This window comes from Mirounga leonina, unplaced genomic scaffold, assembly GCF_011800145.1.
Source record: "Mirounga leonina isolate KUSES-001 unplaced genomic scaffold, KU_Mleo_1.0 Mir_127, whole genome shotgun sequence".
NCBI classification, from domain to species: Eukaryota; Metazoa; Chordata; class Mammalia; order Carnivora; family Phocidae; genus Mirounga; species Mirounga leonina.
The window spans coordinates 58,370,387-58,658,744 of record NW_023270316.1 but is presented as its reverse complement, the minus strand read 5'-3'; the positions used below and the strand labels follow the sequence as shown (position 1 = coordinate 58,658,744).

At 37.9% G+C, this 288,358-nt stretch overlaps 3 protein-coding genes across 6 annotated transcripts; all 3 read right to left on the bottom strand.

The window, feature by feature from the left end:
- Positions 1-5,782: 5,782 nt before the first annotated feature.
- CDADC1 (cytidine and dCMP deaminase domain containing 1) lies at positions 5,783-47,822 on the bottom strand. Its single transcript, XM_035003415.1, has 10 exons — positions 47,631-47,822; positions 46,795-46,892; positions 39,981-40,055; positions 29,224-29,401; positions 22,314-22,883; positions 16,932-16,981; positions 13,515-13,684; positions 12,741-12,930; positions 8,735-8,795; positions 5,783-6,800 (listed from the first exon to the last, which is right to left on the bottom strand). The coding sequence occupies exons 1-10, from the start codon at positions 47,710-47,712 to the stop codon at positions 6,727-6,729; spliced, it is 1,548 nt and encodes a 515-aa protein (XP_034859306.1). The 5' UTR covers positions 47,713-47,822; the 3' UTR covers positions 5,783-6,726.
- Positions 47,823-69,882: 22,060 nt separating this feature from the next.
- Positions 69,883-71,862, bottom strand: MLNR (motilin receptor). The gene is made up of 2 exons (XM_035002962.1): positions 70,995-71,862; positions 69,883-70,271 (listed from the first exon to the last, which is right to left on the bottom strand). The coding sequence occupies exons 1-2, from the start codon at positions 71,860-71,862 to the stop codon at positions 69,883-69,885; spliced, it is 1,257 nt and encodes a 418-aa protein (XP_034858853.1).
- Positions 71,863-85,059: 13,197 nt separating this feature from the next.
- On the bottom strand, positions 85,060-243,392 carry FNDC3A (fibronectin type III domain containing 3A). 4 transcript variants are annotated; one of them, XM_035003411.1, is made up of 26 exons: positions 243,131-243,391; positions 219,807-219,943; positions 199,349-199,424; positions 160,358-160,434; positions 149,447-149,687; positions 145,097-145,366; positions 143,474-143,532; positions 134,542-134,699; positions 125,052-125,111; positions 123,598-123,736; positions 119,956-120,009; positions 116,684-116,808; positions 116,147-116,321; positions 114,508-114,594; positions 106,987-107,125; positions 106,270-106,338; positions 105,103-105,221; positions 103,229-103,334; positions 102,966-103,141; positions 100,501-100,614; positions 99,638-99,787; positions 99,253-99,536; positions 98,941-99,153; positions 96,307-96,473; positions 94,986-95,113; positions 85,060-87,572 (listed from the first exon to the last, which is right to left on the bottom strand). In XM_035003411.1, exons 2-26 carry the CDS (start codon positions 219,903-219,905, stop codon positions 87,258-87,260), a joined length of 3,600 nt encoding a protein of 1,199 aa, XP_034859302.1. In that variant the 5' UTR covers positions 219,906-219,943; positions 243,131-243,391; the 3' UTR covers positions 85,060-87,257. The 4 variants fall into 4 exon arrangements, with proteins under 4 accessions (XP_034859302.1, XP_034859303.1, XP_034859304.1 ...); XM_035003412.1 differs by lacking the exon at positions 243,131-243,391 and adding an exon at positions 242,431-242,740; XM_035003413.1 differs by lacking the exon at positions 119,956-120,009 and having other exon boundaries at positions 243,131-243,392.
- Between the last annotated feature and the right edge of the window lie 44,966 nt (positions 243,393-288,358).

Here is a 288,358-nt window from a genome sequence, read left to right as displayed (position 1 = left end):
GGGTGGAGACCAGGGCTACAGCTAAATGTTCTACAATTCAGGGGACAAGCCCTCACAGCAAAGAATCACCTGGCTCAAAATGCTAATAGCACCAAGGTTTGGGAAACCCTTGTCCACGCTAATTTTCTGGTGTTCAAAAAATGAAAGACAAAAATCTAGCAAATCTAGTGCCACCATTCTAAAATATTAGTAAAGGGTTTTCTGGTGCATCATTCAGGTAGAATTTTGAATATAACGCCCAGCTTTAAACTTGTGCTTAGAGGTAAAGTACAAGGTCAACTCTGGAAAATAAAGATTATGCATTCAGTCTGCTGCTGAATAGATTCCTTAAACTTCTCAAAATTTAATGTTATGATTTTTGACAGTGAAAACTTAATTTCTTCTATTTTAAAAAGTGTCCAAAGCAAATTACACTGCTCCCATTGGGGGTGGAGAAACTCGCACAGCGTTTGGCATGTAGGTGCTCAGGAGATGAATAAATGGTATACATCTATATGTTGGCCTGAGATAACAGAGGCCTAAGTTCCAGAGTCAGTAAGTTGTAAGGTGGCCTGAGCTGCAACTAGGAGTCCCTTCTTAGGGTGGAGGAGGAGGCAGCCGTCCATAATCCAAGTTAGGACACTCCCTTCACTGTGTTAGCACAACGGCCACAGTATAACTGGTAGACCAGTCTGCTCAACTACAAAGAAGTTAGAAAACCCACAAAGATTCGGGCCCAATAAGCCTTCTCTGTGAGCCAGAACTAGGTTACCCAGGTTAGTGCCCCTAGTTACCTTTTCCCAATAGGAAAAGTATCACAGGCTAAGGAGAATGAAGAAATTTGACAAAGGATAATAAAGTAAATGAAACAGGCTGGCTCTAAGTCTTTCTTAGAAGCAGGCATAATCATAGCTCTCTGGGTAATGGTCCTGGGAGGCTCTCTGGTTGGCCTTTAAAACAGTGCTGCTCTGGCAGGAAGCATGAATATTCTTTCAGGAACCCACGATGTGCCCTTGAAAGCAAATGTAGAAAAGATGTGTAAGGAAAGAAAAATTCTCCCTTCTTCCCTTCTAGGTTCTTTGGCTGGCCTAAGAATTAAACTGACTTAAGACAAATTAAGAGGAGAAAAACAAATTTAATTCTGTGCAAACAGGAGTGCATAGAAATATGAGACTCAAAGAAGTGACCAAGCAGGCAGCTTTTATACCTTTTGAAAAACAAAGAAACAATCACTTGTGAAGTACTGACAAAGGGGCTTGGGGTTGGGGTAGCAAATTAATGAAGAAGTGACAAAGCGGTGTATAGCCTTCTCAGGCCTGAGTTCCCTTTTTGGGTGATGAGGGTCCTTTTACCCTCTGGGTGCAGGGAGGGTCCCCTTCACATAGGGAATTTATTTCAGGGGGACCAAGGAGTGTCCTTCTTGTAATGGCTATTTCTTAAATAATTTTAATTTAACATAATCTGTATGCCAAAGTGGCATATTTTGCTCCCTTTCAGACCCACCTTTGAAACTGCAAGAAGATCATAATCCAGAAGCTAAGTTGGTAGATTCTTTTATGATTTCATTGAATTGATCTCTAAGTCTTGAAAATAGCTCAGTTCAGTTAAACAGTTGTGTCTCGTTTTAGGAGGTGTTGATGTAACTAGCCTCCCCACATTAGGCCTACACTGTGCGAGAAATTAGGTGTTGAATAAGGCATTTCTATGGAAACAAACAAACAAACAAACAAAAAACCCCAAAGGTTAATGATTAGAACAAATTATAAACCAGCTTCTGAGCCCAGGGGCAGCCAGTCAAGAAAATTTCTAGAAGTTAGGGTCAAAGCATCTTTTGCAATTGGAATGTCTCTGATAACATCACCAGGTATTCAGGTGAACTTTCTGAGTGGCACACACTGCAGCAGGCATGAAGACTGCCTAAACATGAGTTATTGTGGCCATTTCTCTGAAGTTTATATCAAGTTGGTCACCTTCAGTTTGCCAGGCTTTGGGGAAAGGGCAGTTTTTGTTTTTCACGATTCTAAGTCAAAAGTGGGAGAAAATTGGAAAGGTTCGTTTTGACAGCTATAGCCAAATATTGGAGGAAAGTAGAACTCAGGATCCAGTGGATCTTTCCATCTTACAGGTGGAAAACAAAACCTCAAACTAATTAACAGCACTAGAATCTGATATTTCTACAGTGTATTACTGAAACATAATTTTTTTGTCTATCAAAGGTAATCATGGTAAGACTAATTTGTTTGCAAATTAAATCTAATTTCAATACATTTGGCCCATTTACGTAAGTATAGCAAGAATAACAATTTTAATGAGATAGGCTCTTCTAAATCTGCTTTGCTGAAATTTTTCATAAGGAATCTCAGATGGAACTCTTAAAAGCTTCTCAAAGCTAGGAAGCCAAGCCAAGGACTTGCCATCAGACTTCACCTGCAATACCTATAAATCTGGGTGAATTCCTCTCTTCTCAAGGTCCCCAAAATATCCTGAGGTTCCTGAGTCTGCCAGGAAGTAACCTTCCTCACTCACCTAGTAAGGTTGCTAGGAACCCTGGAAGCAAGGTACTAGAACTCCTTTTCCAAAGGGCTTTGTTGTTTATTGGCTCCATAAAGTCAACCTTAGTTTCTTAGACTTGTGTGGTCATATCTGAGTCTATGTATAGCTCTCATATATGACATTCCAGTCAAAGCCTCAGTAATGTAACCAATGTTTCCACTCATGCTCATTATAAGAAGAGATTCTTATTGAACTTATGCAAATAACTGTATTTCCATAAAAATAAGAATACTCACTAACAGTTTTTAAATTATGGAGGCATGAGGTAGGGAGAAAAAGTAATTGTTTCAATTTTGCTTATAAAGGAATAATTAAACAAATTGCTGTAAATTATAGATAACTTAAGAGAAAAGAGAAGTTTTCCTGAAATCTGGAAAAACCAAACATTAAAAAAAAAAAAAAAACCAGCAATGTCCAAACAAAAAAGTCATAAATTATGATCATCTTCCTCAGTTGATTCAGTCCCACGTCATTAATATTTGTTCTGTTTGAATCCAGTTTTTTTGTTAGTTCTGGAAATTCTTACCCAGATCAGCGGGATGCTGTTAAAGTTATTAGAAACCTGTATCCTACAGTACTTGTTAGAGTCCATTCATGAATTCCCTTGAAGATGAAGCACTTTTGCAGGAAAACTTTTACAAAAGCATCCAAGTGAAACAATAACCGTCTGTAAATGATAAAAGACTTAAAAATGGCCATAAAGATCTGATAGAGTTCATTACAATGCAATTGACAAGAAAATCGGATTATACCTGGGACATACAACATTTTAAGATAATAACTAGGATTACAGTGATAACATTATCCTGGACATCTGATTTCTAGGAATTTCATATAATTTCTGGAACACTTGGATACCTGTACAAATACAACATAAAGAAAGCTTGATATTTCTTATTTGACAACACTTCCCATGTAATTTAGCATATCACATAAACCAATTCATTTAGGATCTCTTTTTTATAAAGAAAGAAAACAAATCTTTTGAGATGTTTCAGGGACCCTCTGGAAAATTCCAACTTACTTTCTTGGTCAAAAAGTTTATTTAGAAATTGATTTTGAAAAGTTTGTCAAAAATATCAAAAGGTTGGGACATTTGACTAAATAGGATCACAGATAATTTGAAATAATAATTATCTATTTAACCAAGTGACAAAAGATTTTAAAGGCAAATATAAAAGATTACATCGTTTTAAGGAAAATTCAGCTCTTAATGTTAAGACTCAGTTAAGTAATCAAAGATCTGATAAAGACAACATGAAGCACAGGAAATTACTTTAGTAAAACATAACATCTTTGCTTTCCAGGCAGATTACTTAAAAGGTAAAGAAAACCATTCATAATATCTTATCAAGAGCAGACTAATAGTCCAAGAAAACTTTGTCCTTTCAGCAAATGAAAGAAAATTACATTAGCAGGCTATTAAAACAAAAAAGCAAGTTTATTATTTTTAAAAACCCTTATAACAATTCAATTTTTAGCCAACGTGACTACAAAAGGTAAAATTTTCTTTCTTTCTTCTTTCTCTCTTTTCTTTCTTTCTCAAAAATTTTTTCCTTCCTTCCTTCCTTCCTTTCCTCCCTCCCTTCTTTCCTTCCTTCCCTCCCTCCCTTCTTTCTTTTCTTCCCTTCCTTCCTTCCTTCCCTTCCTCTCTGTCTCTTTTTCTTTTCCCAAACTTCTATGTCCTTAGTTTGTCCTTTATTTTTCTCTGTTCCATTCTGTAATGACTACTCTGAAATAACCAGCTTTACTTTAGGACAAAATTTATTCTTTTCCCTTAGCTAAAATACATCTCCATACCTCATACCTTTTCTTAGCTAAAAACACATCCTAGTTTCCTTGCAATACAGAGTTGTTCTTATTATTTCTAGTAGCTTTAATTTACATATATTAGAAGCTTCCTATAGCTGTATTCACAGGATGGTTCTCAACCTCCAAGGTTATCAGAAGCACCTGGAGAGCTGTGAAAACAGATTGCTGGGCCCCACGCCCAGTTTCTGATTCAACAGGTCTCAATGGACCTTAAGAATTTGCATCTCTAACAAGTCACCAGGTGATGCTAATGTTGCTGGTCCAGGGGCCCCACTCTGAGAGTCAGTCTCTATTACTTGGTTACATGCTTCTCTCTTCCACTGACTGTGAGCTTCTTCTTACACATCTCATCTCCAGGGTCTAGAATGTGTCCAGCAGTCATTTAATCAATCAACAAATACTTATTGAATGCCTATTATGTGCCAGGCACTATCATAGGCACTGGATTCATCAGCTTAAAAATTTTATATATTTATATATATATATAAAATTTATATACATATAATTTATATGTATATATGTATATACATATGAATGTGCATGTATATATATATGTATATGTGTGTGTGTGTGTGTGTGTGTGTGTATTCCTGCCTTCATAGAGCTTTCTTCTGGTACTACACAGGAATTTCTCAATAAATGTTGAAAACTGATCAGTTGTAAAGAAGGAAATATGGCATTATCATGAAAATTTTCATAGTGCTTGAAAATATCAATTTTCCCATTTCCCAATCCTAGTTTTCCTCATTTTATGTTTCCCCCTTCTGATATCCCCCTCAACATCCAACACATAAATCCATAAACCTGACCTTATACCAGGCTGTGGGGTCTTAAGAAATATTTGCTGATTGATTTATAAAATATTTGATGTGGATGACATATCAGTTAAAAAAACAATTCTAACATGAATTTAAGCTTGTATAAATTATATATGGAAGCAACTGGGAGGATGTAAGCAAATCTCAGTATTTTCATATTGATAAATATTTTAGAATACTTTACTAGTTTTCGAATTAGCCTTAGTTATCTCTAAGGATATCTTTCCTCCCCTCTCAATATTTATGGCAGTTCTCGACTGCCTGGTATGAGGACTTTGAACTCCCAGTGGACCTAAGTGGACTGCTGTATAAACAGGGACATCAGCCAACATTTGGATTGTCCTGTGAACAATTCTGAGAAACTGGTAGGAGGCCTTGTGAGGCCATGTGGTGCTGTGGAAGGGTTGGGAATAACAGCAGAGGCAAATCTGATTATCTCTACATCGTCAAGGCAGGTGCTCCGCAGGATTTCCCACCCAGGCCTGCGGGCCATGGGCTATGCACTCCCTCCCTAACTCCAGGAAAGTGCAAAGCACATGCCTTCATCTTTGGACTAATTCTCTGAAAGTTTCTCAGGAAATAAAAATGAGAGGTCTCACAAACAGCAATTTGGAATGTAAAGGAATTGATCATAATGTTTACTTGAGATTTTCAGTATTCTTAAGGTTTACGAATATTTTTAAAGATCTTCCAAGCCATGAGACACTCTGTTAACCGTATGAAGGGAAAAATGGGCAGCATTTATAAATGGAATTTGACAAAGGGTAGTTTCAATATTCTAGACTAAAATATTTCCTCACCGTTAACATCATAAGCAAATTTGGTGTTGTTAGTGATTTCAAGAGTCAGTGATATCAAATAGCAATACTGCCTCAGAATAATATTCTCTTTCTACTCCTACCCCAAATCAGTGATTTAACACCCTAGTCCAACAAATCACTGTTATTTCTATATATCGAAAGATTTTTTAACAAATTAATAACGCTGTTAGGAATATACTTTTATAATGGGGATCAGGTATGCCACCTTCATTTTTTATGATTCAATCCTAATTAAATTCTGATTATTAAAAAGCTTTAGATGTAAATGTGAGCTATTGGTGAGCCATACACTGACTGAAAAATGGCCAGGTTATCATTTATTTCCCTGGAGCAGTTTCCTAATTATCACTTTCATAATCTGAAGGAATTAATATTTTTTAAAAGGTGTATAAGTTTCTGCTGAGATGTGACCTCCAGTGAACCAGCCCCTTTCAAAAAACTGGCTAATATAAAGATAAGACAGGGAGAAATTAACCTCTCCAGGTGATTAAATTTGTCTCATTAAATCATTGCTACCTCATTTAAGGTAATAAAAGAACACACCACCCTATTCTGGAAAACACACGAATCTAAACTAAATATATTCTCATTAACGTCATCCATATGGTAGTAATAACTTATCTTTCTTACAATTTTTCTCAGTTATTCACAAAATCCACCCTTATTTTCTGAGTTAACAAGGATGAATTTTAAAATGTGCAATGCAAATTCTCGAGGCCTCACTCCAGTTTCGACAGGACTTCTTAGTGGTTTCCGAGACACAGCTTTTTGTTTTGGTGCTGTTCTTCACCCGAAGGTAAGGGTCTCAACACACCATCTAGTGTTCAAGAATAACTTAATATTAGGAAAACTTCACTTCAAACACACAGGTATTAAAGTCATAGCGGTTGTAAGATCAAAATAATGCTTAAGTTAAAAAGGGACATTCATTTTATTTTATCTTCAAATTCTCAACTGTTGAAGAACAGATTCTAGATAACCCACCCAGGCAGTGCAGTGTCTGCCCTATTAAAAAGTGTATTCACTCAACTCTGTAATCTATACTTTAAAAGGGCAAATTAATGATATATGAATTCTATTGCAACAAAGCTGTTACAAAATTGAAAGAGATAGGAAGATTTTTTGTTGATATAAAACATTTGTTCAAAAATATATACAAAACATGACCTTGCAGTTCAGTGAACAGTCACAAAGCAAACCTACATTTGACCATCACCCAGGTCAATAATGAAAACATAGCCAGCAAAGCAGAAGCCTTCCTCTTGCCCTCTCCCTATCACAACTTCTCCTCCCAATCTCAGGACTGCTAAGGGCAGCATGTCTTCCTTTCCTTAGTGATCTAGGAACAATAAGCCCTGGATACGCATCCTTTATTGATTGTAAGTGGCAAATATCTCCTATTCTATGGCTCGCCTTTGTACTCTTTCAATGATATCTTTTGATGACCAGATGTTCTTAATTTTAACATAGATAAATTAATTCATCCCTGTATGGTTAGTGCTCATTGTGTCCTTTCCCTAGGAGCAGGGAATTATTAACTGACCCCCTAAAACACTGTTACTGAAAGCACATTCTCTAATCAGATCCATATATATTTTTCTTTCTATTTTTTCACTTTTTTTCCTGATTAATTTTTTCAAAAGATGGAGTAGGTAGGTATTTATTTTTTTCCAGATGGCATATAAAAAAACATACTACTTGAATAAATAAAGCTAAATTCAGAACACAAAAAATCAAGGTAACTGTATGGAAACTATAGAACAGAAATTATTTTCATAAAGACCTCTTCATTTCCTGATTTTTCAGGGTAATCAAATCATTGTTATTATCAAAAACTTTTTACTTATTATACTAAACTTCACAGCTCATATTTAAATATAATACTGTGGGGGTGCCTGGGGGGCACAGTCGGTTGAGCCACAGGTTTCTGCTCAAGTCGTGATCACAGGGTCATGAGACTGAGCCCCGTGCAGGGCTCTGCACTCAGCACAGAGTCTGCTTAAGACTTTCTCCCCCAGCCCCTCTGCCCCTCCCTCCCCGCCTCCTCTCTCCCCGCCGCCCCCCCTCCCCCCCGCCCTCTCCCTCCGGCCCGCCTGGGTGCTCTCTATCAAATAAATAAATAAATCTTTAAAGATGATACTTTATAGCAATAACTAATGTTCAAAATTATATACCTAAGCAATTGCAAGATCTCCCCAAGATGACATTACATTAAAAATATCTGTTAATATGCAAATAATAAAGCTCTGAAGACTAGTAATTCATTTATGGTGGCTGTGATGACTTTAGTTAGATTATTCAAATAACCCGAGGATTTCCATTCTCTGACCCTACAAATCTCTACAAATGTGCCTTTACACAAATTAAACATCCTCTAATTTGGCCCTATGGCCATCTGTATTAATTATACACATTTTTCCTTTCTAACTGTCCAACAAGTTTTAGTTTGGTATAGAGCATTGTTGTTTACTGTTTCATATACATTTAATTTATATATTCAATGTGTACATGATCATTTGTATTAAACTGCAGATTCTATAGGACTGATTATAAACCAGCACTTTCCATCGAACCTAGCATATAGTAGATACACAAATGTTTGTGAACAAATTGAATGGCAAAAATCTAACCTGCAAAAAGAACATGCTTATCTACGACCACAACAATTTCCAACACCTGATCACTAAAACTCGCTATGTATCCTTTCTTCTCAACAAAGTTAAGCTTAATAAAAGACTTTTAAATACTCACTCTCTTTGCTTTCAGGCTCATTTTGTTCGCGAACACAAGTTCCTGATGGATTCAGCTGCCACTGTAAAAGGGCACAAACGTTTTATATGTATGTTTAAGAAGGATTTAATAAATAGCATCTTAGCATCCTGCTGTCAAATATTAAAACTTTTTTTTTTAAATGTAAGAATAAAGAGTTAGCATGTTCATACCAACCAAGCCCTAATAATGACCCTGAATGATATGACTTCTGGGATCAGAATCAATATTCTTAGAGAAGGAAGGAACTTTAAAATCCTTTACCTTCATTTTAGAAGTATGGACGTGGAAGACCAGCGAAGTGTAGTGACTTGCCCAGGGTTACACTCTGAGGGCAGCAATAGAATTAAAACCTGAGTCAGCCTGTGCTCAACACTATAGAATTTCCACCATTCCACATTCCATCTCCAGGTCCTACAGCATCTTATGATAGCTACAGAAGGCCTAGATATTAAAGAATGAAAATATGACCCAGATTATCTTGCCTTTTAATATAGTCATATCACACCATAGATCATATCATATCTCCTCTGATTTCAGTTTTCCGCCTCGACCATTCAGAAGGAAATGGGAAGCTTGAGGGTTCTCAGAGAGTACTGAGAAGCCTGGAGCAGCTGAGAAGAAAAACTATGTGTAATCAGTACCTAATGGCACAGCCCTTCCTTTCTCACTTGGCTAGAAGTCCCCATCATCAGAATCACTAATGACTTGACCAAAAAGGCCTCATTAGGCACTCTCTCTAGAGAGGCACAATTCAGTGTGCAGTCCCCGGAGTCTCTTCCATAAGCACCAGTGAGTTCAACAGATCAACCAGCTAATATCATGATCCTTGGGGGTGGAATGAGATACCAGACAAACATTTTGCCAGGTGTAAAAAAGTCTTTGGAAAGGAAGGACATCTAGAACTGGTTGGTCGCCTATAGAAATGGGAGCCCCAGGAAAAAGAGGATTTATAAGGGGTGGGAAATTATATATAAACTTAAAAAAAAAAAAAAGACATCTTTCAAAACATGTCAAACCACTAAAATCTATTAATTTGGGCAAAGTAAGAACTAATAACCCTGAATGTATATTTAAGGATAATCATAAAAAGACTATTTCTAACTGTAAGAAACTTAGAAGCCATTTAGGTAACTCACAACAGGGGAATGGGTAAATAAGTTATATTTATATGTTAGAATATTGTTGAATCATTAAACATTATTTTTGAAGAATTATCAATGACACAGAAAATATAGCAACATGTTAACATTAGTATCTATGAGTTATCAGAGAATATTTGTTCTTTTTTATGTTCCTAGTCCTCTATATTGAGCATATATTACTTTCATAATAAGAAAAAAGTAATACAGGGGCGCCTGGGTGGCTCAGCCGGTTAAGTGTCTGCCTTCGGCTCAGATCATGATCCCAGGGTCCTGGGATCGAGCCCCGCATCGGGCTCCCTGCTCCACAGGAAGCCTGCTTCTCCCTCTCCCACTCCCCCTGCTCGTGTTCCCTCTCTCACTGTGTCTCTCTCTCTCTCAAATAAATAAATAAAATCTTAAAAAAAAAAAAAAAGTAATACAACCTAATAGAGAAAAATCCACATGTATCAAATAGAAAAAAAAGTTTCTGAATAAATGGACATGGGCCTACACTGGTAAAATCTATTCCTGAAAATACGGTTGCTCAGCCCTAACCTAGTCTGCAACAATCCCACAGAACAGAGCCAATTATCACAAGGTATGCGGCAACTCCTCAAAGAGAAAAGCAAAACTTTTCAAACAAAATTAATTTCAATTTGCTTTAATCTTAAAAATATCATTTTTGGGGGTTGTCTGTGTGGATCAGCCAGTTAAGCGTCTGCCTTCGGCTCAGGTCATGATCCCAGGGGCCTGGGATCGAGTCCTGCATCGGGCTCCCTGCTCAGCGGGGAGCCTGCTTCTATCCTCTGCCTGTCGCTTCCCCGGCTTGTGTTCTCTCTCTCTGACAAATAAATAAATAAAATATTCAAAAAAATACCATTTTTTGGACACTCCTATACCACTCTTGACAATCTAAAAATAAGTATAATCATTACTGACATTCAAATTTAGAATGAATATTAGTTCATGTTAGTCACTGGTATTTACAAAACTAGGCATTTAGCGAAGCAGGTAGTTGAAATCATTTACATAATACTGCAAACCAGGCCAGAGGAGGGACAGGATGGGAAGGTGGAGAGAGCTGTCACTGGAAGGAGCACAGAGAAGAACCATGTGCACCTGAGTGGGGTACTCCTGGCGGGTCTTGGCTCATCTCTGCCCAGGGGACTCATTCCCTCTGTTTCTGTCACTGTATCTTCCTTTCTTCTGGTCTCTTCATGCTCTTTACAGTGGCAAAGCTACTCAAATCCACCAGTAAGCAACATATTTCAGAATTCACTTAATCTGTCAGTCACAGTCCTGAAGAGCTAGATCATTTCATCTTTATGGAGAAGTTGTGAAAAACCTATTTCTTCCCACTCCTCAGGAGGAATGAAGACACAGAAAACAAAAACAAAGAACTGGAGATTTCCCTTTGACTAGCTGGATGTAAGCTTCTGTTTACTTTTACAAAAGAGGCACCTCTCCCATCTCTCCTTTCTTTCAGGGCCCTCTTTTTCTTTTAAAAATCACGATAAACTTTAAATAAAACTGGAAATAAAAAACCAAAAATAAATGACAAAAATAAAAAGGGTAAACATTTATGATACTTCATACACACACAGAAACTAGACAATATGTTTTATAGTTTTAAACTTTTAAATATAAATTAAAAATATAAATATATAAGTACGTATACATATATATAGACAGTTTAAAAAATATCTTTTTGGTGCCTTATATGTTCCAGGCACTGTGGACTCAAAACAGGAATGTAGACTGGAAATTTTTTTTAAGATTTATTTATTTATTTTAGAGAGAGAGAGTGAGTGGGGGGGGGGAGGGACAGAGGGAGAGAATCTCAAGCAGACTCCCTGCTGACGGCAAAGTCCAACATGGGGCTCAATCTCATGACCCTGAGATCATGACCTGAGCCGAAATCAAGAGTCGGTTGCTTGACCAACTGAGCCACCCAGGTGCCCCAGGTGTTTATAAACTTGAAATTTATAAACAGTTATATGCCTTTTATACCTACTCCAAGTTCTTTTATGTAAGTGTTACATTAAATGCCAGAATTATTATTAAAAAGCAGCGTATGATTCTGAGCAGGATCCTTTTGCTCTATAGAACACTGGGACAACTGGTGAACTTTGGAACCTGAGGATGAAACAGCAGTAATGTATCAATGATAATTTCCTGAGTTTTGTTGTTGTATTATGGTTTTGTAGGAAAATCTACTGTTTGAGGAAATATATAACAAACTATTTGAGAGTGATCTGGTTATCAGGTCAACAAGCTACTCTCAAAGGTTTCTGGGGAAAAAAAAGTTCTTTGTAGCATTTTTGTAACTTTTCTGTATGTTTGTGATTGTTTCTAAAAAGAAGTTTTTAAAAACCTACATAGTGAAATAGTTGAAGTTCTAAGTTTCCCATGAACTATCTCAGTACTTTTTTTGAAATATCAAATATTAAATCCCTTCTTTTTCTGATTTTTTCCATGAGAAATGTGTCATGAGTGCACGTGTGCGTGCGTACGTGTGTGTGTGTGTCCCTGTCTTTTGGGTAATCCTAAACTATTTTCACCTCTACCACCCGAACACCAGAAGAGCGAGGGAAGAGGTGGGTCAAGGATTTTCTTTTGTTAGCCACCAGAGGGCACCAAAGGGACGATTAATTCAAGATCTGTAAGGTCAACTCTCTAGAGACATATAAATTCATTAAGACAGAGATTTTAAGCTGAACATTTGTAATTAGGTGAGTGCTTGCACATAAAAACAAACTCAGTGATAACAGTTTAAAGTGTGGGAATCACTAATTTAAAATATTCAGCAGGGTACCTAACAATATAATAGAAAGCATACTTGAATAAAATGTATATCTACTTACTGTAAATTTGCTAACACCCTCAAGTTCCCCAAATCTCATGTAAGAGATGTCTGCCTTCTTTTTTCCAACATCTACATCCCCGGCATAGATCTGTTTTATGCCTGCACCTTTAATTAAAGGTACACACTCATCACATGGGCACTTTGTGACAAAAATCATAGTTCTTTCTTCTGGTTTTATTTCTTGACACCTACAAAAAATTTATAAATATTAGAAAGGTATCTTCCAAAAGGGGAGTTATATTTTAGAGAAATCCTTAAACACTAAAATTGAGCTGATTTTAGAACAGATTTACATTATAAACAATAATAAACTTTATTCTTGCCGAATTAGTGAATATACAAAATATATAAACTCATAAAATGTTAATATACAATCTGAACATGACAGTTATTATAATTAAAACTCATTTATTTATTCTAAGCAATCAGTAAGATGCTCGGTATTAGATTATAAATAAAAACGGGAAAAGACAGACACTGAAAGAGAGGGAGGGAAGGAGAGCAAGAACAATGCTCTCTACATGAAGAACTTTATAATGCCACAGTTAGGGGCTAGAACTAACATCTTCCTTATGCGTTTACCGTGAGAGATTAGACATTAGCTCATCACAGGAGCCAAAAGATCTGACCCTTATCTAGTACCTACTGGATATTTAATAAATGCTTGGAATAAATTAAGGTAAAAGAAAACGAATTTCAACTAACCCTTGCTACATTTTTTTTTTAAAGCCTTGCTACGTTTTCAAGAAAGACATGCAAATGAATTTCATACCTAAATGTCAAGGCATTCTGCTCCGCATGTACAATGTATCTGAATTTCCTTATTTCTCTGTCTTTCTGTTTGTCATCCATGTGTGGGAAGTCAGCATACTCAGATCCAACAGGAAAAGCATTATAACCGCATCCTATTAAGTACATTGCACCTGTTCCATCACAACTTCTCTGTGATAGTGAGCAAACCAACAAAGGTGAGTTGTCAACATTCTAAAAAAAGGCACTTGGCAGTGTATTTTAAAGCCTCGTATCATACTGTATATAACTAATTCCATTTTCTATGACCAAAAAAAATACAATCTTACATCCTCCTACTGCAGTATGGTCTTGTCAAAGCTAAATTCCAAGAAGACCGATCATTTCTAATATACAATCTCAAGGCAGTCCTTGGTTTTGGCTGTTAATTAAACATTAGCTTGTTTAATTCACAAATAACTTCACTTGATTCAGACATCTCTCCCCAAATGGGTTATAAGATCCTAGAGAACAGAAACATGTTTTATGCCTCTTTTCTATGCCTTAAAGTACACCTGTTAGAGTGTCCCATACATAATAGGTCCTCAATAAATAATTGTTAATTTGGTATATGCTGTTTTCTACTGGTTAACAAGTCAGAAATTGTAAAAATATTTTGAACATCAAAAACTAATGATGTATAGTGATTGACAACATAATAATAAAAAAAATTTTGAACAATTTCTACTATTGAACTAAAACTTTGCTATTGTGATAGTTGAAAAATAAAAAATGTGCTTTCCTTTTTAAAATTTTTTAAAAGAATTTTACTTATTTATTTGAGAGAGACAGAGCAAGAATGAGAGAGAGAGAGAGAGAGAGAGAACACAAGCAGGGGGAGGGGCAGTGGGAGAGGGAGGAAACAGATTCCCTGCTGAGCAAGGAGACAGACTCTGGCCTAGATCCCAGGACCCTGGGATCATGACCTGAGCTGACACCCAACTGACTGAGCCACCCAGGTGCCCCCACACAAAATGTACTTTCCTTTAATCTTCATATTTATTGAGGCTCTCTTGTACATTTATATATATATATTATATGCATATAATATATATATTTATAATGGAACTTTTTACTTAAGTGGCTCTTTTTTAAGTCTCATAGTCAATGGCATATTACATATAATATGAATGCTTTATCAGTTACTAGAGTGAACTATTTTATAAATCATAAGTGTTTATAGTAATTTAGAATATGCCATAAACCTCAGTAAATTTCAATATATTATATCTATTCGTGTGATAGTTTCAAAAGACTCATCAGTATGGCAACTCGATAAAAATCATTGTTATGATGAGCCAACAAAAGCTTACAAATAAAATGTTATCTCACTGGTAATAATAATAAATTATTATTAAGCATTTACTACATGTCAAACATCATGCTGAGTTTTATATGTATTATTTCATTTAATCACTCCTCACAACAACCTTGACAGTAGTACTATTAGTTTTTCCATTTTACAGATAAGGAAACTGAGGCCCAGAAAGATTAAACTTATCTAGGGTCACAATGCTAGCAACATAGCCAGAATTCAAGCCCAGGTTGCTGGACTCCAAACCCATGTCTTTCTACTTTACCATGCTGCCCACTATAGTTAGCTTGACTGGAAACTTAAATTCTTACAAGCACCTGAGAACCAGAGGTTAAGTCAAAGGCTGCTGGGCATTCATATAAACACAAATGAGAGTTCCAACCATAGGCCAGGCACTGTGCCAGGTGCCAGGAATATAGCTATAAATAAAACAGAGAATCCTGGCCCTCATGAACCTTATAATCTGGAGCTAAGAAATTGTGCATATAATTTCAACTGTGATGAGTGTCACAAAAAAGTTGCACAGAATGCTATGGGAGTTTTTCGTGGAGGAACCTATTCTGGTAGGTAGTAATAGTTGGGGTAGAGATAAGTAGAGTCAGGAGATCTTTTGAAGGTGGAATCCATAGCACTTGGTGGTTGATTATATGTGTGTAGTAACAGGGAACGGGATGGTGACCACCGATGAAGGAATAGGTTAGCAGGGAAGATACTAGATTGTTGGCCAGGTTAACTTGAGGGGCTATGATACACCCAGGAAAACAGTCAAATTACTTGCTATAAAGTCTAGTGAGGCAAAACCTAGACTCCCTACTCATCTTTGAGTCAGCCTTACAGTTACTAAGTGTCTCTTGATTCCATGCCCTTCCAACCCACCCCTGCAACTCCCATCCTCATCACCTCCTTTTTATTAACTCCCTATTTGCTGTGTAGCCCCACTTCATTCCCCTTATAATGTAAATCTGATCAAATCATTTTCCCACTTAAAATATCCTTGGATTGCACTCTCCAATACAGTAGCCACTAGCCACATGTGGTTATTCTGAATTGAGAGGTGCTGTAAGTGTAAACTACACACAGGATTATGGAGAGTTAATACTCCCCCAAAATGCAGAGTATTTTATTAATAGTGTTCATATTGATTACATGTTGAAATAATATTTCTGGGCATTTGATTAAATAAAATATATTCTTAAAATTAATTCACCTGTTTCTTTTTATTTTTTCAATGTGGCTCCTAGAAAATTTACAATTATGTATGTGACTTACATTTTACTTCTACTGGTTAGCACTAGAGTATCCCACTGTTGGAAAGATAAAGTTCAAACTCTTTACATGGTATACAAATTTCTTCATGGCCCCGTCTAATTTTTTGCTACTCTACTATATAGTATGGTACGTAGAGTACATACGATACACCAAATCACTTGAATTTTCCCACATTCTCTCTCATACCCCCACCTCTGCATATTATCATCCCAGTCATACTAGTTTACTGTGCCTGATGCCTTCCTATGCATTCTTCAAGACTAATAAATAGCACCTTAGCTTCTCCAAGAATATTTTATTCATTTCTCCAAGCAGCATAGAGATTCTTCCTCCATGCTCTCCCAGTGTCATGTTACAATTATCATTATATGCTAGTCTCTTTTTTGTTCCACTGTCTCCATTAATAGACTAAGGCCAGCAAGGGCAGAAAATGTGGACCTTAACTCCCCACTGTCCACTGTGGCACAGTGCCTATGCTGTGGAAGATGTTTAATATAAATGTTTGCTAAATGAATGAATCTATCTAGACAATTGTTGAGGGAATGATCAAATGTTTATAAAATTTCGTAAATGCACCAATACAAAATATTAACCCCAATGGGTCAAAAAAATGTAATGCACTTAAGATCAAACGATGTTTAAACAAAATCAAGATTAAACGTTTAGAGAATTGTTTTCAGGGGTGCCTGCCTGCCTCAGTCAGGAGAGCACACAACTGTCAGTCTTTGGGTCATGAGTTCGAGCCCCACGTTGGGTGTAGAGATTTCTTAAGCAAATGAAAACTTTACAAAAAAAAGGAATTCTTTTCATACTTACAGATTTTCCTTCTGCCCAAATGACTGCTCCAACTCCAGTTTTATGATCCTCTGAAAGATAAATGTCATTTAACTCAGTAAAGATCAAAAATTTGTTAGTTTCAGAAATACTTTTCCAAAAATAATACATATTATTGAAACATAATTCATAATGTGGCAACAATCCTTGACATCTTAACTAATTTATAGAATTTTTTGGGCGCCTGGGTGGCTCAGATGGTTAAGCGTCTGCCTTCGGCTCAGGTCATGATCCCAGGGTCCTGGGATCGAATCCCACATCGGGCTCCCTGCTCAGCGGGGAGCCTGCTTCTCCCTCTCCCTCTGCCTCTCTCTCTCTCTCTCTCTGTCTCTCATGAAAAAATTTTTAAAAATCTTAAAAAAAAAGAAATAAAGAAATAAATACATTTTTATTACTAAATAAATTATTTAGTAAAAATTTACCACTAAAATAAATATTTTAAGCATGGAACATGCAACTAGGTGCTAAATAACTAGGCAATGTCACTATCAACCCAGACACATGATCTATATGCAGAGCTCATTAAAATGGCAGTACCCACAATCAGCTCACTTCGAAGCTGTAACTAGAACAGAGTGTAATTTTATAGATTCTCCACTAAGTCAGCTTCTAAAAGGTTATTTCTAACAGATGATGAAAATGATTTAAAAGGAAATTTCCAAACTAATGGATTTAATGTAACAATAATTCACAACACTCAAGTCTGTCTTCTACCATTTTTTTAACAGTATAATCATGGAAAATACATTTCGTGGAAATGTTCTTGCTAAGAAAGAAGTTCAAACTTATAATACAAAAAACAAGTTTTTATGGGCTTTCATATATATACATACATATATATATATATATATGAAAGTCCTTTCCCTGACCTTCAGAGTTTACCTGAAGGGGAAAAGCATGCCAACTTAGTGAATGATGCTCATTTCTGAATCAAGTGGCAGAAGTTATAAACATGAGATTATAATTTCCCTGCAGAACCAAAACCTCTGCAACAAATAAAGCTGTATTTCTTAAAACCATTATGAAACAGAAAGCTTTAAAAAACCAAAATAGAAATTCTGCATATCAAGGATTGACTTTTTCTTTCTACTAATACAAGGGTAAGTTTCAAATTTCTAAGATAATTATACACTAATGATGAAAACTATGAAAACAGTATTTATCAAAATCTTAGTAAGGGACTGATGTAGTTAATTAAGTAGGTACACTTACACAGAGACAGTACCAATCATCTGTGAACTTACTCTAGGGCACTTTCATATTGGTAAGGATTAAATGAAACTGTAGTTTCACCCTACAATTTCCTAAAAGTTAATCCCCCCCCCCAAGGATAACTTTACCCTACCTAGGCATTAAAAACGAGTTTGCCTTATAAATAAGTTTTAGAAGTTATGATAACATAATGAAATCCCCCATCTTCAGTTCAAGTAAGCTCGAGTTTTCAAAATTATATCACAAAGCATCTGTGTAATTTATTTGAAGCATTTTTTACCCCGTCATCTAATTTTTACCCTAAAGGTAAAGCAGCTATTTCCTTTTCTAGATGAGAAAACAGGCAAAGAAATCAAGTGACTAAAATTTAGCCCTCCAGACGAAACCTACCCCTCCCTTTGATGTTAAGAATTTCATAACAAAGATTTCCCTCTACTGAATGTGCAAGTAGACAGCGTGAGGGAAGTCCCTGTATTCATGAAATGTATAGTCCGATGTGGGAGGGAGACAGGAAGAAGCAAACACAGAAGCACCTGTGTGCTGTGCTGTGCTAGGAAGGAAATGAGGAATGGAGGGTATGGGAAGCCTTCTTCTAGAGTGGAGATTCATGAAAGAGATTTTGGTGTAAACAAAATTTTCTTCCTTCCAAGACACTTCCTTCCCCTCAGAACACAACATGAGGGGAAAAGAATACAATTATGGCTTTACGCTCATTTCTAAGGCAAGTGGCAGAAGTTATAAACATAAGATTATATTTGCCTGAAAAACCAAAACCTTTAAGTAAAATTATCCTTAATACATATATAAACCTGAAACAAAAAAATGAGAGACTGAAATAGAAATTCTTCATATTAAGTTAAGGGCCTATTTTTCCTACCATCGACACAAGTGTTTTTCACGTTATGTTTTTTTAGTCTCAGGAGCCACTTTTCCTGTTTCAGTCTGGGGACAGACTAAAACCTTGTCAGGAGGGGGAAAATGTAATTTTCCATCAGTATGTAGCTCTCCTGCCTAGCTAAGTTTAGTTACACCAACAGAATATTCTTTACTCGGTCTTTTAAAATCAGAATAAAATTTCATCCATGTTAGATGGAGCAGATTTCACACAGCTCCAAGGCTGGATGACAGATGAGGTAATTTCTCAAGAATCTTTTCATGTCTGTAATTTTTACAGAAATTGCTCCCCATGATCTGTTCATTCACAAGGTTTTCTCTGTATACCTTTGAAGGAAAGGTCAACTTATAATCACTGAGCTAAACTCCTGAGACTGATCACTGAAAGTCAGAGAACTCTTTATCCCATGGTTCTGGAACACAGGTGTGGTTATTTAGCTCCTGATTCTGTGGTCATTTGTCCGAGTGTGGTCCACAGCCCACTTCATCAGAATCACTGGGTGCTTGCTAAAAGGGAGGCCTCCGGGCTCCCATGGAAATCTCCTGAAGCAATCTCTCCAAAGCAGTCAGGCAGGGCCCAGGAACCCGCATTTTTCATGAGCATCCCCTCTGATTCATAGGCACACTACAAGCTGAGAATCACCAAGTTATGATTTGAAACAGTTAACTTTTGTGGCTACTCCAACCTACATTCATCATCAATGTCGTGGTTTAGGAGGAAGGCATAATCCTCAGCTTTGGAAAACACATAGTCTAAGGGAAAAGAGGACCCCAAAAAATCACACTTGAATCAGATAGATAAGATGCAGTGCCCTCCTCTTTCTTCCCCTCTAGAGTCTAAATGAACATTGTTACTTTTTTGCTACTTCAAAATGTCCTTTATTGACATCTCTGTGGCTCCTATTTACTCATCATTCAAAAAGCAATTAATAAGCACCTACTTCTTAGTTACTTTTAGAATTCTGTTGTTAGAGGTTTTGGAATTCATTTTACTCATACGTATATTTTTAAATAAAATGGATTAATGAAATGGTGTCTTTACCTCTAGAGTGAAATAAAGTCTTCAAAGAAACTGAGCAGCGTGAAATTAAAAGTCTGAGTTATTAGGAGCACCCTCAATCATGAGGATATCTACCTTGCCGGATTATCCTCAGTGTTAAATGAGATACATATATAAATTGCCTGGCTCTGTGCCTGACACATTCTAGGTGCTCAATAAATTGTCATTGTTATAATTTATCATCAGTGAAGAATACAGGTCCAGAATTCCTTACCAATCCCTTATATCAAGTGTTTTTTGGGACAGCCTGATGTACTTATTTTGTGGCCACACCTGACCAAATATTTAGTGCAAATACTCATACATTTTACTCCATATGTACGTGCTTGATGACAATGTACTCTGCCTCAGGCCCCCCCTGGAGTGCTGTGTAATATACAATATATGTAACCATATTACCTTTCTAAAATCTGACAAATTCTGGACTCCTTTCCATCTGGCTCCAAGAATTTTGGATAAGGATTGTGGACCATCTACCTTTGGATGTAAAAAGATTTCCTTTATCCATTCAACACACTGTGCTTAGTGCTAAGGAAAAAACGATGATGAACACATGGTTCTCTTCCCTGGAAGAGTGGACAGTGGAGCGGAGTGCATGCCAGAGAGTTGCATCCCATTCAAGATTTGGGTTCCAGGCAAAAAGTCATACACAATAAAAAAATTAACCTTGAAAAATCTTTTAAGTTATCCATCAAGAGCAGAAGCACACCTTTATGTACAAAACTCTGCACAGAAATAGTGGATAACTTTATAATTAGAGTATATTATAAAGAACATAGATGCATATTTGTATCTATACATTACCACATCTTTAAACACTGGAATCATACATGGTATGATTCTCCTATGAGAAGCAGGAGGTACTGAGATCAAGTAAAAGAACAGCACATTCCTATCTCACTCTGGAATCAGCTGAATTCTTATTAGCAAAGGGGAATTAGTGAATTATAGCCGTAACAGCTATACCCATTTATGTTTCTGTCCTTCCAGAATGGTTTTAGAGAAAAATTCTTTATAAAGCTCGTTTTGGCCAAGACACTAATGCATAGCCCACGATACAACATAATGACATTAAATCAGACTCTTACACAAGAGTTGTTTGGAGTCATATAGTTTGTGCCTGTAGTAGAACCAAATTCTTTAATAAGAACTGAGTGATTATTAACCCTGCTGAACATCAGAGTCCCTTGCAGAACTTTAAAAATTCATTAGCTAGGCCACATCCTTACGGACTCAGTTCAGTAGGTCTGGGTTGGAATTTAAGCCTTTGTACTTTTAAGAAAAGTTTTAATGGTGATTCTGATATGCTGTCAGTTGAGAATCTCCATTCTACTGAAAGTACTTTGATTGTGGTCTTTGTTTAGAATGCAGACTAGTGGCATTTGTATGGACCTCTTCTTAAGATTTTCTTTCTTCTCCTTCTTTCTTGGAAAAAGCTAAAAAAAAAAATCCTCCATTCACCAAATTTTACTCTACTGCTCCTCCTGCCTATATTTCCCCCCCCCGTACTTCAAAGCTGCATTTAAAAAAGTGATCAAGATTCTACTTTGAAAAATCTTACCTCTGGTAATATGTGAAAACATTGTTCTATAATTGGAAATACAGATGTCATCTTTCAACACAAAAAAGAAAATTCCCAAGTAACATTTTCCTTTTTCACATATACCCTCATGCTCAACTTAATAAAGTAAAAACGTCTGATTTCTCAACTTGCTGATTAAAGATATACCAGCAATTGGAAGAATTTGTCAATATTCCTTTACTTTAATGCTGTTATTTTGAATTCGTATTTTTATTGTAAAGATTTTTAAAGTTTTTATGAAATACTGAATACATACAAAATATTGAAGAGTTAACTAAAAATTAATGATTTTGCTTCTCTCTCCTTTCTCTTTTTGTCCCATCTCTAGTGGAGGGCTCAGTGATCAACGAGATGACAAAAGCAGGAAGCAGAAGGGCCTAGATAATCAGGCCCTGATTTATAAATGTAGCACTGAATATAAGGCCACAGAAACCCAAATACTGCTCTAAGAAGTGTCTACTCAAGGATCTCACTAACTTCTACACATATAATGACCAGCAAAACTCTACTATCTAAGAGTAAATGAACTCTACGATAGATGAGATGAATACCATTTTACTTCTGAGACAAATACAACCCAGTCAGCCCCAATTTATGCACTAAGCATATAACTCACCAGTTCGATATGCCAATAACCTGGCCTGAACCATGCAGTGCCTTGCAATTTCTTGTGGCAAACTTTGATTGTGAATTTCATTAATCTGTTCGGTATTACCACAATAAAATCCGTAGTGCTTAAAGTTGGGCACACTGGAAGCTACTGTGGCCAAGAGTAGGATAAGGTCTTTCATGTTTTGCCTTAGATTGCTAAAGTATGGATTTTCACATAGGTTCTCCAAGCCTATAGTCATCAGTATTTGCTTATGCATTTCTTCATTTGAAACCAAAAATAACATTTCATATTCCTTTATTCTTTCTTGTTTACATTCAGAATAAAAGTCAACGTTAGCATCCGGCAATGTTTTTGCAATTTTTTGAATAAAGTCACATTTGTAAGAGGTCTCCTCTACAAACTGCACCATATAACACACCAAAGGCTGAAGTAAGACACACACATGGGCCCGACTGTTTGACTTCAATCTTTCCACTGCTTTGGCATCTAACTTGGCATCTTCAGAACTAGAAGCCTCAGTAAGCAAACTTATTTCTGGATCAGCAGGCCAGTATGAAATTCGGTTAACTCCAGCTGAAATATAAAATATGAAAGGCAGTTATCAGACACATGTTGAAATTAAGGGTTTTCTTGATAAGTCCACCATATCATTGTGGTAGATCCAGAGGTCCCAATCTGATAAATGTCTATTATGAAGTCAACTATAATACAGCCCAAGGGTTGGCAAACTATGGCCCACAGGCCAAATCTGTCCCATCGCCTGTTTTTTTTTTTTCTTCCCAGCTTGCAGGTTAAGAATGGATTTTATAGTTTTGAATAGTTGGAAAAATCAAAAGAATAGTATTTTGTGACACATGAAAATTTTATGAAATTCAAATTTCAGTGTCTATAAATAAAGTTTTACTGGGACACAGACTCACCCATTCATTGACATAGTCTCTGGATGCTTTTGCCCTACAATGGAGTAGCAGAGTTGAGTACCTATACAGACACTATATGGCCTGCAAAGCCTAAAAGATTTGCTATCTAGCCCTTTATGGGAAAAGATGGCTGACCCCTAACAAAGCTCATGGAAGGTATTTGTGGAATCAAATCACGGGCATTGCTCAGTGTGGTCCCAAAGCCCAGTGCCACGACTGGAATTCCCAGTACCGGAATCTTAAAAGTAATCAAATGGCTGTTTTTAGAAATATCATAGCAGTCAACTGATATTGTTGAGAGAGTTTCGTATTTGAAATAAACAATTCATCCATGCATTAAAAATGAACCTATGCTCTGAATTCTTCCTCTGGGAAGCTATTCTAAAAAAAAAACAAAAAAAATCCTAAATAGAAACAAACAAAAAAATCATGCATGCATATATCTAGTGCAGCACTGTCTAAAACAGTAAAAACATAGGGGTGTCTGGGTGGCTCAGTCAGTTATGTGTCTACCTTTGTCTCAGGTCATAATCCTGGGGTCCAGGGATCGAGCCCTCATGTTGGGCTCCCTGCTCAGCAGGGAGTCTCCTTCTCCCTCTGCTCCTCCTCCTTGCTCGTCCCTCTCTTGCAAATAAATAAATAAATAAACAGTAAACATAGGAAAAAAACCTAAATGGCCAAAATAATGTGAGGGCAGCAGTTTATGTGTGTGTGTTCGGGGGTGGAGAGCAATATCAATTTTTTAAGCCCACAAAATTAAAGACAAAATGATAAACTAGAATTTTCAATTAATGTGACAGGTTAGTAATCTTTAATATACAGAAAAGATTTTAATTTATTAACAACACATATGAATTGACAAGAACAATACGGCCTCAAGACAGACAAAACAATATGATCAGACAATTTGCAAAAGAGAAAACAAAACTAAATAACAAACATGAAAAAAATCTTTTGTATTCGAGACGGAACAATGAGATGACTTATACAGGCTTAAGCACCCAAATGTTCATCAGTTAATTAGTGTTTTACAAAGAGACCCATTTGCTAGTATCTCCTGCAGTTTCAGCTAGGAGACATTTTTATGATTGTGTCCAGAAGGGAAAAGACAGAGGGCCCACAGGGTGTCCTGCATTCAAAGTAACAGATGAATTGAAAAGTCTTAGTTGAATAAACCCACATTTCTATCTACTCCCTGCTCCTCCTGACTCTTACTGTAGCTTGGGTTATAAATCAGTTTTGAAGGCCTGAAAGCTAGTATCAGAATGTTTCTTCTGGCTACATGTCACCTTCCCTCTGTTGGAGTTCTCACAATCCATTTCCTACTCAGTGGTGATAGTCCATCTTTCATCTAAGCATCTGGCTTGCTTCTAGCAATCCTGATGCAAGGAGAAGAGGGGATGACTAGTCTTTGAACAAATGTTCATGTAGCAGTGGCAAAGGCTAGAGCAGGCGTTTTCAAATTTTTTGGTCTCAGGCTCTGTTACACTCTTAAAAATTCATAAGAACCCCAAAGATCTCTGTTTATGTAGATTATACCTACGGATATTTACTGTATTAGAAACTTAAAACAAATTTCAAAAAATATTTATTAATTAAAAATAACAATAGAGAATCTACTACACATTAATACAAATAACATGGTTTAATAAAAAATAACTGTTATTTTCCAAAACAGCAATGAAAACTAGTTGAAAAGAATGGCATTGTTTTAAATGTTTACAAATCGCTTTATTATCTGGCTTAACAGAAGACAGTTGGATTCTCAATTCTGCTCCTGCTTTCAGTCTGTTGCGATACATTGTTTTTACTGAAGTATATGAAAAGTATCAGGCCTCACACCCATGTATGGTTAAAAAAGGAGTATTTTAACAGACATTTCAGAAACTGAATATTCTTCTTTGACACTACGTAAAAATTTGACAAGGGATAATTTCTTAAAAGTTAGTTACAATGTGGAATCTGAAGTAGATCAACAAACTTTTTGTATAATTATGTTTTAAGTCCACTGGTTTATTGCGCAACAGTCTCTACCAGGCCTGAAAATAGCCTAATCACATCAGTCACAAAAAATCAGTTGGTAAAAACTCCTAGTGCTGTTTCAAAAGTATACAAGACCCTGCATTCCTTGGCAGAGATAAGGAGTCCAAGAACCCATCCTGTTTATATCAGCTCTAGGTGCATGCCCGTAGGCCCTTCGCCTTGTCTGAGGGTTACCTCTGCCTCATGATGTTAAAATCTCTGCCCGAGGAGGAGTACAACCCTCATTAACATAATGTATAACGTAAGGCTTGTTTCCTTAAAACCAGTGCACAACCTTATGCTCGCCTTTGTATATGATGACAAAACCCCCCTTTCTGAATATTCATCCTAACCCTAAATAAAAGGAACCCATTCACCCAGCTCAGGGAGTCATGGATTTGGAAGTTATTCCCCATGATCTCCTTATTTGCTGCAAATAAAGTTTCCTTCCTTTTGGAGTGACAACTCCACCTGGTGCAGCTTCTATCTGTAACTCACCAAGGAGCCAACATGAACCCATGTTAGTTTGGTTACAATAACTCAAACAACTGCACACGTAAATGGTTTTCCTTAAGGCAACCTTCATACTTAGATTTGTAGCAAAAGTGCTTTAGGTCCACCTCCTACTATTTTTTCACACAGAATATTAAAAAGATGTGTACTCAAGGGTTGGGATTTATTAAAATTAATTTTTACTGTTTCATCAAGGGCATTCTTACATGAAACCCTCTTTTTAACTCCCAAGTTTATGGCCATAAAGAGTACAAGGACTACTACTGTCTTGATTCATAATACAGTAGTTTTACTCACCATTGTTTGGTACTATTGGTATAAATGTAGTGTTATTATGAAAATAGTATGACCTTGTGGACCATCAGGAATTCACAGACCACACTTTTTGAGAACGACTGTGCTTTAGAAATGCTTCCCTTGTAACTGACCTAATAGTAATTGCTGCATGAGGTTAAACCATGACCTTTAACAAGATCAAATTTATAAGCCTAATATAACAGCAGTTGTATTTATATATGGGCCTAATATTAACATAAAAGCATTTCTATTGTAGGTCCTCCCTGATTTTCCACACTTAATTATTTGCTTTGCGAAGTTCAAATGTCTTTTTTTTTTTTAAGATTTTATTTATTTATTTGAGAGAGAATGAGAGAGAGAGAGCACATGAGAGGGGGGAGGGTCAGAGGGAGAAGCAGACCCCCTGCTGAGCAAGGAGCCCGATATGGGACTCGATCCCGGGACTCCAGGATCATGACCTGAGCCGAAGGCAGTCAGTCGCCCAACCAACTGAGCCACCCAGGCGCCCAAGTTCAAATGTCTTAAAGACATCAAGCAGTGCTGAGTTATTTGCACTCCCCTATTTTTCTAATTCTTTCTAATTCTGATTCTCTAATAGGTCTGAGGCTATAGCATAGCCTCATAGTCAGCTCAGCAGAAACACAACTATGTTTTATTCATTTGTCTCCCTTGCTCTAGAAGAGATCAATCAACAGTGTTTTGGTCCTTTCACATTCTTTTTCTATTATCAATGCCACCATCTCAACCCTATTTTACACCCTGCCTAATGCAAGTCTGCTCACCAAGCTCTAACCTCTTATCTTTCCATGTTCCAATTCAATAACAAAAACTTAAAAAGTAATAATAATAAATTTAATCATGTTACAATCTGCTCAAAAAGCTTCAGTGGCTCCATATTATTTATAATGGGATTTATAGGTCAATTAACACAAGTGATAAATTAATATCCAATCCGCACAATTAATTGGTAAAAAAAAAAAAAAAAGAAAGAAAAAAATGTCCCCACCACTCTCATACCTATCTTCTCTATTCATAATGACAGGGGAAAGACTATAGAATCCAGCAGTATCTGGGCTCTACCTGCTTGAAATACCTGTTGCAGGCAGGGGGCTCTAGCCACATGACCATTTCTCATGGAAGTGCTTCACTTGTAGCTCAAGGGCACTGTCTTTACTATGGATCTGATCACTGCTCTTAAAACTTTCATGTAAATAGGGGGCGCCTGGGTGGCTCAGATGGTTAAGGGTCTGCCTTCAGCTCAGGATCGGGCTCCTGGCTCAGCGGGGAGCCTGCTTCTCCCTCTCCCTCTGCCTCTCTCCCTGCTCATGCTCTCTCTCTCTCTCTCTGTATCTGTGTCTCAAATGAATAAAAACAAACAAACGAACAAACAAACTTTCATGTAAATAAAAATCGCCCTTCCTCAAAATAAGTTTAGGAACTCTGGTCTTTAAGATAAAGCTCGAAGGCCATACAGTTTTTCGAAGTTCTCCACTTCAGTCCCAACAATCATTATCATCCATCTGCCACTATTCTTTCCAAGAGTAATTCTCCATTTTGAACACTGACCCTCAGAACCTTGCTTCTCACAAACAGATGACCACACATGTGCTGTCCCCATGACCTAGGAATGTGTTCTTCCTCCTCTCCATCTGACCCGTCAAGATCCAGCTTAAGCCCCAGCCTTTCATTACATGCCAACCTGCATAGATCACTAGTTCGCCTCTGAATTCATATATCACTTAAGAGCCTTTATCACTCATTTTGGTACTAGATGATGTGTTACATTAAGTTGTAACACAAGTAACCCAAGTAGCAAATTGAGGGAACAGATTAAAACTGCATAAGCCTTTTCTGGGATGCTTGGGTGGCTCAGTCGGTTAAGCGTCTGCCTTCGACTCAGGTCATAGTCCCAGGGTTCTGGGATTGAGCCCCACATCAGGCTCCTTGCTCAGTGGGAAGCCTGCTTCTCCCTCTCCCTTTGCCTGCTGTTCCCCCTGCTTGTGCTCTCTCTCTCTCTGTCAAATAAATAAATAAAATCTTAAAACAACAACAACAACCATATAAGCCCTTTTTTTCCCCAGAAGCTCTCCAAACCTCGTCTTGGGTTTTTAAGGAGGTCTCATTACATAGGCATGATCGATTAAATTACTGGCCACTGGTAACTGAACTCAAACCCCAGTCTCTCTCTCTTCCCCAGATGTCTCAGGAGTGAGACTTAAACTCCAACCCTCTAATCACCTGGGTGGTTCTGCTGGCAAGCAGGCCCCCATCTACGGGGTTTCCCAGAAGTCACTTCACTAACACACTCAGGTGTGACTGAAGGGGGCTTGTTAAGAATAACAAAAGACACCTCTATCACTCTCATCACTCAGGAAATTCCAAGGGTTTTAGTTGCTTTGTACCAGGAATGGGATGAAGACCAAATATATAACTCATACTCTAAGTCACAATACCACAGTGCCTATATAAAAAATGCAATATTTTTAAAATGGAAGAATGGAAAAAAAAAGGGTATTACCTGGGTACAAAACAGAATCATAAGCATAAAGAGCTTTAGTGAGTAGCCTGGTGTAGCAGAGATGGATAGTTAAACATTAATCTGTGCTTCTTCTTCCCAAGTACAGAGCCGTCCCTGGGAGACAGCCGTTCAGCCAGGAGCTACAAGCCCACAGTGGATGTGAACAGAAATGATGCATGTGACTTCCAGGCCAGCATTTTTAGGAACAGTGTGCCTTCTCTATTCTCTGTCTCAGTCTGCCTCTGGATGCAGAGGACTCAAGGCTCTAGAAGAGGACAGTAGCAACATGACAGAAGATGCCTACACCCATGAAACAGCCAATGGAGAAAAACCACCTGCTGTTCAGCAACACCTATGTTGGACTATTACATGGGTGATAAAGGTCTAGTATATTAAGCCACTGAAATTTTAATGTTTGTTATAGCAGCTAGCATTAGTCTATTAATACACGAAGGGTCATCTAATTAGTTAGTGAAAGGGCTGAGACCAGAATCCATGTTTTCTGACTCTTCTTACAGTGTATCAAACTATATTCTGATATGTATTTATATTTCTAAATGATTGCAGTGGTGTTTAGGCAATTTATCTTGGTTATTCTTAGATAAATACTATTAATCCCCAACCAAGCCTTATCTACACTTACCATTTACAATCATTTTCAAACAAGCAGAACATGGTTTTCTGGAAAAATAGAGATCACAGTTTTTCAGCCTTGACCCATGTTTTATAAGAGCAATTTTTCCAGCATGTAAATCTTCACTAGAACAGTGGAGACCAACAATTTTCATGTTTTTCACCACCACAAGACCAGTTCTCTTCACCTACATTAAAATACAAAATAATAATGTATTAGTTATAACATCTGTTAAAAAAGAAACAGGCCCCAAATGGAGTCACTTGTGCTAAGTCCACATTATCAGACTGAGACTTAATACCTAATTGCAGTTTTGGCCTCTCCCAGGAATATAACCTTAACCAGTCAGACTGTAATTTCCTGCTGAGCTAGTGAGGAAATCCACCTGATAAACTCCTGTAGTCCCCCAAAAGAAGGTGACCTTGCCTGAATCAATCCACTTTTTGCTAGCAACTTCCTTTTCCTGCCCCTTCTGCCTATAGAATCCTCCCCTTTTTGCAGCTCTTCAGAGCCCCTCTCTATCTACTAGATGGGAAACTATATGACTCATGAATCATTGAATAAAGCAATTAGATCTTTAAGTTTACTCAGCTGAATTTTGTTTAGTTTTGTTTTTTAACTGATTTGGTGGCAGCATTTGGATCCAAAGGAAAACTGATGGCTTCGGGGACAACAAGAAACACAAGCATGGTACCTGTGAACCCTTTGAGCTCTCTGTCCTTCTTGCCATATCTAAGGGCCATAGGTAAGTTCCTTTTGGTTCTGAGCTCTGCTGTCTTTGCACTGAGCTCCTTATCTGATTGGCTTTCCAGTCCAAAATTCCCCATTTGATTGGAACTCCCATTCCTTGATTTAGCCCCCAGATTCCACATTGCGGAATCCCAGGCTATGGTCCCCATTTCTTGAGGTCTGCTGGTTCAGTCCTCTCCCCAGGCCCAGATTCCATGTTGAGAACTGGTAGTGGTGTGCACAGGGCCTTCTCTTGGCCAGGCTAAGGTACCATCTCTTGATTACTGCTGGTGTGTTAAGGTGAACATGTCTCTACTTTGTGTAGGTAAAGGCTATTGCTAATTGCAGTCGTGGGAGACCAAAAGCCACAAAATTGGTGGACACAGGTTGAGCACTTAAAAGCTATTACAGCGATCACCACCTAACTCCTGTGTTAGGATAAGTTGGTCATAGAATGGGTTAGATTGACACTAGGACACCCACCAACCTCAAGAAAATTTTGATGCAACTAGGTACAGGGTAAAACACCACACAACTCCCAACCCCAACCCAGCAGCATGTCCCTCTTGGGTATTAGTTTGGCTCTGAGACACCTACTTGGCTTAAAAAAAAAAAAAAAAAAAAAAAAGAGGGGCGTGACTCAGTTGGTTAAGCATCCAAGTCTTGGTTTCAGCTCAGGTCATGATCTCAGGGTCGTGAGATCGAGCCCTGCATCGGGCTCCACGCTGAGTGTGTAGTCTGCTTGTCCCTCTCCCTCTGCTCTCTCTCTCATAAATAAATAAAATCTTTAAAAAAAAGAGAGAGAGAGAGAGATATCTTTAAATTCCAAAACATACCACCTTCTGGCATACTTACGTAAGTCTAAAAATTATAATCCTGGGAGCTATAAATATCTACAAAATGACAAAATCTTACTAATAAGCCTTTTTGTGTCCTCAGAAGTTGCCTTGGTAACAATCATCAGGCTGGGGGCCCCAAAATATGGCCAGACAGAAATGTGGGTTGCACCTCCTTTACCACTAGCTACGGCTGGATAGAAAATATGGGTTAAACTCCCTTTCTGGCTAGGGCCCTACCAAACTGCTATAAGCCCTCAAGTAAATAACAGCCTAGAATGCAATGGACATTAGGAGGAATGGTCCAGTTAGATAAGATCATTCAAAAAGCAAGGGTCCCCAGGGTGCCTGGGTGGCTCAGTTGGTTAAGCGACTGCCTTCAGCTCAGGTCATGATCTTGGAGTCCCAGGGAGCGGGGAGCCTGCTTCTCCCTCTCCCCTCTGCCTGCCACTCCTCCTGCTTGTGCTCTCTCACTCTGTCAGATAAATAAATAAAATCTTAAAAAAAAAAAAAAAAAAAAGCAAGGGTTCCCAAGTCAAACAAACAGAATGGTATATACCTGTTTTAACTGGCATATAGAAGCCTCCAAAAGGCTTCAAAATTCCAAAATACCTTCATTGAAAGATTTGTTGCAAATCACTCATGAAAAATTAAAGACACAAGAGGCACATAAAACAGGACTATAAAACTGAGGTAACTCCTACCATTACCCTCTATCCTCCTTTAATTAAGTATTCATTCTAGTAATCCTCTGTCTGAATTTTCTTTCCACTCTGAGGAGACTACAAGACCACAAACAAAAGTCCACCAAGTTAGGGGCCTTATAGACACCCCATATCTAGCCTTGAAGGAGGGCTGACAGGGCTCCGAGGGAGTGTCAGGTAAATTGCTACCTTAGTCCCTTAAACGGCCAAGGGAAACTAAAATTAAAATGAATGGAAATCCTTGCCAACTTTTGGTAGATACCAAAGCTATACCCTATTTTACACCTCACTAGGAGTCTGCAGATGGGATCCTAGGAAAAACTGGCTGAAGCTGGCTAAGGGAGAGAACTCTTATCAGAGTCAGCTCTCTGGATCTCTGTCTACAGTAACTGGTAGAGACAGAGAGAGAGAAAAAATCTTTTGAACCCTCTTTGGGGATGCCTTTAAGTCCAAGGAGTTATTTAATATTGCCAGGAATATTTACTGTTTGTCTCAGCTGAGAATTGACACGATATTTAAAACGATTTTTTTTAAGTAGCTTGTCTGTGGTCAGAAGGCCAGATTAAAAGCTGATATTAAAGCCTGATCGGAGTTTTTCCTAGGCATTCTCCCCTAAGCTAAAATAAAAACTATGAACCTAGACGGAAAGAAAAAAACCTTCTCACACTTTTGTGGAAGGATTTACTAAAACATTATAACGATAAGTAGCTCTAAATCCAGAACACAGAAGTCTTTTGATTTCCATCTTAGTTGGAAATATTTTCCTTAATATAAAAAAGCAAATTGAAGATAATGTGGTTAGATGGGGGGACCAACCTATGGTGTCATTTAAGTTACAATCCAATTCCTTGAGAAATTAAAAGCAACTGTTCTTCTCTTACAGATCTTTGCAAAACCAGAAATGCAGCTCTAGAAACAATTCAAGGTCCACCTATTCTTTTTACCAATCCCCAAACCTCCCATATTTATCTCAAAAGGCTTATAAGTAGTTTTGCAGGAACTTAATGTTCTTTCCCTGTGCCTTTGAGATGTACATGTTTTACCAGGTCTTCCCCTGGAACTCTAATCTAAACCATACCCAATTCCTAAGACTGAAGAAAAAAAACTGTGTGTGGCAGGGTTGGGGTGGGGGGTGCTTTTCATGAATACAAACTGCTACAGAAGCTCCCTTGCCCAAAATTTAGTTCACAGCTTTCATAAAATGCTTGTCAAGGACAAATACAAATCTTTTTTTTTTTTTAAAGATTTTATTTATTTATTTGAGAGAGAATGAGAGAGAGCACATGAGAGGGGGGAGGGTCAGAGGGAGAAGCAGACTCCCTGCCGAGCAGGGAGCCCGATGTGGGACTCGATCCAGGGACTCCAGGATCATGACCTGAGCCGAAGGCAGTCGCGTAACCAACTGAGCCACCCAGGCGCCCGACAAATACAAATCTTAAATGTCTTCTCCACAAATATTATAGAAAAAGCCTTAACCGCCTGAACAGGTAAATTTAACTTATTCCAACTGTTCTTTTATAAACCAGTGAGTTTTGCATTATCATACCTGTCTCATGGCTAAAATTTTATTTTTATTTTTATTAATTGATTTCTTTTCATGGCTAAAATCTTCAAATGAAAGCTCTAAGGTCTCCGTTTGCATCTCCCTATATGTTTATGTGCATCTATGTAAATGTGTTGTAGATGTGTGGTATTTTCTACCTCTGGATAGTACTGCCAAAATTAATTTGTAAAAAAGTTCCATTTAATTGGCTTAAAGAAAATTAAGCACTTAAATGGATTATTCATAAAATTCTCCAAAATATAATAGAAACTAACCCAAATGCGTTTCAGGTTCACATAATCTGGAAAAATATTCAGTATTAAGCCTAATTTAAGCTTGTTGGTTTAATTAAAATAGACATGCCTTTAGAGTTATCAACACTGAATGTAATGCAGTCATACAATTTTATTCTACCTGGCTTTACTAGTCAAAAAAGTTCATGTTATCTCTGTCACAAAATCTGACAGGTAGAAAAATAACTTGGAATGATGAAATTTCATAAGCAATCTAAATATAATTGTTCAAAATAAGTGAACTAAATAAATGTGAGATAAAAGTTTTTAGGCAAACTTTTTAAACAATTTCCCCAAATCTTATTGGGAACCTGAAACCTTAAAGTTTTGCTAAGTTAAATTAAATGATGGATAGTCACTGAATATCTAGATTATTTCCAATAACATAAAAGACTGAAACAGTAATTACTGAACATAGGTTTATCTACTTTTTGGCTTCCTTTTACAGAGGAGCTAAAAATTTTAGGGTTTGTTATTAAACATGTTTTGTGCTACCCTGAAAAATTTACTATGAGAAGGCATATATTTCTAGAAATTATGAGAAGTATTTATAAATTTGCCAAGTCACAGAAAGCTAATGTAAAAGATAATTCACAATGCTTACTTCTTTATTTTTATTAGAAATTAAGGTTTTTAAGGGTTACACATTGTAATATATTTAATTAAAGCTACTAAAAAAAAAAAACCTCCATATGCAAGGAGAGTAGGATGTGTATTTCAGTAAAAGAAGGCATTAGGAATTAGGAATGCATTTTTTTGTTGAGGAAAAAGAAAGTAATTTTGTCCTAAAGTGAGACTGGTTATTTCAGAATGGGAAAGAGGAAAGACATAGGACAAAATCTGAAGGGTTACTAAAAGGGTTGTAGAAGATTTGTGGAAAAGGAGTCTTTGGAAAGGAATACTGTGTGTGATCAAGCTGGCTAAGATTAAAATAAATTAAATTAAGGGTTTTTTTAAATGAATGTATTTTAATATCAAAAGTAAGCTGGCACAAAATTAAAATTTAGTTTTCTCTCTGTTAAAAGGATAAAGTTTTCTTGGACTACTGGTCTGTTCTTGATAAGAGATGGTAAAAGGTTTTTCTTTACCTTTTAAATAATCTGCTCATAAAACAAAGATTTTGTGTCTTCTCAAAATAATCTTATGTGTTTCATGTTGCCTTCATCAGGTCTTTGATTACTTAAAAAACCGGATTCTTCACTATTAAAAGAGCTAATTTTTTTTTACAACGATTTAACTTTCTGTATTTGCCTTTGAAGTCTTTGTCACTACGGTTAAAGTAGATAACTAAGTATTGTTTCACAGTGACCCATGATCCTATTTGACCAAGTGTTTTACACTTGATCTTAGCCAAAAGGCCGAGAAGCGATGACCAAGTGTTTTAAAAACTTTCAATATTTTTGACAAAGCTGGAGGCCTCAAAATCAAATTCACTAGGAAGAGGAGCCAACATTGAGGTATACTGCTTTCTCTCCCAAGATGTGGGATCAAGAACATTTCTTTCCATTCCTTCTTCCCTCTCTGACCATCCTTTTTCCTAATTCTTACAGCATGAAGGTCTTTATGATTTGGTCCACATTTTGCCTTGCTCTGGCCTTGAAAGATAGTGGTATCTGAGGCCATTACAAAGGGGTTAAATCCAACTTCCAAATGACTGTTGGACTTGTCTTGATGCCGGTGATTCTGCAGTCTGCCTATCACAAACTTCTCCCTGATTTCCAATGCCTCAGTTTCTCTGGAACAAACCCTGTCTCATTAACCCCAAACCCAGGGAAACTTGCATCCAAGCTCTGCACAAAGAGAGGGACATGAAGCAAGAGTAACCAGAATAAAAACTGCATGTACAGTCTACAGACTCTGAAACTGTACTAGCTTCCATGGCTGTCACCTTTCCAGTTCTGGGCCACAGACTCAGAAAATTAGCTCCCTTCCCCTGGAGTGAGTATGAATGAGGCTATGATCAGGAAACTCTCCTTAACTCTTTAAAATACTACAGAATCTGCTGCTTAAAATAAAACAGCTGCCCAACAAAATCCTTAGACCCTCTAACCAAAGTTGTTCTTGGTAACAGGATGGCCCTTGATTATTTTTTGGCTGAACAAGGAGGTGTCTGTGCCGTGACCAGCACCACTTGCTGCACATGGATTAACGCTTGTGGGAAAGTTGAAACTCAGCTATAAAACCACTGAACGAGCAACTTGGCTCAAGAAAGTGACTCCTTCAGGGCGCCTGGGTGGCTCAGACATTAAGCGTCTGCCTTCGGCTCAGGTCATGATCCCAGGGTCCTGAGATCGAGCCCCATATCGGGCTCCCTGCTCCGTGGGAAGCCTGCTCTCCCTCTCCCACTCCCTCTCTCGCTGTGTCTCTCTCTGTCAAATAAATAAATAAAATCTTTAAAAAAAAAAAAAAAAGAAAGAAAGTGACTCCTTCAGCGGGGTCTTCCTTTAACTTATTTAATTTTGATTGGTTTGGGTGTTGGGACCACAGCTCCAAACGCAGTCTAGATATTGGGGATTACCCTGCTTGTAATAATCCAGTGGTCTCTCCGGCATGCTGTATTCTCTCAAATACAGCTTGAAAAGTGTGTTCGCAGCCACTAACCACCGAACAAATCATCTCCCTAAGACTGGAACATCAGAAAAGGAATGAAGAGAATGACTGGCTTTAAAAATGTGAACCTGAAGTCACGGTCTGTGAATACCACAAAGATTCAAGAAAAAAACACCAAAAACAAAAACAAAACTCATGACCTGTGAATACCACCACAGAGGATCAGCAAAACTGTAAGAATTTTCAGAGCAACAGCCAGGGGTGGGGCTAATGCCTTAAGTTTTGATCACATCTCTCAGGCGTAGGGGGTCCGAGCAACTGACAACGGGCCCCATATGGAGTCACTCATGTTAAGCCCACATCATAGGACTGAGACTTAATGCCTAACCTAACTGAGGTTTTGGCCTCTCCCAGGAATATAATCTTAACCAGTCAGACTAGAATTTCCTAGTCAGCTAGTGAGGCAACCCACCTGATAAACTCCTGCAGTCCCACAGAGGAAGGTAACCTTGTCTGAAACAATCCACTTTTTGCTAGACACTTCCTTTTCCCACCCCTTCTGCCTGTAGAAGTCTCCCTTTTTTGCAGTGATTCAGAGGGATGCTGCCTGATTCATGAATCGTTGAATAATGCAATCAGATCTTTAAATTTACTCAGTTAATTTTTTTTACATATCTAATGATTAATCATAGATTATATTTGATTTATTAATAAAATGAGAATTTTTATTTAGTTCTTTATCTGAACATAGTTTGAACAAAAGCACATTTCTCATTAAGTCCAAAAACTTTTCTGAAAATTTAATGTTGGCTTTATACCAGAAATTTTCTAAATCTAGGCATTCTTAACTGAACAGTGAAGCATTTAATTATCCATTAATATGTCTGACTGAAAAATAAATACACTTTAACCTAGGAAAGGGCGAGAACCAAGTTGATTTGACTTGTTTCTTACAGCATCCAGTCTGTAACTATTTAGTATTAAGCTTCTACGTGGTATAATGAAAAAGGTAGAAAACCCTGTGGTTTTACACATGGATAAGTGAAGCCCAAAGAGATCATGTGACCTTCTGAAAGACCCCCACAAATGGTTAAAGGCAGAACTAAAGCAGAGGTCATCTTAAATCTTAAAATATTTTAAATACTGACTAAAAGATAATTCTCAACTTCTTTCTAAAAACTGGCTCTCCCAATTTTTCGCACTATGGCAGTCTAGACTAATGTGGGTAGGTCCCACCTCCCACAAATACATAGATTTACAAAAAAAAAAAAAAAAGTTTTAAATGCATAGTGAAGCTCAAAAGAAGATACCTGCTCAGGTATTAAAAATGAAGAGAACTCAAAGCCAGAGCAGTAAGCCTGAGCTACCTCAGCAGTATCCCACCCACAGGTAGGGGACTGGGCTGACTGTGCTTCTAAGCCCTGGAGACCGGGGGCGGGCTGGGATTCTAAAGAGGTGTTACTTTAAACCTAAAGTGTCCTAACTTACACAGATACTAATCGAAAAAGTTGGTGTGACAATATTAATATCAGATAAAATAGACTAAGTTAAAAATCAGTTCTATGTAAGGCACAACGTAGTCTATGCCGTTTTCACAGGAAAGGGCTCTGAGGTAAGGAATGTAAACCCAATCTTTGGGTTTTGGACTCATTGTTACAGCATGTGGGGAACTTGGGCTGAGCACAGGGTACCTGTTATTCCCTACTCCCTTTCAAAGGGATTTTATTCTATAGTTATCCCCAATAGGACACATCTTGAAATTATTTTAAAGATCAGACCAGAACTTTATTAACTAATTCAGTTTCAGTTACGAGTATAAATGTCTGCAAATATGGAGAATGGTATTTTGTAAAATGCCTAAAAAGAAAGAATAGAGAAAATTTTATAGAATTCCTTTTCTGAGTTAACCAACCATTTCCTAAACTAGAAGGACATTTAAAAGGAATACAAAAAATCTTTCCTTTACAAACTATACTTCCAAAAATATATCTAAAACATGAAAGATCTATATTGGCTTTTAAAACAAGCTTTAAATTTACCGTGAATTTATAAGCCCTTTCCCCTTCCCATCCCAAAATTTCTTAAGAGTTTTATGTTCCCCAAATACAAAGTATATGTTAGTATCTACTTCTGAATAGTTCCAGTGAGTTTTTCTTTTTAAATTATAACTTTGGAAAAGAACTGATCATGCCTTATCAAGAGATCCCAGCATGCTAGAGCTCACTTTATTAAAATGAACCAGTTGTGGGGCACCTGGCTGGCTCATTTGGTGGAGCATGCAACTCTTGATCTTGGGGTTGTGGATTCAAGCCCCACGTTGGGTACAGACATTACTTTAAAAAAATAAAATGTTCCATGCAAAAAAAACTATTCCTAGGGCACCTGGTGGCTCAGTGGGTTAAGCATCTGTCTTTGGCTGAGGTCATGATCCCGGGGGTCCTGGGATCGAGTCCCACCTTGGACTCCCCACTTGGGGGAGTCTGCTTCTCTCTCTCCCTCTGCAGCTTCCCCTGCTGTGCCCTCTCTCTGTCAAATAAATAAATAAAATCTTAAAAAAACAAAAACTATTCCTAAAAAAACCTCTCAAGACCCAAAACTATTCCTAATAAGCGGGAAAAGTACTCGATTTATTATTAGAACAATCTTTTATCCCTCCCTTGCCCCTCAGCATAGGTGCAGAGACAAAACAAACAACAACAAAAAACGAACAACCTTTTAGGCTAAGTTTAATTTATCACTTTTTTGTCTAGAGTCCTCTTCACCTCAGAAAATATCTTTTATCTTTCATTTGTTTTTAGCTAAGGCCAAAATGTCAAGTTTGAGACAAAGATTTTTCCATCCCAAACTTAAAACAAAACAAAGCAAATAAAAGCCTAAGTTGCATTCCATTTTGCACTTCCACTGACTGCAACTCCCAGGAGACTAAAACTTTTTAGTGAATCACTGTTCTGGATCCTGACTGCTTCACTTCACTAACATCTTGGAAAGCCCTCTGTATTATCTTAGTCACAGGGATTTACAGTAAAATGTAAGCAAAAGAGGACAGTCTGCGTTTTGGTAAACAAATTAGTATATTAAGTGGTGAGTCACTATTTTTTTGCCTTCGCCTTTCTTAAAATGAAAAACATCTAAATATTTGGAGACAAATTATTTCTATATTCTTGTTGGGCATTTTAGAGACTCACTCTCAGAACTTATCAAGAGATCTCCAGGAATGCACATCAGAATCACGAAGGTAACTTTTTTCAAAATATACGTGTTTTGTCTCCATTAGACACCCAATAAATCAGAATCTCTCTGGAAAACTCAAAAGATTGAAATAACAAGGAAATACTGTGCAATAGTAAAAAGAACAAAGTTCATCTTATCGGGCCTGGGTTTGATTTTACCCTTCTTACAAGCTAGTAAATTAGCCTGCTATGGTTCCATTGATGCTGACAGAACACATGAACCTCTGGGCTCAGAGACTACTTGATCATTCACAGCCCAGCAAGCAGTATGAGCACCATGTTTGTGATGTTTCCCTTGCCCACAAGTCCCACGGGTGTCGTGCAGATGGCCCAGATGGATTCGTGGACAGGAAGTGGGTTGTGTTATAGGAAAGGAACACCAAGCCTGGGGATTGCTGTTTTATCATAGACAGTAAGCAAACCTCCTTTCTGTCCCAGAGGAAGACATTAGCTCAACCCTCAAGGTTGTTTGCTGCAAACACAACTCTGAGAAATGGCCTAGGTAAAGAACAGTTAGGGCCTTGCATTCTTTAAACCAGCAAGATGTGCTGGAGTATGAGAGAACTGTGCAAGAGTGTTTCTCAACACATTTATGCAAACTAATATGGAAATGTATCAAGAGTTAACTTTGAAAATTAAAAAAAAAAGATGTGGGAGCATATTATAAAATAATCTGGGTTTGTTTTGTTTTTTAGAGGAGAGACATGTATAGTCGTGTAAATGCACTGAAAACTTTTAGAAGGATATGAAGGGTATATAAGAACCTGCCTTGTAAGTGGAAATGGGAAACTTGAGTATAAGAAGGACTTTTAGTCTACTTTATACCATTGTTTTTGCTTTGTTATTACAAACACGTCTTCTTAAAAGTCATAAAAATTCACCTGTTTTTTGTCAGTAGATATCCTGGCCATCTCTTCATTATCTCCTAAGGGTCCATGTTTTCCCTCTTCCTTTTCCTAATTAAAAGCGGATTAAGGGGAAAAAAAGATTAGTGCACAAAACATAGAATTAACTCAATATTTCCTATTTGAAGGCTGGTTTTCTTGGTTTTGGATCATTCATTTTTTTTTTTTCCTGATGAAAATCTGCATTGACTTCACGCTTTGTTCAGGTTCAAGTTCAGACTACTTAACCTAGTACATAAGGCCTTTACAATCAGGCCCCTACATACTTTTGCAAAATACAGAAGGACTGAAAGTTTTGGTCAGAAAATAAAATTCTGTAGTTTAAGATTTTGGAGTTGGGCAGTTTTAAGGAGCAGTCCAGAGTGTGGCCATAGCTAAAAAGGGCTAAAGGGGGGTAGGGGTAAATTAACTGGAATTGGGAAGATAAGGAACTATCTGTAGATGTGGATTGTGGTAGGCAGAATAGTGGTCCCCCAAAGACTTGCCTGTCCCACCCCCTGGCGACTGTTACGTTACTATGTTACTGTGGCAAGATCGTAGATGGAATTAAGGCTGCTAATCATCTGACCTTGAGATGGACCCAATGTAATTACAAAGGTCCTTATAAGTGAGAGAGGCAAATCAGTGCCAGCGTGATGCAGCATGAGACTCAGTCTGCCACTGCTGGCTCCAAAGATGGAGGAAGAGCCTTGTCCAAGGCAAGTGGGCAGCCTCGAGAAACTGCAAAAGGCGAGGAAATGGAATCTGCCCTGAGCCTCTGAGTTTAGTCCAGTGAGACCCATTTCAGGGTTCTGACCTCCAGAACTGTAGGACAATAACTACATATAATATGTGCTTTAAGCCACCGACTTCATGGTAATTTGTTACAGAAGAGGACACTAACGCATGGAAGTCCACGAGTCTCTTCTAAAAGTAAAACTTGAAGTAGAAAGTTTTGAGCCAGGGCAAGATTCCTTCATTTATTAATTCCACAAATATTTACTGAATGCTTGCCATGTGCCAGCCAGAGACCTAGTTGCTCAGGATGCAGCCCTTATCGAGCTTATGACACAGGAAAATGACTATGAAGTGAGCAGATAATTAAGACAGAATGATACAGCAGGCTTCTGGGAGCCCCAAGGTAGGTGGGATACGTAATAAATTGGAGAAAGTTTCTAAGTGGGAATGGTAAACTTGGTGAATGTTGAACTCTCAGTCTTATGAAACAAATGCTGGATGCTAGAAAAGGAATAACCTCCAAAAAGTTTACAAGAAAAGCCATGTCCTGGGAATCACATTTCTATTCCAGCAGAACAGGAAGTGGAAGAAGTGATGATGCTGGTAGTGGAATGGCGGGAATGAGATGGTAGTAGTGGTGGTGAGGATGGTATGAGTGATAATAATAAAGTACCTAACAGTGTTTCCCAAGCACCAGGCTCGAAACTATCTCATTTAATCCTCAGAACTTTACAAAGTAGCCCCTATCGTTTCCATTTTAGACATGAAGACACTGTGGTTGAGAGAGATCAAATAACTGCATAGCTAGTCAATGGGAAAGCCAGGACCTGAGCCCCAAGTCCATCGTCTTAACCATTATGCTACCCTGTTACTGTTCTGGAAAAGTACAGTGAGTACACAGTGGGAAGAATTGGGAGAGAGGGACAGTACATGATGTGTAAAAAACGAGGCAACAATACACTTACTCTAATTCTTATACTACAGTACCATTCAGGCAATTTTGATATGTTTAACCTAACTAAAAACTATGAACCAATAGGAGAGATTATTTTAAAATGATGGCTATTTTTAGTAGTGCCAACTTCTGAAACTTTTAGTTAACTGTGCTTTTCCCAAGTCTCATAAACAGTTTCTCTCCCACTCATTTATCTAGTTTTGGGCTGGATTCTTAAAAATGCTTGGATTTTATACTTAATGTAAACTTTGCTGAACAATCTTCAAAGAGCATCCATACAGTGTAAATATTTGACAACACAGAAAATCTCAGATATCAGTCATATTTAGAAGTGGTTGTAAGTTAAAATACACTGAGGGGGCGCCTGGGTGGCTCAGGTGGTTAAGCATCTGCCTTCGGCTCAGGTCATGATCCCAGGGTCCTGGGATCGAGCCCCACATCAGGCTCCTGGCTCAGCGGGGAGCCTGCTTCTCCCTCTCCCTCTGCCTCTCTCCCTGCTCATGCTCTCTCTCTCTCTCTCTGTATCTCGGTGTCTCAAGTGAATAAATAAAATCTTAAAAAATAAAATAAAATAAAATACACTGAGGCTGGTAAAATGAATGACAATCTAAATGTCCAGTGCTAAGGGAATACACATGGTACATCAATACAATGGACTGTTACGCCAACATTAAAATGATAATAACAAACACATATAGTACATAGTTTGTGCCAGGCACTATCTGAGAGCTTTACAAATACTAACTCATCCACTTTTCATAAAAGCCTCCTGTAGTATGTACCAGTAACATTCCATTCTATGGATGAGGAAGTTGAGAGAGGGAAAGTCACTTACTCAAGATTACACAACAGTAAGAGGTGGAGTCCAGATTTGAACCCAGGCAGGCTAACTCCAAAACCACTGACTAATCTTAAACCATTAGACTAAGTTGCTGTCCAATGTGTATAATAATATTACAGCATAAGCATTTTCCTATGTTAAGTGAAAAAGGCTAGATCCAGAAGTAAATGATCTCAAATAACTCAAAGAGAGACAGAGAGAGAGAGGAAAGATTGAGAAACAGTACAACAATGTCAGTAGTCACTAGATAGTGAAATTGTGAAAAAAAATTTTTTCTTCAGTCCATTTTATAAATAATAGACATACATTAGTTTGGTAACAAATAAAAATGTTTTAAGAAGACAAAAGGTTGGTAAAGTGTCAAAGGCAGTATTTCCAATATAATTACATGTCAAAATGCATCTTTAAAGTTTCTATGACTTACTTTGTATAGCAAAAGCAGAATAAATAATTTAAGTGAAACAAACTTAGTATTTTAGCTTAAAGAACATTTTTCTTCTCTTAAAAGGAGAAAGATCTTACTCAACCCTGTGAACATAATGTGTAATTAATACTGAATTTATTTAATTTAATACACATCCCTGTTGAAAAAGAAGTTAATTTCAGCAGAGGATTTATTCTTGATATATATATACACACACACACACATATATACACACACACATATATAAATATCTAAATATATAAGTGTGTGTATATATATGTGAATTAAAATGAGATCAAATCTTCATATTAAAAAAAAAAAGTGTCTTCAAAATTAGTACTCAATCTCTAAGAAGCCCAGCTTTTTAAATGTGCTTTTAAAAAGTCTTAAATCTCGGGGTACCTGGGTGGCTCAGTCAGTTAAGCAACTGACTCTTGATTTCAGCTCAGGTCATGATCTCAGGATCATGATATCAGGTGAGATCGAGCCTCACATACACCCTGTGTAGAGCCATGTGACCGCTCCATGCTCAGTGGGGAGTCTGCTTGAGATTCTCTCTCTCCCTCTCCCTATGCACCGCCCCCCACTGTCACATGCAAGTATACTCTCTCTCTAATAAATAAATAAAATCTTCTAAAAAAATAAAAGTCTTAAATTTCTAAGCATTTGCTTCTAATCTGTCTCTTCAAGACAATTTTATCTGCAAAAAAAACAAAAACAAACCAAAAAACCCAAACAGTTTGAAAGTCTTCCACTTTCATAAAATAATATTAAGTTACTAAGAGGCAGAAAGAATAAAAGACTTCAAAATCATGAAGGAAATGAAGACTTTCTCAAAGCCATTAATAATATATGGAGCCAGGGCGAGGGTTGAGGGAGTGATTAATAGGGCGTAAAAATGCAAACCATTTTAAATAATGTTTTACTATTTATTAAATATTTCACATAGTAGTTGGAGAAGAAAACTACTCCAAGAGATATCATTTTATCAGGAAAAGTGAATTCTCTATATACAAAGACTTTACACCCTTCACAAAAATCAACTCAAAATGGATCATAGACCCAAATGTAAAACGTGAAACTAAAAAACTCCACAAAAAATTGCATAGGAGAAAACCTAGATAACACTGGGTATGGCGATGGCATTTTAGATACACAAAGGAACGATCCATGAAAGAAATCAGTGATAAACTGGACTTTATTAAAATTGAAAATTTCTCCTCTGTGTAAGACACTGTCAAGAGAATGAGAAGACAAGCAACAGACTGGGAGAAAATGTTTGCAAAGACACATCTGATATAAGACTGTTATCCAAAATATACAAAGAACTCTTAAAACCTAACAATAAGAAAATAACCTGACTAAAATATGGGCCAAAGAGCTTAACAGAAACCTCACCAAAGAAGATATATGGTTGACAAATTAGCATATGAAAAAACGCTGCACATCACATGTCATGAGAGAAATGCAAATTAAAACGAGCTACCACTACATGCCTATAAGAAAGCTCCAAATCCAGAACACTGACAACACCAAATACTGGAGACGGTGTGAAGCAACAGGAACTCCATTCATTGCTGGTGGGAATGCAAAATGGTACAGACAGTTTGGTAGTTTCTGGCAAAACGAAATATACTCTTCATCATACAATCCAGCAATCATGCTCCTTGGTATTTACCCAAAGGAGTTGAAAACTCACGTCCACACAAAAATCTGCATACAGATATTTATAGCAGCTTCATTCATAATTGCAATAATTTGGAAGCAACCAAGATATCCTTCAGCAGGTGAATGGATAAATTATGTGTGGTATATCCAGGCAAGGGATCTTACTCAGCACTGAAAAGAAGTGAGTGATCAAGCCATGAAAGGACATGGAAGAACCTTAAATGTATATTGCTAAGTGAGAGAAACCAACCCTAAAAGGCTACATACTACTGTATGATTCCAACTATATGATGTTCTGGGGAAAGGCAAAATTATGGAGACAGTTAAAAAAAAAATCAGTGGTTGCCATGGTTGGGGGTGGTGGGGGAAAAATAAATAGGTGAATCACAGAGAATTTTTAGGGCAATGAAAATATTCTGTATGATACCATAATGATGGATACATGTCATTATACCTTTGAGGTACACAGGATGTACAGTACCAAGACTGAACTATAATGTAAACTATAGTCTTTGGGCGATCATGATGTGTCAATGTAGGTTCATCAACGGTAGCAAATGTACCACTCTGGAGAGGATGTGGTTAATGGTGGAGGCTATTCATGTAGGGGGGAGCAGGGAGTATATAGGAAATCTGTGTACTTTCCCGGAAATTTTGCTGTGAACCTATAAGTGCTTTAAAAAGATAAAGTTCTAATTATTAAAAAGTTAATTCCTTAATTCCCTGTTAAAATTCGTCAGTGTAGTCCCTACTTATAAAATCTAGACTCTCTTGCAAGGCATACAATATTTTTTATTTTCTGATTCCTGTATACCTTTCCAAGCTCATCTTCAGTCTCTTCCCTTCACCCAACTTCACCCTCCCCCATGAGGACCACAAGTTCTCTCACTCCTTCAATCTTTTCCATATGGAGTCCCTTCGCTTGGTAAATATCTACTCATTCTTCATGTCTCAGTGCAAACGGAGCCTGCCCTGTGCATCCTTCCCTCACTTCCCCATGCAGAGCCTGGTTTGCAGTCTTCAGTCTTGGTAGCATCTCTGCTTATTGCATCTTGTTTAAATACCTAACTTTTGTCTCCATTTAGAAAATAAAAACCAAATCTTTCTTTTCGTATCTCCAATGCCAAGCACACAACCTTATCCACCGTAACAAAGACGCCAAGAAGAAAAAAAAGAAAGAATGGTTATGAATGACCTCATAAGAGTACAATTGTGTTTAAGGATTTACAAAAAGTCATTTTGTGGAAAATGTGAAGCAATCTTTCAGCACAATTATCGGCAAGTTGGAAACTTCCATAAGCATATGCAGAATACAAGTGCAATTTTGTAAGAGAAAAACAAGCATGTGCTTAAAAAAAGACTGAAGGGAAGTACCAAAATGTTAAAAGTGATGTTGTTAGAATGGTGAAAAGCCATGGGTAATTCTTCCCCCTTTCCCTTTTTCAAAAAATGTCTTAAATGCTTAAACAACTGAATACTATTCTCCCTATATGGCCTTGGCCCCCTAAAACATTCTAAACTTACTAATCTACCAAACCAACTGGTTGAGAACCTAACACCATGCCACTCCAAGCATGGAGGAAAAAGATGAGAAGGTAAGCACCTTGCTGCCCAAGGGTTGGAGAAAGTAAAGATGTAGGTTTTCATGATTATTCTTTCTATATATTCCTAACCTGTTTTGATCACCTCTTTTAGATCCAAAAAAGAGACTATTTACATGGAACAAGAAACCAATTAGCATTCACAGATTACCTATTCCAAGAGTAGATGCTAAAGGGGTATAAATAAGACATGGTAAAATAAGACACAGTAATAAAAATAAGGTAAAATAAGACATGATCTCCATCTTCCCGTAATTTACAGTTCAGTGGGAGAAGGGAAAAACTACTCACATGAAACATCAATAGTATGCAACTGGGTGATGAATTATGCAATCTAATTGTCCAAACCAACATATAAATACCATTAATACCTGATAAACATGGCAAAGTCTGAGAAAGTAACAACTCTATTTTTAGATTAGAAAGATGAGCTATTACAGCTAGGAGTTATAAATATCACACTAAACCACGTAAGTATTTTGCAAATTTTAAGGTTTTTGAGTTTGCTTTTAAGTGTGACAGAAACTGGAAAAACCAAATTTAAACCACGACTAAGTGGGAAAAACTAAGGAAACAAAATATACCTGAGATTTTTGTCTTTGGGCTTTTACTGCTGGGAAGAGCTCCATCCAGAGACTGAGCAGAGTGAAAAGGTTGACTTTAGAAAGCCTTGGTATTTGACCTACAAAAGAGAGGGTAGACACTTTAAAATTTTTACTAATGATGAAAATAAGAACTCATCCTCAATGCCATTTGGGTGCTGCAGTCTGAACTCAGCTGCTTTAGTAGGAGGCAGAGAAAAAGGATAAGAGGACAAAAGAATCAAAGGGCAGGAGCCTGGCTACAACCTCACTTTCGGTGACCTCCTCTGGCACTTTTCAAAGTTGGGCCCTTTCTCCAGCCATCACGTGACAAGGAAAAAAACATGGTACAACTGATAAATTTAACTATGGGAATAATCCAAAGGAAGTTATGAAAAGTCCTTGCGTCTGATGTTATCGTGAAGCAAGCTTTTCTTTAAATTGTGGTGTTGCAAGAAGGGCAGTGCGGTGACCTTCGCGGGGAAGGCAGTTGAAATACAGGAAAGCGTCGTGTGTGGTTAATTCGGAAATCGAGTCAAAAGCACGGAATTTTCAGGCTCAATACCTGAGATCCCAGCTCTAGGTCCTGGGAGGAAAAGTAGAGGGCGGGGGCGTGGGGGTGGGGGTAAGAGGGAATGAGCGCGACTTCAAAAGCAGGTGTTGCCAGGCCAAGGGTTCCTGGTGACCGAGGCGAGAACGCGCCTAGGGCGGGAATGACACATCCCGGGGCAGAAGCGCGGGCGAAGAGGGATAGGCAGGGAAAGCGGAGTTACATGGAGGCAGAGGCTCAAGGCAGAGCGAAAGGCTGGGATGGCAGCGGCAGGGTCCGAGGCACTCACCAGTCATGCTGCCAGTCTGGGTGCTGACTGACCGCCCGGCCCCCGCGCTCTCCAGATTTTGCATCTGCCCTGCTTCTTTCATCCCAAGCCTAGCGGCCTCTGCTGCCCAGAATACCTCTCGCTGTCTGGCATGATCTTAGCCCCAGCGGCTCCACCTCCCGCCTCCTCCCAGCAACTATACGGCAACCGCCAACTGGGCGCAGCCAGTGACGTAGGAGCCCGACCGCCACTTCCGGGCGCCTCGTGTGTCGTATTAGCGAGGCGTGGACGCGGCGGCGCAGGGCAGCCCCTTCAGGGGCGGCCGCATAGGTTAAGAAACTGCAGTAAATCATATGAGGCCTGACTTTAACTGTCGATGTTTTTGGCCTGGAAGTCCCAGGTTGTGCGGACTCTGATAGAGTGATGAGGCCTGCGCAGACTTGAGAGTTTTGGCGAGAGAGTGAAGGGGAATTGGAATGGAATGCTGCCCCGTCTGTCACGGTGGAGGTCTTGGAGAAGGGGGAGGTGGGGTTGGGAAGGTAGGACCCGGGCGGTCCAGGTGGTTGTTACCATCAGAGACTGGCCAGCCCTTAGGAACTCAGTGCCAGGGACTACCAAAGGGACATTCTGCTTCTCATCAAACGTATCACCTCAAGAAGTCCTACTGTAGGGGCACCTGGGTGGCTCAGTCGGACTCTTGGTTTCAGCTCAGGTCATGATCTCATGGTCGGGGGATCGAGCCCCCTGTCGGACTCTGCACTCAGCGTGGAGTCTGTTTCAGATTCTCTCTCTCTCTCAAATAAATAAATAAATAAATAAAGTCTTAAAAAAAAAAAAAGGCCAACTGTGATTATGAGAAAGGTGGGGGTAGGAGGAAATAGCAAGTGGCCCCTGGAAAATATGGGGAGTGCCATATTGACATTGTAGGTTTGTGCCCAGTGCATTTTATTTGATTATTTGTAAGTGTCCCAGTCATGACTCAAAATGAAGCTCCTCCCCAGTGACTCAGAGCCCAGTTTCCCTCACCAACCCATTCTGTTCTCACAACTTGAAATACTGACAAATATCAAGACATGAAAACAGCTTTTTGAAAGCAAAAGTTGAACGTTATTAAAAAGGCATCATTTTGTAAAGGACCGAAGTGGTAATCTTCGGTGTTAATGGTATGGCTTATAGTTCCTTATTTTCACTTCTGTATAGTATTTAACTGTAGCCATATACCACAATTTATTTATCCATGTTTGAGCCAAGAAACATTTGGACCATCTCCAGTTCTTTGCTATTGCAAATAACACTGCTATAAACATTTTTGTATGTCTCCTTATGTTTAGGGACTATACTTAGGAGTAGAATTGTTGGGTTGTTATTGTCAAGTTTACCAGATAATGCTGAACATTTTTATAAAGGAATTGGACCAGTTTATATAGCTCTACGTCACCACTAACTCTTGGTATTGTCAAACTTACAATGTTTGACAATTGGGTTGGCATAAAGTGATATCCTGTGGTTTTGATTTTCCCTGATTTCTACTTTGGTTGGACATCTTGTATGTTGGTTGGCCATATGTGTGTCCTCTATGAAATACCTATTAACCATTTTTCTCTTTGGTTGTTTCTTATTTCTTATTCATTTGTAAGCGTTCTTTATATATTCTGGATATTCATTCTCAGTTGGGAGTGTGTATGATAAATATCTTCTCCCATTTGCCACTTGCTTTTTCACTTACTTTATTATGTCTTTCAGTGCAGTGTTTTAAAGTGCCAAACATGCCAATAATTCTATTTAATGGGTTTTATATTTTAGTATCTTTATAAAATGTCTTTCCTACCCAAGGTTATAGAAATATTCTTTTGTATTTCCTCTAAATAAGTTTTTCCTTTGACATTTACATATGCATGCATGTAGAATTCATTTTTGTGCATGGTCTGAGGAAGGGATCCAATTTTATTTTCCATTTGATAGTCAGTTAACACCAACACTATTTCCCCATTGATATGCAATGTCACCTGTGTCATATATCAAATTTCCATACACACATGAGACTGTTTTTGGGCTTTGTATTGCATATCATTTGTTTATTTACCTCCCTCCCCCCAAAAAGGATCTTATTTTCTTCAGGAATATCTTGGCTATTCTTGGCCTTTTAGAATCTGTGTAAATTTAGAATCATATTGTCACATTCCTCAAATATCCCACTGGAATATTGATTGGAAGTGCATTGAATTTATAGATCAATTTGAGATATATAGGCTTCCTGTCCCTGAACATAGTACATGTGTGTGAACATGGTATACTGGGTTTTCAGAAAGTTTCAAAAGGATTTATGATTTTTTCCCACAAAGATTTTACATATATTTTATGATTTAATTATAGGTTTTTTGTTGGTATTGTAAATAAAAAAATTTTTTTTAAGATTATTTATTTATTTAATTGAGAGAGAGAGAGACAGTGAGAGAGGGAACACAAGTGGGGGAGTGGGAGAGGGAGAAGCAGGCTTCCCGCTGAGCAGGGACCCCGATGCGGGGCTCGATCCCAGGACCCTGGGATCATGACCTGAGCCAAAGGCAGTCATCTAACCAACTGAGCCACCCAGGTGCCCCAAATGAAAAAAGTTTTTTACATAAACTCTACCTGCAACATGGGGCTTGAGCTCACAACCCCAAGATCAAGAGTCGTATGCTCTACCAACTGAGACAACCAAGCCCCCTGTAAATGAAATCTTTTAAAAAAATTATATTTGTAAGTATTTGTGGCTAATATATAGAAATGCAAGTAATTTTTATGTATTTTATATTGAGCCATTTTGCTAAAATTTCTTATTAATTTTAATACTATTTATTTTTAGTTTCTTTTGTTGTCTAGGTGGAAAGGATATCATCTACAAATAATGACAATTTTACTTATAGTTTTCTAATATTCAAACCTTTAATATTTTATTATCTTACTGCAGTCTAGGATGTCAGAGAAATATTGAATAGAAGTTATGGTAACAGGCATCCTTTCTTGTTCCTGATTTAAAAGGAAATGATTTTTAAAAAAATTTTTTTAAAGAATTTTATTTATTTCTCAGAGAGAGAGAGCGCACAAGCAGGGGAGTGTCAGGCAGAGGGAGAAGCAGGCTCCCTTCTTAGCAAGGAGCCTAATGCGGGACTCAATCCCAGGACCCTGGGATCATGTGTGACCTGAGCCGAAGGCAGTCACTTAACTGACTGAGCCACCCAGGCGCCCCAGGAAATGATTTTAATGTTAAACTTTAAAGTATGGTTTTGCTGTAGGATTTTGGTAGCTGTCCTTTATCAGATTATGCAAATTCCCTTCTATTTCTGTTGTTTTTTTAAATCAGATGTTGAACTTTATTAAATGCTCATGTTAGGTGCCTTTTATCAGCTTAAGAAAGTTCTTTCTCTACTGGCTTGCTGAGAATTATTATCATGAATGGATGTTGAGTTTTATCAAACATATCTTATGTCTGTTAAGATGATCCTATAGTTTTCCTCCCTTAGTCAGTTAATGTGGTGAATTATACTAACAGATTGCTTGATATTAAATCAACCTTGTCTTCCTTTGGTAGACCCATCGTGGTCATTGTGTGCTACTTTCTTATTCACTGCAGGATTAAATTTGCTAATTTTTTTTTAAGGTTTTATTTATTTATTTGACAGAGAGAGACACAGCGAGAGAGGGAACACAAGCAGGGGGAGTGGGAGAGGGAGAAGCAGGCTTCCTGCGGAGCAGGGAGCCCGATGTGGGGCTCGATCCCAGGACCCTAAGATCATGACCTGAGCCGAAGGCAGACGCTTAACGACTGAGCCACGCAGGCGCCCCTAAATTTGCTAATATTTTAATTTAACATTTTTTAATCTATGTTCATGAGTGAGTTTGGTATATAATTTATCATGGTCTTTTTGTTTGGTTTTGATGTCTTGATTAGGCTACCCTCATAAATGAGTTAGGTAGGGTTTCCTATTTTTCTTTTGTCAGGAAGAGTTTGTATAAGATTGAAATTACTTGTTCCTTGAATGTTTATTAAAACTTACCTGGAAACGCCATTTGAGCCTAGTGCTTTGTAAGGTGGAAAGACATTTCACTACTAATTCAATTCCTTTATGGGTTAAGAGACTATTCAAACTATTTTTTCTCAGTCAGTTTTTGGTAAGCTATATTTTTCTTGAATTTTGTTCATTTTATATGTTTTAAAATTAATTGGCATAAATTTATAAACTTTATAATAAAATTTTCTAAATATACAAATTTATGAAATGTTCTCTCACTATCTTAATTTCAAGAACTTCTAGGGACGCCTGGGTGGCTCAGTCAGTTAAGCGGCTGTCTTTGGCTTGGGTCATGATCCCAGGATGGGATCAAGCCCCACGTTGGGCTCCCTGCTCAGTGGGGAGTCTGCTTCTCCCTCTCCCTCTGCCTGCTGCTCTGCCTACTTGTGCTCTCTCTCTATCTCTTTGTCAGGTAAATAAAATCTTAAAAAAAAAAAAAAAAAAAAGAACTTTCTAAACCGAAGAATAAGTAAACAATCCAGTTAGAAAATGGGCAAGAGACTTGAATAGTCACTTCATCAAAGAAGGTATAAAATGGCAAATAAGCACATGAAAAGATGTTCACCATCATTAGCCATTATAGAAGTACAAATTAAAACCATAATAAAAAAAAAAACCATAATGAGATACGGCTGCATACATATTAAAATGGCTCAAATAAAAGGTTCCGACAGAACCAGATGTTGGCAAGCATGCAGACTGCCAGATTATCTCTTACATTGCTGGGGGGAATATAAAATGGCACAGCCACTCTGGAGCAGCTTGATGGTTTCTTACAAACATATGCTTATCGTATCACCCAGCAATCACACTCCTGAGTATTTATACTAGAAAAATGAAAACTTAGGTTTACACAAAATTCTGTACATGAGTGTTCATGGGAGTTTTATTTGTAATAGTCAAAAACTGGAAATAAACCAGACAACCTTCAGTGAGTGAATAGATGACAAACTAGGAACATCCTTGCAATGGAATACTACTCAATAAACAGGAAAGATACATGTGTCAACTTGGATGAATCTCCAAGACATTGTGTAGAGTGGGAAAACAATCTTAAAGGGTTATGCACTGTATGATTGTATTTATATACCATTCTCAAAGTGAAAATATTAGTGATGGAGAACAGATCAGTGGTTTTCAAGTGTTATGGTTGGGAAAAGGGTACCACTATTAAGAGGTAACACAAGGAGGGGCTCTGGCTGGCTCAGTGGGCAGAGCCTGCGACTCTTGATCTCGGGTGGTGAGTTCAAGCCCCACCTTGGGCAGTAGAGATTACTTACAAAAAAAAAAGAAGAAAAAAAAAGGAGGTAACACAAGAGAGTTTCTTTGTGTTGATAGTTACTCATCTACACATGTGATAAAATTTCATAGAACATACACCTAAAATAAAAAATAGTGCATTAAGGATTACTGAACTCCAAATAAGGTCTATATCTGAATTAATTCTGTACCATGTGTTTCCTGGTTTTCCCAATATACTATGATAATGTAAGATATTATCATTGCAGAAACTTGGAGAAAGGTACATAGGAGCTCTCTATTATTTTTGCAACTTGTTTGAGTTTTAAATTCTTTAAAAATAAAAAGATATCAGTATCTATCTTATATATATGCATATGTATGTGATTATATATTTAATATATACAATATATTATCTTTCATCTCTGTGAGTAAAATCTATCCTTAGAACAACCAATAGCTTTTTTGCTCACTTCCTTCTTTTTAGATTGCTGTTTTCATTCCATTTTCAGTCCTGTAGTATTTCAGAGTTGTGTAAATGCTCTATTTCCTTTACTTTCTTGCTGGTTCAGCCATATTTGATCTAGCATTTTGGGATGCTTTGTAACAAATTTGTTTGGGCTATCTTATCTACAATATTACTGGAAATAACAGTTCTGCTACAAAGAATAAGGACTAAAAAGGAGTATAAGACAAATGCTACCTAAGTGCTAAGAAATGGACAAACCTCAGTTCAGGTGAGCACAAAAAAGCCTAGCTTAGTCAATAAAATGGTTTTAAAATCAATAAATAATTGATGGAAAGAACATGGACTTTGATGTCAGATAGATAAACTGACATCTCTAACCACCCAAGCTATTTACTAGTTAACTATGAGTTCGCTGAGACAATGTTAGCTGTGGGTAACAAATACCCACCAAATCTCAGTGGCTTGCCAAAACAAATCTTTCCTTCTGGCTCAACATTACATGCTATGGCACTGTTCCTGTGGATTGGCTCTGGGATCCAGGCTAAAGGAGCAGCCTTTGGATATTCTTTTCTCCTGGCAGAAGGAAAAGAGATGGCAGAATTACATGATGACTCTTAGGGCAAGTCTCATGTCAAGCCAGACACCCATGAGATGGGATGCATAATCCTGTTTCAGGGATGCCGAAAAGGGGGGTACAGCAAATATCCCGATAATAATGCAGTATTAGTAAATTGGCTTTACTAATCATGGATCCTTTGCCTGTTACTTCATGTCTTGTCAGAACAAAGAACTCCATATCCCCTTTTCCAGAATCTGTAGTTTTCAACATTTTACCACATTTGTAACATTTTTATTATTCTTTCTGTTACATTTGCGTACCTCCCCATCCTATTCTTTTTCTGAGTCATTTAAGAGCAGGTGACAGACACTGTGCCCAATCCCCCCTAAAAACTCCAGTATTTATTTCTCCAAAACAAGGACATTCTAACACATGCTAATCCAACAGTCCAAAACAGGAAATCAATGTTGATCAGTCACTACAAGGCAATCCACAGACACCATTCATATTTTGAAAAGTGTTTCAACATGTGTCATTTCCGTTCTGATTTCAGCATCCCATCCAGATTCACTGAGTTTTGACCCTCGCTATTTTCCTTCAACCTGGAACATTTCCTTGGCTCTTCCCTCTGTCTCACAACATTAAAAGTTTTAAAGGATCTAGGCTTTTCATTCTGTAAGATTCTTTTCCACGAGGATGATTCTGATGTTTCCTCACAACCAGACTCAGGCCATCCATTCTTGGTAGGAATGCTACAGAAGTGATACTATGCTCTTTTCCACGGATCCCATCAGGGGGCAGCTCAGTGTTCACACATCCCAGCCATGGTGACACCAGCCTTGTTCACCTGGCAAGTTAGCGCCTGTCAGGTTTCTAAAGTCATTAGTAAAGTCAATATTTTTCCCTCTGTAATTGGTCAGTATTTTGTGGCAAGAAATTCCCCCAATTATGCCAATGTCCTATACCCATTAAACCTCCACGTACCAACTTTAGCATCTTTTGGTGATTCCCATATGAATTAACCACCATTGTGACGGCTGTCCAGTGGTGATTTGTTATTTCCATCATTCCTCCTACATACAGTTGTCATTCTAAAGTAAGAGTTTTTCCCTCTTCCTCATTCATTCATATGTGTATGGACTTGTCTTTCCTGTTTTATTCAATGAGCTGTAATCTGTTATCATTTATTTTAGTGCTCAAATTGTCCCATATTTGATGAAATCCTCAAGTTGTCTCTTTTAGCCTTTTGACACACCCCCATAAGTCTTTGAGCACTTCCTTACATTCTAGTGCAACAAGATGCTCCAGACTCGTTTTCTACATTCCCTGCACCATATGTAGAGCCGACCGTTTCTCCAAGGAACCCTGGTTCCTCTTAGTGTTTAAAAACTAAGATCTAGGCAGTAAGTGTGCTATATCATTTCTACTAAACCTTCTGAGAAGCTAGATCTAGAAAATATATGAATATCTATATCCATATACACACATACTCATGTATCTCTTTCAGTAGCTATCTGTCTAAGAGTTCCCATTGATACCTTCAACTCCAGAGTCCAGCACATCAGGGTTATTCCTAGCCTCTACCTTTGTTGTATTTGTAAATCTCTTCTCAAACAGCAAGAAACCTGGTTCCCATTTTTTTTCTTTTTTTTTTCTCTTTTCCTTTCCTTCTCCCATGCACCCAATTCCCCTAATCTAATTTCTCTAGCACATTGGTTGCCTCCTTGGCTGCCCCACCCCTGTTGCTGCTGCCTCCACAGCCCCTTTGGCCTCCAAGGGAAGGGAAGGGAGGAAAGGGGAGCTGTAAAATGGCTTTTTGACTGAATTATTCAGAGAGGGAGGAAAGAAGACAGGAAGGGAAAGAGGGAGGAAGGGAAGTACAGTGGTAATAGGTTTATCACAGATTTTCCTGAAGACTAGGGATGCCTGGGTGGCTCAGTCAGTTAAGTGTCTGCCTTCGGCTCAGGTCATGATCCCAGGGTCCTGGGATCGAGTCCTGCATTGGGCTCTGCAGGGAGCCTGCTTCTCCCTCTGCCACTCCCCCTGCTTATTTGCTTTCTCTCTGACAAATAAATAAAATTTAAAAAAATTTTTTCTTAAAGACTAAATGATCCCAAGTAGCACAGTGCTTGGCAAAGAATAGGTGCTCAATATCATTAATTATTGTCCTTCCCTTCTTTGTCTTTCATTTGCTTATTCTTTATAGAAAACCTGAAACTTATTTTATCCTAGGTCCTATGTTGGGAATATTAGTCCTAGCAGTGTGTTTATTCGGACAGAATCTTCTCAGCAAAACAAGCTGGGGTTCCATGGAGCTGATCATAAAGACATGGTATCTATACTGGATTTGTTGATACTGTTGGTGTTGGCAGAGACCACATACCCGACTTGCAGAAGAAAATGTACCTCACGCTCAGTCCTGCTCTCCGACCTGGAAGGCACATCGTGACCAGTGACTGTGTCCTGCAGGCCTGGAGAGAAGGTGGCTGCAGGACTGCTAGGGACTGCTGGTGGTTGGTACACCCTTGTGGCAGGATTGGCCCTAATTTGGTCATTTCAAGTGAAGATGTGACCATAAACACCACCCTGAATCCAGAAATTAAGGTTTCCCAAACAATTCTCAGAGAGCAGTTCCTGGCAGCACTTAAGCCCCAAGGAAGCAAAGAGAAGCCTGAAACAAAATCCAGACACCCTTCACAGAACATTCGCTTTGTTACGGAGGGCAGTGCTGCTGAAGAGAAGTGACTTCTCAGGCTTACCGTATATTGTCCCAAATGGTGTCCTCGGAAAAGAAAAGTTGGTGCCACATAGATGGTGTGCTACAAAGTCAGAATGCCCAGGAACCTTGGGAATGTCTGTGCTCCCACGAGGTGGGAAGGACTGGCAAGCCTGCTGCCCGCTCTGTCCTGAGGCGCTCTGCCACAAGGCCACCCAACAGAGGCTGGGCAGGTGGGCCCGGCCACCACAGGCCATATCCTTGCCACTCTTGGGTCCCCATTTGTGTGGTGCCCTCTGGACTGGTTTGAATATTTCTCAATCAGCACCCCTGAAGAGGTTCTGCAATTAGACGTGTTAGAAATCAACAGAAGACACTAGAGGGACCAAACGGGAGAGAGTAGAGAGGGAGTTGATGGAGTATCAGTAATGGTAACAGTAACAATAGTATCCTACTATTTACTATGTTCTAGGTACTTTACACATATTATTAACACCTTCCAGCAGCCTTAAGTGGGTATCATTATTATTATCACTACTTAGAGGAACCAAGACATGGAGTAACTTGCCCAAACGGTATCACTTGAAAGATGTGGGAGGAGGATATAAGTGTACACTACTTCATTTAATACTCCCCAAAAGGCTATGATTCAGACTTTTGTCCTCTCTGCTTTACAGGTGAGGGAATGAAGACCCTCGGACCATCAACATCAGTGTCCCTCAGGAGCTTATTAGAAATGCAGAATCGGGGGCGCCTGGGTGGCTCAGTTGGTTAAGCAACTGCCTTCGGCTCAGGTCATGATCCTGGAGTCCCGGGATCGAGTCCCACATCGGGCTCCCTGCTCGTCAGGGAGTCTGCTTCTTCCTCTGACCCTCCTCCCTCTCATGCTCTCTGTCTCCCATTCTCTCTCTCGCAAATAAATAAATGAAATCTTAAAAAAAAAAAAAAAAGAAATGCAGAATCGTGGGCCCCACTTCAGACCTATGGAACCAGAAGCCGGACAGAACCGCTGGCCAGAACCAGAGGGCTCCAGCAGGTCTCAAACTTGCACATGAGTAAATGTCACCCAGAGACTATGTTAAAACCCCGATTCCACAGGCCGGCTGCTAGAGATTCTGAGTCTCTGGTGTTTAGCAGTAGTATTTTGGCCCTCTGTAGAATAGCTTCTGCCAAGTAGTTTTGGGTATCACATTATCTACCAACATTAGCTGATGTTAAAAAGCAAAATTTCCATACTGGTTAAGGCATAAGTATCAAAGTTTTATTTGACTTGGGGTTAACATACTTTTTTAAAGGCCCAGAGAGTAAATATTTTAGGCTTTGGGGACCATTCAGTCTCTGCCGTATGCCATGAAAGCAGCCACAGGCAATATGAATGATTGACTGATACAGCTCAGTTAACTCTCCCCTTCATTTGGCCAATAGCAGAGAACCTCTCGTGATCTCATTGAGACCTAGTTTGGCATGTATTTGAAGAGTGGAGATTTAAATACTTGGAGAGGAAGGGACTCTTAAGTAAAATAGCTAATACTGTAGGGGAAGAAAAACAATTTTCCTCTACTCTTCTAGGTTCTTGGCTGAGAACCCTCCCACCCCTGTGATAAAAGACAGATTAACGTTAACGAGAGAAAAACAATTTTAATTATATGTGTAAGGGAGCCCCACAAAGATATGAGACTCAAAGCCAGCCAGGCAGTTGAGACTTATGTACCATCCTGAGCTAAGGAAAAGGATAGAGGTCTGGGGCTTTAAAGGGGAGGAAGACAATTCACAGGAAGATGAGAGGAGCAAATGTTTGGGAAGCAAATGTTTGCCCTGCCATGCAGGTAAGTCGCTCAAATGAAAAAGCGTTCTCTGGTAATAGCTCTCTTCCTGGTATAGGCCCCCTTTCTAATTTTTTTAGGTAGTTAAGAAGTAGTAAAAAGCTTTTCCTGAGACTGCTGGGCCTTGATTATCTTCAGCTCAAAATAATCCACATGCCAAATTAGCACATTCTGGGGTGGCTTATTCTGAACCCCCTCAACACAGTATTCCCGGTTAACTTTCTTCAGGCTGAATTGTAACACCTTTTCCACTGGGTTATAAAATCCTGATCCTTTATCAGTTTCTGCAAGGTAACTTCTCACCTGCAGGGCTACAAATTGACACTGTTTCTATCAAGTATGTGCTATTAATTAAAAAAAAAAATGGTGACAAGTAACCCCCATTTTATCATTTTCCAGGTGTGGAGTAATTTTTGTCATTATAAGAAAAAGCCCCGTGAAGTTGAGTACTGTTTGCTGTAAAGATTTTTGTTGAAGACATAGTTTTCTAACTTACAGGATGTCATCTTGGAGTACCCACGGGATAAATTCTCCTTTCTGCTGTGAATCATGTAACCTTCCTAACCAGACACCGGAATGAGTTTTGTGTCCTCACTTTATCCCTGGTATAATCTTATTTTATCTACCCTCATTTGTATTTATTTCCTACTTTCTCCATTAACTTAATTTTTATCTTATTTTGGGCATTTTTGTAAATTGCCTTATGTTCTTTTTGGAATACAAATTTATTTAAATAAAGAGTATGTTCGGATTGGAGGATTCTTTAGTTTAATGTGCCTTGAGAAGGAAGAGGAAATGAAGATGATATTTGCATACTCCAAAAACAATACATATGAGGTCCTTGACAACAGGCTAAATGTAATATACTCACATTTACATCATCCACCTTATGACAAAAGTTGTCTGTTCTTAGTTGGCATGTGTACCACACATACCTCACCTAAAGTGATCTAAATGATCTAGACAGTTAATCTGCAGTATTTCTCTTTTGTTTTGTTTTTCAAACAAAATTCACATTTTATTAGATTGAAATAAACTGTGAAAAATGTCCTCACCTAAAAGCAATATTTTCTGTATTATTCCTAGGTAAACCACAAAACTTATTTTTGCAATAAGACCCATTTTCCTGGCTGTGTATATAAATCAAGATGACACGATAGATGTTGGTTATCAAAAAAAAAGAAAATAGGGAAAACCAGACAAATCAGTTATCAGTGTCTGTGGACTCGGGTTCTGTCATGCCTGGAAATTAGTGCTTACCGTACATCTGCTAAAAAGCTGATGGCGCAGTTAGGGTGTGAGCGCAACAAAGGGACACGTGCAGCAGCTACGTGCGGGAGGCAACAATGGCCCATTCTTCCATTTAACAGTAAAAGTAATTTATGTATTTACATCTCATTGATGAAGACAAAATCTACACCGAAATCCTCTTTAGGTGAGGACACGGTTTCTTACACTATATAAACAACCATTACAGATTTTTAACAATATATTTAAAACACACTGTACTTGCATTGAAGTCAGACACTTCATTACATTTTATAAATTATTTTCCTCCCCTCTTACCCCCTCCGTCCTCAACATTTTTTTCTTCCAAGAAGTGATGACTCAAATCCTTGTCATTAGATCAATGATCATAAATGTCATGCCCCAGATGACTTCAACCCCTCCATTGTGCCTCCTGAAGGAATCACATAGAAATGAAACTCTGCATTTTTAATACTCTCTTCTTGGAGAACACAGGACATGTGTGAGTTCAGACCATGGCCATTTACAGGTGAGTGGTCAGTGACTTAACAGGTTAGTGGGAGGCCTGTAGGCAAATTTGCCTTCAATGACTAAGTGGCCTGGATGTATCCCACAGCTTTACCTGCTAATAACTGACAAAAGGCATCCTAAAACATTCTCTTAGACATTTTCAGTGATTTCTGAATTAGTTTTGGAATGCTCTGACACATTTATATATGTGTCTATCATGAAATCCAGGTCATGTTCTGTATTGAGTTATAGCCACAAGGCCGCAAGACTTGACCTCTGTTCAGTCCATGTTTGGGCTATGTTTTGTGATGCTTACATCCATGCTCCTCAGTCTTCATCCTAGGAAGAAACCACAGGACCTTAAGCAGAACAGAAACATTAGGAAAAATTACATAAGTAACAGGTAGATAATAGAGCATCATAAATTGTGGACAGAAGCTCTTTTTCTTTCCCTCTGTTTGCACTTGAACCTCTGACAATGAAGCTCCACAGAGAGTAAGTCATTTTCTACATGTTGGCATGGTGTTTCTCTGAGATCCCATGTCTTCATGTGAAGGCTTTGAGATGCTGACCTGGGAACTCTCTTGGAGTTACAGAATAATGTCTTCCACCATGAGAACACCAACCTCTTCCACCTTAGAACAGTAACCTCAAAGGTTAACTTAGCAAGTCCTGTAGAACTTCCCAGAAAGTTTCACTTGAACTCCATGTTTCGTGGCCAAATTTGTGGCATCCTCAAACCAAAAATCATAATAAAATTCACTATTTTCCATCAGTTCACTCGTAAATGTGACGCCATAGTCAAGCTGCTGTGAAGATGCCAGACATTTGCTGCTGGGTCCCCCCCCCCCCCCCCCCCGGGCTCTTGTTAAGATAGGACATTTTTAAGAATGACAAATGAAACCAATGCAATAGAAATCTGTTAACGTACCAGAGAGCCAAATGCTTGACCTTCCATAAAGCTACTCCATCCAGCATATGTGTCATTCTTCATACTGTCTCTATATAAAACAAATGCTTGCAAGAGCTCCACTTAAATTTTGAAAGCATCATATCTGCCTGCCTATTGAGGAAGGCCCATTTCCTTCTGTTACTCTACCTTTCTTTGCTTCTCTGAAAAAAGGCAGACACTACATTGTCAAATCCGAAAAGCAGTGGCAGTGACTGTTGGAGAAAAAAGAACAGTCTTCCCCAGTTGTTCTCAATGCCACAGACAATAAGCCCTGACTTTCCAAGAAGAGTCGAGTGTGTTGATACCTTGGGAATATTCTCTAAAAGCCTCGTGCACAGGGCTTTGATTTTGAGAGGAAACTCACTGTACCTGACCGCATCACTGCTCCATAAGCAGCCCTGCCATGTGTGCATATGGCGGCCACCACACATTTTGGACAGAGAGAAAGACTGATCCTAACAAGTGAAAGGTAGTAGGATATGAACTGAGGACAATATGCTAGTTTACATTGACAGGATTACTGCATGCCCGACGGTGCGAACCAAGTACATTGTATTATTATATATTATATATACGTTGCAATGAGTATATAATTGAACATTCTATTGTAATAATGGCAATGCACTAAGTTTTTAAGAAATCAGTCTCTCGGGGCACCTGGGTGGCTCAGTCGGTTAAGCGTCTGCCTTCGGCTCAGGTCATGATCCTAGGGTCCTGGGATCGAGCCCCACGTCGGGCTCCCTGCTCCATGGGGAGCCCGCTTCTCCCTCTCCCTTTGCCTCTGCTTGTGCTCTCTCTCGCTATCTCTGTCACTATCTGTCTCTCTCTATCAAATAAATAAATGAAATCTTAAAAAAAAAAAAATCAGTCTCTCTCCTTGCCCAAAATGTATAGTATCCTCCATAAGCACATAGGAACTTTGATCAAGTCCCAGGACATGCCAGGCAGTGTGCTAGGTGATTTGCATACATTAAAATATGAGTTCATTATCCTCCATGGTGTCAGTTGTCATACAGAGTTACAGTTTTTCAGGAGAATCCCCTTCATTGTGAATTAATCAGTCATTTGACTATTTTATTTCATTCAGTCCTTTTTGCAGAAAAAAACCCCAAACCAATAAAGCCTTACAAAATTGTCTATGTATAAACACCCAGGAGCAGGTTATATATAAATTAACTTACTCGGTCCAACACATTTTTATTACACACCACGTTCCAGGAGGTTTGGAATCAGATGCTTCTTTCTTCAGTTTTGTGATTTAAAAAACATCAGTGTGGGTTACAATTACCCAGCAGCCGCCGCAGGGAGGTTGTGCACAAGACACAGCAAGACGGGCTGGCTTCTGGACACCCTGCACACGGCGGCCCCGAGGCTGGACCAGCCTAAACCCTGTTGCTCAGCAACCGTTTCCTGTGTAACTTACCATTGTCTGGATCCTGCCCCAACGCTCTGTTGAAAGGCTCTCCGGCTTCTTTCCTTTTGCCATATCCTGTGGCCTTTCCATTGCCCTCATTCTAGGATTACCAGATTTTTTTTTTTTTTAAATGGTGACTTGGTTTTTTTTTTTTTTTTTTTTTAAGATTTTATTTATTTATTTGAGACAGAGAATGAGAGACAGAAAGCATGAGAGGGAGGAGGGTCAGAAGGAGAAGCAGACTCCTCGCTGAGCAGGGAGCCCGATGCGGGACTCGATCCCGGGACTCCAGGATCATGACCTGAGCCGAAGGCAGTCGCCCAACCAACTGAGCCACCCAGGCGCCCTAGGATTACCAGATTTAACAAATCAAAACACAGTGTCCAGTTAAATTTGAATTTCAGATAAATAATGAATGATACTTTTAATATATTAAAGTTATACTGAAAAAAAAATCATCGTTGTTCATCCAAAATTCCAGTTGAACTGGGAGTCCTGCATCTCATCTGACAACCTTACTTTATTTTCTTTGTGTCCTCTGTGGTGTGTGACCCTATGGCCTCCAATCCTCCTCAAATTTGGGTTGTCTCATGTTTGTCGCTTTTCCTTTTTCTGCTTCTTCTGCCTGCTTCAGTGACTTCTGGAGCCTGTGCTGGGACCATCAGGTAGTAACCTGGACTCCCAAATCTTTATTATTGGCCTTGATTTCACACCCAAACTTCCCTCTAGCATTTCAAATTGGAGTGTTCTGTGGAATGTTAATATATGAAAGAAAAGGCAAAAAGAAGCTGGTCAAATGGGGTTTACGTGGTATTGCAGCATATCTTAAAGGTATTTGACTATCGGGACTTCCTCCCAGGAGGTTGTGGAAAAACAACAGATGGATGGCTTCAGTGCAAACAGAGCAATCAAAATGGACTTCATTATCGTCCCCTGCTAAATCACTTCTACTTCTGACAACCTGTTTCTTTCACAGAGCCCCAATGTTCTCCTAGTTAAGTAGGCTTAAAATATTGGAGGTAAGACCCTTCTTGTATCCAATCAGCCCCTGAGTTTTAGGGACTCAGTCATGATAGTGTTGGAAGGTAGGAGACCAAGAGTGACTCTCAAGGGTCAAACAAGCTGTTGTGGCTTATCAGAGTCAAGGCTCAGGAGGCACCTCTTCACTGGGACCTGGAGAACAGCCCATCCACCCCAAAGGCAATTCTGGCTGATCTCAACACCAAGCACCCAGCAGAAATCCGAGGCGACAGGTAGACAGCTCCAGGGCTACCCACAGAGTAACAGTGACATGAGGTCAAGGAATTAGGGATAGAACCCAAGACCCCAGGGACACCTGGGTGGCTCAGTCAGTTAAGTGTCTGCCTTTGGTTCAGGTCATGATCCCAGCATCCTGGGATCGAGCCCTGCATTGGGTCCTCTGCTCAGCGGGGAGTCTGCTTGTCCCTCTCCCTCTGCCACTCCCCCCCACTTGTGCATGCTCTCTCTCTCTTTCTCTCTTTCAAATAAATAAATAAATAAATAAATAAATAAAATCTTTAAAAAAAAAAAAAAAAGAACTCAAGACCCCAAGAGGGCCATGAAGAGCTGAGCAGGCCTGTCCTGGAGGAACTGAGGAAGAGGGCAAGGAACCAAACCAGGTATTGAGGTCAAAGAAAAACAGAACATGTTTGAAGAGCTGAAGACCTGGTGGAGGCGGGGTTACTGAGATGAGTAGCCATGGAGAGGCTGGGGCCAGCCTGGCCTGCAGCGAGGACGATGTCAGCATTGATGGTGGCTGGGCCACACCCACAGGGAGAGGCTCAGGGGACTGAAGGGCTCAGGTACCAGGGAGTCGCTACTGGACCACAGTCGTGAGTTTCTGCCAGAACATAAAAGACTTCCATATGAGTCCATCACCAAACCCAACTTTAGTATCTTTATTCACTATCTTTGTATCTCTTCCTTTATCCTGGGGTAAATACAGGAAAAGGATGGAAAAGGGCGGGAAGGGGTAGTGGGATAGGGTGAGAATGGAAAAGACTGATGTAAGGGAGATCTTATTGATGATTCACAGTCTTGTCTGCACATTAGAACCACCTGGAGAGCTTTCAGAGCTACATCTGCGTCCAATCCTCAGAGATCCTGATGCTACAGTTCCAATCTCCGGATCAATGCCCCTCGAATTTTAATGTGCATTGGAATCACCTGAGCATCTTGTTAAAATGGAGAGTCTGATTTAGAAGGTTTGGTGTGGGGCCTGAAAATCAGCATTTCAACAAGATCCCAAGTGATGCTGATACCACCGGTCTGTGGATCACATTTTCTGTAGCACAATCTAGAGCAGAGCTGCTCTGAGGGTGGTCCCTAGACCACCAGAATCAGTATCGCCTGGGAACTTGAGAGAAATGCAAGTTCTCGGGCCCCACCCCAGACCCACTGAATCGGAAACTGGGGGTGGAGCCCAGTCCCCTGTGCCCGAACACACCTCTGGTGATTCTGACACAGGCTGAAGTTTGAGAACCACGCTTGTAGAGAATCTGACCGGCCAATGGGAAGGGAACTGATATTCGCTCTAAGGACAAAGTAATGAATTATCATTCAAGTAAGACAGAAACAAAGATCAGGTTTTCTTCTATTTACGTTACAGTTACGAACAAGCATAACCATTATAATAAAATAGTCTCTCTCTCTCTCTCTTTTTTTTTAAATCCCCATATCCTCACAAGTAGTAGAAATTCTTAGGGACATTTTCGAGACGAGCACACTCCCTGCAAAGACGGGGGGAAAGGAAACGTCAAACCGTGGCCTTCCGGGCTGCCCGCGGGGAGGAGTTGCTACGGGCGCCGGAAGGTCAGGCGGCAGCGCCCGGCTCTGGGGCTTGCTGGCCGCTCTGAGGCCACGATGCTGCTGGGGCTCCTGGCCACCAGAGGTGCTGCCCCTGGTAATGTCACTGCTCTGGTGTCACGCTCTGCCTCACAAGTGCGCTACGCCTGGGTGACAGTCAGTAACTGCTCCCAACTGGCCTCCCAGGCTCAGCCTCCTCCAGCAGTGCCCGGTCTGTTCTGCGGGCTCCAGCCCCTGGGGACATCAGTGCCCTCCGTCCCCCACCCCCAGTCCCTCGGAGGCCCCTCCTCGACTCCCTTCAGCCCTGGCGCTGATGTTTTGCATCTTCCCTTGTGTTGTCTGGTAGCTCAGATCACACATCGCAGCCATCTGTCCATCTCTGTCCCCTCCCTTGCGGCCGGTGTTCAACACATGTTGTCTCCCTGGGCAGGAGATGCCAAGGGGAATAAGACACGGTTTGTCTTCAAACCCTGGGAACCAGCCACCTGCCAGGGAACATGCTGGGTGCTGTGAGAGAGATTCACACAAAGCCTCGCGCCGCGGCCCGTGCACACTCGGCTCTCCTGGTCCGCCTGGCACTTTTTAGCCCTTATTTACACAGGCGTCCGTTATTCTTTAAAAAGTGTGGGTTGTTTCCCTAAGAAGGGGACAGGTAGAGTCTGTCTCTGTCACTTCCTTATAGCTTACGCAGAGCACGGGACACGCTGAGCGCCAGGCCACCAAGCATGGACAGACGCTCCCGCGCTCCCAGGACAGGATGCTGACTTCGGAAGGCGGCTCAGAGCCAATCCCATCTACGTAATATTTAAGAATTCAGAATCTTCAGCAAGTTGGCTCACAGGGCGCCTGGGTGGTTCAGTCGGTTGGGCATCTGCCTTCAGCTCAGGTCATGATCTCAGGGTCCTGGGATCGAGCCCCGCATCGGGCTCCCTGCTCCGAGGGAAGCCTGCTTCTCCCTCTCCCTCTGCTGCTCCCCCTGCTCCTGCTCTCTCTCTGTGTCAAATAAATACATTTAAAAAAAAAAGTTGGCTCACAATGAAAAACTGCCTTGCATCTATGTTTAAGGAAAGTCTTTTCAAAGCTCCCCTTAAAACACTCGACCTGCACAACCATGAACACTTATGTCCCCAACGCTTTCACATGCTGGTGAGTGTTACTGTTACAGGAGTAGAAATGGTCAGGAGGGGATGTGTTCAAACATTAAACATGTTGCCCTCTCATGTCCCATTGAGGGCTTGTGCAGGGGACTCTAGGTTCCCAGGAGGTGTTGTGCAATAGCTTCTTTGAATATTTCCTCAGAAGTGGAAATGTCACATATGGAAAAGGGAGGAATGTATGTCTCTGTGAGTAACACCACCGTGATATTCTGCATGCCCATCTGATGTAGGTGATTTTATTACCCTGTGAGCGAAATCTGGGGGTTAGTCTGGACGACACGATTACACATTTCAAACAAGATAGTGCCATTAGAAAGGAGATTGACTTGGATGCCATGACATGGACTTATCTTTCTAGCATGTTCGGTCATACACTTAGCCTTCGCTTGGTAAATATTTGCCATGTGAATGAATGAAACACAAACCCTTCCCCAAGGCTGATGCCTCACCTAACAAAAGCATTTTGGTCTGCAGACAGCAGAGAGGGTTTAAGAGAACCTTGCAGGGACGCCAGCACGTGGAGGGTGTGGGGAGTGGCCCTGGGGAACAGCCTTGATGACACCACCCCTGGGGAGAGGGAGGGGGGCCCAGGACCGAAAACCACACTCTCCAATGATCCCTGACCAGCCATCCTGGGTCTTCTGAGGAATCCCCCTCTTGTTACAGAAGGACGCTTTCTGCTGGGGTAGAGAACAATTTTAGATCTGAGAACAATTTTTCAAATATTCTTGACCACGACCCACAGTAAGAACACATTTTATTTTGTGAACCAGGAAAGACACGGGCTAATAGTTGAAACAAGTTTTACAACATAACAGTTCCCCTTACCACACGTGAAGGCCTGGTTTCTCTATTCTGTTCTTGCCCCACTCCTTCCTGTTACAAAAAAAAAAAAAAAAAAAAAAGTGACAGAGTCCACTGATTTCACAGTCCATTAATGAGTGAGGCCAGCACTTCAGAAACAACTGCACAGTGACCTGCAGGAGGGATGGGCTTCAGACCCTCCACCTCAGGCACCCAGTGGTGAAGGAAGGGGGACCCTCCCCACTCCCACACACCTGGGAACACACTTAGGTCACAGGGAAGTGGGATATAAATCCCTCTCTTCTGGAATCTCACCGAAAAAGCTCAAAGGAGAGGTCTTTGCTTCTATAGCTCTATTACACTTAAGATATCAGTAAGGTTCCTAACCATGACCTTCCATAGGGAACAGGCCTCATCTGACTGCCCCACAGACAAACCCCCACGAGCAGAGACACTGTGCGGCATCAGCTCCAGCACACCCCTACGAAGGGCCACCAAGCCGAGGAGTGGCCGGGGCACAAGGCTGGCACGTCCCCCCTGTGCGAACCCTGCTGGCTCCAACAGGGTTCCTCAGTCCACCAGGTTTCAGAGTTCTTGAGGAGGGAGGATGGGGAGATTGTTCTGGGACAAAAGAAGTCAAGGAAAGCTGGGTGCGACAACTTGGGACCTCTGATGTGGTACGTGCTGTGGTGACTCCACAGAGTCCTTTTTGCAAGTAATCACCAAATACCTGCCATGTACAGTCTGGGGACGGCCGCCCCAAGCAGCCACTATCTGCTTGTCCCTCCACTTGGCAGAGACACAATGCAGACGAAAGACTGCTGTCCCAGTTGAGGGCAGGACCAGGGTGTCAGGACCCTTCACGGGGACCTGAAGGCATCACTGTATTTGGTTGGTCAGTGTAAAAGTGACAGACCTTTGTCAGCACGCTGAGTGGACTCTGGATTCACCGTCTGTAGTTTACAACAGAGACTCTGTGCCCTGCCCGCCTGCAGGGGGCGCCATTCTTACAGACGGTGGAGTCAATGCAGCCCTTTGGGGTGCGGGCAGCAGCCCTCTGAAAACAGGTCTGTGTTTTAAACCGTAAAACACAAAACAGGGACAGAGTTGTTGGTCAGAAAGGCGGACACATTCTCTTTCAGCCCTGATTACATCCATTGACTCCTGTGTTTTGCAGTAAGAGCAGCGTCCCATGGCGGGAATGGGTAAGAATCTAAAGACTGGCGCTCAGACTCACACCCACCCTGGGACATCGAAGACTCGATTTCGTCACCAGTAAAACAGGAATGATGGTAATACGTATCCCACCAAGCTGAGGCAAATAAGGCACAATAACGATCTTTATAAATGTCATTACCAGTCACTTTGCAGGGAAGCCAAGCCCTGCAGTTGCTCCCTGCCCTCAGGCTTCCGTGTGCGGGGCGCTGCCTTGAAGCCATGGCACTGGGCAAGCCCGGGGGGCAGTCTCGGGGACAAGTGGGTGGCAACACGCTTGCTGATGCACAGCAGTTCCAAAAGACGGTATTGTCGGGCGCCTGGGTGGCTCAGTTGGTTAAGCGACTGCCTTCGGCTCAGGTCACGATCCTGGAGTCCCGGGATCGAGTTCCGCATCGGGCTCCCTGCTCGGCAGGGAGTCTGCTTCTCCCTCTGACCCTCCCCCTCTCATGCTCTCTCTCTCTCTCTCTCTCTCATTCTCTCTCTCTCAAATAAATAAATAAAATCTTTAAAAAAAAAAAAAAGAAATTCTGCAGATTCGGGCGCCTGGGTGGCTCAGTTGGTTAAGCGACAGCCTTCGGCTCAGGTCATGATCCTGGAGTCCCGGGATCGAGTCCCACATCGGGCTCCCTGCTGGGCGGGGAGTCTGCTTCTCCCTCTGACCCTCCTCCCTCTCATGCTCTCTGTCTCTCATTGTCTCTCTCGCAAATAAAGTCTTAAAAAAAAAAAAATTAAAAAAAAAAAAAGACGGTATTGTCCCTCAACTCTATGATTTGTTCTCAGCCAGGAGTGAGGTGGGACCCCTGAACGTTGGCCTTTACCCACAATTCCCTTCATTTGCTTCTAAAAAATTCTGCTACCTTATGTAGGCATTAAATAATTTCTTGAATAAAAGCTCTAATTATCCTGGGCTCCTTGTATATGCACCATTACATGTATATCCAGAACATGAAAATACAAATACACCCCTGATCTCAGAGGAGACAAGTCTCATGACAGCATCTCTGTATGACTTATTAACCAGAAAATGAGCAATCATATTTCCAAAGTCTAGCAGAACGAAAACTTAGAAAACCTCCCCAGAGCACATTTTGTGTTGTGGGATTTCCCGAGGCTGAAATCAACGTCCTTGAGGGGTATGCCGGGAGGTGGTTAAATTGCGTAGCTTGGTTTAAAAAGGAAAAAAAAAAAATCATGCTGACAAAGTTGCCGATCAATTTGCAAAATGCTGACCACTCTTCCCAATTCTTCCTAACGGCATCAGTTGCCCACTTGCGGTCCTTCTTTCCCTATAGACCTGTTTTCCCTGAAGTCCCCGCGTTGTGGGAGGAAGCCACTTGCTTGGCCATGCTGGTCGACGACGTCTGTACTTTGGTGCTCTGCTCTGTGTAGCCAGCAGTATCTCCTCCTGTGTCCCCCCCCATGTCCCTGCTTCTGCAGAAACTTCTCTGTCTGGACTGCCTGGCCAGCAGCAGGTTCCAGGCCGCTGTTCTGTACTTCTTTGAAATGAGGTTGTAGAGGATCGGGTTGATGGACGCACTCAGATAGAAAAGTTGCAAAGCTACAATGTTAAAGTACTGAGAGAAGTTCATCATCCGAGAATCTTCTGTATTTATGTAAATGATCCTGCCCACGTGAAAAGGCAACCAGCAAACTACAAATGCCAGAACCACCACCACTGTAAAACAAGACACAGGCACCAGAGTTAGCTAAAGCATCCGAAAACAAATAAGCCCCCCTCCCCCCCGCCGAGAAACCATCCGAAATAATAAGTAACAGCAAACAAATTAAATAAACTTTTACCTAGCCGATTCCCACCCCAGGACAACTACCAGGCTGCAAACAGCATCGACATTTGCTTTAAAACTGCATATATGCGTTATCACGGCTGGACATAAACCAGAAGGAGAAATTTCTACTAACAAGCTGTTCTGGCAGTCTTCCTTCCAGCACAATTTTTTGTTTTGATATGGGCATGGTTCACTTTAGCCTGCAGGATAACTTAACATTAAGTTTTTGTTTGTTTGTTTGTTTGTTAATTTAGCTTAATGCGCTCTACCCCATGTTCTCAAAGGTACTATGAGTAATTCACATCTATGGCATCTAACAGAGACAGGCGGTTGGTTTCCCCATCCTGGATCAGCCCGGCTCACGGATCCAGCGGCTTAGCGGACCCAGGCATCCCACCAAATACCACACTCCTCGGGGGCGCCCTGGGGTTACCCAGAACTATCAGAGGACTGGAGATGGTTTTCTCTGGAGACGGGCAGGACCGGCAGGTGGAGGCTGGAGCAAAATGACACAAGGAACTGTAGCTAGAAGAGGCGTTGGGAGACGAGGGGAAGGGGACGCTGCCTGGACCGCGGGCTGGCGTGTTTGGAACAGAGGGGGCGCCACTTACGCAGGACGCGGACCGTCTGCCGGTGGCCCTTCTCGCGCCCGGAGGCGGCCGGGCCTCGCAGCGGGCCCCGGCTCCTCCACAGCTCCCGCCCGATGAGCCCGTAGAGGACGCTGAGGCACAGAAAGGGCAGGAAGAAGTAGGCGGTGGTGACCCACAGCATGACGCGCAGCGCGCCCATCTGAGACGGGCTCGGCCGGCACTCGCGACTGAACAGCGCCGCGGCGGCCGCGGCCTCCGCGGCCTCGGGCCCCGACGGCGGGGACGGCGGCGGCGGCGGCCAGGTGCGGGGCGAGGGGGTGAACGGCGCGCTGCCGTTAAGGTCTGGGACCGCGTCGATGCCGGGGTCTTGCTCGACGCCCACCAGAAAGAAGAAGGGCCCTGCGGAGAGCAGCGCCACGGCCCAGAGCGCCGCGATGAGTGCGCGGACGCGGCGCCGGGTGACCAGGACGCGGGCGCGGAGCGGGCGGCAGATGGCGAGGTAGCGCTCGACGCTCAGCGCCGTCATGTGCAGCAGCGTGGCGTAGGTGCAGCCCTCGCCCACGTAGAGCGAGAGGCGGCAGAGCAGCTGCCCGAACACCCAGGGCCGCGAGCGCCAGAGGCGGTACAGGTCGAAGGGGAGCCCGAGCAGGATGAGCAGGTCGGACACGGCCATGCTGCCCAGGTACAGGTTGGTGGTGGTCCGCATGTCCCGGTAGCGCCCGATCAGCAGCACCGTCACCACGTTGCCGCTCACCCCGACGGCGAACAGACCGAGGCACACGGCGGTCACCGGCACCAGCGCCCCCAGGGGGAAGGGCGAGCAGAGACGCTCGTCACAGGGCAGCGGGGCGCCCTCCGCGCCGTCGCTGCGGTTCCAGGGGCTGCCCATGGACGCACCGCGCCGGGCGGCCGCGAGGACACACGCTCGGCGCCCGGCCGCGCCGCCGCGCCCCCGGCTGGCCCCGGGGGCCGAGCGCAGGGCCCGGCTGGCGACGCGCTTCCTCGGGCAGCCCGCGCGCAGCGGCTCACCGGCCCCCGTCCGCACCGCCCGAGCTCTGCGGCGCCGCGCGCGAGGACGCGAGTCTGCAGGGTCCGCTTTGAGGCCCTCCCACGCGGGCGGCGCGCAGTCTCCGCCCCCGGCCTCCGCCCGCCACAGGCCCGCCCCACGCCCGCGCCACTCCCGCGCCACTCCCGCGCCCTCTCCTCGGCCCGTCGCGTGCCAGGGAGCTTCCCTCCCCGCAAACTGGAACGCGGGAGGCGGCCGCGGCGCACGAGTCCTGCCCCGTCCCGGGCAGCGGTTGCCGAACCCCGGTGAGGTGGGTTGCTGACCCCAGCGGAGCGCGGGCGCTCCGGCCGCTCGAGTACAGAGGGGGACCTTCTCAGGGACCTCGGCTGGTGGCTGTGTCCAGGCGCTTAGGAAAGCCTGCCTCCGTACAAACAGGAGAGGAGTTTAGACCCCGGGTTCTAGTTATGACTCTACAACCAAGTGATCTTAGACCAGTCCCAGCCTCGCCCAGCCCAGGTCTCCTCTTCTGTAAGTTTTCAAGCAGGAGTGGAGGGACTTGAGCAGATAATTTCAGCCATCCCTTAAAACCCTGAAATCGGTGGGCATGACCATGTCTACTGGTTTTAAAGAACAAGGGTGAAGTATGCACGTGTGTATTTGCGGGCTTACGTGTGCTGCATTGTTCCTATGTACAAAATATTTTATGAACAAAAAAGCAGAGTATTTGCCAACGCTAGGAAGAACTAAAATTCTGGGGAAAAGACTAAAACTGATTTATGAGCCAGTTCATTGCGGTCTTAATGACAATAGATGACGCTTACTGAGTGCTTAGGCTGTTTGGCCCTTTGCTTTCCACTTAATACTCATGTCCTTGGGAGCTCATTTTACCCCTGAGCAAAGTGGGACTCGCTTGTGATTTTGTCTCCTGATAAAATGCACACCACACACACAGGAGTCTTGCAATGCCTCGGTCTCCCTGTGGATGAGCTGGTCCTCCAGGGCATCTCAGGCATCGACTCCTGCCGGCGTCCGTCACGCAGTATCATTGCCAGGACCTGCCAGCCCTCCTGCATCTCAGCCTCAGTCATCCCCTTTCTGACCTCGACCCCTGGCTTTCTAGCTCACTTTCTCTAATTCCTCAACTCCTGCAATCCTCCACCCACCCTGGGACCTCCACTTTTTCTCTCTCCCTCCCTCTACCCCCAAACAAAGAAAATGCAATTTCGTCATCTATTGTTGATCTGATTTTCCCTTGAGCGTTCACTGGCTGGGGAGCAAGAGGAAATTAGCCTGAATAAAGCCTAGTCCAGTTGGAAGAATGGAACCGTGCCCCTGTGTGGTGTTCCGTTCTGGATAGCATGCTTATCCCACAACCTCCTCTTCCTTCCCCGCTTTTCCCTAGGGGAGCCCAGGTGTTTGGGAGGAGAGGTCAGGGAGCTTGAAGGTCCTTATGAAATAAAACGGAGGGGGTCACCTAGCTTCGTGTGGGATCTTGGGGGCCCAGGGTTGGCATTTGCCACATTCCAGTTCGGTGCCCCCTTCTTGCCTGGCCAGCAGGTGCTCTGCTAACCCCAGAGGAGAGGTCTGTGGTTAGTGAATTTGTGGTCCCTTTTTTTGGCTCAAGGGATGCTCGCTGGAGTACCTGACACCTTCCCCTTGGCTCTCACGGCTGCAGTCCCTGAGGTTCTTCCCTTTTCTCCATTCTGCCCCAGAGCTTGGTCTACCCAACGTCTGCTGAAGGCTCCTTGCTCTTTCCCCACCCACCATGGCGGCCCGCGCCATGCAGGCTCACAAGGGTTACTACACCGTCTCCTACTATTCTGTATACTCGTCCTCCATTCACACACTCCTCTTCTTTGTTGTATTCTCTCTACACTGCTTGTTACCAACTGCTCTACTATTTAATCTACTTAACTCTTTGTTTGTTATCTGCCCTGCCCCTTCCCCTACCGACATCCTGTGGTCCAGAAGGCTGGGCTGTGATCTGTTGTGTGCTGTGCTCTTTCCCTAGTGTCTGGATCAGTACCTGGCACAAAGTGAGAATTTAATAAATATTTGTTAACTCAGGGAACGGATAAGCTTCTGCAGAACCAGGTACCATTATTTTCTTTACAATTCCCAGTGACTGAGAACAGTACTTTGATTATAGTGGGTGTTCAGCAAGTGTTTGTTGATATTCAGGTTCCAGATAGGATACTGATATGGAGAGATGGGTTCGCCCCAGGCTTTTTCTACATCATGATGCTGCAACTCAAGCAGGACTTGGTCTGTCAGGCAGATCTGAATCCTTATTATAATGGCTTGGCGGTCCGTGTTTTAGGAAGAAATGGGATGAGCTATCTGGAGAATGACTAAATCTGCTTTCTACTTTGTATTTCTAAGGTTATCCACCAGCTTACTGACTTCATACTTCATCTGATGGGAGGAAGAGGACGTCGTCAGGGGTGTGGACACCTCTCCCCTCTCCCTTATGGGTGTGTCTGCGCCTGGTACTTGTGTGGGGTGAGAGCGAGGCCAGGTCTGGCCCTGCTATGGCTCTATGTCCCTGGAAGCAAGAGACTGGTATCATCGATAGGCCCTTGGCCCTTGGCTGGAGGCCTCATAGGTTGGCTTTTTGGCGGGCTGGGATGTCCTGACTAAAAATAAAGCTAACGCTGGTAGTGTGCAAGGTGCTGTTCCAAGTATTTGCATATTTTAACTCATTTACTCTTCAATAACTGCATTATGAGGTGGGTCTTTTCAGTACACCCGTTTGGGTGTATTTTATTTTATTTTTATTTTATTTTAAAGATTTTATTTATTTATTTGAGAGAGAGAGAATGAGACACAGAGAGCATGAGAGGGAAGAGGGTCAGAGGGAGAAGCAGACTCCCCGCTGAGCAGGGAGCCCGATGTGGGACTCGATCCCGCGACTCCAGGATCATGACCTGAGCCGAAGGCAGTCGCTTAACCGACTGAGGCCACCCAGGCGCCCCAATTTATTTTATTTTTAAAAGATTTTATCTTTAGGTAATCTCTACACCCAACGTGGTGTACTTACAGCCCCGCGATCAAGAGTCTCATGCTCCACCAACTGAGCCCGCCATGCGCCCCTCAGTATGTCCCTTTTCCAGGGGAGGAAAACAAAGCACAGAGAAGCTATCTCTGTAAGCGGAGTTACTGTTTCTCACGTCCGGGGGCCACGACCACTGTGCCCTATACACACCACAGCACTACCAGCCTTGGGAGTGGTTGGCATGTTCTGGATTCTGCTAGGAAAGTGTCTTTTAGCTCATATTCCAGATATGAGCTGGACAAATGGAAGGATACTGAAAGTTTTAAGGAGCATTAGGATACATCCATAACTTGCAATTTACCTGTTGACATTTGTAGAAACTCCACAGGTTTAATACTCGCTTCTCCACAGAAGAGCAGGATGGGAGGCAGAGGTTGAAAGCTGAATGCACACAGCAATTGACCCACGTTTCGTAACGTTTTGCGTCAACATTATATAGTTGGGAAATTTCCCATGACGTTCCAGCTTTTCAGTTTGTCTTGCAAAATGGTAAGATCTGGCAGCTCTGGGCCCACATTCCCCAAAGGTGGTGGCAATCCAGGCTGAGCAGGGGCTGCTGTATTTAGACAGACACCCACTCAGTGGGCACTCCACAGCCTTCATCCCTCACACGGTGGCTCTGTGGGCCCCACACCCAGCGCCTTCTTCACTTAAAGACCTGCTGGCTCCTATAGACCCCAGGTGCCAGGAAATGGCACCTTATTTAATAAAATACAGAGATGGCAGAGCTCCGCCCTGGAAGGGGTACGAACCCCTGGCAGAAAAGGCTGAGGGCTGGCTCTGGCTGGCCCTCATCTCCAGAACCTGACCACTACCTTGACCCCGGGCCTCAGGCTTTCCCAGATTTCTCTCTGCACAGCAGGGACATGGCAGGGCACATTCAGGCAAGACTCTGTGGGCTGCAGAGATTCCGGATATGCTGTGATTGTTGCCGAAGCAATTTTCTCTTGGTCCTAGTTTCTCCTAAGAGAGACAGGCTCCCCCTGGCAATGATTATCAAGGATGTTGGTGGAGAGAGAGCAAGTTCCTGGGAAGGGTGGCCGGGAAAAGGGTGTAGGACCTGGGGAAATCCCTCCTGGAGATTCCGGTACCCCTTTCCCAGCCCCAGTGGATAGTCCCTGGTCAAGAATGACCGTCCCGGCTCCCATGGTCACCCTGGGCCCAGTTGGGCTCCCCCGGCCATGCTCTCTCTGCTATGCTGTGGTTGCTGGCGTCTTCTGCACCATCAGCCACAGGAGCGCACTTAGAGAGCTAAGCCCCCCTGCTTGAAGTGTTGTACCACCCTCGAAGCTAAGGAGATGCTGAGACATAAGCCACACTTCTCCGGGCTCCTGTAATAGCAAAAATCTCAGCATGTTCATGACGATGAAAATAAAAAGGGAAAACTATGAATGTTGTTTATGATGCAGCTGGTCTGAATTGCAACATCTGGGAAGACCTGCAAATGCTACCTTAGAGTACTCTGCTCCTGCCTTCCCTTCTTCCAAGTTTTTCAGCACACTGTCTGTCCAGTCAGAATGCCCCACAATGGCCATGTCCATACAGTGAGGAAGACGTGTCTAAAGTAATAAGGAAAAATTTCTGGGCACCCTCACCCCTATATTCATCTTCTAAGGGGACAGAGTTGTTGTTGGCTGTTTCTACCTCTTAAGGGGGCTGGCTAGGTATAACTTTCTGTCTTAGGTATTAGGCATGAATGTTCTTAACTCTTTCTGTGGAGTGGAATGGAGGGAGGTAGAAGGACTCTGTCTTTGGGGAATCCTTCCATCTTTTGTGTGGGGGTCAGTGTGGAGGCTTTCTTCAGGGAACCCTGCACAGAGTGATGAAGAGTGTGGGGCAGAGCCCACCACTTAGTATGTGGACTTGGGCAAGTGACTTGATGTCTCTGAGCCTGCGACTCTCATCTGTGTATAGGGACCACCTCACTGGGTTGTTCCCGTGAGTCAACATCAATCAAGTCCTTAGCTGGGTGCCTGGCATGCAGTGAGCCCTCTCTGTTAGTTCTTCTTAATCATGATAATAACATAAAAAAGAGGCTATCTTTGGGTCCAAACGAGCCCCCTATCTACTTCTTTCTTTGGTCAACTCTTATGCCTTCTGGCACCCATACCTATGCCCCTGCTCTTAGCTCTCTTTCCATTGCTTTCTGTCGAAAGCCCAATCCACTTGCCTTTCAAGAGCACTCAGAATGTTAGTTTCTAGGTCAAGTTTCCCAAGGCCCTCAGTGTGATGCGAGTGTTGTCTCTGATGCCCTCAGGGCTCTCGTTAGCTCCCTGGTACCCCTGACAGATCGGGTTGAGGCATGGGTGAGCTGACTCTTGCCTCTCGTCTTCACCTCCCTGGAGAACTGTCCCCCCCCCCGCCCCGCCCCCGTTCCAGCCTCTTGCGTCTGTGCAGGTGGCTGGGGCTGGGCCCGTTGCAAACAAGCCAGGTGTGCAGGTGCAGCGCGTGGGCAGCACAGGGCAGGGGCTGCTGCCTGAGCCAACAGCCTCCAAAGACCAGTGCCCCCTAACACCTCACACATTTGTTTCTTGTTCCCCTAGAGCCTGCCTCGAGTGTGGGGGACACTCTAGGGGGCTTATCTCCATTTGGTGGCTCGCTGTTCTAGGCATATGACATCTCCATAAGAGCAGGTGCCCCCTTCATCCCTAAGGCAGGGGAAGAGAGCAAATTAAATGCTCCTGCCTGGAAGTGACTGTACCAGCTTCAAGCTGCAAGTCTCTGGGCTCCAAAGCCCCCCTCCTGGGATTCTGCACATACTCATCTCCTTGGCCCACCCACTCCCTGTTGGGCTTGTCAGCAGGAGTGCTGGAGGGCAGGGCAGCGAAGAAGACACTTGCGCCTTCCTGTTCGTGCCCCTTTCACCGCCATCCCGCGAGGGCCCCGTGCCCTCCCAGCAGCACTGGCTTCAGCCTCCAGCTCCTCTGGGCACAAACAGAAGGCCCACCAGCAGCAGGCAGGCAGCCTCCCCTCCTCAGAGGTCTGGTTCCCAGTTCCCGGGGCTCCTCCTCGAACCTCCTAGGTTCTGATACCTGCAGCATCTTCCTTTGGCTTCCAGCCCAAAGAGTGGCAGCTTTTCCCAGGTATTTATTATGTCTGTGTCACCTGTTTGCTTTCACGGCCTTCTAACACTTGTTATGCCAAGGTCCAATGTTAAATGAGCCTTATTAAGTATCTAGTGTGGCATCTGTTTTCCTGGCTGAACCCTAATGAATAGAGGGATGAATGTCTTTTCTGCTTACCTTTCGTTAGCCAGAAGTCATCTGGCCTCTTCCAACCTCAGGTAGGTGGGGAGTGCCCTGAAGAAGAACCAGTATTTGGCCAGGAACCTTGTATTTTGGAATTCAAACCATGTGTTCCAGTAACTAGTGCCGGATAGCAAAATTTCTGACCACTCGGCGGCTTAAGACAACCCTTTGATTGTGCTAATTCTGTGGGTTAGGAATACAGGAATGGCTTGTCTTTGCTTCCTGTTATCTGGGACCTCAGCTGCAAAGATCCAAAAGCTGGGAGTGGCTCGACAGCTAGGGGCCAGCCCCTGAAGTCTCATTCACTCACCTGTCTGGTGCCTGGACCCAGGAGACTCGAAGAGTGGGATGCCTGACTGGAGTGCTTGCATTATTCTGCACTTTGCTTTTTAACTTCATAACATGCCTTGGTGTTCTTTCCAGATCAGTAAACAGAAGGCTGCTGTATTCTTTTTGCTATAGCTGCATAGCATTCCATTACGTTGAGTGTACAATTTATTTAATCATTTTCCCATCGTTGCTCATTTAGGTATTTCCCCAGTCTTTTGCTGTTACAAACAGGTCTGCAATGAATAGTGTCCAGTGTGTCACAAGTGGGTGATTAAATGGGTAGGTTAAATATTTGTCGGTGGACCTGCCTGATCAAAGAGTATGTGCAATGTGTAATATCCCGTCATAGGAATTGTACAGCTTAAACTCCGCCAGCAATGTCTTGTTTTTTTACCGTGTTACTGACATAGTGTGTAACCAAAATTTTGCAGTTTTGCCAATGATAGTGACAAATGGTTTTTTGTATTTTACTTTGCATTTCTCTTGTTATGAGTAAGATTGAGCATCTTGTCATATGTTTGAGTTCTTTGTATTTCCTTTTCTGTGAACTGCTTGAATCCTTTGCCTGCTTTTATATTGGGTTATTGGTTATTTCATCTTCACATATTTAAGAATTTATTACGTTTTTCTATATTAGAGAGATTAGATAGATTAGCCCTTTCTGGAATATGAATGGCAACTATTTTTTCCCCAGGTTTGCTATTTCCTTGAACTTTTTTTTTTTTAATTGCTATGCAGAAGTTTTTATTTATATGACATTGAAATGATCAATCTTTCCTTTTGTGGATTCTGTATCTTGAGGCATGATTTGAAAGGCCACTTCCATGCCAGGATTATATAGGAATTCTTTCACATCTTTTATTTCGTTTGTTTCCATTTAAATGTTTGATTCATTTGGAATTCATTCTGGTGTAAAGTGTGGGTGATATGGATCCAACTTTTTTTTTTTTTTTAAGATTTTATTTATTTATTTGACAGAGAGAGACACAGTGACAGAGGGAACACAAGCAGGGGGAGTGGGGGAGGGAGAAGCAGGCTCTCCGCTGAGCGGGGAGCCCGATGCGGGGCCTCGATCCCAGGACCCTGGGATCATGACCTGAGCCGAAGGCAGATGCTTAATGACTGAGCCACCCAGGCTCCCCAATATGGATCCAACTTTTAATTTCTAGGTGGCTATCCAGTTGTCCCAACATCATCTATTGAATTGCTCATTTTTACTTCACTGACTTGAGGTGCCAGCTTTGTAAAATACTGAATTCCTACGTGTTCTTGAGACTATGGACTTCCTGTTCTGTTCCTTTAGGTTTTTTTTTTCAGTACTCATAAGTTATTGAGGCATTATAATTTAGTGGGGCTAGTCTCTCATTGCTCTTTTTCAGAGTTTTTCTATTTTTTTTCAAGATTTTCTTTTTTTTATTTATTCATGAGAGACAAAGAGAGAGACAGGCAGAAGGAGAAGCAGGCTCCCCGCGGAGCAGGGAGCCCGATGCGGGACCAGAGTTTTTCTATTTTTATTTTTCCAAATGAATGGCGGTGCCATACTCTTTTATTTACAGTGGGTTTATAGTATCTTTTAAAACTTGGTGTCCCTTTGGGGCACCTGGGTGGCTCAGTCTTTAAGTGTCTGCCTTCTGCTCAGGTCATGATCCCAGGGTCCTGGGATCGAGCCCTGCATCGGGCTCCCTGCTCGGCAGGAAGCCTGCTTCTCCCTCTCCCACTCCCCTTGCTTGTGTTCCCTCTCTCGCTGTGTCTGTCAAATAAATAAAATCTTAAAAAATAAAAATAAAACTTGGTGTCCCTTTAAAAAAATTCTTAACTATATTGTCATAAACTGTGTACACTCTTTCTGGAAATGTGTGTACTCCTGGGGCTTTTTGCAGTTTTACCCTCTTCACCCTCTGGAGGTCATTCTGAGCCAGATTCGCAGGGACTGGACACCAAATTTTCCACAGCATGATTAGACACTAGATTTCATGCTGGTATAAAAGTTAGAGACATTAATTATTAGTATTACTGGAGCACCCAATACATGAATTTTCCTCAAACGTGGTTTTCTAGGTTACTTTTCAGAACATAGGCTGTGAGAAACAAGGCCTATACTACTATATATGGACATTCCTACTGCACAGCAGTTGTCATTGGTGAAGTGTGTAACTGCAAAACGTATTTTCTCTAAGACCACTGAATCATCCTAGAAATAATGAAGAGTGTCAGATAGAGCTGATAACTTTGGCCTGGGCAGGCCAAATCATTTAATAATTATCATGGACATCCATAAAAAATTCAGCCCACCCACTGAAAGTAGTAGGGACATCCAAGGGGGTCTGGGAAGTTTGAAAATCAGGAAGTGAGAAGTTGGTCTGTGTCCTTAGCAAAATGGATTTAATGATTAGGTCAGTTTATTGATTTGATGATGTCCAGGATTCTCTAGTCCTGTGCTGTCTGTATATTAGTCTTTAGGTTTATCTTATATTCCCTTTTCAAAAAATTGAGGTGAAATTTACATAAAATTAACCATTTTAAAGAGAACAATTCAATGGTATTTAGTATGTTCACACTGTTGTGCAACCATGACCTCTGTAGAGTTCCAAAACATTTCCAAAATAAAACCCCATACCCATTAAGCAATTACTCTCCATTTCCTCCTCCCTCCAGCCCCTGGCAACCACTAATCTTTAGTCTTTGCGGATTTACCTATTCTAGGTAATTCATATGAATAGAATCATACAACATGTGATCTTTTGTGTCTGGTTTCTTTCATTTAGCATGTTTTCCAGGTTCATCCACATTGTAGCTATATTCCCTTTTTGAACATGTTAGCTTGTCTCATTCGTGCAAGGGACAATAAAGGTACTTTCATCCTTGGAGGGATGAGTATTTAAGACAGAGGGTTATTTCTGGGGCTGAGTGTAAGCTCAAAATGGAAGTCAAAGTATCAAAAGATGAAACTGTAGAGCAAAGAAATTAGAGCTGCTCATTTAGTTTGTTACTTGTATCAGATTGTCCTTGTCTGATTTCTGTTCAATCCTTAGAGGGCTGTGGATTGTTTTGGATAGGGGGAAGTGTTTAGTACAATGCCTGGCTTGCAGAAAGTACTCAATAAATACTATTATAAATGCAATATTATTAATTTGATTTCCTTATTGAATTCAGGATTTGTGAGAGAGACAGCAGAGGATAGTGTGGGGAGGCACTAGACCAGTCACCTGGGTTCAAATCTCAGCTCCATCATTTGTTAGCCATGTGACTTTTGGCAGGTGCTTAACTCCTCTATGCTTCAGTTGATATTTAATACGGCAATTAAGAGGATTATATAACTAAGGTAAAGCATTGAACATAACGCCTAGTGTGCATTGAGTGGTGAACAGATGCAAACCATTATGATTTGAATAAATCACGTGGCTTCAATATCTATTGCTTCAAAGATCTTTTCCTTGGCAAATTTCCCATAGCAAGTATCCTTTTTATTATATAAGATGAAAAACAGTCATTATAGCATCTAAACGTTTGAAGGCTCCACTCTGTACATGGAAGATTTGATGACTGTAACTATTAAAATCTTAGTTCTGTCAACTTTCTTTTTTGTATTTTCTCCCTTTTAAGAGTGTCAGGGAGAGAATAATGAATGAGTAATTTAAGGGATACTATTGAGGCTATATACACTATCTTAAAAAGTATATATGAAAATAGAATTTAAAAAAAATTTTTTAAAGATTTTATTTATCTATTTGAGAGAGAGAATGAGAGAGAGCACACAAGAAGGGGGAGGGTCAGAGGGAGAAGCAGACACCCTGCCGAGCAGGGAGCCCGACGTGGGACTCGATCCAGGGACTCCAGGATCATGACCTGAGCCGAAGGCAGTCGCTCAACCAACTGAGCCACCCAGGCGCCCTGAAAATAGAATTTTTAAAAAGTTCTTTAAAAATATAAGGCATTAATTATCATCACCAATACTGATGGTAGGTGGCTAGGTTACAGCATGCCTGGTTTTAGGTTTTGGAGAATCATTTTCTTTTGTAATGTCTGCCTGATTAAGCCACCACCCACAAGGGATCCTTCTATAGAGAATGTTCATGATGGTAAGGACCATCATGCAATCCATGGAGTTCAAACAGGACATACATATTTCTTTTCCAAACTACAGAAAAAAGAAGTGACATGCAACACTGTGAGTCAGTATCATATTCTTCTCAAGGCTGGATTCATACTTTGTTGCTTCTGTGAAGTGATGCCCCTATATTCAAAATATCTCCTCTTCCCCAACCTAACATTTTAAGCTTTATTATGGTACCTACAGTTGTGACACTTAGGGATGTACCTGGATTTTTAAAATTTTTTTTTTAAAGATTCTGTTTGACAGAGAGAGACACAGCGAGAGAGGGAACACAAGCAGGGGGAGTGGGAGAGGGAGAAGCAGGCTTCCCGCTGAGCAGGGAGCCCGATGCGGGGCTCGATCCCAGGACCCTGGGATCATGACCTGAGCCGAAGGCAGACACTTAACAACTGAGCCAACCAGGTGTCCCTGTACCTGGATTTTAAAAAGCAATGTATCCATAGTGTTGGGAAAACTGGAGAGTAACATGCAAAAGAATGAAACTGGAGCACTTTCTTACACCATACAAAAAAATAAATTCAAAATGGATTAAAGACCTAAATGTGAGACCTGAAACCATAAAAATCCTAGAACACAGGCAGTAACTTCATAGCAACTGCTTTCTAGATAAGTCTCCTGAGGCAAGGGAAACAAAAGCAAAAATAAACTATTGGGATTACATCAAAATAAAAAGCTTCTGCATAGAGAAGGAAACAATCAACAAAACTTAAAGGCAATTTACCGAATGGGATAAGGTATTTGCAAATGACATATCTGATAAAGAGCCCCTAAAATACACAAAGAACTTATAAAACTCAACACCCCAAAAGTTAATAATCCAATTAAAAAACAGGCAGAAGACATGAACAGACATTTTTCCAAAGAAGGCATATAGATGGCCAATAGAAACATGAAAAGTTGCTCAACATCACTGATCATCAGGGAAATGCATATCAAAGCTACATTGAGATACCACTCCACACCAGTGAGAATGGCTAAAATCAACAACACAAGCAACAAAAGGTGTTGGCAAGGATGTGGAGAAAAAGGAACCCTTCTGCACTGTTGAGGGGAATGCAAACTGGTGCGGCTACTCTGGAAAACAGTATGGAGGTTCCTCACAAAGTTAAAAATAGAACTACCCTACACTTCAGCAATCACACTACTAGGTATTTATCTAAAAAATACGAAAGAAAAACAAATATAAATATATATATATGATGGAATATTAGCCATAAAAAGAATGAAATCTTGCCATTTGCAACACGGATAGACCTAGAGATTATGCTGAGCAGAATCAGTAAGAAAAAGACAAATAGTGTACAATTTCACTCAATATGGGGAATTTAAGAAACAAACGAGCAAAGGGGAAAAAAAAGAAGAGAAGCAAACCAAGAAACAGACTCTCAACTATAGAGAACAAACTGATGGTTACCAGAGGGGAGGTGGTGGGAGGATGGGTTAAATAGGTGATGGGGATTAAGAAGTGCACTTGTTATGATTAGCACCAGGTGATGTATGGAAGTGTTGAATCACTATGTTGTACACCTAAAACTAGTATTACACTGTACATTAACTGGAATTTAAATACAAACTTAAAAAAAGGGCGCCTGGGTGGCTCAGTTGGTTAAGCGACTGCCTTTGGCTCAGGTCATGATCCTGGAGTCCCAGGATCGAGTCCCGCATCAGTCTCCTTGCTCAGTGGGGAGTCTGCTTCTCCCTCTGACCCTCCCCCCTCTCATGCTCTCTTTCTCTCTCAAATAAAATCTTAAAAAAAAAAACTTAAAAAAAAAAGGGCAATGTACCCCCTTTGAGATCTGTGGATGGAAATGTTAACAGGGGTAAGTGAGAGGGAACACTGAATCTTCTGGTACGTGAGAATTTTCAGGCATGGGATGAACTTTCTGGCATGGTATTGTAGGTGGACATGCTGAACTTCCTGGTGGAGGGCAGACATGGGGGCAGATAGCAGTGCCAGTAATAGGAAGGTTCTAGGTCTCTGAAAGCTGAGAAAAAGAAGGTACTAACTAGGAAATAGAAGAATGCAGGAACGGTATGAAGGTCAGATTTCCTTTCCAATGAGAACTTTACCTCAGAGCCATCCTTATTCTTTATACAAGTAAAAGAAGCAAGATGTCTAGAGAACTGCATAAAATCAGGTCACTAGGATAAAACTTATTTCATTCTTTAATCTACTGGATGTTACCTTCTTGAATATGGGTCCTCTCACACTGAAGATTTGAATACTGATAAAAAAAACTATTGTAAACCCACTGCACGAAGGGAGACCTTAACATTTCATTCTCTAAAAGAGGCAGCAAATAATGAGTGTATAGGAATACAATAAACATATCTCAAAAAAGAATGATACAACTTTTATTTTCCATGGATTTTAAAGATACTTTTGCTACATAGTTATGTATTTTTATGAGATTATATTTTTTCATTTGTATGAAGTTCAACCTTATACAATTTTAAGGTGATATGTTTGGTAGTGTATAATCTTTAAAAAGTTTAGAGTTTTTGGAATGTACAGTATATGAGGTAAAATCAAGATTACATTAAAAATTGTTTTCTCCTCTGCACTGATTTTGCAGTGAGGCTCAAATGGCAAGCACACTATTAAATGACATTTACTATCAAAAATAGGAGTTCATTTGAGTTACTATGAAAAACATAAGCCACTGTAACCGCCACAGTGGCATATTTTACCATTTTAGACATTCAACTATATAGAAATCTCTGGGCTATTACACTCAAACTCATTTGTATTGCCAAATGTGGCACTTTTAAGAAGTTTCTAGAAAATAATCGCAATCACTGTTGTTTTGGGGGGAAAGTTAGCCTATACATGAGATTAAATTTAAATAAAATGTAAACATACAGTATATTATAGTGACAGATCATTCTTACCACTTGGAAAGGCCAAGTTTATCCGTTTCTTTTTTGAACAAAGTTAATGTTTTTTCTACAGCACAGATCATTTGACATAAAACAGTTACAATACATGCCCATTCTAATAGAAGAGAAATTCTTCAGAGATCTTCAAAGCACAAAACATATGTCCTTTTTTCAAAGACTGACAGAAGTGCTTAGTAATCACTAAAATGCTAACCTCAGCAACTAAAAATTAGTGATTCACTATCCTAAAATTCAAATAATAAATTAAAAAGGCTAGTTACAAGTGTTTTACAGGTAACAACAGATGTGATAAAACAAGAATTTTAGATAGTTTATCATTACAAACTGTATTATTACTGGCAGTCATCGACATCTATGCAAGATGTACAATGTGATACTTGACAAAATTCAATCTGATCATCCAATAACTCACAAATGCAAGCTCACAAAACATTAATGAATTATGCAATTGCAAAGTGCTCTAATGCAACATTAACCACATGCAATCAACAATTTGGAACAGTATCCAGACAGACATTACATTAAACATTAGTTTTTCAAGAAAGAAAGCAGCTTGAAGTTTACTGGTGCAAATTAATTTTGTCTTCAGATTTGGTGCCCCAAACAAAAAGGTTAGGTTTGATTATGAATTCTGATGGTGATGGCAGTAGTTATGGGAGAAGCAGCAAAACTTATGGGAGTTCTTCAAAATTAGGCTATTCCAGATAGATGGAGTGAGTGTGTGTGTGTGTGTGTGTGTATATTTCTACACTTGGTATGTATAGTTTATATATATGCCATATATGTATATGCATGTCCTCATACACATACATATAGTTCAGAGGCTCATAAAAACCAAATTAAATAGGTTTGAAATTCAGAGCTGAGTATGATTACTTTTAAAAAGTATAAAGCCCTCTATTCTTTTCCATGTTCTCAAGACCTGAAGAGGTGCTTTTTGAGTAAACATTAAAATATTTTTAGGCCAAGTAAACTGTCTGTGCTTTCTTTAAGTGATTTATCTGTAAATTCATGAATATATACTTGTAATGAAGAACTCCACATTTATCAAATAAGAAGTTTCTTTTTTCATGCATATTCTTTCATCCAGTTTTTGTCTGCTAAGCCCCTCCAGTTATTCATCATAATCCCATTTACCAAATAATTAAGACAAATGAGGAGGTAGAAATATAGCACTAGATTGCTTTCACAGCATCAGACTTTAACATTTTTTTTTTTATAGCATGTTAGTGTAAATTTTAATCATTCTGAATTTTTCACTAGGTAATATCTTTAGAACAAACAGATCAGGTTGTCACTGTTACACTCATGCTGACTGGTCAAAATATCAATTATATATTGTTGCCTCTTAGAAAGTTTGTTTTACAAGAAGGCATATAAAAAAAAAAAAAGAAAAGGAAAGAAAAAAGTCCCAACCAAACAAAAAACCAAAAATTGCTATTTCTGTGGCTTGCATTCTAATAAGGTGCAGCCTCTACCTAACGATATAAGCATTGAAAATGGCAAAAATGATGTATTATAGTCTCAATGCCAGTGCTAAATGCGACTGTTTTTGTAAAAGCAATACAGAAATAATTTTAGTACATGACAAAATAAAATGTAATACAGTATTAAAAATAAAGTTATATTTTCACTTGATTACAAAGTACTGAATGATAAAGGCAATCAGAATGGAAAAGAAAGCAAACAGCACGAGGATGACGGCGGCACACTGCTCGTCACTCAGTGCCCGCCGGGTCCTTGTGCTTTCCACAGTGTCTCTGTTAGTGCTGGCTGGTGGGTCAGTCCTCTGAGAGATGAAGAGCACTGTTGTGCTGTAGGGACCTACCAGGTCCTGATGCCCGACAGGGTCTTGGCACTGGCGAATGGCACACACACGGAAACGATATTCACAGTTCAGCTGAAGGCTTGAATACCGGAATGAAGAGTCAGGACCCTTGTAAATCTGTTAATAAGATAGTGGAAAAAGAATTATGTATGAAGGATAGGCAGAAAATCTGTTTTACAACTGGCTAGTTTTAGAATTATTTTTGACATGGAAGCTCGTGAGTGCCACTGCTTTTGTCTTTTAAATGGCATTTTAAAAATACCTACCTTTACATTAAAGAGCTTACCTGCTGTATAAGGGCAGGAGAAAGTGGAAAAGTGAGGATGTGAGATCTGTCCTCACAGAACAAGCAAAATCAGCCCACAGGCATTTCCTTGGTTTTCTCAAATGTAAAGTCAAACTTTTGTGAAACCATTCCATGAAAAGAGAAACTACGTCTAATCATGCTTCTTCATTATATATAAATCTTTGTAAAACTGGTTTCTGTACAATTTCAAACATCTGCTCAATGAATGAATAAGGGGAGCTTTCTACAGTTGTCTATGGCAAATTATTTTATACACTTTAAAGAAACCACTTAGAATCACAGAGTTGGATCTTAAAACCCAACTCCTCTGCCCATCCCTTAGAAAGGAAATAACAAGAATGGAATTCCATGGATTTTCAAGAGTGCTAGTGATTAAGAGGAAATGTATTGGGACTGGTCACTCCTGGTCCAAGCACCGCTCTGCCATTCACACTTCATGTTATCTTAGACCAATTACCTTAGTACAATGAGAATAGTTGTGCTGTATGGTAATTATGAGAGTGAAATAAACTAATACTTGTTAAAGGACTTAACACAGTGTCCAGCACATGGCGAGTGTTCAATATATGGAAGCTATGATTTCTGTTAATGAGTCCCTCCCCTCATTCTATAAATGAGAAAACTAAGGCTCATAGTGACTGCTCAATTGAGTTCTTCCAGCTAGTCGGTGGCCTCTAAGTGAGATCAACCCAAACCAGGGCTAGCCTTCTTTTTCAAGCAATTTTAGCTGCTTCAACTGTATCTGTGTTGTAAATCTAAATTTTTACATACTGGTTTGCTCCTGAAGGAGCAAGGTCAAGAGCTTTGTCTCACTTTGTCTCTTCAGAACCCAGTATATAACTGATACTTAAGCCAACTAAATTAGTGAATTATTTTTTTTAGCATTTAAAAAATTTTTTTTAGATTTTATTTGACAGAGACAGAGAGAGAGAGAGAACACAAGCAGGGAGAGTGGGAGAGGGAGAAAGAGGCCTCCCGCCGAGCAGGGAGCCCAATGTGAGGCTTGATCTCAGGACTCTGGGATCATGACCTGAGCCAAAGGCAGACGTTTAATGACTGAGCCACCCAGGCACCCCTAAATTAGTGAATTACACTATAGGTCAAAATGTGTGTCAGTGGATGCTGAAAATCTATAAAGGAGCTTTTACTGAAGGAAGTAAGACTTATGATGAAACAAAGAAAATGGTAAATATGCATTAGTTCTGAGGATGCACACAAGCAATACAGGGAGTGGGAATGTAGTAATGTTCACATCTGGACCATGGTAAAAGCAGTGATATCAGTAAATTAGAAGACTGTATTAGAAAGCAGTGTGAAAGAGTACACAATGGGGGCGCCTGGGTGGCTCAGTTAGTTAAGCGACTGCCTTCGGCTCAGGTCATGATCCTGGAGTCCCGGGATCGAGTCCCGCATCGGGCTCCCTGCTCGGCGGGGAGCCTGCTTCTCCCTCTGACCCTCCCCCCTCTCATGCTCTCTCTATCTCATTCTCTCTCTCAAATAAATAAATAAAATCTTTAAAAAAAAAAATTAAAAAAAAAAAGAAAGAGTACACAATGAACCCAAAATAGTAAAAATAAAAAAAATATGTATTTGTCATATAGATGTAATAGGTGGTATTTGTTTTTAAAATTTTCTTTACTTTCCATTTGTCTTCAAATGGGCATGGTAACCTCAACAAATGGTATGAGGGTGATAGGTGACGAGATCTGACAGAGAGTAGGAATATGTTCATAACACCAGTTGGAAATTTAGGTCTAATTCCACTGGGGCCACTTTAGGTGTGTGATATTTACAACAGTGTTTAAGGAATCCTGATCATAAAGCTGAATGAGGGATTGAGGGAGTTGGGCACGATAGGGGCTCCTGCTGTATAAAAGCACAAGGCTATGAAGCTTTGGTATAGTTTTTATGTATCATTTCTAGAAATGATTTTTAGTTGAGTAGGCAGGCAAAAAAAAATTCTTTCAAGAGTTCAAAGCTTGGGGACCAAAAAGATGTTAGTATTTATGACACTGATGAAGTGAAGAGTTTGGAGAGGAGAGATTGGGAGGGAAGATAATGAGGTCAAGTTTTCAGTTTTATGTTTCAGATGTTAGAAGGATATCTAAACAGGGAGACATCTTAGATAATTGTAGATATAGGACTGAAGAAAACAGATAAACTTGCTAAAGCATATTTATAGAAATGTTCATATAGCTAAGTGAAGCTATTCAAAATAAGCCTCAAGCTTGAGATAAGGTGGTTAAGTCTGAGACTGAGAAATAACACCATTTCCACTCCTCCATTTCATACTGACAAGATAAAATTGTTGCGATCTTAGTAAACAGAAAAAGGCAAGTAAAACTCTAATAAATTCATAATTTTTTGGCTTGTAGCTATCACTCACAGATTACTTAGATAAATTACATATAATTAAAACAAAATGAAAAAACAGCTCTTTATATTTGCTATCAATCAACTATCCATTTATAGGCAGAGTATGGCAAATATCAATTAATGCAGATTTACAATTAAGAAAATGGCAGATAAGAGAGAGTACGGTTTTCATTTTGCATTTTATTTTTTTCATCTTAATGGAGAAATGCAGACTAAACTTAAGCTTGTGAAGTTTGTGCATGTATAGCTGGCTAAAGAACTCTGAAATAGTACACCAGCTGCAACAGAATTTTATAGGAAAACTTTTAAAGAAAGTTTAGATTTTTATAAGTTGGTATTTGTCTTTTAGTTTTTTTTTAAAGATTGTATTTATGAGAGAGAGAGAGAAAGAGAGCACGAGCAGGGGGAGGGGCAGAGGGAGAGGGAGAAGCAGGCTTCCTGCTGAGCAGGGAGCCCCATGTGGAACTCAATCCCAGTACCCTGGGATCATGACCTGAGCAGAAGGCAGACACTTAACCGACTGAGCCACCCAGGCGCCTTGTCCTTATTTTAGCTTTGTGAATATGTCATAGCATGAAGAAAATAACAACTATAGAACAGGGGCCAGTAAAAATGAAACCAGTATCTTACCTGTTTATCTCTCTCCATATCCACACATTCTAGAAACCTATTTGGTTGGCTAGATTAATTTACCAAGTACTCATACAAAAATGCAAAATAGTCCTTTTTTATCTTTCAAGGATAAGTGAACATGTTTACTATCAAAGATAACCACTTTTGAAGTTGTCATTACAAAGGAGCAAATTCTGTTTAACTATTTCTACTTTCTGCATGTTTCACATCCACAATCTGATTTTACACTGAGTAATATACACTATATATATTATTTACAGCAGTTAGTATCAGAATGATTTTAACAGTATGTTACGTGCAGACTTGTTTGTAGCTTTTTTAAGGTTTATTTTGCATTTGATTACATTTAAAAGTAATTATTCATTATGACATATGATAAAAGGCATTATCTTGTCATATAATATATATAATATGGCACATATGGTCATATATATGTATATAATATGGCACATATGGTCATAAATCATCCTTCTGTAATTTATGGATATATTATTGCAAATACTTACTTCGTAGTGATCAATACATGAAGAGAACAGTAAAAAACCCTGAAAACAACAGAATGTAGACAACTAGCCACATGGCTCTTGTCTATACCATTCCTCTCCTCTATTATTGTTGAGGGAGTTATAAGTGAACTTGGAATTTTAGAGCAGTTCTTAGGTTTACTGTGCATAAGCACCACTTAGAACTTAAAAAAAAAAAAAAGAAAACAATCATGGGTCCTGTTCTTAGACATTCAGGTTTACTAGGTCTGCAGGCCACTCAGAGGGGCACTGCTTTTGGGAATCTAAGTTCAGAAGTTTTAAGAAAAAAAAAAAGTTGTATAGAATCCACCAAGCCACTGTCCTAGTACCCATTCTCTGACACTGCCAACAGTACTGATTTTTGATGGGGTATCAAACTCTCCCTTACCCAATCCTTGTACTTGGAGAAGCTTACCTCATTATTAACTGCAGAGGAGGCCTCTAAATCCTGAAATAGTCATTGGTTCAGGGATGGCTTTGCAATCTAAGTGCTTTGTCTTCCCTGAATGTGAATGAGTGAAAGTAAGTTCCTCACAGCTAAGGGCAGTCACTGAAGACTGTTGAGAAAAACCATGCCCCTGATGACTTCACTGAGCTTCTGAATCAAGCCTCCTGAAGCCTGCCTACCTTCAGGCTTCTCCCTAAGAGGATTTACACTTAATTGTGCTAGTCTGAGTTGGTTTTTATGGTACTTACAACATAAGGAGCTGTGACACAGAAGTGCCTTAGGTACAGACTCCCAGATGGGATCAGCTTTGAAAATGACTTTACTGTCCCCCAATATTTTTATTTTACCTTGTTATACTACTTGAAATGCCATTTTGGTAAAAAAGCACTTGCTTTTAAAAATGTATACACTTCCCCGAGGGGATTACAGAACCAGAAGACACTTACCTTGGTATGAATTTTCCCATGCAAATTAGTCTTTCTCTTAATGCCAATAAGGTCAGCTATACTTTGTATATGGGAGCTACGATGTGTCAGACAGGGAGGCAAGAGTCAGAGGAAGAGTGTGATTTTAGAGAATGCAGGCAATTTTAGGTGATGTGCTACAGAACGGGGCACGGGGCAGTGAGAAGGCAGCTAAGAGTTTTCTCAAAGCTGATCAAAAAGGGACGAAGAAAGGGAAGAATACAAAGAAATCCATTTGTTTCTACTTTTCCCTTCTATGTCCCTCTAAGTTTGGCCCAGGGTCATGAGTACTTGTTGCTGCCAGGGGAATTTGTTTCCAGATCCCTAATCCCAGCAACATTATAGGTTAGACAGGTTTTTATAGGAAACGAAACTCAACCACCAACTTATAAGTAATAATCCCTTCTTAAAAACATCAGCCATTCCTACTGCTATGGAATACAGACCTACAGGACCCGGCTTCCTTAACTACACACTTCATTCTTGAGTCTTACTCCAGTCACACTTCAGAGCTCCTGGCTCCTTCTCAGCTCACCAGTGCCACCATGTCCCCCTCCTCCAGCCCTCACTTAAATGGCACTCCTTTTAGAAAACATTCCAAAGTCCAGCTGGAATAAATCATTCTTTTTTATAAAGTATGGTTTTATCTTTTTATGATCTTTTGTTTGGCTATATAAAATGTCACGATTATAAAATTTCTGCTTGTTAAATTCTGAACAACTTTTTGAAATCAGAACAGTAACCTATTAATATTTTAGCCCCCCCATAATTCTTTATACATGGTATTTAATACATGTGTGCTGAGTATTAAATAAATCTTAAGTAAAATATTAAATTCCATGAATGAAACTGAACACTTAAAAAAACAACCTTCAAACTTTTGGAGTATAACTTGCCAATAAATTGTAAAATTATAAACATTTAAGAGATTTAGATGAGCAAATATACTACGAGGTTCTAAGGAAATTAGTATTTTAAGTTTTACGGCATGCTTACAATCTTAAGTAAGTGAAAGTGACGACAGGGTTAATTTAGCGTTTAGGTTTTATAAATTAGAATTAGCATTGCTGTTTCATGTAGTGATATGTTTATTAAAATTCATACACTACTCAAATGTGGGGCCCCTATTTCCTTTAAACATGTAATGCAATTACATTTTTTTTTAATATTAATTTTGCTTCCTCCTTGGAAGGAAACCTGCTTATCTGTAAATTATATTCAAATCTGATTATCATGTCAATTTGCAAATGGCTTAATAAAGAAAAACAATCACATGCCAAATTTAATCTGACTCTTTGGAGCCTTTTGTAATTTCACTTAAGAAATAACACTTCCAGGGACGCCTGGGTGGCTCAGTTGGTTAAGTGTTTGCCTTTGGCTCAGGTCATGATCCCAGAGTCCTGGGATCAAGTTCCACATTGGGCTCCTTGCTCGGCAGGGAGCCTGCTTCTCCCTCTGCCTGCCGCTCCCCCTGCTTGTGCTCTCTGACAAATAAATAAAATCTTAAAAAAAAAAAGAAAAAAAAGAAGAAGAAATAACACTTCCATACTTAACAAAACTTGAAAGAAAAAATTATATCTGTATTGAAAAATCTATTATTAATAGCTATAATAGCATGAGACTGAAATAAAACAGGTGAATGACTGAGCTCCTAGTGGGAAAAGAAAATACAAGATGCACAAATGAAAACCCAGCTTAAAAGCATTCAAAATCAAGAAGGGTGACAGAAGAAAGGGAGAATCAGATGAAATGCTTATAGAAATTAGGCTTCTGAGTTGCATAAAAACAACTTTATAAAAGATTCAGTGAACACTGGTAGCTCCCCACTTGATCTCACTGCTATTCACCCTCCACCAGAAAGCCATCTCTGAAATTCTTCAGCCAGGTAGGTGACACTTCTGCTAGGCTTCCATAAGGACTATTACCATATTTACAACACTACATTATAATTATGATCATTACTGTTATTGTGAAAGCCTCCTTAATGTTCTCTGCTTCTACCTGTGTCCCATTCTAGCCAAAATGACCTTGTGTCTGATCTTGTGACTACTCTGGTCAAAATCCGCTACTGGTTTCTCATTTTACGTGGAGTAAAAAAGTCACAGTGTAGCCTATAATGCCCTACATGACCTTCATACCACTCATAGATCCTCTTTACCATTAACTACTTGACTTTATCTACTATTTTTCCCATTGCTCACATAACCCCATATTGGCCTCCTTGTTGTTCATTAAATTTAACACTCATGCTCCTACCTCAGGGCCTCTGTACCTACTACTTCCTCTTCCTGGCACACTGTTCTCCCCATATTCACCTCCTTTGGGTCTCTATTGTTACCTGACTGCCCTGTATGAAATAGCACTAGCTGTCTCTCCTCCCAAGACTGCCTATTCTTTTTACACAGTTTTACTTATTCTCCACTTATACTTATCACTATCATATGATATACAAATGTATTTGCTTTTAGTGTCTTTTTCTACTGAATATAAGTGCCATAGAGGCAAGAACTTTTTGTTCAGTGTTATATATCCTGAGTGCCTAGCACATAGTTTAATAAATTCTTGTCAAATGAATGAATAATCTGTTAAATATATAGTTCGGACTTAAAAGATTTTGAATCCTGAGATACTGTGTAGTTACTAATCTTTGGAACACGGTAAGTACTAAATAAATGTTTTTGAATTAGGAATATAAAGATAGTCAAATCTTGCATTGCAAGTACATAAAAATGAGAAAGATAAAAATAAGTATCCACAGAATTACATCTTTGTACATACCTGTTTAAATTCTGAATCTTTTCCCAACATAACTTGAAGACTGTAAATAACTGGATCACCTTTCATTGGCTGTAAACATTCCCATGTAATTTCACAAATGTGATCATTTATTTTCTCTATTTTGGGGGCTGTAGAGAACAAATACAAATAAAATCTGCTCTACTTGATTTTTAACTTGGCACATCACACAGACACTTGTTTTAATCAAAATCAACAAACCTTTAAAACTCAGTTATATACCTGAATTTTTGAAATTTGGAGAGACATGGTTAATGGTTCACTCTTATTATCTCCAGGCCATATAATCTATAGGTGCTACAATGGCCAGATAGACTAAAAGATCTGTCAAGGTAAGCACTGTTTTCATTGAGTTAAAAAGCCAGTAGGGGGGTTATGTCAATTCTAAAACATTAATGGTGCTTCTAAGAGCATACCTAGAATATGAAAATTTGTAATTTAAGAAATCTCCTAAATGGAAAAATAAGTTGAAAAATACCCCTCGTTGCTTGATATAAAACTGCTTCACTCAATGGTAGGGAACGAAGGGTTAAAATCAGCAATATTCATAAGGCTAAGAAACATTAAACTGGATGACAGAACAGAAAAAGGACTCAGTAAAACTCCATCAACATTATTAGAAAGATATTCAAGAACAGTCCTGCTAACTGTGGATCTGCTTAACAAATGACACATTCAAGTACACGATCCAGGACATTGTACTAGAAGTCTCTGTGATTTGTCCTCAGTGTGAGGAATGTTAGTGATTTTGGCTAAATATACAAAGTGCAATCCCTGCCAGGGTCATTTTAAAATAAGAACCCCCCTAAAATTAATTTTAAAGATATCTGTATATAGAAATGTGTGAATGTGTATACAAATTTGATTAAAAAATTCAAGTTAACTAAGAATGTATTTATGTTTTCCTTAACAGGCAACCCGGCGTTCTCCCTGAAATCCAAATGAATGAAATATTAACAACTCAAAACAATTCAAGTTTGTGATTTTTTTTCTTTAAGTAACAATAGCAGAAACAGCAAATGACCCTATAAGAAAACCAGCATTATCTATTCAATTTAGTATTTTTATGTTAGATTATTGACAAAATCCAGTACTTGTCTGAGTATCAATGTGCTAGATAAAACAGCTTTTATTATTGAGTGAAACTCTCAATAGGTGGGCTTGTCTATATAATTTCTTTTTTATAACTTAAATGTTGGACACATACTGGATGATAAATTGTAATAACAGCACATAAAGCTATTTGTGAAGATGCATTTAAAATTTATTATTAAAGAAAATAACTTAAGGATGTATAACTTACCTTTCAAGGCAGCTGGGACAGATTTTGGAGTAGTAAAAATATATTCTTGGGAAAGAGGACCTTCTCCTGATTCATTACAAGCTTGAATACAGAATTTATAGGATGTTGACTCATTAAGTCTTTGTACTTTGTATGTATGACATGGACCTCTGTATAAGGATACAAACCTAAAATGGAAATGATCCTTATTAAAAATAAACCTTGAATACTTTATGAAAAATATTTAAAAACTATTAAAAAAGTACAGTTGGGACATTATTTAGAAATATAAGTTACTCTTAGAATTTAATGCCAGGAATGCTTTGTCACTCCAAATAAGTCTTTATTTTTTTCATCAGATGATGAAAATCACAGGATTGGTAAATTTCCTAATTTGACATGGCTTCCTAAAAAATTATTGCTAAATTTTATGTCCAATCATAGTAACTTTTCAGGTTTCTGGTACAGCTTTGTTTCTGATTGCTATCATTTAATGTCCATACATTTTTTTTTTATTAACATGTAATGTATTTGTTTCAGGGGTAGAGGTCTGTGATTCATCAGACTTAAACAATTCACGGTGCTCACCATAGTACATACCCTGCCCCAATGTCCATCACCCGGCCACCCCATCTCTCCCATCCCCCTCCACTCCATACATTTTTAAAGATACTCAGAATACCATAATTTTCATCAGCGTCTTAGGCATACAATTTATTATATAAAAAAAAGAGAACCCTCAATTTCCAGGCATAGTTTTAGCTGATTTGGTGATGTCTTCCTAGAGATTTACATAGCAGTATGAAAGAATGTGTAATTTGCCATAAATTATCCACCTGAACTGTTCGATGAAAGTTTGATATCATATATGTCATCCATAAGTTAGTTCAATGTTCCCCAATACTTTTGATTGGCTATTTTAAATTTTTTGGAAATTGGGGAATGAGTAATGGAATGAATGCTCACATAGTTCTAATAGTCTGAAAACTGTACTAAGGTTAAAAATGAAAAAATAGTTAATGACCTGAAGTAACAATATTTCCAAGAAGCAGTAATTAGATAAGCCTTGCCTTTTTAATCTCCCCATTTTTTTTTTTAAAGGATAGGGAACAAAAGAGTTTCAACCACTATTGAAAAAGCTGAACAATGACAAAATCTGCAGTCAGCAAAGACCTGAAATAGCATTCAGACACTATCCCACAGCAAATGAAAACAGTTGTGAAAAATCAAAGGGAAAGAGTATAACTAAAGGTATTATTACACTGATTTATTAAATTTAGACAGTAAACTTACAATATCATAGAAAGTTTTAATTTCTTTATTTTCCACAGCCAGTACCTTACAATTCTCTAGATGATAGCTAAATATTAATTAAACTTAATGTTCTAGCCTACTAATATAATCTATATTAAATGGAATCTTTATTCTATTACATTTCAATCAAACATGAATTAGACCCATTTCCAGTAAACCTTCTTGCATTACCCCAAATGTAAATGCTACAAAGGGGATGAAAATAACTTACAGAATTAATTCACTCAATGATAACATGTATTAAAGATAAATGGCTATACCAAAAACCTGTAGCAAGGCAAAGAACCTCCTTCTAGAGATAAGGCTTTACAAAGTGAACATAAAATTCTGCCAAAAATAAAGCCTAATACTCATAAAGGCACAGATTTCAGAAAATGATCAATATTGTTTGTTCTGCATAATGCTTTTACCGGTGATACAGTATGTTTAATTCCATATGTTTTTATAAATGTGTATTTCTGAGAGTACTTATGTACAAGTACCATGAATATTCCATTATTGAATAATTGGCTAAGATGCAAACACAACACAAAAAACAAAGTCGGAAAACCTTGGGAAAAACTGCTACTAGCATTCTGAATCCATGAGATATACAAATTGTTTCGTACAAGCTGAATGAAAAGTAGAAAAGTAAAATTCGGATTCTTAAAATATTAGAAGAGTAACACCTGTGGAGGGTATATGGCATTGTTTACATGGGATATAATGTCAATAAACAGCCTCAGATTTGCATTTGAATAATTTATATTACACATATTTTGATTTATAATTAAAAATGATTTAGTGGGATAATATATGGCATGGATGTAATGAAAATGTAAAAGATAGCAGCAAAGACAAGAACCTGAATAGCAAGGGGACTGGCTAATAATCAGAGACTAACCAAGATCTGACAGTGAGGAACTGAACTGTATTTTACTTAGCGCGCAAGCCCTGTGATAGGGGTGTGGAGGAAAGTGAGACATAATCCCTACCCTCAAGGATCTCAGAGGCCTTAAGCCAATTAATCATTTACTGACAAAACTGCCTCTGCTGGAAGTAAGGGTTGAAGAACTTTGTTGTAGCAAAGATTGTGTTTTTACTATAAGCATGAAGAAAGTAAATGGGTTAAGAGAAGAGAGCCAAAGAATAGCCCATTTAATTTTTCTCTTGACATCCCACTCACAAGTTATAAACAGGAAATCGTCACTATATCTTCTGGTGTTTTGAAAATAGCACATTTAAAATTATTTCTTATCAGAATTCTAACCTTGTTTTTGAAAGCTTATTTACTTCTGTTTATTAAAATTTATATACTTAAGATCTAAGAAACTATATAAAGAAGCAATTAAGAACACCTACCTTCCGTTCTTATCCTCCATCTGAAGGTGGTACTGAATAGAATCTGTTGACAGTGTTTTTGGGGTTCCTTCTCCCCATTTCAGCTTAAGGTTCTGGTGGCTGAAGGCAACACATTCCAGACGAGGTGGATCAGGAGGGAGGGGCTTAGTTTTTAATTTTATCATGTGGCTGAAAGGACCAGCTCCAAGGCTATTCAAGGCTTGAATTCGTATTCTAAGTGCCACATTAAGAAAAAAAAAATCCAGTTATGATTATTCTACTTAAAGTTTCTCTCTGGTTTAGGCAAAAATTAACATAGTTTGTAGAGTGTACCTGTATGTTGTATCTGGTTGCAAATTGTCTATAATATAGCTTGTAACCTTTCCCACTGCCAAGGGCTGTTTATCTCCCAAGTCTATGCTGTAGGCAAGGATTTCCGAACCATGGTCACAAGGCTTTTCCCAGGTTATTGCAAGGCATGTAGAAGGTGAATAAAGGGGATTTTCTATCTCATCATCATTTAGTTCTTGAAGACAAGTCACAATAGCAGGAACTGATGGTGGGGTCATACAGGCTACTACTTCACTGAAAGGACCTGCGCCCACAATACTCAGAGCCTACAATTAACAGAGCCCATAAGTTAACAAAAACATGACCAACAAAATGCTCATAGAACACAAAACTCTGGCTAGAGTAGCAAGGCCCTGACCACCTTTACCTGGACTCTGCAATAATAGGTAGTTGCTGGTGAAAGTCCTTTTAATTCATAACTGAGACCAGGCCCACAGTAACACATCTGCATACTTCCTTCCACGCCTCCCCACTCCAATCGATATTCAGTGACATCAGTTCCATTACTCAATGGGACCTTTAAATTAAGAAAGGGAAAAGGTCTTCAGTCTTGACATTGATAAATGGTTTTTGGGCAAAATCTTTCTTTACCTGAGCATATCAAAAACTGAACTGCTTTTGAATTTCTTTAAAATGTTTAAGTAGAATTAAAACTGTTCAATATTATATTTTTATTCATTAAGGTCACCTGAATGTAAGATTGGTCAAAAAATACTTTGTTTTCAATAAAAATATGACTGAATCACTTCAGAAAGAGAATTTTGAGGTAAATATACTTCAAAATAATTCTGTTAAGTAATATAAATGTTAAATCATGTAAGGACATTTTCTTTGTTAAATTTCAAAGGAAACTGAAAATGTAATTATCATTACTGATTATTACTATACACAATAAACACAGAGGAGATAATAAGTATAAGAGAAATAGTATTATACTGATTTCTACGAATGTTTATTCTGAACATTAAACTCACCAGGGGCTAAATATCTCAGTAATGAGACAAAGCCTTTGAAAAAAATACAAAGCACATCATGAACAAGAAACTAAACACTTGTGATGCAAATATACCTTACTTAAATGCTTTGAAGAGAAAAAAATTCACTTTTTACCACATGAATTTCACTAGGATTTACTGTTTGCATAATTTAGGAAGTGAAATGAAGAGTATCTTTATTATTTTATATGAACTATTCTAATCATTTAAAGTAAGTCAATGGGAATTACAATACCTCCCAATTTACTTGTGCGCAAGTTGCAGATCTGCATGTAACTTGAGGAGGCTTGCATTGATCTGGTGGTCCAGGGGCTGTAGTAATATCACATCTTTCTGAAAATGGTCCAAACTAGAAAAACAAATATAGCCAGTATTTTCATTTTTCACCCACTGATTGCACAGCTCTCCATAAATATTCATAAATTCACATAATAAATAAGTGTATTATCACTCTTCTTCAAGACTAACTGGTCATGATATAATTCTAAAATCATTCACAGAAAGTAAAAAGATTTAATGGTCATGGAAGTCACTGTGGGTTATTTTTAAGTTTTAATTATTTACTGTGTTTTCTTCTCCTGCACCTTTTTCCTTCATGAACTGTTCCTGTAAGAAGGGCAGGGTATTAGGGAATTAGGTATGTGGAGTAAGTCAGAAGAAATTATATAAGGAGTGAAGACAACTAAAGGTATGCGAGGTATGGGAGATGGTAGCATAAACTATATCTTAAAATTTAGAGTAACTTTTTTTTTTTAAGATTTTATTTATTTATTTGAGAGAGAGCATTCGCGTGTGCATGACTGAGCACAGGAGGGGGAACAGCAGAGGGAGAGGAGGAAGCAGGCTCTCTGCTGAGCAGGGAGCCTGATGCGGGACTCAATCCCAGGATCAAGACCTGAGCTGAAGGCAGATGCTTAACCAACTGAACTACCCAGGGTGCCCCAAAATTTAGAATGGTTTTAAAAAGAGTCTAAAATGTATATTCTCTGGAAATGCAGAAACCAAATATTTACTTAAGACGATTTTGACAAACGATCAGAATCCTGAAAATACAAATTAAGAACACTAGTATTAAAGATGCTATACCAGGGTGCCTGGGTGGCTGAGTTGGTTGGGAAACTGCCTTTGGCTCAGGTCATGATCCTGTCATCCCGGGATCGAGTCCCACATCGGGCTCCCTGCTCGGCGGGGAGTCTGTTTCTCCCTCTGACCCTATCCCCTCTTGTGCTCTCTCACTCTCTCTCTCAAATAAATAAATAAAATAAAAAATCTTAAAAAAAAAAATAAAGATGCTATCCCAGTGTACTGAAGCCTTGTGGGGCTGACAAGATAATGACTTCAGACAGGAAACAATGACTTATGTTAGAAATGCCAACAAAGTATTGACATAAGAAATTTCAAAATAAGTTTACAGATACAGATACTGAACTCAGTTGGAGAATGGGACTAAAATATAGTACGGTTCACTAAAATATGAAATAATGGGAGAGGAGAGACTTGTCAGTTTAATTTTGTGAAACTGTAATTATAGAATAAGGAAACAGAATGTTACTCAATTGAGGCAAGAAACTACTCCTTTGTCCTTAGAGAACCTGCTTTAATGCAGAGATGAGATATGTCCTGGTTGAGTGGAAAGGGCTTTGGCTCTGGAGTCTGACAGCCCTGAGTCTGTAGCTTATCTCTGTCACTTCTTACTTGTGTGACTGTGGGCAAGATATTTAGCTTTTCTGAGCCCTAGCCTCCTCAGCTGTAAAATGGAGATATCACCTATTTTGTCTATTTTATGGACTTGTACAGATACATAGATAATATTGTTTTTTTTGTTTATTTATTTATTTTTTAAAAGATTTTATCTATTTATTTGACAAAGAGAGACACAGTGAGAGAGGGAACACAAGCAGAGGGAGTGGGAGAGGGAGAAGCAGGCTTCCCGCTGAGCGGGGAGCCTGATGCGGGGCTTGATCCCAGGACCCTGGGATCATGACCTGAGCGCCAAAGGCAGATGCTTAACGACTGAGCCACCCAGGCGCCCCCACAGATGATACTTTTTAAAAAGTCTCATAAAGCCAGAAATGCTTAAAATAATAACTTTTTTTCCTTAGGAAATAACGAATTACAATTAGTAGCCAACTGAAAGTAAATGCTGCATATAACCAGTCTTAAAAAAACTCGATTAGTCTAAGTATTTCATCTTATAGTCTTATTTCTACTCAAACTTACTAAGTAAAACCTACCAGCACCACCTGAAAGGCAAACTTCAGCCCAGCTGAAGCCCAGAGTGTCACAAATTATAAGTGGGGCTTGAAAATATTGAGATTCTAGAACAATTAAGTTATCGTATACACTGACCTCTCTCTTATTGATACAGGCTTCCTGAAAACTGTAAAATTTGGGGGCACCTAGGTGGCTCAGTTGATTTCAGCTCAGGTCATGATCTCAGGGTCCTGGGATCGAGCTCCGTGCTCAGCATGCTCTGCTTGTCCTTCTCCCTCTGCCCTCCCCCCCCCCTCTCTCTCTCCCTCTGTCCCTTCCCCCGCGCATGCTCTCTCTCTCTAAAATAAATAAATAAATAAATCTTAAAAAACTCAAAAAAACCAAAACAAAAAACAACTGTAAACTTTGGAATCACATGTTGAAAGTAAAATGGCTAACTTATGAAATACCACTGTGATTATAACTCAGTCAGCAGAGTCTTCCTACCCCCATTTTGTTAGCTGCGTGCAGTCTGAAGCTGTAAGTCTTTCCAGGAAGAAGGCTGCTCACTGTACATTCTACTTCAGAACCTTGGTAAACTTCTCTCGGTTCATCTTTTTCTACAGGAGACATTTCCACACCATAACAGAAAATGGGTGATCCACCATCGACCAGAGGGGGTCCTAAAGGTGGAAAGATTTATGTAGTTTAACAAAAGGGATGTATTTAGTACTAACTTAATTAAAATTTATTACCAAAATGGAAATTACCCCATCGTAACTGTATTTCTTTTGCTTTGGGTCTACCCTGTAATCTGGGAGGGAGGCATGGGCCAGGAGGCACAGCTGGAGTCTGCACAAGTAAAGATTCAGATACCTGCCAAAACAAAAGCAGTAACAAAACAAAATGCCCCAACCAAATAATCAGACTGTTTTTGTTAAAGGAAAATAAAATGAACACAAAGACTGCACCAATAATTTGAAATTCTACTTGACTTTCAACTGAAAAGAAATTAAGTTCTAAATAAAATAAAAAGCCCAATTAAATTAAAACTCTAATTTTATAGAAACAAAGACACATACTATGTGACTATTATACACGAAGAAAGTTACCAGAAAAAAAAACCCCAAAACTCTTCCTTTTTTCTTTCTACAGTTAACAACAACAACAACAAAACAACCTTCAAGACATCCTAATGGACATTATTTTTGATCCTTTCCAAATGGGTCCACAAATCTCTTCTAAGGATGTTTTAACATTCTGTAAACACTGTTTGCCATGTTTTCAGTAGGTTTAGATTATTTTAGTTACTTTACTGTATACTGTATTTTCAACCTAAATACTAATATGTATATATAATCTTTCCTTTCCTCCTAAAAATAATTCAAAAATCAGGTAAGCTTTTCCAAGTATTTGGTACTATTTTAGTTTTTATGCTATTTAAAAAATATATATTAAGTTTTATTTTAAAAGACTTCTCTTAAAAATACTGACACACAGTGCCATATTCCTTATCTGCACTGTATTAATTTTCTTTCCAAGCATAAATAAAATATTTGATCACCTTATTCAGAAAGGTATCCTATACAGAATGCTATAATGCTGAATTAGAAAATTAGAGGCTTTTCTGGGGGGCAGTGGATGCTTTTTTGATTATGTTATGTTAATCACCATACATTATATCATTAGTTTTTGATGTAGTGTTCCATGATTCATTGTTTGCATATAACACCCAGTGCTCCATTCAGTACATGCCCTCTTTAATACCCATCACCAGGCTAACCCATCCCCCCACACCCCTCCCCTCTAGAACCCTGTTTGGTTCTCAGAGTCCGTAGTCTCTCATGGTTCGTCTCCCACTCTGATTGCCCCCCCTTCATTTTTCAGTGGGATGCTTTTTTTAATCCGGGAAGATTTTATTAAATAAAATGAAGCAACTGGATCCCAAGCCTGTGGGCAGGACATGCACTCTGTTTCATAATACTCAAATTTTCAACACAATACTTATAAATTCATTTTTAAAAAGGTACCTTCAAAAAAATGAAGGTACCTTTATTGCATTAAATTCCATTTGAAAAATAGTAACAGTTCTTAATGCTCCATGAACCCATTCTTGGTTAAATTCATTAAAAAAAAAAAATCACTCCTATTAAAAAATATACCTCTCCAGAACATTACATATATTTCATATATAATCAATGGCACACTAAGTCCATTTTGGTTAGTGGATATCTAAGAGTAACTACCAACTTTTCTGCAATAAGTAAATATTAGAATCTGTGTTTAAACAGTAAATGATATTTTATGGATTGTCCTGATACACATAATTTATGAAGCAGTCAGTCTACAATTATTTCTATTTCTGTTAAGTATGGTTATTGAACATCATCGTAAAATTTATCTTTATAAATTTTCCCACAACATTTTTGCGTATTTGTTTTTCCAAAGCTAAACACCAACCAGACGATACATATTCTCTGAATACGGACTTTCAACCAAGTACTATTTGAAAAATTCTGGTCACTATAAAATTAATCACCTGGGTTACAGAAATTACTTTGGATACATTTCAAATTTTGAGGTGGCATCTGGTGATCCCATCTTAATAGACCCAAACTTGAAAAAATCTACATGTAAGTATTACCGCACTCTGTCCTCCATCACTGATGCAGTAAACTCGTAAACGGTAGAAACAACCTGGATTCAGTCGATCACAAAGATGTTCTCTAGCAGCTCCACTGTATATCATATCCCATTTGTTTCCTGTTAAGGTGAAGAATTATGTTCATGTTCAATCAGTTACAAGGTAATGTTTAACGTTCTGGTATCATGGACACGGCAGGTATCCTAGCTTCACTAAGTGGTTATGTAATTTGTCAGAAACAATTTAAGCTTGCTTCGAGTTTCCTGGAGATGATCTAATTTTCTTTATGTTACAGCTTCCTAGACAAATCTGCATGGCTTTGTTGAAATGAAATATCTCTGTAACTCTGTACAAACTTTGGCTTACGTTCATAATTTGCTTTTAATTAAGCATTTTAAATGTGTTTACTGGTCCAGTAATAACATTATAACACACAAAGAGTAGAAAGAACCAATACCACAGGAAGTTTAGCCTTAATTAAAAGACATTCTTATTATTTTGCAGGAAACAGGTCATTGCATAGAAATAAAGACTGTTAAATGTGTGATTCAAAAATAAAGTTCACGAGGCGCAGAGGAGATTAATAAAACTAGTATAATGTAAGTTAAATTTTACAGGATATTTTTTCTCTGATACGTCTGGTTATAAATCTAACTGAATAAACCTTCAGAAGACTTTAGATATACTGGAACTGAGCAATGCAAACAAATGAGAAAGGAAATAAAATGTAAATGTAAATTTAACAATATAGGTGTACAGCAGTCTTACATTTGATTCACTATATTTCTAGAGATTATAACTTAAAGTGGATCATAACAGGCAAAATACTAACTGCTATGAACAAAGGAAAAAATGAAAAGTGAAAGAAAAGAGATCATATAAAATGTAAAGTCATGAAGAAGAGAGGCAGACTGGTATAAATCTATTTCTTTCTTTTTTTTTTTTTTAAAGATTTTATTTATTTGTCAGAGAGAGAGAGAGAGAGCACAAGCAGGGGGAGCGGCAGGCAGAGGGAGAGGGAGAAGCAGGTTCCCTGCTGAGCAAGGAGCCCGATGTGGGGCTTGATCCCAGGACCCTGGGATCATGACCTGAGCTGAAGGCAGATGCTTAACCAACTGAGCCACCCAGGCATCCCTAAATCTATTAATTTTTAATAGTTATTCTTACCATTAGAACCTTCTGCCATCTCCACTACATACTTATTGATGGCTGCACCTCCACTGTCTTTTGGTGGGTCTATCCAAAGAAGTAAAAGTTGGTATTAGGCAACATACATACAATTAAACAGTGACAGAAATCCTAATAAACAGACTACCAAACCTAAGATTGTTTAAAAAATAAAAAGAATCATCTGCAATGCTTTTTTAATTAATACTAGCATTTCAAGTGGTGTATAAACAGGTGTTCAATAAGTGTGTTTTATTTTTTTCAAGTTTTATTTATTTAAGCAATCTCCACACTCAATTGTGGGGCTCAAATTCACAACCCGAGAGATCAAGAGTTGCATGCTCTTCTGACTAAGCTGGCCAGGCACCTCAACAAATGTTTGTTTTAAGTGAATAAGTGATTTTCATTTCTCATGAGAGCTAGGATAACCCAGGTGACTTTAGCTATAATTTCAGTAATCATTCATTTCATGCAGTGCTACCTCTGCTCATAGTCTTAATGCAGATCCCAAGTTCTTCCTGTATCAAATTATGAACTCTGTATTTGTGTGAGTGTAGTTTTCCACAAAAAAGATCCTCAAACAATGAATGATTCTCACATTTCCTATTGAACTTGCTTAAGCTAACAAATGTACCCAACTATCCTAAGAATTATCTTAATATTCAAATCATTTTAATCAAATACAAAAGTAATGATGTACAAATATGCATATCTTACCCCAAGTTATTTTAAAACTGTGTGAATGTATCTTTCCTTTAACTGAAGGCTTCACAGGTACTCCTGGTTTATCGGGGCATGTAGTAAATTCTACTACTTCACTTGGATTACTTTTACCTTCTGAGTTGTAAGCAATAACCTATGGCATAAAATAACCAAAGACATAAAACAATTAGTATCTGACACCTAATGATAATGACTTAATGAACAAAGTGATGAGAGATAAATAAGCTCAATCAAATGATAAAGTAAGTTTTCTGATTGTGATGGCTTGTTTATGTGAGAATTGCTTGTCTTCAACAAGGACTGTGCATATATGAAGAATATTTAGGTATAATCCCCTGTTAGAGTCAGTTCTGGGAATACAAGTTTAAGTCTAACATTTTGATACTAACCAAGAGTCATCACAGGAGTAAGCTATAACCCGATGATACTTGATAGGCTTTGGGCTTGATTTATTTATTCTTTTACCATTCTTTGGGTTTTAAAAAGACGTCCACAAATTCTTTGAACTTCCTTTATTCAGATAAAGGCAAATTCCTCTTCCCTTTGAATTGTTCTTAATAACTTGCTTCCAATACAATGTAACAGAAATGAGAGTGTGTAGCTTCCCTAAAGAGAAACCCATTTGGTGAGGAACTGAAGCTTCTGACCAATAGAGAGAACTGAGGGCTGACAACCACTGGAGTGAATCTGGAAGCAAATCCTCCAGCCCCAGTCAAGCCTTCAGATGACTGTAGCCCTAGGTGGCATCTTGACTGCAACCTCACATAAACCCTGCATGAGAATCACCCAGCTAAGCCAGTCCTGAATTCCTGACCCACAGACCCTGTGAGAAACTTAATGCTTGTTTTTTCAAACTATTAAGTTGCACAGCAATAAACATAATTCATATCTAAGTATTTTTATATTTGACTTTAGAAATTCAATATATATATTTTACTTTATCTCTTCTACTGAACTTAAAGCTCCTAAAGTCAAATATCCAACTTGATATGATTTTCTCTTTTCTAAACCTGCTCCATCTTTGCCCTTCCTCATCAGCAAAAAGTACCATCATCTACCTAGTTGCTCAAGTCAAAAATCTAAGAAACATCCTTAATTCTTCCTTCTCTAAACCTACAACTTAAATCTATTAGCAAATCCTGTCAACTCTACCTCCACTTTTCTGTTTTCTGCTACTACTACCACGTTAGTCAAGGCTTCTTTTATTCTATCTTTTCTGAATGACTATAATATACTACTAACTAGTTTCCTAGCTTCCACTCCTTCTCTCAACCCTATCCATTTTCTACACAACTGCCAAAGGGACTTTGTTACTTATCTTAGAACCTTCCAACAGCTTCTTATTTTACTCAAAATAACATCTAAATTATGGCCTACGATACCCTATGTGATTTCACCCCTGACTACCTCCACTTTACAGTCTTTTGCATTAGCAGTTATTTCCCCTGCCTAAAATGTTCTTTCTGCTCTTGACATGCTAACTCCTTCTTGTTATTCAGATATAAGTGTCATTTCCAAAAATACTTCTTTTTTTTTTATTCATGAAAGTCAGAGAGAGAGAGAGAGGCAGAGGCAGAGGGAGAGAAGCAGGCTCCCCGCCTAGCAGGGAGCCCGATGCAGGACTCGATCCCAGGACCCTGGGATCATGACCTGAGCCGAAGGCAGACGTTTAACCGTCTGAGCCATCCAAAAATACTTCTTGACTACCCAGACATTCTGTCACCTCACCCTAATTTGATTAATCCACATAGCACTTATCACCATCTGCTATTTGCTTGTTTACTATCTATTCCCTCAACTAGAATATTATTATTATTTTTTTTAAGATTTATTTATTCATTTGAGAGAGCAAGAATGAGAGAGAGTACATGAGAGGGGGGAGGGTCAGAGGGAGAAGCAGGCTCCTCGCTGAGCAGGGAGCCCGATGCGGGACTCGATCCCGGGACTCCAGGATCATGACCTGAGCTGAAGGCAGTTGCTTAACCAACTGAGCCACCCAGGCGCCCAGAATATTAGTTATTTTGATTACTCTTGTATTCTTAGTGTTTAGAACAGCGCTTTATTATAGAATAGATGCTCAATAATTATAGGATGAATGGATGATTCATAGACAAGGCCCATTATGATATGACATGATAATATACACAAGGATCTAAGTATATCTACCCCCAAATAACTCATGCTGCCCATGAGAAACTCAGTAAAATTCGGTTCAATTGTTCAGTTTTGCTCAGGCTTCCTCAGTCCTCCCATGCACTAAAATGGATTTTATTTGCTGCTTTACAAATTGACTACAAAGAGGGTCAAAACACTTCTCAATGTGGTACACAGTGTTTACTTAAACCTAAAACTAGAAGAAACTTATTAAAGTAAGAACAGACTCCCTAAAAGCCAGAAAGATCCACTAACTATATTTTTAAGACTATATATTTTGGCACTGCCTCCTTTTACTTCAGTTAGCCATAAAGGTTATAAAGCCATATGGTTATCTCCCCACCCCCACAATTTTATAAATAATAAAAAACATTCATTCAGTTCCCCACCACAGAGGGAGCACTGTGCTAGGAACTCCAGATGTGGTACACTCTTTATCTTCAACAAGTTTAGAATCTTTATGCAGAAAACAGGCAAGATACTAATCAAAAGATTTAGGCAATAGAAGAAAGATTACTAAGGCATAAAATGGCCCTTTTTTGAAAAGGCGATTGGAAGTGTTAGGGGGTCTTCATGGGCAAGAGCAGTAAAAGGGCAAGCTTGGGTAAGAGAGAGAACAGAAAGCCCTGGGTATAGAGCAGAAATGAATAGTAAACAGTGAGCTCTGCTCAGGGAAAAATAATCAACCTGGTGAGATAGCCAGTTCAAGTAAGGAGTGAAAGGCAGTGCATTTTAAAAACTAAATGTGTCAGAATATAAAAAATCTTACATGAAACTAAGGAAATTTTTTAGAGGGAAAGCTGTATTTCAGAAAGATTAATCTAGGTATAAAATAGAACTTAGAAGCTAATTAGAAGGTAAGAGAACAGACTGATAACAGCACAGAACAGATTTGGAGATTTAGTATTCTTCAAAACAAAAATGATACCTGATAGAAGGCAAAGAGATGATGTATCCAAAGGAGAATGGGACATAATAAGAACTTAGGACTAACTTGGGCACACTTAGATTAGGGCAAAGGAAAAAGGAAGACATCACAAAATGACACTGGACAAGATGAGGAGGAGGAAGGGAATATGTTTATGTACTTTTTCACTGATGCTGACATATAAGTGTGTAAGTGAATTTCAAAGATGGAAGATAAGAGAAGTTGATGGATCCAGATACTAAATGACTGATTTCTCTCCACCTGTAAAAAGACCTCAAAAATAGCAACAAGCCGCAGTGGAAGTATTTAAGGGTTCTCAGCTCAAGGTACTCAGAACTTGATCTTTAGAAGCCTTGCTGCTTGAAAAAACACTTTTTAGGAGCTTTAGGAAATAAGACATCAGCCTCCTAGTGGCCCAGAGTCATAGGGACTGGCCACTAGCCTCTGAAGCCTTTAATTATAATAAATATTATAATTAACAATAATTATAATTTTAAATTTGGACAACAGGTCTTAGCCCAGCTTCCAATGAACCATTTGACGGAATCAGCATTGTACGCTTGTTAACACCACTCTGAATTTTAAATGATTTTAAGAATTTTGGCTGATTTCTTATGCTTTTCTTTTTCTTTTATCCTTTAAATTTTTTCATTGTTCCAACTTTTTAGTATTTTGAGTGTCCTAGGATTGTCTGTAGTGTAGAAACTAGAACTTTGGCATTTGGTAAACTTGGTCATATTAGAATTTTATGTTAATCATACCCTTATTGTTTCTTTACAAACTGTAATACACTATCTAGTCATTGCTTTCTGGGTTATAATATTTTGCTGCTTTTTCTTAGTATTCTAAGATTTCTTTAGTGTTAAGACTTTATTCTGATATGGTTTGCTTGAAAGAGGAGTCTACAATGTCAAACTAGAAAAGAAAGACTGAGACAGCAATAGGATTTAATTCAAAAGCCTCTCACCTGGCACCCCGCATAAGGCAGATTCAAAATGTCTGAGCCTCTAGAAGACTTCACACAGTCATCATTTTCTATTTCCTAATATTTTTTTCCTCCTCTAGATCAGTGGTTCTCAAATTTCAGCGAGCCTCAGACTCACTTGGAGAGTCTGCTGAAACATAGATTGCTAGGTCTTATCCTGGAATTTTTGATTCAGTAGAACTGAGGGGCCCAGAAAATTTACATTTCTTTTTTTTTTTTTTAAAGATTTTATTTACGTATTTGACAGAAAGACACAGCGAGAGAGGGAACACAAGCAGGGGGAATGCAAGAGGGAGAAGCAGGCCCCCCGCGGAGCAGGGAGCTCGATGTGGGGCTCGATTCCAGGACCCTGGAATCATGACCTGAGCCGAAGGCAGAAGCTCAACGACTGAGCCACCCAGGCGCCCTGCGAAAATTTACATTTCTAACAAGTTCCCAGGTAATGCTGATAGAATGGTCTGGTGATCACACTTGGGGAACTACTGGTGATAAGAACTTGGGGGTTCTTATGACTATTTAAATTTATTATTTAGGGGCGCCTGGGTGGCTCAGTCGTTAAGCATCTGCCTTCAGCTCAGGTCATGATCCCAGGGTCTTGCAATCGAGTCCCGCATCGGGCTCCCTGCTCAGCGGGAAGCCTGCTTCTCCCTCTCCCATTCCCCCTGCTTGTGTTCCCTCTTTCGCTGTGTCTCTGTCAAATAAATAAATAAAATCTTAAAAAAAAAATTATTTAATAAGCCTTTATATAATCCCTTCTTATAAGCCAGTGATTTGTTACAAGGTTGTTTAGAGACACTATTTTCCTATCCCCTCTCTAGTTACTTGGGGGTACTTTTTGTAAAAACCTATTGTCTCCTTGGAGATTCTGATTATATACCCTGCAATTTGAATGTGACTGCCACAGTGAAACAATGTTAAATAAAAATTTGTAATTTTTTAAAATAGTGGATCATGAGAAATTTAACTCCCATATGTGTAAATAAGATTTTTGTCTTTATGTGGCAATAACACCATGGTGTTAAATGATAGAAGAATTCTAAGAATTTTAATAAACTTACCAAATTATAAAGATCTTAACATTTTCCCCTTAGAAAATGTTAATCATTTTCTAATCATTACTGAATGATCATAACAATATTACTGAAGCAAAATATAATCCAACATCATCATAAGAGGAAAACCGAATGAACGTACTTACTCTTAGGTATTTTATAAATCTTGTAAATATGAAAACTCTATTTGGAAATTAAAATCACTCAGTGTTACCGTGAGTTTTAAAAATGAAGCTAATATATAAGACAAAGCATAATAAATATAATTATTATGCTCTCCATAATCAAATTTCTCATTATTAAAAATTTTCTAAGGTTCTCAAGGAATAAAATTTATCTTTGCTTTTTAATAGTGAAAACAATTTACAGTGGCTTCTATCATTTATTTGAAATGATTTGATTAAACAAACACTAACAGGAAAATTCAAATGTTGAATTTATCAACTAATAAGCATTTTGTTGTATTTTTAGAAAAACTTCTGCACAAAAATGTAGGCTGGCTTATATTAACTGGTATATTAACTAATTCAAACACTGTCTCCAAGAACTAGCAATGTATATCCCTGATCAAGTCAGAGTTAAAATACTCTGAGAATGGAGGCTATACTATGAAAGATACAGAATTTCAGGAATCTCCATAGTAGATGAATTTTCAAAGCTTGCTACTTACTGCTTCAAGTGAGCAAGAATGATATGTATAGTCTCCATGCCTCAAGCAAGCAATAAATGACATGTAGTCTCTCTCTGCTTTACACCTGAAATAATTCAGTGTAAAGGCCAAGAGGTGGGTAAAACAAGGCAAGTATCTGTGCTAGGGGATAGGTGGGTTGGCTGGAGGCAGGCAGCATTTGCCTAGTAGGAACTCAAACTCCCTGAATAGAACTTTACGGGAGGGGAGGAATTTGTTCCACAAACTAAATATAATGAACATAACTGGGGCAAAGTTTCTTGCTGATGACAAAGGGAGCTAGAAATGAGAAAAAGGAGAAAACTAGAATTAACCTGTGGTATTGGATTAAAATTGGAGGTATGTGGTGTAAACTCATGGTTTAAAAAAATTGATATATACATAGAAATACAGATGTAAATGTATTTGTGCATATAAATTCTGTGTGTGTGTACGCACACATAAATAATATACATACATACATATAGTTCATAGCTCTGTCCACTGAAAGGGTGTCCAGGAGTAGCAAAACTGTTACAGCAATTAAAGTATATTTAATTCCCAGATTTTGGCTTCTAAATACCATTGTCCACTAAAAGGACCCAAGTGCTTTGAGAAATAAACCAATCCCAAGGCTGAAGAAGGGAAAGTACAAGATGAGACTTGAATATCATGTGCCAGAAAGGAAAGGCTCAAAGAATGATGGGGGGGCACATTTCAAAAGGATCTGAAAGCCAGCCTGAAGGGGCTCCTAAATCTGTAACAATCTGAGTCTCACAATTGATAATCATAGTAACAAAAATAACCCACTCAGTAAATACGAATCCATGAGTTCATACTAACATAAATGAGAAAAGAAAGCTTTTCTTTATAGTATAATGCCAACTAATAAATGTAGAAGGAATGATAATATTAAAAAAATCACCACTTGGCAACTATTAATCAATAATAATTGACTCAGGCAAGAATTATCAACGGGTGTTAAAACTAACAGGTGAAAGTTTGACAAAAACCAAGATGTTTACATAGTATTTACAAAATACTTATTACAAAGGGAAAAAGAAAACCTTACGGTGAAGAAACATGGTAGAAATAATCTTCATCAAGTGACTACCAGTAATGAGACAAACTGAAATTGTGCACCATTTGATATAATGTACTTAGAAAATAAAAGCATTACTTTTTCAGGTATCACGGACGAAAAAGCATATTCTGAATGTGTTTAACAACATCCACATTTTAGAAGATGTTTGTTCACATTATACAAATAAAAGTCCCATAAAACATTAAAATTGATTTGAATTTAAATATATATACAGTTTGACAATGTTACATAGTAAGAAAGTAAAGCAGTAATCCTCACTGAAAGGCCAAAACTATTTTAATTTAATTTTTAAAATTTTTATGTATTTTTTTTTTTTATTTAATTTTTATGTACTTTTGAGAGCGAGTGAGAGAGTGAGTGTAGAGAGGCAGAGGGAAAGAGAGAATCCCAAGCAGGCTCCACACCCAGTGCGAGGAGTGTGATGCAGGGCTCAGTCTCACAATCCTGTTATCATAATCTGAGCTGAAATCAAGATTTGGATGCCCAACTGACTGAGCCACCCAGGCGCCCCAAGGCCAAAACTATTTTAGATTTAAAACCAAGGAGTAAGGTTTGTACTTAGCTTTAAAACAACCGGAACAACAAGAATAACAAATAAATCTTTTAAGGGCTTTCAAAGCTTACCTTAAATTTATACTTTGTACTACGTCTGAGATTCTTTACTGTGTAAGCAAGGTCTTCTCCATCATATTTAGGCTTAAAACCGTATCCCTGGAAAGGGAAAATAAGCTTTCTTAGATGTCTAACAGCAGAAATATGGGGAATAACAAACATGTAAAAAGACCAAGGTCTTTTTCATCTTCTACTGTATACAAGGTGATTAATGCTCCGTTTAAGTGTAATCCTCACCTTGATACTTCTATCTTGAATGGGCAGATCCAGAAATGCTAATGTTTGTAGGGGGATGGAGAACTCATTCTCCATAAATGCAGTAACGAAGAGAAGATATTTGTGTTGACAGTAAAGTCAGTTAATGGTAACTTCACCATCAGTAAGCATATCTCTAACAGAATTTCCTAGACAGATGTTGCAAGAGCTAAACAGAACTATAACCATTTAACATATTTAACTTGCCCTGTGCTTAAGTAAATAAATAAATGGTTGGCTGTGCTGGCAGGTAGGCATGTCACTTAGATATTGGATTGCTATTTATAGCTCCAGGGACAATGCCTCACTACTTTCCCAATGTTTTTTTTTTTTTAAGTTGATATATAATTCACATACTGTAAAATTCCCATTTTAAAGTATGAAATTCAGTCATTTATAGTGTATTCACAAGGTTGTGCAACCATCATTGAATTCCTAATTCGACAATGAAGCCTGTACTTTATTTTTTGGTTAGCAGTCACTTCCCCTCTTTTCTCATCCACTAATATACTTTGTCTCTATGGATTTGCCTATATCCATAAGAAATGGAATTACATAATATGTGGTCTTTTGTGACTGGGTTCTTTTACTGAGCATAATGTTTTCAAGGTTCATTCATGTCGTTACATGTGTCAATACTCCATTCCTTTATATGGCTCAATGATATTCCACTGTATGGATATATCACACTTTGTTTATCCATTCATCAATTAATGGACATTTGGGTTGTTTCCACTTTTTGGCTATTATGAATAATGCTATGAACATTCATGTACAAATTTCTGTATGAACATGTGTTTTCAATTCTCCTGGATATATAGCTGGGAGTAGACCAATACTATTTTTAACTCAAATGGCTTTAAAGTAGCTCTGAAAAGCTATGAAACTATATAGAACTAACAGAAGACACCCTAATTCATGTTAGCTCTGTTCTAGCTCACAGGAGACAAGCTACTGAAAACCTGATTCTGGCAGCACTACATAGTGTCATGTGAAGCTCTTCATACTTTCTGTGGTGCTTGGAAAAGCAGTGTATGAACAAAGCTGGAAAAGATGGACATATTATTTCCTTATTTTTTAGAGCTGCTTAGGCTAAAAGGCTATGGTGATCTTCTCCTCTATTTTCTCTAAAACATATATATTTAAAATGCAGTCTATGCTATTTCTAGGCACAAATGTATGTAAACACACATAAAAAACAAAACCCCCTCCTACACATCAAGAAAATAAAAGACTGAATTCTTCCTCACTCCCAATTCCTCCTAAATGATAACCAACCAAGGACTCAAAGGATCTGGGCAAGGATCTAACTACTGCGGCACTATTTACTTATAAGGATTGACGTTACCTGAAATAGATTTTAAACACTCTACTTAAAATACATATTCATACTTACTGAAGTTTCTTCCTCCATCTCTAAAATGTAAGAAATTCCTTCATCTGATGGTGTTCCTGAGGGCTTACTCCATTGTAAGGATAACCAAGTAACACCGGCCTTAGATAATACAGGACTTGCTGGCATAGAAGGGGCACAGCCTGAAGTGTAATATAAGACTTCTTCACTAAAACCACTGTTGAAACAAATGGTTTTTAAGAACGAATGAAAAAGAGTTGGTTTTATAGCTAAAGAACTCAATTTGATAAATGACATTTTTTGAAAGTGACAATTTTTGATAACTAATTATAATCCAAATAATATATCCTGGAGTTAATATTTTTATGATAACCAGATCAGAAACCTGAAAGTGAATTAGTATTCTTTTAAAACTGCAATTTATGTAACTAACATCTTTTAAAGCTTTTGCTGGGCTAGTAACACATCTTTACTATATCAACATAAACTAAAGAAGACTTTTCAGTGGATAATTTGGACCCTGAATAATTTATGTAAGTGAATCTGACTAAATATTATTTACATTAAAATGTATCTTACCTTGTGCCATACTCATTTTTGGCTGACAGTCTAAATTTACAACCCATTGCTGGTGACAGTTTAGTAATTTTAAATTGCTTCTGTAAGCCCATATAACACTGACAAAATTCTCCATTTCCTTTTCCCTAAAAAAAAATGGCTGATTATTATATATCACGTACATTATTGTAAAAAGATAAATCCACATTAATTCCTGCTTGATGAAAATACCATATTAGCTAGTATACATTAAAAGTCATCTTTGTTACATGAATCATGGATCTCAAGAGAAAGTAGAGACAACACACATCTTTTAAATGATACTCTACTGTTCATTAAATGCAGAATTTACAAAGTAGGTGTTTTTGTATACCTTCTTAAACTAAGTACCCTGTTTTAACTGATGGTAAATCTCTGGCTTTAGTAAAATAAACTCTTTCCAGGTATGGACCCCACAATCTCTATGGGCGGGGAGTGGTAGTAGTGGAAATAGGGTGATCTTTGATATATACAACTGGCAGTGTTTCTCAATCTATGAAAAGTTCTACACAAACAGTTTTAAGAAGAGGTCCCTAACTGATCCCAAAACCTCCACCTTAACAGCTGCTTACCTATAAAATAAAGATTTTGGAACCACAACTGCCTAGGTTTAACACTGAAGGAAAATAAGCAGAGAGAAAAACCCAATTGCAGGCAAAAGAAAGGGAGAGAGAAAAGTCTGCAGCTCAGGACACCTAAAGAGTTTTAGAAATTTAGGATGCTACATAAAATGGACAAGTTTCTTATTCTCCATCCAAACTTTTCTTTATTATGTTCGTAGAGGTAAATTATGGTTTTAGGGTGACTTCTGCTTCAAAGAAAACCTTCAGTCTGTATCTGGCTGCTTTACTACACTTTCCTGCTCTAATGGTGTTCACAGTTGATTCTACTGAGTTGTCTAAATAGAAAGTTGTATCATCGCTAAATAATGATAATTTTGCCCCCCAGCTCAGCCACTATTTGGCTGTACCTCTTGTCTTAGTTCCAAGTCATACTGCATTAATGTTAAATACAGGTGGGAATAACTGACAACATTGACTTGTTTCTGCTTTGACTAGAAATGCTTTTATTGTTTAGTGATGGTACTTCACTTAATACAAAAATAACTATCAGATAAGGAATTATCTTCCTATCCCTAATTTGAGCTTTAACTAAGTGCTAAATTTTATCAAATATCTTTTCATAATTTATCAACATGTTTTTTCGTCTAAATTACTATGACAGATTTCCTCGTTCTAAATCCTCTTAAAACCTCCGGCATAAAACCTACTTGTTTGTGCCTCATTACTCTCTTAATACAGGCATACCTTGTTTCATTGCACTTCAATTTACTGTGCTCCAAAGATAGTGTTTTTTACAAAGTCTGGTTTGTGGCAACCCTGCATCAAGCAGGTCTACTGGTGCCATTTCTGCAATAGCATATGCTCACTTTGTGACTCTGTGTCACGTTTTGGTAGTTCTTGTAATATTTCAAACTTTTTCATCATTATTATATTGTTACGGTGATTCATGGAAGAGGCCAAAATATCGACATTAATAGGAGTTTGGCAGAAGTTGATTCCAACCCTCGTGGATGACTTCCAGGGTTCCAAGACTTCAGTAGAGGGAATAACAGCAGATGCGGTGGAAACAGCAAGGGAACTAGAATTAGAAGTAGAGCCTGGAGATGTGACTGAATTGCTGCAATCTCATGATAAAACTTAAGTGGATGAAGGAAGAGTTGCTTCTTATGGATGAGCAAAGAAAGTGGTTTCTTGATACAGAATCTACTCCTGGTGAAGATGATGTGAAGATTGTTGAAATGACAACAAAGGATTTAGAATTTTATATAAACTTAATTGATAAAGCAGCAGCAGGGTTTGAGGGGACCGACTCCAGTTGTGATAGAAGTTTTAGTGTTGGTAAAATGCTATCAAACAGCATCTCATGTTACAGAGAAATGGTTCATGAAAGGAAGAGTCAACTGATGCAGCAAACTTCATCACTGTCTTTTTTTTTTAAGAAACTGACAAAGTCACCCCAACCTTCAGCAAGCACTACCCTGATCAGCCTGCAGCCATCATCATCAAGGTAAGACCCTCCATCAGCAAAAAGATTATGACTCACTGAAAACTCAGATGATGGTTAGCATTTTTTAGCAATAAAGTATTTTTAAATTACGGTATGTACATTGTTTTTTTTTTTTAAAAAAACAATGCCATTGTACTTTTAAGAGACTACAAATACAGTGTGATATATAACTTTTATGTGCACTGGGAAACCAAAAAATTCCTATGACTTGCTTTGAGATATCTGCTTTATTGTGGTTGCCTGGAACTGAACTTGCAGTATCTCCAAGGTATGCGTATATACTGCTGAATTCCCAAATTATCAATGGAATTTCTTCTACTCCCTCTGGCCACTCCTCTTAGCTGTGGTATAAGCAGTATGGCAAGAGAGAACATAATAAATGACAGAAAACAAAATACTAAATAATAAAGCTCAGTATGCTTGCTGTGGTAGGCTGAATAATGGCCCCCAAAGATATCCAAGTCCTAAACCCTGGAACCTATGAATGTTACTCTACTCAGGGACTGTACAGATGTTATTAAGTTAAAGCTCTTTAGATGGAGAGATTATCCTGGATTATCTAAGTGGACCTTAAATGGAATTACAAATGTCCTTTTTAGAGGGAAAAAGACATGAAGACAAGGGGAAAAAGGCCACGTGATAATGGCAGCAGGGGTAGAAAAGGCCATCTGATGCAGCCATGGATTCATGGTAATGACCTGGTAATGACGAGAGCCTCCAGAAGCTGGAAAAGTCAGGAGAATGGATTCTCCTTTAGAGTCCCTGGAAGCAGCATGGCTATAATGACACCCTGATTTTGGCCCAGTGAGAGCCATATTGGATTTCTGGCTTCCGGAATTATAGGAGAGTGTGTGTTGTTTTAAACCATTAGGTTGTGGAAATTTGTTAGAGTAGCCATAGTAAAAAGTTACACCTGCTTTTAAGACTGATGTGAAAAAAAAATTCCTTCATCAAGGTAATTACCCAAGTGAAAGCTTTGAGGGGTTTAAGTCAAAAACAAAAAACAAACAAAACATAGGGAGGTCCAGTCTGTAATGTTTTCTAAGAACACCATTAATTCACTCATGCACCACCAAATCATTCATAATGTTTTTAAAGAGGAAAATACTATTAAAACAAATTATTTCTGCTTGAGGATATATACACGTGATTTTCTCCTAATTTAAAAGATTCAATTTACTTACCTCATCCCATTCTAAAATAAAGCTTTGGATTTTAGAACCATTGTCACTAGGTGCCTAAAAGAAATACCCAAAAAAAAAAAAAAAAGTACAAATTAGTACTTTTGTAAGAGATACTGTGTGAGGATCAAATCTGAGGAATCAATTGTGTTGCAGATGTTCTCTGTAACTTAACTCTGGAAAAACTGCACAGAGAATACAGATATATATATATATATATATTATATAACCCCACAATCCTTTTAAATGCAAGGAAAGAAAACAAAGCAAGTCTGTTCAAGTTTTTCTGAACACTGAACAATCTCTTGTAGCAAGAACGATCTTAACTTTCATAATCCATTAAAAAAATCACTTTGCCTTTTGTCGGAAGGTTTTATCAGCTTTAAGTTCCTAGGATCGATCCTGTCATTTTCATTAAAATTCACCTTATAATCTAAAAGTAATACTGTATGATACACTAGAGAATGAAAGAACCAGGATGCTTAGAGGAACTTCAAGAGGTCACACTGTCTGGATCTTTGCTTCTAGATACAATGTCCCCATTACCTAAGATTGCTCATTCAACAATCTGTTAATCTTCAGTGGTGAAAATTTCAGTCTCCCTTAGCATTTTATTCTAGTATTTAATCACTCCAGAAGTCAAGAATTTCTACCTTATTTCTACTTGAATTTTCTACCATTTCAACTTGTTTCCTCTTTAGTCCTCACTTTCGATGCAGAACAATGGATCTCTACTCCCCTTATAATAGCTTCATCCATTTGAAGACAACTGACTCTAAGTCTCCTTTTATCAAAATTAAATAATCTTAACTTTTAAAATTATTCTCCAGAGAATTCCTATAATTCTCTGGACTCTACTGGTTTTTATATAATATTGCCAACCATGGTTTTTTGTTTTTTTTTTTAAGATTTATTTATTTATTTGAGAGAGGGAGTGAAAGAGAGAGAGTGAGCGAGCATGAGTGGGGGGAGGGGCAGAGGAGAGGGAGAAGCAGATTCCCCGCTGAGCAGGGAGCCTGATGTGGGGACTCAATTCCCAGACTCCAGGATCATGACCTGAGCCGAAGCAGACACTTAACCGACTGAGCCACCCAGGCACCCCTATTGCCAACCATGTTAAGAGCAATCAAGAATGGTCAAGTTTTTAATAAAGAATCTTTTATACCATGGAGGTCCAAATGATTTGTTGAACATTAACACAGATGTACTTAAAAATTGTAATTTTTAACTGGTGAACATGACCAGAATCTGCTCTGTAAGTTACAGGCGTGGCAGTTAAAAGTGATGACAGTATGGATGGGGCAGAAAAAGAAACCTTGGGAAATTCAACTCAAACAGCAAAGGAAGAGAATCCCAAGGTGGAGAGGATTGCAAATCTCAGCAAAAAGTGTGTGGTATAAAAATACATTTCCCCATAATTAATGCCTTCAGATTGCTCTAGTCTAGTTGCTAAGGTCGCACATTTATTTTGCTTAATTTTTTCTACTTTATTTTGTGAGGCTTTTCAAGTCAAGGAAATGGATTCTCCTCAACTCCCTGGAAGAAGCATGGCTATGGTGATACCTTCAACAACCTGTGACCATTTCTCCAAGTTAGAGGGGAAACTATTATGTGTAAAGTGTTTTTTACCTTATCTCATTTAATCCTCAAATCAACTCTTTGTAGTACTATTATCCAAACTATACAAAAGAGGAAATGGAGGCTTTAAGGAACCCAAGTAAGTTGCCCCACATCAGTCATTAAGAGTGGAGCAGAGCTGAATTTGCTCTGACACAAAACCAGTGTTCCTACCCAGCAGTATTCCAGAAGCTGAGCAACAAGAGGTCTGGTGGATACTAGTAATTATAAGAGGGTAAAAGACCAACTTCAGTTAGCTTTTTATCATCACGGTGCACTGGCAACTCTGAACAATGTCAGTTGATAAAATACTTCTCTCAACTGCTACCCCACTTGCCACCCACGCTATGATTCTCATGCCATGTTAACCCCCAAGTAATACTTTCAGATTATATGAGGCAGTAGGGTCAAAGGATCTGATATTTAAGTCATAAACTACATTAAGCCAGTTTTCTTCAATTTTAACACTAAATAGCAACAACAGTTATCATGCTTATTATGTTCCAGGTATTGTGCTATGGGCTACACAGATATTATCTGATAATCCTCCCCACAACTCTGAGATACATAATACTATCCCCAGTAACAGTAAAAATGATTATCTCTTTCCCCAACCATGCTATTACTCTGCATATACAGGACCATTTCTAGAAGAGCATAAGCCTGGGTAACCTGTGTAGGCAACTAAGAGACCTAGGGCCTAACGGCACTGTTTGTATCTTACAGACTTGTTGGGATATTGTTAAAGACAAATTTCAAAATTCAATGTTATTTTATCTTCAAAGAGCAGTACACCCTGTTGAAATCTCAACTACATGAAGGGCACCAGGCTGCTACTTTAACTGCCTGACCAATAAAATGCTACTCTAAGCGACATGAAATAAAATTAGTCATACTTATCACATACAAAAATGTATATATGTACATACTTGTCTGATTTACATGTGCTAACAGTACTTTTTAACTGCATAAAGCATCTAATATCCTCAGAAGAACTAGGGACTAATAAGTCCCAAACCAGCTTTCAGAAAGAAAGCTAGGGCCTGAGTTTTGCTCTTGGCGTAAGAGTAGATAATTAAATCAAGACTAGTAGTTATTTTCTTACTACAAATTAACGGTTGCTAGGAGGGGTAGTACTCCCTTCTAGGGGCTGTTCAGAAATTTTGTTGGGGGTGTTTCTGACCATCACAATAATGGCAGGGGGAGGAAAAGCTGACTTTTATGGGTGGGGATCAAGGATGCTAACAATTTTGCACAGTGTGGGACAATCAATACAAAGAAGAATTCTTCTCTTTCTCTAGGACTTTTGAATGTCCTCCTGGACATTCATGTAGGTGAAATATCTGTTTATAATTATCAGAGCCTAGAACCTAATTCCATTTTACAAGGTATTTTTTCTATAGTTTTAAGTTACTGGATTTTTCCAAAATGTAAATACTCTGCAATTTGAGAAAGACTGTACTTAATTTGTTCAGAAATTTACCAAGATTCATGTATCATTTCAGTAATTCATGTCTCCAATGACAATGCTGTCTGTGCTATCTGAATTATCAATTCTATCTGTGGTGCCTGTCCATTTTATTGTATCTTCTTGTGCAGCTGGGCACAAACATTTACATATTAGCATATATATTATTCTATTAAAAGAGTATTTAATGGAATATTGCTTTAAGATATCATATTTATATTTCTAAAACTATGAGTCTAGTTATTATGAACCCCATTTTATGATAAAATTCAGGATACAAAGGCATTGTAATGAACTTGAGAAGCACTGCTGAGACTCTGTTATCCCATGTCCAGTATAATAAGGACTGCTAATTATATATCAGTCTTCTCTGCTATATTTACATATAGTAAGAAAAATCACTAAGAATATTATTTCAAGATTTAATATATGTAAAGAAGAAGAACAAGTTAGCTTAAAGTTCTTTTTTGTCTCCAAACAAGAACAACTGAAATTTAATACTAGTGGGGGGAGGAGGGAGTAAATATCCAGTTGGAAAATACTCTAAAGAATATTCTTACCTTCCATTGCAAAGTGAGTGAATTTTTGGTCCGATTGGCTATCCTGGGTGGATTAGGTATGTCAGGTTCACAGCTTAAGGTGGTAAAGCTTTCAGCTTCTGAAGGAGTGCCCCTCATGGAATTGTATTCTGCCTGGACTCTATGGCCATAAAATAAATAGTTTTAATCAGCAGAATCGTTGTATCCTACCTCCAACAGCCATCAGCCTTTAAGTACTTGGCAAATCAGTAAGGTGCCCTCCAAATGTTCTATCAAGAAAACAAGGGTGGGCACCTGGCTAACTCAGTTGGTAGAATATGTGACTCTTGATCTCTAGGTTGGGATTTCAAGCCCCATGTTGTGTGTAGAGATTACTTAAAAATAAAGTCTTTAAAAGAAAAAAAAATATGCACATCAAAGTAAAGGATGGCTCTTAAAAAAAGAAATATAGGCTAGACCAGCAGCTTTCATCCTTTTTTTTTTGACTATAACACAAAGTAAAAAATACATCTTAGGTTGTGACAACTGTCTGTGTGATATGTACTTGCTCACACACACACACACACACACACACACACACACACACAAAAGAAAGACAAGTGTCCTGAAACAATATCCCTAAAGGTAATATACAGATACCTTCTATGCCATTTGATTATTTAATTTAAAAAATGCTGAATATAACTCATAAAATTTCATGATTTAATAATGGTTGCAGTCCACAGTTTGAATAGTGCTAAGTTGGACAATACTTCGGCTTCATCCACAGAAAGTGTAATTGAAGACTTAATAGTTTAATAGGATTAATCCCAACCACAAATCGAGGTGACTAACCAAATATAGATTAATGAGTCCCAGCTGGGGAGGCTTTAGTATGTAAAATGCTGGTAAATTATAATAGAACTTGCAGAATAAAACAGTATCTAAGTTACCTCTCAGTTAAATGTTGTGAATTTTTTTTAAGATTTTATTTTTAAGTAATCTCTACACCCAACGTGGGGCTTAAACTCATAACCCCAAGATCAAGAGTTGCATGCTCTATTGACTGAGCCAGCCAGGCACCCCTAAGTGCTGTGAAATTTTTAATTTAATATCCCAAACTCTTTCTAGAACATGATGTAGTAAAAATACATTAAGTACAAACCAACTATTATTAATGCTTCTGTTCTGGGAAAATTTCAAAAGCAGGGAGTTTTCCATGTGCTAAATTAGATATGCAGACATTATACTTATTATCTGTATATTCATTCCAATCCCAAGGTCCTACAAACAGGATGATTGACCCTTCAACATAACATTTTAGTTAAACATTTTTGTTTTTTTGGGGGAATGTGTTGGTAATTGTACCAAAAGAAAAACCAAAGTCCACAAATTCATGTTTTTAAAATTATATTCCAGGCTATTAATGAAATTATTAAAAAAAACCACCTATGCTCTACTCGATCATATTAAGGCAACATGTAGGAACTCCTTACCTTGCATGGTAATCTGTAGCTGGTTTGAGATCATTTAAAGTGACACTTGTTTCTTCTCCTCTGGGGTAAAAAAAGGAACATTTCACGGTCTGATAAACAAGCATTTCCAGAGGATTTACATTATGTACTACACTTCAGTTTGTGGCAGTTTATGAAATTATACTGCTTTTTACTTGACCAAATGTAACCATATTCAGATTCCACCAATATGGAATTTGTGTAATAAGGTTATGTGCCAAACTTAAGTTATGTACCTGCATACCACTTTAAAACAGAAAGGTGTCCACACAGTGGGTGCAGAGAGGAATTAAGATGGTGGAAGAGTAGGGGGCCCTAAGCTTGCCTCGTCTTTCCAATACAGCTAGATAAATATCAAATCATTCTAAACACCCAAGAAATCAATCTGAGGACTGAGAGAACAAAGCTTCATGTCTACGGGTAGAAAAACGGCCACCTTGTGGAAGGTAGGAGCTGTGGAGAGTTGATTTGGGGAGAGAACAGATGTGGGTGCTGTGGAGGGGCAGAAGACCGGATCATGGAGAGAGGAGTGAGAGAGAGAGAGAGAGAGAGAGAGAGAGAGAGAGAGAGAGAGAAAGAGAAGCAGCAGGCAGGGGACTGCACAAGAAAAAAATCTTCCCCAAAACCAGTGACTGGGAAAAAGAGAGGGGCTGACTATGGCAAATTTTTATAAGCAGCAGAGCTCAAAGTCTTAAGTTTTACAAGTCCGTGCCATTGTCGGGGTTGTGCCTGGCAGGCTCAGCGGTGCTCTGGTGGGGAAGGAATGCAGAGACCCGGGAGCGGGCAGTGTGGTCTGAGGATCCCCTGGGTCACACAGGGAAAAACAGTTCCCCTTTCTGGAGTACATTTGGGAATGGTGGATGGCCGCTCTCGGGGACAAAAGAACTGGCAGCACCAATGTGCATCTCTGTTCAGTAGCATGGGAATACAGACACTGGCTGAGGGCAGCAAACCTTGGTGCTGCTTTTTGCTGCACTTTACCATAAACTCTGAACCACTGTGCAGTTGTGCGACTGCGTTTCTGGGACAAACTGGCACTGACCACAGTGTGGCGAGACTCTCCCCTAGAGGATCAGCAAGAGTACATAAAATTGGGAGTTTTGAAACCCAGCCTCGTGCCTGAGATAAAACACAGGTGTACTGTGCCACCTGGCAGAGACCTGACAGAAGCTGGGGACACAAGAGGGGTGATTGTTTACTCTTCTGAGAGGGCTTCCTGAAGATTGGCAGGCACGAACTCCCCAGTCCGGGGAGGAGAGCAGGGCAACACCATTTCCCCCACACCCATCAGCACTGAGCAACACAGCACCTCCCTGCCCCCATAATGGAGGCTGGAGCTGCTTACACCAACCCCTCCCGCCTGCCTGCCCCGCCGGTACCCTGCAGGTGCATCCCTCCAGAAGACCAGAACAAACCCCTCACATGCACCAAGTGTCCTGATCATAGAGTGCTGCAAAGCTTCAGCTCTAGGGGAAGTAGGATCTAGGATCTCATTTCTTTCTTTTTTCCTTTCCTTTCCTTTCCCTTCCCTTCCCTTCCCCTTTCCTTTCCTTCCCTTTCCTTTCCTTCCTTTCCTTCCTTCCCTCTCTCTCTCTCTCTCTCCTCCCTCCCTCCCTCCCTTCCTTCCTCTTGGATCTAGCTTCTTTAAACAAGCAGACCAAGACACACCTAGTTAAAACCTGCCATATAGTGGACAAGGTCCAAACACCACCCACTGCAGGCAAGGAGAACCTCTGCAGAGGACTGACCTGAGGGAAGGAGCAGCCAAAACAAAACAGCAGAGTGCACACTCTGAAACACCTCCTGAATCACCAGGCCCAAGACAGTATAGGACCTCTTTTTTTTTAAACCTCTTCTTAATATAGCCATTACTCTCAGGAGCAGGAGTATAACTAAATCACCCTCAAAAAACAGTGACCTAGACAAAATGACAAGACAGAGGAATTCACCCCAAAAGAAAGAACAGGAAGAAGTTAACAGCCAGTGACTTAATCAATACAGATATAAATAAGATGCCTGAATAAGAATTTAAAACAACAACAACAACAATAACAATTTGAAACAACAATTATAAGGATACTAGCTGGGCTTGAGAAAAGCATAGAAGATACTAGAGAATCCCTTACTGCAGAGATAAAAGAACTAAAAACTTGTCAGGCCAAAATAAAAAATGCTATAACCAAGAGGCAAAACCGACTGGATGCAATGATAACAAGGATGGACGAAGCAGAGGATACAGACACAGAAGATAAAATTATGGAAAATAATGAAGCTGAAGAGGGAAATAAAGGTATTGGATCACAAATGTAAAGTTAGGGTACTCAGTGGCCCCTTAAAACATACTAACATTTGATCACAGGAGTCCCAGAAGAAGAAGAAAGAAAAAGGGGCAGAAGGTTTTATTTGAGCAAATTACAGCTGAAAACTTCCTTAATCTGGGGGAAGAAAACAGACATTGAAATCCAAGAAACACAGAGAACTCCCATTAAATTCAACAAAAGCCAGCCATTACTAAGGCATATCATAGTCAAATTCACAAAAAACACAGACAAGGAAAGAATCCTAAAAGCAGCAAAGGAAAAAAAGTCCTTAACCTACAAGGGAAGACAGACAGGGTCGCAGCAGATCAGGTTTGCAGTGACCTGTCCACAGAAATTTAGCAGGCCAGAAGAGAATGGCAGGATATATTCAACATGCTGAATGGGAAAAAATGCAGTCAAGAATACTTTATCCAGGGCGCCTGGGTGGCTCAGTTGGTTAAGCGACTGCCTTCGGCTCAGGTCATGATCCTGGAGTCCTAGGATCGAGTCCCACATCGGGCTCTCTGCTCAGCAGGGAGTCTGCTTCTCCCCCTGACCCTCCCCACTCTCATGCTCTATCTCATTCTCTCTCTCAAATAAATAAATAAATAAAATCTTTAAAAAAAAAAAAAAGAATACTTTATCCAGCAAGGCTGTCATTCACAATAGAAGGAGAGATAAACAATTTCCCCGACAGACAAAAACGAAAAGAGTTCGTGACCACTAAACCAATCCTGCAAGAGATATTAAAGAGGACTCTTTGAATGGGGAATAAAAGACCAAGAACAACAAAGTCTACAAAGGAACAGAGAACATCACCAGAACACCAACTTTACAGGTAACCCAATGGCACCTAAATTCCTATCTATCAATAATCACTCTGAATGTAAATGGACTAAATGCTTCAATCAAAAGACATAGCGTAGCAGAATGGATAAAAAAGTAAGATCCATCTATATGCTGCCTACAAGACACTCATTTTAGACCTAAGACAGCTGCAGATTGAAAGTGAGGGGATGGAGAACCATCTATCATGCTAATGGACACCAAAAAAAAAAAAAAAAAAAAAAAAGCTGGAGTAGCCATATTTATATCAGACAAACTAGATTTTGAACCAAAGACTGTAATAAGAGATGAAGGGCATTATATCATAATTAAGGGGTCTATTCATCAAGAAGATCTAACATTGTAAATATTTCTGCCCCCAACTTGGGAATACCCAAATATATAAATCAATAACAAACTTAAAGAAACTCATTGATATTACAATAATAGTAGGGGACTTTAACACCCCACTTACAAAGGGACAGATCATCTAAGCAGAAGATCAACAAGGAAACAAAGGCTTTGAATGACATACTGGACCAGATGGACTTAACAGACACATTCAGAGCATTTCATCCTAAAGCAGCAGAATACACATTGAAGTGCACATGGAACATTCTTCAGAAAATATCACATACTGGGTCACAAATCAGGCCTCAACTGTTACAAAAAGACTGGGATCATACCATGCATATTTTCAGACCACAGTGCTATGAAACTTGAAGTCAACCACAAGAAAAAATTTGGAAAGATCACAAATACATGGAGGTTGAAGAATATCCAACAAAAGAATGAATGGGTTAACTAGAAAATTAAAGAGGAAATTAAAAAACTTCAATGAAATGAAATGAAAATGAAAACATAACAGTCCAAAACCTTTAGGATGCAGCAAAGGTGATCCAAAGAGGACCTAAGAGGTCCTTGCAATATAGGCCTACCTCAAAAAGCAAGAAAAGTCTCAGATACACAACCTAACCTTATACCTAAAAGAGCCAGAAAAGGAACAGCAAATAAAGCCTAAAGCCAGCAGAAGGAAAATAATAAAAATTAGAGCAGAAATAAACAATACAGAAACAAGCAAACAAAAAACCCCAGTAGAACAGATCAACGAAACTAAGAGCTGGTTCTTTGAAAGAATTAATAAATTCATAAACTGCTAGGCCAGACTTACAAAAAGAAAAGAGAAAAGGACCCAAATAATAAAATCACAAATGAAACAGGAGAGATCACAACTGACAGCACATACAATTATAAGAGAATATTATGAAAAATTATATGCCATCAAACAAGGCAGTCAAAGAAAAGGACAAATTCCTAGAAACATACAAACTACCAAAACTGAAAGAGGAAGAAATAGAGAATTTGAACAGACCCATAACCAGCAAGGAAATTGAATCAGTAATCAAAAATCTCCCAACAAACAAAAGCCCAGGGCCAGATGGCTTCCCAAGGGAATTCCACCAGACCATTTAAAGAAGAGTTAATACGGGGCACCTGGATGGCTCAGTCATTAAGTGTCTGCCTTCGGCTCAGGTCATGATCCCAGGGTCCTGGGATGGAGCCGCGCATCGGGCTCCCTGCTCGGCGGGAAGCCTGCTTCTCTCTCTCCCACTCCCCCTGCTTGTGTTCCCTCTCTCGCTGTCTCTCTGTCAAATAAATAAATAAAATCTTAAAAAAAAAAAGAGTTAATACCTATTCTCACAAATTTCTGTTCCAAAAAAAAAAGAAATGGAAGGAAAACTTCCAAACTCATTCTATGAGTCTAGCATTACCTCGATTCCAAAACCAAAGGCCCCACTAAAAAGGAGAATTACAGGCCAATATCCCTCATGAACATGGATGCAAAAAATCCCAACAAGAGAAATTCAACATTGCAAAAACTGAAATCCATGATCAAGTGGGATTTATTCCTGGGCTGCAGGAGTGGTTCAATATTAAAAAACCAATCAAGGTGATACACCACGTTAATAAAAGGAAGGATAAGAATCATATGATCCTCTCAATAGATGCAGAAAAAGCATTTGACAAAATACAGCATCCATTCTTGATAAAAACCCTTAACAAAGTAGGTATAGATGGAACATATCTCAAATCATAAAGGCCATATATGAAAGACCCACAGCTAATATCCTCAATGGGGAAAAACTGAGAGCTTTTCCTCTATAGTCCTGAACAAGACAGGGATGTCCACTCTCTTCATTACTATTTAACATGGTACTGGAAGTCTTAGCCCCAGCAATCAGACAAAAAGAAAGAAAAGGCATCCAAATCGGAAGAAGTCAAACTTTCACTATTTGCATCCAACACGATACTCTATGTAGAAAACCCAAAAGACCACCAAAAAATTGAAAATGAATTCAGCGAAGTTGCAGAATATAAAATCAATGTACAGAAATTTTTTGCATTTCCATTCACCAAAATAATGAAGCAGGAGAAAAAGAAATCAAGGGATTGATCCCATTTACAACTGCACCAAAAAATGTAAGATACCTAGGAATAAACCTAACCCAAGAGGTAAAAGATCTGTACTCTGAAAACTATGAAAGAAATTGAAGAGGACACAAAGAAATGGAAAAAACATTCCATGCTCATAGATTGGAAGAAGACTGTTAAAATGTCTATACTGTCCCAAGCAATCTATACATTCAATTCAACTCCTATCAAAATACCTCCAGCATTTTTCACAGAGCTAGAACAAACAATCCTAAAATTTGTATGGAACCACAAAAGAGCTCAAATAGCTAAAGCAATCCCGAAAAAGAAAAGCAAAGCTGGAGGCATCACGATTCTGGAATTTAAATTCTACTACAAAGCTGTTGTCATTAAGACAGTATGGTACTGGTAGAAAAACAGACACATAGATCAATGGAACAGAAGAAGAAACCCAGAAATGGACCCACAACTACATGCTCAACTCATCTTCCACAAAGCAGGGAAGAATATTCAATGGAAAAAAGAATCTCTTCAACAAATGGTATTGGAAAAACTGGAGAGCCACATGCGTAAGAATGAAATTGCATCACCTTCTTATACTATACACAAAATTAAATTCAAAATGCATGAAAGACATCAATGTGAGATAGGAAACCAACAAAATCCTAGGAGAAAACAGGCAGCAACCTCTCTGACCTCAATTTCTTACTAGACACGTCACTGGAGGCAAGGGAAACAAAAGCAAACATCAACTATTGGGATTTCATCAAGATAAAAAGCTTCTGCACAGTGAAGGAAACAATCAACAAAATGAAAAGGTAGCCTACGGAATGGGAGAAGATATTTGCAAATGATATATTTGATATAAAGGATTAGTATCCAAAATCTATAAAGAAGTTATCAAACTCAACATCCCCAAAACAAATAATCCAGTTAAGAAATGGGCACATGTGAATATACACTTTTCCAAAGAAGACATCCAGATGGCTAATGGACACATGAAAAGATGCTTAACATCACTCATCATCAGGGAAACAAATCAAAACCACAATGAGATACCACCTCACACCAGTCAGAATGGCTAAAATTAACAAGTCAGGAAACGACAGATGATGGCGGGGATGAGGAGAAAGGGGAACCCTCTTACACTGTTGGTGGGAATGCAAACTAGTGCAGCCACTCTGGAGAACAGTAAGGAGGTTCTTCAAAAAGTTAAAATCGAACTAACCCTATGACCCAGCAATTGCACTACTAGGTATTTATCCAAAGGATACAAAAATACTGATTCAAAGGGGCACATGCAACCTAGTGTTTATAGCAGCACTATCAACAATAGCCAAATTATGGAAAGAGCCCAGATACCAATCGACTGATGGATGGATAAAGATGATGTTAGACCAACAGACAGACAGAGACAGACAGACAGACAGACAGACAGACACACACACACACACACACACACACATCCACACATACACAATGGCATATTACTCAGCCATCAAAAAGCATGAAACCTTGCCATTTGCCTTGGACTTTAAATTCTACTACAAAGCTGCTGTCATTAAGACAGTATGGTACTGGTAGAAAAACAGACACATAGATCAGTGGAACAGAAGGTATAGAGCGTATAATGCTAAGTGAAATAAATCAGTCAGAGAAAGACATATACCATATGATTTCACTCATATGTAGAATTTAAGAAACAAAACAGATGAACATTTGGGAAGGAAAAAAAAAAAGAAAAAGAGAGAGGGAAGCAAACCATAGAGTTAAGGATAGAGAACAAACTGAGGGTTGATGGAGGGAGGTGGGGGGATGGGCTAAATGGGTGATGGGAATTAAGGAGGTGACTTTTTTGATCAGCACCTGGGTGCTGTATATAAGTGATGAATCACTAAATTAAAAAAAACCCAAAAAGGCAAAAACAAGAGGTGTCCCAAGCAAATTAATGGTATAAGCCAGACTTGTTTTTTTGTTTGTTTTTTAGTGTAGTCAGGGAAGATATTTAGCTTATTAAAGAAATGAAACCAGTTTCAATTATTTAAAAATTCATCTTGCACAATTAAAATGATAAATAACCCGTGTATTACTGAAAGCAAAACCACCAAATTTTTGCAAGGTGTGTGCCACTTCTGCATTTTGTTAGAATATAAAATGGAATCTTAAAATAGTAAGAGTTTAATGAGTAGATCATAAAAAAAGTGAGTAATTTGAAGTAAAGCATTTCATTCACGGGCACTATTACATTTTCACATTTTCAAATATAATAGCACACATTTTCTTAAAATAATCATTTGATACAACTATTACTTATATATGTGGCTAAAAAACTCAGCCCATTTTCTACTTCTATTTATTTATTTATTTATTTATTTATTAATTATTTATTCTTATGTTAATCCCCATACATTACATCATTAATTTTAGATGAAGTGTTCCATGATTCATTGTTTGTGCATAACACCCAGTGCTCCATGCAGAGTGTGCCCTCCTCAATATCCACCACCAGGCTAACCCATCCTCCCACCCCCCTCCCCTCTAGAACCCTGTTTGTTTTTCAGAGTCCATCGTCTCTCATGGTTCGTCTACCCCTCTGTACTTCTTTTTTTAAAAACCACTATTCTCTGTTCCTTTTCCTTCAGCCAAGTTTCTCTCCTCTCCACTTTATGGACCCCCTCCACCGCCACTTCTCAAATCAAAACCACTAAATATAAGAAAGAAAACACGTCCCACTGAGGAAAGTACACTTTAATGAATTGGGCAGTTGCAGTAGCATCCTCAGAGAGACCTTAATTGGTGTAAAGAAGGTGACTAATGTCCCTCTTGTGCTCTCTGATCAGGCTGCAAATGGAGACAAATGCTTCCCCTTAGCAAGCAGCCATATCTAACTAGAAACAGCCGTTACCACAAAAAGAAACCTTATGCTGATGGTCCTTTATCACCTATTTACCCCGTAGGTAGCTTTGTCTCTTTTAAGAAATATGAATAGAATAAATACAAGGAAATCTCAATAGAGAGAAGGAGACAGGATATTTTTCTAACCTTATGTAACTAGATAATAAATACTGGAGCACTTTCACTTTCCTTTCTTCCTTATTATTAGCTATTTTTTGAAAAGATACCAAGAACTGATGTGTCCAGTGTTCTATGTTAATTATGATCATTCCAGTGACTAACCACTTCCTTTACAATCTTCCCAGTGTTTAAATTATTATTAATAATTGACTTTACTCTTTACTTTTCATTAGATAAGCAACTTCTTCTACATGAGTAAGGATAAAAAATTATTTTACAACTGTCAGTCATAAATGTCACAATTTTAGCCACTGACTCTTTCTAAGGCTTTTGGTGTATAACAACACTTTTGAACCAAGGAAAGAGAATTATGATAGGTTTTCAAAATATGATTATTAACATACCAACATACAAATGAGAAACAATGGTACTAAATTCATTTTACAATATTTATAATTGCATTTTACAAACACAATACAATTACATTTTACAAATTCAATACAACTGACATATTAAGAATTAAATCCAACTCCTTAGAGGAGCGTTACATTTCATGAGTTTACAATCTAACAGTTCTCTACTTCTGTTTTGGGCTTCTATATACGACAATTCATATTTATGTCTCAGGAATACGTGAATAGTGAAACATCTGCTAGGGAGCCTACTGAAAAATACTAAAGCTGAATGTGGCCAATGAAAGCAATTATTCCAAGGGAGTGTAGACAGACATGTACCAGCTGGCATGTGGACTCCATAGACTGAAATCAGTATCACTTGTCAATTTATAGATTCAAAATAAAAGCAGTAAGAGGGAAAAACAGAACAAAATTAGTATTAAACTCTTTATGATAAACCACTGACTTACATAATGGGAGGAGTAAAACCTAACAAATACTTACGCATAAACACTTTTGTATTTCCCATCTTTTCCAGTACTTGAGACTAGAATTTCATAACTATAGAGCTCTGGTACAGTAGTCTCATTTGTTTCACCATTAATGAAGCTGGAAGGAGGTGACCAGGTAAGTACTACTGTCCTTGCCTGGATGTCTGAGGCCTGCAAAAACATAATATTTAAAACTCTTTGAAACAACTGTAATGTGTATAATGAACAGTGAAAATCTAATGAGGTTTCAAGATTAAATAAAATATATCTGTATCTACTTACAAAAAATGGCTTACAAATAGAAACCTGTCCATTTGTAGACAAGTTATAATCTGTTATAAAAGGGCAGATGGGTTCAATAAAAAATCTAAAGACCATTATGTGCCATTCAAAACTATTAGTGCAAACACCACATACAGTCAAGAAAGAATGGAAAAAAGTCCACTTGTACCGTATTGAAAAGGTTCACTGCCTCAATTTAGAAAGTGTCTTACAATAAGAAAAAGATAAAGATGATGCAAGAAATGATGTATAAATGCATTCATAATTAAAAAATGTAAATTAAAACAAGGTATCACTTTTCATCCAACAGACTGGAAGATTAAAAAGCTAGTAATATCTATCTTGAATTAGGCAGAATAAATGATCTCCACACAAGCATGACATTTTCCCCTTTTCAAAGTTCTCAAAGCCTGGATAAATTTAGAAGGCTATTATTGTATATATTCTGCTTCTGTTAAATCACAGAAGTATATTTTACTTACTGTCATACTACCTTAAAAAAGTCTTAGTACTATGTTTCATTTACAGTGGGCTTAAAAATGATTGTTTTAATCAGTGTCCATCTGGCTGTTAACCTGTAACTGTGCAAGTTTTTTTCTTTTTTAAAACATACTGTTAACATACATATATGTACAACTTTTCGAGTATCTTGATTTTATGAGATTATCCTAACTGTGTTAAACTGTGAGAATAAGTAAGTAAACAATACTCTGAAGGTAGGTCAGCCAAAAGCATTAACTGGCATCTACTTTTTGAAGCTTACTTTATCAGGCTTTGTGGGTACTGACTACATCATGAAAAGTATAGGTGGTAGAGATGACCTTAAGTAGGAAGGCAAAATACCTGCCACTAATTTGCTTGGTGATACTGAACTCTCAAACCTTTAGGGTCCCAGGTCTCACCTACAAAAGTGAGTGGCTGAGTGAGATGATTTATTTACCATAACTAACCAAATATAATATTTTAAAAAGGCTTTTATTTTGGAATAAATCTAAATTTACAGAAAAGTTGGGAAGGTAATAAGTATACAGAGTGCTTGTATACCTGTTGCCCAGCTTCCTCTATTGTTAACATCTTACATAATAATGTATTTTTGTCAAAACTAAGAAATTAACAATGGTAGAATACTACTTTTTTTTTTTTTTTTAAAGATTTTATTTATTTGACAGAGAGAGACATAGCGAGAGAAGGAACACAAGCAGGGGGAGCGGGAGAGGGAGAAGCAGGCTTCCCGTGGAGCAGGGAGCCCGATGCGGGGCTCGATCCCAGGACCCTGAGATCATGACCTGAGCTGAAGGCAGACGCTTAACGACTGAGCCACCCAGGCGCCCCAACAATGGTAGAATACTACTAACTAAGTTTTTAACTAATCTATACTTTTAACATTTAACTAACTAGACTTCCAGGATACAATGTTAAATTTAGAAAATGTAGTTAAAAAAATTAAGACACACTGCTAATTTCAACTTTTCTAGAAATCTGCTGTTACAGAAAAAGTCTTGATCCCAACTCATTATATTAAAAAGGTATTTTATTACTTGCACATAAATGTTAAGGCACAAAAAAGGAGTAATTACATTGGGGTTGCTGTGGAAAACTTTATGAGATGTGAATTTTAAATAAAATTTTAAAGGATTTGGGATGGGATATAATTTGGTAAAAAATAAATGGGTAATTATTATAGGAATGAGAAGTTTCTTTTCCTAAGCTTATGCTTATAAGCTGGTTGTCTAAGGAACATGTATGATTGTGTATTTTGAAAAGCGCTCTAGTAATTTCACTCCCATGAGAACCACAGATTAAGGGAAAAGAGAAACATAAAGGACCATTAAGAGGATCACAGAGGAAAGAGGAAGACAGTCAAGTCTTGAAAGACAAGGGTAATGGTTTTGAGGTAGTAAGCGGTCAACAGTATGAAACAGTTGACAGGGAGGCCGTGGAGAATCGATGCAATATGAATAATGCCTAAAAATGCTGTTATCTGGTGCTGGTTTCAAAGAATTATCAAAGGGTTGTAAAGAAAAGGGAGGTGGATTTCCATAAACCTACTTGTGAAACTCTCGTGTAAAGATGAGGTAGTAACTATCTGTGTATGTGGGAAGCTGGGGGAAGAGTGGATCCTAGAAATTCGAAGTAAAAGAACTGATGAAGCTTGGAGTTCAGTTTGGCATTAAAGAATTAAAGGTAAAGAGGAAATGTAAGATGATACTGATATCATGGTCAGGAAAACCTGGAGGGGTACTTGATAACTGATGGATATACTAAAAGGAAACAAAACAAAAGGGATCTATTTAATCCAATCCCTTCTTCATTTCAGAGAAACAATGGAGAAAATAATTTAGAAAAGATTAAGAAAACTGATTTTCTAGGTGGCGCCTGGGTGGCTCAGTCGTTAAGCGTCTGTCTTCGGCTCAGGTCATGATCCCAGGGTCCTGGATCGAGCACCGCATCGCGCTCCCTGCTCCGCGGGAAGCCTGCTTCTCCTTCTCCCACTCCCTCTGCTTGTGTTCCCTCTCTCACTGTGTCTCTCTGTCAAATGACTAAATAAAATCTTTAAAAAAAAAAGAAACTGATTTTCTAGATGAAGTTCTAGTTGTTAGCAAAACATACAAATTTGGATATTTTTTTTTCCCAAATTTTTTTTTTTAAGTAAGCTCTATGGCCAATGTGGGCTTGTGCTCACGACCCCAAGATTAACAGTTGCACGCTCTACTGACTGAGCCATCCAGGCGCCCCCAAACTTGGACATTCTTTAGGATGTCTTAGGAGATGTGGTTCTAGAGAAAGTGGTGAATAATGAGGGTAAAAAATATAGTTTGGAAATCATCTGAAATGAGTCTTCTATTTGTACACAACTTTAAGAAGTAAAATCTGCTTTTGTTTTTTATTTTTTTTAAAAGATTTTATTTATTCATTTGAGACACAGAGAGAGAGAGGATGAGCAGGGGGAGAGGCAGAAGCAGAGGGAGAAGCAGGCTCCCCGCTTAGCCAGGAGCCCGATGTGGGGCTCAATCCCGAGACCCTGGGATCATGACCTGAGCCGAAGGCAGACGCTTAACCATCTGAGCCACCCAGGCGCCCCTAAAATCTGCTTTTATATGCATCTCATTTGATTCTTAAAATTACCCTCTGAAGTAGACCAAAAAGATATAACTATCTTCATTTTACAGAAGAAATATATTCAGAAAGTTTGAATAACTTCTGAAGTCACTGAACTAGTAGTGACTGATATGGAGAACAAAGGTAAAAGAAATATAGTAAAAAAAAATTAAACTTCCTTATAACTGACAACCCATTTGATAAGTATTTGGGACACCCATAGTGACCTTCCTCCAGGAACTCAACTGCCTCAATGTTAATACTTTGCTGAAGGCAAAAGGCAACCTTAGCTTGACATTAGTCTGCTGACCTCCATCCAGTCTTTAACATCTGAAAATCCCTTTGGAAACTACCTTTCTCTCTACTCTCCCCAAGATACATGTTAGCAATCATCCTCCAAACATATGGCCCACTGATAAACATCTGAAAGGTCTCAAGACTATGGTTTTACTAGGTATTAGTAAATGACCTTACCCTAACGGCAGCTAGCCCCTCCAGGTCTGGAAACCTTACTTCCAAATTCCTTAGAGACTTAAGCTATCCCTAACCCTCTCCCAACTCGAGAGTATATAATCAGTCACTCCTCACAATCCCAGCACAGTTCTTTCTGCCTAGGGGTCCTGTCCCTGTGCTTTAATAAAACCACTTTTTTTGCACCGAAGATGTCTCAAGAATTCTTTCTTGACGGTTTGCTCATGAACCCCAACATTTCATCAGTGACTAGGACCTGAATAATTCAGTTCCTTTTCCATTACACAACGCTTCCATCCTCAATTCACTTCTAGTCAGTAGCTGAAAGCAGACATGACCATGTAAAAATATGTCTGAGTACTGACAAAGACTAAATGGTAGTAAGCAAAAATGAAAAAAGAAGTGGTTGCATTATATTATACATATATATATAAAATACAGTATATTTTAATTTTTCAGGCAGACTGTGGTCTTTGTTAGGCAGCGATCAAAACCACTCTTGAAGTAAAGCTGTCAGGTTAAATGAAGTCTAGCTAGGAAGCTACTGAAATGGCAATCCCCTTGTATGGATATGGGGATTAGGAAGTGGGAGAGTAGGTTGAGTCTCAGGAAGCCTCGAGTCAGATGTTCCAGTGACCATAAAAAGAAAAAGGAAAGGGATAAAAATTCTGAAAGTAAAAAGGTAATGCGTAAACGGCAAGACATGTTTAATTTTAAGCATTATTAAAATAAAGATGTCAATATATCTTGACAGAACGGGACTGAAAACAATTTCAAAGAAGCCTTTCAATGAAGCGCAATAGTAAGATAAACACTTCCATCTAATACAATTATTTCTAGCATGTTAGGAAATATAATACCATTATACTCTCTTTTATGGAAAAAGAAACAGATTCAGAAAGGTTAAGTGACTTGTCCCAGGTCACTCAACTCCCGAGTGTGCAGCTGAGGCTAAGTCTAGCCCATGTTCTCCCCTATACCCTGCAACCTGTGTTACATGAGTGAGCTTTTCTTCTTTTTTTGGTTCCTCAAATGTGTCCTGTTCAGTACTTTTCAAATGTTGGTCTCTGAAATACCGTCCCCACACTAACCCCCATGGTCCACAGTGCCCAACTACTACTTTTTCTTTAAATTTCAGTTCATCATCCTTCCTTAGTGAAATTTCTTTTGACATCCCTGTCAAGGCCTAGTTCCCCTATTATTATATATTCTTACAGCACTATATCTCTGTTCTGGCACTCTACAGATATAATCTTATATTTATTGCATGACTTAATCTACTAACCTAAGTTCTGAGGGCAGGGGCCATGCCTACCCTTTGTTTTTCATTCTATCTCCAGCTTTCAGCACAGCATGTGGCATTTTATTAGTGGTCAAATATTTATGGAGTAAGTGAATACATTTAGTTTGGTGCTCTAAATGAACTACAGCATGCAAAACAACTACACACACACACACACACACACACACACACACACACACCCTGACCTATACTTCACAGCTCACAATTTAGTAAAAGAGCTATAGCTACCCAAACTATAAAAACAAACTGAAACAAAACAAAGCAAAACAAAACCATCAGCATGACTTTCTTTTATGACACAGGACTTATTTTACAAAATTACATCTTCCTCATAATACTGGGCAAGAAATTCTTTAAAAGAACTGTTGCAAGATTTACGGCCTGAAAAATTATGCTTTTGATATTATAGACTGTAACAAGTAAATGCTGCTAGTATTAACTATTATTTCATTCAAATACCAGTTCTATTAAGGCTTGCAAATTCTTTTTATTAATCTAGTGATATACATAGATCTTGGAAAGATACTGACTGAATTTCTTATTAAACAGGCTCTTGCTTCAGTTTAGTCATCTGTAAGATAGGGAAAAGAGTACATAGAAAGTTGTTCTAGGAATTAAATAATGCATATGTTTTCAAAGTACTCTGAACAGTCTGATACTAGTAAACTTGTATTAGCTATTATAAAATAATTCTGTGTATGTTTACATTAATTTACATGCATAAGCTCAATTTTTTCAGAGAACCCAAATTAGAATGAAAGAAAACCAGAGCTCCAAATCTATTATTTAGGGTTGTCAGAAAAAGTAGGACCACAGTAGCTTATTAGATAAGTGACTGACTTACTCAAACTTCCTAAGATGGGGTAAAATTAAAACTTTTGTTGAGAGGGTATTAAGAAAGTAACAACTTTTCTAATCTGTTTCCATACAAAAATAGAGCAAAGTATCTTTTGGGTAACTTAGCACAAGATATTGTACCATGGATTTTTTTTTTTTGCGGAGAAGAGAGAGAAGGTTTTGTTTTGTATTGTAAATCAAGAAATATTTTCATCGATTTTTTTAAATTTAATTTTATTATGTTATGTTAGTCACCATACAGTACCTCATTAGTTTCTGATGTAGTGTTCCATGATTCATCGTTTGTGTATAACACCCAGTGCTCCATGCAATACATGCCCTCCTTAATACCCATCACTGGGCTAACCCATCCCCCCACCCCCAGCCCCTCTAAATCCTTCAGTTTCTTGGCATCCATAGTCTCTCATGGTTCATCTCCCCCTCCGATTTCCCCCCCTTCATTTTCCCCTTCCTTCTCCTAAAGTCCTCCATGCTATTCCTTATGTTCCACAAATAAGCTTATCAATGTTTAATAAATGGGCTTATTCTGCTTAAGGAAGTCCTGTAGTCTGCTTCCACCACATCTTGTACTTCTCTTTCCTCCACTGCACTATGTTCCAATGAGGATGGTTCTTTTTTTTTAAGATTTTTTCCATTTATTTGACAGAGAGAGAGGGAGCATAAGCAGGGGGAGTGGGAGAGGGAGAAGCAGGCTCTTCACTGAGCAGGGAGCCCGACGCGGGGCTCAATCCCAGGACACTGGGATCATGACCTGAGCCGAAGGCAGACGTTTAACGACTGAGCCACCCAGGCGCACGAGGATGGTTCTTTCTATCTGGCGAACTTGCCAGGATTATCCTGGTTTCCCTGTCTCATTCCTTCCAACTTCTCTAACTCTTCAGAGGCTCAGAGAAGGTTTTCCTAATTGCTCTATTTAATGTAATTCCCCTCTCTTCAGGAATGCATCACATTACCCTACTTCTGTAAAAGCTCTTTATACTATCACACCTGATTTTGTTTGTATATTTGCTTTCTATTTATTGGTATATAATAGGATCTCAATAAATATTTTGATTGGTTGTCATGATGGCAATACTTTGACTGACGAAATGAATAACTATGAAGCTCCTGAAAGAATAATGTAATGACATAGATCGCTAAGGCACAGCACAGTGAAAAAAACCCTGCCACAGAACAACAGAGTACGTATGATCCCTTTTTCATAAAAAGACAATAGAAAAAATATACTTTGATGGACGAACTCATACAAATGAAGTGAAACTGGAAACCTAAACTGTTAGGTATGACCAAATCAGAGGAGTGGGTAAAAGGAATTTATTTCTACTCACTATATTCATGTATTACTTAGATATTTCACCGTAAAAGAGTTCACATATAATAAAATAAAAATTCAATCTTAATCACTGGCACATCTATTAGTTTACTTTTATTTTTATTTATTTTATTTTTTTAAAGATTTTATTTTATTTGAGAGAGAAAGAATGAGAGAGAGAGAGCACAAGAGGGGGGAGGGTCAGAGGGAGAAGCAGACTCCCCCCTGAGCAGGGAGCCCGATGTAGGACTCAATTCTGGGACTGCCGGATCATGACCTGAGCCGAAGGCAGTCACTTAACCAACTGAGCCACCCAGGCGCCCTATTAGCTTACTTATAAAATGGAGTGAAGTTATAGCTCTTAAAGCAGAGAAAGAGAAATGACTAATCTGAACAATTGTGACATTTTGGTTTTTCCTTCTAGTTTTTTCCTTTTTCTAAAGTCTTTCCTTTATAAGACTGTAATCACAATGTCTAAATAGTTTGATCACTAGCACTTTTCCCTACAAAAGCATCTTTGCATGTTTTTGGTGTTCAAAATCATATTTTTAAGTGGTTAAAATATTCTGTCCAGTAAAAATATCCCAATTTATGAATTCTTTTGTTTTATTTTTATTAATATCATGATGTGCTGCAAAAAACATTTTTGTGTAGCTTTTTATTAAGAAATGGGACCTCATGGTTTCAGAGAAGTTTAATTCTGACTACTGGTAAAAAAGACTTTGGGGTCTTAATGGGTTTAAAAAGTTCAATTTGTATGAGCACTTAAAATTAATCTTTTGTCAAGTCTGATGCATATATTTTTCCTATTAAGATGATAGCATTTAGGCTATTTAAAAAATAAGCAGAAAATTTTATGTAGCCAGGATTGCTGTCTCACCTTTTGCTGATCTTATTTCTTCTATTGCATGATAAAGGGTTGGGGAATATAAACCTCTTCTATATTTTAACTCTTGCTGCATCTGGAGTTAACTGAATGTATTTTTTATAGAAATCATATAGATGGATTTTTAAAAAACTGATAATCAGTCATACGCACATTATTTATTATCTCTTTGTCTCTTCCAATGATTTTCAATGTCATTTAGTATATATTAAATCCTAGTTTAAAAAATGAACTCTTGATTGAATATTTTGCTTCATCGATTAACAAATCTTTCTGTCAGATCTACATTGATCCATTATTGATATCACCTTCTTATAGTTTTTTTTTTTTTTTAATTTAAGTAATCTCTACACCCAGTGTGGGGCTTGAATTCACGACCACAAGATCAAGAGTCACGTGCTCTTCTGACTGAGCCAGCCCGGTGCCCCTAAAATAGTTAAATTCTAAGCATGGCGTGAATTAAAATATACCAAAATCTTAATGAATAATACTTAATATAAATGTCAAGAAAGGGGCACTTGGGTGGCTCAGTTGTTAAGCATCTGCCTTCGGCTCAGGTCATGATCCAAGGGTCCTGGGATGGAGCCCCACATCGGGCTCCCTGCTCAGTGGGGAGTCTGCTTCTCCCTCTTCCACTCCCCCTGCTGTGTTCCCTCTCTCGCTGTGTCTCTGTCAAACAAATAAAAAAATCTTAAAAAAAAAAAAAAAGTCAAGAAAATACACGCAATACTTACCACTGGTTTGACAATGTTGGAAAGAAGTGCTTCAAAAGCTTTAGTTTCTTCATCTTTTTCTTCAAAAAAAAAAAAAAAGTATTTTAAAAATGAACTTAAATACAATCATCCCTCTCTCTCCACAATATATCTTCTGAAACTATGTTGGTAATCTGAGATTTTTATTTCCTAGTTTTTACTTTAGTTCATATTCAGCAGTTTGTAGCTCTTCAGGATTCTTCTGCTTCAGTTTCTATTTCTGTTTCAACTGTGATCCCTAATTATAATGCCACTATATATATCTGAACCAGTCACTAAGTTTTTCTTATAGAAAGTATATTTTTATTCATAGCTGTAAAAAACACTCTCCAGAATTCTCATTTCCCAATCTCATACCTCTTAACAGTGAACAAGTTAACTGAGTATTTTTTTTTTTTTTTTTAAGATTTACTTATTTATTTGAGAAAGGGAGAGAGAGAGCGTGCATGCACGGGGTAGGGGAGAAGGGGCAGAGGGAATCTCAAGCAGACTCCTCGCTGAGTATGGAGCCTGACATGGGACTTGATCCCACGACCCCAAGGTAACGACATGAGCTAAAACCGAGAGTCGGATGTTCAACTGACTGAGTCACCCAGGCACCTGAGTACTTGTGTCTTGGCAGGCCTTAACTGTGGTTTCCAAAATAAAAATGTAATTGACTTGACCATAATGTATATCTGAACTGATATATTTGTAACTTTAGCTTAATTCTTGTGAAAACATCAGTACTGAAAAAGACTAATCAGAAGGTCTCAAAAATATGGGTGAACATTTTTGTTAACATAAATGTTAATGTACAAACCATGAGGCTGTTAAAGCATTAAAATGTATTGGTGGGGAATGGAAATTATAAAGAAAAGGAAGCAGTTCTCAGAGTTCATATGGTAGAAGTCACAGGTCAGGGGAAAGGTCCAAGGGAAATAAGGGGATTTTAAGAGAAAAGAACTTCTGAAGAAAGTAATGAAGAATACTTATTCCTATAGAGTATTTAGATTGGCGAATGACATAATGAGGTGCTTTCAGGGACTCCTATATAAAGAAATTGGTAGAAATAAAGAGTTTCGATAAAAACCAGCACAGCCTTGCCAAAGGGCCCAGAAAGAGAGGAAAATGAATCTGGATGAACTTTACCAGGGTTTTCCCTTCAAACAGAATTTCTCTTAGCTAATAAAATCTGCAATTTAGGTGAAAGTACTAATTGAGCTTTCCCAAATTTTAAAAAGAAGTACCCTAGTAACAATTTAGGTTCTAAAACTTCTCACATTTAGAAAGTGTTATTTTTTTTTTTTTTTAAAGATTTTATTTATTTATTTGACAGAGAGAGAGACAGCGAGAGCAGGAACACAAGCAGGGGGAGTGGGAGAGGGAGAAGCAGGCTTCCTGCAAAGCAGGGAGCCGGATGTGGGACTCGATCCCAGGACCCTGGGATCATGACCTGAGCCGAAGGCAGACGCTTAACGACTGAGCCACCCAGGCGCCCTAGAAAGTGTTATTAAAAACAGTTTATCTGGGTATGGTGAAATAACTGAAAGAATATATACTTACAGTTGATTAAGTAACAATGAAACGTACTAACAGGAATAGTTGAGGATTTTAAATAGTTACCTTCTATTTCTGTATCAATTTGTGCACCACCTTTCCCTTTCCCTGACTTGTTCTTTGCTGATCCTACGTTTACACCACTAGCATTTTGCCCTTTTATAAGCCCATTATGTTCATTTATGGGAGAAGGGCATTTCTGGGGCGATGATGGTGGACTGCTCATTTTATCTTTCTGTGTTCCTTGGCGATCCTTTAATTTTTTCTGCAAACGTTCGTATGTTTTACTAGATCTTTCATCTCTAAAGTTGGACCTTCCATGTGTAGAGTGAGCATCTAGGAAGAAACAAAAACATTTTAAACCGTCATTTACTCCAAGTACATTTGTAACATGAGAAAGGAGTAGGAAATAAATCTATCATTATATTGTATAAAAACTATCACAAAATATTTCAAAAAATAATTCTGCACAACAAAGCTATTTGTTTCTGCATCTACTGACAGAACCAAGCTTTTTGATTATAATTATATAGATCAAATAAATTTACAGAGACATTTCTTTTCTTCATCTTTTTTCAATTAACTATTAACCTCCACAGAAGCAGCTTGGTGGTATGTTACAATAATCAGAGGTAGGGTAAGAACTGAATTGAACTCTGTACAGTTCTTTTTCTTTTATTCTTTTGTAATCATCACTTTTAGCATCTCTTTCAACTTCAAACATATAAAGTAGATAAACAGAAAACCACCACCTGCCTAAATTCCCTTATGACTCAAAAAAAACAAAAACAAAAACAAAAACCCCACAAAAAACAAAAACAAAAAACAAACCAAATAATCACTGAAAAATAAAGTTATAGGAGTTAATACAAAGAAATTAGGGTTGCTTACTAAGAACAGAGTCTAGGCACAAAACACTGCATCTCTGGTTATCACAAACTCAAGGCTGTGATTTAGAAGAATGCATTTATTCTAATAAGAGTCACACAGCACTTAATAAAATCAACTTCATAAATATCATTACCTGTCCCAGAGTTTATTTTTATTTTAAATTTAAAATCTGTAATGAGAAATATTTTTTAAAAAGGCTCAAAAATCTCAGTAAAGTTTTAACTTATCAGTGTTTTAAGAAAATTAGTACAATATTCTTGAAATTAGTATAATAAGGATATGTACAATAACATTAGAATAAAAAACAGAGGAATTTGGATATCTACATATAAAAGAATGAGTTTGGACACCTACCTCACATCATATACAAAAATTAAAATAAATCAAAGACCTAAATGTAGAAGGTAAAACTATTAAGTACATAGAAGGAAACACAGGTGTAAATATACATAACTTTGGTTTAGATAATAGTTTCTTAGGATAACAAAAGCATAAGCTATCAAAGACAAATCAGATTTCACCAAAATTTTTCTTTTTTGCATTAAAGGATACCACTGAGAAAATAAAAAGACAATGTAAGAGAAAATATCTGTATATCATATATCTGCTATGGGACTTGAATCCATAATTTATCAAAGCTCTTACAACTCAACAATAAAAAGACAAATAAGCCAACTAAAAAAACGGGTACAGGATCTGAATAGACATCTCTCCAAAGAAGATATACAAATAGCTAATAAAGCAAATGAATAGGTGTTCAACGTGAGTAATGAGAAACAAGCAAATCAAAACCATGAGACACATGTTCACATTCACCAGGATGGCTAGAATCAAAAGACAGTAACAAGTTTTAGCAAGGATATGGAGAAATTAGAACCCTCACACACTGCTGGTGGGAATGTAAAATGGTGCAGTCACTAGGGTAAACAGTTTTTACACCTTCTCAAGAAGTTAAACATGGAATTATTATATAAGCCAGCAATTCTACTCTTAGGTGTATCTCAGGAGAAGTGAAAACATGTCTACATAAAAACTTGTTTACAACTGTCAAAGCAACATTATTCATTATTCATAATGGATAAAAAGTGGAAACAACTCAAATGTCCATCAATTAATAAATGGATAAACAAAGTTATATCCATATAATGTAATATTTTTCAGCCATAAGAAGGAATGGAGTACTGATCATGCTACTTTTTGAACTAAGCCTTAAAAAAATAGCCCAAATGAAAAAAAGCTAGACATAAAAGACAACATATTGTATGAACATTTATATCAAATATACATATTGTGCATATATTTATATGAAAAAGCTAGAATTTCCTTTTCATGAAGGCTGCTACTAGTTATAAAACTACTGTCAATTATTAGGATCTAGTGGTAGACACTTCGGCTTATAAACTCAAACACAGTATGATGACTTTTGTCTTCCATCACTGGATAGCTAGTTTTTAGATTTATACCTCTTGTGGATTTGTATTTTTCACTTTCCTTCACAACATTGTGAATCATATCCATGTATTCTAATATCCCCTCTGAATAACAATGGGTTTTAACAACCTGAAATAACAATAGTTATAACATCAAGTTTTTTCTTATAATTTTCTCAAACACCTTTTTAAAAATAAGCCATAATTAGCAGTAAAGAAAATGGAAGGATGAGACTGATTTGTAGTATAAACTCTTGCTACTCAAGTTTTCACTGGACCACTGCATAAGCCTCACCTGGGAGTGTCAGAGATGCAGAAACCCAAACCCCACCCAGACCTACAGAATCAATGTGTTACTTGGCCAACATAAGTAATTTTGAGAAATATATATGATATATGACATAATATATATTTACTACTTATAGGCTGTGCTGTATAATTAAAATTCTGTATTTAGAGTTATTCTGTAAGTTTACTAAACATTAATGATAGGTACTGCTAAGCGCAAGCGATAGGTAAGACAGATTTAGTTGTCGGGGATGTACAGTCAAATAAGGGAGAAAGACATACGAATTAAAAAAAAACAAATTGTGTTAAGTTCTGTGAAAGAAACCGGTTTCAGTGAGAGACTAATAAGGTAAGGTCACAGAGGGTCTCTCTGAAAGCTGAAATCTAAAGGAAAAAAAAAGAAGCCTTCCACGGAAAAGGGAAAAGAGCATTCCTGGCAGAGAGAACATCATGTGCAGGGCACTGAGGTAAAAAGAACTTGGAGGTTTTGAAAAACTGAAGGGGGGTGGGGTGGGACAAGTGGGACAAAGCAGTCAGAGGCCACAGGGGAGGGCCTTGTCAAGGCCAGTGGGTTGCAAGCAGGGTCAATTTGGGCCCCTACGGGTCATTCGGCAATGTCTGGAGATATTTTTAGTTGTCACAACTAGGTGAGGATAGGGGAGGGTGGGTAGGAGTTGTATGCTACCGGCATCTGGTAGGGCATGGCTTCTCCTGAATATCCCACAATGCATAAACACTCATCCATTCCCAAATATCAAGAGTGCAGACGTGGAGAAATCCTGGTCTAGTAGAAGGTTCAGGATTTTATTCTAAATGTAATGAAAGTTACTGAAATCTTTTAAATCTTTTAAATTTGTATTTTAAACGATTACTCAGGCTAAGCCTGGATGGAATGACAGCAGAAAACCAACTGGATGGAAGGCAGCTCCTGCTGTAGTTATCCTGACAAGAGCTGATAGGAGACGAGATTTGAATAGCAGTGGAAAAAAGTAGATAAAATTTGGAAACTTCTGAACATAAAAATGATATCAACTGATGTGGGGGTTAAAGAAGGAAGAATAAATTTGATCATGTGGTTTTCACTTAAGCAAATTGAGTAGACAGTGGTACCATCTATCAAGATGAAGATGCCAGAGAAAAGCAGGTTACATAATTGAGATTTATGTTTTCGAAACAATGTAACTGATATGCACGAGGCATTTAAGTGGTTATCAAGAAGGCAGTTAGAAATGTAAGTCTGAAGCTCAGAGGTGAGGTTTTGGCTGGAGACACAAATCTGAGAGCTGTCAGTATAGAGATGGTATTTAAATACATAGGAAAGAATAAGATTACGATTTTGTGTGCGTGTGGTTGTCTTTTCTTCCCAACAATTTATTAACTCCCTGGGGTCAAGGTTATATCTTGTTTCCTCCCCCACCTCCCAACTCAGTCCTTTACAGAACCTAGCAACTTTGGTAATTGGCATTACAACCTTAAGGATTTAACAAAAGTATGATTATTCCTGGCTGAAAATTTTCCTCAGAGTCTAGTTGGCAGAAAGAGAAGAAAAGTTCTTGTTTGAACACGTCCCCACTAAATATTGCTGCATGATATAAGTTATTTTCCCTCTTTGATTTTCTGTTTACTTTTTTGCCTTGAGGGGTAATCATGAGGATGAAATACTTAACATAACGCTTGAGTAAGAGAACATGATGGTGATATTGTTACTGTTTGGTCACTTCTTTTATATAATAGGAGGAAAGCATCTATTATATCCAAGTAAAGAATAACTAACTCCATAAGACAGGAATATTTTTAGATGTCTTACCTACATCTCCATATACTTGTGAAGACTGATACTGTGGCAAATACTGTGTTGCCATGTCTCCAGCTCCAGCCACTGGTGAGTACATATGGCGTGGTGGAGGGGGCATCATGGTTGGGACAGGAATGAAACCAGGCAGAGGAGGAGGATGTGGGGAACGGTGTATGACTGTGTGACTGCCTGGATGAAACTCTGGTGCCTGAGGAACCACAACAACTCTTCGAACACCATTGTCTTCAATAACCTACAAAATGAACATTGAACATTTTTTCCATAAGATGTAAGCAATTCTTTTGATACAGGTTAGAGTAAGAATTTTTATACCATAAGAAGTTAATTAAGAAATTTTACAGAATATGAATTTATTAAATACACTAAGTACATATGAATTAGTATAGAACAACATGAAGTAGTTTTTGTTATACAATGCAATATAAATCTTAAATCAATGATGAGATTAGCTAAATAATAATATAAACAATGAGCCACAATATTAGGATTTATTTCTTTGTGTTAATGTGCATTTACTGATGCCTTCAAAAAGAAGGGAGACTCAAAGGAATTTTTGGTTTAAACACAATGGGAGGGGGGCGCCTGGGTGACTCAGTCAATTAGGTGTCTGCCTTCGGCTCAGGTCATGATCTCAGGGTCCTGGGATTGAGCCTCACAATGCGTCTGGCTCCCTGCTCAGGGGAAGTCTGCTTCTCCCTCTCCCTCTGCCCCTTCCCCTGCTTGTGCGCGCATGCTCTCATGGTCTCTCAAATAAATAAATAAAATCTTAAAAAAAAAAACAAAACACAATAGGGTCAGGAATTAATTCCCTTTTCCGTATTATGGATAGGGGTGGGGGGAAATAAGCTGTAGAAAGAACACAAACTGTGAAGTAGAAATGGGGAAAAAACTGGATCCAGATTCCGAAGATCAACCATATATTGCGTTTAGGTACAAAATTCTTGCGAACATGACCAGGACAATTTTAATAGCTGAAGATCTTTTCAAGGGAGACAAACACCTAATATATTAAGTCCCAGTTAAGGAAAGTATCTGTGGCTTTCAGTTTTAGAAATTACATGTTTTTTAAAGTTTTTATTTTAATTCCAGTTGGTTAACATACAGTGTAATATTAGATTCTGGTGTAAAATACAGTGATTCGACACTTCCATACAACATCCGGTGCTCATTACAACATGTGTACTCCTAATCCCCATCACCTATTTAACCCATCCCCCCATCCACCTCCCCTCTGGTAACCATCAGTGTGTTCTCTATAATTATCTGTTTCTTGGTTTGCCTCTCTGTTCCTTTTTTCCATTCGCTCATTTGTTTTGTTTCTTAAATTCCACGTATGAGTGAAGACATATGGCATTTGTCCTTCTCTACTTATTTCACTTAGCACAATACTCTCTAGCTCCACCCATGTTGTTGCACATGGCAAGATTTCATTCACTTTTACGGCTGAGTAATATTCCATTGTATACATATACCAAACCTTTTTGTCCCTCAGATCTAGGATTAGTGTTCAGTTTAGGGACAGAATAATGGTTAGGGTTAGGGACAGTGTGAGGGTATATGCTTAACCCTAACCCCTAACCCTAAAATTATTCCTCTGGAGAGGTCTCTGAACTACAGGATAACAGGCACATACCCCACACGGTCCCTAATCTTAACCATTATTCTAGCCCTAAACTGAACCCTAATCCTAGGTATTATACATTTTTAAATAGGGGTTACACTGCACGAAAGGAATTCCTAAAATGACAGATTTATTCCCTTTGAACCTCACTGGAGCTGCAAGGACATACAGGAAAGCCCAACAGGATATAGGATTTTATCTCAAAATTAGGAATCCCTCTATTAAAATAGAGCCCTTAACCTTTTAGACTTAAAAGATTACTATTGAGGTTTAACAAATGGCTAATAATACCTTTCTCTTAAGGAAACAGAAAATTATTAAAATGTTAAGTGTTAACTTAAAGGCAAATCATGTTATTTTCAGAAAAAACAAATTTTACTATTCTTAAGGACAGCAAATTTTGGGGGTGCCTGGCTGGCTCAGTTGGAAAAACATGCAACTCCTGATCTCATGATTGTGAGTTCAAGCCCCATGTTGGGGATAGTGATTACATAAATAAATAAACTTAAAAAAATGGAATAGCAGATTTTGTATATAAACATATACATGCTTGGTAAGTATATCAGAAAACATACTTATTTAGGTACAGATAAGCCTAAATTACAACTAAATGATTATTGCTTTAGAAAGATTATAGTTACTATTAAACACCCTATTCAACTATCTTTACCTGCTGGAGTATGAGATGACTTGTCTGTACTAGAAGACCAAATGAATTCAGTTTTTATATACTAGCTCTAGAACTATAATGCCTTGCTTCCAGCAAAATAAATGCCTCATATTCTGCCTTTCTCCCCATTTAACTCAGTTCTGAATTCAAGCCTCAAACAAGTGTATATAATTGGCAGAAATGAAATATCTGGAGTCCTAGCTAGAGAGAATCTGGAAACTATTTATAGCTTTTCAGCCTCTAACCCACAGGAAGGGACATTAGAAGGAGCTTGGAATGGATTTTTAGTAAGCCAAACCACAGTGTCTGTCACAATATACTACTTTCATCTTTATCAACTCTCCAACTCACAAATCTTAAATGACTCCCATTTCTGATAGGATTATAGTCCATACTCTCTGACCTAGCCTTCAGTCTTGTTCCAACCTGTCTTCCTACATGTATTTTTTTCCTACACCAAATTCTGAACTCTTAACTCCAGCCAGGCCGGTATACTAAAAACCTATCTTCACACAAACCTATGCATTTCTGTATCTGGGACTTTAGTTTATGACATCTTTCTTTTCACTTTGCCTCCCCTTAATCTACAACTATGCAAATCTCATCTATCCTTCCATATCTAGCTCTAACTTTACCTTCTCTGCTCATTTAAAAAATGACAGAAACATTGGTAATTTAGGCGAGAAAAAAATGTTAGTGATGTCTTTGTGGGACAAACATACTATTAGGGGCAATGAACACAAAAACAAGAGTAAATTATTTAGCATGTTGCATGGCGATAAGTATCATGGAGAAAAAAACAGGTAAGGGGGATCAGAAGTATTGTGGGAGTAGGACAGGTTGCAGTATAAAATAGAATGACCAGGATAGGCCTTACTGGCAAAATGAAATTTGAGCAGACTTGAAGTAACTGAACGAATTAGCCATGTAAAAATCTGGAAGAGTGTTCTGGGCAGAGAAAACAGAACAAAGCCCCTAAGAGATAAAAGTAGTTTTAGAAGGAAACCATTGTGCCTGGTTCAGCATAAGAAAGAAGAAGGTAGAAGCAGATAAGGTCAAATAGATAAAGGGAGTGGTGGGGTCAGGTAGGACCATATGAGCTATTAATAAGCACCTGGACTTCAGCATTTACATTAGTGAAAGGAGGAACCATCACAGGGTTTTGGGCAGAAAAGTGATATAAGTCACTGGTGCCCAGCCAAGGGTGATTTTGCCCCCTATGAGACATTTGGCAGTATCTAGGGACATTTCTGGTTGTCACAACTGGGGGTGGGTACTACCAGCATCTAGTGGGTAGAGAGATCAGAGATGCTGCTAAATACCCTACAACACAGAGGACAATTCCCTACAACAAAAATTACTGGGCCTAAAATATCTGTAGTGCTGAGGTTGAGAAATCCTGACATAACCTTATATTTAACAGGATTATTCTGACTGTTGAGTTGAGAATAGACTGTAGGACAAGGGAAAAAACAAACAGGGAAACCAGGAAGCTACTGCAGTATCTAGGCAAGAAATGGTGGTGGCTTGGACCAGCGTGGTAAAAAGAGGTCCACATTCTGCATATATTTAAAGGTAGAACAAGATTAGCTGATGCTGCCACTGGAGAAATGAGAAAAAGAAGTTATGAAAGGATGGTGTTCTACCAACTGTAAAAGGGGAAGGCTATAAGGCAGAGTAAGTTATTTTGGGGGGAAAGATTTGGAGTTTTAGGTTCTGGAATGTGAATTTGGTTAAGTCTATAAAACATCTAAGTGGAAACATGAGTAGGCAGTTAGACACACTAGTCTGAGGTTCTGAAAAGACTGGAAAAGGGCAACCAAGTAAGGTAAGAAGAAGACTAAGAGTGTGGAGTCTGGAAGTTTGGTGAAGTGTATCAAGGAGGAAGGATCAACTCTGTCAAATACTAATGAAAGGTCAAGTAAGATGAAGACTAAGAAATGACCACTGGATTTAGCAATGTGGAAGTCACTGCAACTTTGATGACAACAGTTTTGGTGTAAACATAGGGGCAAACCCTAACTGGGTTTAAGAGAGGAAAGTGGGGAGCAGAATTAGAGAGCTAATAGCCCAATTTTAGCAAGTATTCCTGCAGAGGGGAATACGGAAATAAGGTGGTGACTGGTAGTAACGGAGTCAAGAAACTAAAAAATATGTTGTTTTTAGGGCACCTGGGTGGCTCAGATGGTTAAGCATCTGCCTTTGGCTCAGGTTATGATCCCAGGGTCCTGGGATCAAGTCCCGCATCGGGCTCCCTGCTCCTTGGGAGCCTGCTTCTCCTTCTGCCGCCCCCCCCCCCCCGTTTCTCTTGAATAAATACATAAAAGTCTTAAAAAAAAAAGTGTATACATTCTTTAAAAAAAAATGTGTTGTTTTTAGTGAGAGCAATGACAACATGCTGATACAATAATGAGAATGGCCCATCAGACAGTAAGAAATTGATGATGTAGAAGACAGAAAAATGCAGGCAAAAGGGAATGGGATCCAAGACTCCACGGGGGGCACTGGCTCTAGACAGAAGCAGGAAAGTCTGTCTCCGTTCTAGATGAAAAGGAAGTGTGAGCTGACATGAGACTGCAGAGCATGTCACCCCAGATGCTGGTAGAGATTCCAGGGCTACGGGTCTGTGGAAGGTTTCTTTTGATTGCTTTCCACTGAACCCTATCCTGGGCACCACAATCTTAATGACCTCTCCTTCCTATCATTTCTATTACATTTATTCTGTATCACTTGTTAGGTATTTATAACACTGTAGTATTTGTTAACTTTCCAAATGCATATGTCTTACCCTATAACTTAACTTGTAAGTTCCTCAACAGACATGTATTAACTATTTAATCCTCCTAACAAATAGGTAGCATTATTATCAACATTTTTCAGATGGGGAAACTGAGGCGTACAGATGTTAAGTAAATTGCTAAGGTCACATAGACAGTAAGTGGAGGGGCCAGTATTTGAACTCTTGCACTTTGGCTTTAATTTCATGTCTGTCCACTTTGTGGGCATAGAACCCACAGGTACCGGTTTCTCTAGCATCTTTTTAAATGTCACAACACAAGCGAGATCTCAACGGTTAAAAGAAACAGCTAAATTACTTATGAAATTAAAACCACTTTTCTACTGAAAAAGAACATTTAAAATACAAAGATAAGCTGGGGGAAGGAAGAATGGGAAATCACTGTACAGAGTTTCAGTTTTGCAAAAGGAAGAGTTCTGTAGATGGATGGTAGCGAAAGTAGTCCCAACAGTGAATATATTTAATGCCACTGAACTGTATATTTAAAGTTACAATGGTAAATTTTTTGTCATGTATATTTTACCACAATTAAAAAAAAGAAAGCTAGGAAACAGAAAAAAGAAAAAAAGGACCGGGGCGCCTGGGTGGCTCAGTTGGTTAAGCGACTGCCTTCGGCTCAGGTCATGATCCTGGAGTCCCGGGATCGAGTCCCGCATCGGGCTCCCTGCTCTGCAGGGAGTCTGCTTCTCCCTCTGACCCTCCTCCCTCTCATTCTCTCTGTCTCAAATAAATAAATAAAATCTTTAAAAAAAAAAAAGAAAAAGAAAAAAAGGAGCCAGACCTGTACCACTTCAAGTAACCATCTGAGCAGCCAGTAACTTCAGGAGTGAGGCTGGGGGCCTCAAAACTATCCACTAAGTCCAGCTGCTGACAAATGGCTAATCGTGTAGACAAGGAATTTTATACTAACAGGGTCCACCAATGGTGATGATTAAAATAAAATCAGTAAGTTGTGAAAAGAAAAAAAAAGATAAAATATAATCCAAATTAGTCTATGTTATGTTAAAAAAAATTAAAGATAAGACCGTAAAATAGAATTAAATAGGGCTATCAGCATAGGTCTACCTAACCACATATGCCACACAATTTCTAATTAGGCAAAGTCCTGTTTTCTCCTTTATTGAACAGACATAATTAAAAGGGGCTACAGAAAGAGGGGTTTGTGTTTACATTTTCTGTTGTGTGTGTGTTCTCCACGAGAATATACATTCCATGACAAATCTGTTCTGCTTACCATTTTCTTCCCAACACCTGGAACAACTCCTAGCATAGGGCAGATGCTCAAAGAAAACTGCTGAATCAATGATATGACCAGAAATAAATGTATTCCCTTAGTTCTACTGGAGTGCCACATTATTTTCCCCCTTCTTAACAACACCATGCTATTAGAATTCTGTGATTTCCTCAATTCTTACAACCTTTGCTTCTGCCTAACTTTTAGCAACCTACTTCTATAGCCTCACCATGAACCCAAAACTACTCCCACTTTAAGCTACTAAATAATAATATAGGTAATTCTGGTCATTCATTCAACAGATATTTATTTTATATATCTAACTATACATACATACACAATAATGCTGCCCATGTTTTTGGGCAGCATTACTGCTGCCAAAACATTTGACAGAGAAGACAGATCAGACTGGTATGCAGAATCTTTGAAAAAAGTACTGACCTCATTACTGTGTGCTGACATAAAGGCAAAGTGAAATATCAAGTCCAGCTCAAAGGAGTAATCTCAGACTTTTCCTGAAGTTGACATAGCTCCCTTCCCCACATTATGAGATCTACAATCCCTTTCCTGTTAGGTATCCTCTCATCACCATAACAACCCACATTCCATAAAAAAACAGGGGAGCCTTTAAAGAGAGGCAGAAGGAGAGAACTTTTGATGCTGCTTTTTAGGTGTCCCACCATTCAGGCAGACTATAATCTTTTCTTGATAAGTCATTAATTTCATCACTAAAATATGAAATGTTATTCTATGCTGCAATGCTCTTAGGGACTATAAGTTAGTATTATTTGCCAGTAAATTAAGTTCCTTCTCCTATCACCATTTGCTTTCTGTGTTTTATAGTTTTTGTTTTTCCATTTGATATCTTAGTTCAGTTGGCACATATTCCTGCTTCTATTGAGGCACATCAATCTCTCACAAACCTCCTTTTCTTATTAAACTACAAAAATAAAACTCATTAAGGTTATGTCTAAAATTATGTTTGTAATTTTGTAGTTAAAAGGCTACAGGGAAATCACTGCCTTTCACCAAAAGATACACATACATATGGCAAGGGATAGACGTGAGGAAACTTGTTGCCACAAGGCGAGATAAGTATATAAAAGTCTAAAAGAAGACCATAGATAATAGCTATTCATACGTTTAGTATTTGTGCTATTTGGTTCCTGTTGAGCGAAATACAACCTATACTTTATTATAGCCATCTACATGTCTTAACGTTTGGCTCAACTCCCAGCTTTTAGATTTGCTAAGATAATTATGTTTCTGTATATGTCAAGTTTTGGACAATTATTAAGTGCTTAGCTATGCCCAGAACCTGAATCTTTTTTTTTTTTAAGATTTTATTTATTTATTTGACAGAGAGAGAGACAGTGAGAGAGGGAACACAAGCCGGGGGGAGTGGGAGAGGGAGAAGCAGGCTTCCCACTGAGCAGGGAGCTCGATGCGGGGCTCGATCCCAGAACCCTGGGATCATGACCTGAGCCGAAGGCAGACACTTAACCGGCTGAGCCACCCAGGCGCCCCCAGAACCTGATTCTTAAGTATTTTCTAACATGAGAAATTGTGTATGCTAGGAAATAGGGGGTTATTTCAATAGTGATGTCAAAATGTTAGAATCCAGTCTTACACAGTGGGTATTTAAATTATTTCAATAACGATGAGACTATACATTTTTGTCTCTTGATTACTCCTGTGTATTTGAAAATGATACATTTCTTAGAGACAGTCTTAATCTTAAATTAAGGTAGATAATAGTAGCCCACTAGCCTCACATAATCCTTCCAGTGAGATTACTACTAAAGTTCATTCATTTATGAAATATCTACTGTATTTGAGTTACCATAGAATAAAAATAATTAAAAGGCAGCTCCTATCCTCAAGGAATTTAAAATCCCATAAAATCCCACAATTATAATACTAGGTGGCATGTAATATATAACCAAGAGATGGTACAAATAACTTGATCTAGGTCCTCAAGGATGGGTAGATTTTTAAAAGGCAGAAATGAGCAAATGAGTAACATTCCCCAGATAACAGCATTAACAAAACCATGGAAAAAGGGAAACATCAAGTGAGCATGTGAATACCTTGTTTTACTATGCTTTGCTTAATTGAGCTTTGCAAATACTGCATTTTTTAAAAACTGAAAGTTTGTGGCAACCTTGTGTTGAGCAAGTCTATTGGTGCCATTTTCCAACAGCATTTGCTCATTTGGTGTTTGTGTGTCCACATTTTGGTAATCCTCACAATACTTCAAACTCTTTCTTTCTTCTCTTTTTTTTTTTTTTGAGTAGGCTCCATACCCAATGTGGGGCTTGAACTCACAACCTTGAGACTGAATCCCATGTTCTACCAACTGAGCCAGCCTGGCGTCCCTCATACATTTGCATTATTATTATATTTGATTAAGGTGATCTGTGATGTTATCACTGTATTGTTTTGGGTGCCATGAACTGCACCCATATAAGATGGTGGCTTAACTAATAAGTGTTGTGTGTGTTCTGACTGCTCCATCAAATGTCTATTCCCCCATCTGTCTCCATCTCCTCAGGTCTATTTCCCAAGACACAACAATACTGAAATTAGGCCATGTAGACTCCTACTTATCTTTCAAGACTTGGTTCAAATGTCACTTTTCCAACGAGGCCTATTTTGACTACCCTATTTTAAAATGTAACCAAGGTCTATTTTCTTTCCTTTTCCACCCCCACTGCTTACCACCTAACATACTACATAATTTATCCATGTATTATATGCTTATTGTTTTCTTCTCCCCACAAGAATGTTAACTACAGAGAGACAGAGGTCTTTGCCTTTCATTCGCAAATATATCACAATCATCTAGAAGACTGCCTGACATATATGAGCACTCAGTACATATTTGCTGAACACTGCTGAGTACAGAACTGTTAAGAGTTCATAATCTTCTCAGGAGAGAAAAATTACTAAACAGTGTGAGAAATTCATTAAAAGAAGGATATACATAGTGTGCATGAGAACCCTAAGGAGAGGCCCTGGAAACATTCAAGGAAAGCTACTCCAGAAGGTCATGATTGAATGAAATGAGAAGGGTAGGAATTTGCCATAAAAATAAAAGGTACTGCTAGATTTGAGAACAGCAGGATACTCTTTAGTTACACTGAAATAAATTGTCAGTAGCACCAAATACAGAGCTTAGTACATGGTACATTCAGTACATGTTTACTGAACTGAACAACACTAGAGAAAAGACCAGATGTGGTCTTTATGTAAGTGGAGAAAGGTCTGAAGGAGCAATCAAAAGAAGTAGAAAGAATCAGGACAGCACTATGTCAAGGAAATTTTGGGTAAATTGTTATCAGTGGTGTCAAATGTTTAGGGGGTCACAAAAAGGGTAAGGCTGGAAAAAAGGCCTTTGAGTTTGGTCCGTATCAGAGAGCAGATTTAGTAGGATAATAAAGAATGCAGACTGTCAGTATGTCAAACAAAAGGAGAGATAGCTTCTGAAAAGCTTACAAATACTTTCAAATGTTATCTTACATGTTCTCATCCCATCTTATGGTTAGGACACAGAGACTTAAGGAAGTTGATCTGTCCAAGGCCATGCAGCCAGCAAGGGCTTGAAATAAGATATGGATTCAGCTTTTCTGACGATTTTTTTAAATTTTAATTTTTAAAATATTTTATTATTTATTTGACAGAGTGAGACACAGTGAGAGAGGGAACACAAGCAGGGGGAATGGGAGTGGGAGTGGGAGAAGCAGGCTTCTTGCTGAGCAGGGAGCCTGATGAGGGCTCGATCCCAGAACCCTGGGATCACGACCTGAGCCGAAGGCAGACACTTAACGAATGACCCACCCAGGTGCGCCCCCAGCTTTTCTGACTCTAATTCTCACACTACTTCTATTCTCCTCACCAACATGGTCTTCTTTTGCTATCATTCATAGTGGTGGGCTTCACAGTATGGGCAGTGAATCTATCCCACCAATATTCTGACATAATCAGGGAGGAAGTAAGAGAGGGCCTGAAGAAAATTTCAAGTGTAACTTCAGTGCTAAAAAAAGAAACTGAATTATTTCTAAAAAGGATCTGAGGCAATGAGTGCAAACTACACAGAATCTCGGTAGCAGAAGATACTGATACAACCTTTAGGGCTGCAGGTCTACAAGTCTAAATTTTCTTCTATGTACCACAATGTGCCAGATAATTATTATGGGTGTTTGTGAGACATTTTATGAATATGGATGGAACACTGTCTAGGGTTACTTCCAAGCAAATGATTAACTTAAAAAATGTTAGTGTAGGCACCTTTAAACCTTAAGATATTACTTACATTATTCACATATTCAGGGAAATAAAGCTCTAGGATTAATTTTCTATAATAATTCAACACCCAAAGGCCAAATGATAATGCTGTCAATTTAATTTTTCCTCCTTTCCAAATATACTGAATGTACTAGAATACATGAAACAGATACCAAAGATATACTGTACAGGGTAAGCTTCAGTACTGAAATGGTGTTTTTTTTCTGAATTAAACAGTAATAATATGATCCCTACTATATAGATATAAAAAGAAAAATAACACAAACACATACCTGTGGAGCATATCCAGGAGGCACATAAATAGGAGGCACAGAACCATTTGGGGACATCATTGGAACCTGAGCAGGACCTGAATGGATCACAGAAATGATGTGTTAATCCAGGATTAGTTAGCAAGCTAATGTTGAAAACAATTTGAATTCCACTTTGAATACTTCGTCTAAACTAAATGCTCAAATTAACAGTAACTATATTACTATGAAAAGAAATTCAGATGATTCATCTGTTATAGAACATAAAAATTTATCTTGTAAAGTACACTGATTGTTCTTTACCTGCAGTTGTGTTTTTTAACCTATCTGATGATCATAATAGTCACCTGGGGAGCTCTTTTAAAACTCTCCTAGAGATTCTTTTTATGCTTACAGTGGGGTCTTGAGTCAGTATATTTACTTTACAAAATATCTGGTGAATCTTATGATTATGCAAATTAAGAAACACTGACCTAGAGGAGAATCAACCTAAACTTTGCATATAAAATCAATGAAAGATATAAAAAGCAAAATTCTGAAAAACAATAGAAAAAAAAGTCAAGAGGGAAGAGCAATGAGTTAGAAATTTGGGACTTGTTTTGTTAGTGTTCAAAGCCTCTCGTGTAATATGTAAGTCATGTCTGTGGGGGCTTGAGAACAAAGTTAGAAAAATACTATACATGCATATTTAGCTAAGGAACAATTTTTGTTTCTTAAACCAAAAAGTTCCGGAAAAAAAAATAAAGGAAAATTCACCTTGTCTTATTCTAGGTTTTCTTTCATTTTTACTGTTATCCTTTCCAGATAGCTTTTATAAATATTATCTCATTTATCTTCTCTCGTAACGTTCGTGGGATAAAATAGGCATTTTGGGAAGGTGTGTTTTATTTTTTCTAGTAACTAAAATCTTACTCGCTTTATGTAACTTTTTTTTTTTTTTTTTTTTAAGAGAGAGAGAGAAACAGCATGAGAGGGGAGAGGGTCAGAGGGAGAAGCAGGCTCCCCGCCGAGCCAGGAGCCCCATGTGGGACTCGATCCCAGGACTCCGGGATCATGACCTGAGCCAAAGGCAGTCGCTTAACCAACTGAGCCACCCAGGCGCCCCATGTAACTTTTTTTAAAAAAAAGCATCTCACCTTCAAATCCTTTTTTCCTTGTAACTTTAGACTACACTGTCCCCTCACCCATTAGTTTTTAATAACTTGAAATTAAACCTTCTCAAGGATCCTCACTCATTTCTTAGGAATAAATGTACCCAAGAGTCTAATGAAGAATGTAAGGGGGGGAAGAGTTCTTTTTATATGTGGAATTTCAACCTGCAGAGTACACATAATGGATATCAGTTATAAAAGAAAAAAAAAGAGGAAAAGTTTAATCATAAAGCAGAAAAGAAATAAATTTCACTGGTAACATTGTACATACTTCAGGAAACAGAATGAAGAGCATGGAGGTTACAGCAAATCCAGATTATAGCCACCCGCTTTTCAAGGAAGGAGGAGTGACAAGCAAGCAAAAAAGTGGTTGGTGGTGGGTGCAGGGGAAAGATGGTGAGACACAGGGAAGGAAAGAGAAAAGAGAATGTAGGAAAAGGTGGGTGCAGAGGGTAAATGCTAAACAATGGTAAAGGAAGATGGGAGGGAAGAAAAGAGAAAGAGAAGAAAATACAGGCAAGAAAGGAGGGGAGGGGACAGAGGAGGACAGACAACTGGAGAAAGGGAAGGGTGAAGGAGAAGAGAGAGTGAATAGGGCTGGAACAGAGGAAGAGAAGGGGAGGGGAAGAGAGAAGTGATGGGAGTGAGGAAAGAAAGAAGAGATACGGAGCGGGAGAGAGAGAACAGGTTAAAGACTCAAGTGGTATGAGGAAGTAAGGAGCTTATGTGTGTGTGTGTCTGTGCCGGGGCAGACTACCAAATTATGCTATATGACCATAAGAATAACTTTTCTTTTTTAAAAAAGATTTTATTTATTTATTTGACAGAGAGAGCGAGAGCATGAGCGGGAGCGGGGCAGTGCAGGCAGAGGGAGAGGAAGAAGCAGACTCCTCACTAAGCAGGAAACCTGATGCGGGACTCATCCTAGGACCCTGGGATCATGACCTGAGCTAAAGGCAGACACTTAACCGACTGAGCCACCCAGGCGCCCCTAAAAATAACTTCTCAACAAAATATTCTTCCCATCCCAAACAAGCCCACCAAATACATGAAGTTGTTCAGAATATTTTCTTAAAATAGCTAATTATATATAGCTAATACTAACTTACTATATGCTAGGGCTTTTGTGTTTTTTCTCCTCCTAATCATTCTACAAGTAGGTAAGTATTATTATTATTACTCCCCATTTTCCACACGTGGAAATTAAGTTAGAGAAGTTAAGTTTGCCCTAGTAGAAAAAGAATTCAAAACCAGGCAGTTTCATTTAAGGATATAGCTTTACAACATATTTAGTAAACATTAAAACACTGTGCATTACTGGCAACTGATGTAATTTGAGGCTCCAAATTCTAAGGAAAATTAAAGCCTTCATTATCTTTAAAAAACAAGAGAGAAAGGAAGAACAAAATTTTCCTACATTTAAGCCAACATTAGCCTATTAATTTACAAAATAAAACTTGTGAGGTGTTTTATATCTCTAGGCAAGAGAGGATTTATCCAAAACTTACCTTTTAACTTCTCTATGCTGGACTCAATAGAAAATGAGAACAGTTTTAAGAAAATCCTGGTTTACATCTATTAGCTAGTTTATATAAACCTATACCAAACTAGCTTTATGAATCCTGAAACTGGCTTAGATATTATTCATAACCTGTGAAATTTAGCTGGGAACCAGAATGAGAATTCATCGAAAATCCTATTTGTAATCTTAGTAATGGAAATTACTATTTTTGAGCTTCTACTAAATGTGCCAGGGACTATGGTTCCTTTCACATGTTGTCAAATTTAATTCTTACATCAAGTCATCAGAATAGGTTTTTGCTGTTTTTCAGCCACCAGAGTAAAAAATAAGTTATTGCTGATTACATTTAAAATTGTAAAACTACACAACTGCTCTGGATTGCCCTTCTTTTACTAAAAATATAAATAAATACTACATAATTACAATTCAAACCATATACTTTGAAAGTTGCTTTATAGTTTATATTTTAGTAGAACAAAATTCTACTGTATTCTTTAATTATACTTAAGTGTGATACTGAAAACAACAGAACAAACCCAACCTAAAATAAACTAGCAGTAAATACATTACTAGTTGCAGTCCAGGAATAATTATTAACTCATTTCCCTAGGAAATAATCATTTCACTCTAGCAAATAATTTTTTTTATCCTGAGGCAGAAATGGTACCTGGCTAATTTTTTTAAAGACAATTCATGGATACCATATTTAATATGTAAAATACTGGTATGAAATAACATCCAACACTGAACACATAAAAGTCCCATTATATAAACATAGTAAATACAATTCAGAAAACTACAATGTTTATAGCACCACTTCAGTTGCTATTTCTGTCTACAGCAGCAAACCCCTAAAACCCTGCATGCTTAATGATGCAAATGTTTGTTTACCCCTAGTTTCACCAATACTTTTATTGTTGGAATAAAATATTGAAAATACTAAAAGATTAACTACAAACCCTGTAAATGCAGTGAAGGAGGGGGGGTATTCTGTCCCAGTAAAGAAGCCAAATCTGTTACAGATTGTACCATTAAATGCACATCTGGCACAGGAGTAGCTCTATCTGAACAACTGTAAGTATACCCAGTAGCTCCTTAATAATCTACATGATCTAAGCAAAATCTACCCCCAAACATAAAGCTATTAAAATCATTTTTAAGGGCATATTTCCTATTCTAAAACCTTGCAGAAGAGCAAACAATTCTTATTCACCAATTGTCTTAAGAAATTTGAGAAGCCCCTCACCTCCATTCCTTAAAAAGGGCCATCAGTAACTTAATAAAGATGATATTTCATCTACTCTAAGTTAAATTCTTTATTTTTTCTTTATTAGCACACGTTCACATTTAAAGAGGGTTTTTTTTTTGATGAAATGCAAATTTGAGTTTAAATTCCTAAAATGCAATGGGCCGCTGACGTGCTACACATTCTCTTTTTAAGCAAGCTTTCACAATGGCTTCCAAATTATCTGATGCCAATATTCTGATTTTAGTGGTAAAAAGAAAAACCTAGTAAAATAAAGGCGCTCGAAAGGAATAGTCTATGGAATATAAAATCAGCCCATCTCCAAATAGAGTCTAATCTTATAGCTACATGGCCACAATTTAAAAATATTTTTACTGCCATAGATTTGGCATCTATTGAAAAAATACACACGGCATGACTTTAGATTAATACAATGCTTTCTATGTTTTAAAATAAAAGAATGTTCAAAAACAGTCAGCAAATCTTACCACTCATTTTGTTTTTACAGTAGCAGCAGAGAACAAAATCCAACAAGGAAACAGCGTAGTACACGTTAACAGCTTTAATTGGAGAACGGTTCCGCTTTTTTTTTTTTTGCAAAGCAGTGAGAGGAAAAGATCCTTTGACCGAGTCACGTGATGCTTATCACGTGACTTGCAGTGACCCGCGGAAAGGGAAGGGGGAAGTAAGCAAACATTCCCCGCTGCCAGGCTGCCAGCGTTTGGGATATAGTAAATGATTAAATGGTTTCTACTGCTGCTGCCTTGAATTTTGCGATCTTTCAGACTTCCTCGTGAACTAACCCAAAAGCTCATCGAAATACACGCACAGAAATACATATTTGATGTAAAACTGTATTTTTGTTTTCATTTTCCCTCCTATATAACGATAGGCATTATCTTCTAATTCAGTTTTTGCAGCCTGCTACTTCATTTATAAAGTTTAAGATATATATAACATTTATTAATTTAGAGGATTCGCTTGATGGATGGCATTCTTGCTCATGTCCATAAAATCTTAAAAGGCCACAGTTCGGGATCAGAACACTCTACCCAAGCTCCCCTGGAGATCAGGAAAGAGACCAAAGATGTTACAAGTGAGGGGAAGAAGACTGTAAGAACTTTTGGAGGTCTTTTCATTACTTTATGGTGCTATGTAAGCTAAGGAAATTTATTAATAGCTAATACAAATGTATAGGTAATGATAATGATTGTGATATATTTACAAGTTGCACAGTGGAAAAAAATAAATTTTGGTACCAAAAGATTTAAGTTTTAATAAAAGCTTCAATATTTTTTAGCAAGGCAATTTACTGCTCTTCTTTGAGGCTGTTTCCTTTTTTTTTTTTTTTTTAAGATTTTATTTATTTGACAGAGAGCACAAGCAGAGGAAGAGAGGGAGAAGCAGGCTCCCTGCTGAGCAAGGAGCCCGATGTGGAACTCGATCCCAGGACCCTGGGATCATGACCCAGGCGGAAGGCAGCCGCTTAACTGACTGAGCCACCCAGGCGTCCCTGAGGCTGTTTCCTTATGTAAAAAGGTTAAAATAGGCAACGTCACAGCATTGTTGTGAGAATCAGATTAGATATATTTAAAGTACTGAGTATACTGGTTGGCACACTCAATAAATGATAACTATTATTATAAATAGAAGTGTGATTGCTCTGTGTTTCCAAAAATAATAATTATATATTGCAGAGTATGTCCCAGGCACCATTCGGAGTGATTTTCATGTGTTAACTCAGTCCTCACAATAACTGAAGTAGGCATCATTTAGAGGTAGGGAAACTGAAGAAGAATGCATGCAGTTAAGTAACTTGCCAATGGCACACAATGAGGCGAAGCCAGGATTATCTAATGATAAGGCTATAGTTTCAAAAAAAAATATGTAAACCATATTCAAAGCCCCACTCTCCCAAGAATATGGAAAAGAACTAGCAAGAGATATAACCTGGAGCAGCAGGTTTCAATAAATACATGTCAGACACCCCTGGGGAGATAATGATGTGGGAAACAAAGGCAGAAGAAAAATTATTAAATTTCCTTACTACCTAGAGCCCACTGACAAGTCCTTGAAACAGGCATAGTGACATTCCTCTAAGGACTCAACTGCCTTGGTGTTAATACTTTGCTAAGAGCAAAAGGCAATTCTAATCTGACCCCCCTCATCCTGTAAGTCTACTTTAATGTATAAGAATTCGTTTGGAAACTTCCTTTATCTCTAAACCCTCCAAGATACGTGTTGGCAATCATCTCCCAAGCATATGCCCCACCGATATACACCTGAAGAGTCTCATGACTAAGGTTTTATTAGACAGTAATAAATGACCTTTTCCCAACAATAGCTAGCCCTCTCAAGGTCATGGACACCTTGCTTCCAAAATTCCTTAGAGACTTACACTATCCCTGACCCCCTCCCAACTTGAAAGTATATAATGCGCCACTCCTCATGACCCCATTGCAGCTCTTTCTGCCCATGGGTCCTGTCCCCATGCTTTAATAAAATCACCTTTTTGCACCAAAGACGTCTCAAGAATTCTTTCTTGGCCGTGGGCTTCAAACCCTAATAACCTCTTTCCTACATCAGTAAGACACTAAAGGACCATTCTCAAAAGTGGCAAAGGGTAATTGTTAATTTCAAAGTTCCTACAGAAAGGCAAGGCTCCTGAAGAACAAGGCCTGAGAGTAAAGTGTGTCCTGGTCACAGTAGAATCTGCTTGTAAATGCTGAACTCAGTCTCTCAGCAAATCTAACCATGCCTCTGATCTTCAGCCCTTAAACAAAAAGCAAGCCCCGGCAGCCCGCTTCTTCATTTTCGCTCATGTTCTCACACAGCTATGTTTCCATTTCTTAACTCTTTCTTTAATTTGATGATTGCCTTCTCAATTCTTTCCACTGTGCTCACTAGAACCTTTTCCCTTATTACAAATAAATTCCCTTATATCCTCAACCTTTTCACAGAAGACCTGTTGATACATCTCCTTTAAATGAAATCTGGCTCCCCCCAGGATAATTTTTCTAGCAGCCCCTGGGAGCAGAGGATTCCCATTCCCTCCTGAGGCAGTTTCCAGATACCCCAAGGCTGCTTCCCATAACCACTGCTGTTCCTGTATCACACTCAAGTTTTTTTTCCCTTGAGATCATGTCATATGAGTAGATCACCCTCTACCCCTTTTCATTGCTGCCATGCTCCGTTCTCATTTACTGAGAACTATGGCACCATGTTCACAGTTTTTTCCCCTCTATCCCACTCTTGTCCATAAGCACAATGACTTCAATGTTCAAAAAATTTAGCCTCAAACTTTCTTGAACTCTTCCATTCTGTTTTTAGTAACCCATGTTCAAAGACACATATGTCCTGGAACTCACTGAGAATTCCACTATCTTCATCTTTGAAATTTCAGACTTTCATGTTTCTGTCTCTGGCCACCACATATATCTTTCATCTCTTCCACTTCTCCTTCTTCTATAACATGTTTTTTTCTCATAATGATTTCCCTTTCCTCTTGATTGAACACTGCCTTCATTGCCTGATTTCCTTTCCCATGGAAGTCTTCCTTTTACATCCCCTCCCCACAAAGTCCCCAATTTTAACCAGATAATTAACTTCTCTTAGATCTGAACTGTAGAAATCAAATGGTACTCAGACTGTCATGCTGGTAAATTTAGTTATCTCCAATCTCCAACCTCCAATCTCAGCCATCAGCATTGCTCAGGAATCCTTTCAGAAATTTATTCCTGGTTAATAGCCCATCCTGTTTTCTTGTGTGATTATCAGAGATCTCCACCACCCTTTAAAGACTTCCCCCAACCTGACCTCGATCACATATGTCAGCATGAATTTGAACTATTTCAGTATTTTTTTTTTTTAATTTTATTTGACAGAGAGAGACAGCGAGAGAGGGAACACAAGCAGGGGGAGTGGGAGAGGGAGAAGGAGAAGCAGGCTTCCCGCTGAGCAGGGAGCCCAATGAGGGGCTCATGACCTGAGCCGAAGGCAGACGCTTAACGACTGAGCCACCCAGGCGCCCCATTGAACTATTTCAATATTATTTACAAATTTTTCTCACCTCTTTCTTCTATCTTCAGAAGAATCACTGTCCCTTCACAAAGTCAAAGCTATCTTGTTGCTTCTATTCTTGATCTGATTTCCATTTCGTCTTCCACTAGCTCTTTGCTCTACTGGTTATTTCTGTCCCATTCTCTATTTTCAACTCTTCTAACAAGATTTAGCTCTCCACCCTCATTATCTTCACAGTTGCCGTAGAGTTCTAATGCCCAGGATTAGTGACGTGGTCCACACTTTCAAGAATTCTTCAGTTATAAGGACAATGTAAAATAGACATATTTCATGATTCCTAAAGACCTTGTTAATTCAACAATGTGCATCAAACAATTTTCCCAGAGGAATAAACAAAGAGAAAGGATGCATCAAGAGCATTACAATTACAGGAATGCATTATGCAGTGAAGAGCATATTCTTCATTTTCCCTTTCTTACCTGATTATATGAGAATTCTAGCAAACTTAAAATGCTTTTTATTTTCACAATACTGTCTCAAACATTTTGCAGAGGGTTCTCTTAAATCAATAGCCTGACATGTCACAGCAATTATTTGGATTTCCTGGTAACATTTTAACAGATTAACTATTAGCATTCTTGAACTACTGATTTTCAGGTAGATTTGTAAATACAGGCGCTAGGTGACACTTGGGTGACATTGTTTATATGCACTTATTGGGTACCAGGCACTGGTGTAAGTGCTTTACAGGTATTAGCTTATTTAATCCGCATAATATCCCTCTGAAGTGGGATATTATTTCCATTTTCTAGGTAAGAAAACTAAGATACAAAGAGATTAAGTAACTTTCAAGTTCTCACAGCTAGTAAGCTGTCAAAAGAATTGGGTGGTCTAGCTTTGAAATCTGTGTTCTTCACTTCACCACTACATTATGCTGCCTCTCTTGTTTAGGATATAACAAATATAACAAATTGTATTAAAATGAATGAGAAAACTGCAGCATAATAATACCAAAATTCACTTGAAGATAAACTACAAATAGAAAAGCACCCCAAACATTCGGATGGAAGACCCCACACAATACACCTCAAATATCTGCTAGTTACATATAATGATAACAAAGCAAAATGCACCTAAATATATCTCACTGAAACTCTTGTGAAGACTCTAAAAGTTTTTAGTAAGTGAGGGATATCATATGGAAAACAGTGAGTTACTTAATACCTAAACCTGTTCCAAAAGTAACTTGAGGAGATTTAAGAGATACACAAAGCAACAAAAAAAGCTAAAAAAAACCCCTCAAAATAACATAACAAAACAAAACCCAAAACAAATAGTTGACAAACTGAAGAAAAGGGAAAATTAATATAGAAAATATAAATAAGGAATAAGGCTGGTCTTAAGCCCTCTAGAGTTGGGCCATAAAACCTCTCTGGTTTGTATGAACTGAAATAAGATTAAAATTAAGACATCAAGGACCACACTGTCAAGCTAGTCCTTGTCTTCTGTAGATCAAGTGTCTCAAATTGCCATAGAGCATAGCCCCAATTATTTGGCTTGAAAAAAACTAAAGCAGGTATAACCCAATGCTGACTTCTCTCATATATAAAATTCAGTAATGCATCAATAAATGTCTAACTTTAAGCAATATACCCTCAAAAACAGTTGCAAAATAAACAGCTAACATAGTAAGACAGCTGAATCAGCTGACTTGCAGAAAGGGATCGTCAGCTATGAGGCAAATTAAAGTTGGAAGAGTTGACTATCATTTCATAAACTTCTTTCTGGCAATAAATAAACAAGATTAGTGTTTATTAAGGCTGCTCTTAGACTGTAATCAGTATGGGTCATTTGCATATTAGAAAATTTAAGAAGCAGACTCATTCAGCTCAGTGGTTTCAAATCATTAAGACATGAATTTAAGAGTGGGGATGTGAAATATATCTCATTCTACTCCTCTACTAATATATATCCAATTCTTCAAAAGACTATGACTGTGATCCTGACTCTTGTGGCAGTATTAGGGGTACAGGTTCTGGATTAACATCTAAATAACATGTGTTAAGCTTATGCGGCTTAGACTGTAACTGATGCATGTCCGTGTAGTCAAGGGACCTAGGAAAGGTCAATGACATCTGCAACTAATCAAGTTCTCCATGGGAAGACTCCCTTGCTGGGGAGTAACTGACAATGACATATACAAATAATCTCAGGAAGATAAGGGGACCAAAGAATTAGAACCTATAACTTTGTGGGCACAAGTCAAACTTTGTTTCTTTTAAATCTCTCTGATTTGCTTGCCCACGTTTTTCCTCTTTCCCTTTTAGGGGCCTTAGTCACCTTGCAGATCTGGCCACACAGCATTTTCTTTTTCTATAATTTCCCTCTTTAGAATATTAAACTAAGGTATCAATTTAATAAAAGTTTTACTTCACATGGCTCATGCCAATACAAAGCAAATGTGAGGATCATCCTAAAACCAGGTATGTTTTTGGATTGACTGGGGTTGAGAGCAGCTGGATGAAGAGGCTAGATATTAGCTAGAGATTGGTCAACAGAACAGAGATATCTGTGTTCTGATGCAGTATTTCCCAAGTGTTTTGATTTATGTGCCAGTAAAATTTTAAACAAATTCTGGGGACTCATTAAGGTAATGAGCTTTTTATAAGGCTACATTATGACATTAAAGGGAAAGAAGAAAGAAATTAAGAACAGAAGGAAGTCTAATATATTATCGCATCATTCATAAAGAGTATTTTAACCTCAAAACAGAAGGGACTTCAGAGTTTTAAAAAAAAAGGTCTTTAAATTAAATAAATTTAGCCTAATGAAAAACCGCTACATTATCCTAATTTTTCCCATTTCTTAGACGGTGAAGTGTCCCTAAATCTACAGACAAGGATTTGGGAATAACTCTTAGTAGTAAGAGAAATAAGGATTTGTTTTTGAGGCTGGTTAAGCTCTGGTGATGCAAGAGAGAGAAAACAGAGTAGAGGCAGGATAACCATATTATCACCATCCAATCTAGAACACGCCTAAAAGTGAAAGAACAGCCTAAAAATCATTAGAATTACATAATTTGGAGTAATTCTTTATTGATTGACAAATTGCTTTTATTACACTGAAGGACATGAAAAGTTCTATTAAAAATGTTAAAAAATAAAATGCTTTATTAAAAACATATGCAAGTATATTAAAGAATATTTTATGGACTACTTCATATTGAGTATTTGGCTATTAGAGTAGTGTTAACGGAACAATTATTCTTAGTACATATCCATGTATTTTAGTCAATCTGTTAGCTGTATCCATCTCTTAATTCCGTATCTCTGGTGTATGACTGAAAATTTTTTTTCAATATAGTCTTTTTTAATTTTTTCATAAAACTGCCTGCAACCATTATATTTTATGGTTAATAACTTTGAAACTATCGATACCTTCAATTGACTCTTTTCTGTAATATTTTAACACTACAATATTTATATTCAGAGAATACTATGATTCTTAGGTGCCATCTGGTAAGCTGGGAGCCAATTCTGCTAAGTAGAGGATATTTTTAATACTATTTTTTTTTCTTATTGAAATGTGTAAATATTTCACTCCAAATATTTTCACTGGAACTATAATACCTTCAAAATTCTAACAAACAAAACTCACTGAATTGTCTCTATGCTTTTTTTGAATATTTTACCAAATTTAGATTTTTAAAAAAGATTTTATTTATTTATTTGACAGAGAGAGACACAGCGAGAGAGGGAACACAAGCAGGGGGAGTGGGAGAGGGAGAAGCAGGTTTCCCGCGGAGCAGGGAGCCCGATGAGGGGCTCAATCCCAGGACCCTGGGATCATGACCTGAGCCTAAGGCAGACACTTAGCAACTAAGCCACCCAAGGACCCCTAGATTTTTTTTTTAGTTCACTGTTGCTAAAAGGGTTTATTGCAAAATAAAAAAAAGCACTACCAATATTAAGCAGTTATAGATTTATACAATAAATGACAAAACCATTCAGATCTTTTTTCCCCATATATTCTGTGGCAGCGATATTTAGATTTTATTTCCTCCATGTATTTTACATTCATCTAACCTGTATGCTTCCCACTGGTCACCTCCAACCAGTGGCCTCATAATGCCAAGTGGCCAGCAGGGGCAGCAGCATCACATACTTCTTCAGTAGCCACCACCACCAGGAGACTGGAAGGTGTTAGCAGACCCTAGCCCTCTATATCTAAGAACACTTTATTTTACTTCTAACTACCTTAACTGCTATCCTTGGACTTGCTTCTGGTAAGGGTCAGAAAAAAGAAACCATTTACTCTAAAAAAAAACAAAAAACAAAAAAGGGGCGCCTGGGGGGCTCAGTCATTAAGCGTCTGCCTTCGGCTCAGGTCATGATCCCAGGGTCCTGGGATCGAGCCCCACATTGGGCTCCCTGCTCGTCAGGAAGCCTGCTTCTCCCTCTCCCTCTCCCCCCTGCTTGTGTTCCCTCTCTCGCTGTGTCTCTCTCTGTCAAATAAATAAATTAAAAAAAAAAAATCTTAAAAAAAAAACAACAAAAAAACAAAAAACAAAAGAAACCATTTACTCTGGTTGCCTTTAAGATTTAATCATAGGTTAAAGTGAAAACAAGAGATGGATATACTGCTTACTAGAGGAAATCATGGCAGAAGCTGGAAATATAAAATGGCAGACAGTCGACTAGATGCATCACAGCTTATATTAATGGAACCACTAATTATACTCTGTTAAACAATGAAAAGTCTGGAACAAATGTTAAATTGGTTACACAAATGTAAAACTGGGACTGTCCTAGACAAACTGGGACCAATAAAGTCACCCTATTTTTTTTTTTTTAAAGATTTTATTTATTTATTTGACAGAGAGATAGAGAGCACAAGTAGGCAGAGGGAGAGGGAGAAGCAGGCTCTCCGCTGAGCAGGGAGCCGGACGTGGGGCTCGATCCCAGGACCCCAGGATCATGACCTGAGTCAAAAGCAGCCGCTCAACCGACTGAGCCACCCAGGCGCCCCTAAAGTCACCCTATTAATAGTAGATGCCTATTTGATAAGTCTACAAAACACCTGGTAACATTTGTTCACTTGAGGCAGGCAATTAGCACAGGACTTGAGTCTAGAAATTTAACAAGTTGGTGATCATAATTTGGGAACAGAATGAGGCAGAGAGCTACAGAAGAAAGAGAAAAGATCAAGGTCATTATTCACTGCTTAGATGTTTAGGGGCATTTCCCATGAAAATATATTATTCTTTTTTAAGGTTGGATAAAGCAGACTGCTTAAATTAGGGGCCTAAGTAGGATTCAGAATTATGGGTAATTTCATTTATCTGTGTACAGCTAATTGAAAATTTCTATAATTAGATTTGCTAAGCATTTAGATTAGTGATAAGCATACCAAGTAGAAAAAGTTTGAAGAATGACATATCACGGTTAGAATTTATCTTTAGCACTAAACTGAACTGTATAGATAAAAAACTTGCAGTAGATGTATTTATCAAGTACCTATTTCTAAAGAAGTTATTTTCAGTGTTCTTGTTTAGAAAGCTACAAAGGCTGTGACATTAATGTACATAGATGCAGCAGGCTGTGAACACTATTTTTAGTATCAGTCTAATGTGAACAATGATGAATCATTCTTTGTTATTCTAGTAGGAAATAGTGTTTGGGTTTTACTGCAGCACATTAGATTAACTATCTCTCAATAACTGCACACCCACATGCTGACATCACACTGGCAGTGATATGGATCAATGACGCAAATCCTGTCAGGATCAAACATTAAGGCCACAGCGGTTGAAAAAAAAATGCCCACATGACAGAGCAGACCAGTCATCCAACATGCACAGACTGCATTAAATCAGAATTGCTGATGTTAAAAAGGGTTGTGATAGGTTCTTTTCACATAATTGCTAAGCTTTTTAATTTTAATTATAGATTTCCCATATCATCGACTCTATATTTATCTTTAAGTTTCCTCACAGCTTCTGTGATTTAAGGTCTGGACCTTTTAAAACACGTCTTAAGGTTCTACCAGCCACATGAGTTACCTGGAAAATGGCCTCTGTAGCCAATCTTTAGACCGATCTGCAGAATATGCCACCATTTATTAAGCTTTTTATGTAACATGTTGTGCCTGACAAATAACATTTATATTTAGATTTGGAGCTACAAAGAACTACTACATTCTGTGGCCTCACAATTTACTGCTACCTCAGAGTCTCTTTTACACTGTCATCTTCTTTGGGCTTTCACTATTTTTAGTTTTACTGACATCAAAATAATCGATTTTTTTGAATAGATTTTTTTTTTTTTTTAACAGACGGATTGGAAAAGATGGTTTATTAGAGTAACTATATATGAGGTTTCAAAATATCTTCTCCCTGCATTAGCCCACCTTGAATTAGAGATCTCCTGTCCCGTAACAGGAACAGAACTTATCTCTGGAGGCTTGCCACAGAATGTTCACATCCTCCTGTACGGTCTTCTGGGAAGAAATTAAGCCTCTACGCTTAAACACTAACATTCTTTCTCCTCAAAGACTATCGCTTTCCAGGAGAACTGGAAAGCTGAAGGGAGATGAGAGCTGGAGGTAGTTTAATAACCTTTTGTTCTATCATCATTAATCTGACATAATCACACTAACTTGAAAACATGCCAAGGATCCTTTCCCATGCTCTCGGGCACTTGCTTTCATGTTGTTTCCTATGAGAAGTTGGTTTTGTTTTTTTTTTTTTTTTTAAAGGAAAAGCACAGGTTCTCCCTTATTCTTAGGTTGGTTTGTTTTTTAAAAACTATTAATCATCTGAAAGAAATATCTGAAGACATAAAAATTACTGAAATAGTTGTCTTTGTGATTCTTTTTGGAGGGTAATCTTTAAATCTAGATTTTTCATAGCAGAAGCTAAATGCTGTTTCATAACTGAAGACACTGCTGTACTTTTTCACTATACATCAACTTTCATCAGGAGAAGACGTGGACTATAAGGTCTTATTTTTGTGTCATGATTTATATAATTTTGATCATTTGCTGTTGGCCACTATTTTACCCTACTCATTCCAACCTTCTCAGGGCAAGTCCCCACCAGATAACATGATCTTAAATGGGAAAAAGGAGATTAAAAACTCACTGTGTTGATGGCTTGCTAAAGACTATGAAGAGAGGATAAAACACCCACAAGAGCAAAGACAGAAATAGAGGCCTCATGTCCCTTTCATTCTCTTCAGATTCAAGCATTACCAGACTGGGAAGTAAAGAGTCTTACTTATGTAGATCATTTATGATGAGGTTAAGCCAAGAAAGGTAGGACACGGGGCTTTTCCCAGGCTCTTAGCTTGTGGTCATAAAACATTTTGGAGATACTCAGATTGCAGGTTTGGGACCTTCCTTTTCAACCTTGTCTCTCAACTGTACAGTTTCTCCCCCAAAGCAACCATTCTTTGCTTTTTATAAATCCTTTCAGAGATAGTCTATGCATATAAAAGCAACTATATGTATATTCTTTTAAAAATACAAATGATAGGGGTACCTGGGTGGCTCAGTTGGTTAAACATCTGCCTTCGGCTCAGGTCATGATCTCAGGGTCCTGGGATCAAGCCCAGCATCAGGCTTCTTGCTCAGCGGGGAGTATGCTTCTCCCTCTCCCCTTGCCACTTCCCCCTGCTCATGCTCCCTCTCTCTCTCTCAAATAAATGAAATCTTTATTTAAAAAATACAAATGATAGTATACTATATACTGTTCTGCACCTTAATAATATAGCTTAGAGATTTTTCCATATTGGTACACATGTAGGGCTGCTTCACTTCTAAATAGCTGCATCGTATTTCACTGTAACAACGTACCATAATTTATTGAACTATTCCCCTATTGATAGGCATTCAAGTTATTTTCAACCTTTTACTATTACAAACAATGCTGAGTATCTTTGTATAAACATCATTTCATAAATGTGTTAGTATATCTGTAGTATAAATTATTAGAAGTGGAACTGCCGTATCAGAGAATTTACATTTTCGACATTACCAAATCTGAGTTTGTACTAATATATGTTCTCCTCAACACATCCTTACCAGTAGTTATCAAACTTTTGATATTTGCCAATCTGAAAGGTGAAAACAGCGTCTCAATATAGTTTCGTTTGCATTTTCTTATGAGTTAGGTTGAATATCCATATTAAACATTTAAGAAGACCATTTATTTTTCCTTTTCTGACATCTGGGACTACCATCAGCCCACTGATTCTCAGGCCTTTGGTTTGAACTGAGTTTTACCAACTTTTCTGGTTCTCTAGCTTGCAGAAGGCAGATCATGAAAAGTTCTTGGCCTTCATAAACATGTAAGCTAATTGCTATAAGAAATCTCTCCTTATATATCCTATGTATATCCTATTGCTTCTGTTTCTCTGGACAGTCCTGACTAGTACACATTCCAAGCCTTTCTTATGAGCAAGAGCAATAAAACCAAAAGGCATTTTCAACCTTACATGCTCATCATTTCCACCTTTCTACCCAAACCAATTCTTTTTTCTTCTGTATTATTTAGCATAGTAAAGGGTACTCTCATTTATCTTTCTGTTCAACTGACTGGGAAAACTGTAAATCATCCTAGTCTCTTCTCACCCCCTACATTGAGCCCTCATATCTCGTCATCATTACTATTCTTTTTGGTTACTTCCCTGCTTAAAATTCTCAGTGGCTCCCTGTTCCTTTCAGGATAAAACCTAAACAAATTTTTTTAAAGACTGATTGATTGATTGATTGATTTGTCAGAGAGAGAGAGAGAGAGCACAAGCAAGAGGAGTGGCAGGCAGAGGCAGAAGGAGAAACAGGCTCCCCGCCGAGCAAGGTGCCCGATATGGGACTTGATCCCAGGACCCTGGGATTATGATCTGAGCCGAAGGCAGACGCTTAAAGACTGAGCCACCCAGGCATCCCAAAATCTAAAATTTTTGGCATGACATATGAAGGTATTTGTAACAAAGCCTTTGTTTCCATTTTTAGTCTCATTTCCAGACACCCCTGTATGTATAATGTTCTCTGATCTCTCTTTCTCATCATACCTTTTTGGTCTCCTCTAATGTCTGTGCACTATGCCTTTGCACAGGTGATTCCTTCTGCCTCTAAGATATTTCTCTATTTTTTTCCTCATGGCTAAATTTTCTATTTCTTTATGCATCAACTTTTCCTGGAAGCACTCAACGACTATTCCAAGCTGTGTTAGGTATTCCCTCTCTGGCCTCCCACATATATTTGGGCATACCTAATTCCATCATAGTACATATTTTGCTCTGTTTTAACTGTGGATTACTTGCCCGTTTCCCTTAGTCAGCTGTGAGGCAGGGTCTAAGTTTCTCAAATGGCTGTCAAGAATTGAGTTGTCCTTCAGGACAGCAAAAGAGATTTAGGGCAAATTTTGTTTCCAGGAAAAGAACATGCATTTAGTTATTCTCTTGTGTGTTCTGGCAAGTGACTAGGTATGGGAGACTGAGTACAAAAGGGTAAGGAATTCCAATATATTAAGATGCTTAAAAATGTGACAATATAGAAATGATGATCTTTCATTGTAATGATGAAGGGATTTTCCAAAAATGGTGAGAGATTATATGATAAAATGAAGCAGGAGGGGATGCTGAATACAGAGAACTTTGTTGATCCATAGAGAATAAAAACAGGATTTGATTAAAATTTAATCTCTAAAAGTGAAACAACATTTTTAAATGTTAGTGTACAGGTTTTGGGATCAGAATTCTATATTTAAATTATGACTGGCAAACCTCTGGAGCCTTAGAGCAATTAATACATACCTGCAAGAAAATTGTCTACCACCACCATTATTATGTTACTGCATGACTCTTATGGTTAATGGCGACATGTCTGGATGTGCTTTCATATAATACCACAGTCACAGTCAAGGCACAAGCCAAACTTCTGTAGACATAGGAAGGGGCTTTCTAAGAAATGAAATTGTATTGATTGCCATAACAGAGGAAATGAGAATTGTGAGGATGAGTCCTAGTTAAGCTGGAAGAGAGAATGATTTTTCCATCTCTCTGTATCTAGGGAAATAGTAAAAATTACATTCAACATGTTGTCATATAAGAAAAGGATGTTTCTGTTTCCTGGGTTACTCTCTGCAGATGGTACAAGGGTTATGTAAATTCATGGTAGTCTCTATAACTTTATATATAAATGTTCTCTGAACATCCTAGCCTCGCCTTATCTCAGCTGTGCTTTGGGCAAAAATTAGAAAGGTTTATGCCTTTGTTAGAATGCTTAATTAACACTTCTCTTGGGTCCAAAATTGTGGTTGTAGCTACTACAAGGTTAAACTAAGGTAAATCTCTGTATTTGTAATTCAGTTGCCCTTCTCACCAGGATATCTTTCTACTGAAGCTAACTTAGTCTGGTTTTTATTTAGTAAGGAAGGGCATCTTTCTAAGACATTCTTTCATAGGGTTAGGAAAATGTATGCAGAACACAAAGTAGGTCTGCAGTAATACTGGTTTCTTTCCCTAGCAGCCCTTCACAGAATGGTTTGGCTAAGTAGAGAGGATCCAAACAAATAGATCTTCCTCCATAAATACAGTCTGGCTTCTACTGATACATTTTTGGGGTTGACAAAATCCTCAACATCTAAAGTTTTTTTGCCCCAGGTTTCTTATATGTCCTTCTGAATGTCAGAATTCTTTAAGTCAGCTCCATATTATATCAAATTTATACATTTCTTCTACCCCCTTAACTTTCAAAAATTGTCAGACTATTATGTACTTACAAGCTTAGTAGTCCCATGTTTTAGTTTTTACTAATTAAAACATCCACTTATCTGCACCAAAATACATTATATGGTTCACCATTTTCCTTAATGAGCATAAGGTCTCAGCTCTAAAGAAAATAATCTATAAATTTTTAAAAATGAAAGTTGGGCTAAATAATTTAAAAGAGGCTAAAACATCACTTATATGATTATTTAAGCAATTAATATTATAATCAATATTATAATTGATAATTTTGATAGACAAAATTACCAAATTATATAGAATGTATAAGGAAGAAAAACTCCTGTAATCCTACCATACAGGGAGACAAGCACTTGAAGGAAATGTGCCAAAAATTTTTTTGATGCATATGTATTTATTAAAAGTAATATTTTTCCTAATTACAAAAAAAGCTAATTCTGTTCATATCCTTAATGTATAATCAAATAAATGGCCTTCAAGATTCAAGTCTTAATTAAGTAAAGCCACTAATTAAGAAGAATTTTTAACGTTCCACTTGGGGAGGTAAAAAGTAAAGAATGGAATGTATCCTTTGAGTGTCCTAACCCCCAGGACTGATTTGGGTGCTCCTGCTATGAGCTTCCATAACACCCTTCCTGTTCTTTTCCATCACAGCACTTCTCTCATTATATTGAATTCCTTAACTGTTCGTCTTCCCTAGGAGACTGTAAACTTTGCGAGGGGCGGGGATAAGGTCTATCCTTATTTACTCATCACTAAATATTCAGTTTTGCAATAGTGACTGTACATACTAAATTCACAATAATTTGCTAAATAAAAGAATGAGTTTAAAAAGAACCTCCAAACTATAATCTAGGGTAAGCAGTTTATCAACTCAATTTTCTAAATAATCCATACTCCAGTACAATCAGTATTAATGTTTATAATGATTCTGAATTGTTTTCTGTATCTGTTTACCAAGGTTAAATGTGTAAACATTTTCAGTAAAATGACTTGGAAAAAAGCTTTCTGCTTTTCAGTCAATCAGAAAGGTATTTTTAAAGAACACCCTGTGCTAGGTTCAAGTTTAAAACACACTTTTATGCCCACAGTTATTCACTCTAATATCATGTTCAGCAAAAATATCTTAAAGCCAATTGATGAAGATTTCTTCTCCAAAAGATGAGAAGATAGATATGTGTGTACATGCTCCTGTGTGATTTTTATAAGAAGAAACAACGTGAACAAAGATATGAAGGGGATATTGGCAAGAAATATGTAGAGACTAAGGTATCTATGAATCCTGGAATATTTGGAGTGGAAGATTTCTGTATGTAAAGCTGGAAGTAAAAGTTGGAACCAGGGATGGAGTGCCTAGAAAATTAGGCTAAGGGTTCTATACTACAGAAAATGGGAGAAGGCAAGGTTTTCTGGTTTTTAGCATAGTAATGAAAAAAAGAAGGCCAGTTGTAGAAATAAACATGCAAAAGTGACACAGACCTTTCTGTAAATAAATTTGGGTCCAATCCATGTGGGACTAATGTTCTTAAAAGATCATAAAACTACTCAGTTAGGTGTAATACATGCCTAAATGGATTTTCATGACAATTTTTTTATTTTATTTTAAGGATTATTTATTTATTTATTTGACAGAGAGGGGCACAGTGAGACAGGGAACACAAGCAGGGGGAGTGGGAGAGGGAGAAGCAGGCTTCCCGCTGAGCAAGGGAGCCCGATGCAGGGCTCGATCCCAGGACCCTGGGATCATGACCTGAGCCGAAGGCAGACGTTTAACTGACTGAGCCACCCAGGCACCCCTTTCATGACAATTTTTAATCAAATCTGGTTAGGAAGCTTGGTTCTCTAACGTGGCTACAATTTCCCCAGTTCACACGTCTAGTTAGGCAGATTTTATAAAATCGCATTATCTCCATCTCACTTAAGAGGTAATTGCTTCATATAGCTAGTTCTCAACTTATTAGCAAGTGAACTGTCAAGATAGATATTTCAAATCCAGAATGTACTAATTGCTCTCAACTTCTGAATGGTTGTAAGGTTCTGCTATAAATAGTCACCAATAAAAACTGATATGGCCTAAAATGTAGTTACAATACTGTGCACATGCAATGACAAGAAAAGTGGAATGACCTTTTACTATCAATTACTATAAAATATATTTGAATGGGGATGCCTGGGTGGCTCAGTCGGTTAAGCGTCTGCCTTTGGCTCAGGTCATGATCCCAGGGTCCTGGGATCGAGTCCCACATCGGGCTCCCTGCTCTGCGGGGAGCCTGCTTCTCCCTCTGCCTCTGCCCCTCTCTCTGTCTCTCATGAATAAATAAAATCTTAAAAAATATATATATTTGAATGTATCAAACATTTAAAAATACCTAATGTAATTTAATCCCATACACACACACACACACACACACACACACATATATATATATATCTGACATGGCCTCCTTTGGGCCAAAATCTTGTGAAAAAGTTCAAAAATCTAATCTTGTTGAGGGACAAAGAATAAGAATAGAGAGACACCAATCCCAAAGGGACAGGTGAAATGCTGCTGAGCAAAGGTAAATAAATGTTTTTTGAGTAAAAAGAAAGAAGGGAGGTAGAAGTTTCTTACATACAGCCTTGTTTTATTTATTTAAAATGTTATTTTTAATAGGAAGTACATTTACAAGATTCAAAAAATGAAAAATGTAAAAAAGTATAGAGAGGAAACTTTCATTCCATCCTTGTTCCCCATTTCATGCACTACCACCCCTTAAATAAACACTATAATTACTTTTGGAAGATCCTTCAAGATTTATTATTATTTTTTGTACTCTGTGACATTTATTCATTACCTTCCAGTATTGTTTTCAAATAAGCTATGGCCAGTGAGAATGTGATCTGTACAATCTCCAGGGTGTGTCTTTAAAGAAAGAGGGTATACCTCAAGTCTCTCCTCTTCCCCTTTTCCACTTTGTCTGGGACGTAGACATGGTGGTGAGCCATCCTGATTCATGCAGTTGAGCACAATATCCTAGGGATGGCAGACCAAGAAAGAAGTAACTTGGGTCCCTGTATTACCTTTGGGGCAGAGAACTCCATAAAAGCATGAACTGCCTACCTGTGAACTATAATTCATGAGAGGAAAAAAAGTTCTTATTATTTTCCTTAGTTTTCAACTGCTGTGAAACATTAGCACAAATTTAGTGGTTTTAAAAAACACCCATTTATTAGTTCACAGTCCTATAGTTCAGAAATCTGGGCATAGTGTGACTGGGTTCTCTCCTTAGGATTCACAAAGTAAGAATCAAAATGTTGGCTAGGGTGTGTTCTCATCTGGAGGTTGGAGTCGTCTTCCAAACTCACGTCGTTGTGGCAGAATTAGATTCTTGTGGCTGTAGGACTAAGACCCTCATTTCATTGCTGGCTGTCAGCTGGAAGCCACTCTCAGGTTGAGGCCACCCACATTCCTTGCTACATGGCCCTTTCCCAAATCTCTTACTTCTGGAAGAGTCCAGTCCCTTTTTAAGGGCTCATCTGATTAGGTGAGGTTCAGCCCAGATCATCTCTCTTTTCTTGAAAGTCAACTGCACTGTATAATATAACCTAATTATGGAAGTAAAATTCATCATATTCATGGTCCCAGGGATTACATTTGGTGTGTACAACAGGGGGCACTGACCTTAAGGGCCATCTTAGAATTCTGCCTACCATATCATTTAAACTCTGCCTTCAGGTATCTTCTACACTTTTTTTCTTTTTTGTAAAAATGAAAATAAATTTTTAATATTTATTTTTTGAGATTTGTGGCTAAAATATAAATTTTTTCATTGTTCTGTATTTTTTTTTAATTTTAAAAAATTTTATTTTATTATGTTATGTTAGTCACCATACATTACATCATTAGTTTTGGATGTAGTGTTCCATGATTCATTGTTTGCGTATAACACCCAGTGCTCCATGCAATACGTGCCCTCCATAATACCCATCACCGGGCTAACCCATCCCCTTACCCCCTCCCCTCTAAAACCCTCAGTTTGTTTCTTAGAGTCCATAGTCTCTCATGGTTCATCTCCCCCTCCGATTCCCCCCCTTCATTTTTCCCTTCCTACTTTTTTTTTTTTTTTTAACATATAAATGTATTGTTTCAGAGGTACAGGTCTGTGATTCATCAGTCTTACATAATTCATAGCACTCACCATAGCACATACCCTCCCCAACGTCCATCACCCTGCCACCCCATCCCTCCCACCCCCCACCACTTCAGCAACCCTAGGTTTGTTTACTGAGATTAAGAATTCCTCATATCAGTAAGATCATATGATACTTGTCTTTCTCTGATTGACTTATTTCCCTTAGATTAATACCCTCTAGTTCCATCCACGTCATTGCAAATGGCAAGATTTTGTTGTTGTTGTTGTTGTTTTTTTAATGGCTGCGTAATATTCCAAGAATATAGATAAAATTCACTATTTAAACTATTTTCAAGTGCACAGCTTAAGGGCATTAAGAATACTGTTGTGCGGGTGCCTGGGTGGCTCAGTTGTTAAGCGTCTGCCTTTGGCTCAGGTCATGGTCCCAGGGTCCTGGGATCGAGTCCCACATCAGGCTCCCTGCTCTGCGGGAACACACCCCCTGTTTGTGTTCCTGCTCTCGCTATCTCTCTCTGTCAAATAAATAAATAAAATCTTAAAAAAAAAAAAAAGAATACTGTTGTGCAATAGTTACCACCATTGGGGAAAAAAAATAATTACAACCACCCATCTCTAGAACTTTTGTTATCTTACAAAACTGAAACTCTGTACTCATTAAACAGTAACTCCTCATTTCCCCCCCTGGTCCCCTAGCAATCACCATTCTACTTTCTGTCTCTATGAACCTGACTAAGAAAAATTATACAGCATTTGTCCTCTTGTGACTGGCTTATTTCACTTATATGCTACATTCTTTTGAACTCTTATCGTTTTTTTTTTTTTTTTTTTTTTAAGATTTTATTTATTTGACAGAGAGAGACACAGCAAGAGAGGGAACACAAGCAGGGGGAGTGGGAGAGGGAGAAGCAGGCTTCCGGCTGAGCAGGGAGCCCGATGCGGAGCTTGATCCCAGGACCCTGGGATCATGACCTGAGCCAAAGGCAGATGCTTAATGACTGAGCCACCCAGGCGCCCCGAACTCATACCTTAATATATATCAAAAAAGACTGAGGAGGAGTTGCCAGGGAAATAGGAAAAAAATCAGGAGAATATGTAAACTATAAAAGAAAAAGTCAAGAGAAGAGTGTTCCAAGGAGGAGGGAATAATATACTGTGTCAAATCCTGAGGGAGAGGTTAAGTTTGATGAGAACCAAGCCCACTCATATCAGCAATACAGATCAGAGGTTGTTGGTGACCTTCACAAAAGTGTGACACAGTAATTCTCTAGAGGTATTTTATGAATCACCATGGTTACTACCCGTTGTGGATTATTTTCCCAGGCTATGAGAATTCTGAAGTCAAGCGAAGATGTACAAAGCTAAATAAAATCAATACAACCCAAACACAATTCCTCTGGCCTCAGTTTTCAAGTCATTTCATGATGAAATGGGATTTTAAAAAAGTATTTCAGGGAAAAATATGGGTAGTACAAAAAAATAGTAATTATGTACATAATTATCTACTGAGGTCATTTATTCAATTAACAAATATTTACTGAGTGCCTACATAGTGGCAGGAATAGACTTCCATTATAATTACACATTTCCATAACTGTTTCAGATATTAAAGGTTAAAAATGTTACGATATTAAAGAAATTTGAATGTTCAGTAAAGACAGTATGTCTGTTAGGCTAACTTTAACCTAAGCAAATAAGTAATGATGCTAATTCTAACCGAAGGCCAATGAAAATTTGATTCTAATAAAAATCCAATCATATTATGATCTAGAGAAAAGCAAGTATTTGAGAAATTAAGACAAGACAGCAAAATTTTTCTTCTATAGAAAGCACATTATTTCTAATTTTCTATTACCTAGAATGTAGTAAATACTTTTAAACAAAAAATTAAATGGTCATTTAATTTTTAAAAACCAACCTACCTCTCCCTCATGAAAGCATGTTACCATTTTCTTTTACTTAGACATACTGATTGTACAACCATTTATATATTAAAAGGTAGCTTTAAAAATCAAACTAAACAGAAACTGTTCTAGATATGTTGTTCTGAAGAGTTTAAGATCTGCTTAATGATTCTTTAGCTCTTCTTCTATTTCTGACTCTAATTATTTAAAGCATCCAAATTCATTTTCATTCTTGCCTTTAAAATTGCCTAATCTTTCCATCATAAGCCAATCTGGTTTTCCTATCTTCCTCATTTTCCACCTCATAATCTACCTTTAATAAGTGGCTTCCTTCCTAAAAGGAAAACCAGGGTCCCTTGAAGGAGAGAGAACTGTACCCAAAATAAACATCTTACATCCATATTTCTGTGTATTTAATAAAATACCATTTTGTGAGACCAGTTCAGAGAAGGCATAGATCCTGATAGATTCATTTCAGTCACTAACCAATATAAAAAGTATCAGAATGCAACATGTTCATAAACACTGAAAAGTTAATACAAGCTATTTGTATTTCTGGGTCTTAATTTCCTTTTGTCATTACCTATTAAAACATTTTTAATCAAGATTTTGTCACATATTTTAACAGAACTCACTGAACTAGTTTAGATTTTCTACTTCCAGAAGAATAACTGTAACAGTGATATTTTATTCATTAGGAACATAAACAATTGAGGACAACTGAATTTGCCTATATTTTCCTTTTTGGCATAAATGTTGCAATTTTCTCTTAACTAAGTCATATATAATAAAGTTTCTCCAAAAAGTAGCACTAAATAGGTTTTAGGGACAACCTGGGACTATTACACAATGTACTCAGGATGAGTCATAGTCATTCACTGAACCTAAAATGTGCTGAATTAATGAATGGATGACCTGCCATGATTCATTTTCACAAACAAGACTCATTAATGTTTCAAAACTAATATTTTAAGCCTCTCTACTAGAACTGATGTTTTTTTCATCCTGGGGGAGGAATTATAAAGGGCAAAGTCTTTAATATAATAATGTGATTTTCCACCAGTAGGAAAAATGGTCACCTATGCTTTAGAGCATTTTCTAAGGGTGGTTAAGATTTTCTAAGTAATACATAAAGGACCTAACTTTCCATGGTTTAATTTGCTGAACTGTAAAATAATGCCTACTCATATGGGAATAAGAATCTACTACATATGGGGAGTGCCTGAGTGGCTCAGTCGGTTAAGCATCTACCTTCATAGTCTCCATAGTCCCCGTGGTCTCAGGGTCCTGGGATGGAGACCCACATGGGGCTCCCTGCTCAGCAGGGAGTCTGCTTCTCCCTCCCCCTCTCCCTCTGTGAGCTCTCTTTCATAAATAAATAAATAAAATCTTAAAAAAGAAAGAATCTACTACATATGGTTTCTACTCGAGTTATTTATAATTTATGTAGAACCTAAAGAACTTGGTTAAGTTCAGTCAGATTTGTAGTGATGGCAAGTCAGTGGGCCAAAGACAGTAAGTGGTCTTATAAAAAAAATCTTGGAATATTGACCTATTATTAAAATATATTTAAAACATAGCATATTAGCAGAGTTAAAAATACCTAAAAACTTGAGAGCTGATGGAAACTTATTGAATCAAATTTGCACTTGCCCATCCTCATTTCCCATATGTGCAAAATAATGACCAGAATTTAAGTAATCTACCCAAACCTACAGAATCATAAAATTTTAGACTTGGGAAGGAACCTTAAAAGGCATCAATTCCAACCATCCACTCAAATTAAACCTCCTCTCTAATAGCACCATCAAGTGAAGAGCCAGCATATGCATTACTACCTACAAAGATGGGTAAGAACTGATCACTCCTGAGCCTTTCTGACAGTTCTGTTTATTACAAAGTTCTTCCTCATACTGAGCTAAATCTGTTTTCCTATAACTTCCACCCCACTGTTCCTAAAACCCAGGCTGATTTACTCCCAGACCTGTGCCTTTTACAATGCACCATTAATTCATTCACATACCTTGTTATTTCTTTGAAGTTCTAATGTTGTGAATTTAGGAAGAAAAGTTATAGGTCCAGTATTTCATGATGCTAATTATAGTAACTGTACCAGGATATTGAAAACAATAGACATTTAACTTCTAACAAATTTCAGAGGTATTTTTAATATCAAATGCCTGACATATCTAACAAGAGTCATGGGGGCTGAGGTATAGCTTGTATACATGTCTTGGGGATTCCAGGATATCACAGCAAATCAACTACGAGTCCTACTTGCATGACAACTCCATCTTCCTCTTTCCTCCCCCACAAATACATCCTGAGAGATGGGCTTTGGGCTTTGATTAGATCTGATGGGCATAAGGGATTCAGACGAGAACACAAAGAAGAACAAGGCCAGGCACTCCAACTTTTAGGGGGCAGAGAACTAACTCTTAGGTAAAAGAGTTGGGATTAATGGGATACAGGGCTTATACGTATTTAATAAAACACTGTATTTATTAAAGACTTCAAAAATCATCTGGATCAGTAGGAGACTTGCTAAAAAATGCTCTGCAAAGGAGATCACAAATATGAAAGAGCACACTAACTGCAACGAAGACAGACACTTGGTCATACTCACCATGATCTCAGAACACAAAGAAAAGGAGAGTGGTACTTACTGGTTGGGACTAACCTTCCCTTAACTTCAAAAACCCTATAATGGGAGGAAGAGTCAGATGAGGGCATGAGGAGACAAGGTAAAAACAGAAAAGCAGTGATGAACAGCAGCAACATGAAGAGAAGAAAAAAGGGAACAGAAGTGTCAATAATAACTGCCCCAGGAGAAACAGTGCTAATCACTTCTTGAATGAGTTGACAGTAAAAGAAACAAGAGTCAAATAATCCCCACTGGGGTTTCCCATGCAGAATGGAAAGCAACATCAGCAGCAACAATGGTGAGAAAATATCAGTAACTGCTGAGAAGCTGCTCACAGCCACTTGGAAGCAAAAAGGAAAACAGCAGGACTTGGGAGGGGGAGCTTGATGTCACATACTAACTCTAGTGGGTGAAGGGGCTCAGAGTCAACACACTCTGAGACTGTTCCCTATGTAGTAAGGTGAGATACGAGAAAGCAAAGGTTAATACTTCTCAACAAACTTGAATTCACCTTGACACTTTTTCTACACATAGGAATCAGATCGTAAGAAAATGAGCAGAAATCCAGAATGGTCAAATCATCAGATTCCCGGCATTATCTTTGATTCACTATTTACATATTTAAGTTAACATGTCTGTTACTCTACAATCTTAACTGGTGTTCATATTGAAGACTCTGATGCACTAAATACCCCTAAGTATGAAAGTATATTTTTAGTATATAGTAGTTAGCAAGGCAAACGAGTATACCAATATACTTAAAAATATTTTAGCAGTTAATTTCAATAAATATTGACAGCACGCCTACTAACTTAAAGGCATTATTTTAGCACAGAGAATCAGAGATGGAAAAGAGACAATTCCTATCATTAAGGAAACCAAATAGAAGGAAGCTAATAATCCCTGAACCCTTGACTTAAGTAAGGTTTTATGTACCGAGACAAAGACAGCATCATTGTTCCTGCCCTTATAAAATTCAGAAGGTTGGTGCGAGTGTCCCTTTCAAGTGTTTATTTCATTAGGAATGAAGATTAATAAATTAACTAATTGGCATCCTGTTCATAGGTCTGTTTTGAGGAATAACCATTCATTAGCTCAACTACTCTATGAAATATGCCCATGCACAGATACAGTTGTTAAACTGAAGACTCTCAGCTGGTGTACTCATTCCCAGAATTAACTAAAGAGATCTCAGTTTAATTAACAAGTAATTTTGGAATCAAAGAATCTTTAGTTAGAATACATATTGGAGTCTCCCTAATCAATCTTCTTTTCTATGCAAGAATTACTTTCATAGTACCACTCAACCAGTGCATGAGCACACACAGTGACGGGACTCAGGTACAATAAAGCAATGACTCCATTTTTATGGAGTCATAAATGTTCGACAGTTCTTCCCTGTCAAAATTTGCTTCCCTGCAACTCTCACCTGTTAGTCTAAATTTTGCCCTCTAAAGGTGCAAAGAACAGTATCTTTAAGTCATAGCTCTCTTCCAGGTTAAACATCTTTCAAGTATTTTTATAGTCTTTTACAAGAATAATTTCTTGACTCTGTGCTCTCCTGTTAACCTCCCAGGTTCAATCTCTGTCAATACTTCTTTCAAATATGTTAAAAGGATACCATCTAACCAGAGTAATATGCCATCTATTTTGAACTCGTATTTTTGTTTTTGCAGTCTAGGATTTCATTTGTTTTCACTTTTGCAAACAAGATTCAATATGTGACTCATATTTAGCTCTAGTTCTACTAAAATAAACAAGTTCTATTCATAAAGTTAAGTCTTCCTTTCTTGCACTGTAGTGGATACTGTTGTTTGTTTTGGTGCACAGAATATGAAAACTCTTTTTATGCTGGAGGAGTCACCTTGGTGCAAGGGTAAAGACCATTGGTCCTATGGGTGCTGATAACTTAGAAGGTGGGTAGCACAAGATTCTTGTTGCAGAAGTGGCATCTGTGCTGTAAGCAGGTAATACAGAGTTCTTAGTGAAGAAAGGGCACAGGTACAATCTTGGCATTGATGATGCCTTCCTAATCAGACAAGTTTTACAGCATGGTCTGGGGGCCTTGTTTCTGAAGCTTAGCCTTGAGTCTAGTTCTCTAGTCCTCCCAAAGATTCTATGAGACACAGAATATCATTTTCTGAATCATTCTTAAAAAATGTGAATCAATTACAGGTTTACAAAAGAAAAAGTTCTATGTCCAGCTGGCACAAAGAACTTTCTTCCCGAACCATTTGAAAGAAAGATACTGACATGATGACCCGTCAATTATGGAATACTTTAGTATATGCATTTCCTATAAACCAGGACATTCTCTGATATAACAACACAACCATCAAAACCAAGAAATTAACACTGATACCTTATTACTATCTGTTATGGATTGAATTGTATCTCCTAAAAAAGATATGCTTAAGTACCAGTACCTCAGAATACTTTATTTGGGAATGGCGTCACTGCAAATAAAATTAGTTAAGATGAAAGATGAAGTTATGTTGGAGTAGAGTAGCCCCTTAATCCAATATGGTATCCTTATATGAAGATGGCCATGTGAAGGTACAGAGAGACAGGGAGAATGCTATGTGACGATGGAAACAGATTAAAGCAATGCCTTTATGAGCAAAGAAATTACAAGAATTGCTGGTCATCACCAGCAAGTAGGAGAGAGGCATGAATTCTCCCTCAGAAGGAATCAATCCTGCTGACACCTCATTTTGGACTTCGAGCCTCTAGAACTTTGGGACATTCAATGTCTGTTGTTTTAAGCCACCCAGTTTCTTATGGCAGCCCTAGGAAACTAATAAACCACCTCATTTCCAAATCCCATTCAAGATTCACCACCTGTCTTAATAAGATGCAAAAGCATCTAGTTTGGAATTGCATGTTGCATTTAGTTGGCATGTCCCTTTAGTCTATCAGTCTGAATAGTTTCTCAGTCTTTCCTTGACTTTTACGATCTTCACTTTCAAAGATTAAGGGCTATTTTGTAGAATGTCTCTTGATTTGGGTTTGTCTATTATTTCCTTGTGTTTAGATTCAGATAATGCATTTGTGGCAGAAATATCACAAAAGGGACATGATGTTCCTCTTAAATCATCATTATCATGTAGCACACAATATTGATTTCTGCCGTTATGGATGACATACAATTTGATCACTTGATTAAGATGGTGTTTGCCAGGCTTCTCCACTGTAAAGTTTCTCTCTCTCTCTCTATATATATATTTGTCTTCAATCAATAAGTATTTTGTGGGTACTCTGAAACTATATAAGTAGTCTTTCATCAGATTTTTGATTTATTTATTTTTATTTGTGTGGACTCACAGTTTCCTAGATTATTCAATGGGCTTTAATCAATTTCTGTCATTATTTTGATGCTCAAATTATGCCTAATTATGCTAGCAGAAGCTCCTTCAAGTTGGTTACTATGTCCTTTTGACATGTCTTCATCCATTTTGAGCACTTCCTTCTTTCTGGGATAACAGTATGTTCCACAGTCTCTTCTTGTACTTTCTCTGCCCCAGACCCAGAGTCAGGAATGTCTGATTTTTCTGATTCAGTTGCCACCAGGATTCATTCTAGTTTCTTCCCTCTCCACATCTAAAACTCCTCAGATAGTAAGAAACCCAGCTCTCATGATTTTTAATATAACTTTCTTTAATTAGTCCCCTGTATATGTAATCAATCTTCCATCTCTGCCACTATTCCTGTCCTGGCGAAGTTGTCCTAACTCTACTCTGTCTCCCAGCACAGATGGCCATATCCTACTTAGGCTCCGACTCCCCCTGTTGAGCCTGCTCCACCTCCCCACCCCCCCACATAGATGTCCTTCTCTCCTTGGCTCCATGTCATCACATACAAGCTCTAACACCCTGTGCTGGACTACCCACTCCACTTTTGTGTATATTCTTTTTTTTTTTTTTTTTACCGCATTTGGGCTTTGACTCCCCATACCAGGCCATTCTACCCCTCAGTCCACCATGTGGACTACCTCCTTACCCTGCTTGGGTTCTGATAATCCACACCAGGCTATTCCTGTATGGGGATGCCCTCCTCACCCCACTCAGGTTCTCATTTCCTATGCTAGGCTGTCTGCCACATGTGGATGGGGACTTCCTCCGGCTCTGTATCTCCTACTATGCCAGAGGGATACCCTCCTCACCATGCTCAGGATCTGATTCTCCTTGCTGGACCCCACCCCCTACCTCCCATGTAGATATCCTCCTTGACTCAATTTGAGCTCTGACACCTCAAACTAAGTTACCTCCTATCCCATAAATGTCCTCACACTGCTTGGGTTCTGACTCTTCTTGATGATTGCCTCCACTGAATGGACACTTTCATCACCTTGCTGGGGCTATGACACCCCATGCCAGGCTGTCACTGTGGAGGTCCTCCACACTCAGCAGCAGGCTGTTCTCTGTATCGATGTCTTTTTTATCTGACTCAGGCTTTGACTATCTCCTAAGGACCACCTCCAGCATGTGAATGGTCTGACCCTACTGGGGCTCTAACAACACGTCAGCCTACCCCTCCCCAGAGATGACCTCTCACTTTGTTTGAGCTGACTCCTTACATCAGGATGCCTTCACATGTTGGTACTCTCACCTTATTCTGGCACTGATTCCCTACACTGGGCTGCCCAACTGTATTGGTGACTTCTTTATCCTGCTGAGATTCTTACACCTTACACCAGGCCACCCCTCCTTGATGATACTCTCATTAGCTTGCTTAGACTCTGAGTCCCTATACCAGGACACCTTGCTGTGTGAATTCTCTCCTCACTCTGGGTTCTGATTCTCTGAATTAGGCTCTTCTCCTATGTGATGAACTCCTTACCCAATTTACACTCTGACATTGCACTCTGGAGCACTGCAGCTCATCTCCCCCACTCCTATCAATGCAGTGTTGCTATAGACTAAATGTATTCCCCCCAAACTCATACGTTGAAATCCTAATCCCAATGTGATGTTATTAGGAGGTAGGGCCATTGGGAGATGATGAAATCATGAGAGTGGAGCCCTCATAGATGGGATTAGTGCTCTTATAAAAGAAAACCCAGAGAGCTCCCTCGCCCCTTCCTCCAGGATACAGCAAGAAGTCAGTAGTCTACAACCTGAAAGATGGCTCTCACCAGAACCCAATCATGCTGGCACTGTGATCTTGAACTTCCAGGCTCCAGAATAGTGAAAAATAAATTTCTGTTGTTTATAAGTCAGCCAGTTCCTGGTATACTGTTATGGCAACCCTATGAACTATGACAGGTGTCTATACTGTTCTGTACCACCTAATGGCTTTAGGACTGAACTATCATGCAGCAAAGAGGAGGAAGAGTCTCAATATCATCTTAAGAAATTCCTTTTGTGTTTAATAGGCAAGAGTCCGTTTCAAAAAGGAACTCTGACTAATACACATCTATACATTGCCAGGGCAGCTAAATTTCAAACCAAAATGTAAAACTTTGTATTTATTCCTATTACATTTTATCCATTTGGTTTTGACCTATCATTTCAATATATTCTGATCTCTTGAGCTTGATATTTATTGTTATTAATTGTCCTTGGTAACCTTCTGACACCTGAAAATCTTATAAACATGCCATTTGTGTGAAAGCTACTGACTAAAGAAAGACAGGGGTACCTGGGTGGCTCAGTCAGTTAAGCATCTATCTTCAGTTCAGGTCATGATTCCAGGGTCCTGGGGTAGAGCCCTGAGTCAGGCTCCCTGCTCGGTGGAGAATCTGCTTCTCCCTCTCCCTCTGCCCCTCCCCTTGCTCGTGCTCTCTCTCTCTCTGTCTCTCTCAAATAAATAAAATCTTAAAAAAAAAAAAAGACTTCTAAAAGAAAGAAAAAAGAAAGAAAGTCAGTCAAAGAGAGCCCTAGAAGACAAAGTCCTGGATAATACAACATAAGACAAAGCTTTACTGGCAATGGGCCGGTAACCAAATTTCATTTCATCTTAAAGATACATAGGATATATAAAGATATATAAGAAAGTCTGTCAAATAAGTTTGAGGAAATAAAGAGTGCCAGCTTACACACTTCTGTCTTTTACTGAATACTGAATGAATGAATGGATGAAGAATATAAGGCCTTCACTGTTGTTGAAATGTAATTGTGAAAGCAATGTTGCAAAATATATCATTAAAATGTAGATCTGGTTAATACATGATCAGCATAATTAGGAGTTATATGTCTGATGCAGGTCTTGGGTTCTATGATTGCACAGATATAAATAGTATGTCCAAAAGGCATAGTATAATAATAATCTCTATGATTAATTCTGTTCCAAATTCTATATTGATGGACACACACACACCCTATTTATACAAACAAGTGTAAGACAGGATGTAAAAATAATCACTAAATTGCTTACTATACCTGATTTATATAATAGTACATGACAGAGCTGGAACTCAAAGCCAGGTACCATGTGCTTAACTACTCTCCTATTAGGTTAATAAAATTAAATAATCATCAATATTGTTGCTTATCTTCCTAAAATATGTAATTTGAAGGGACCAGAGCATATAAAAATTATTTAGGCACTTCTGGTCTGTATATTCTTTTCGCTTTTTTAAAACTTTCTTTTGCAGAGTAGCATGGAATCACACCAAAGTAGAAGTTCCCTAACAATGCAAAGCCACTAGATATTTAATTATTAAATTCTTCACTTGATCTTAGCCAAAAGGCAGAGAAGCGATGATTATTAAATTCTTATTCTTTAGTCCTACTTATTCTTTTTGAGGAGTCATAAAAGAAAAAAAAAAGTGAGCCATATCTGCCTTTCAGGAAGGAGTGTTTTTAGAGAAAACTGTTTGCCTACATATATTTCATTTGCTTGGCATGTAGAAAGTGGTCAAGAAACATTAGTTTTTTCTCTTCCTCATTCAACTTAATTAAACACTCTCTATGTAAAACATATGTAAAACGTAATTTCTGCCCTCATTTATTTCTGTATAGGCATCCAGAAGTAGGTGAGGAGAAAAACTGAAAAAAGGACCTTTTCTGCAAACACTTTACAGAACAGATGATGTCTGATGGATAGGTACCAATTTATCGCCATTAAAAGCCAGCTCTACTACAGGGATCTTAAAGAGTTTACCACATACACTCTATGAAATATGCTTCCAGGACCTTCCTAGTAACCGAAATTCAGAAAACTTGCCTCATTCTCTATTCTTCATACTTCCCCACAAAACAAAACTAAGAAGGGCAGTCTTTAGCATATATTACAAAGATTAATACTAAACCTGAAGATTTACTCATTCAATATATTTTTACTTTCCTACATACAATTACCAGGCAAGGATGAATTTTCATAATATCTATCATCATACAAAACAATCTGTTGAAATGCCATTAAAGCACTTCACGAAGAAAACATAAGAACAAAAAATTGCTAGATCAGTGTCAAAATACCTTCTAACAGAAAAAAGATTCAAGATCATACTTTGATTTCAAAAGAAATCATGTGTTTGTGCTGAAAGCAGTAATGGCTTAGGATGGCAAAAATGAGGTATGGGTTAGAATCATGCAGTATAAATAAACCTAACCAATGAGGAGAATGGCAACTGGAAAGTTGTAAAAGGCAGGGAACTATACTTTTAGATATTTAAGAGTGGTGTAGGATCTAAAAGGACATGAAATAAGGTAAGGAGTAAAGGAAGACAGACATTAGATCCTGGATAAGACTCAGAAAAAATGCCATGGAACAATAAAAAGATGATCAAATCCAATGAACAAAGTATATTCTTTGCATTATACATATGAAACATATTTTGAAAAACAAATATTGAAAAGTCTTGTTTTTGGCTCCTAACCATTTATTTCCTTCTTTTTTCTTTTTTAGGGGTGGAAGGAAGAGAGAGAAGCTCAGCACTGCATTTAGAAGAGTATTTGTTCCATTTTACTGGAAGGAAAACATCGCCAATCTTTTTATTTTTATTTCTTAATTAATTTTTAAAATTATGTTCAGTTAGCCAGCATATAGTATATCATAAAGACATTGCCAATCTTTCCAAACTGTAAACTAGATGTTAACTCTCCAGCATAATCTCCTTCAATGGCTCTTCCTTACCTTTGCAATAAAGTGAAAGTTTTAGTATGGCAGTCAAGCCATTTCAAGATCTGTCTACATTTTCAGATTCATCTCCATCTATATCCCCTTTATACAATTTTTTTTTTTAGCAATTCTGATCTCTTTGCAGTTATTCAAAAAAGTTAAGCTATTCTTTCCTTCTGTTGCTTTTGTACACTGTTTCCTCTGTCTAAAATGCTTCCTTGAGATCCTTTTGTCATTTGCTAGTGTCCTTAAAGATAGGTGACATATTATTTTCTCCTTGACAGATTTTCTTCCTGACATACACTCTGCATCACGGTAACCCTCCTATGCTTCCACAACACCCTGTGCATATCTCTAGTAGTTCTTTTTATACTGTAATACAACTGTTAATTTCCCCCCTTTCTTCCCTACTACTCTGTGTTCTTGAACGACAGGAACGGTGTCTTAGTTTTCTTTGAATCCCCAATAGCTGGCAGAGTATACCTCAGGAGACAGTAAATTCAAGAAAAAAAAATTAACAATTTGTCTTTCCAAGAAGTATGCTATAGTAAAAAAAAGTATTATATTGAGCTCTGCCCATAACTAGCTATAACTCACAAATTATGAACTTCAATTAAATAAGGGGATCATCTAGATCTCTAAAGTTCCCTGTGATTTGTCAACCTAGTTTTTGTTTTATAAATTCTTGACAGATAATAAAACTCCTTTAAAAAGAATAGTCTTTAATTCAAATGTTTACTAATTTACACTGGATTTACCTCAGTTTTCAGGTTTTTGCTACTGAGTTTTCTTTACTGGTCACAGTGGCTGTGAAGAGAAAAGTTTTCCTAACTTAATAGCCTTAGAGTCAAGGATCCTATTTTACTCTGAGCCTCACTGGCATATGATTTTCCTCCCTTAAGACTTTGTTATCTGTTGCCTCTGCTTCTATTTCTACTCTTAACTTTTACCTAGTTCTACAACTAGTTCAGGAAGATGTCTGCCACATAACAGGAACTAGTGATAGCAAAGGGGAAGAAAAGAAGAAGGTGAGCTCCAGGAGTCATTAGTCTTTTCTCATCCTGTATTCTTTTGCTTGGAGTGGGGGCACACTGGTCTTTACAAAAACTTCACCCCAGTCTCTTGTTCACTACTACTCCTTCCACCTTTATCCCATCTTTTAATTTAAAAAAACAAAAACATAAGAAGGAGAGAGCTTTTTATTTTCTTTCAGGTTCCCCTTATCCTATCCTGTGTTTTTAAAAACTGCCCAGTAATTTTAAAATAAAGTCTCCACTCTTCTACTCTGTCATTCAGAGAGGAGTCTCCCTTTCCTACAGAAGCAGAGGAATGTGTCCCTGCCTAAAAATACCTTCACATGGTAGTCAATTCCTACTATTAAGAGACTGTTAGTACTACGGGCACATTAAAAATTAGTCTTTTTTTTTTTTTTTTTGATCCTGACTGAAGGGGTAATTATCACATAAAAATCAGTTTAATTGATTTTATAAGGGAGGAGATTCACAAATTACAGTTACAAATTAACTTTTAAAATAGAAGTTATTTAAAATTCAGTCTGGTTATCCAACTGCAATTAATGGTTTTTGTATTTTAAGTTACACTATAACAGTAATGAGGATCCTCACTTGCAGATGTGTTTGAAAAGACCAATTAACGTTATACTAGTTAAAATGCTTCCATCATAAACAATATTTGCTGAAAACAATTTGAAGAAATGTACAAATAAATCTAAGATGTGTGCTCTATTAGAAACTTACATTCTAAGAGCTATCCAGTATGAAAACAGAATTATTTTATAAAAACCTAATTGGTTGGGCGCCTGGGTGGCTCAGTTGGTTAAGCGACTGCCTTCGGCTCAGGTCATGATCCTGGAGTCCCGGGATCGAGTCCCGCATTGGGCTCCCTGCTCGGCGGGGAGCCTGCTTCTCCCTCTGACCCTCCCCCGTCTCATGTGCTCTCTCATTCTCTCTCTCTCAAATAAATAAATAAAATCTTTAAAAAAAAAAACAAAAACCTAATTGGCAAGTAAAGACAGGCAAAGTTTACGATACTGCTTATAAATTCTACTACCCGGTTTCTTTTAAGCTCATAATATGTGGACTCTTCCTATTTGTGTTTGTGTGTGAAGTTACCTTAATTGATACACAGATTTAAACTGACTTAGAGAACAGAAGGCATATAAGATTCGGATGGCAGGCTAAAAGTTTTAATTTTAATTACCGAGCTAATTACTTCTCTGTTAGGAGTAAGTTCTATTTCTTCTTTGATTAAATAGATTAGATTGTTCCAGTAAGATGGAGGGGTACCATAAATCCTGGTTTACCTGGGACAATCTTGACTGATAACAGTTGTCTTGGAGTAGTTGCTATGGTCCTCTTTCACTCTCACAAGTATCAGTTTGGATGAGAAAGCATATGGTCACCCTACTTAACATGCTCTTTTCAAATTAAAGCAACAACTGTTAGTTAGGTACCCAATATGTGGAAGGCCAAGAACTGAAGGGGATACAAAGAAATGTAAGAAATGGTATTTGCCCTCAAAGTGCTTAGGACTTAGTTGGAGAGACTGAATAAACATTTCAAGTTAAACATACAAAATTTAAATGGCTTAAAAAATATAACTAGAACAAATATTACAAGAAAATATATAGTTACTTGTTAAATGAATGGCACAATAATTAGTTAGGGGTTTCCCGAGACATAATGGTCACTTTCTGTTAAACAACACCACTACATCCTTCACCACCATTTACTGAGTGCCTTGTATGTGCTAGGTGAGGTTTAGAGTGCTTTACATGCATATTAGTTAACCCTCACAATCATCCTAAGAGGTGTAATATTATTCATAAGGAAGGGAATTTTACTGATGAGAAATGTACCTGATAGAGGTTAAATAACATGCAAAAGTTCTATCTAACTAGTAAGTTAGCAGAGTTGGGATTTAAACTATGGTTCTCTAATACCAAAGTCAGTGATCTTTTTATTGCTCTTCTCTCTACATAGAGAGTGGTGGTTCTAAACTGTGGGTGCTTTTGCCCCCACCCCCCCCCAGGGACATATGGTAATCTCTGGAAACATTTTTGTCTGTCATAAATGTGGTGGGGGGTGGCTAGTGACTTTACAAAAATTTTTTTTTACAGATAAGATCTGAACTCAGTATTGAAGCATTGGTAGGATTTGAATAGGCTAGGGATGGTAGAGGTAACGGCAGATTATAGATAAGAATAGTACAGAAAGTACAGGACAGGTTCAAGAAGATAGTGAATAAGCCAACTTAGCAAGACAAAGCAACACAATATTAAAGGGAAAGTGAAAGCAAGACTAGGAAGATGCAATAAATATTTTCTAAAGATTAAGGAACCTGAACTGAAGATTTTTGAGAAGGGGAATGTAAGATTAATCAAGAAACCAGGGAAAAGAGAATAATGAGGATGATATTGGAATAATTAAGTCCTAAGGTATTCAGAGTTTGTGCGTTGGTGTGGCGGTGGTAGTGAGAAAGAAAGGAAGAAACCATAAGCATGTAAACTTTTATGTACCATAAATTTTTGTCATCTCAAAGGATAACAAATTACCATTCTTACCTGTAATGCACTGAAACTGTCCATCTTCTCTTCTTATTGTAAATGCTTCCCCTGGGTTAACTTGTACCAGAATGACCTTAAAATGAGAGAAAGAAATATTAAAATAAAAAAATAACAGAGCAAATAACAACAATCAAAATAGGGCAAATCAGTGTAACAAAATACTAAATGTTGCTAAAATATATGTGAACTATTTAACCTTATGAAAATGGGATTACAGATTTTACACATTTGTTAGAAAAGTATTACTTCACTTTTCTGGAGGTCAGACTTAAACCAAAAGTAAGGGAATAAAAAAATACGGTGGCACACTTTTATTGCAAAGTTAATAAACTTCACTCTGAAACAAAGATGGAGTCAAACAATATTTGGCAGATCTATGCTTAGTTCATTATTGCTAAGTATTTCATTTTGTTTATTTATGTATTTATGTATTTAAGATTTTATTTATTTATTTGACAGAGAGAGAGAGAGAGACAGCGAGAGAGGGAACACAAGCAGTGGGAGTGGGAGAGGGAGAAGCAGGCTTCCTGTTGAGCAGGGAGCCCGATGTGGGGCTCGATCCCAGGACCCTAGGTTCATGACCTGAGCCAAAGGCAGACGATTAACGACTGAGGCACCCAGGCACCCCTAAGTATTTCATATTCTTTAAAGATAAGTAGAGCTTGAGATGAGCATACCTGAATTAGTAGGACATTTCAAATTATATCGGGAATATGTTAAATTAATCCCACCTTTTTAAGTAGTTTTCATTATATAGATTATACATTCTAATTTTATGACATCTGAAAAACAGCAAACTGGAAAAAAAAATCTGAAGTCCTTCTATCCTACAATAAACACTGTTAATATTTTGATAAATTTCTTAGTCTTGTTCCTTATGCGTAGGCTTAATTTTCCCCCTTAAATATACATATAAGATCTCCAATTTGGTATCTTTTAAAGTTTAATATTTTTAAAAAGACTCTTCCATGCTATTGATCCCTCAAAGTACTTCATCAAACGACCATACCATAAACTCCTTATCCATTCTCTTATATAAGGAATTTAGGTAGCTTTCAATTTTTCCATTATTATAAACAAAGCCAAAGTGAACAATTTGTACGCAGTTTTCTCCTCTTTAATCAAACATTTCCAGTTAATTTTGAGTGTGTTTAAGGTGTGGGTGTGGGGTCTGGTTTCATTCTTTTACATGTGAATATCCAATTTTCCCAGCACCATTTATTGAAGAGATTGTCTTTTCTGCATTGAGTGTTCTTGCCTCCCTTGTCAAATGTTAGCTGACCATACATGCATGGGTTTATTTCTGAGCTCTCGATTCTCTTCCATTGGTCTATGTTTCTGTTTTTGTGCCAGAACCATACTGTTTTGATTTACTATAGCTTAATAATATAGCTTGAAATCAGGAAGTGTGATGCCTCTCACTTTGTTATTCTTTTTCAGGATTGCTTTGGAAATTCATTTGGGGTCTTATGCGGTTCCACATACATTTTCGGAGTGTTTTTTCTACCTCTGTAAAAATTGTCACTGGAATTTTGATAGGGACTGCAATGATTCTTAAGATGACTTTAGGTAGTATGGATATTTTAACAACACTAATCCTTCCAATCCACGAACATGGGCTACCTTTCCATTTATTTGTGTCTTCTTCAATTTCTTTCAATGTTTTGTAGTTTTCAGGGTAGAGATCTTTCATCTCCTTGGTTAATATTTCAGGCAAAGACTGAAAGACCCTCACTTCGGGCGCCTGGGTGGCTCAGTCAGTTGAGTGACTGCCTTTGGCTCAGGTCATGATCCCAGAGTCTGGGGATCGAGTCCCACGTCAGGCTCCCTGCTCAGCGGGGCGTCTGCTTCTCCCTCTGACTCTACCCCCTCTTGTGCTCTCTCTCTCAAATAAATAAATAAATAAATAAATAAATAAATAAATAAGATCTTAAAAAAAAAAAAGACCCTCACTTCAAGAGAAGTAGGTAAGAAGTAGGGTTAATGGAAAACACAAAATAAATTATTAGAAATAATCCAAATATATTAATAAAATAAATATAAATGGACTAACTTGCATATTAAAAAGAGAGAAAATAAAATTAGATTTAAAAATGTTACAGAGAGGGGTGCCTGGGTGGCTCAGGTCATGATCTTGGCGTCCTGGAATCGAGCCTCACATCCGGCTACCCACTTAGTGGGGATTCTGCTTCTCCCTCTCCCTCTGTCCCTCCCCCCGCTCATGGTCTCTCTCTCTCAAATGAATAAAATCTTTTAGAAAAAAAGCTACAGAGTGAAAATGCCAAACCCACTATTTTGGTGGTCTATTTTTTTTTTTTAAGATTTTATTTTATTTATTTATTGGAGAGAGAGAGAGAGGACAAGAGAGGGTATGGTCAGAGGGAGAAGCAGACTCCCTGCCGAGCAGGGAGCCCAATATGGGGCTCGATCCCGGAACTCCAGGATCATGACCTGAGCTGAAGGCAGTCGCTTAACCAACTGAGCCACCCAGGTGCCCTTGGTGGTCTATTTTAATACCTTTCTCAGTGATTAACAGAACAAGTACACAACAATCATCAAGGATATGGAAGATCTTAACACCACCACCAATAATCTTGGTTTAATGGCCATGTAAAGAATATTGCACCTAACAATTAGAAAATATATATATTTTTTAAGCACATATGGAATTGACATAAAAATGAAAAGAATGGACTATCAAGAACATCATAAATCAAGTCTTACAAACTTGAAAGAATCAATATTACATGTCCTCTATTTACAGTTAAATTAGAATTACTAATTGAAAAATACATTTGCAAATTTTAAAAAGCTTCAGTAATTTGTGGATTAAGGAAGAAATCATAACAAAAAACCAGAAAATAGCAGTGAAATGTAACCAAAACATTGTATGTTAAAACCTGGAATATAGGCAAAATTTTATTTATCAAAAAACATAGACCTTTAAATACTTACAACAGAAAAGACTGAAAATTAATAAGTGTCCAAGTAAGTGCAAAAAGGCAGAGTTAACTCAAAGAAAAAAAAAAAAGGAAACAAAATAAGAACAGAAATAATGACTCAACACAAGAAACGCTGGAAGATGAGAAAATAGCTTTAACAGAAATCACAGTGAAGGATAAAAAAGAGAAAAAAATTTAAGAGAAAAAAGTAGTCAGTCACCTTTTCCGGCTAGGGAATTTTTATTTTCCCCCAAGAAGATTCTTGAACGTTGGGAGACTTTATGCAAGTAGATGGCTTTAAAATGCATTTTATAAAATCTAGGAACTTATCTCTCTACATAGGTTTTATTTAGGGGGCTAGCTCCTTATTACTCTATTATCTCAGATGTCATCTTTTTAGAAAAATCTGCCCTGACCATCAAATTCCAAGGTATGCTCACATACTTTCTACCATATCTATCTATTTTATTTTTTACCTAGCACTTATCACTAACTGAAATTATTCTGTGCAGTTATTTGGTTAGTGGCTTACTGAGCAATTTCTATTCCACTGGAACAAAAGCCCTCTGAAAGCCAACATCTTGACTTGTCTTACAAAATGCTATACCCTGGAGTTTGGCTCATAATACGTTTTCAATAAACTTCTGTTTAATGCATTAAATAGATAAACAGTGAGGACTGGGAGTCATTCATTCATTTGACAAATATTTATTGAGGTCTTATTACAGGTGAGACTCTATTCTAGGTAATGGGTATAAAGTAGTAAACAAAATGGACAAAAATATCTGCCTTCTTGTTACTGCAGAGAAAGAAAGTTATAGGATTCAAGTTATACCACTGAATTATACCAATAAAGAAAATTATTTTTAAGTCTAAAAAAAATGTGGGCTGATTAGGAGAAATTCATACACACACCCCGTTGAAAATCACTTCACTTGCCAACATCACACATCAAACCAGAGCTACTCTTTGTAATAAAGGTGCATGCCTGAATTCTAAGCACACTCAGATTTCTGGCAACTAATCAGAAGATTTTGTCCAGCTTCAAAATGCAGAATTCACGTATCTTCAAATTACCTAGATTCCTACATCATTTTATATTCATCTGCACAAATAGTGTAAATTTTCCATAACCTTATTATAAATAGTACAATGTGATAAGGAAAAGAAGAGAAGAACTATGAATGGTAGTTATTCTACCTGAGGTAAAATATTGCCACAAAGCTCCATAACCATAATAGCACAGCTTCTTAACATAGATTATCTAATTTAGTGACCAGAGAAATCTTACAAAGTAACTCTCAGAAGTGTGACAGGTGAGGAACCCTGGTAAATTATCCATCATTTTGTGATTCACATCATTGATGCCTCTATTTGCAAAGGGATATATTAGAGAGCAAATTTTACAAATACAGTATCATAAATTGATTACTTAGTACTTTATTGGACTTTAACAATGAAATTCTTCAATATCTTCAAATTTCACAGAAACTAATGATTTATGCTCTTAGGTTTATACTTATCTCAAATGCACTGCCGGTCCTTCAATCCCTAACCCCTTTAAGAAATCAAGTTCAGTCTTGACAGTTTCACTATACTCTTTATAAAATATACTCAAACATGTTTCTCTTCCCTAATCAGTTTCTTTCACCTCTTATTACATGCTTAATAATAGATTTGATGCCATGTACAAGACTCTACTGATAGGATATATCAGCCAGCCAGTTTTCCTTTATCATCCTTTAGTGAAATGCTGGGCACGTCTAATGCCTGGTAACATTGCCAGGCATTAGACATCTAATGCCAATAACATTCCATTGTATGAATATATCACATCTATCCATTCATCTGTTGATGGACATCTGGATTGTTTCCACCTTTTGGCTATTATGAATAGTGGTGTATAAGTTTTTACGTGGACATATGTTTTCATTTCTCTTGAGTATATACCTACGAACAGAACTGCTGGTCATATAGTAACTAAGATTAATTGAGTTAACGGCCAGACTATTCTCCAAAGTGGATTCCCAGTTTACATTCCCACCAACAGTGTATGAGGATTCCAATTTTTCCACATCTTGACAACACTTGTTATTATCTGACTTTTTGATTCTAGCCATTCTATTGGGCATCTCATTGTGCTTTTGATCTGCATTTCTCTAATGATTAATGATGTGGAGCAACTCTTCATATGCTTAATGCCCATGTCTATAATTTTTCTGAAGAAATTACCATTTAAAACATTTGCCCACTTTTTAATTGGGTTGTCATTTTACTGTTATAAGAGTTCTGTATGTATTCTGAATGAGCTCCTTTTCAGATAGGTATAGGATTTGTAAATATTTATAGGATCTGTATGTATTCTGAATGAGCCCCTTTTCAGATAGGTATAGGATTTGTAAAAAAAAAAAAAAAAAGGCTGTCTTTTCAGTTTCTTGATAGTGCCTCTTGAAATACAACATTTTTCAATTTTGATGAAATACACTATAGTTCACTTTTTCTTTTGTGTTGTTAGTATCCCATCTAGGAAACTACTGCCTAATTCATGAAGATCTGCCCCTATGTTTAACAGTTTTAAAGTTCAGTGCTTATTTTAGAAGCTTGATTTAATTTTTGTATACAGTATGAGGTACACGTCCATCTTCATGCTTTTGCATGTGGGTATCCAGTTATTTCAGAACCATTTGTTAAAAAGACTATTTTTTCCCCATTGAATCATCAGGCATCCTTGTGAAAGTCAACTAACCATAAATATAAGGGTTTGTCTCAGGACTTTTTTTTTTTTTTTTTAAAGATTTTATTTATTTGACAGAGAGAGACACAGAGAGAGAGGGAACACAAGCAGGGGGAGTGGGAGAGGGAGAAGCAGGCTCTCCACGGAGCAGGGACCCTGATGTGGGGCTCAATCCCAGGACCCTTGGGATCATGACCTGCGCCGAAGGCAGATGCTTAATGACTGAGCCATCCAGGCGCCTCCATTTCAGAACTCTTAATTCTACTCCACTGATCTCTCTATATATCTATCATTATGCCAGTACCACACTGTCTTGATTACTGTGGCTTTATAGCAAGTTTTAAAATTAGAAAATGTTGAGTCCTGCAGCTTTGTTCTTCTTTTTAAAGACTGGTTGGATATTCTGGGTCCTTTGTATTTCCATATGAATTTCTGATGTACTTGTCAATTTCTACAAATACTCAGCTGGGATTTTGCCAGGTAATGTGTTGAATCTGGACAATTTAGATGGTGCTGCCATCTTAACAATCTTAACAATATTCTATCATCATGAGTTTTCTTTCCATTTAAGTTCCCCTTTCAATGGTGCTTTGCAATTTTCAGTGTATAAGTCTTATACACCTTTTGTTAAATTTCTTCCTACATATTTTATTCTTTTTGATACTATTATAAGTGGAAATGTTTTCTTAATTTCATTTTCAGATTAGTCATTGCTAGTTTAGAAATACAACTGATTCTTCTACAATGAACTTGTATGCTACAACCTTGCTGAACTCATTAATTCTAGTAATTTTTAAGTGGATTTTAGGATTTTCTTTTTACAAGATCATGTCACCTGAGAATAAAGAAAGTTTTATTCTTTTTCTAATCTGGATGCCTTTAATTCCTTTACTTGCTTATTTGCCTTAGCTGGAATTTCCAGCATAATGTTGAAAAGTAGTGAGAGCAGGACATCCATGTCTTATTCTCAATCTTAGGGAAAAAGCATTCAGTCTTTCACCATTAAATATGTTAGCTGTTGGTTTTTTTTTTTTTTAATAGATGCCCTTTATGAGATTGAGGAAATTCCTTTCTGTTTCTAGTTTACTGAGTATTTTTATCATAAAAGGGTTTGAATTTTGTCAAATTCTTTTTCTGAGTCTATCAAATAGATGATCATGTAGTTTTTGCCCCTTTTCTATTACTCACGTATTAGACTGACCGCTTTATGTATGCTAAACCCATTTTGCATTCCTGGACTAAAACCTATTTAGTTGTAGTATATAATCCATTTTATACATTTCTGGGTTTGGGTTGCTAGTATCTTGAAGATCTTGTGTCTATATTCATAAGGAATACTGATCTGTAGTTTTCTTATGTCTCTGTCTGGTTTGAGGTTGGTGCTAATTCTCCTTTAAACATTTAGTGGTATTCATCAATGAGGCATATGGGTCTGGGCTTTCCTTTGTGGAAATTTTTTTGGTTATAAATTCAATCTCTTTACTTGCTATAGCTCTATTCAGATTTTTAGTATTTTTCTTAAGTCAATTTGGTAGTTGTGTCTTTCTAGGTATTTGTCTAGTTCAGATAGGTTATGTTTGCATAATTGTTCACAGTATTCCCTAATAATCCTTTTTGCATCTATAAGATCTGTAGTAATGTCTCTGCTTTCATTCTTGATTTTAGTAAAGTGAGTCTTCTTTCCAGTAGGTCTAAAGGGTTGTCGATTTTGTGATCTTACCAAAGAATTAACTTTTGGTTTTGTTGATTTTTCTCTATTTTTCTAGTCTCTAGTTCATTTATTCCCACTCTAACCTTTACTTCCTTTTGCTTGCTTTGGGTTTAGTTGGCCTTTTTTTCTAGTTTCTTAAGGTTGGGTTATTGATTTGAAATCTTTCTTTTTTGTTAACATAGGCTTTCAAAGCTGTAAGTTTCCATCTTAGCACTGCTTTAGCTATATCCCATAAATTTTGGTAGGTTGCTCTTTTGTTTTCATTCATCCAAAAGTATTTTCTAATTTTCCTCGTGATTTCTTTCAGTGGTTATTTAGGAATGTACTGTTTAATTTCCATATATTTGTTAATTTCCCCAATTCTATTCTGTTATTGAGTTCTAATTTTATTCCATTTTGGTTAGAGAATATACTTTGTATTATTTCTGTCTTTTAAGATTTACTGATACTTGTTTTATGGCCTAGCATATAATCTATTGTGAACAGCAATCCATGTGCACTTGAGAAGATTATAGATTCTGCTGTTGGATGGAGTGTTCTACAGATGTCTGTTAGAGCTGGTAGGTTTTACAGTGTTGTTCCAGTCTTCTATTTACTTATCTTCTGCCTAGTTGTTCTATTCATCATTGAAAGTCTGAAGTCTCCAATTACTATTGTTCAATTGTCTATTTCTCTCTTCGATTCTGCCAATTTTTAATTCAGGTATTTTAGGGCTCAGTTGTTAGGTACAGAGTGAACCTTTTACCATTATAAAATGTCCTTGTCTCTAGTAACATTTTTTTGTCTTAAAAAGTCTATTTGGGATGCCTGGGTGTCTCAGTCAGTTAAGCGTCTGCCTTCAGCTCAGGTCATGATCCCAGGGTCCTGGGATCGAGTTCCACATGGGGCTCCCAGCAGGAAGCCTGTTTCTCCCTCTCCCCTGGCTCCTCCCCTGTGCTCATGCGCTCTCTCTGTCAAACAAATAAAATCTTAAAAAAAAAGTCTATTTGTCTGATACAAGTACAACCATTCACCTTGCTAGAGTTTATACTGCATGTCTTCTTCCATCTTTTAAATTTCAACCTATTTTTGTCTTTGATTTAAAGAGTATCCCTTATAGATCCAGCACACAGATCATGGGTTTTTATCCATTATGTCAATCTGTCTTTTCATTGCCATGTTTACTTCATTTAGATTTAATGGAATTTCTGATGAAGTATAGTTTATATTTTGCTCTTTTTCTTCTATGTAATTATGTCTTTTTTGTTCTCCAATTCTTCTATACTGCTTTTTCTTTCTTTTTTTTTTGGTGTCAAACATTTCTCGTGCCCCATTTTAATTCTCTGTTTCTTTTACTACATTTCTTTCTTTTTTATTTTCTTAGTAGATGCTCTGGGGATTACAATTAACTTCTTAATTTATAACAATCGAATTGAGATTAATTCCAGTTTCAATTATATATAAAAACTTTGCTCTTCTATAGTTGTTTTTTTTTTTTTAAAGATTTTATTTATTTATTTGAGAGAGAGAATGAGAGAGAGAGAGCACATGAGAGGGGGGAGGGTCAGAGGGAGAAGCAGACCCCCTGCTGAGCAAGGAGCCCGATATGGGACTCGATCCCAGGACTCCAGGATCATGACCTGAGCCGAAGGCAGTCGCTTAACCAACTGAGCCACCCAGGCGCCCTATAGTTCAGTTTTTTGCCCCCTCCTTTGTGCTATTATTTTAATACTATTTACATCCTTATACATTATAAGCCAATCCATAGTATATAATTATTTATTGCGTATGTCTTTTGAATCAGACAGAAGAATTAAAAATAAAATATACTTCCCTATCTTTTGAGCACACCTATGTAGTTACTTTTACTGGTGCTCTTTACTTCATATGGATTCATTTACTGTCTTGTGAATAGTCTTACTGAATGCAAGCAAAGAGTGTTAAAAAAGCATTCACTAACCATTCCTATAAGCCATTCCTAACCATTTCTGAATTGCTTTATTAGTATCAACTGAATCACTATTTACCTAGAACCAAATGTTTTCAATTTTTGAATTTAAATTCAACTTCCTTTCTTAACCCAAAGTGACTTGGACTAGGGATCAGAAGACACATTCTAGGGTCAACTCTGCCACTAAGTGTGTAACCTTGGATAAGTTAGTTAATGGTGAACTTTATTTAGTTTTTCCACGTGTAAAAATGTGAATTGGACTATTTTTCCTATACTCTCAGTTTGGAAATTCCATAATCTCATCATATTATTTTTCTAAAAAACAAAATTATCAGGTTTTCCCCATTATTTCCACTTCCACAGTTGGTATTCTCTAAATCCTCATTACTTTGTGCCTGATGGGGTGGCGAGATAAGTCAATCAATGGTTTTTTTTTTTTAGTATTTCCCCACCCCATTCTACTTAATTATGTAGTTAAGTAGAAAAATTTTCCCCAAGGAAAATCATCCCATTGATCTACTTGTAAACTTTACTGATTACCTATTGCTTATTATCTCAAATCCAAAACTTAGAGCATTTAAAACTCTTTATCAACTATCTTATCTGTAATGTCTAAGCTTATGTCTTTCATTTCAAACATACGGAAAAGTAGAGAGTATTATACCAGTTTCTGGAATCAACCAGATTTACCATGCTGCCAAAGTGCCTCAAATGCCCTTTGGAAAGAGACATGTTAAGTTTTACAGACTTTTTTTTTTTCCTGAACTGTGATATATCTTTCTTATCGTTTTTTTTTTTCTTTTAAGATTTTATTTATTAGAGAGTGAGCAAGAGAGACAGAGAGATGGAGAGAATGAGTTGGGGAGAGGGGCAGAGGGAGGAGCAGACTCCCTGCAAAGCAGGGAGCCCGACATGAGACTCGATCCCAGGACTCTGGGATCATGACGAGTCCTGGGATCATGACCTGAGCTGAAGGCTGATGCTTAACTGACTGAGCCACCCGGGTGCCCCTTATCCTTGTTTTAATATTCTTAATATGCATGCCTGAATCCAGTATTAGTATATACCATCATTTTTGTGAGTTTTTTAGTTTATATCGGTGGCATCATGTTTTACATATACCTTTCTAATTTGCTATTTTACTCAATACTATATTTTTGAGATTCATCCATAGTATAATCCATGCAAAGGAATGTTGGTATATAATACTCCATTGTATGAATCCTCCAAATTCCATTCATTTCTCTACTAATGGATATTTATATTATGTCCAGATCTTTTATTATTACAAAACACAATAAACAGTCTTGCAAATGTGCCCTTATACACATGTAAGATTTTCTGTAGGATAAATATCTAGAAGTATATATGTTAGATTTTAGATATGCGCTTTTTCAGCTTTATTAAATATTACCAGATCGTTCCTCCAAAAAGGTTGTGCCAGCAGTGTGTAAGGGATTACACTGATCTACAAGCCTTTCTATACTATCAGATTTCTTAATATTTTACATCCTGAGGTTTTAATTTGCATTTCCCTCCTTCAAAACATAGCTCCAACCTCCTTTCTTCCCCTAAAGCCTTACTCTCATGAATTACCCCCAAGAAGATAGGGTACTTTGTCTGTATATAGGTAGTGTGTGGCCAACTTCGCAGTTAACGTGAAATTCTTTTCTTTATGCAATAAGTAGTCATTACCGTGCCAGTTAAGTTAGCCACATGTTTTTAACTTTAAAATGCCAGTTTCAATATTACATAGGTATGAAGACTATTAAGTGGCCAATAATATGTTTTATAGACACAAATGAGACATTGGGATTGATGCTTACTAGTTAAATGATAGGTATTTTATTCACACATTTCCTAAAAAGAAGGCATAATGGATAATTTAGAGCCATGCTGAAATAGAAAAAGAAAATACTTCCCTCAAGTGTAATTTAGTATTTCCTAGACAATAGTGATGAGAAAAGCTTTTTACATCACTTTCAGCCCTCACCCATATACTGGGTTATAATACTGTATATAAATGGGAGGGCAAGAGGTAATACACTAATTGTAAATCATTAGGGCCAGAAATTATATCTTGTACTTAGTATTTCTTATACGACTTAATCCAGTTGTGGTTCCCATAGTAAATGCTTGTGAAATTGAATTGTATTTCAGTTCCTCAACATGCAGGATTTGTGAACTAACCATCGTATCCAATCAATTTTAAATCTAAAGATTTATAATTTGTCATACAACCATGATTCCTACCCATCCATATGAAGCAAGCAAGAGGAAGATATTTAAGAGACAATTTAAAATATGGAAGAAAATATCAATGGTGACAACAAAATACTTTTTTCTGATTACATTTTCAGGAAGGCAGAAAATGAGGGCAATATGAACCATTACTAAAATAATTACTAAACAACAAAACAACAGTATGAGTTGGTTAATTTTGAACTCATTAAAATAAATTATTTTCAAAACTGTGTCAGAAAGATGACTCTCCCCATGTCCCTCACCAAAAAAACAAAATCAAAACCAAAAAACCCCAAACTTAGGAAGTGCTCAAGAATGTCCGTAAAGAATTATTTGTGATAGCAAAACTGAAAACAATCGAAGTTTCCATTAATACTACAATGAAGCAATGAATGTATATTTATATAATGGAACTATTATGTAGCAAATACCTATGCTATAGGTGGTAACATGGATGAATCTCATACATCAATTGCTGAGCAAAAGAAACCAGAGACAAAATAATCATATTGTGTAATTCGATTTATATGCAATTCAAAAATAGGTAAAACTAATCTTTGGTTTGAGGAGGAAAATGGAGATATTGCTGGAGAGAGAGGGAGTACTTCTTGGGAAGGGGTACAAGGGAGCAGTCTCTTGGGGGTGCTGGTAAAGCTCTGTTTCTTGACCTGCGGGTGGTTATAGTGACTATATTTTTATTTTTTTAATCAGGCTACACAGAAATGATTTATACACTCTTCCAATATATGTTGGCCTTAAATAAAAGCATTCTTAGAACTTTAAGCAGTTCAGATAAAGCAAAATTTGTTCTTTCCACCTCTTTCAACTAATCCCTTTCTCCTGAAAAGAACCACTGTTAACAGAGGGGTATGTATCTGTTCAGAGCTTTTTTTCTTGTGAGATATATATATATAAATAAATGTATTTATATACGATATATATATAAATAATATAAATATATGTACATTTTAAATTGCATGTTTTTTTTCAATTGTTAGAGTTTTTTAATTGAAAAAATAATAAATTCACAACATTAAAAAAATATTCAAACAATACAAAAGGGTATATGGTAAAATGTAAACTCTTCCTTCTGGGGTCAGTCCCTGTTTATAATATTTTGTATATTTTCTCTGTCATATGTTTATATGTGTGTATATACTTCTCCCATTTACAAATATTATTTTTTGAAAAACTATACAAATGCAGCATTTCAGGAATATGCACCTTGAGTATTCTATCTGGTGATAAGATTATATCACAGTACTCTGAATATATAATCACTATAGTTTATTAATGAAGGGGAAATGTTATGAGTTGAAAATGTAGACTACAACTTTTATTTGTACATATTTGTAAGTTTGGACAAAAAATCTTCCTTTAAAAAAATCTTGCTTTATATTAAGCTAATATAAAATCATGAGAAAAATTGTCTTTGTAAGAAGCCTTTTCATTTAATATCTCTTATAGAAGTTTATAGTCAGATTCATTTTAGAGAATTTTCAGAATTCTGTAGATAATTTTCATTTGAATGTCCCTAATTTACTCAATGTTGCTTATAAGCTATTCTTTATTTCCTCCTCACTTCAGCCCAAATTGTATTTCTTAAAAGTCAACATTTTCTAAGCATCTGCCTTCGGCTCAGGTCATGCTCTCAGGGTCCTGGGAGCCCCATTCTGGGCTCCCTGTTCAGCAGGGAGTCTGCTGCCCCCCACCCCCCGCACGTGCGCTCTCTCTCAAAAAAAAAAAAAAAAAAAAAGAAAAGAAAGCCAACATTTTCTACAGGATTCTAAGGCACAGGGGTTGACTAGCTATAGTCACTTAACTAGAGGGAGAGGGTTAGGAATTATTCTAACTGTAGAATATCTAGTAGTTAATCTAACAGAATATCAATTATTTTTAGAACAGAATCCACCAAAATTCCATGACTATTATATTTTATTTAAGATATTGTTCCGTTTAGAATTTGAGGACCTAATTTTCACAACATAATTAAATATATACAGTTCATTAAAATACAAAATATTTAATATTTTGATTTCTAATTTTCTCATATTAGTTTTAATTATATGAAAACATGTTGCTATTTACTTTTCAGATGAAATAATCTGCCAATTTTTTTCTTTTTTTAAGATTGTATTTATTTATTTATTTGAGAGAGAGAATGAGAGAGTAAGTGAATGAGAGAGACAGCATGAGTAGGGGCAGAGGGAGAAGCAGACTCCCCTGCTGAGCAGGGAGCCCGATGCAGAGCCTCCATCCCAAGACCCTGCAATTATGACCTGAGCCAAAGGCAGATGCTTAACTGACTGAGCCACCCAGGTGCCCCACCAATTTTTATTTTCTTGAAAACAGGAAGAGATATATACTTTAAAAATGAGCAAATGAAATGATATTGGTACTAGTCAGTAATATTATTTTATTGTTTTGTGCCAAATATAAAAATAAATTTTAGTTTATTTACATACTGTGGAACTCTTTTTGATATTTTATGAAACTTTTTTTCTTTAAATAGACTACCTTAAAATTTACATCCAATTTATAAGTCTGATTTTATTATATCTTACAAGAACCAGTACAATATTTTGCACATAGATACTACGTGAATAAGTGAGTTGATTTTTAGTGCAGCACAGCTTAATATCATAGTTAGTTTTTAAAAATATGTGCTTATAAATATGTGATAACATAAGCAGGTTTTCAGATCTATACCTAGTGTGTAAGGCTTTTTATATCTCTAGGGAAAAGTTAATAGTTAATACTGAAATTTTAAAAAAGTATTTATTTGACTTTCTATTGTAACATCATAGAAAGTGGCATGGTACAGACATTCAGGAGAAACAAACTCTAATGGGAAAGAAGAGATTGGTTTAATGTTTAAATTCTAACCTTTCCAAAAACCTCTAAGAATGAGGATTTAGCAAACTGCTATTTTGTTTGCCAGGTAGAGCTACAGAGCAATTAGAAGACTAATTTGGGCCATGAAATTTTTTGGATTAAAGGTCTGATTAAAATTCTGCAGTCCCAAATTACTGTCACAAAGGTGTGAGCTAGTATTTTAGAGTCTCAGTAATCTCACCCCTAAGATTTACTAAATGTTTATCGTTTGGCCAGTAAAGGACTTGACTCAGTATCTGACACAATGCCAGGGCTCAAATGGTAGCTGCCATTATTTTTATTATTTCTATTAAATATCCCCCAAAGTTCAAATTCAGTTGAAGATCTTTCAAACTCTCTCAAATCCCAAACCTACTACTTCTTTTTTCCTTATTCTAGAAGATTTTATTATTTTTCCAAATATTTGCAGCTTCTCCCTAGGGCAAGATTATCCTTCCCCACCTTTCTGATGGCATGTTTGGCCATGTGACTTGCAATGAATAATGAAACATGGGTGGAGGTCAGCATGTAGTTCACCATCATCTCTGCCATGATACCAGCAACATTCTACATAGAGGCTGGGTCTCAAGTGAAAATTATGTGGAGTACAGCTACAGATAGCCTGTTAAGGACAGGTAGTATGAGCAATAAGCCTTCTGGTAAACTATTGAGGTTTACAGGCATTTGTAACCATGAAATAACTTTGCCTATCCTGATCGATAAGATTTATCTTTGTGACATAACCTTGTCACCCACCTAAATATTCAAAGAAAGAGTCTGGGAAAATTCTTACCCTCTTTCGGTTTTGTTCTACAGCCAGTTGTTCATCAATTCCGGTCAATTCTACCTCCCTAATATTTCTCAAATTGTGCATCAGTAATAGGACCTTAATCCAAGTTTTCTATTTTATCTACTACTACAATATTTTCTTTCTCCAGGTTTGCTCCCCTTAAACATTTTAATCTGCATTAGTAAGATTAATGTATTTATTTTCTTTTAAATACTTCAAATGCCTATCACAATTTTAAGTGCTTAAACAGTTCTTATTAAACTTATAAGTGGGGGTGCATGGGTGGCTCAGCTGGTTAAGCGTCTGCCTTCAGCTCAGGTCATGATCCTGGAGTCCTGGGATCGGGCCCCGCATCGGGCTCCCTGCTCGGCGGGGAGTCTGCTTCTCCCTCCCTCTGCCTCTTTCTCTGCTCGTGCTCGCTCTGTCTCTCTCACTCACTCTCTCTCTCAAATAAATAAAATCTTTAAAAAAATAAAAATAAATAATTAAAAAAAACCTTATAAATGTGATAAAACTCAAATTTTCTTAAACACCTTAATACTGCTTAAATAAATATATACAGACCATCTCAGTAATATCAACACTCATCTCCAAACTTAACACAAAAGTATTAATAAGCATGAGTTTGATTTACTTCACCATTTCTATACTTAAGTCAGAGAAAACTCTAGGCCCAAAAGGCTTCACTGAATAAGTTCTACCACATATTCAAGGAAGGTATCTGAGTTGTTTTTTTTTTTTAAGATTCTACATATAAGTGAGATTATACAGTATTTGTCTTTCTCTGACTTAGTTCACTTTGCATAATGCCTTCAAGGTCCATCCATCTTGTGGCAAATGGCAGGATTTCCTTCTTTTTTAGGACTGCGTAATATTCTACTGTATGTACGTGTGTGTGTGTGTGTGTGTGTACAAACACACATACCATAACTTCTTTACCCATTCATCCACTGATAGACACTTAAGATTGTTTCCATGTCTTGGCTACTGTAAATGATGCTGCAATGAACATGAGGGTGCAGATAACTTTCTGAGTTAGTTATTTCATTTCTTTCAGATGAATACCTAGAAGTAGAATTGCTGATCATATGGTAGTTCTAGTTTTAATTTTTTGAGGAACCCCCAGGCTATTTTCCAGAGTGGCTGGACCAATTTACATTCCTACCAACAGTGCATAAGAGTTCCCTTTACTCTGTATCCTCACCAACACTTGTTATTTCTTGTCTGCCACAGTTACTAAAACTAGCCAATCCTAAGCTGTCACTCTACCCTGCTTTGCCTTTCCTGCAGATAACACCAATAATGGTTTTTGGGCTGGGCTTTTCTCTTGCTCTGCCTCCTGACCAAAACCTGAAGCTTTCTCCGTGGTCTGGTATAGCATATTGTGCCCCCTTCTTTTAGGAAATATAAGTAAAAAAATTCTTTCAATGGCATTAGCCTCTCCATGTTATTACCCAGTCACCTTCATAAATTAAAAGCCTGCAGATACAAGGGAGAAAATTACAAAATAAAGTAACAAAAAGATTAATGAAATGAAGAAGATTCTGGGGGGAAAAAAAAGCCCGATAGGCTGAGTTTTGACAGATCTTAACCCAAAGTTTAAATGCATTCAATCCTTTTGGATGATAAATAAATAGAAATTAGAGAAGGTAAACTTAAATTAGGAAACTGCTGAACCACGTAAGAAACCAAAATACCTGAACTTTTCTTTTGATGGTGGCAACACTGAAGAGAGCTGGGAAAATTTCATGGTGCTTGAAGCTCAAATTCCCTAACACAGATGTGGAGGTTCTAATAGAGCTGCACAAGCACTTACACATGCTTTACCTTCTCTATCAGGAAAGGATATAATCTCAAATTAAGCACATGCTTGAGAAGGTGAAATGGTACAGCCATTTTGGAAAACCGGCTGGCAATTTCTAACAAAGTTAAACATAGCCTTACCATACAATCCAGCAGTCATGCTCTTAGGTATTTACCCACTTGAGTTGAAAACTTATGTCCATCCAAAAACCGCATATGAATGTTTAAAGCAGCTTTATTTATAATTGCTAAAAACTGGAAAGAATCAAGCTGTCCTTCAATAGGTGAATGGATCAACAAACTGGTATATTCATCAATGAAGTATTATCCAGTAATAAAAAGGAGATATTAAGCCATAAAAAGAAACTGTCTAGACCATATTGCTAAGTGAAAATAAGTTGGTCTGAAAAGGCTACATACTGTATGAACCCAACTAAATGACATTCTGGAAAAGATAAACATATAGGAACAGTAAAAGTGTTAGTGGTTGCCAAGTGGGGGAGGCAGTTGGGGAAAAGGGGATGAAGAAAGGAATGGGTAGAGTACAGGAGGATTTTTAGGGCAGTGAAACTATTCATTATGATAATGTACTGGTGATAAAAGACATTATAGTTTTGTCAAAACCTACAGAACTGTATAATACCAAGAGTGAACCTTAATGTAAACTGTGGAACTTTTATCAATATTGGCTCATTAACTGTAACAAATGTACCACACCAATATAAAACGTTAATAGGGAAAATTGTGTGGAAGATGTAGTATGAAAGAAATTCTTTGCTCAATTTTTCTGTAAATCTAAAACTGCTATAAAAATAAATTCTATTAATTAAAAAGGGTGAGGAATGGCAATTCTACAAACACAAAAAACGGTTCAGATGTTGCCACTCAGAATGAATGATAAATGTCTATTACAACTTCCCTAAAGGCAATACCAGTAGCAATGATGTCAGGTGGGATTCTTCTATAATTTATGAGCCAAAGACCCATGTATATAATATGACATACTACCAAATATAGAACCAGAAAATATTGATGAAGTGATAATGTAAGGAAAATTAATTTGATCTCAAGAGATGGAACAGAAATCATCCCATAATATATTCCCAAGAAATACTATAATATTCCCCAAAAAGTCAAGACATGGGACACTCTGTTATCCTGAATTTTTTATATCATGCATATACATGACACTTCCCTCTGTCAAGAACTTTTAGTTTGTTTCTCTACTACAGGCACCAACCAGGTGGTATCACATATCCACAGGCAAGCTCTAACTTGGCCATGCTTGGCACACCAGTAAGTTCCTGAGTTAAGACAAAGAACTGCCTGTTGTCAAGTTTATTAACCTCCCACCTCTGTTACCTATTTTTGTTCAGTTTCTTACATTCAACCAGAGCTATCAGTCCACTCTCTTTAGTATGTATCTTTCATAACAATCTCTTAGTTTTTTGACCCACTGCTCATTATAACTATCTCTGTTGATTTAAGACCTGACTTCTGACTGGCATATCTATAGAGTTTCTCAATCTTTTAAACATTTATTGAGTGCTTCAATTCAGATTCAGCAAACATTTACTGAGTTCCTTCAGGTTCATTTCACCCTTATAGCTACAGCCACTCTAAGAAACTATTATTACCTCCATTTTATAGAGAAGCAAACATATTCAGACAACTTAGGTCACCCAAATCAAATCTAAATCTATCAGTCAAGTCCAGCGCTCCTTCTACTCATCTTTATCTCTCTATCAAATTACAACACACTCTGCTAGTTAGAATCTAAGGCTTCACTCCACTTCCTGACCTGTTTTTCAAACCCTACCTAAAAACGTATCCCCTAGATCCACTGATAAGCAGCCCCCCGCCCCGATCCTCCAAATCCTGCTCTAGTGGCTTCTTCTATTCCCAGCTCCTTTCTCTATATCCATCTACACCACTACTGTAACATGCTAACTCTGGTGCCCTAAAGGTTTCAAGAAAAATTCTACCAATAGAATCTTCTTTTCGGGGGAAGGAGAGAAGTAAGTCAGGAGCATCGTGGTCTTGTTTCAGCCTGTTGTCTTCCCCTTTATAGACTATCAGCTATAGCAACTATATCAATGAACTGTAATTAACTGCTTAATAGATTCTTTCATGTATTAAGTTATAAAAAACTGGAAACCAGTGACTGCCCCAAGGAAATACTGGTAACTCAAGACACTCTCAGAGCCTCAAAGTAAACGGATATCTGCCACATCCATTATTTTTGCAGGAAAAAAATGTATCTTAACAAACTTAACTCTGACCATAAAAAGCAAGTTTAGTGAAATGAACTTGCTGCTAAAAGCTATTTGAGCACATGTGAAAATTAAAACCAAGATATACTTTTCATGCCATGCTCATACAAACCAGCAAAATTCAGAACCCAAGCCATCTGCTCTTGATTTTTCAATAGCAAAGTTAACAAAGTAGCCTTTTAATCTTGTAAGCAAATCATAATTGTCCACTACAGATGCTAAGTTTGTAAATTAACAAAATACTTTTTTTCTTAATTTCCCAAGGAGGTAGGAATAATTGGTTAGGATCAAAACCTTTGAGTGTGATCTTGAGACTGTCTAAAACTCATTTTGTTTCATCTGCAAAACAAGGACAGGTATATCTACCTCATAAGATTATTGAAAGAATAAGATCATGAAATTCCTAGCACAACGTTTTTTACACAGTGAGGACTCAAAATGTTCCTTCTTCTCATTATTATTATGTCCTTAGTCTTTGTTTCCTCACCTGTAATATTAAAATCTCTACAGGGCAGTTGTGAGAATTAAACACGTTGCTTGGTACATCATAGATATTTATGAAAGCCCATCATTCCCATCCTGTCAGCATTGCTGGGGGAATCAGGAGTCAAAAAACTACAAAACTACATTTATAAAGCCCTGGGCTGGAGAAAAAAATATACCAGCTCTCAGGAATTACATGTTTGCTTTTGGGAGGGGGAGTCTGTGAGGAGAGAAAAGTAGGAAGAAAAAGAAGACACAGTTTTATTATTGGATAATGTAGACAGTCATTTAATCACATAATTCAGTCATGATTTTATAATGATTTGAAGTAATGATTTATAATAATCATTAAAGTGCAGGCTAAACTTAGTTAAAAACCAATCAGGGACTAATACATTGTCTAAAGTAAAACAAAAACAACTTTAGTGGCAACTAAAGATACATACAAGATATTTAAACATTAATTAGTGAGAAATTTTAGAAGAAACTTCAAAAACAGTCTCATTATTTCATTGTTTTATGAAACCAAAACAACATTTTGAACTGGAGTGTAAAAGATGAATTAACAGGAACCTACTATTGTGAAGTTTCATTCTGTTTTAAATTTTGCACTCTTTTGAAAGAAATACATGTGTACAAACATAAAGAAATACACATTTCATTTTCCTTACCTGTTGTGTTCCATCTGCACTTACAATAGGGGCAGATAGAAGAGAAATATCACTACTTAAAATCTGAGCTGTATCCAGTAGTGGTGGGTGTTCTGCCATTATCAATAAGACATTAATATACCGGATAACTTCCAATTCTGAAAAACAAAAATACATAGCCATCTGTGTGTACATCCTTAAAAATGTATTAAAATATAATACATTCAAAATTTGTCTCATTCTTTAACCTAAAATGATATTCTTGTGAAAGAAAATTTTACAATACTTAGTCGACTACTTTTTTTCTGTCAACAGACCATTTAAGGAAATACCTTTCTTACAACTTAGCCAACTGTATGTCAGTGTAGACAGGAAACTAAGATACATTAAAACCAATATATTGGGTGCCTGGGTCGCTCAGTCAGGTAAGTGTCTGACTTGGTTTCAGCTCAGGTCAGGATCTCAGGGTCATGAGATCCTGCCCTGTGTTAGGCTCTGCGCTCAGCAAGGAGTCTGCTTGAGATTCTTTCCCCCTCCTTCTCCTTCCCTCTCTGCTTCTCCCCCACTGCTCCTCCCTGCCTGCTCACACTTTCTCTAAATAAATAAAATATTTAAAAAAAAACAACCAATATATGAGCAGCTTCCATTTAAATTCCATGTCTGTCTCTTTATCCCTTCCACCTCTATGCAATATTTACTTAACCACCACAACTCTAGCTAGATACTAGATAATATTTAGTATGGGACAGGGAGTAAAATGCAATGACTAAGTGAGCAAATCTACCACTAATTTTTTTTCTATGAGCAGACAAGGTGATTACGAAGACCCAATCCCCTCCTCTATCACCTTTATCAGTCTCTAGAAACTACACATGAATTATGATTTGTCATTGATTCCTCAGACAAGACAATATGGTAGAAAAATTTGCTCAGGACTAGAATAAAAACCTTCAAATTTTAAGTTTTAAGCTCTGACACTGGTCTTCTGTAGTTCTGGTTTTACTATTCTTTTCTAAGTGACACCTATTTCAAAATAAACCAAATCATTACAGTGATTAAAAGCATATACATTTAGAAATCTTTGACACAGTGTCACTTATGTAAAAAGTAAAAGACTTGGTGTAAGCAAATTATGGTATATCTACCATATATAACATCCACCAATAAAATGTCAGCTAATTACAAGAAAAGCTGAACATAACTGAGCTCAATCATAAATTTTACCAAGTTCATACTAAAAAGCAAAATTACAAACATTTTTGGATGCTTGTAAGATTCTGAAATTCAGCAGTGTCAAGATATTTAACTTTTGTAAGATATTAAATTCATGTTATTTATTTTAAAGTCTTGAGTCTTTGCAGAAACTCTCATACAGGTTGATTTAACCTAAAAACAAATTTCTATTAGATATATAAAAATTGCTGTAAGATTTTTAAAAAATATTCAATACAGTTATCTACCTCGAGATTTTATACTGAAGACCACGGTATATAATATTTTATATTTAACTATTTCATAACAATGCATGTCATTAAACACATTATATGTTATAATTACATGCACATATAATATACATATATTTATACTGTTTTTAACATATACATACATATATATAAACACATGACATATGCAAACATATATAAAGGGGCAAATCTAACTTCTGGCTTAATCTGTATTGCTGTATTAAAGTCTGATAAAATCAGTGAGAAAAAAAAGTAAAAAAAAAATCAGTGAGTAAATAATTTCACTCTGTGAATATGTAAAAAAGTTGCAAGACAGGAAAGAGTCAATGCATTATTTTCCCTCTTGCATATCAAAGAAACATTTAGGGAAGCTAAGAGGAGTAACCAGAGAACGTTTACAGATAATTCACTTTGTAAAATTAGTAAATTAAAAAAAAAAAAACCAAACCATTGAGTACTTTTTATTTTGTCATTATATTGTTTGTAATATTTTACATAATATCTTTAGCTAAAACTGCAACCACCATTATTACTTGAATTTTAGAAAGTAATGAAGATACAACCATAATTTGGTTTCAAGAGGTGCACTGGAAGCTTACAAATACAAACACAGATTTCTTCTGAACCTCTAGTTAATTCCAAGAACAGTATTATTATAAACTGGATCTGAAGCCACATGCTATGTTTTAACATTATCATCCACTTAAGGCATTACCTCTAATTTTATTCTTTTCAAAGCTCTAACACATCAGAAGTTTATTTATGAATTGCTTTCTTGCATGGATATATCCATCACACTATATGCAAAGGTTTTATTTAAGCTTGCAAATTAGAAACTACAGCCATGCAACTGAAATGATGCATTTAGAAACCTAAAAATTCCTCTACTCCTGTGTAGAGAACACTGTCAGCTTTTCCTTTCAACCAATTTCTTCTAATTCTGTTATTTCTACTTCCTACATTCTCATCTTGTGACTACAAACACCCACTTGTTTTAAGTTATGCATCTATTTTTTTTTTTAAGATTTTTTTTTTATTTATTTATTTGAGAAGAATGGGAGACAGCACGAGAGGGAAGAGGGTCAGAGGGAGAAGCAGACCCCCCGCTGAGCAGGGAGCCCCACGTGGGACTCGATCCTGGGACTCCAGGATCATGACCTGAGCCGAAGGCAGTTGCTTAACCAACTGAGCCAACCAGGCGCCCCTCTATTTTGTTTTTAATACTGTAATATTTGATATATATGCAAGAGAGGGGATTTACAAATTTTCATGGAATAATAATACCCCCCCATGGCTCATTTCAAGCTATCATGGTTTAAAAACTGACCTGAAAATTCCTGATTTTTTTTTTTTTAAAGATTTTATTTACTTATTTGACAGAGACATAGTGAGAGAGGGAGCACAAGCAGGGGTAGTGGGAGAGGGAGAAGCAGGCTTCCTGCAGAACAGGGAGCCCACTGTGGGGCTTGATCCCAGGACCCTGGATCATGACCTGAGCCAAAGGCAGAAGCTTAACGACTGAGCCACCCAGGTGCCCCCAAATTCCTGATTTTTAACAATCAACTTTTGTATACAAGATGGTTCCATCATATCACTATTTATATCTAAAATCTACATATCAATATTTAATTATTTGTATAGCAATAATATAACAAAATATTAACATTTGGGAAATCTGGGTGAAGAAAAGCTAAATATCTCTATACTACTCTTGTAACTTTTAAGTCTGAAATTTTAATTAGTGTCAAATTAGACAATATTACAAAAAATTAACACCAGGTAGAATGCAGATCTGAATGTAAAAGGTAAAACAAAAAATTTTCTAAAAGATAATACACAAGAATATCTTCATAACCATGAGAGAAAGAGTTTTTAGACAGGGTACAGATTATATTTCTTAAATCATAAAGAAAAACGAATACTGAACTTCATTAAAATGAAGAACTACTATTCATTAAGAAATATCTTTAAGAAAAATGAAAAGGCAAGCCATAGACTGAAGGAAGCTATTTTCAAAATACGTAACTGAAAAACAGCACATATTTCACATTTATACAGGCCTCCTACAAATTGATTTAAAAAAAAAAAACAACAGAAAAATGCCAAGACACTTGAATATGCTCTTCACAAAAGTGGAAATTCAAGAGATCAATAAACATATGAAAAGATTCTCAAATTCATTAACTACTAGGAAAAAGCTACTTAAAAATCATAATGAAGGGCGCCTGGGTGGCTCAGTTGGTTAAGCAACTGCCTTCGGCTCAGGTCATGATCCCAGGGTCCTGGGATCGAGTCCCACATCGGGCTCCCGGCTCAGCAGGAAGCCTGCTTCTCCCTCTCCCACTCCCCCTGCTTGTGTTCCTGCTCTCGCTGTCTCTGTCTCTGTCAAATAAATGAATAAAAATCTTTAAAAAAAAAAAATCATAATGAAATGTCTTCATATACTCCTTAGGAGTATAAAAATAAAAAAGACTGACAATATTAAGTATCAAGGAGGCTATGGGCAACTGGTACACTCAAATGGACTGAGAGTGGAAATTCATAAAATCACTTTGGAAACTACTTTGATATTATTTACCAAAGCTGAACATATAAATATTCCATGACCCAGTTATGATTCAGTTATTAGACTCCTAGTCTACCAAAAAAAAAAAAAATGCATGCACATATGCACCAAAAAAAGTACATGAAGGTGTATATAGCAGCACTACTCTTAACTAGCCCCTAAACTGTAAACAACTTAAATGTCCCTGGACAGTAAATGGTAAATTTTATCTAATTCATCCACTGGACTACTATACAGCAATGAAAATTAATGAACTAGTGAACAGGAAACAACACAAATAAATTTCACAAATACAATGTGAGTGAAAAACAGACAAAATACATACAGCACAACTTTATTTATAGAAAGTTCAAAACAGAATAAAACCAATCTATGGTGTTAAAAGTCAGAATAGGTGATTGTCTTTGAAGGATGGGAACTTGGAGAGGCATGAAGGCAGTTTCTGGGGTGCTGGTACAGTTCTATGTCTTGACTTGGGAGGCTGTTACGTGATAATTACCACTCTTACCACATAATTATGTGAAAATACCATTATGAATTGAGCTGTATATTGATATGTACATACTTCTCTGTGTCTACTTCAAGAAAATTATTTTTAAAAGTTAACACGACCACATGGTCATCTCAATTGATGCAAAAAAGTATTTGACAAGATCCAACATCCTTTGATGATAAAAACACTCAACAAACTAGGAACAGAAGGAAACTATCTCAACATAATAAAGGCCATAGATGAAAAGCCCACAGCTAATAACATCGTGCTCAGTGGTAAAAGACTATCAGCTTTTCCTCTAAGACTGGGAACAAAGCAAGGATGCTGACTCTAACCATATCCATTCACAGTACTGGACATAGTACTGAAAATCCTAGTCGGAGCCATTAGGCATGAAAAACAAATAAAAGGTATCCAAATCGGAAAGGAAGAAGTAAAACCATCTCTGTTCACACATGACATGATCTCGTATGTAGAAAAACCTAAAGAGTCCATTAAAAACCTGTTAGAACTAGTAAATTCAGTAAAAGTGCATGGTAGGAAATGAACATAGAAAAATCAGTTGCATTTCTATATATTAACAATGAACAATCTAAAAAAAGAAATTAAGAAAATAATTCCATTTAAAGTAGCATCAAAAAGAATAAAATACTAAGGAATAAATTTAACCCCCAAAGTGGAAGATTTGTATACTGAAAACTATAAAAATTTGCTAATAGAAATTTAAAAAGACACAAATAAATGGAAAGATCCTGTGTTCATAGATTAGAAGATTTAATACTGTTAAGAATTCGAGACTTCCCGGGGCGGCTGGGTGGCTCAGTCGTTAAGCTTCTGCCTTTGGCTCAGGTCATGATCCCAGGGTCCTGGGATTGAGTCCCACATTGGGCTCCCTGCTCAGCAGAGAGCCTGCTTCTCCCTCTCCCACTCCCTCTGCTTGTGCTCCCTCTCTGCTGTGTTCTCTGTCAAAATAAATAAAATCTTTAAAAAAAAAAAAAAAAAAGAAAGAATTTGAGACCTCCCAAAGCAATCCCTATAAAAATCACAATGGCTTTTTTTTTTTTTTTTTTGCAGAAATAGAAAAATTCATTCTAAAATTCCTATGGAATCTCAAGGGATTCCAAACAGCTAAAACAATTTTGAAAAAGAACAAAGTTAGAAGACTCAAACTTCCTGATTTTAAAACATATTACAAAGCAACAGTAATCAAAACTGTGGTATTGGCATAACAACAGACAAATACACCAATGGAAAAGAATAGAGAGCCCAGAAATAAACTTTTACATGTCTAGTCAAATGATCTTCAACAAGGGTGCCAACACCATTTAATGAAGAAAGGACAGTCTGTTTAACAAATGGTGAATAGGAAAACTGCATATCCACATGCAAAAGAATGAACTTGGATTCTTTTACCATATACAAAAATTAACTCAAAATGGATTAAACACTAAGTATAAGACCCAAAACTATAACGCTCCAAGAAAACAGAGGAAAAGATTGGACTTGGCAATGATTTCTTAGATATGACACCTAAAGCAAAGACCACAAAAGCAAAAATAGACATATGGCACTACATCAAACTTGAAAACTTCAGTGCATCAGAGTACACATTCAATGGAGTGAAACTGCAACCTATGGAATGGGAAAAAATATTTGCAAACTAAGCTCTGACTGCTACAAAATATCATACACTGGGTGCCTTAACCAACATTTATTCCTCACAGTTCTTGAGGCTGGGAAGCCCAAGATCTGGGTGCAAAGAGCTGCCTTCCTGCTGTATCTTCTCATGGCCGAGAGAGGGAGTTTGCGTCTCTTATTCTTCTTAAATTATAAGGGCACTAACCCCATCATGGGGGTTCTTCCCTCATGACCTCATCTAAGCCTAATTACTCCCCAAAGGCCCCACCTCTTAATGCCATCACATTTGGGGGGGGGGTAGGGCTTCAACATGAGTTTTGGAAGGATACAAACACTGAGTCCAAACATTCTGCCCCTGGCCCACCAAAATCCATGTCTTTCTTGCCTGCAAAATACATTCATTCCAACCCAACAGTCACAAAAGTCTTAACTGGTTTCAACATAAACTTTAAAATCTCATCCAAATAAGAGTCATCCGAAGCAAATTCCTCTCCAGCTGTGAACCTGTAGAACCAGGTAAGTTACGTGCTTCCAAAATACAGTGTGTTTCCAAAATATAATGGTGAGACAGGCACAGTATATTCCATTCCAAAAGGAAGAAGGGTAACATATCCCAAACAAGTCCAAAACCTAGCAAGGTGAATTTCTTAAGGCAATCTTAACAATCTCTTTGGTTTCATGCTCTGCCCTCCAGACCCAATGGGGGGGTGGCATCATGCCCAGACATTCCTCCAGCTTGATGGAGCCCTGCCCATGTGGCTCTACTGAACAGAGGTCCCATCCTTTGAAACTGAGGGGAGGCAGCCCTGACCCTCTGCCCTCTATACTCTGGACCTATGTTGGGAGTAGCAGTCCTGATGACAGGAGTCACCTTTGGGGTCCTTCTTCCCTTTTCCTGAAGGGAGAACACATGTTCACAGCCTGCCTTCATTCCCTTCCATTTTGTTTCATTTAGTCCCAGCTAGCATTGTTTCACTGGTATAATTCCATCTCTCTTCCTGGCTTCTGTTGAGATGCTGATTGGGTACATGGTTCACACCCACACTAAAAGCCTTATCAACTGGCTAGTCAAACATACTCTTGGTATTCTCTTCAGAGTATTCTTTCTCATTTTTTGCAGTCTGGATAGACTGAACATTTTCCAAGTCTTTAAATTCTGGTCCCTTTTTGCTTAACAAATCCTTCATTTCATTTCTTTCCTCTCACATTTTATTATAAGCAGTGAGAAGGAACCAAGCTACTCCTTCAACACTTTGCTTTAGAAACATCCTCAGCTAAATATTCACTTTTATCACTTTCAAGTTTTACCTTCCATAAAACATTAAAACATGAACACAACTCAGCCAATTTTTTTGCTCTTTTATAAAAAGGATCACTTTTTCCACTGTCCAATAACAATGTTCCTCATTCCCATCTGACACCTCATCAGAATGGCCTTTATCATCCATATTTCTACCAATATTCTGTTTATGATTATTTATGTATTCTTTAAGAAGATGGAGGTTTTCTCTCCAGTTCTCTTTGTTTCTTTCTGAGCTCTTACCAGTTGCCATTGGCAATCCCTTAAAAGTAATCTTGGCTTTTTCCAGCATGCACTTCAACACTTTTCCAGCCTCCACCCATTCCCCAGTTCCAAAGCTACTTCCACATTTTTAGATATTACAGTAGGACCTCACTTATTAATACGGTCTCCATCAGTTTGGACTGCTAGAATAAACAATATACATTTATTCTTCACAGTTCTGGAGGCTGGTAAGTCCAAGACCAGGGTGCCAGCATGACTGGGTTCTTGGTGAGGGCCCTCTTCTTGGCCAGCAGATGGCTACCTTCTTGCTGTATCTCCACATGGCCAAGACAGAGAAAGTTCTGGTCTCTTCCTCTTCTTATAGGTGCACTAATCCATAATGGGGGATCTACCCTCATGACTTCATAAACCTCAACAACTCCCAAAGGCCCACCTCCAAACATGATCACATTGGGGATTAGGGCTTCAGTCTTCAGTCCATAACACTATTAGATTTAGATACAGTACTGTACTTTCTTACTCAGTCACTACCATAATTCTGAATCTATATTAGTTTCTTTACTCAAATATTCTGCCAGGTTTTCTTACTCAAACTCCTCATTCACATCCACCCATTCTATTTAAATTTGTTTTATTCTAACGATGTTGCTGTTAGGCAATAGCCTGGACATAATGAGCTACATCTAGGGTTTAAAACTTCAGCTCTAATTGTTTAAAAAGTATATGGGAAAATGCACAGCAGGATCATACTTGGATTATAGCCATAGTGTAAGTGAGGGATCCACAGGAAAAATATGTACATTTAGATTAAAAAAAAAATCCAATGTATTTTTCTGGTCTTTTGTCTAAATCAATGAAACTTTAAATTATAGGATTCTAAGTCCATATCTAAAATCTATTATACACTCCAAAGAGTTTTAGTATTATATTTAAATCCAGAATTTGGGAGTACTTGAAAGTATACATATGACGGGATGCCTGGGTGGCTCAGTTGGTTAAGCATTTCCTTCAGCTCAGGTCATGATCCCAGGGAACCTGGAATCGAGCCCTGCATTGGGCTCCCCACTTGGCGGGGAGCCTGCTTTTCCCTCTCCTTCTGCCTGCCATTCCCCCTGCTTATGCTCACTCACTCTCTTTCTCTGACAAAATATTTTTTAAAAAAGAACCCTTTGGGGAAAAAAAGTATACATATGAAAAAACATTAAGTAAAAATATTATAGTAGTAACTGTATTAAGATGATGTAATTACAGTAATTTTTCCCTCTATTTCCCCAATATTTTTGTAATATGAATATGGTTATACCACTTTCATCAAAATTTCAATTTAAAAATAAACAGCTTGAAAAGCCCTAGGCAACTACAGTCATATTTGGCTTATCGACCATCTCAAAGACCTTTTAGGAAATTTCAATAAATTTTGCTTGAACTTGGACTTTATCCAAATTAATATTCATCTAACAAACTAATATCCTAACATGTATTCATGTATTTTTCCAAATTAGACCTCTTTCATTTCTTTTTAATTTTTGGATTTTTAAAAAATTTTTTAAACTTGACTATCTTAGATTAAAAAAAAAGCACTTTAAGTCACTTGCAGTGGAATTTCCTAAGATGAAAATCATGGGAATCACTCTGTGAAATCATCCTGTCATTTCTTATCTGAAACTTAAAACAAGTATTTCACAGATTTTATTTAACAATGAGATATTAGATTATTTTGTATTTTTCCCAAGACTAATTCTTTCAGCCACACTGATGTTAACTGTACTCCAGAAAAATGACTCTTAAAAATAGGTTATTAGTTAAATTTAACTTTGGTTCACCTAAATTTCTACGTCTTAATGTGAACTTTCATTAAGACATAAAGGACAGTTGTTTTCCCCCTTACAACATCTTCAGTGCCACTCTTTCATTTTTTTTCTAGTTTTTTAAGTTGTTTCAGGCAGAAGAATAAACTCAGTACCTTTCTTTTTTTTTTTTTTTTTTAAGATTTTATTTATTTATTTGAGAGAGAGAGAGCGAGACAGGGAACACAAGCAGGGGGAGTGGAAGAGGGAGAAGCAGCCTTCCTGGGGAGCAGAGAGCCTGATGCAGCCCCAGGACTCTGGGATCATGACCTGAGCCAAAGGCAGAAGTTTATGAGCCACCCAGGCGCCCCCAGTCCCTTTCACTTTTGACAGGGAACTAAATTCACTACTTTTTTTTTAAATTTAAATCCAATTAGCCAACATATAGTACATCATTACAAATTCACTACTCTTCAATTTTTTTTTTTTGAGAGAGAGAGCTCACGCACGCACTTGAGGGAGGGAAAGGGGCAAAGGGAGAGGCAGAGAGAAGATTCCAAGATTCCAAGCAGGCTCCACGTCCAGCTCAGGGCCTGACGTGGGGCTCCATCTCACAACCCTGCGATCATGACCTGAGCCGAAACCAAGAGTTGGACGCTTAACTGACTGAGCCACCCAGGTGCCCCACACCACTCTTAATTTTTAATGTACCCAATGGACACTAGAAAGGTGAATGAATTTATTACAAATAGAAACCAAATGACCATGCTTTAAAAGCATGATTTTTTTAAAGTATGGTCCAGGGTTCACCAATGGCAGTGTGCTCTTGATATGTCCTGAACTAAAAGAAAAATCAATATTCTTTTTACAGATATTTTGGGCAAATGACACACAATTTTTTAGCTTTTATTTCTGTGTAAGACTAAGTGTTACTTACTAGCAACCTCCAGAGTGAGCTCTTATTTGTTAATAAAATTTGTTAATAGAATGTATAAAGTAAAATTAATACATTTCAAAAGATTACTTGGGCCTCTAATTCACTACTAAGACATTCAGCTGCCATGCAATACAGTTAGGATTCCCACAATGTGCAGAAGGATACTTCATTATCTGTTTATCTATCATTAGTGCTCTTTTCAATTGCCCTAGTTTTTGCAGTGTCTTCAATTGGTCATGGTTCTCAAGTCCAACAGATTTTATTTATAAATTACTATATGTTTAGCTTTATTATTCCCATATTCAATTTAGTTTTTGTTGAAGGTTGATTAACCCAATAGTGTACGTACAATGATGCATATATACATTAATGATATTTTCGGCTTATAACTTTAACCTTGTTCTTTAAGTAGGTGTATTTATAAACCTTCCAATTTGGCTTATATGTTAACATTTTATCACTGACCTGCTATTTATGAATTTATGTTATCTAAGTAACTTACCACATATTTTTCATGCTAAGTGCAATAACTTATTTTTATACATAGGGCAGTGTTTATATGGCATAATTCAATAATATGTTGAACCATATGAAATTGTCATTTCTAAGGTAAAAAATATTAAAATAACATGATTTCATATGGTTTAACCTAATAAAAGCAAATACATATCTTACATATAAAATATATTTCCTTATAAGGTGACTATACAAATCATTAACAATAAATTTACTGTAACTTATCTTATTTTCTAATTCCTTGTCCACTGGAAAGGTAGAAGAAGTAGAATGGGTAGGATGGGTGGGTCTCAGTCTTTTATCCCACATAAATGAACAGAGGTTTAAAAAAAGAAGGAGTTGAGAGCCACTACCATCACTCGCCAATGCCAGACACACTAAGTATAACTTAATTTAATTAGGCAGTCAGGAGATATAGCCCCCATCCTTCCACTACGAAATCACACCTTAATACTAACATGAAAATCTGGTTAAAACAGACTTCAAAGGCAATCCTGATGAAAAAGACATCAAAAAGATATATCCAGTCAGGAAACTATGGGAACTGAGAGCAGGAGTTGCTCCCAAGAAATCAACCCCAATCTGTTAAAGGACAGAGAGTGTACACATAATTAAGGCCAACAATTTTTTTTTTAAGTGCCATTGTCTTAAATCCTATTTTACAGTTCTTGCTGATGTTTTCAGAGCACTTGGGTTACCTTTAGAGCCCAAGGTAATTACATCTGTGACAATTCTATTTTCATCTACAAATACTTTATTGCCCTTTTAAAATGTGCTAGCTTATATATTATAGTCACTTTGCTTTTTTAGAATTTTAAATTCTTGGTTACAGGTATCAGAATGACTTTGAATTGAAGACTAAAACTTGTAGCTTCTGAATATTTTCTGACCAAAATTAACACTTGGCATCTAGGCTCACAACGGAAGGGTTTGCATTCCCCTGTAAAAGCTACTGAAGTAGCTTCACCATAACTTCACCATATTTAACATGTTTCCTTCTAAATAGAAAATTTTATCATAAGACATCACAAGAAAATCAAGAAACATTTCTGTATTTCCTGTAAGAAAGATTTGTCTGTAGAACCCAGTGTTTTAACACTGCCCTTTCTGAGATAACCAGATTCTTTGTTTATAAATCTACTATTAAGCCTGAGTTAAATATTACTGCCTCTAAACACGCTCATCTTCCTTCATCTTATTTTTTACAAAAATTTTCCTTCTTTTTAGTCTACCTTTATTTAGCTCAAGCTGATGACATCAATCCTAAAATTTACCAATAACTTTCTTAAAATATTAGGTTCTAATATTGAAAGGGGATGAGAAATAAAAATATCTAGACAAATGAGACTTGAAAACTATAATTTTACATTTGAAAAAATTGCTTTTATAATAGATATTCAGAAAATAAAGTACACTAAAATTGTCTTGTTTTGCAGGTATGATTATAAAGGTTGAGAATCACTAATCTCCAATTCTTGCTTCTTTAACCTATGGTAACAGTTTCTGACCCAATGCTATACTGAAAGTGCTAGTTTTAAATGCACCAATGACTTTAGACACCAAATGGGAAGCTTGTGAGTGAAGGGAGGTGTTATTAAAAATTACACAGAAGAAAGAGACATAATCAAGAAGCTATGGCTCTAACAAGGACTAATCATAATTGCCAAATCCAAACCCTCTTATGTTTTATAATTTTTGTTACATCACAAAAGTTATACATTTTATACTTAAGAACATATGCATAGTCATCATTTTTAATTCTTCCTCCTGTCCCTAAATCCAACTTCCATTTCTACAGCTATCCGCTGTGGAAGGTACCCTTTCAGACTTGTTCTCCGCACTTACCCAAGTATATATAAGGTTTTCTAGGTTTTTTGGTTGTTACATAAAGCAAATGACATGTATTAGTATCTTTCTTTTTCATGTGAAATACTATAATATTTTCTTAAAGAAGTATATTTGTTATCTATTTCATTCTTTTCCAGGCTGCCTAATATTCTACTGCAAGTCCATAACTGAACTATTCTAATGCTGAACAATGAAACTGCTTCCATTTTTCTCCATACATTTCCCCCTCTGCAAGAAATAACCATGTAATATTCTATATGAACTTAAACGATAGTCTCTCTATACAGAAATACTTCTCTTCGGAAGTATGCACTTCTAGAGTTGATAGATACTGCTGAACTTTTCTCCTCAAAAAGATGAGGCTATTTATACTTTGTTCAATAGTTTATAAATGTATACTTTCCAATTTTACTTGTAATATTAAGGGTGTCCAGTTTTGTTTTTTATTACAAAAGTTTTTAAAAAAATCATATTGATGTTTTCATTTGAATTTCTCAAAATACTGGCATGGTTGAATAACTTCAAAACTTTATAGGCTATCTGTATTTCTAATTCTATGAATTTCCTACTTAAATTCTTTATTTTCTACCGTTTTTTTTTTTTTTTCATACTGATTTGAGAGCACACCTTGTATACTTTGAATATTAGCTTTGTCTATTACATGTCAAATCTGTTATTTGGCAATTCAGTTGCTTGCCTTTTTTAATGGCATCTAAGTTTGATGTCTCCTTGACAGGAGAAAGGCTTGCTCTACTCCAAAATGTTTTTAAAAATTCACTTCTAAAACTTTTGCTACTTTATTTACTTATATTTAGTCCATCTAGATTTTAGTTTTGATAGTGCCATGAAGTGGGTACCTAATTATCTTTACCTCAACTGGATAGCCAATTGTCCCACACCATTTATAGAGTAGCTCTTCCATTACCAGTTTATCACACAAGAAATTCTCCTGTATCCATGGAGTTCCTCCTGAATTCTGTATTCTGTTCCTATGATCAACATGCTCATTCCTACTCCAAATTCTTATTTTTTAAATAACTGTAATTTTATAGTATGTTTTGATTTTTGATAGGTATGCTCACTGTTAAGCTTCTTTTTGAAATTTACTTGGCCATTCTTATATATTTAACCTTCTCAAAACTTGAAATATCAGTTTGTCAAATTCCATTTTAAAATCCTACCATAATCTAATTAGGATTACACTATTTTCTCATTTGGTGAGAACTGCCATTTTTATGGTATTAAGTTGTCACACTCAGGAATATAGTATGCTCTCCATCCATTCAGATCTTCTATAGTTTTCTTTATATAGCTGTTGCATATTTCAGAAGGTTCTTAAGTATTTTATAATTTTAGCTTCTACTTTTTCATTTTTCATAGTTGGCTACTGCTGGTGTATAAGAAAGCTAATGAATATTCTAAGTTATAGCCAGCTGGTTTACTGAAATCTCTTTGTGACTCAAATCATTTTGTGTTGACTATCTTGTATTTTCTAAGTAGGTAATCATATCAACTACAAATACTAACAGTGATATATCTCACCTCATCCCCCACACACCCCTTATTTAGAGGTTATTTTTCTTGCTTCTTAATGCATTGGCTGATACTTTAGGGCAAATGTTCTGTTCCTATCTTTTTATGGAAGTGCTTCTAATATTTCACTATGACATTTAATACAGCCTTCTGATAGAGATCCTTTACTAGGTTATTTCTTGTTAATAGTTATTAGGGACAAGTGAATTATAGAAAATAATATTTTTAGCATCAAAGAGATAATCATACAGTTTTATTCTTTCATCTGTAAATATAGCGAATTATGTCAATATGTTTCCTAATACTGAATCAATATTATACTCCTGGGATTCAAAACATTGGAAGTGGTATGATTAAAAGCTGAGGCTCTGGAGTCAGGTGCCTGGGTTCAAACCCCCAAATCACTAACTAGTTGTGTGGTATGTTATTTAACTTCTTTCGACTCCAGTTTCCTCATTTTTAAAATGATGACAATATTATCTACCTCAGAGGGTTGTTTTAAGGATTAAGTAAACTGATACACATAAAGTTGTTTTAACAGCAGTCAGAACATAGAAAGTATTTAATGTATGTTAATTTATTATTTACTAAGTGCCTTATATTTGCCAGGCATAGGGTATGAAGCATGGCAGGGGGCCTGTGAGCCAAATCCGGTCTCCTGCCTGTTTTTGTAAAGTTTTATTGGAACACAGTCATACCCAATGTTTATAACTTATCTATGGCTGTTTTAATGCTCCTACAACACAGCTAAGTAGTTGTAACAGTTCATACAGCCACACATCTTAAAATATTTACTATCTGCTCCTTTATAGAAAAAAAAATTTTCCAACTACAGGAGTATTGTTCTAACTCAAGAATTTTATAATCTAATAGTTGAGACAGACAAGAAATATATATGTTATGGTATATGTACACAATCATGATATTGAGGGTATTACAGAAACATGGCAGTTCAGTACTAAATGACAGGAAGGATTCACACAAGTGAAAAAAAGGCAAGAGAAGAGGTTATTTTATTTACCCTTAATTATTTTTAAATATGCATTTGTTTATATGTCTTTACCTCTCATCCTAGTTTGTGAATTACTAGAGGGAAGGCAGTACAACATTCATCTTTGTGACATTCATATTTTAAGTATGTAGGACGTTTAAAGAATTAACAAAATGATAGATGAATAAATGGTGAAAATGGTGAATGGTGAAAAGAAGAATAGGTTATCTAGGTGACAGTGATTAGACCTGTCCAAGTTCTAGATATAAATATCCTATGGCAAGCAGTTTACTTGCCATGTTAAATGGGCTCTCTTAATCCTTATAACAGCCAATTCTAAAAGATAGATCCTATTATTACCCCTCTTTAAGTGAAGAAACAAAGGCCCATAGAGCTAAAGTAATATGTGCATGTTTATATACAACCAATAAGGGAGGAAGCCAACAAATAAACCTCTATCTACCTAATGTAAAACATATGCTTTCTACTACAAAATTGGGAATAGATATAGTCACAGGGTATCAACAGACTATATACTTTGAAACAGAGACCAAAGACATTATAACTGATGCAGCAGAATTGTGGTATGATTTTAATGTCTAAAACTGAGCAATGATATGAATAAAACTCATGTTTTTGAAAACATTAGCCTGGAAGCAGCCTGAAAGACGGCTTAGAGGGAAACTGCCCCTACATTTTCTCCAAAGGCTACTCTACCACACACATTAGGCCAATTTTAACAAGGTTCAAGTAATAGATTAAAAAAATACAATTGCAGGGGCGCCTGGGTAGCATAGTCAGTTAAGCATCTGACTCTTGGCTTCGGCTCAGGTCATGGTCTCAGGATCCTGAGATGGAGTCCCATGTCAGGTTCAGCACTCAGTGTGGAGTCTGCTTGGATTCTCTCTCCCTCTGTCCCGCCCCCCTAAAATAAATAAGTCTTTATAAAAAATATAATTGCTAGCATACAGTGGCATTTGAGGAATAATGATGCACCTACTGATCTCAAGTACTGGAAATAGCTGGTCCCAACATGCAAAAAACTATTAACTAAAGTGTAAGAAAGAGTATATATTGCAAATGAAAGTATTACATGGAAAAAAAATCAAGCCTTAAGAACAAAATTGCAAACTGACAATGCCTGTCTTAAGCAAACCAAAAATATCTAGAAAATGAAAACATAATGAAATCACATATTATAAATATTTTCATTTTTTTTTTTAAAGATTTTATTTATTTTTTAGAGAGCGAGCGAGAGATACAGCATGAGAGGGGCGAGGGTCAGAGGGCGAAGCAGGCTCCCCGCTGAGCCGGAAGCCCGATGTGGGACTCGATCCCAGGACCCTGGGATCATGACCTGAGCCGAAGGCAGACGCTTAACCATCTGAGCCACCCAGGCGCCCTAAATATTTTCATTTTAAACATGTAAGCAAATCTTAAGAAAAACTGATTCTGACGTAAATGACAACTCCTTCAAGCTCAATCTTAAAAGTAGTTGTTTTACATAACATCTATTTCTGCAAAAGAAAGCACATCGTTACTTTTTAAAGAGAAGTCTTAACTGTACTTTAAAATGCACTTGAACACCTGCTTAGAACCCCCAAAGCAGGAAGATTTTTTTTCTCACTGGGGAACTGAATAATAAATCACTTAAATTTTCTAACTTATTCTGTTCAAATATATATTGAGATGTGGATTCTGAAGAAGGAAAACAGAAAATATCTATCAGATGTTTGTGATAGAGGCTGATTAATAAAATTTATTAAACTTAGGTAACTTTTATATCAGGGTTTATTTCAAAGTACACATCAATTTACTTTTTATTTCTAACTAAGCACATAAGAGATCTCAAAAAGTGAGAAAGGAAGAGAGATATGAAAGTCAATCAGAAGTAACAGTTTCATCTGTAAAATAAAAGTACTACCACATATCTGGCATGTCTGCATAGGATTTAAAAAATTACCAAGTACAGGGACTAAACACCAATGACAGTTCAACAAGTGGATCTTATTACGATACATACAGGGATAGTCTTCCACTCGAAAAAAAAAGAAAACCTTAAGGAATTCACTTTTGCATATTTTTATCCCGCTCTGGAAAAGACTAGCTGAAGATGCTTGGAATATAAGATCAGTATTCCCTTGCAAAAAGAACAGAGGCATTGGATATGACCACAATGAAAGATTAATAAGAATAGAAAGAAAAATTTTACATGCATTGTTTGCCAAAAAGCAGTTAAAACTTTTGAGTAAACTAAATGTTTATTGGAAGCACATTTGCAGAACTCTGAAGGATAAAACTTGAATTCATGATTTCTGGTCTTACTAAAACAAACAAACAAAAACAAACAAAAAAGCCCCCAAAAAACCAAACTTCCAATTGCTTCCAATTATAGCAGTATTAATGTAAGCTCTTATTTGGTACTTTGTTTTCATGGCTTCCAACAACTCTTTGGGTACTCATAATATTTCTGAGGGGAAAACAGGATAGGTATTATTCTCAATTTTAATGACTGGGAATTTAAGATGGAAAAAAACTAATCTGAGATCATATGGCTAATAAGGGTAAAGTTGGAACTAAGATCCATGGAACTTAATCTCCTAAAAAACAAAACAGCTGGAATGATCCAGCTGTTTCAAGCACTGGCAAAAGGGAGGTCGGAGAGTAAACTGTTAATTTCTCTTTAAAGCAAAATTTAAAAAGCCAAATTTTTATTAGGTAGCAATTCACAGTGGCTGAAATTTAGTTCAAAAGGTCTGTACTGCCTTACAGTGTAAGACAGTATATACATTTACAAAGTATGAAAAATGTTAATATAAATAAATTACAAAAATTAGCTTAAGTTTTGTTTGGTTAGTTTTAATGTTTTTAAAAGGGGAAAAAAAACCACACTGATGTTATCTATGCAGCTCTCCATCTTACTCCATTTTTACTTTTTCCAGCACTTAATACTATCCTTCATATACAGAATGTATTTACTAATGCCTTCAAATCAAAAAATGTTGTGCCATATTCTTGCTCTCCTGATGACAAAATGATGTCATTACTCTTTAATTTTTTAAAAAAAAATTTTATTTATTTATTTGACAGAGAGAGAGCACAGATAGGCAAAGTGGCAGGCAGAGGGAGAGGGAGAAGCAGGCTCTCCGCTGAGCAGGCAGCCCAACGCGGGGCTCGATCCCAGGACCCCGGGATCATGACCTGAGCCGAAGGCAGATGCTTAACCAACTAGCCACTCAGGCGCCCCGATGTCATTACTCTTGATGACAGAGTAACCCTAGCCAATTCATTCATGCAACCATAACCTGAGGTACCACTATTCACCTGGTAATGGTACATGAAACACAATGTGAAGGAAACAACTGCTTTAGAAATACACATTTTTAAATTAGAAAATTCAAAGAGCTATTTCATGTAAATGAAATTTCAAAGTAACTGCTACTTATCCTTTAAATCACCATAACTTATCTTTAAATAGCTTAATGGAAACATTTTATTTTTTAAAAAAATTTTTTAAGATTTTATTTATTTATTTGAGAGAGAGAGCAAGAGTGGAGGGAGGGTCAAAGGGAGAGGGACAAGCCAACTCCCCGTTGAGCAGGGAGCTCGATGTGGGACTCGATCCCAGGACCCTGGGATCATGACCTGAGCCGAAGATAGACACTTCACTGACTGAGCCACCCAGGCATCCCTTAATGGAAATATTTTAAAAGAGATTTCTAGGTCTTCTTTGCCTTAATCTGCACATGACACAATCTTTCCTGATGACTCAAGCTCATCAATGTAAATATCAATTATTAGACTATTCTATAACACAGTGACTCTTCTTGGAGTTATTGAGCGGTGTCTTAACTGTTTATCTCTTCACTAACTCATCCTAGACTACTTTTAAAGACAAGGTTTCCTTCCGTCAGGTCCCTATTATCACTTATAAGCCACCGGTACCCTGGCCAAAGTTTATAAAATGCCAGTTTGCAGTTTAAAATATGTAAAACCAGAACATGCAGCTGATATACTTAACCTTATACAAATTTTAAATCAAGCCATGATATAACTATTTTTTCCTGCTCTAAGGCCTGGCTCAAAGGTTTTTCTTTTTTCACTTCCTAGTTCTGAGACCTAGTCTAGGCTGTTGTTAGAAGTTTGGCCACAAAATAACAATTACAATAATAGTTATTTCTGCATATTTTCTTTATTTTTACTATAACATAGGGAACAAATATAAATGATAGTCATAACAAAATGCACCAAACAAACATGTAGACAAATGATATAAGGCATCTCACTTTATGTGCTGTAAGGACAATTACCTAGCCCAATTATTAGCCAGGAGTCAGCAAACTAGGTACACTGGCGAAATCCAGCCCACAGCGAGCTTGTTTTTGTTTGGCCCCGGAGTTAAGAATGATTCTTATATTTATAAAAAATTATTTAAAAAATAAACAAAAAAGAATACTCAGGAGAGACTGCAAGTAAACTGCAAAACCTAAAATATTTACTATCTGGCACTCTATAGAAAAAGTTTGCCGATTCCTGATCTAAGTTGTAATAAACAAACACATATAAGATATATATAGCTATCCCTTACACATAAAGCTTAAGCTATTAATATGTCAAAGTAGACATGTAGTTCTTTCAATGATGAGTTCATAATGACACAGCCAAATTATCTTCTCCAGCCCTGCCTATTCCTTTTGATCATGCCCTGGGGCTTAGCCAAAATCCGTAGGCAAAATTCTTTCTTCCTCTTAATATTTATCCTTGGATGCTCTCAGACAGGTCTCCCTGCTCCTACTTCAGTCCTGGATGTCAATCTTTTTTGGAATGTCTTTCCTTTTGCTAAGTCCTTCCCAAGTTTCAAGTTTGACTTCTTCCAAATGCCTTCCATGGTCTTCCAGCCCTCAGTGGCCTCACTTTCTTTCAAATTACAGTTCTTGCCACACAATTTAATAACATCATATTTTTGCTAATGATTTTGTGTGTGCTTAGTCTAGTACCCGTAACTATTTTCTAAACAACTTGAAGGAAGGAAAGATATCACACTGCTTTAATAATAGCTCATCATCCTCTGAGCACATGTCATCTCCCAAGTGTACCTCTCTATCTTGGAGAAAAAATAACCTGAGGACTGGTACTGGGTGATAAGTGATTGGAAATATCAAAAGATAACACCCACAAAGTAACTTGATGGAAGACGGTAAGTTACATTGCAAACTTAAGAAAGTGTATGTGAAAGACAAACAAAACTGTAATAGTGGAAGGATAGAGAGATAAGGATCAAGAGATTAAGAGATCACTGAATAATACTTTGAAATGAGATCAAAATATTAAGAAAATTATAAAACCTTGAAATATAAGTTAAAAAAACAAAATTTGCCTTTCAACACTATTGGCCATTAATTTCCTTTTAATAAGCAGCTCTAGACATTGATAGCCATAAGGGCCTTTTTTTTTGCAATGTGATAACTGAAGGACTAAAAGATTCAACGGGACAGACATACACTGCATTCTAACTCTTTAGATTTTCAACATTCTAAATTTATTTGAAGTATGCTAAAGATGGTGAGAAAAAAAAATCATCTATCATTTGATTACCCGGCTAATAAAATTGGAAATCATGTACATATCCCTACATCACTCTCAAAGATAACACCTAGACTCATTTTCATACAAAAATGTACCAAGAATATAAAAATATTTTTTAGTTACTTCATCAAATTCTTATAAAAATATAAGCAAAATATAAGGTGCACAAGACTTCCATGTATGAACATAAAAAAACACAAATGTTTTAAAACAATCATACATATTACCCATGAGTTTAAAAATACTGCATATTATAAATTAAGTGCTCTTTACCTAAGTAAAGCTACGAAAGACAATGAGAATATTAATCATATATTCCTTCTTTTTGTCCTGGGTTTTATAGTCTCTCAGTCCTGACCTATCCCTGGCTGGTCAGAGAAGAGGGAAACCATTTTCTTAATTAGTAATAAAATATGTTTAATATTATACTCTAGAAATTTTACAACTAAAAAGTAATTATTAAATGCATGGTAAAATGAATCAGCTCTGTTACTCACATGATGAGGGGAAGTGATGACACAGATGACACCAAATGATAATCCTAACATCAGTTTTTTCAAATGCATATCATTAATTTGGGAGAAGCAAACTGCCTTTATAATTACATCTGACTGAGGCCAGAGTTAACCAGAATGTTTATATTCCCTAAACATTTAATGATTTTGAGGTTTCGAAAGGAGAGACAAAAGGGAAAAAGAGGGAGTTAATTCCAAAGCATACAGGTGGCTAAAGTCAACCAGCCTGGGATAAAAAAATTTCTCTGTCAACCTACATAAGAAAACTGAGAGATGATCTATGAAGAAAAAGAAAAAAACAGTAAAACTTACCGGGACAGTGCTAAAATTTTTAAATCGAGTGTTATTTACAAAAATTTTAATGAGTTTTCTTCCTGTTAAATCATCCTTTCTTCCCACTAACTAGTATTATTAGTGATGACAAGAATTACCAGTGAGCCAAAAAGCTGAAAGCAAATTTTAGGTTCTATGTTATAAAAGATGTGTTAAAAATCCTTTTTATCATTGTTTTCTGTTAAGCCCACCATCTGTCCCAATAGGCACTTTATCTCATTACTTGAGATAAATCAATTCAACCAAGAAAACACCAAAAAGGCAGAGGAGTCATTCCTCTGGGATATTTTTAGGTGATTTAAACAAAACTTACACGATGGCAAGAATTACAGGTTTAGCAAATACACAAAAACTAAATATTTATCCAAATACAAGACCTTAGCCACAAATCTCAATTAGTTGCTGTCTAACATATGGCTCCAACCCCTGAGTGGCATATGTTTAGCCCTGGTGCTGGTAATAGCACGGTGGTAAAATAGTATAGTAACAGTTCAACTTTAGTTATTTCATTCTTATAATACAGAAAAACCCTCCAACTTTGGTTTCAGGAACTAAAAACAGAGAGCACAGTAAGAAATAATTATGTTGCTCGGTTTTAAAAGTTCATACTGAACACATATGAGGATTATACTGCAAAAAGAAAAAAACCTTATAAGCTTATTATTCTTAGTTGGAAGATGCTCAGACACAAAGGTGTGCAAAGAAACTTACATAAAATTTCACAAAAGAAAATCTCTAATTCACGATCCCTAGCACCCCAGTAACCATTACACCCCCCCTCCCCCCCGCAAAAATATCCCAAGGCTTTAAACGCTAACCGTTTGATAAAGGAACGATCGACGACGACTTTAATTAAAACAGCCACCGCTGTCCTCCAGACTGTGTGACAAAAGTATTTGTTCATTTTCCTTTACCTAACGCATGGCGTCCCTCCACAGGCGTGTCAAAAGTTCAAAGATCCAGGTTGTTAAACAGGGCAAGGACTGCAGCCTCGAGTCAACCTCCTGACTGAACAGGTGGTTAACTCAGCCGGGTAGAGGAACGGCCAGGTACTGGCACCAGCCAAACAGGATCAAACACACAAGGGCGGGTTTTCGAGGTTTTAACCCCAAGATGAACGGGGGAAACTCTCTTCAGAAAAAGCGTTCAAGTTCGGCGGCTGCCCGGCGGCCGAAGCCCAAGGAGCGGCGGCGGCCGCTCGGCGATCTTCTCCCGCGGGCTCCGCACTCGACCCCCAAGCCTCCGCGAGCCGCGCCGCTCACCGCCGGCCGGGGGGCGGGGGGCGGAGGGAAGGCCGCCCGCGCCCCCCGCGCCGCCTCCTCGGGCTGGTGGCGGGGCCGCGGTCGCGCCCCCACAAGCGCCTCCGGGCGAGACTCGGGCCCGGCAGGTGGCCGACAAGTTGACGGGTCCTGTCCCCGGCCCCACTCCCCGCCTTCCCTGCCCACAGCGCGCCCACAGAACGGGGTGGGCCGGGCCCCTCGACGGGCCCGAGCCCCGCTCGGCGCCCCGGCCCCTCAGACCCAGCCTAACGGTTTCCGTGGCGCCTGCTCCGGGACGGGAGTGGGACAGCTCGGTCTCCCCCGCCTTTCCCGAAGGGAGCGCCCGCGCTCTCACCTCCGAGTCACGCCGCTCTGAGGCGGAGGAAGGCGGCTACCCTGGCGCCTCTTCTTCGGGTTCCTGATCGTTCTCGCTCTACCTCAGCGGCAGAGCCAGCTCTCGGGGCCGCTGCGGCCGGCGGCGCACTGACTGGTGGGGTGGTTTTCCGGCAGTGACGGCGCCGCCTCAGCCCCGCTCTTCGCTCCCTCTCCGCGTAGCTCCCGCTTTCTGTTTCACCCGAGGGACCACGAACGCCGCCGCCGCCATGCTTACTACGGAGCCGGGAGGAGGAGCCCGGAGTCAGCGCGCCCAGTGCGGCTGCGCGAGCCTCGCCGACGGCGCCCCCGGCCGGCCCGGACCCCGCGTTCCCGCCCGGCGCTCGAGCCTGCTGCCCCGCGGGTCTTCCCCGGGAGCGCGAGTCGCCCGCCGAGCGTTTGGCGCTGGGCGTCCGAGCGCCCCCTTACCGCTCCCAGGGCGCCCACCGCCCTCCCGGGGCTGCAGGCTCTGTCCTGAGGCCTGGCTGCGCCAGCTTCGACTGAGCATCTGGCGCGGCCAGCCTGCGAGCGACACTAGGGAAATGTGGAGTTAATTGACGTTCCTAGAGCCACTCACGCAGTTCTCAGGCCAAATTGTAAAAGGCTCCCTCTGAGACGCGCCGGGGTCAGCCTCTTTCTGAAAGCACGAGAACTTAATGCCGGCAGGTGCTTTTAAAGACACTCCCCCAAGGAATAGGAAGCCAAGCGAAGTGGGTTGGATATTTTCCATCCTAAACACTTAGAGCCCCGGATCTCTACGGCAAGCAAAAATATTTAGATAATTACTTCAGTTGAAAACGTGGGGGTTAGTTTCCTGGTCTGTTTCCCAGCCAAATCGCATGAAAACCCATTACCTTAATTTGTACAACAAACAGCACGAAGCTTACAAGTGAACGGAGCAGAGATTCCTTTAAACCTCCAGCAATTGGGGGCGCTGCAATAATTCCCGAGGGCTGGCCAGGGCTGCTTACTTTTGCAGATTCCACTGAAGGTCTTGGGAAGGGGGTAGTCCTTGGGACGGAGAGTCCGACCCCAGTAACTGTCCCTTCAAAAACAGTGATGAATGTAACCAGGCTCCCTGTTCTGGCTTTATTTCACTTTATTGATTGTGCTGCGTTTTAAAATAGCAGTATTTTTATTTTAACCCTTCTACAGAAATCATCTTAAAATCTACTTACTCCTACATTCTTAAAGAGTACAATGGTTAATGAAAGTCTTTGTCCATGATTGACCATCAAATGTGATACCTTGGCCATATGCTGAAGTCCCAGGGGATTGCTGAGGTATATAGGATCCCTACTTTGGTGATCTCTTTTTTTCTCTTTGGAATGTTCTCATCACCTTTTCTAATAATCTGTCACTGCTTCTCATCTCCTCATCTGTCTCTTTATCCACTCTGAGCCTTCCTCTTATCCTTTCTACTCTACTGTTTATTTTTACTCTTTTTTCTTGATGGCATTTCTCTGGCTCCAGGTGATGATTGATCAGATGTTTATAGCCACAGCCAGCTAACAAGAGAATCCTTTTCTTCCTATCAGTAAATAGGACAGTGACTCTATATCAAGTGATATTTTGCGATATTTTTATTGCTGTTCACTATCAAAAGTTCTTTCCCTATGAGAGGTGTTTTCTTTCCTTAACTTCCAGTTTTGGTCCTCTTCCAGACAAAATTGCTGGAAAGCTGATCTCTGAATAACTGAAGCATAACTGTATATTGTTTTAAAATATGAGTATTTATCAGAGCGTGGGCAAGTTGGGTGGCTTCTCCATATTGCTACCCTAGCTCTGTTTGGTCTGAGACTAAGCTAGTGGTTTCCAACCCTAACTCTAAGCTAGTAATTTCCAAAGCTTCCTACTTGGGAGTTTTTTAAAAAGCTAGAATCTTGTAATCTACCCCTCAAGATTTTGCCTGAGTGGGGGAGAGGAAGCAGGAAATGGCATTTTTTAAAAACTGTATTTTTAAAAAGTATCCTGGGCATTCCTACATGTATAGGCACAACAAAGAGGAACAGCTATTTCAAAGGAGACTAAGACATAATTGCAGAATATCACTGAAGTAGATGTAAAGATTGTAGTCAACAATATGCAATGCTGGAAGGTTGAGTCAAGTGAGGACTGGGGAATTTATGTCCTGTGGAGAGAATGAATCATACACATAAATAACCCTAACACAAGCACCAGTATCTCTGGGAATCCAGAAAGGGACAAGAATTTACGTCAGCTTTGAACAAGTCACTTCTCAGTACTTCATTTTTCTTCTCAATAAAATAAGGGTCATTTTCAATCATCTTTGTTAAACTCTCAACAATACTCAGCACTTTGACCAATTATTTATTTGAATATTACTTCTTGTTTGGCCCTGTGCTCTTGGCTTTTTTTCCTACACTTCTGAGTACTGTGTCTCTAATTCCTTTGCAGTTTCCTTCTCCTCTCCTTAGCTATTAAATATAGGACCCCTCACAATTCAGCTTAGGTTCTTTTTTGTTTTCATTATAATCTCTTGGTCTAAACATCATTACCCACACCAATGGCTTTAGTTATCTATATGTTGATAATTTCCACATAGGTGTCTCTAGCCCAGACCCTCCCCCTAAATTTCAAATCTGATACCAACTGTTCTACCGACATGTTTACTTAATGTCTCACAGCTACAAAGTTTAGTCCAACTGAGTTCATAAACTCTTCTTGTTTTCCTTTCTCCTCATCTATCCAGTTGTTCAAATCAAACATGTAATAGTCATCCCTGATATCTCCTTCACTGTTATTTTCCGTATTCATTGTAGCATCAAGTCCTGGCAATTTTATCTTCCAAAGCTCTCAAACTGGTCCACTTTTTACCAATTGCCACCAATCCAATCTGGCCTCACTGCATAAATCTAAGCCCTTTCATTCATTTTCCTCTTTGCAGCCCAAATGATCTTTATTTGTTATTTTATTATTATTTTCTTAGGCAGAGAGAGAGAGAGAGAGAGAGAGAGAGAGAATGGGGGAGGGGCAGAGGGAGAGGGAGAGAGAGAATCCTAAGCGGGCTTCAGACCCAGCACAGAGCCTGACGGTCTCAGTTCCACAACCCTGAGATCATGACCTGAGCCAAAATCCAGAGTTGGACACTTAACCGATGAGCTACCCAGGTGCCCCTGCAGCCAAAATGATCTTTCTAAAAACAAGTAAGACTATGGCACTTCCATATAAAACTCTTAAACAGCTTCTTATTATTGTAAGATATGACTAGAATTCTTAAGATGGGCTACCAGACCCCGTGGGGTCTTGCCTTTTCCAGTGTCATCTCCTACCACTCTCCCCTTGCTTCCTGTATAGAAAATTTCCTGACCTCCTTTTAGTTTCTCAAATGTGCTGTGATTCCAGCAGCCACAGGCTCTCTGCACATTCCTGTCTTCTCCCTTGTAACCATCTTATCTCTTACTCATGGGAGTAAGGAAAAACATTTCTGACTTCCCAGAGGAGTTCAAGACCCCTTGATGTCAGCTCTCCTACAATGGGTATACCTTTCCCTCTATGACACCATAGCTTGCAACATTTTGGTATATGTGAATACTAGGTATATTTCCATTGTTCTCTCAAAGAAGAGAAGGACTGTGCCTATTTTTGCTTACACAGTGCCTGGCACGTAGTAGGTCCCCCTAAATACTTCTTAAATGATTGAATTTGTTCTTGGAAGTCCCTTCTAGGATTCTAGAAGGTTGTTGAATCATACAATTAGGAAGGAGATTACTGAGCACCTTTAAGACAGCAATCTTCTGTATGATTAATGGGAAGAGATTCAAGAATATGTTGGGAGACAATTCTCCATAGAACTGTCATATTTCTGTATGTCTCATGAGCAGAGGCACTAGCAACTTTTGTTCTAGATTATCTGTCTTTTCCAGGATGTTTGTATAACAGACAGCCTTGGAAGGTAGAAATAGTGTCTCCTACTGCAATAGACGGCACTTTTTTTTTTTTTTTTTTTTTTTTTACCATCCGGCATGTTAATGTCTCCTTTTGTGGTGAAGTTTGAACAGCTTTGTTTGCAGCCCGTTATAAAAGATTGGGGGAGTTCTAAACTTGGTGTTCCTCAGCTGTGATGTAGACCCATTGCATATATAGCATCCCCTGGGCCACGCCATGTTGCCCCTAGGTGAAAGCTGGGGGACAAAGGAGATACCATGAACATGAAGCTGGTGCAACTTGCTGTGTGGTATATAATACAGTCTTCTGACCCAGAAGATGCAGGTCTTCTGCTAGCATCCAAGAAACTGTAGCAGGCTAAATTATTAGCTTGTAAGGAGCATAAAATCTCAGACCCATCACTGCACTTGACCAGATACAGTGGGTTGAAGAGAAAGAAGGAGATAAAGAAGTCAAAGAGCAAGTGGAAACTTGTCTTTTAAGAAGTTTGGGGAAAAAGTTTGGTGAGGAAGAGAGATGGGAGAGCAGATCCAGGTGGAAGGGTTGCACTGACTGAATTCTCTGAGCAACATTGGGGGTTCTAACTCTGGCCAGAGCCAGAGAAAACACTACTGCCACTGCTCTTCTTTTCAGATGGAGAAGTGGTATACATCCATTAGAGGAGAGGGAGGTGAAAACGATTGATCGGGAGGTAGACCAGTTAAAGCAGTCAGAAGCTTTTTCACCCTTTGTCTCTGAGAAGGAGTGTGGTATAAAATGTGTGTGTTGTGGGGGCAGTCAGGTAAATCTGGGCTCCAATCTCGGCTCTACTACTGACTGGTTGATTAATCTTGGGCATGTTATTCTCTGAGTCATGTCTTCACCTGTAAAATGAGAATAAAATGCCTACTTTGCAGGATTAAATGGCATAATGCATGGAAAATGCCTGGTATATGTCTGATGCCCAGTAAATAAATGATAGCTATATCATTAGTTGTCCTGGCTAATTGTGACCTGGTGAGGTAAGGGAAGTCCAGAACCTTCCTCAATATTTCCTAAGATAAATGGGAAGGAACTTGGCCACAGTCAGTCTTACACCAAATTCTTGATTCTGTTGCAGTCTCCGTTCCTCACTTTCCTTTCCAGCCATGCTTTACTCCATGGATGGAACAGTTCCTTCCCTAAGAGCAAAGGAAACATGGCACAAAATAGGAAGCCACTTGACATTGATCATTGGCCATTCCCACTAGAGGGAATTTCTCACTGGCCATCATTCTCCTCAAACCCCACCCTGTTACTATATTGTTATGGATCTTCCCTCTAACAAGAATCTTCTCCGCATTTTCCTAAATTTCTGGGACGCTTTAAAGCCACCTCCCTTTAAAGCTCCCTGAAGACAATTCCCAAATTCTTGTTAATTTATTATTATTCAGGGCAATTTGGCTCTTTGTTTTCTGTCCTCATTTTTATCCAGAATAGCCTTGGAAGCTTTAGCTTTCTTTTCAAAATAAAAAAGATCCATTTGAGTGACTTGCCACACTAAGGAAGAACTCTGTTCCAGAGAAGTAGTTCTTAAACTTTGGCTTGAATAAAAATCAACCAGGGTGCTTAATTAAGATATAGTGGCTCTACTATGTATCCCCCACACCAAGATTTGGATTTAGGAATCTAGTTTATAAGCATTCCAAGAGATTCTGATGAGGGTAGTCTGTGGGCCATACTTTGAGCATCTTAGAGCACTCAAACAGCATCAACTTTCACAAATAAGATGGTTTCTTTCTCTGTGACATGGAGTTAAATTAGGATTGACTCAGTTTTTCAAAAAAACTACTTCTCTGTGGTTCAAGTCTTTTATATTGTTTGTTCTTTATAGAGAAACCAATTAGGAAAGACCAAGGAATTCTTTAATCACAAAATGATAATCCTAATAGTCCAAATTTGTCAATGTTAATGATACGGTTTCAAAGTAATGCTCCTAGAGACAGTCTTACTTCCACAGAGGGGAAAGTCTTCTCTGGTTACTGACCAGGACTCATTGAATAGGTTCCTGACCTGGAGGGGCTCTATAAGAATAGACAGATTATAAGGATTTTCTCTAGGTTGAAAAAATAAGGTTTCTATATCTGTCTTTTAGACTGTCAACAGCTCTTTGATGTTTTGTACAGCTTTAGGAGGCTCTGATAGCAGCCCTGGGGTTGAACACACCAGGATCATTATCCAGCATAACCAGATGACATATGAATCAATTTTAAAGACAGAAGAAGGAGATAGGCATCTATAAGGATAATGAGGCCGAAGATGACTTGGGATTTGAAAAAACGATTCCCAAACTACATGTCTTTTTCTTTTTCTTTTTCTTCAAAAAACCAAATTTCAAAACCAGAGCAATACATTAGCAACATAACAATGAGATTTTAATCTGGAAAAAATAAAATTTAAATGAAGTAGGTAATGAAAAATCAGATAATATAAATTGTCACCAAACTTAAAGCTATTCCTCAAATTTCAGAGCTAAATATTTAAACCAAATTGCATTTTAAAACTAGTAGACAAATTAACTGTCTCTGTTATGTGAATATTTTTATATTGTAAGTTGCCTTTAATTTTTACACATAGTATATAAATAAAGCAAGCATCTTTTAGATAAGGAAAATGACTTAGAGTAATGAGAAAAACTAGAGAAATTGTTTATAAATTGAATACTTTTAGTGAAGTAAATAAAATACTAATTTTATTTATTTCAAATTTTTATGTATAAAGTTTTTGAAAACCAAGGCACTTCTGAACTTTGATCTTATTTTTTTCTTTATACTGTACATATAAGATATTAACCCAGCACTATTGAAAAGACAAAAGCTAAAATTAATTACTAATAGTGATTACCATTGCTAAAAGAAAGTAAAATAAAGAAACTCATTTAAAAATAACAGAAGATGACTTTTATCAAATACTCAGCTTTAAATTGTAGAAACTCACGACTTAAAACACGGGAAATTTAAATGTAGTTTATTTTCCCAAATTACAGCAGACTAAGAATAAAAATAGTGTTGTGGTAGAACTCTCAAAGAATAGCCTCACACTCTTCTCACATCCATAGTCAAATTTCTTCCAGATGATTCTAAGAATGCCCAGGGATCTGTAAAGGTGCACTCCAAGAATTAGTCCTCTGAGCAATTCCATGACATTCACTGTCTTTCTTCTGTCCTCCTCTGGCTTATTGAGGTGTTTTCTTCTATTGTTTCCAAAGCCAACAGAATTCCCTGATGGCAGTGCTCTCTGCAAAGACCACTAATGCCTGACTTGAAGGGCATCCCTGCCTGTACCAAGATACAGTTTCCCATGGACACTATCTCCTGTTGCTTTTGCCTTCGGCTCTCAAATTCCCATGTATATCAGAGTGAACCAGATAAATATAGCATTTGTTTGCAGCTCTAGGACTCAGGCATGAATTCATGGAATAGGCAGCATGTCCCACTAAGCTTTTTCCTCTAACACTGGGCAATTGAATTTGAAGCAAACTTTTCATATATCTCTTCACTTAGGATGAGATTTTTTTTCTTCCTCTCTAAATAGGCCTGTTCTACCAGCTCTTAGACATGCCTAAGCATGCTCTAATCCTAGGGCAATGAAATGGTTTGAGCTCAAGCTGTGACCCCAGCTACAAAAACAACCAAGCACTTCAGATGAGGGACTTGGATTTTAATGAAATGATTTACTATATTAATTTTCTTAGTACTACTGAACATTGATACTACACTCAACATAGAATAAGAGCAAACTCCTTTCTTGTAAGAATCTAAAGTGATAATCCAAATATGCTTCAGAGAGGGGTACATAGCAAAGGAGAGAATAAATGAAGAAACATTTATAGACTACCTTTTATATTGAGGGCTCTGTACAAAGAACAAATGACCTGACCTTAACAAATTTACTGTTTGTGCTGATTATTTCTCTTTTGCTCTCAGCTCCAAGTCCATCCTTTTATACTGTGTTCTGGGATCCTAGGGCTAGTTCTGGAGACTACATTCCCCAGACTCCCTCATCAGCTGCCTTCCAGTCAGAATCTGCCAATGGAGGCTGGGGTAACTAGAGAGAGAGTGGAAAGCAGGTGAAGGAGAGACAGGACTTGCTTCCTATTTGTAATTCTTGTCAAGAGGTAAGAGCTACAAAATAACCTCAGTGTCTTTTGGCATATTTAACAGTGGTTGGGCCACATCCCTTCATGGCTACCTGTGCTACCCAACTGTGCCCCCTTATTAGCATAATCACTAGCCATGCAACACCTCCTTCAGAGACCTGAGCACTAACTATATGAGGACCCCCTTCCTCCAAGCAACTAGGTTTTTCTCATTTAGTTCTCTGCTCTCTGAAGCCCAGCAGGTGTTAACTACTTCCTCCAGAATCCCCCATTTGCCCCTTCAGTTTTTCAATATCTGTGTGACTAATTCCTTAAATTAAATCCCTCTGTTTGAAATACCTGCATGGTTTCTGATTTCCTGCCTGGATTTTGATTGACAGATTTCAACCAGATAGATTTAAAATACCTGGTGAGGGAGATACAGGATACTCATGCAAAAAGACAACCAGAGATACAACATTTGAAATGAATAGCTCAGATAAAATTTGCTACAGGGGTTCAAAAAGGCAAGCAATCAGTTGTTTTGGGGTGATCAAACACAGGCATTATGATTTTTAAATTCCGCTTCTTTTATTTAATCTTTAACACTGTGATCAAAGTACTACTACTCTCATTTTATAGATGAGAAACTTTGGTTCTGAGAGGCTAAACATATGTTCACATACATACAGCTAAGAAAGCAGCAGAGCTGAGATTCATAGCTTGTCTCTAACACAGTCTTTCCATTATTCCAGTTAGTTCAGGAGGGGTGAAATTGGAGGTGAACCTTGAAGAATAGGCTTCAAATAGAATGGTCAGAGCACTTTAATGGGAATGATAGCTAACAAAGGCATGAGACTGGGAAAATGCCAAGTGTGCCTGGGGGTTAGAAATAAGCCTCTGCAGAAGTTTGAGTTGGAAGGTACCAAGATACAGGGCAGAAAATATGGGTTGGGGCCAGATTAAGAGGGACCTTGGTTGACATGTGAGGAATTTAGGAAACACTTTTTTGTTTGTTTGTTTGTTTGTTTTGGTAGGCTCTGTGTTGTGCTTGGAGCTCGATGTGGGGCTTGAACTCACGACCCTGACCTCAAGACCTGAACTGAAATCGAAAGTCAGATGCTTAACTGACTGAGCCACCCAGGCGCCCCAGGAACCACTTATCTTCAATCAGGGGTCAGAGATGTGAAATAGCAAAAGTGAAATGCTGTTTGGTATTGTTGATTAATGGAGTTCATCACTGATATTTGTCAAGCCACTGTTGTTTGATAACTGTTGTTATCAAAGGCTTTTTAAAATAACCAGCAAATTAAAACAAAACAAGAGAAAAACCTTTATGGATTACTGCCATCAAACCAAGTGATTAGAAAGGAATTTTGACTTTGCATAAATTTCATGATAAGCAAAAAACACATTAAGCAAAAAAAAAAAAAACCTTTTAAAGAAAGAAACTGGGATTTTTATCACAGAAAAAAATACTTATTTATTCCTTGCTTTAAGATAAATCAAAGTCTTAAAGTAATCGACATGGCCATGAGAAATGAATTAAGTACTTTTTATAGAAAGGTATTATTATTATTTGACTAATACATCTTTAGGGAATAAAATGAAGAAATATTAAAATGACAAGCCAACAACACTAAATTGAGAGATTCGGCAAAGTGGACCACCAATCAGCCTGTCAGTGGACTATTATGTTCTGTTACAAACCTCTCCTTGAAGTAATTGGATTTAAACACATTATGGGTTAGATAGGCTTTCCTGGGCTAGCCTGGAAATTCAACTGTCATTTATAACTTTGTTTCCATGGCAAAATGCCTTTGCAAGTTCTAAACAGCCGACTTTCAAATTAACTTTTGGAATATAACCCATTTGCAACTTGGGGACTGCCTGTGCTTTGAATGTAGATTGTCTATTATAACCAGGGCTTTAACTCCACTGAATCGCGAAGGATTTTAAATTAGTTAGAGGGGTTCAAATTAGTTATCTTTCTTTCAAATCCAATACCTTATTTGGGAAAAGGGGATTTAAAAAAACAGTAACCCACCTCATGTGAAGAAAAGGCAAATCCGATAACTTTTTCCATGAAAGGCCTGATTATGAGGAAGCAAACATTTTGTCTATAAGAGGAAAGAGTAAAATGATGAATTAGAAAATATGTGAGTATTTATATAATAGAAGACGGTATTTGTTGTTCCTTTTGCATACAGTTTGTCCCTATAATGCAAACGTAACACAAAGTAAAGAACTGAGTCGACATCCTTAGGATGCCCACTTAAACTTCCCTTAATAATGACATTTGTATACCGTAGGTGAAATTTTTCTAGACTAGAATTGTAAAGATTATTGCAGTAATTTTCCATTGACAGTAAACAAAAAGATGCTGGCAAAGACCTTTAAATGATACCTGGTGTTGAAAATTGTCTCTTTTCACAAGGACAAAATGCTTGCTGCTCAGGAAAAGGATATAAAACGTTTGATTGGATTTTCAGTCAATTTTATACTTTCAAGTAATTTCTTTTTTCCTACAAGAGAATAATTAAAATAGATACAACAAAATAAGAAATATTTCTCTCTTCCATCAGCTCATACTTTATTGAAGACTTTAGCTAAGCTCATTAAATTCATAGCTGATAGGTTCGGGAGGCACTCTGTGTATTATGTAAAGGTCTGGTTTTCTGTCAGCTAGGTAAGCTAATGAATGCTGGTGTTCTTAATAAAGGGTCTCTTATTATTTTACTCCTGGAATTTGTGTTTGTTTTCTTATTTTATAAACAAGATTTCTTCCTGGCCCATTTATCACATAGGTAGTAGGAATAATACCATTTACAGTGAGGCCTTAAAAACATTTCTTCTATCAGATTTCCTAAGTATCTTTTGAAGTTTTAGCCTGACAGGTTGAAAATTAATATTTTTATTTAGAGTTTATCTGGTCTTTTATTTTTATAGATTGTTTTTCATGTACTTCAATTTAGTAGTCTTCATAATGACAATGGAAAGCCATCAGCCTGGGTGTCAAAAGCTCTGGATGCTAATTTACTCATTCAACAAGTACTTCCTGAGAGCCTTATGTGTAATGCATTTATTGCCATTTGGTTCTATACAAGTGTTTTAATTTCTATTATGCTTTTCTTTATTATCCATAGAGTTATTTATGAGTACACAGATTTTTCTTTCCAAACATTGTAAACATTATATTTTATTCTTAAATTTCAATCTTTTTTTTTTTTTTTTATCATGGGCAGAGGAGATGTTTTATAAAATAGCTATTCTTTTAAGTTGTTGAACTCTCTTTGGTGATATAATATGTGGTCAGCTTTTAAAAGAATGTATATTGAATGTATAGTGAACAGAATGTATGTTTTCTATTTGGTGCACAAGTCTATTCCTATTTATTGGATCAAGCTGGTTAATTTTGTTGTTCTACTCTTTAATATTCTTATTAATCATTTTGAATTTGAGCTTTCAGTTTATTTTATTTTATTTTTATTTTTTGATCTCTCAGTCTAAAATCTCCCACTGAGATTGTCAGTTTGTCCATTTCTCCTAGTAACTCAGTAAGGTAATGCTTTCTATGTTGTGGGGGGCTATGTTTTTAAGTATATATGTCAAAGATGGGCACATTTTCTTGCTGAATCATTCTTTCTTAGTATTATTCAGTGTTTCTCTTTATCTTGTTAATGCTTTTTACCTTAAATTCTATTCTGGTTCATTTTATTTTTGCAATTACAGTTTTTTTCTGTCTGATTTAGCGTATGTCATTTTTCACCCCTTTATTTTTAGTCTTTCTGTGCAGTTATATTTTAGATGGGTCATATATAAGCTGCATAGAGTTAGACTTTGTTTTCTATGCATTCTGATAATCTCTATTATAGTTTTATAGCTATTGTCTATATTTATTGTGATTCCTCATCTATTTAGACATGCTTCTACACTCTTAGTTGTATTTTCTTTTTCATGTGTTTTCTTTGTGTTCTCCCTCTCTTCTGCTTCCTACTGGTTAAATAAAGAGTTCCATGTGCACTATAATTTTCTCTGCTGGCTTGGAAACTATATATTATTGTTCTCTTCTTTTAATGGATTTATTTATTTATTTATTTCTATTTCTATCCTCTTGCTGAACACAGTATCAGTTTGGTATACTTTATTATGTCGTATATACAACTCCTTTGTTTCCTCAAATGCATTGTGTTACTGGTTTTGTTACATCTAAAGGTTTAATGTATGTTTAAATAACATGTTCAAATAAGCATAAAAAACATACTTGTATATGAATATATACTCATTTATATTTACTAATATATTTTTTAGCTATTTCTGTGCTCCTTGTTACTTCTCATATCCTGGACTTTCCTTCTAGGTTCACTTTTCTTCTTGTGAAGTGAAACATGTACTCTAGTAGCTTTTTTAGGGAAGGTTTGTGAAGATTTTAGATTGGATTAAATGGTTCCTAACCATATTGGACCCAGATACATCTTTCTGTGGTAAACATTTTGTAATGCCCTCTTTATATCCTGAAGTATGTATATGTTATGTATATATAAAATAACAGTATATAAAATCTCTAAGCAATCAGGACAATGCTATAGCTGCTATGTAATGTATTGGTAAAAGGAAATTGAGTTATCGAAAATAATGCACATTTTGACGTGTAAATAAATGTTTGAACGTGACCACGCTAGAAGACATAGTAAAACTGTGGCACATGTATATCTACTTACAACGTCGAAGTTTGGACTTAGGAGAAGTAAAGCAATATTCAATATTATCAGTATTTTTACTTTACATTTTATTATTTATTTAACTTACTACTTATTTTATCTTTTACTTCACAATTGACATCTTAGTAAAGAGGCTAAATAGGTGTACACATACCCATATATGCATATCCATACCTAGAATCACCACGAATACAATAGATACAAGGTACAGGTGTGTCGTTAGTTGAGACTCAAATTCCTTGCATGGCCTTGCTGTTGGTGATGTCATTTTCAAAAATGGTGAACAGGGCTGTCTGGGTGGTGCAGTTGGTTAAATGTCTGACTCTTAGCTTCAGGTCCTGATCTCAGGGTCCTGAGATCGAGCCCTGTGTTGGGCTCTGTGTCAAGCTCTGCACTCAACGCAGTCTGCTGCAGACTCTCTCTCCCTCACCCTCTCTCTCTGCCCCTTCTTCCCACGCACACTCTTTCTCTAAAAGAAATAATAAAATAAAACCTTAAAAAAATAAAGTGGTGAACAACCCTTACTAAAGTTTTAAACAAAACAGATTTTAATTGTCTCTCAATTTGCATCATAGTTGCATTCCTGGATAATTCAGCTTGTATTATTTTTGTGTTCCTATGTAAAACGGAGACAGACTTTAGGTTCAGATGACTGATTACGGAGAAGATTTTCACCTACGTGTATATACGGCAAGACACTGGAGAGTCATGTAGGACAGAACAATGTTTTGTTTTATGGGAGTTCCTCAGCACATTGCAGGCTATCAGCTTTCCGGGTCCTCCTCCTCTCTAATGGCCAGTAGCATCCCCCCAGTTATTGTGATAACTCAAATTGCCTCCAGATGCACAGTATTGTTCCATTTAAGGACAACTGCTCCATTTGAGGATAATCTCCTTGATAGGGGTTCTTAATGTGGGGTCCACAGAAACCCATATGACTTCAAGAGGGGAGGTCCATGAATGTGGACAGAAAAAAAAATAACATATGCTTCCATGTTTAATATGACATACATGTTGCTTTGTCAAAGACCACCATTAATGCTCTTATTAAAGCTAAGCAATGGGGCGCCTGGGTGGCTCAGTTGGTTAAGCGACTGCCTTTGGCTCAGGTCATGATCCTGGAGTCCCTGGATCGAGTCCCACATCAGGCTCCCTGCTCAGCGAGAAGCCTGCTTCTCCCTCTAACCCGCCCCCCTCTCATGTACTCTCTCTCTCATTCTCGCTCTCTCAAATAAGTAAATAAATCTTTAAAAAAAATAAAGCTAAGCAAGAGTAACCTTCATATTAATATACCTCTGCCTATATATATGTATTTGCTTGTTATTTAGTGCATTAAGAAAGAAGCACATAGTAGTAGTGCAAATTTATTTTCATTTTTTTTCAATGTTGATAAATGTGTTTCAATATAGTTGGTTTCCTTTGTTTTATGTATATTATTTTATGCATTTAAAAACATTATTTTTAGAAGGGAGGTCCATAGCTTCACTAGATTACCAAAGAGGTCTTTCACACAAGTAACGGATAAAAATCTCAGACCCAGGGCTTCAACATCTTTGTATTGTTCCAACTAAGTTGACTTTGTGGGATAGGTAAAGAGCCAGAACTTCAGTGAGGGTGTGGCCAAGAGAAGTGTCTGAGAAAGAGTAAAAAAATCAACATAACTCAGAAATACAGCTAACTATATTTCTGCAGAAATATAGTTGGACTGGTACAAGATAGGAATGCGAGAAGTTATTGATAGGGTTCTGGACAGTCTCTTTGACATAGTTTCTCATCAAGCTAGACATGGGGTCCTCAAACTTCGGCCTGCAGAATTCTGAAGAGCATGAATCAGAATTAGTAGGGGTGGAGTATCTTATTTGGGATGCATATGATTCATAGATCAAACTCCGAGCAACCTGAGCTATACATGCGCCTCTCACCAGTCAGCACCTGACACACATTGTATTTTACTTCTCCATTGCTCTGAAAAGTCCTTCCCTTGTTTCATTCCCCTAGTGTACTTTTACTTATCCGTTAAGCCTAGAACACATGTAGACTCCTCCACTTTTAAGCCTTCCCAAAGCTCTCCCACCCCTCCCATACTCCTTTATGCTTTCTCAGAGCAATCGGGATTTATGTTCTATTAAAATTATTTATTTAAACATCTGCATCAGTAGGCTGAATTCCTTGAGGGCAGGGACTATTTCTTTTTCTTTTTAATTAATTTCTTTTGATGTAGTGTTCCATGATTCATTGTTTGCGTATAACACCCAGTGCTCCATTCAATACGTGCCCTCTTTAATACCCATTACCGGGCTAACCCATCCCCCCTCCCCCTCCCCTCTAGAACCCTCAGTTTGTTTCTCAGAGTCCATAGTCTCTCATGGTTCGTCTCCTCCTCTGATTTCCCCTCCTTCATTTTTCCCTTCCTACTATCTTCTTCTTCTTTTTTTTAAACATATGATGTATTATTTGTTTCAGAGGTACAGGTCTGTGATTCCTCAGTCTTAAACAATTCACAGCACCCACCATAGCACATACCCTCCCCAATGTCTATCACCCAGCCACCCCATCCCTCCCACCCCCCACCACTCCAGCAACCCTCAGTTTGTTTCCTGAGATTAGGAATTCCTCATATCAGTGAGATCATATGATACATGTCTTTCTCTGATTGACTTATTTCTCTTAGCATAATACCCTCTAGTTCCATCCACGTCGTTGCACATGGCAAGATTTCGGTTTTTTGATGGCAGCATAATATTCTATTGTGTATATATGTATATACCACTTCTTTATCCATTCATCTGTTGATGGACATCTTGGCTCTTTCCATAGTGTGGCTATTGTGGACATGGCTGCTATAAACGCTGGGGTGCCCATACCCCTTTGGACCACTGCGTTTGAATCTTTGGGCTAAATACCCAGTAGTGCAATTGCTGGGTCATATGGTAGCTCTATTTTCAACTTTCTGAGGAACCTCCATACTGTTTTCCAGAGTGGCTGCACCAGCTTGCATTCCCACCAACAGTGTAAGAGGGTTCCCCTTTCTCTGCATCCTCGCCAACATCTGTCGTTTCCTGACTTGTTAATTTTAGCCATTCTGACTGGTGTGAGGTGGTATCTCATTGAGGTTTTGATTTGGATTTCAAGGGCAGGGACTATTTCTATCCATCATGGGTTCCACCCCAATCTTGTTAACTTGAATTGAAAATGAGTAAGTTCTCTTTTCATTGAGAATTCTCATAGCCTTAATTTTTAAGTTTTATTTATTTATCTGACAGAGAGAGAGAGAGAAGGAGCACAAGTAGGCAGAGCGGCAGGCAGAGGAAGAGGAAGAGGAAGAGCAGGCTCCCTACTGAGCAGGGAGCTGGATATGGGGCTTGATCCTGGGATCATGACCTGAGGCAGACGCTTAACCAACTGAGCCAATTAAGTGCCCCTCATAGCCTTAATTCTAAGGCCAATCTCTTGTAGATGCAAACCTCGCTAGCTGCATAAAAATTTTACTTGGGGCACCTGGTCATGATCTCAGGGTCCTGGGATGGAGCCCCACATCGGGCTCCTTGCTCAGCGGAGAGTCAGTTTCTCCTTCTCTGGCTCCCCCTGCTTGTGCGCTCTCTGTCTTACAAATAAATAAATAAAATCTTTAAAAAAAGTCTTGCTCATTTTATCTTTTCCTCTCTTAGATCAAGCTCCTTGGGAATGTGTACATGTACGTACACCTGCATATATAAAAAATGCCCCATATTAGTTATTCTGGCAGAGATAGTTACCTACCTAACACGAATTCTCCTCTTCCTACATACATGCCACAAAAACAAAACAAAATGAAAACCTATGTTTGCCAGTTGTCCTTGCGGAAAAGGGCAATCCTGTCCCAGTTCTGAAATGTGAACAGAAATTATTGGCTAGGATCTCCAGGAAAAGCCTCAAAAGGAGGACAGACTTAGCTGGTTGGAACATGTTTACCCTTTTCCCTTTGATCTTCACCTTTCTATCTGGAATAAGCACAACTTTTTTTCCTATCCCCCAAATTTATATAGTGTTTCTCTTCATGGTAAAATTTACATTACATGAGGTATTAAATATGAGGTACTGTAAATAGCTTCTCAAGGGAGAAAGCAGTTCTGTGTAGTTCAGATAAGGCTTAAATGGTATGAAAAATAGACCTTTAAATTAGCTTGATCCAGAATCTGTTGTGAAATATTACATTTATAAATGAAATAAGAGAAATCTGAGATCTTTAAAGGGTTTTATTTTCTAGGTACATGTTCAAATCTGTCTTCCAAATATTGGTATTAGTTACATATACTGTTAGAAATCAGATGAATCCAACTCAGAAAACAAGAAGCGAGGTTCTCAGGCTTTTCTCTGATTAAATACTTTCTTCAGCAGTGCAAAACTGTTCACACTGTTCATAAGTATATTCTCAATACTTAATTGCGGAATGAATAAATATATGAATAAAGAATAATGATGTTTCAGAAGAAAAACATAAGCAAAGCCTGACTAACACATTTTATTTTATTTTATTTATTTTTTTAAGATTTTATTTATTTATTTGACAGAGAGAGACACAGCGAGAGAGGGAACGCAAGCAGGAGGAGTGGGAGAGGGAGAAGCAGGCTTTCCGCTGAGCAGAGAACCTGATATGGGGCTCGATCCCAGGACTCTGGGATCATGACTTGAGCCGAAGGCAGATGCTTAACGACTGAGCCACCCAGGCGCCCCTATTTTATTTTATTTTATTTTATTTTATTTTATTTTATTTTATTATTATGTTATGTTAATCACCATACATTACATCATTAGTTTTAGATGTAGTGTTCCATGATTCATTGTTTGTGTATAACACCCAGTGCTCCATGCAGAACGTGCCCTCTTTAATACCCATCACCAGGCTAACCCATCCTCCCACCCCCTCCCCTCTAGAACCCTCAGTTTGTTTCTCAGAGTCCATAGTCTCTCATGGTTCGTCTCCTCCTCCTATTTCCCCCCCTTCATTCTTCCCCTCCTGTTATCTTCTTCTTCTTCTTCTTTTTTTAACATATAATGTATTATTTGTTTCAGAGGTACAGGTCTGTGATTAACAGTCTTACATAATTCACAGCTTCCCCCCTCTACTCCAGCGCCCCTCAGTTTGTTTCCTGAGATTAAGAATTCCTCATATCAGTGAGGTCATATGATACATGTCTTTCTCTGATTGACTTATTTCGTTCAGCAATAATACCCTCCAGTTCCATCCACGTCATTGCAAACGGCAAGATTTCATTCCTTTGATGGCTGCATAATATTCCATTGTATATATATACCACATCTTTATCCATTCATCTGTCGATGGACATCTTGGCTCTTTCCACAATTTGGCTATTGTGGATATTGCTGCTATAAACAACGGGGTGCACGTACCCCTTCGGATCCCTACATTTGTATTTTTGGAGTAAATACCCAGTAGTGCAATGGCTGGGTTGTATGGTAGCTCTATTTTCAACTTTCTGAGGAACCTCCATACTGTTTTCCAGAGTGGCTGCACCAGCTTGCATTCCCACCAACAGTGTAGGAGGGTTCCCCTTTCTCCGCATCCCCGCCAACATCTGTTGTTTCCTGACTTGTTAATTTTAGCCATTCTGACTGGACTAACACATTTTAGTAAATATTTTGGCTGTTAGAATTGAAACCAAACCATCTTAAGAACAGATGACTTACTGTAGGACTGATGAATCACAGACCTGTACCCCTGAAACAAATAATACATGATATGTTAATAAAAAAAAGAATAGATGACTTAAAATTACAAAAATAAATCAAGTTGCTGGATTTAAAAATACCTTGCTATTTTTCATTTCTTTGCAGATTCATTGTGTTCTCTAATTATGCTAGCACTGCTTTCAGGTTTAAACTTCCAATATTTCACTGTGACTCATTGCACTCTGTAAAAACAAAGAACTGATAAAGGTTAGGGGGCCACCATCACAACCTATGAAGTGAATTAGCAATTCACTAAACTGTTTTTTTTTTTCCCCTTGCTCATATTTTCTAGGCCTTTTGCAGTGAACAAAAATTTCTTTTGTAGGAAGGAAAGAAAGAATATTAAGTTTTATTCAAAAATGTGGGAGATCTTAAAAGACATAAGAAGGCTCAGGATTTTAACCTGTCACTCTATGATCTTATGGTATGGGGTGATTGTGGATCAGTTATTTTCTTCCTATTTTCCACTAGTTCCGTACTTTAACATGGGCCACTCAACAATTTAGTTAGGTTTGAGGTAAGAGGCTCTCCTGGCCTGCTGGGAACAGAATCTAGCAGGTAGTTACTGTATTTAAAACTCTTTGAAGAAGAAAGGTATTATTTAAGTATTAAGCATTATTATGAACATCCTGCCTTTTAAAAGCTCAAAGGGAAAGACAAAAGGACCTGTCCTTATTAGTATTTCCAATTAAACTGGGAAGGATAAATTATTTCCAAACCATCTAATCTTTCCTACATGTCCCCACCGCCCCCACCAATACATTTCAGTCATATTTACATGTGGAGAGAGACAGGAATCCGACCTCTAATTTTCCTTTTAGCTCTGATAAACACGTTTATTACAGGGTTTTCCTGCATGTTTGTTTGTACACATAATCTTAGGGGAACCAGTTTGCTTCTGCTAATGGGGTTTAACAATATTCTCATAAGCAGCACTACTTGCCTTTTCCCCCAAATTGAGCGGATAATACAAGAACATGTGGCTGTTCAGTTTGGTGTCTCATAAAGCATTGTGCCAAGTCCTTTAACTGTGATATGGTGGTGTAAATTTCTCTGAGTATAATAACCATATACCTTTAGAGATTAGTTACTGGGAAGTTTTGACTCTTTTTCAGGGAATTAGTAACAGTCTTAATACAATTGTCAGTTGAATTAATTGAATTATCAGACCCTGTGCATGAAGTCAATTTTTATGAATTGCATGCTTGATGCTTATCCAGCTATCTTCCATAGTTTTCAACCTCCTGAGTAAGAATTCCAAACTCATCCAGCTTTAAACTGGCCAAAGAGCTTGTGAGTTGATTTGATTGATATTTTGAGGGGTACAAGTCAAATTTCAAAATGATGTTAAAGAGTCCCAAACAACAATTTTGAATATCTGTCACAAGTACAATGATTCGAAAAAGAATATATCTAAACAGATTAGAGACTCAACTAAGACCATCATAAATTTAGAATGTATAATTAGAGGATATAATTTTTGGCCCAGTGGGATGTGTTTTGAATTTAACACCGGTTATTTTTGGTAGAAGGTTGAGTCTGAATATTTCAAATGAAATGCCATCATGTTAAATTACCTGTTCTAAAATGAAGACCTTTATTCTCTTTGTGAGATTCACTTTTAGGATTACATTGTGATAAATTAAAATTTAGACCGTGTACTAAGTTGAAAGCATGAAATTCCATCTTTAATTACTTGAGGAAGCAAGGGTTTGCAAAATCATTGTTATTCAGAAGGCTGTTTTGCTTCCATGTGTGTAAATGTATAGATTCTATAAAGACTGAGCTTCTTATCTCATTACAAGGGTAATAAAAATATAATTTCCTTCTGAATGCATAGTTTAAAAACCTGAACTCATTGAATGCTAGTATTTTTGCAGCTGTAACAGCAGTCTCAAATTAAGAGTTCACTGCATCCCTCAAGAAGGTCATCAAGAACCTGATGGCATCCTTTAGGCTAGTAGGGAGTAGGCTATGTTCCTATCACCTAGGGGCTCTATTAAGGTAATCAAGACAATTATATTGAGTCATCAAACTTAGTACATTGATCACAGAATATATGTATCTATCTCTATATATACAGAATATACATAATATGTATATAAACATATATATACATATATATATACACACACACACATGTTTAACTGCTAATCATTCGAGGAATAGATGGTAGGTATAAGGAATAATATAAATGTTCATACTGTTAGTATAGAAATCTGGCTTTAAAAATAACTTGGGCATTAAGGGAAACCTAATACTAACATATACTCCCCCAATCTTGCCTTCGTACTTTGGTCCCCTGTGAGATTCTTCAGGAATAACACTTCCATCTCCCAGCTACTGGGCATATTGGCTGCTCTCAGCTCACACTGTGTTTCTTCCTAGAAATTGCCCTCTGCTGCAGGGCAGGAGCCCCCACCTCTAAGGGGCAGCTTGTGGCCAATGACTGGATGATACGAGGATAAAAGGTCCAGCTTCCATGCCTCAATTTGGGACAACACTGAGGGTCAGCCCCAGGGCTCCTCAAAGGATTGGCTGACCTTTTAGTAACCTTCTACCAAACTGCAACAGCTCTGCAAGTCAGCTCCTTTGCCCTCAACTGGTTCTTCACTGCCCTATAGGTATATCTCTTGAGAGCACTCTCCAAGTAAGGTCTTTGCAATCAATACCTCATCTGTTGCAATCAACATCTCATCTATCCCTATTTTCAGGGAAGCCAATTTGACACACAGATCGTCCTAGTGGGCTATGCCTTGGCAGAACACGTGGCTATACAGATTGACCTTCTGGTCAAAGATATTACTATCACCATCCTGCCTAAGCTGGTGTTCAAACCATTTCCTTATCCAACCATTTCCTTGAATTAGCCCTGAAAGCATATGATATTAGGAAAGTGTACACCTTTCACTAATATATGAGTTTCCTAGCAGAAAACAAGACCCCAAGGAGAAGACAGTCTACTGGATAGGTAAGATCGGAGGAGTTATGGGAAAACGAGAAAGGAGAAAAGATCTTATGTGGCCTGCTTGGTAGGAAAAGTTCATAGGGTGGTTCCCTGGGCCAACTGGAGTTGTACTGATACGTATCTGAGGGAGGAATGAGGAAGGTCAAGGGAGGACAGTGAGGACCCAGAGTCAGGGATGCTGAAAGGAAGGAAGTGGAAGGGAGCTACTTGACAATTTTTCCTTTAAGATGGATGACTCAAAAATGAAGCTACTCTCCACCATTACTGCCCACACAGATAGTTTCTCTTTTGAACTCCTTTTCCTACTCACTCTGCTAAATCTTATTTTGTATTATTCCATTTAAAATATTTAATAGAGTATTCTTTTTCTCATTCTTCTTTTGAACACGACATAGTACTAACACAGAACTATGCACATAATAGAGGTTCCATAAGTACCTGCTGAATGAATGAATAAATGACCAGATAAACGTAAACAGGAAAGATTACTCAGTTAGAAAAGAAAAAAATTAGTGATCCAAAGGTCCTAAATCTATGGTTTCAGAAACCTTTAAAATGTGGGATTTAACACAATGTTTTCTGATAGGAAGCAATGGATAGATACTATTTTATGTTGACTGAATCCAAGTGATTTTTTCGAGATGGTACTTTTAATCTCAAATTGCTAATGATGTAAACATCTTGTCATACAAGAGGATAGACTTCATGTAATTTCAGTACATGTCACAGTTCAGTGAGACCAAAGAGACCTACTGGAAGGTTACATGCATTATGTAAACTCTGAGCCATAAATGACTTCTTTTTGTTCACAGAGATCCAGACACTCCCTCCTCTGGTTGAGCACAAGGTCCTGCCTTGTGACAGAGAACAAAGATGTGGATCGCAGAGCACTTCTGTGTCTAGAGGTCTAAATGGCTGTAAAACGACTCCATTTCCAGACGAAATGACCAGGCTCCTATTTCTCCCGGACAAAGTTTGAAACAATCCTTTTTTTCTCCTTAAACCCACTAGCCAGAATACTCAGGTAAAACATTTCTAGGAATAGGTTGAAGTGAGGATGATAACCATTTCCTTTTACCACACTCCACTTTTCCAGGAAAGATAATTTCTTCTTTAACTGATGCTTATGAAGACCTCCCCACAGTTACTTCTTTCTCCAAATCAAAAATCTAACTAAAAATATAAAACCATTTTGCGTGTATTCATAAAGTAAAACAGGTGGGCTAAATCCCTGCCTACAACAGATATAAATGTAAGTGAATGTAGCAGTGAACCAAATAACGATCTCTTTCTAAAAGGCTAAAGCATTTATGTGTGTAGCTCCTCTCTTGAGTTTGTAGCCACAGCTCTGGAGGTGGTCTGCAATGACATTATTCATTTGAAATGGGCCAAGCTATTTTTAAAAGGGCATATTTAAAGTCACATTTGATAAATGGAATCTATGTCAAAAAATTATTTGTCATTTATGTGAGCTTATCTAGAAACATCAGTTAACCTCAAGTGCATGTGTTGCACTCTGTAGTTGGGAGAGATGGACAAGTTACAGAAAAAGTTGGGGATGAGAGTGACTTAGTATCAAAAGCAACTTCCAGAGAAAATGTTTTCTTCAAGAAAGAGTGTGTCCTCTTTGGCCCATGAACAAATATAGGACTGAATTCTGAAGTTTTAACCCACTGAGCATGACAGAAGTAATTTTGGCTAAGAAAAATCTCAATAACGCTCCCATGGAATATTTCTTTTTTTAAACAAAATAGCTTTCCGGTGAACTCACCGTGTAATTCAAGTTACTAAATGGATTGACGTTTCATTTGAAACTGGGACATATAAGTCAATTACCTTTTGGAGGATGTATTTTAAGGATACTTTTAGTTTCAAAGACTTCTATGAAGTCTTTTCTTCTGAAGATAATCAGGCACTAGAAATATTTAAGTAAAATAAGTAAACAAGTAGAATAAAGCAAAACAAAATAAAAATATCAGAGGCATCATTGGAGGACAGCAGAGGCCATGCATTCAAATAATTGAAATATAAGTTGAATTCTTTTGTGCAAACTCTAAGGGGATTTTCCATTTCACTAGTAATATTAAAATGCAGACTACGTATAAGGATCAATGACTGGAATTGTGTTCATGTTGCATTGTCCTTAACCAGCTCTTGTTTTCTCAAACCAAAGCAAGATGAAGTCAAGAAGAAGTTTATAGATTTATATTATTCTTGACAGAGTTGTCCATGAGGTAGGTAATATGACAATAATCAATAAAGGTCTAATTGTACATGAATCCTTTTTCTCCTTAAACAAGAACAAAAGAGTGAACTGAGAACTCAACACAGATCTGCAGTTTGAGAAGGGAAGCTGGTCTAGGTTTTTGACAGAATGTCCAACAAACTGAGAAATTGGAATTTGAGGGGAATAGAGAATTTCCCTTTTGAAGAACACATTTGCATGTTTATATATAAAATTATATTTGTGAACATAAGTGAGGGAAACGGGTAGGTAAGTATGACAGTGCATTAATTAGAGCAGGCTTTGAATAATTCTGAGAGACAGAAGTCTTCAGCTAGGTGTGCTGTTTAATTTCAAAATTTTAATCAAATGAGCAATTAAAATAGCTCTATTTAAAAACCGAACTTATTATTTGCCAGAAATCCTCAATTCTTGCTTGTGTGAGTCCTCTGAGTTTAAGTATGTTATTTTGATGATAAGCAAATGAAATTACTTCCCTTCACTATGATCTATGAAATGCCTTCCACTACTTATTTATTAGTCCTTACCTGGGAATAGTTATCTTCTCTGTGTGGCTCTCTACCTCTTCTGTCTTTAATTGTTCTGTGCTGTGGTTTGCTGCATTGTGGGGATGGGTAGAATCATTTCTTAACTGGGGTCTGAACTAAAAACAGCTCTTCCCTTAGGCAGAAACAAGGGTGCCACAGTAACTTCTGGGTCAGATTATTAAACACGATTGTGATTACCCAGGGACGTTTATGCTTAAACTCTTCCATGGCCAATGTCAGTCACAAAGTTAGTATGTTAGAACCTTTCCTCTTGAAGCTGTATCTCGAAATCTGGTTAATCAGTTCCTTTCAGTGGTCAGAACCGGGACCTCCCACACTGACTTGCTACAGATCTTTGCAGAAGATAATGAGATTTCAACTTTATTCATCTATTATATATGAGCATGGCCCATATGCCATATCTTCCACAAGAAGCTGGGCACCCAAAGATGGAAAGGCATGTCTTGAGTTGTTTCTTTCCATTCCCATTTTGCACGCCCCTTTGCTCTCCTGACTTCCCAACAGGCTTTATAAAATGAAGAGATAGGTCTGCAAGGCTTATGTTTGGGCCTAAGGAGGGAAGCCTCTTTCTCAAGGCAAGCAAAAGGAAACTTCAAAACAAGTGCCACTGAACTCCTGTACTTACAGTGTACTGATGGAATTGGAGAGCTCTTCATTTCAAGTCAATGACTGTAAAGGTATTGCAAGATAATCAATAAAGGATTCAGTTATATTTCCTGTACACTGTCTACTCAGAAAGAAAGTCATACACACCATAAAATCCTGACTTGTTATCTTCTCCCAAACCTTCTCTTCGCTCCGTAATTCTTAGGTAATGACACCAGGACCATGTGGTACCCAAGTCACCACATTAACACTGGTTCCCAAATCATGTTGATCCCATCACCCAAACATCTTTTTAACCTCTATGCTGCTTCACGGCCATTGCAGAGGCACCGGGTCTTCATTATCTTTGTCCTGGACCACCGCACAGATTCCGATTTCCTAAACTGGCCCCATTTACCTCCAGTGCACAGGCTAATCTTTCAAAACACAAGTGTGATCATGTCCCTTCCCTGTTTTATGAGCCTTCACTGGCTCCTCACTGATGATATAGCCCTCCATTTTATCTTCCATCTTCATTTCCCATCTGGACTTTGAACACCCAGGTCACATATGTCCTTTGTCTTTCTTTGCCCTTCCATGTATGACTCTATCTGCACAGAATGTTTGTCACCTTGTTTGCCTTGTTTTAAGACACTATTCGGTATCACATCCTCTAATTCTTTTGCTGTTTTTTTCTAGGCAGAGCAGGTTGTACTTTTCTCTTTTCTTCCAGGGTACTTTGTATATATTTCTTTTTTATCCTCTTCTTATTTGATTACATTTGGTTCTTTTCCTTCTACATTCTAAGCTACTGGAGGTAGGGGCTATCTTACTTATCATTATGTCTCCAGGCTTAGCACACTGACTGATCCAGAATTGCTACTCAATAAATGTTTGGTGAATGAAAACAAGAGTTGATATGTACCTGCAACTTATTTATTAGGTTTGCGTGGCATTGGCATCATCAGCAATGTGCTGATTGTGCATGATATTGATAGCAAAGATATAACCAGAATTTTCTTACTACTTTGTACTTCACAGAGGACAGCCATGGATATACATCTAATTTGCTAGAATTCTGGACTTGAGGTAGCATAATTCCCCAAAATACTGCATGAGAAAATTGTATGTGGCTCAGGAGAACAATGTATTTTTTGACATTAGCCATGAAAGCTTTCAAAACAGAAATATAAATTCTCCTTCCTCCGACCTGTTTTCTCTGGTCCCTTTCCTACAAGCGATCACATTTTTCTTCCTTGTACACATAATATTTTTAGAGCACTCTGCTGTTACGAAGCATTCTGCAACCTCTAGTTAACCTATTTAGATCTCAGTGTTCTTATCTGTATAATGAGGCTAATGGTACTAAGCTGTTCTCCCAGGGATGTTTGATTAAATATGTTTCTTGACATTGCACAGACCCTGCATACATCAGCAAGGATTTTCAAAATAAAATGTTCTATATGCACAGAAAATTGTTTTATTTGGCATTGTTTTAAAAGCAAGCACATTTTTGAGAGGAACGTTTGCACCATCAGCAAACATTTCAAAACGGATCTAAGGTAAAAACTGTTATGACTGCAGTGGATGTTTTATTTGTGGTTGATAAGATAGGCAAGTATTTCAAAACATCTCCACCCATAATTTTTAATGGGAAAAGCAAGGCTTGGTGGAATATGAGATAATTTTATCTTTGCTCAGGATACTGGCTGTTATGGGGGATTTTCTAATGCATATTTTTTCCTCCAAGACAGCACTATGTTGTGTTGTATCTTCTTACAGTGCCTTCTTTACTGTTTCAAGTTGGAGTAGAGCTCAGAATCCCTGATGTAATGCCTTGCCCTGGCAAATTTCCTGTTATTTCACGTGGCAAGAAGAGCTGCGTTAATCTCTCACCCAGGCAGAGCTAGACTGGGTTAGTTGGAAGGGGTCTTTTTTTCCACAGCTCTAATTTTCCTGTCCATTTGACCTTTCCCTTACTTATACCACTTTTTGTGATGACTGCTGGTTTCTCTCCCAGTGATAAGTGGACCCAGAGACAGAGAGGAGAAGCCAGTAGAGAAGCAAGGAAATGATCGGAAACCAAGAGGAAAATATAAACAAAACATAGCCTGGAATGCTTCTGAGATGCTGAAAAGTAGTAGGATAAATTCAGGTTTTCCCAAAAAATTATAGGATAATATTTCATCTCATATCCTCCTCTCATCTGTCCCAAACCTAGATTCAGTTGTTAATAGGTGAGCAAATGAATGCTTCCTTCGGTAAAGTTGGTGTAAAAAATTATCTTTTTTTAAAAGATTTTATTTTATTTATTTGACAGAGAGAGAGAGAGACAGCTAGAGAGGGAACACAAGCAGGGGGAGTGGGAGAGGGAGAAGCAGGCTCCCGGCCGAGCAGAGAGCCCGATGCGGGGCTCAATCCCAGGAACCTGGGATCATCACCTGAGCCGAAGGCAGACGCTTAACGACTGAGCCACCCCCAGGTGCCCCAAGTTGGTGTAAAAAATTATGGCAGTCTAGCCAGGGGAAATAATGTATGGAAAGTTTCTGACTCCAGGAACTGGGTAGAATCAAGCTCTGGTTAAACCTCTTTCTTCTGCTCCCAGAGCTTGATGTGCAAGAGAATCATCTGGAAATATTTTTTAACATGAACCACCCCCCTTTTTTTAAATTGCGAAAAATGCATATATTATAGCTATACACTTGATTAATTTGTGCAAACTGAACACACGCATTAACCAGCATCGTTGGGAGAGTTTTTGGTTTTTGCTTTTAAGATACAGCTTTCAGGACACTTTTCCAGATGCGCTGAATCAGAATATCAAATTTTGAGGCCCCAGGATCTATATTTTAAATAGATTCCTCAGGAGATTCTTTTGAAGCCAGCTGGGGACTGAGTTCCAGTTCGCTGGTTTGTGAACGACTCTGTGGCTCCCAGGATGCAGGAATTGGGTAGGAGAGAGATCTTAGGGTAAGACATGGAGTCCTGGAGGAAGGAAGAGTAAGGTATCCACCTGTTTGGGGAGGAGTTCTAATAGTTGTTTGAGGAAGGAACTAAGGCAAAAAAACCCCACTTCCATTCATCTCCTGGTATTCATATACCTTTTCTGATTAGTAACAGAGTCCTAATTTTCAGCAAGACACATAGTGACCTGCAATACAGACTAACTCTTGGTCTCCCTTGCAGCTAGATGTGGCTATATGCCAGTGGGATATAAGTGGAAGTGTCATATATGTGACTTCTGGGAAGTCTTTAAAGTTGAAGTACACCCTTCTTGATCTTTTCCTTCTAGCTAGTGGCTGGAATATGGAAGTGCTGGCTGGAGCTTAAGCAGCCATTTTGATCCAGGTGGACAAAGACCATACATTAGGGATGGTAGAACAGAAAGCTGGAAGAACTTAGGTTTCTTAGAACCTTATGGATTCCATACCAACTCTATTGTGTCAATTCTGAACTTTTAATAGTTTGACTACTACTAATTTGAGTTTTCTAATATTACAGCAGCACCTAATCCTAACAGATACAGAGATTTTCCTGCTCTATATATGTATGTCTGAAGGATCTCAGTAAGAGATAGCAATCTCTCAAGAACATGGGGTTCTATTATTTGCCAGGAAACAACTGAGAGCAAGTTTTGGTTTTCATAATTAACTCTTAAACAAGATAAATATGTTCAATATTTATCTGGTAGTAGAAACTTGTTTCTGGTGTAGAATAGTAGTAGTATCTGGTGGTAGAAACTTGTTTTCCAGGAGCTATTCATGTAGTTAGTCTTTTTCCCCAGGCTTCTTCTGGACCAGGTCTCATCAGGTATCTGGAACATTTTGGTGGGATTCTCCAGAGAATGTCTTGTTCTGTACAGGTGAGCATTAGCCTTATCATGTCATAGTTTTAGAGGAATTCTATGGATTAGGGCAAGTTTCCAGGCAACAGCTAAAGGAGAGCTTTGGGTCCAACTCCTAAAGTTATGAAGCTGGCACAGGCTAGGTGTGTTTTCAGGTCTTAAGCCAAGATAAGCAGAAATGGGCTTTCACTAGAGGTCCAGTGCCAGTAAGAGAACTGAGACATAAGCTACTTTTGGGGATGGGGCTAAGGTGAGTTTAGGGATGAGCAGCAGGTCCAAGGGCATTGGCGGGCTCAGAACTAACTGACTCAGATCCGCAGTAAGATCAACTGCAAGGCCCTTCGAGCTAGTGCCTGGGGTTGCTAATGCATGTAATGTCTGCTCTCTGCCTTGGTCAGAAACCAGACAGGGCTGAGAACTGGTGACAGCACCAGAGGCTGAAATAGATAGGAGCATGGTCATTGTCTGACTTCTTGCAAATTACTTGACTCTTCTTAGACTCATTTCCCTCATCTGTAAAACTGGGGCTAATAATAGCTATTCCATCACAGCGTAAAAGAAACCATTTTATGAGTAAGGAATTTGCAAATTGTGAGGAGTTAAACAAATGCAAATTACTATTACTATCTGGGGAGAAGGATGGCAGCAATTTAACTGTGCAGAGCAGATCTTCATCGCATTTAAGATGAGATGAATATAATTCTTTTGAAATGAGAGGGGGTAGATTTATAGAGTCAGGATATAATTACTACGTTTGTAATCTGGTCAGGAAACTTATATCAGAGAGATGCTGTATTCTTATTTGAGAAAAATGCAAGGCTTTTTAAGAGATCATGTGACAGATTTGTTTACTTTTTAATCATTTCATAGGCGATATAGTTTATCTTAGGGAAGCCACAATTCATAAAAGTGCAGTTTACCATCCACCAGAATCAAGAACAGCCACATTGAGAGTTATGGAACATTGTGTGTTGTTCTAGACGACCATTAAGAATCAGATACAAGAGTCAAGACTGCTTGCTTTTTGTTATATAAGCAGCATTGGGCTATATAGGTTTACAATTGTATTTGTCATAATAAACCACATTTTATAGGCAACAGGTGTAGCTGGCTTATATCTTAAATTGTGTGAGGCTGCGCTGTCAGGCTGGCTCTAAAGGGATTTGGAAAGATTTATGAGATTGAATGACAGCCAAGGTGATTCTTGAAATTGACTTTTTAAGGTGTCATTTTGGTGAATGACAGGTTATAGGTACTAAAAAAAATCTTCATAATAATGAGTTTGTCTTTAAATGGTGGTAAGGCTATTTAGTGAAAAAAAAAAAAAAGCTTATTATTTAACTATAGGTAGCTAAATTTTGGACATTCAGCAAATCTAATTGGCTCTGAGCATGTGGCATGACAGCCTCAGCCATTCAGAATCACTTCTTCCCCCAACCAAAGGCCACAGGTTCCTTCAAATAGGGTTGTAATCTACTCACACGGCTTCAAACAGAATTTGTTTTTATTTATTTATTTATTTATTTATTCTTATGTTAATCCCCATACATTACATCATTAATTTTAGATGAAGTGTTCCATGATTCATTGTTTGTGCAAAACACCCAGTGCTCCATGCAGAGTGTGCCCTCCTCAATATCCACCACCAGGCTAACCCATCCTCCCACCCCCCTCCCCTCTAGAACCCTGTTTGTTTTTCAGAGTCCATCGTCTCTCATGGTTCGTCTACCAGAATTTGTTTTTAATTAGTGTCTTTTCTAACTATCGCAATTAATTTTAAGACAAAGACATCAGCTATGCTTCAAGGAAAGAGAGGGAGGAGGAAAACTTGATTCCATACTCTCGTCAGATGAGCTTCTCTTTCTTTCACTGTTTCTTTACCAGCCATCCTTCCCCGGGGGGGGGGGGGGGGGGCGCCCATGCTTGCTCCTCTCCCTGAGATAAATCACTTAATCTCTACCCGCCTTTCATGTTTCAAACCAGTCAGCTAGTCTCAGAAAGGCTGTCAGCATCGGAACTTCGCATTATAATAATATAATATAATAAGAAGCATTCTTTTCTTTCATTTTTATTTGTTGTTAAGTACCATATTATAATAACGTTAAAGAAAATCTTAGAGAAAGGGCTTATCATTCTCCTTGACACAATTGTTTCCTTCGTGTTTACTTTGGCTATGTTGTTAATTCATTTGTTGATCTGACAAATCCTTATTGAGAGGCTCCGATGGTCCAAGGTCCATTCTAGAACTCGGGCCATAGAAGGGAACAAAGAACCCTGTCCTCATGGGGTTTTCATCTGAAGGTGGGGAGAGAAAAACATAAACAAATATTATGTCGGATGGTGTTAAGTTCTAAGGAGACAAATAAAACAGGGTGTGGGTTGGAAATGTGGGGTTGGGTGGAGGAGCTATTATTTTCTATCTTTTCCCAGCTGCACACGTGTTCTTACTCTGTAAGACCATGTATTCTTCCCCTTGAAAAATGCCAATTCCCCACCTCCCACCAAAACAAACAAATAAAAACCCAACCCATAAATAAACATTTAATAATATGGTCTAAACATTTTCACAGCATTCATACAACCAACACTAACAGAAGGCTTGAGGCTAATTCTTAAATAGAGAAAATTGGAGGAGATACAGAGATAAGAAATATCAAATACAAGAGGAAACTAACTGGCAGGAGACAGAGGAGAAAAACTTCTAGTCATTAAAAGTTTGTACTCATACATCAAATTGGGAATTTTTGGCCAGACCAGATTAGGGTAGAGAAATCCTGAAATGAAATTAGAAAGAAATTGAGTAAGATTAAAAGCAGTTTGTTGTTTCAGATTGGACTGTCTTAGCCAACTTGTGTATCGTATCATTGGCTATCTCTGTTTTGCATAAAGTTCCTGAGTTCTCTCTTTCACTCTCTTGTCCTAGAAAACAGTTACAGACTTAAAAGTGGGAAGTCCTGCCGACTTGGAGGTGTCAGGACTATTTGCAATAGGAGAGCTACAGAAACACCTTAATGGAAAAGTCTAACCCAGAAGGAACTGGGCTCTAATTTGAGCTCTACCAGGAGTCTACTCCAAGTTGAAAATGAGTGGTCCAATTCTCCCTGCCCCCTCTAAAAACAAGTATAATGTGAATGGCTAATTTTTAAAGAAGATAATAGAATCATTATGTGTAAAATTCAAGAGCCCCATTTACTATGAGATCCCACTGGGCCAACAGAATGAGCTCAGCATTGCAAAAGGCAGATTTGGATTTGAATTCTGGCTTTACCAGGTACTCATTGACTTTAGGCAACTCAATTAATCTTACTGGGCCTGTTTCCTAGCTGGTAAGGACATTCCTGGTGTTGCAAATGATGAACATTCAGGGGCTTAGTCTTGAGTTAGTTTCACTCATGTGAGATTGCCATTTTTGTATCTCAAAGACAGCCAAATGTCAGCAATTTTATGTGGTACAGATTGGTATATAGTGCATGCTCAATTAAAAGTAGCCATTATTATTGTTGTGTTCAATCAATATTTTAAAGATTTATTTGCTTGAAAATGTTAGAATATTTATATATTGATGAAGGCCTTTAGGTGTCCAAAGGACAATCATAAAAAGTACTCTATTCTTTCTTTTTTTTTAGTAATAGCTTTTTTGAGATGTAATTCACATTTCATAAAACTGATAATTTTATTATTTTTTAAAGGTTTATTTATTTATGAGAGAGGGAAAGAGAGAGAATGTGAGGGGGAAAGGCAGAGGGAGAGAATCTCAAGCAGGCTCCACACCCAGTGCAGAGACTAATGTGGGGCTCAATCCCATGACCCTGAGATCATGGCCTGCACTGAAATCAAGAGTCAGACGCTTAACCGACTGAGACACCCAGACACCCCTAAAACTGATCATTTTAAAGTGTACAATTCAGTAGTTTTTAGCATATTCACAAAATTATGCCACTTAGCACCACTATCTAATTTTATCTCATCGCCCCAAAGAAACCCCATAACTACTAGCAGTCACTCCCTGTTCCTCCTTCCCCTAGCTCCTCGCAACTACTTACCCACTTCCTGTGTTTGTGGATTTGCCTATTCTGGAAATTTCATATAAATAGCATCAGACAATATGTGGCCTTTGGTGACTGATTTTTTTCACTTAGTATAACGTTTTCAAAGTTTATACATGTTATAGCATGTATCAGTACTTCATTCCTTTTCATGGCTGCATAATGTTCCATTGTATAGGTATACCACATTTTGGTTTATTCATTTGTCAGCTGATGGACATTTGGATTGTTTCCACTTGTTGGCTATCATGAGTAATGCTGCTATGAGCATTTGTGTAAAAGTTTTTGTATAGAAATATATTTTTGATTCTCTCAGGAAGGAAATTCCTAGGTCATGTGATAACCATATGTTTAACACTTGAAGCAACTGCCAAACTGTTTCCTTTATACGAAATGGCTAAAAAGTGGGTGATTCTAGCAGAGAAAACGTAAGATGAGCTTGGGGCATCTGTAGTGCAAGAAAGCAATGAAGTGCTAAGAACATAAAAGATAAGGGTGCACAGGAGCCAGTGCTAAAGTAGCTACCTAGGACCAAACCTGGAACAATCTGAAGAACAAAGAGAACAACATCGTATTGGATTACAACCCAAATATAAAATAAATATGCAGTAGTCCACACTGATATAAATAGATGATTGAATAAACAAATGAATGGGGGAGAAGAGACTAATCTTCCTTATAGATTTCCAAATAAGTAGCTACTGCCCCTCAAAGAGGTGGAGCTTACTTCCCTTGAGTGTGGACTGGATGGTGACCTACTGCCAAAGAACAGAGTACAGGAAGGAGGAAAATAATAACTTTACAGAGCAATCTGGCCATGCTACCTTAACCAAATGATTAAGGTTGTCATCACCAGCAGTAAGTCATGTTTAGATCGTGTGCCCCATGATATGAGGTGATGAGAAGGGCACTTCACCTCTGTGGTATTCTTCCCCAAGATCCACAATCTTAATTTAATCATGAGAAAACATCGTATAAAGACAAATTGAAGGACATTCTACAAAATGCCTGATCAATACTTTTCAAAACTGTCAAGGTATGAAAGATAAGGTAAGACTAGAAACTGTCACAGAACAGAGGTGACTGAAGGCAGCGTGGTGTCTTGCTTGGGATTCTGGACCAGAAAAAGGACATTAGTAGGAAAACTGGTGACATCCAAATTAAGTTGAGGAGTGTAGTTATTAGTAATGTACCAAGGCTGGTTAGTTTTGACAAAGGCATGCTCTCATGTAAAATATTAACATTAGGGTTCACTGAGTGAGGGGTATATGGGAATTCTGTACTATCTTTGTAACTTTTCTGAATGCACAAAATTATTTCAAAATTAAAAAGTTCACTTAAGAAATAAATCCATTATGTGAAAACATAAATAATACATTTAATTGAAATATAACTGTACCTGCCAAAACAACAAAAAATATTTAGTGAAAAAATTTAGTGGGTGTCGGAATGGCTATTCTTGAAATTCAGATAAAAGAATTTGTTCTTGAAAATGAATGTTGAGATTTATCTAAACTGATGGTTGACGTGGATTCCATTTACGGGGGAATTGCTTATCTTTCTACCAAACTATCTGAAGTTACAAGGTTGGTTGGCTAAAGCAACAACAGCTACTGAAGCAACAAAGGTCTTAGCATTTGATTCCTGGCACTGAGCGCGTAGGGCACAGTTCTGTTGTCTCCTGTGGATTAACTTATCTGCTTTCTTAAGCAGTATCAGCATTTACCAAATTAGGGAGTTAGTGTCACACTGAAGAAGATATTAGCTTACCTTGGCCTCCTTTACCTGGAGCTGCCAAAGACCACTTTACACATGCCTGTTGGTCAATATTCCTAGTTTAGGACTCAGGGCCCATGTAAACAGTGCCAACTCCGAAATCTGCACCCCCATGCTTCTCTCTTGAGTTTCAGTCTTGTGTGCTCGACTCTTTTCTGGACAGAAACTCGCTGTCCTATTGGTACACAATTGAAAAGATCCCCAAGTCACAGCCATTCTCTTGCCACTTTTCATGCCTGTTACAACTGTTTCTCCACCTGTATTCCCTTTCTCAAGTAAGGATTATCAATCATTCAGGGGTCAAAAAGAAACCCGAGCGTCTTCTGGGTGACTCCAAGTGGCATCCTTGTGCAGACATTTGTTGCTTACCCTCACCCTTGCTTTTTATTTAGGTCATGGACTGAACTCACTGCCTGCTCATTGATTTTTGACCTTGGCCCTGAACACTGGCAGGCTTTGCTCTTTGCTTTTTCCTGGTCTCTCATTGAGCTAGGTGCAGTAACTAGATTTGGAGTCATAAGTGCCAAAGTGATTGTTACGTCCCTGCTTTTGTAGGGGTGAGAGGGCAATCAGACTATTTGAGAAGAATTTAATTTTATGCAGTACATCTAAAAAATCCTTTCCTGTTGTCATGGTTTAAGAACATTATTGCACTCGGCTTATTATAGATTATAATAACACACATTCACTGAATTTACTTCTAAAGGTTTTTATTTTTTTGAATATGGGAATACACCATTCATCCTCAACATATAAAGACTAAGGTAATCTCACATGATTAATGATTTTGAATATAAATCCTTTTTTAACATAAATTTTTAGAAATAATTTTTAAAAGAGTTGATAGCATTCACTGCAAATCTTATCTCATACGTTTTATTCATCATACATATGACCACATCTTTCGATTCAAAAAATACTTAGGATGGAAATCTTGTTTTTTATCATCCTTCTCTTTCCATGTCCTATACTTCTGGGACATAGACTTGAAAGATTAACTATCTCAGAAACATCCTGGGGCTCAAATCACAGTAATGACCAAGAAAAGCCCATGACCCTGCTACCTAAATTTTATTCTAGGAATTCTGCTAGAGACTTCTTGGAAAACATGAGAAGTGAATTTGTGTTATAGTCCAAGGTTTACTTGAGAGTTAAAACCAGAGACACTGAAAAAGGCCTGTGACCACTCATTTTGCCTTTTGATCAGTGGGAGTGAAGCCTAGTACTGACCATTTCACCTCATTAGTGCCGCTCTCTGACCACACCTCTGCCTTTAATTCTTTCCTGAGTGAATTTGTAATTTGCTTTTGGTTTCTGCTTTTAAAACAACAGATTGTGAGGGATCAAAGAGAAACTGGATAATGACAAGGAGGAAGTGGCAAGTTAGTGACATCTTTGTAGAAGGAGTAGTACCTATACACAGTGTGATTCTTCAGAAGTGGTCTTCTGAGAAGTGACTACAGAATAAATTCCAGTACAACAAAGTCCAAGACTGGCCAAGTATCTTATTTATTCTCTAATTCTTGTTTGGCCATTTACCTTTTATTGAGCATCTATTATATGTAAGACTCAGTAAAAAGAGAAGTATAGAATAATGGATGAGATATTGAACACTTAAAGTCAAATAGAACTGTGTTTGAATCCCTGGTTCTACCATTTACTAACTGTAGTGGGTTGAATTGTGGCCCCCAAAAGATATGTCCATTGGAAACTTCAGAATGTGACCTTATTTGGAGTAAGTCTTTGCAGATATAATTAAGGTGAGGCTCTTGAGATGAGATTATCTGCCTTAGGGTGAACTCTAAATCTAACGACTAGTGTTCTTACAAGAGACAGAAAAGAAGAAGACACAGATGTACAAGAAGGGTGTGTGAAGGTAGAGGCAGAGATTGGAGTTATGTAGCCCAAGCGAAAGAACATCCAGGATTGCAGGTAGCCACAGGAAGCTAGGAGAGGCATGGAATGGATCCTCCTTCAGAGCCTCCAGAGGGAACCAACTCTACCAGCAACTGGATTTTGGACTGCTAGCCTCCAGAATTGTAGAAGAATAAATTTGTGTTTTAAGCCACCAAGTTTGAGATAAGTTGTTATGATAGCCCTAGGAAACTAATGTATTAGCTGTGTGACATTGGGTTAACTAACCTTCTATATCTTAGTTTCTGTCTCTATAAAATGAGGAGGATAACATTACCTACTCATAGAGTTATTGTGAAGATTCAATAAGATAATATATGTAAAGTGCTTAGCGCAAAATCTGGCATACAACAAGAGCTCAGTAAGTGTTAGCAATTATTATTAAGGTACTTCTGGTTCAGGTTGAGTTTCTAATTTTTCCCTGTTGTGATTACTTGCATAATAACCTCCCTTGCCTTTTTTGCTTGAGAGATATTTTTACCTTTAAAAGGGGAAGAAGAAGGAAAGAGAAGGAATATCATGCAGATAAATTGCCCCTGCTGCTATTGGTGGTTGCGGAAATAATATGAAGCCCAGAACCTCTGCCCCTAGGACAAGAGTGTGGTGTACATTCTTTGAGGGGCTGTTGAAGACTTGGTAAAAACAGTAGAACTTGTAAATATTGTTTATAGACGCTAACGCACTTTTATCGAATTGGGTCATTTATGTCTCTCCAAGTTTATAGGAATTCCAACAGTCCTCCAGGGCAAAGATATGCAGGAGAAAACAAAGACAAATAACTTTCAACATATTTAGTCTCAAAATTGTGCTTGGGGAACTACTTCTTCATTTACGTATTTTTTAATCATCTTAACAATATGTTAAAATTTCTCCATGAAGTTCTTGTAGATTTGCATTAGATTTATTCCTAAATTTCTTATTCCTTATTATAGCTTGCATCTATTTTTAAATTATGTTTTCTAGTTTGTTAAGAAGTTTTTTTTTTTAAATGAATGGATAATGGATTTTATCACATTCTTCTACTGCATCTATTAAGGTGATTACATGTGTGTTCTTCCATAATCAGTTAATGTGGTGAAATACATTTGCAGATTTACCTTGTGTTAAACAACGCTTGTGTTCCTGGGGTACACCTATTTTGGTCATTCATTCATTTAAAAAATATATTGATGCCCATTTGTGCTCTAGGTGATGTTCAAGGTGTTGGGATACAGTAATGGGGAAATAAGCAATCAGAGATGATTACCTTCATGGAGCTTATGTGCTAGTATTTTACACACAGCTGGATTGAGTTTGCTAAATTTTGTTTATAAGTTCTGCATCTATGCTTTTGAATAAAATTGGCCTGTAATTTCACTTCCTTATATTTCTCTTGTCTGTGTGGTTGAAAAATATTATATATGCTATGTTATAAAGCCCAGTTGGGAGAGTAGCCTGCATGTCAGCCTGGATTGGATTTAGAGCTTTTTTGCCAGGGTCTGCATTCAAAACTGACAGTCTGATGTGTATTTTGTAAACGAATTGATGTTTTTCTTCTTAGAGGGGAAGAATATCTTGGCATATTCTAGGTCATTGGAATCCAGAAACTTTTCTGAGATGGTGGGTCCCTGAAGTTTCAGGGAATTTATCTCCCACCTTCTCATTTGCATTCTCACACATTTTCTCTGGGTCTATATCAATATAATTGGCAACCCTTGCATTTCTTCTAGTTTATAAGCCATTTTCCTCCCAAATCAGATTATGTACTTCCCCGCTTTGAGCATGATGAGAACAGATCTTCATTATGAACCTGGTGGCAGCAAGGAACATTCAAGTTAAGTCTTCAGCAGAATGAGTGCCTCCTTGTAAGGCAACTGCCTCAGATGAGGTTATTACAGGGTATTCAAGCAAGGAATATATAGTCTCCTTAGACATGCAGAGCAGCCTCTTTCCATTGGCGAGAGAATCTCAGAGTGATTTGGTGGTGGTGGTGGCTGAATGTGGGGGTTATTAAGATTCTTAATATCTCTGAACACAAGTGGATGTCCCTATTCCAAGTTTCAAGTCCCACTCCCACCCAATCAATACCTTAACTTTTATCTGAGAGACTTAGGGAGGTTATGAAAACAATTTATATTGTAATTGTGCAACCTGTAGCATTAAATTTTGTGTTTGGTTTTCAATAATATCTGCCCTGCGGATACAAGAAAAAAGAGATTATTTTAGATATGTAATAGAAATGCTCTGGTAATTTGTAATTTAAGGTGAGTGTGTAAAGACCCGAGTTTGTACTTTTCTTCCTGTAAGTGCTCCAGTGCACTCAGAAGAATCCATTCAATGTCACAATCCTTATAGTCATCATTACTTCATGAGCAGTAAAGTGAAGCAATTATGTGTTTCTCCAAAGTCCTTAATTCGTTAAGAACGTCATCATAATCAACCACAGGTATAATGTGATTAATTGTAATGCCAATACATGGATGACTAGTATCCCATATTCCATTGTCAAGGAGTTCAGCACTGCATTCAAGCCCAGGGACATAACCAAATCAGTCCCCCAAATCATATTTTTTAAACACTTTCTCCCTTAGAATTATTCCTGGTATTAATTCATGCGTAGTTGGTGTCCACTCAGGAGGCAGAAATCCTACCAGTTATTTTCACAGAGATAATTTAACATGAAGAATTATTAATGGAGTATTAAATTGCTGATTAGGTAACTGAAGAGGCAGAAAGAGAACATTTATATATCACGAAGATAGCAACTGTGGGAACTGCTACCATTCCTATGGCTGGGAGATCAAAGAGAAGAAATTAGATGGAATTATCAAAACTTAAAAGTTTAGAGAACCCCCCCCCCCCCAGAACTGGAACTCAAGACGTCTGGGAGCGGGGCACAGCTTGACTGTCTCTGTCATCTCTGAACTCGAAGGGGAAGCCTTGTGGGGCTGGCGCCCAGATCTCTGAGGTGAGAACATAGCCAGTTGGTGCTGGTGCATTTGAGGAGGTGTAATTATGTTCCTCCTGCAAGGGTTGGCAAGATCGCAAACCGGCTCCTCGTGCTGCTGCCGGCAGGGACGGTAGCCGTCAAGGTGTAGGGTGATACAGGAACAGAAGCCGGCACGAAGCCGAGGAAGCAAACAAGAAGTGGAAGTCCCTTCTTCAACCTCCAGCCTTGTACTCTCCCTCTAGTGCTGCCTCCTAGCAAAGTCTCACATGGAGGCAGCTAACAAAGCAGAAATGTGGTTTGCAGGGTCCTGGCCTCCGCACTGCAAAGCAGAGAATGGAAGGGTGGGTATGGAGTTATGGGACAGTCCCATAACTTGACCCATGATTGACTCTCTTTCCTCCAATTTTCTTAATACTCTGAGTCTATGAGAAAACAAAGCAACGAAAGAATTAAAGAAACATTTATTTACAAACCATTAGAAACAATTACTACTTTGGTAAGGGTAGCTATTTACTCGGAAATCCATCATAAAAAAACAAGAGCCTTTAAATGGTTGTGTCTATTGTTTGTTAAGAATTGGAATTCACGCTGTGAATTGTGTAAGACTGTTGAATCACAGACCTGTACCTCTGAAACAAATAATGCATTATATGTTAAAAAAAAAAAAAGATAGTAGGAAGGGAGAAATGAAGTGGGGGAAATCGGAGGGAGAGATGATGGCCTCTGAAAAACAAACTGAGGATTTTAGAGGGGAGGAGGGTGGGGGGATGGGTTAGCCTGGTGATGGGTATTAAGGAGGGCACCTATTGAATGGAGCGCAAACAATGAATCATGGAACACTACATCCAAAACTAATGATGTAATGTATGGTGATTAACATAACATAATAATAATAAAAAAAAAGAATTGGAATTCATACCCCAGTGATGGAAACGTTGAAAGCCAGAAAAAGGTAAGATTGAATGGTTTAACTGTAAGGGAAAATAATAAAGAAAAATGCAATTTGGAATTTAGTTGAAACAGAAAATTTACTTGTGCCCTTACTCTATGCTTTGTAGGCATTTGGCATTCTATTGATTCCTTATAAAATCTTGACTCTTCTTGTGAGAACACTCTTTTAAAAGGCAAAATTCAAATCTAATTGATATTTCACTGGTTAAAAGAAGCTCTTTCTCATTTTAACTTAACATACATTTGTTCTAATTCAGTGATTCATAATAGATTCATGGCTGATGAAGTTGGCCTTAAAAATAAGGAACAAAATATGGAAACATTTTAGTTGGGATAAGTTTTCCTACAGGGTCTAATTGCAAGGATTCTCTGTAATTAAATTGTTCTAAATGTTGGCTTAAGTTTTAATAGGCTGATGTCTAACTTTCCCATGATTGTCCTCATTCAAAACAAATCAGACCTAAGAAAAATATTTTTTTTTCCCTGAAACTGCAATGCATTTTGAAGGCAGACATGCTTAAAATGCATTCAAATAATCAAATGCAGTAGCAAATTTAGGCCTTAATGTGCTTAGTATTTCCAAAGTAGACTAATAGCCTTTTTCTTTAGCATTGTCATAAACCATAACACAGATGGTGTTTCTTGATATCTTTGAGTCAGAATTCAGTCCTATGCCACAGAAACATCCTCTATCAATGTGGCTTTTGGGTAAATGGCTTCATTTTGCTGTTGACAAGGCTGATATAAACAAGTTGTATAATTTACTCTACTACCAAATAAATCACATGTGAACATTTAAGTTTAGCTACGCTAGCCTGATAGTCTGGCAAGGGTTTTTGCTGCATGGAGAATATTTGACATTTAAGCTCAACCCAGGAAAACAAAAACAAAAGCCTGAGTTTATTCTCCTGTGTCTGAAGCCTTCTTGTGAACACAAGGTGGTTTCGCTATGCCAAATAAGGAGGTTAAAAGAGGCATCCTTTCTAAGGGTCTTTCTGGATAAGCTGTTTTCAAAGAAATCCTGATAAAGTAAATGATATTACTGGTTGATTATGATGTAAGCCAGAGCCTATGACCCAAACCTGAAAATGCTTGGTTTCATATTGGCAAAATGTATAAATTCTGAGCTCCTTCTGTTAAGGAAAGTTAAGTTCCTCCTGGGTGTAGGAGAGACATGGGACAGGTATGCCCAGAGTCTCCTACATTATTGAAGAGGAGATGCTCTAGTTCCCTCATTTCTTTTGATTCCAAGGTGATGGTTGAGGTGGTAAGTGGGTTGAAAGATGCACATGAAATGGTGCTCAATGTCCTTGGTCACTGGGGAAATGTAAACCCCAAACCATAACAAGATAATACTTCATGAAAAGGAAGGAAAATAACAAGTGTTGGTAAAAGTGTAGAGAAATTTGAACCCTCATATACTGCTGGTAGGAATGCAAAGTGGTACAGATGCTTTGGAGAACACTTTAGCAGTTCTTCAAAAAAGTTAAACATAGTTACCACACGACCCTAGGTGTATACCCAAGGGAACTGGAAACAAACTTCCACATGAAAACTTGTACATGAATGTTCAAAGCAGTATTATTCATAATAGGAAGGTGAGGTTTGTGTCTGTCTTGTTCTAAGGTAGCCACAGAGTGGGCCTGGTATATAGTAGCTGCTCCAATATTTGTTGAATAAATGTTATTTTTCATAGAAATATTACTCATTGGCTTCCCATTGCTTTCAGATTAAAATCCAAACTTCTCCGTGGGATGGCATGTGATATAGTTGTTAAATATTTTAATTCTTGCTTTGTTTTAAACATTACATGATAATATTATTATTGTTTTATATGATTCTCATGTATATTTACCCACATATATACCATATATCATTTTCAGTGCTCTTCATTTTTTCCATTTGCAATCACTTTCTTTTGGTCTGAAGTATATCCTTTAGGATTCCTTTCCATGAGGGCTGACTGGTGGCAAATTCTCTCTGTTCTTGTTCATATGAAGATGTCTTCACTTTGACTTCCTTCTTGATAGATAATTTCACTGGGTGGGTCTGCAATTCCAGGATGGTAGTTATTTTCAGTGACTTAAGGACAGTGGGAATTGGAGAGCTACAAATGCAAGTGGTAGATATTCTTCAAGCTCAGCTGTCACCTTCTTGGACCCCAAGTTTACTCAACAGACAAGGTGCCCTCCAGGTAGATTAAAGATGTAAAAGATAAATCTACTAACTTAATAAAAGAACATGTAAGAGAATATCTTTGTGATACAAACACATCTAAACCACAAGGCAAAAATCTGACAGATTTGACTATGTAAAAACTGTCTATTTAACATAGGACCACTTTGATAGATTTAATAGACCAATGCCAAACCAAGAGAAGGCAATTGCAATGTCAAAAACCATCAATGAATTATTATTTTCTAATCAATAAGAAAGACAATTGAAAAATGGACAAGGAGTATGAACAGAAGTAGAAAGGCAACTGGATGACAAGTATACGAAGAGGGGCTCAATCTCATTAATAATCCCCAAAATACGAATTGAAACAACAGTGAAAATTAAAAACACGGGTAATAGCAAGTGTTGACAAAGATGTGGAGAAATGGGAACCATTAAGTGCTCTTGGTGGGTTGAACTGTGACAGCTATTCTGGAGAGAAACTTGATAGTTTTTAGTGAAATTAAGGACGCATAGATCTTCTGACACTGCAGTTCACTTCTTGGTGCATAGTCCAGAGAAATCTGTGTAGAAGTCTGTGAGGGACAGGTATGGGACTATTTATGGCACTACTGTTTGAGGTAGTGAAGAGTTGGAAGCAAACGGTGTCCTACAGGGAAATGAAAGATAAGTGGCTGAATATCATGCAACAATTAGAAGCAATGACTTCGCTATACTATACAGCATTACTGATAGGTCTTAAAAAGACATAGTTCAGTGAAAAAAGTACAAAACAGGATAGATCAATGGCATAATGCTATTTATGTAAATTATAAACATGTACACACACAAAATTATACTCTCAATTTTACAAGGATGCATATGTATTCAAGGACAAATATCAAATACCTCAAAGTGAATACTCATGAGGGAGAAGAATATGGGAATAATTAATGGGAATAAAGGGGAGAAAGCAAAACAAGAAAGGAGTCATAGTCTGAAGGGAACAATCAATTCATCTCTTCGTCCCTGAGGTCCAGTATTCACCTTTGTGCCCCTCAAATTACCAATATCACCTCCTCTGTCAGATCTTGCTTGACTCCTCCATGAAGATAGAATTAATAGCTGCTTTCTCTGGTCTATTCCATGTTCCTCTCATTATACTGTGCTTCAGGCTCTATTTTAATACACATCACACTCTTATCATCATTATTGCTTTACTGTTTTTCTTCCCTAACTAGGTGGTGAGAATTTTGAAGGTGGGAACTGAGTCTTACCCTTGTATTTTTAGCAACCAGCTCAATGCTTGGCACATGAAATACTCGTTGAGTGAATGAACTAGTGAAGCAAGGGACTCATGATGGAGAAAACTGGTTGAAATCTAGGAAAATCAACAAGGTCAGTAGCTGGAAAATGGGGGGAAAGGAGGTTACGTGTCTGAGTTCCTGTGGACAGATAGGAAAAAACCAGTTGGCCTTGGGTGGCTAAAGGAAGAGGGTCAAAGTCTATCAGTAAGAGATTCCTATCTATTTGTAGAGTGGGAAGATAAGAGCCCCTCCTGAACTCCTATCGAGACCAACCTATCAGCTGTACAGAGCCCTCATCCCTTCACTCCTATTCCAAGATATTGCTCCAGAAATCTTCCCCTTCCCTCATGCACCACCAATTTTCCCCTTTCCACTAGATCATTCTCGTTAGCATGTGAAGTAGTCAGTGTCCTCCATCGAGATAGTCCTCCTGCAACCTTCACACCCCTCCAACTATCACTGCATTTCTCTGCTCCCACTTCCAGCAATTATTCGGCAGAGTTGTCTCCACTCACTGTCTCTACATCCCTCTCTTTCATTCTTTTTCGAATCCATCTCAGTCAGGCTTTTGTCCCCCAGCTTTATTGGAACAGTTCTTGTAAAGCCATTCATCACCCATAAATTATGAAACCTGAAGGCCAAGTAATTCTCTGTCCTTATTTTATTTACCTTTCCAGCAACGTTTGGAAACAATACTCCCTTCTCCTTGAAACGGTTTTTAGTGGCTTCCAGCCGACCACTTTCTTGGTTCCCCTATTCAACACCTCCCCTGGAATGACTAATGGGCATTTCACACTTAATGCATACAATACTTAACTTCTTATTTCAATCCTCAGACTTGGTCTTTCTCCATCCTTCCAGTTGCTCAAGCTCCAAACATGAAGTCATCTTTAAGTCTTTCTTCATCTCACACCTCAGATCGAATCCATCAGCAAATCCAACTGGTGCCCTCTTCCAAACAAGTTCAGAATTTGACCACTTCATTACCTCAACTGTTGTCACTCTGGTCTAAGCCCCCATGACCCCTTTCCTGGGTTATTGCAATTGTCCCCTAACTGGTCGTCCTACTATTACTCTTGCCACCTCCCCACAGCCCCTCGTTCCAGTCTGTTCTCAGCACTGTAACCTTTTAAAACCTAAAGATTCTTTTAAAATCTAAGTCAGCTTATATCTTTTCTCTTCTCAAAATCCCACAGTTGCTTCCCATCTTCTTCAAAGTAAAAGCCACTGGCCCTCCATTACCTCTTTGACGTTACCTCCTACAGTTCTTTCACTACATTACTCCCCTCTAGTTCTTTTTTTTTTTTTTGAAAGATTTTATTTATTTATTTGAGAGAGAGAGAATGAGAGAGAGAACATGAGAGGGGGGAGGGTCAGAGGGAGAAGCAGACTCCCTGTCGAGCAGGGAGCCCGATGTGGGACTCGATCCAGGGACTCCAGGATCATGACCTGAGCCGAAGGCAGTCGCTTAACCAACTGAGCCAC

What these genes read in the sequence shown, in the direction of transcription:
- CDADC1 (XM_035003415.1), bottom strand. Translation starts at nt 47,712, where the DNA reads ATGAAAGAAGCAGGGCAGATGCAAAATCTGGAGAGCGCGGGGGCCGGG. An exon ending in CCAGACTGGCAGCATGACTG is followed by an intron (nt 46,893 to 47,630) that starts GTGAGTGCCTCG and finishes TCTCTTTTGTAG; the next exon opens with GTCAAATACCAAGGCTTTCT. An exon ending in CAGAATGCCTTGACATTTAG is followed by an intron (nt 12,931 to 13,514) that starts GTATGAAATTCA and finishes AATTTTTTGTAG; the next exon opens with GTGTCAAGAAATAAAACCAG.
- MLNR (XM_035002962.1), bottom strand. Translation starts at nt 71,862, where the DNA reads ATGGGCAGCCCCTGGAACCGCAGCGACGGCGCGGAGGGCGCCCCGCTG. An exon ending in GCAGACGGTCCGCGTCCTGC is followed by an intron (nt 70,272 to 70,994) that starts GTAAGTGGCGCC and finishes CTTGTTTTACAG; the next exon opens with TGGTGGTGGTTCTGGCATTT.
- FNDC3A (XM_035003411.1), bottom strand. Translation starts at nt 219,905, where the DNA reads ATGGCAGAACACCCACCACTACTGGATACAGCTCAGATTTTAAGTAGT. An exon ending in GTGATGGAGGACAGAGTGCG is followed by an intron (nt 103,335 to 105,102) that starts GTAATACTTACA and finishes TTGTTTTGGCAG; the next exon opens with GTATCTGAATCTTTACTTGT. An exon ending in ACGCAGCTAACAAAATGGGG is followed by an intron (nt 100,615 to 102,965) that starts GTAGGAAGACTC and finishes TTGTTTTTCTAG; the next exon opens with TTTGGACCATTTTCAGAAAG.